Genomic DNA, 217,883 nt, shown 5'->3' on the forward strand with positions numbered 1-217,883 from the left:
AGTCCATGTCTCACTCAGTGGTTTTCCTGTGTTACCAGGGAGTTTGCAAGCAGACACTGAAGTTTCCCATGCAGAAACATATTTCTACTGCTCAGTTCTCTCAAGTGAAGCAGTTAGTGAACTTGTCACAGTGCATGGAATCTGTACCTACAACTCACTGTCAAAAAACTGACTCCAGTACACTTTGGTGACAAGAAATGTGTTGTCTGAAATTGTAACAACAGGACTATGCTTTACTCTTATCTAACATTTGAGTGTGAAACCACTTCTACACATGATTATATTCTAATAAGCAGTCTATTTGTGACTGATGCATCATTGGTTATGCCAGGAACTGTCCTCTTCTTTCACATGAACACATTCACAAAGCTGATGGGAAGACTTAACACATGCATGTAGCTCCTTTCCTCTACCACAGGTGTTTCTATTCATCCCTCGTCTGACTCTCTACAGCTTCTACTCAAGTTCTGCAACATTGACCTATGACAATAAGTAATCCCTGGGCTAGAGATTCCATTCTGTAGGTATGAGCTCTGGGGTGGTCATTTTGAATTCAGAGCATTCAGGCTATTCAAGATGAGAGCTGGTAGAAAAACTGTGAAAACGTCCCTGGCAGAAGATTCCCCTGGAGATCAATAGGAGCTCAAGGAGGGCAGGGCACAGAGGATCTTTTACCTATACTAGTGCAGTGAGACAGGCATAGCACAGAGGAGCATACTTCTCCTTAAGGTCTTCCCATGGACCCATAGCAGTGGAATCTAAGGGAGAATGACAGAGAAGGATTTTCTAGGATTGTTCTCTGTGTGTGACAGAGAACAGATCAAGTCCAGAGGGTCACTAGCATCAAAGACTGAAGTATAATGAGGAAAATAAATTACATATAACAACGCTCATTTTTCATCTTAGACTATATTATTAAAAAAATGATAGTAAAGATGTCTCAAGCTCATGTCTAAGTTCCTGACAGCTATACTTTTGCTCTCATACTAGTGTAATAGTCTTTCCTTTGGACAATTAAACTGCTGGGCTAATAAGTTCCAGTGCCAGCAGGATTGTTATTTAAGTCCTGGAGTCTGCATAGAAGAATTTCTGGCTGCTCTTAATGGATGGAGGTCTGTTAAGAGTTGAAAACCCTGCTTTTTCAAAGCCTCTCTAAAAGCAGTGTGGCAAAACAAGGAAATTTAACATCCTAACTCAGGAAAAAACAAATTGTACACTGGCATTGGTTGAAAGATCCTCCTTTTATTTTAAAACCTCTGTAAAATCAGAGCAATGGGTCAATTCCAGCATTCAGCCAATTTAATTAGCAATTTCAGAGTAATCATGGTAATGAGCCAAGTCGGCAAAGATGTCATTGGGGTTCTTGCAGTTCAGGTTGCAAAAACAAGCATTGATCCACATGATTTTCCAGGAAATCTCAGTTCCATCTGGGCAATCAAACCTCACTTCAATAGTCTTGGACTTGTAGGGCGTGCAGCACCTGTTGTCTGTGCAGATACCACAATATTTGGGTCTATAGGGACTTTTGCTGACACATCCTGAGATGGTGTAGTTCATGGGTTCATTGGCCCTGTAGACAGCCAGGCACTTCTTCCCAGGCTAAATCAGGGAACAGAAAAAGAGACTGATTAATACTCATTGCTTCATACTGACACAGGGGGATGAAAACCACCTTCCCAAGGTTTAATGTTCAGTGGGCATGATGGTGATGGGTTGGTAGTTGGAGTAGATAATCTTAGCATTTTTTTTTTTCCAACCTTAATGATTCTGTGATTCTATGAAGCTGTTAAAAGTGTTTTACAGACCGCATATAGAGGTGTGACAGGTAAACACATCTAAACACACAAATCCAGAAGCAGCAAGTAGGATACTTGCAAAATACAGTTTATAGCCATGACCAGCAGTGCAGCATCACTTTTCTGCTAGCTGAGCCTCAGATCTGCCTACAACAGCAGTGAGCAGAGCAGGCTTGGCTTGCTTTTCCTTGTAAGGAGCTTTTGGATGAAGTTAAAGCTCTCAGGGGAAGATTTTCATTCCGTCATGTTAAAGCATGGGAGGGGACATTCTGACCTCTCTGCAGCACAGTGAGTCCGCGTGTGTTCACTATTGGCCTCTCAGTTCAGAAGTGCAGCTCTCAGAGGCCAGCACACTGCCAAACAAAGGCTGACCCCATGTCCAGACAAAGTTCAAGGGAAGCATGACGAAGCGGTCCTCACCTTAATGTGCTTGGTGATATCCACCTCACAGGGCCGCATGTTGCACAGGCGGCTTTCCTTCAGGAGCCGGCACTGGTCATTGTCATTAGAAATCCTGGTGGAGATGCCCAGCCCGCAGGTCTTTGAGCAGGGACTCCAGGGTGAGGTGTGAACAATGCAGTTCTTCTGCCAGGCTTCATCCTCCCCCTCATACGCTGTAGGGACCAGATTATCGTATATTACTCATCCAGGCAGCTTTCTGTATTAAACACCCTTGCTCAAGCTCATTACCCATTCAGGCCACTAACCCAAATAATTAAATCACTACAGAGCAGCTCAGCATCCCCACCAAGCTCCTCTTGCTTTGTTATCTCCCTATCCCAACCGCCTTTGCCACTGACCTACTTGTGTCAGCCCCTCCAGCACCGCAAGCTCTCAGGGCTGGAGCTGATTTCTCTGTTTCTCTTTACAGCCTCATACAAGGAAGTCCTTGTCTGGGCCCCCAGGTGCTACCACAATGCAAACACTTTATCACAGAAGTTGGTACAGAGAAGTAATGAGATCTGATCGCACCATGAAGGGTTATTTCTGAGTCCATTCAATCGATTCCCTGCAGCAGAAAGTTGCTGACAGTCTTTGCTGTGTGGCTGAGAGGTCTGGGAAGCAGCCACTGCCTTTCATTGGAAGGGGGAGCAGCTTGAATAGCTCACAGGGAACTCAGGAACCACTTGAGAAAAGGGTGGGCTCTCTTTTGAAAGGAGCCATAGACCTCAGGTCAGGTTCCTTCACAGTCTTTGCAACATTCTCAGCTGTGCTGCTCACAACACAGCTCTGATAGAAACTCAGCTTTGCAGAGCATGCTCATTATCTTACAGTATGTTTGCGATACTAGCTATCAATTTTAAAATGCTATTTTAATAATTATATCAAATATTATGAAAGGTAACCCCACTTCTAAGATAAAAAGGTAGGTAGGGGAAGCTGTGCTGTGCCCATTCGTGTGCCATAGTCCATGCAGAGAAAAGGCAAATTTCAGTAACAGATGCTTTAAATTTGGACCTACTTTACAGCTCAAAGATTCCAGGGGCAGGAGTGAGTGATAAACTCTGGTGGTTTTAACCCACAGAAGGGAGACTAAAGATTTTTCAGGTGTTGGATTCGATGATGCTTTTTGGGTCTCTTCAAACTCAGAATATGCTATTATTATTATTATTATTATTATTGTTGTTGTTGTTGTTGTTGTTGTTGTATAACAAACATACAGTCCAAAGATGGAGAAAAAACAATGTATGTATTTATAATCGATGGAAAAATAACCAAGTTTCCTGGTCTACCACAAACAACCTGTGTCTCCTTGAGCTCTACTTTTGTGACATACTCTGTGGAATGGCGCTGATGTTACTCATGTCTCTACATTGCCTCATGGTGTTATGAGGTGTATCACACATGGCAAAGGAAGCATATCATAAGATTTAGGGACCATGCATGTGGCAAATGGTCTCACATCTGTTCAGAGAGCTAAATGATTCTCACTGTGAATGCAAGGGTGAGGAAAGAAGATACCTTATATGATATAAAAGGTTAATAATGACGCCAATCCAAGTGAACATAATTGCTAAAATCTACACAGATGCAAGGACAATTTTGCCTAGAATTGCTAGTGAATCTTCCCCCATAATAACTTGTTTCAAAGTGTATCTGAATTTGGGACTATTAAGGTAAAAGGTCTTTAAAAACATATTACTAATGCAGTACAAGCCAGAGAGAAACTCTCAGTACCAAATAAAAATGAGATCACTTTGCTTTTTGGAGGTCCAGACAGAGAAAAAATGGTAAAGTAAAAAGGGTTTCTGACATCTTGTAAGTGCCAGCAGTATGTTTATTTTCACACAAGCATGTCTGATCGATCTCACATTGCTGCTCAGGAGGTAAAGCATGTCCTGTCCTTCACTGCAAGTCATCTAAGAGTGTCTGTGCTTTGTTCACACAAATACAAGACACCTGCCAGGCCAGACAGTGTAAGCTGATAATTTTGTTGCTGACATTGACTTCAATTTAGTACAAGAGGTAATGGCCTTAAGTTATACCAGGGGAGATTCAAGTTGGGTGTTAGGAAAAATTTATTCTCAGAAAGAGTGGTGAGGTAGTAAAACAGGCTGCCCAGGGAACTGGGAGAGTCACTGTCCCTCGAGGTGTTCAAGAAATATACAGGTGTGGCACTGAGGGACACGGTTTAGTGGGCATGGTGGGGATGGGTTGATGGTTAGACTAGATGATTGTAGTGGCTTCTTCCAACCTTAATGATTCTATGACACTATGATTCAATTCCCTGATTACTGAGGGGAGATCCACCAAACTCTCACCATACCTGCAGAAGAGATGTGGCGTGGAGAAGTCTTCCTGATTTTCTTCGAGTCATCACAAACCCACTGCTCACAGCACTTCCCTGCCATCTTAATCAGTTTTGGGTTTGGGCACCAGACAAGGGGAGGGCGTGAGTTTGTGCACATGGGAATGCAGCCCACGGCCCCATTAATGCATGTGCAATTGTATTTGCAGTTGGGCTGAAATGAGTCCCCGTTATTATATCTGACTCCATTGAGGACACATCCTACACCGACAATCTCTGAAAGAAGAGAAGAAAGAGATACACAAAACACCATTAAAAGAATGCTGTCAACAAACTGTGTTAATGTGTTCCTTTTAATGCACTCTGGGATGCATTAAAAGAGTGTGGCCAGCCGGTCGAAGGAGGTGATCTTTTCCCTCTACTCTGCCCCAATGAGGCCACATTTAGAATAGTGTGCTTCAGTTCAAAAAAGACAGGAATCTCCCAGAAGGGATCCAGCAGAGGGCCACAAAGATAATAAAGGGCCTGGAGTATCTCTCGTATGAGTAAGTATGACTGAGTATGACTGAGCAATCTGGATCTGTTCCGCCTGGGGAAAAGAAGACTGAGAGGGGATTTGATAAATGTTTATAAATATCTGAAGGGAGGTAAGAGGCAAATGGATAAGTCCAGGCTCTTCTCAATGGTGTGTAGCAATAGGACAAAGAGCAAGGGCCTAAAACTTGAACATGGGAAGTTCCGTACTAACATACAGAAGAACTTCTTTACAATAAGGGTGACGGAGCACTGGAACAGGTTGCTCAGAGAGATTGTGGAGTCTCCTTCTACGGAGATATTCAAGACCCATCTGGATGCCTACCTGTGTTATCTACTGGGTATCTAATAGTACCTGCCTTAACAGGGGGTAGGACTCAATAATCTCTTGAGGTCCCTTCCAAGCCCTGCAATTCTGTGATTTACCAAGCTGCTCTCTGAGCAAAAGGAGGCAACACAGGGACATGAAAGGGCTGCAGTGTTCAGCATGATGCTGAGACAAATGTAGTCACACCATCTCAGAAACCTTTTATTCTGAATCAGTGAAAAAATAAATCCTATGATGCTCCATGGGAAAAAAAATAAATGGTATAAAATAAAATGTTTCATGCACAAAGTCTCACTTAAATGATTTCATGGCAGGCTGATAGAAGCTATTATAAGCTATTCATAGTAGGAACAACCCAATTAATTAAAATGATGTTGAGAGAAATTTGATAATTTCAGAGAATATAAGAGAGGATTACATGCAGTCTCAAATGTAATACAGATCTAGTTGACACCTGTACCCTTCCAAAGCAGCAGTAGGAAAACAGCTGAGATAGCAAAGGAGAACCTAAAATGACACTGGATTACTCTATTTAGGCGAGTAGATCCCACCCAGTTTATCACAGAACAATTTCCTTGGAAAATGAAGAAAAACACTTTAATGTTATGAAAAATATCATTTGATGCATGTTTGTAAATAAAAGCATGATCGATCAAGCTTCTTCACTGCCCTTGAGTAGGAATCTCATTGATTCATTCACAGAGCAACTTTCTTTTTCAATTTTGAAGGCATGGAAAATTATTTGAAATCGGCGGGAGAAATCAAATGGAACATTCAAGCCTCAGTTTCCTGTTTGGTCACACGGAGGCAGTGTGCACACAGAGATCAGATTGCTCATGTTTTAAGTCTGTTTGGGAATGGTCATGCTTCAGGGCCAGCACAAACTGAAATGCTGGATTAAAATCCTCAAATCTGCCTATTTGCAGAATGAGTTGAATGAAAAGATCAAACACAAATGCTTTCCTCTACACAGACAGAAAATAAATAAACAAATAGACTTGCTGGAATGCAAAGCACAGACCCAGATCTCCAGTTTGCACTTAGCTCCAATTGTGATAATGCTTTGACCTTTATATTGAAGGCTTACTCATTGGAGACAAAGCAGAGGATTCAGTTATGTTTCTGGCTGCACACAGATTATATTTCAAGAAAATTCTGTATTTCCTGTTATCTTTTTATTTGCTCTAAGGTTGCTCCTCCAGGGCTGTGCTAATTCAGCTTCCTAAATTCTACGTCCATCAAGAGGTTGATTGTGAAAACAACTCCAAACACAGACCATGTTGAAACTGCATCTAAGATGGGCAATACGGGGTACTTCACAATTCCCATCCTTGTACACACAGAGCCTACTTCTCCATCTGGATGTGTGTTCTGCACCCCACTATCCCTGCTACAGTACAGAGAAAATCCAGCAACACAAGGAGAGCTGTAGTGACTCCCAGCAGGCTCCTGTCTGATGTCTCAGACATACCTCAGCATGCCTGTCCAGATACAGCCTGAATTTCCACCCTATTTCTTTTCCTGACTCTGTTGCCAAGATCATTCAGGATCTTTATTTTCCAGAAATCTTATTGTTCCTGTAAGTCAGGCATGCCCAGGGAAGTTGTGTATACACCCACCCTGAAGCCATTCAAGGCCACATTGGACGGGGCTCTGATCAACTTGGTTTAGCAGGAGGTATCCTTTCTATAGCAGGAGAATTGGAACTAGATGGTCTTAAAGGTCCTTTCCAGCCCAAACCATTCTATGGTTCTATGATTCCATGCCTTGGATTCACTAGGTCTAGAGGTTTTGGCATCCAGCTACATAGCAAATTCCTCACAACAGTTAACCCCCAAATCCCAACTCAGGATCCCATCCTTGCCTTCAGTCACCCTACAGCCAGACAATATCTGGTTTATTCAGAGTGGAGGGATACAATCTATATACAACCTAGCACATGGAAAAGAACGTGTCAGCACATCCTGTCATCTACATCCACCCACATGCTGAAAGCAAGGGGAAGACCGCAACTTTTTGTGGTAGAGATAAGCTGTTTTACCTCCTAACTATGGAAAGTCCTAGTTTCTCATATCCCTCAGCTGTGCACACCATCATGCCCTTCACCACGTAACCAAAAATGTCAAACAGTAGGGGATATATTTTCATGACTATAGGGATGTAAAAGCACATTGGACTGGGAATCCTTCTAGATCTCACTGGACAATCTGGAGATCATCTCCTCCTACAACACACAGTTGTTGCCACAAGTGTAGTGATTGTTTGGGACTACAAATTGTGAAATCCAACTGAGAAAACAAGCGTTTAGATAAGTAAACACAGTGGAATGTGGAGTCCTTCAAAGAAGCTTAGGAAGGCTGAGGAAGCTTAGAGACAACCTCCAGCTTGTTTTCCTCTCCAACTGCAGGGCCAGCTGTATCGATATTGTTTTTGACAGATGTTTAACTAACCTGTTCTTACAGACCTCCCAAGGAGATGCTATGTTCACACCAGACAAAACATATGAATGTTCCTATATCCTCTTCTCTTTATCTTGGATCTTTGTAACCTTGAAAATCACTGTTTAAGTTTCTAGCTCCGAGAACATAGCTTCTCCGGTTATTTTGTGTATCCTACAGAAATGTGCTGTTCTTCTTTGGAAATCATTATTGGGAATAAGTCAAAAGATTTTCCATCAGCATGTTTTTCATCTAGATCCCAGTACTTCTTGTCTTTAAGGCCAGCTGCACACCTATACTTCCTACATCCCTGACCCACTACAGAACCTCTTCCTGTTACAAGGAATGTAGAGTGATCTACTTGCAGACCTGAAGGCCTTCAAATGCTGGTTACTTCTTGCTTGTGGCTGCAGCCAACTCAAAATCAAGAATTCATTTGCCATTCCTCATTCAGCCAGCTGCCCTGAGACTAAAGACAGGAAGAAAATGGTAGAGGATGAATGGAGGAGCTGCTGAATTTATAGTCAGGTATTTAATGAGATAAATTTCAGCTCAGACAGAGAGGAGCTGCCAATGTATATCTAAGTCAAAAATATATGTACATCACTTACGTGCACATACTCCTATTTCGTACCTAGGTCTGTCTCCACTGTAGTCACAGTACAGGCCCCTGTGAAAGTCACAGGTATCAGCCTCAGTGCAATTTTCTCCACGCTGCTTGGCGCACATCTTGCAGCAATCGCAGCCATCTGTGACAAGGCTGACTCCTACTGAGCACCGAGGTGGGGACTTCGGACACTCGCATGGCCACTTACAGTACTGAGTCCGTGTGTAGGCCTCTGTTGCAGCAGGGATGGTGGGGGTCATGGTGGTGGAGGTCTGGGCAATGGCCTACAAACAAAGAAACACAGCTTGGAAACTGATCCAGAGAAAAGGGGCTGTGAATCCTGTGGTGGTTAGTCCTCAATAAAAATCCCATTGGTTCCAAAGATGCTACAAGGAAACCAAAGAATAAATGTCAGAAAGGCGCTGCTCTCCCAAAAACCCCTTCAGATATCAAACAAGGACTAAGACTGCAGTTTGGACTATCATTCAAACTGCATAGACTCATATTGTTGGTACTCAGCCTTTTCCAGACCTCTCCTCCCAAAACATGTAGGAACATCTGATATATGAAATGAAGGCTTGATGAATCTGGTCTGTGTTATCCTGGGTACTTGGCTATGAGAGAGGGTATGCTGGTGTGGCAGAGGATGTTTCACCATAATTGTTGTTGCCTGTTCACTGAGATGGCACTAGAGCCTTTTGACAACTTGAAGGCTTCCTCAGGCAACAGTAGCTGCCAGGTCCCCGACCAGGTTCATCATAGAATGGTCTGGGTTAAAAAGGACCACAATTATCATCCAGTTTCAATCCCCCTGCTATGTGCAGGGTTGCCAACCACCAGACCAGGCTGCCCAGAGCCACATCCAGCCTGGCCTTGAATGCTTCCAGGGATGGAGCATCCACAACCTCCTTGGGCAACCTGTTCCAGTGTGTCACCACCCTATGTGTGAGCTTCTTCCTAGTAACTAACCTACTTCTTCCTAGTATCTGACCTAAACCTCCCCTGTCTCAGTTTAAAACCATTCCCCCTTGTCCTATCACTATCCAACCTTGTAAACAGCCATTCCCCATCCTCTTTCAAGGTACTGGAAGGCCACAGTGAGTCTCCCCAGAGCCTTCTCCAAAAGATGATAAAGTGTTGCAATTCAAATACACAGGAAAATGGGGTCTATCTGACTTCCTTCTGCTTAGGTTTATCCATATTTGTGTGGGTTTGCATTCAAAATATCCCCTCACAAGAGGACAGGAAAAAGGTCTGTTAGCCCACAAGCCTCACTGGCTTGAAGCCAGGGACCTCTTTGCTGTGAGGATGAATTAAAAACTACAGATTTTACACTATCATGAATCTCCTGAAGACGGCTTGACCATCTATTCTCTTCTTGCAATAACATTAATACAACTGCCTTCTTGTAATCTCTTAGCCCTTTAACTTGAACAGAAACAAGATTAGAGAAAAGCAAAGAGAGTCTCTGAAATAAAAATCTATCCAACTTGCTGTGAGTATTTTGATATTCAAGACCACTCACCTCTGAACAATGTTTTGCTCGCCTCCAGCCCTGTAACACAACACACATAAAACTGAGTTTTCTGAGAGATTCCCAGTGCTAAGCAATGAAGCTAAACTCCAGCTATAATATTTTAAAAAACGAATAAAAAAGACATGCATTTCTTTTAATCATCCTCATTCTTATCCATCCTTTGTAGTTTTCAAACACACACATTCAACAGAGATGCTCTCCTTCAGTCCTAAATTAGAAACTTTCCCCACTGACAAGATTTGAGAGCTGCAAAAAATACACGTGTAACTCTACAAGGTGCAGAGAACAAGGAAAGACCAGGTCTAACAACTACTAAGGTAATCCCATCCATTCCTGACTATCTTGTACTGCTGTGACAGTGCACTCCTTGCCCTCCCCAAAACTCCCACCCCACACCCAGCCTGATCGTTGTGACCTAATTAAGGCCTAGTGCACACACTGAGATGGAAAAGACCTTGTTCTTGGGACTAGTAACAATCAAGGATGTTCAAACACCTGATAACAGACACCTGGTTCAAGAAAACCAGTTCTAAATTGTATGACTGTGTGTCAGTCATCTTACCCAAAGATAGCAAGCAGTCTAAGAACCCCTGGAAGAGTTCTCCTTGCAAGCATCTGGCTGCACACCAGAATCTCCCCTACAGTAGGTGCAACTCTCATTGTTACTTAACATGTGTGCAGAGATTCATTCATGGCATGGTAATGTCTTGCTGACAGCTCCTCTGAGATTAATTGTTTTTAAACTATACTTGCTTCACTAAGATTTGAGCTTAGATTCATTTTTCACCCCGCACCCTTTGTGTAGCGAATAATCGAGGATATCTAGCCATTTCAAATCTTGTTAAGTCATTGTTCAAATTACCATCTTATATCCATACCAATAGATAAATCTCTGCCTTCCTCTTACAAGTGAAGTGTGCAGTGCTTTAGTCTCCTCCCACAACAACTGTTCTATATATTCTCCAATGTATTATTCTCTTTACAGTGTCAAATGTCTCAAAAAAAAAAAAGGAGGGGGGGGGGCCTTGGGGGGGGGAGGGGGGAGAGGGAGAGAGAGGGGGGAATGTCTTTCCATTCACTCCAACCAAAGGCTTTGTTGGGAAAAGCACCCCTAAGAATTGCCACTGCTACTGCTGTATTTGAAGATGTGTTTAAGTATCTTAGTAATTAGTTATCCTTTATGTAGAACACTCAATTGTTAACTCATTGCTAATCTCTGCCAAATAGGCACTGTGTTTGCTCTGGGCATCAATCCCAAATCCATTAAGGCCTCCTTTACACAGAGCTGGCCTTAAAGTTGGCTTAAAATCACATTTAAACTCATGTTTAAACTAAGACATACCAATATAATTTATTCCCACTTTAAAGCTCCTTAACGCTGCCAAAGTTGTTAACAGAGGACCCGTCCAGAACAATGAAAAGCCCTGTCCCTTTAATGGTATTTTTCATTCCACTCCGAATACTTTGAGAAGATTCAATAATCTGTCACTTGAGAAGCCTCTTCAAGTGCAATAAACCTATTTACTTTGTTGCTGATGAGTAAGAAAGTGTTTAATCAAATCCAGATAGGCAGACAAAAGTCATGCAGCTATTTAAAGGGCCTGTTGCTATGGCCCAACCCGGTAAGTAAATCCCTACCAAGACCATTGTTTCTACTGTTAATAAAAGCAAGCAAACAGCTCTGTGTGTAGATACATAAAATGTCTGTTAATCAACACACAAAAGGTAATCAGTAAATCCTGTCAGTCCAGTGATTATAGTTAATAGATGAGGGTTAAGACTGAGTACTTGTAAAGGACTTGTAAAGGCTCAGTCAGCACCATATATTCCTTGAAAGGTGTCCATCACGCACCAGAGCAAGTGTGCTACCTGTGCGGCTTCCAAGCCTTCTTCCTCCACCCTCCTGGTCCCCTTTGCTATAAAAGAAGCAGTCCTACAGATTTATAAAATTCTTGGCCTTTTGTCATGGCCATCTGTGAGATATCTAAATCCCTTTGGAAAAGTCATTCAGCCCCTCTACTGCAGCACCTCAGAGCCTTTGGGATACAAAATGTTCCTGTTAATAGGAATGATGATTAAGTCACAGTAAGTATTTTCTAAAAACTATAATAAAACCCATCATTCCCATGGGTGTTATCAAAACCATACAGTAATGGTTCTCATCAACGGGTCGTCCTTACCAAAATCAGAGCAGAATAAAGAACAACAACAAAAAGCCCACAATTCAACAAAAACTTCACGTACATTACCATTTCAAGAGCCATGTCTTAAGGGTCAATATAATACATAGGAAGACAATTATTTTGGATGAAATTCAACACGAGAATGAGGAGAAATGTAATAACGGTGCTGGGGATTTGAAAAGAAGTATTTGCAGACATTAGGAAATAGGAAAACTGTCTGCTAGGAAATATGTTTATTTTCCAGATACTGGTAATTAAGTTCATTTTTATAACTAATCTTCAAAGTTGGAGTTCATGAATCTGTTGTGTTGGATGCCGAGGAGAAGATATTCCACTGCAACTTATTAACAAGGTCTAATTATGTTGCTACTGGGGATAAAAATCCATTCTCACTGACTGAAATGTTTCTCATCCTGCCATAACCGATAACGCTTGTTTAGCCTCTCTCCTAATTTATGCTAGGCAAACACCAAAATCATTTCTTTTTGTATCAACAGATAATAATATTTCACTAGTGATGAATTCCTGATAATTTCTGTGTTCACATTTAAGAAAAGAGAAGAAGCAAAAAAAATCAATACTTGTAATAGCCATGAGTTCTATTACACAGATTTTTAAGATCAGATATGGATACCAGAGGTTTTGCAGCATATTCTGCCTACTGGAAAGGTGTATTTCCAATCTGTTGGAAAACACCATAGAAGTAAGATTGTTTTATTCTTTAAAGTTGGAAAGACAAAGATGCAGTGTTGAAATTAATGCCTACAGCCCAAATTGCAAGAGATACAGCAACACTTTTACATAATATAAGAGAATATGTCAAGTTTTCTTTTTAGAATAAAGGCTGATACACTGCAATCTATTCCTTTCCTTCCACTTCTTATGGAGTTTTAGAAGCACATTTGTGTGTATTCATTTAACTTTTCCAGCACTGTAAGATCTTACTCTTAAAATCTTTCTCTTTCAGGTAATTTTTATCTCAAGACAAGGTAGGTAAAAGGAGGGAAAAGTTATCAGTGTTCTTCCCCTCTATTTTATTGATGAGCTAAAAGGCAGACTACTTTTATTTTCCAACTATAGAGCACCTCAAAGGAGTATTTTTAAGCTACATTTCCAATACTGCCTTCCTGAACATGCTTGAGAAATCACCAATGGAAGAATGAGACACAAACTGGATTATCTCGTGTCCTCCACCTCTGGCACACTCATAAGAGAAAGATGTTGATGTGGAGACCTTTTTTATAGTATCCTCCTTATTATAAAAAGGAGATTATGTGATCAAATCACCTGATTTGCAGACTACCAGTAACAGCCTTGCTGGTTGGATTTGTGCACCCAGTGCTGTCAGCAGCAGCTCATCACTCTTTAGAAATAATTATATTTCAGATCAGCACTCCTCAGCCAGGACACTGAAGTTAATAGCAACACTTTAAGTGGACACCTAGGCATGCGTATCTGAGGAAAGGACTGTGAATTCGTCCAGTGAATTCCTCCAGGTGGTGCATCTGCTTTCTCCTGGTTCCACCTACTGGTTGAACTGTTTAGTCAGCCCTAGCAGTCAAGCCAACTCTACGCACAATGTGCAGCTCCAAATGTTCTCACAGACTCAAAGCTCTTTGAAAATCACCCCAGGAGACTCACATTGAGAGAGCTGCATCATCCCCATACCAACCTGATGCAATGATGTTCACAGGGGAACACGGGTTGGAGCTTAATAAAGAAGTCAAAATGATATATATATGTGTATATACATGTGAATCTATATAAAAAGAATATATGCAATGAGGCAACATACCCTTCCATCTCTGAGCACCATCACTGGAAAAGCACAGAGATTGCTTAGTGTAAACCCAATAGAAAGAAAACCATCCCCCCTAACCCCCCTTTTTTTTTGAGACATTTGACCCTGTAAAGAGAATAATACATCAGAGAATATATAGAACAGTGCATAATGCTGATTTTTCACCTGCTTTAACCACATTTGGGATCAAGCATTACCTTTCAATTCTGCAGTTAATAAGGGAGTGGTATTATGTGGATATCTGAATGGTAGGCAAATCCCCAGTGGGAGTGGAGCGATTTTATCAGTCTCTCTAAAAGCATTGTGAAAATCATGTTTAGAGACAATGTAAATCAAAACATTTTCACCCCATTCACAGAATGTATGTATGTCTACCATGAAAACATGCAAGAAAAAAAGCAATTTTATTTTGACTTTAATAGAAATGTGAGAGCTCTGTTGAGGATCCAGTTTGAAAACCTTAAGAATCCTGCTGCTTCCTAACATATGAAGAGCAAAAAATTGTATTATTTTGCTGTTTAAATTATTTTTTCTAAACAGTTCAAGACTCATTGATGGAGTAATCTTGAATTCAGTTAAGTTGAAGAAAAGGCTCAAAGGCACTTTGTAAAGGGACAGCTTTTATTTCACCATAAGGTCACTAAGATCATCTGGTCCAATTGTCGACCCATCACCACCATGCCCACTATACCATGTCCTTCAGTACCACATCTACACTTCCTTGAACACATGCAGAGGTGGTGACTCTACCACCTCCTTGTGCAGCCTGTTCCAGTGCCTCACCACTCTTTCAGAGAAGAAATTTTTCCTAAAATCCAACCTGGCACAACTTGTCCCTTGGCACAACTTAAGGCCATTACCACTTGTTCCATCACAAGTTGTCTGCAAAAAGATGCTGACTCTCTTCTTGCCATTCCCTCCTTTCACAGAGCTGTAGAGAGAAATAAGGTCTCCTCTGAGCCTCCTCTTTCCCAGAATGAATAATTCCAGTTCCCTCAGCTTTTCCTCAAAAGACTTGTGTTCCAGACCCCTCAAAGCTTCTTTGCCCCACTCTGGACACACTCCAGGACCTCAATGTCTGCCTTGTAGTGAGAGGCATAAAACTGAACACTGTATTCAAGGTACAGCCTCACGAGAGCAGAGTACAAAGTGATGATCACTTCTCTAACCCTACACTATTTATGATACAAGTCAGGATGCCATTGTCCTTCTTGTCCACAATGAGACCACTGCTAGTTCATATTCAGCCAGATGTCAACTAACACCTGGCTCAAACCAGGCCATCAAGGTACAAATTTGTCTTTTGGTTTGACTCAGTTTGAAATTTTGAGCTGAATATTGCTGAATATTTGCATTACTATTATATTCAAGACAGAAGGGTTGAGAAAGAACCAGTTCTTACTGCTAGATCAGCAGGAAACACAGTGCTATTGGGTTTTTCTTGTTGTCATACTCTCACAGCAAGTCCCCAAATCTCTGTGAATGCTCAGCAACTATCACAAGATAATACTAATGATAAGTGAGCCAGCATCAAGACAGAGATATGAATCAGATTCTGCAGGACACATAACAGGAAGAGGAAAATATGATTACTGGGGACTCAGCTTCTCCAGAGCACCCATGCGTTTCTAGATACCTTCTTAAAACTGATCTCAGACATGAAATCTTCAAAATGTATTGTAAACTGGTGGATCCTGAACCCAGAAAATGTAAGACAGTTATCAAATAAGATATCAAGTGCCAGATGGATTAATTCTTGCAGGCTGAGCAGAAAGGAACATTCTTCATGAAGCACAACATTCAATAGCTTAAGAAAATAAAAAATCCACAGTGAGTCAACCATTAATATTTTTGAGATTTGCAAGTGATGAAAAACCAACTTCCCATAACTTCATTTTGGAAAATATATCTGTGGGAAGAATGTAGGCAGATGTTTGAAATATCCTTTTCTAACTCAGTTCAGACGATTGAAGAGTAAAGATCATATACGCTCACTGTTTTGCCAAAATATTGCTTATATTGGCAAACTCAGTGTAGTCTTGTGTTTTCTTTACTTTTTATCGTGGAGTGTTCAGAATGAAAGAACTTCCCTCATAGAAAGCAACCTGATGTTTTGTAAGCATTCTTCCAGTAAGAGTAGTACTTCCTTAGAATACAGTGACCTAAAAATGTTTGGACATCATTAACAAGTTGACACGGCCACCACATACTCCATTAATTAGGGCATTAAACAACATTTTCTGTGTTCTGAAAACATTTCAAAGTCTTGTGCTGCACATGTTCCATCTGTGCAGCTAATGAGCTCATGTGGTAAAACTAGCTTGAACAAGAGTTCAAAAATTAATGGGGAACATCTGGAGAAGCAACAGAGAAGAGATTCCAGAAGAGAAGAACAGGCACACTTCAATTTTAGGAAAGTAGAGCACAGAATAATGAGAGTGCATTTGGACCATCCAAGGTCATAAGGTTACAAATCATCCTAAAACAGAACAGAACAAGATGCTGACAAATGAGTCATGGGCTGGGTGACAAAAACAGTATCATAGTTCCAGTTCCCACACAGGACCAGACTATTTTGGCAGAGGTTTTACTTTGCAATTAGCCATGTTCTGCATTTGCTTATCTCATATTATTCATTACATAAAGTCATTACCTTGACTCAACGGGAAGATGCTTTCTTTCCTCTTACTCTTACACTCTGTTCCAAGCCATGCAAAAAAAAAAAAAAAAAAAAAAAAAAAAAAAAAAAAAAAAAAAAAAAAAGGTAAAGACAGAAGTTCCACTTTTTTTTTTTTTTTTCCATTATTTTTTTTCCTTGTCAAGAACAGCAAAAGTTTGGTGGCAGTTTTCTAAATTATCTTAGTTTTCATAATTCTTCTATTTGAATCAGAAGTCTGAATTTTGAGTGTCAGCAGTTTTCCAGTTCAGAACTGTTGGACTCAAAACAACTTTTCATTTCAAAACTTTATCATTCAAATCTGAAACATTTTGCTTGAACTAAAGCCAGCCATTCCCCAGGGATGATGACGAACTGATGAAATTGTGTTTCTACTTCCTTTAAATAACAGGTTTCCTCCCTTGTCAAGCTTCCACTGCTTAGCTTTGGCTTTCCATGTTGATCACTTGTTATTCTTCAGATGTCTTCCTGAAGTCCATACAAAGGGCTAACAACTTGCTTTCTTCTTCTCATGGCTTAATAGGTCAGATGGAATACAGAAATTAATCCAGTCTTGGTGAGATCATAGAATCATAGAATCACAGAATCATAGAATCACAAGGTTGGAAAGGACCTACAAGATCATCTAGTCCAAACATCCTCCCTTTACCATACCTACAGAAAACCACTAAACCATATCTCCTAGCTCCCTATTCAGACACCTCTTGAACACTGCCAGGGATGGCGACTCCACCACCTCCCTGGGCAGACATTCCAGTACCTGACCATGCTCTGAGAAAAAAATTTCCTTCTTATGTCCAGTCTAACCCTCATCTGATACAACTTGTGGCCATTTCCTCGGGTTCTGTTTGTTGCCTGGAAGAAGAGGCCAAGCCCTTCCTCATCACATTATTTCGCTGCCTGGACTTCAGTTTTGGGCCCTTGCTTTAAGTGGGATATCAAGGAAATAGGCATCAGAAGACGGCAAACAAGATGGTCAGAGTCTTAAAGATCATAATTTGAGGCAAGATGCTGAGGGAACTGGGTTTCTAGAATCTGGCAAAGAGGCTGACTGGTATCAATCCATAGCTGCTTGAAGGTGAGCAAATATATCATAATCAAATTCTTCTCAGTGGTAGCAGAAGGCATATATATGGACAGTATCCACAAAATTCATTCAGCAAGCCTTTGTCTGAACACCAGGAAGGCCACATCTTGACAAGGAGGTAAGTGTAACACTGGGAAAGGTCGTCCTGTGGGTCTGAATTCTCCATCTTTGGCTGCTGGGACTAGAGTCCTCCAGAGGGCACAGGCAACCACAATTTCTGGTACCGTGTGATTGCACGCCTTGTCAAAATCATTTGCAGAATAGGTCCACAAGCCAAACCAGTTCAGTTCTGCCTTTAGCTAGCTCAAGTCCTGTTCTGGCACACAAAAGTAAAAAACTATTTTTTTGTTGTTGTTAAATAATACATTTAATACAGACAAACATATCCTATTTTGTAGATACATCTCTTCTTCATAAGCACAGCCAAATATCTTATTTGGCAGCTAATTATTATTTTATCTGATAACAGGAAACATACCATATGCCTGGTTTTGTAGCTGGAGGATTTCAAGACAATAGAAGGAAAGTGAATCTGCCACTGCTGCTCTAATGGCCCTTTGGGAACACATGGCATGTGAAGATTAATCCCCCAGAAATGTAGCTACCATTTAATGTGGTGTCATACCACAGAGTCAAAGCCACCTCAAAACTTTCAGTGAAAGATGAGCAGTAAGGCTGCATTGCTAAATCCTCATGGTTGAGCTAAAAGCAGATGGAACTTACAAGTTGTCTGAATAAACAGTATCATTTCCAAACAAACAGTATCATCTCCAGGCAAAGAGTCCCATAGTGAAAGGGTATTTTTGCTCCAAGAATGGCATATTTGGGTACCTGATTAAATCTGTTAGACAGAGAATGCAGATGAAAGACATATGGGTCAGTAACATTCTTAGGACAAGCGGAAGATGCCAGCCCCTCATATGCTCTAGACAGACTTGAAACTATTTCAAGACTAGAATGACCAAGCTTAGAATTATATGCTTTATTCTACCCTTTGCCAGGCAAAACTGTGGCAAAATCTTCTGTAGCATCAGAAGTGAATCAGTGTGCAGAGAGTATGGCAGCATTAGTAGCTTTGAAGCAAAGATATCCACATCATGATCTACAACAGCCTAGTTATCTGATCTCTGACATTACTGTCTTTCTGGGTGAATAATGGTTCAGAGTACTGATAAAGCTTAGCTCTGTTATGCTTCTGTTTCCATCCTCTAATTTCCCACTGCAGAGACATCCTGATTTCTCTGAAGGCACAGGAACAAGTGATCTGTAAGGATGTATAGCAAACAGGTGCTTTTTACTCAGCCAGATGGCAAAGCAGAGCTGTGGTATATAGAGCGCTCAGTTGATGAGAGGGAGTTAGGGGAGATATTTTCATCCAAAAGAGGAGAATGTATTGCCAGGAAAGTGGGAAGAGGAATAAGCTGCAGAATTCTCCAATGGGAGTTTGTACCAGATGACCTTTAAAGGGACATTTCCAAATCAAACATTTCTATAAATTATCCTTTGCATCCTCTGGAAACTAATCTGGCCCTTATTTAACATATATAGTATCACTATACTTGGAGGCCTCGTGATACTTCCACGTCTGTACTGTGAAAGGTTTAGATGATATCACTCATGATGAAAACCCTTGAGAACCAAACAGATAATTTTCCAAACATAAGAGACAGATACTTGTAGGAAGAACAGAATTTCCTTTACTCAGAAACATAGAACAGAATCATAGAATCATACATACATTTGAGTTGGAAGGGGCTTTTAAGGGTCATCTAGTCCAACCTTCCTGCACTGAACAGGGACACCTAGATCAGGTTGCTATGAGCCCCATACAGACTGACCTTAAATGTCTCCAGGGACAGGACAACCACCACCTCTCTGGCAACCTGTTTCAGTGCTTCACCTTCCTTATCATAAATAAATAAATAAATAAATAAATAAATATCATTTATTTATTTATTTATTTTACATTGTATTTGGCCTGAATCTCCTCTCTTTTAGTTTGAATCCATTTCCCCTTGTCCTATCACAAGAGGTTATGTTAAAGAGACTCTATTATAGCTTCTCTGTCTACCGAAAAGTCTACTAAATCATCAGTTCTCATTACTTGCAGGTAGAAATGAGTACAAGGCCTATTAGATGGAGGGAAAACAAGTTCCCGTGATTAGTATAAATGATCAGAGAATCACAGAATGGCCTGGGTTAGAAGGGACATAAAGGATCATAAAGTTCTAACTCCCCTGCCATAGGCAGGCTTGCCAACCACTAGATCAAGTACTAGGTCAGATTGTCCAGGGCCCCAATCTAGTAACATAGCAAGTATGTAGGGCTTAGTATTCTTTCATTAGTCTATGGAGGGTTAAACAAACCTTAGACTGTATAAAGCAAAGAGTTTTAATGAAAATCAGATTCTTAAATAAATAAATAAATAAATGGGATTTATTTGGTAAATTGATTTGATTACACTAATTTGGACAGATACAGGAAAAACTGAAGAGGCACAGCCCTCCTTTGCAGCAACTGTGTAGTGCACAAAGGCTGTCAGGAAAAAGCTCACAAGGATAAAGGAAGTATTTACGGTGTTACAAACTTACTTAGCTAGTGGCAGCAGCATTTAAATTAAGGAAGGGAAACTGGAATTGATGATGATGTCATACATCCAGACAGCAAGAGGTGATCTCATGCTCTGAACAAGTGCCAGGCATCTGGAAGCGTCTGAAAATAGAACTGTAGGTATGCTAATATGTGTAGGAACAGAAAGTTTTGTGCTATCATACTGACAATACAGAAGCAAAAGGGACACACAGTCAAACCATAAATATCCTCTGCCTGGACATATGAAGTGGTTAATGGCACAGGGGGAATTCAAATATGAACACAGAATAATAAGAGCATTCATGTTGACACAAAGAAGGAAAGGGAATTGGGTATCTTGTATGGACTCTGCTGACAAACATACAAACTCTCCCGGCACCTCGCAACACCAGCAGCAGGACAGAAATGTTGCCATGGCCTATGCTACTTCCTGTGGTTAAGTTTTCTGCATTTCTACTCTACTCTACTGCAAACCCTAGAAATATCCCTATTACATATGTGTGTATACAAACTGATTCACACAAATGAGTATCTAAATAATCCACTTAAGGTTCAGGGATCTGAAAGAAAATATAAAACAATACACAGCACAGAACAGATGCTGCTCTAAATCAGTTCTTCAAGGAGATGGAATATTGAATTCCCTGGGAACACATTATTGTCGTAATTGTTTTCTTCCTAAAGCTGATGTAAAGCCTTTAGCTATATTACAGGCTACTAATGTCAAACAACTGCCTCTTGAAATCTCCCTTGGCGGATTTAATTAGGCATTTTGTCACTGTGCTTTATTATGTTCCAGAAAGGAATGCTAAAAGGAACTCTGAAGTACTTTTACTACAGTGATTCTTGATGTTCAAAGGAGAAGCAGGCAGAAGAATGTGAAGCACACACTTCTGAGCATTTATTCTTCTGTCTTAAAAAGCAAAAATCTACTGAACAGTAGCAAAAAAATAAAAAAAAAAAATAAAAAAAAAATAGGTCTTCAGACTTCTACATAAAAACAGAAAATTCAATAGAAATACAGCTGACAGCACAGGATGAGGTGAGATGTACAGAACCACTCAGAACATAGTTGCAAGGGGGTCAAGAGGGTCTGTGTCCAAGTGCACCAGGTAGACATCAGACCAGAAATGTGACAACTCATAAGCTAGAGAAATGATGAAACGCTCTACGCTTATATTAGAAGTGAGACCAGCAGAAACAACCCTAACAAATTGATAGTGAGTTCTTTCAGTCAGAGTGCAATGATCAGCTAAAGGTTTCCTTTTCCCAACCTCAGTTGAGCTTATGAGTCCTAAATATATGAAACAAATACAGACTATCTGAAGGAATTTACCAGTTCCATATGTGGACCAGAGTCATTACTTGAGAAAACATATATACAGAAACACTTCACACAGATGATTGTAAAGGATAATGCCATAAGGATGGAGGAAATCAGTAAACAAATCTGGAAATCATTAACTTTTCTACATGGTAGTCAAGATTGAAATAGTTTGGAGTATGGGTTCTGTAAGCAGAAAGGGACGACTGCAAATTGAGCGTACTTAATGTATTTATCTTAACACTCCTGTGACAACATTTTTACATTACAAGAGATGGGACTAACCACATAGTTTAAAGGCTACCAAAAACACCAATGGAATGAAGCATCCTTCTTCTTTAACATCTCTGGTTAAACTCAAGGCAAAATGTTCCAGTGCCTCACCAACTTCTGAATAAAGAATTTCCTCTTAACATCTTATCTGAATGTCCCCTCTTTTAGTTTTAAGCCACTTCCTTTGTCCTATCACAATACTCCCTGACGAAAGGTCACTCTTCAGCTTTCCTGTGGACCTTCATTAGGTACTGGAAGGCTGCTAACGTCTGGAGTCTTCTATGGGCTGAACAACTCGAGGTCTTTCAGCTTGTTATCAACAGAAGAGGTGCTCCAGGCCACTCTGATCCTTCTCTGGCCCTCCTCTGGACTCACTCTAACAGGTCCATGATGTCCTTATGTTGGTGGCTCCAGACCTGGAAACAGTACTCCAGACGGGGCCTCATGAAAGCAGAGTAGAGGGGTACAATCACCTCCTCAACCTGCTAACTAAACCTCTTGATACAGCCCAAGACAGAATTGGCTTTCTGGGCTGCAACCATACATTGTCGGCTCATATTCAATTTTCTGTTCATGAATACATCTATATTATTGTTTTTTGTAATGCTGCAGTTAACTTCATCTGAGTTACACACTCCAGCAGCTAACAAACAAACCAAATTCCATGTTTTTAATAAAAAATAAAACTATATTTTCTCAACAAGTCCATCAGGAAGGCAAAGCATTGAAGTGCACAAGTATTCAAGGGTCAGTTCATCACAGTACAGGCAAAAAATAGCCCTTTTTCATCAGAGTAAATGTAGAAACTATTCAGGGAATTTATTGATTGAATTTAAATTACTTGGAATTGAAGTTAAAAGTAGTGACAACCTCTTCCTTTTGTGAATGAAATGACAGAAACTGAGAGCTGCAAGGGAGAGGAGCGTTTTCATCAAAAGCAAGAGGAAATCCTGTTTGTTCTGAATAAAGCATTAAACCACATCAGGATGTAAAACGTGTGGGATGTGTGAAGGAAAGAAAAAGAAAAAAAAAAAAAAAAGAAGAGGAGAGGAGAGGAGAGGAGAAGAGAGGAGAGGAGAGGAGAGGAGAGGAGAGGAGAGGAGAGGAGAGGGAGAGGAGAGGAGAGGAGAGGAGAGGAGAGGAGAGGAGAGAGAGGAGAGGAGAGGAGAGGAGAGGAGAGAGAGAAGAGAAGAGAAGAGAAGAGAAGAGAAGAGAAGAGAAGAGAAGAGAAGAGAAGAGAAGAGAAGAGAAGAGAAGAGAAGAGAAGAGGAAGAGAAGAGAAGAGAAGAGAAGAGAAGAGAAGAGAAGAGAAGAGAAGAGAAGAGAAGAGAAGAGAAGAGAAGAGAAGAGAAGAGAAGAGAAGAGAAGAGAAGAGAAGAGAAGAAAAAGGAAGAAAAGAGAAGAAAAGAGAAGAAAAGAGAAGAAAAGAGAAGAAAAGAGAAGAAGAGAAGAGAAGAGAAGAGAAGAGAAGAGAAGAGAAGAAAAGAAAAGAAAAGAAAAGAAAAGAAAAGAAAAGAAAAGAAAAGAAAAGAAAAGAAAAGAAAAGAAAAGAAAAGAAAAGAAAAGAAAAGAAAAGAAAAGAAAAGAAAAGAAAAGAAAAGAAAGTAAGAAAAGAAAAGAAAAGAAAAGAAAAGAAAGAAAAGAAAAGAAAAGAAAAGAAAAGAAAAGAAAAGAAAAGAAAAGGCTGCTCTGGACAAAAACTAGAGGGGGAATTTGCTTCCAGGAGAGAATCCAGGAATTGATGATCCTTATGGGACTCTTCCAACTCTGTGTATTCTGTGATTCTATGAAGATTTGAAGAGTTAAACTATTCTCTGTTTACCAAACCAGTGAGTAGGAAACATGTGGCTTCATCAACAGGATAGTGGGTCCTGCAGCCAAAAGTGCAACTTTAACATGTCCTTTTCTTCCCTAAATCCACTGAGAAGACTAACAGTTGAGATTTAATAACAAAAAGACCCCAACTGTGCAAGTTCTGTAGCAACAAAGTGCAGAGAGGGGGTAGATTTGGCTCCAGTGCGCTGGCAGCCACACGGTGCTATCAGCAACAACATCCACTTTCCAGGACACAGCCAAAAAACGAAGCCTATTCAAGGTTGAAGAAAGCTAACACAATGGGAATTCGCAGTCTGGAGGATGGCTGCCAGGCCCTGAGGTCAAGCTTAGCCAGATGCAACCAGAGCTGTACAGACCAGACCTCCCACGATTGTCCATCTCTATATGTTGCAAGGCCTCTAGGTCACCTTTCTCCTCTTTCCCCTACTCTGCTAAGCTGAAAATCCTATAATTTCCATTTTTCAGCCTATCTTTCAGCCTCAGATGAGTGCCCAAGACTCATTGGTTTCAGTTTGGGTTCAGATACACAGCAGAGAAAAATACAGGGATACTAAAATGTGTGTATGGATCCAAACTATATTGTGGTCAAGAGGAGCTTAGGACTGATCCTTGTAGACCTGAGTCTTACATCCAATATTTACAGAGCCCAGAACCATTAAATATTCAAAACTGAAGGGAATAGTTGCTGTCTGCATTTTAGAAGCTTTACAGCACAGGATACCTGAGTTTTAGGCTCTGATACATTTTTGTCCTATGTTTCATCTTTAAGAGTGATTTAGATCCATACCTGTTTTATGTTTGTTTATTTGCTTTTCCCTTGGATGATTAGCCTATTCATATTAAATTTTGATCTATCATTTTATCCCACAGATCTTAATAGCATCAGATAACTGCTAAAAGTAGCAGTTTGACTAAAGATGTACTAAAGATGTAAGGAATCATGGAGTCATGTAATCATTTGAGTAGGTGGGGACCTTTAAAGGCCAACTAGCCCAACTCCCCTGCAGTGAACAGGGACACCTACAGCTACATCAGGTTGCTCAGATTCATGTCCAACCTGACCCTGAATGTCCACAGGAACAAGGCATTCACCATCACTCTGGGCAAGAATCTACACCATTTAAATTTTAATAAGGCTAAAAGGAAATTAGATGATCAGGAATAGTTTCAGAGATGAATGAATTTCCTGAAGTTAGAAGATTTCCATGGGCAAAGACTATCAGGGAAACTGCACCTTGAGAACACTGAAATCATTCAGTATGATTACTATTTAAATATTTCATGTCCATTTACTCTATATTGGTGAGAAGAGAATAAAAGAACGTTGTATTTTTTTTTTCCCAAAACAGTGCTTTGTCTGCATGGTACAGAGTTCCTTTCCACAGATGATATGAGATTTTCTTTGCTTCTTTAAAGAGAACTTGGAATTTAGTCTTAAGACAGTACTGTTCTCTCAGTTATCAGGTTTCCTCTGCATTCTTGCCATGGACAAATTCTCTATATCTTGTCCATACTGTCCTGGATTTCCACAGAGTTCCATAGTTTTAATCCTATGGACCTGGTATAGGAAGGATTCTCCTTCCTTTGGCTCCTAGCTCATGATTATGAGTGTAATTCTTCCCCATACTGAAAACAAGCCCAGAGTATTTGGCCTACAAGAACTGCATAAAGCTGTTTGCACCCTTGTGTACATTTGCAGGACCATTGCATTGCAGTATAGTTTTGCAGCAGACATACATTTGCCCATTTCCTGCCATTATCTTTATCAAGAGGATGTTGGTTGAGGATGTGGTTATGTGGATAAGAGGGCTACATGTCTTCTTTTCAGTGAACTAGCCAGCCCCATGCAGTAACAGTGGAGAGCAGGGCATCTTCCATACTCACAGGTAAACAACATGGAGTCCTTTCATACACATTTTGAACTCTAGAATCCTAGAATGCTAGAGTGGCTAAGATTGGGAGGGCCTTTAATGTCAATCCAGTTCCAACTGTTTGCCATGGGCAGGGCTGCCACCCACCAGCTCAGGCTGCCCAGGGCCCCAGTGAACCTGGACTGGAATGTCTCCAGTAATGGGGCATCTGCAGCTTCTCTGGGCAGCCTTTGTCATTGCCTCTGAGTAAAGAACTTCTTCCTAACGTCTAGCTTAAATTTCTCCTTTTTTAGGTTAAAGCCATTCCTCATTGTCCTCTTTCTGCCTATGAAAAAAGTCAGTCCACCTCCTGCTTATAAACTCCCTTCAAGTACTGGAACACTACTGTAGGACTTCCCAGAGCCTTCTTCAGGCTGAAGAAGCCCAACTACCTCACTGTCTTTGTAGGAGAGGTGCTCCAGATCTCTGATCACCCTCATGGCCCTCCTCTGGACCTGCTCCAACATCTCTGTTTCCTTTTTGTAACGGAGGCATCAGTACAGTACTGGACACAGTACTCCAGATGGGACTTCACAGGGGCAGAGTAGAGGAGGACAGTAACTTCCCACTTCCTGCTGGCCACCCCTCTTCTGATGCAGCCCATCATACTATTGGCTTTCCAGTCTATGAGTGCACACTGCTGGCTCATGTCCAGCTTTTCATCCTCCAGAAACCACAGATCCACTGCAGTCCTAAGAACCACTGCAAGACAGCAGTCAGTAGAGCAATGGCTCAAAAGAGCATCTTATCCCACGTGCTATGAACCAGGAGGAGGGGGTGGTGAGGGGAACACTCTGTTCCTGAAGAGCTGGCCCAGAAACAGCAAAAGGAGCAAACTCAGGCAATGGGGAGGAGGGAGGTTCGGAAGTGGATGGAGCCAGCTCTCAAGTCAGCATGTGCTTTGCATGACAAACACTGTTCCAGACACATTTGAAGCTCAGATTCTGTTTTAATATGCAACAGAAACCCCCCAAATGCATCTGTACCTTCCCTCCCAACCCCAACAAAGGAAAGCTGCCACATTGCAAATGGGGATGGAAAAAAGGAAACCAGAGGCCCACAGATTTGCCCTTGGCTTATACAAAGCTTTAGGGACAAAACTGTTTCTTTCAAATTAAATACAGTGTAAAATACGAGTGGGGAAACTAGAATAACTCTTGGCATCAAATCATGAAAAAAAAAAAAAAAAAAAAAAAAAAAAAAAAAAAAAAAAAAGGAGTAAAGTTATTCACATTGGGAAATTATGTATTGTGCTGGAGAATCCTGATGCTCCAGAAGTCAGTGGAAGAAGAACTGAAACATAAGGCTTTGCTAATCCAGATGTGAGAGAAAGAACAAGAAATAGCTGGTGAAAGCAGTGCACGCTGATACACTCAGCGGTGTCAGCTCTGTGCATGGAAATGCATGCATTGAATTTGCAAAGCCAAGCAGAGCGTGACACATTCTTCTTCAAGGAGGGAATGTTCAGAGTGAAAAACAGCATCTTTTGCAAGAAGGAAAGTATCAAATAACCCTTTTTAATCTCGGGCCCAAGAGATGAAGTGACTGTCCTGAAGGCAGACAGGATGTCTGTGGCAGATCCAAAAATAGCAGCTAGATTTCTTGTTCCTCCACTGTAACCATATCATGATCCCTCCTCCTACACACAGAGAATAAACCAAGTTGTTTAGTTCTTACTGGATGCAAAAAAAAAGAAGCTGTTCCACTGAGCCAGTTCTCATATGCTGCCGGCTGCTCAGCAGTCACTTACTTTGTGTTTTATCTTTCAGCCACCATACATACCCAGTGCCTGCAAAGGGCATGAAACTTTCACCTCTCCAGCACCTCCAGCTCCAACAGATCAGTGGTGATCAGCAGTTTACAACTTGCTGTGCTGATGTAATGAGATGTAAGGGTCCCTCTGGGGCTCAAGTAAAAAGCAACTAGGTGGAAAAATTCCCCAGAGTTCCAGTGATCTCCTTATGCTTTAAATGACATGAAACCAAAAACAACAACAGCTTGAAGTCACACCCTGTGTATTGTGTTCAGCTTTGGGTCCTAGAAGAAAGATGCTGAGGCCCTGAACTGTGTCCGGAGAAGGGCAATGAAGATGTGAAGGGTATGGAGCACATGTGAGGGAACTGAGGCTGTTTGGTCTGGAGAAGAGGAGGCTCAGGGGAGCACTTATCACTCTCTACAACTACCTGAAAGGAGGTTGTGGTGAGGTGGGGGTTGGCCTATTCTCACAGATGACAGTAACGGGATGAGAGGTAACGTCCTCTAGTTGTGCCAGAGGAGGTTCAGGTTGGACATTAAGAAAACAGTGGTCAAGCACTGGAGTGGGCTGCCCAAGGAGGTGTGGGAGTCACTGTTTCTGGAGGTGTATGTGTAGATGTGGCACTGAATGCCATGGTCTGGAGTGGTCACAGGCTTAGGCTGAAGGTTAGACTAGATGATCTTGAAGGCCTTTCCAATCTTAACGATTCTATGATTCTATAATAAAAACCTTTTTTTCCAGTCACAAGTACTGCTGCAGCTCCACCACAGTCCACCGACATGGGGAGGTTCCAATGAAGCAGCTTAGCATTTCACAAGTAGAAAGCTTTTTAGACTTAGCCATCAGCACCCTCACATCTCCCAGGAAAAACAAAACAAAACAAAACACAAAAAAACATTCCAGGAAAATGCTGCCATTTCCCCCTCCTAAAAAAAAGCCAAACAAACACACATAAACTGGAAAAAAAACAGCTCTTAAACAGTTAAAGCTGTTTCTTTCCCACAGAGGAGAGGACAACCTCTACGGGTTTGTCTCCAGGAGGAAAAAGATTAATTTCTAATGATATGGGTACTGACATATTTGCTTCCCTCTGGAAAGCTGGCCTTGGTGCTGGCTGCACGCAGCTCCCTGCAAGCCAAACGAGCTTCGAGCACAGAGCTGGGCTCCTGGCTCCCCGACACGCGAGGGCAGTGTTGGTGCACAGATGTCAGTGCTCGGAGCAATCTTGCTTATCCCGAGCAATCTCCTCGTCTGGGGCTTCTCCCCATGCACACCTCTTGTCCCACATAACGCGTTTGGGGAGCGTATGTGGAGGAAGATGTGGTGTTAAGCCCAAATATTTATATCTATCTGCACAGAAAACCCGGTGGTTTTCTAAGCGAGCTTCACCTCCGTGTTACAGGGTGAACAATCAGATGGTGGAATCATCGAGGATGGAGAGGTTTTAAAGAAACCCTAATTGTGTTGCTGTCATATGCATTTATCCCTCTAATCAAATATTCCAGCCTCCTAGATGGTACCTTGGAACATATTTTAATATAGGCAAGGGGAAAAGAATAAGTTAAAATATTACAGAGACAGCCTACAACAGACAGCCTATGTGGTACATATGGAATAATTGACACAAGCCATAAAAACACAGGTGTGTAGGGGGAATGCACGTCTATTTTTTGCATATACATATATGTAAATCACACCGAGTTAAGCATATCATCTAGAAGAAGCACAAGCTTCTTATCTGAGTATGAAAGCAGGACTGTAGTGCATTGTTCCACTGCAAGCTCAGGAGCCCACCCACACCCAGGCAACTTTGACGAGGGAGGAATCCACCTGTCTGTACAAACAGGGTCACACCAACCCCTGGGGGAACTCCAGTGCAACAAAGAAGCCAATTCTCAGTTTTGATGCAAAATTTCTCAAAACAAGTAAAACGACCCCCACAAACCCACCAACTCATAGACATCAACTTGGAATTGACCCCTTTCTGATGCTGGTGAGGTGCTGTGCATCACAGAAATATGTGGTTAAGGGTCTGTTTTTAGAGAGGTACAAAAAGACCACTAGGATTATCTAGTCCAGCTGTCATTAGTAGTGAAAAGATCATTAACAGCAAATGATCTTCGCAGAGGAACTTTGTTGACAGATATCAGGGACATCAATATATATTTAACCATGGTGACTGCAATAGACGGAGTCAAACATGAAAGAGAAAAGCTGGCTGAATTTGCACCCATATTCTTATAACAGTGTTTACCAGCCCACACACGGGTGCTGTGGGTATGATCTACTCCCCCAAGACCAAGATTCAGCAGGAAATACTGCAGGCAGTACATATGAATAGATCACCTGCTGAGTGATCAAACTAGTTAATGGGATATGTATACTTTCCTAATTTATTTTCCACTTCTTTTTTCTTTTTCTTTTTTTCCTTAAAAAATGTAACTGAAGAGTTTTACAGCATAATCCCACTTGAAGATTCTCAGCACTGGCTGCAGTTTTTGTGGTTTGGTTCTTCCTTGCTAAAGAGATAAAATGACCCAGCTGTTACTCTAAAACCAAAGACTTGATTGCCTGCAGGCAGCCAAGTACATGTGCCAGCCATTCGAGAGTGTGCTTAATTTCCTCCAGATGGATTTTGATGTCTCTGCCTTCTTATCAGCCCAAATACAGAAGTTTTGTCACAGCAGATATAAACTGGTGATTGTAAATGTGAAATAGCTTACTTAGTTATCATACATATGAAGGAATGTTTTGGTGGGCTTCAAAACCCAGGAAGCAAGATCTACAAGTCCAAACAAGCACAGACGAACCTCTTGCACCACAAATATAAGCAAGCAAAGGATATCATTTAGCAAGCATGGCAGTGACAATTGTTTATAACACAAGCAGGAGATGCTTTACGATACTGCTGGAATTTCAGGGCAAAGCTACCAGTCTGAGTGCAGAGACCTGGTCTAAATAATCCTGAAGGCCTTTTTCAAACTGGATGATTTTATCATTCTATGATTCTATGAACGTCTGCCTGGTGCAAGGCAGCCAGTCCTATCATGAACAAAGACAAGTTTAGTGAAGTCACTGTTTTGCGTGTTTAACATTGTCCCCAAAAAAAACATAGAATTCATGTATTATCATATAGAATCAGGAATGGCTTAGGTTGGAAAGGACTTTAAAGATAATCAAGCTCAAAACACCCGCCATGGGCAGGACCGCTACCCTCCAGATCAAACTGCCCACAGCCCAACTTAACTTGGTCTCAAATGCATCCAGGTTTGGGGCATCCACAGCTTCCACTGGCAGCCTGTGCCAGTGCCTCACCACCCTCTGAGTAAATAATTCCTTCCTAACATCTAACTTATTTTTTTCTTTTTTCAAGTTAAAGCCATTCCCCCTTGTCATATCACTATCAGGCCACGTAAAAAGTCTTTCCGCTCCACCTTGTAAGCTCCCCTCAAGAACTGGAAAGTCACGATGAAATCTCCCCAGAGTCTCCTGTTCTCCAGGGCTAAATAAGACCAATTCCCTCAGCCTGTCTTTGTAGGAGAGGTGCTCCAGCACTTCAACAACTTTGTAGCCCTCCACTGGACTTGCTCCAACAGCTCAACGCCATTCTTGTACTGGGTGCCCCAGGCTTGGACACAGCAGTCCAGGCAGCATCTCACAAGGGCAGAATAGAGGAGGACAGTCTGCTTCCTTGCCTTGCTGACCCATCTTCTGATGCAGCCCAGGATACTGTTGGCCTTCTGGGCTGCAAGCAAGAGGCATCAAACTGTTTTTAAGCAAAATCACACTTCTTTTCTCTGTGATCAACCTGACACAGGCCAAGCATAAGTTTAGGGAGGTGAGGAAAAATCAGCAGGGAGAAAGAAATAATTGCCCACTCCTAATGTTGATTGTTACTCAAAATCTTCCATTAGAAAATGCCAAAAACAAAACAGGATGGTACTCTGGAAATCTGGTAGAGCACAAAAAGGAATCATAATTTTTAAACCACTCAGAAATTAAAGTTTCAGTTGAATTTGCAAATTGTAGAAAAAGTTTTCCACCATCTATCACTGTTCCTGGTCAACTGGGGAGGTCCCAGAGGATTAGAAGCTTCCCAGTATGACTTCCATCTACAACAAGGGTTGTAAGGAGGATCTGGGGAACTACAGGCCTGTCAGCCTGACCTTGGTGCCAGGAAAGGTTATGAAGCAGATAATCTTGAGAGAGGCATCATATGGAACGTGCAGGAAAATCAGGGGATCAAGGCCCAGCCAGGATGGGTTCATGAAAGGCAAGTCTTGCTTGACCAAGATGATCTCCTTCTATGATCGAGTGACTTTCCTGGTGGACGAGGGAAAGACTGTTGATGTAGTCTGCCTAGACTTGGGCAAAGTCTTTGACACTGTCTCCCACAGTATTCTCCTGCAGAAGCTGGCAGCCCATGGCTTTGAAAGGTACACTCTTTGCTGGGTAAAGAACTAGCTGGAGGGTGGGGCCCAAAGAGTGGTGGTGAATGGAGCTAAATCCAGCTGGTGACTTGTCACGAGTGGTGTTCCCCAGCGGTTGGTGCTGGGGCATGTCCTGTTCAATATCTTTATTGATGACCCAGATGAGGGCATTGAGTGCAGCCTCAGTAAGTTTGCAGATGACACCAAGTTGGCAGGAAGTGTCGATCTGCCTAGGGGTAGGAAGGCTCTGTAGCTCTGTACAGGCTAGATAGTTGGGATGAGAGAGCTGGGACTACTTAGTCTGGAGAAGAGGAGACAAGGAGGAGAAGGGAGACATTATTGCTCTTTACAACTAACTGAAGGGAGACTGTAGTAATGGGGGGTCATGCCCTTCTCCCGTGTAACTAGGGATAGAACTAGAGGGAATGGCTTCAGATTGGATATTAAGAAATGCTACTTCTCCAAAAGAGTGGTCAGACACTGGAATGAAGTATTGCACTGGACAAGTATTTAGTATGCCAATAAGGGAAAGAACAGATGAACACTAAATATCAGTGATAATAAACTGAACAGAAGGAATTTGATTCAGCTCTAAGAAAAAGGTATTAAAGCAACATAAGCAGTACTGGTATTGAAAGTTCTGTTCATCTAAACATCAAAAAAATGCTGGACCAAGATACCTTGATATGCTTCTCTATCACCAAGCATGATATATATATATTTTCTAAATCTGCAAGACGGCAAAGTCTTAGGAGAAGGTCTAGAATTACTCCATTACAACAAGGTTCTAGCTGCATACATGACCAGCAACATCAGGATCCAGGTATGCTCAGCTGATTCACAACCCCCCATGGATGATGCATGAACCCAGAATTATTTCTGCAAGTACTTCTCAGGTTTCCCTTTGAGTTCAACACAAGCCATCCTGGCGTTCATGAAACTTGGCCTTCCAACTTGGTCATCTCTCATTTGCTTTCTAGGTTAAGTAGAATGACAGACCCAGAATAATAAAACAGAACAACTTGGGAGCTATTGAGAAAGAGAAGTGGAACACAGAGGTGACTGCACAGTCCTGGAATGCATTAGCAACCCAAGTATTAGAATTTCATTATTCAAGCTGTGCTGCAAAGCTTAGCTTAAATGTTATCTTCTTCCACAGCTGTTTCAGCCTAAAGGCTCTCTTTACCTTCTCCATCCACAAGAAGAATTACACATACAGCAGAGCCAGCTGTTGGCACACAGAGAGCTAAAAATGACTTTTCTTCTTTCCCATACCTAGCCTAGAGCAAGGATTACAAATCAAAGCCCAGTCTATTAGAAGTCACGAGAGATTAAGAGAACTCCAGAAGATTCACCCAGGATGCCAGAATAAGCAACAGGCAGAAAAGAAAAACATAGGTTTTCAGTATGGATGCACTGAAAAATAGGGACCAGTGGAGGTATCGCCTAGCGCTAGGAGACCACTTGTTTGCAGGAGAATCAGTGATCCTTAGGCAGCTAGCAATCCCAGAGCAGCACAGGAGAACATCTGCACAGATCTGCTAAAGCAGCAGACTCAGAGACCCTCAACCCAGGAACACATCTGTAAAAACAAATCTCTGATCTTCTGCCAGCCAGCATTGAGCAGTGGAAGGCTGAAGGTAGTCTATATAAGGATGCAGCAACTTCTGGGCAGGATAAAGCTTAGAAGACACACTGAGGGGAAAACTCAGGTGTCATGAGCCCAAACCAGAGAGCTAGAGTTGATTTCTTGGTATGTACAGGAAAATAAGTGGATAGGCTTTGTTTGGCTTTTTAGGCTTGTTCACTTCCACACTGACAGCTCTCAGTCAAAATTTCTACTTAATAGAAACATAAATGTTGTATTTAACATAAACATTCTGAAGACTGACGGTGGTTGAGCTACGTTATAAGAAAGCAAAGGGAAAGTCAGGAGGATATCTTAATCTAAGGTGCCTACCTGCTTCTCCCAGGGACCAACTCAAATTTAAAATAGAAAGGAAACCATCCCCTGATTTTGGATCCCCAGCTTGAGGCACTGACAGGTTTGATACCCAAAAGTATCTTGAGTTGAAGCTGTGGGCATTCAGCTTCTTCCAGGCCACATCTGCCAACATCCTCATGCACAGCAGTACTTCTTTCTTTTTTTTTTTTTTTTAAAAAAAATAAAAAAATAAAAAGAAACAGCTTCATTTCATTTCCACTCACACATAAGAGCCAAGGCTGTCCAGACAGGAATGCTTAAGACCCCTCTGGGACACTGAGGCCTTCCAAAAAAGATCAGTTCTCAGAAAGATGAGTGCTGACACGATACTAAAGCATCTCCTAACACCCCAGTGTGGGAGCCCAAGGCTTCTGAATCACAGAATCATAGAATAAAGCAAATTGGAAGGGACCCATAAGGACCATCGAGTCCAGCTCCTGAATAAAGAAGTCAGAAGTCCTATTGAAATGTGGAGTTCTGAAATATTTGACCTTTTCCCAGCACCTTGGGAAAACAGAAGAACATAAACATGCACAACTCTTTCAAGGAACAGACACCCAACACTACCATGGGAATCTCATACTTCTGCTAAAGCCCACAGCTATTATCATTAACTAATGCATTTCCCCTGAGAACCTCTGCTAGAGGAGTACTCACATGGCAGGCAGAACTGCTGCCACATGAAGCAGTCCCAGATTTGGATCTGAACCTCAAAGACATCTGAAGCACCACTCAGTTCCTCTTTCAGTGTGCTGCCTTAGAAATGGCAATGATTTTTGTTATGTGTGAGGTCTGCAAGGGGCACTGCTGGATAAAACAGATTTAGGAGAGTCTACATGTGGTGCAGCCATACACACAGGGATGACATCTACCAGTGCTGAGCCATATGATACCCACAGCTGGATCTTTTGCTGCTCTAATCAGAGTAACTTCAACTGACATCTGTAATGTGTGGAAGTGGAGGATGAAATTATGCTTCCAAGAAGCATAGTTAGCTTCTCATTGATAAGCATATGGAACAGGGAATGGTGGCAGGATTAGAGGGACAAGTAATATGAACCTTGAATCTATGCTTCTTGAGATTATCCATGTAACACTACCAATGTTGCAAGCCTGCATCCTTCCATTACAAGGCACTAAGTAGAAAAAGCTCAGCTTACTTCTCTCAGAGAGCCACATGATTTCGCAGGCAAGGGTAAAGGTGTCTTTAGTTCTAATCTACATGTAAGATGCTAGCAAAACAAACAGAAAAAATAATAAATCAATCTCTAGATTTTTCTCTTTCCTATTTTATTTTATTTTATTTTATTTTATTTTATTTTATTTTATTTTATTTTATTCTTACTTGGTCAAAATGTGGTTTCTTCTGGAAGAGCACAGAGAAATGTAATCATTTTTTCCTGCCACCATATCCAAATATTTTGCAAATGAATTTCTTGGCTTCACATCTTTGCCAACAAATCTTATAAAAAGTAGAAGTAAAAACCACACATTACAGTTCTCAAACCACCTTCCACACAGCCTTAGGCAGCTCTGAATTCAGGCTGTAATCAGTGACTAGCTAATGAAATTGCTGCTCGCAAAAGAGGCTGTAAAATCATATTAGAACATCTCTCTCCTCCTTTCCACCCACTAAGCCAAAAATATGGTGTTTATGTGTCATGTCTGCCATCACATCAAATAAAAGTGTCAAGCCTGCCTACTAGTTGATATAATGAAGAGAGGTACCACTCTGCCATCTGACCTGCTGTTACCAGCACCACTGAGAGACCTGATAGTAACATTTCAGTATTGAAAGGGGTCTATAAGAAAGAAGGGGACAGACTCTTCAGCAGGGGCTGTTCTGACAGGATGTGTGGAAATGGTTCCAAATTAAAAAGGGGGAGATTTAGTCTGGATATAGGGCAAAAACATTTTACAGTAAGGGTGATGAGGCACTGGAACAGGTTGCCCGGAGAGGTAGTGGATACCCTATTCCTGGGGACACTAAAGACCAGTCTGCATGAGGATCTGAGTAACCTGATAGAGCTGTGGGTGTTCCTGTTCAGTGCAGAGGAGTTGGACTAGATAACATTTAAGGGTCACTTCCAACCCAAATGTTCCTATGATCAAAGGTGAATTCTGTTGGACTGCACTCATCTACATACCATCCATTCCCGCTCTTTACATTGGGGATTTCAGAAAAACCCAGTGCTGTCCTTCTTCCTCTATAATGATGCCCCAATTTTCTAAAAAGTACAGAATTGCTTTCCTAACCATAACCCTGCTCTGGGAATTTTTGTCCCATCTGGATAAGGAATCTCCTATCTGCTGAATCAAGAGGACAGGACACAGAAGATCCCAGCTCTGATTCCTCTATACACAGCACTGAAAGAGGCCAGCACAACCAGACTTAAAGCTCTTCCTGCAGAAATGACTCAGGCACTGAGGAATCTCAGCAAAGCTGATGGGACTTGGGCTCCCATGGTCTCTGCCCTTATATCTATGAAAAACATTTTAAGGCATCTGAAAAGATATGCCTGAATTTCTAATTAAACTCTGCTATTTCATAGAATCATAGAATGTCCTAGGTTGAAAAGGACCTCAAAGATCATCTAGTTTCAACCCCTCTGCCATGGGCAGCCTCACCAGCCACTAGACCAGGCTGCCCAGAGCGACCAAACTCTTTACCCATACAGTTAGGTCCCAGTAAAAAACCTTATCAATAAAACATTTTAAGATCTCAGTAACCACCTCTGGCTGAATGCAGCACTGTGAGGGTGTCTCCTGCAGGACCTGAGAGCTGCCTTCTGAAGAGTTCTTCATGAAATACTTGTTCCTCTATTAACTCTCCTCTCTTTTTCTCCTTGGAAGAAACCCATATATGTATTTTCTAGATATATTCTGGTTGTCACCCCTGCTCTTCTCTTTCCCAATGTAGCATCTTTTTTTCTCTGTCTTTTTTTCATCTGCCTGTCACTGTAGGGGAGTCACAGGTCCCCAGGGAGACCATGAATCTTTTCATGTGCATTGAGGCCTGCCTGATGCTGGCACTCCATGGGGACTGGCATCATGTTGGGAAGATCTTTATCACTGTTGAGGTGATGGCATCAAAGATACAATGCAACACACAGTGAGGTGGGGCTCTGACAGAGTTTAATTAGTGTTCATCTGCATGTGGCCATGGCAGATGACCATGAGATCTCTTATCTGATGACCAGTGATAGAACCTGAGAGAGTGGCATAAAGCTGCAACAGGGGAGGGTCAGGTTGGATATCAAGAAAAGGTTCTTCACCAGAGGGCAGTGTGCATGGAACGGGCTGCCCAGGGAAGTGTCACAGCCCCAAGATGCCAGAGTTCAAGGAGTGTTTGAACAATTGCTCTCATAGTGTCTGATTTTGGGGTGGTCCTGTGGTGTGCAAGGAGTCGTATTCAATGATCCTCATGGATCCCTTCCAACTTGGGATATTCCACTATTCTAGGAGACATCTCCTTGATCGTGAGTTGTCTCTTGTGAGCAAGATGGCCATGACAAGTAAATATTTATACTATATAATTTCCAACATCCATTTTACTGCTTAATGTTTTTAACTTAAGCAGACCAGATTATGTCTGATCTTACCTCAAAAGTCCTATAAATACTGCACAGACTAACTACCCCTCCCAGTTGCTTTGCCCTACTTGTCTCATCTCTCCATACTGTCACACTACTCACCCCCATTCCCCCACCCGCTTTTATATAACAACCACAAATCTGCCCTTCATCTGCTTACCATCCCCATCCCACAGCAGTTCAGGCATGCAGAAGGCCCACAGAAAGCCAGCTCCTTGCAGGAGCTTTCTTAGTAAAGATGGCACAAGCTCCTAGAGTCCAACTCCATCTCTTGGTTCAGGCGGTGGCAGTGCCCTGGGATACTTCAAAGAGATGGAGCTTGATAGTTTGATAGCTTGAACTGGGAACAGTCCAGAACCATGACTCTTTTAGGCTATTTTTATTCTTTCAAACTCTTTTTTAGATACTCTTTAGACCAAATTCACTGCCAGAACTATTCGGATTGCACCCACTCATTCATCCCCAAAGCAGGCGCATGTGTCTGCATGCACTCACACATACTTTCATGCTACAGCTGCTTTTCTGACAGACAGCTTTGATATCAGGGAGCCTGAGGTAGCCACTATGAGATTTCCAAGACGCTCACACACATCTCCTGTAATAACCCTGCTGTAGGGGAGGGGGCAGGAGTTGGGGTCTCCTCTTCTATTCATGTGACTTTTTGCTTGCTCAATAAAAATCTGAGTTGATTATTTCCTCAGAGAGACAGAGAGGAGCATTTTGTTACTAGTTCTGTGATCGTTTGGTTCGTATTTTTTGTTTGTTTGTATTTGTTTTTATTTCTCTTTCTAGAAGAGGCACCCTATCAGCCCATCTCCACATTCAAGCAGGGCTTATCGCTCTGCCATCTGCTTACACACAGGTGCATTTCACCACACCACGTGTGCTACTTTCTCGCTGTAATGCCTCACTTCATTTCTCTACACACCCCACAGCCGCTTGTGCCAGCAGCCCTACAAAGCTAAATCCCCCACCCCGTACAAAGCAGTTCGTTTCACCCCGCTGCGAGCAGAAGCGATGCTCAGACGCTGCCTTCCACGTGGCTGTCTCAGAGAATACAGCAAGCCTCAAACGTGTCACTGGCACCCACTCACTGCACCTCTTTCAGGTTACCTACCTCTCCTCGAAGCCTCCGGGGATGGGGGATGAGGGTGCAGTGTGGGACTGCTCCCCTCTCTCCCGTTGCGGACAGGCACTGCCCGCACGCATCGCCTCCCTCCCTGACTGTCACCTTCCTAAACGCGATTGTTCTTACCCCGGCAGGGAGAAACAAAACTGTCCGGAGGCAGCGCCGGCAGTGGCACCGCACCTGCGAGGAGCCGTCAGCAGTGTCAGCTCCCGGCCGCGGTCCTGCTCCGGCCCCGATCCCTGCACGGCACTGCACGGCTCCAGCCCCGCTCCTGGCCCCGCCGGGCACCGCCGCCCGCCTCTCCGCTCCAACCTGCTCCCCTAACAGCCTGACTCTGGCTGCTCCGGGCAGCACCTTTTCCTCCTTGTTTTGCTTCATATTAGGAATAGCAGCAATAAAAGAAAACAAACAAGAAAACAAAAAGAGAAAACCACAGTTTTGTGTGCAGATTCACCTGGATGCTGAGCAGAGATGGACTCAATACAGAGACACTTCTTCACTTATCCTTTTTCCTTTCTTTTCTTCTTTTTCCTTTCCTTTCCTTTTACCTTTTCTTTTTCCTTTCCTTTTTCCTTTCCTTTCCTTTTACCTTTTCTTTTTCCTTACCTTTCCTTTTTCTTTACCTTTCCTTTCCTTTCCTTTCCTTTCCTTTCCTTTCCTTTCCTTTCCTTTCCTTTCCTTTCCTTTCCTTTCCTTTCCTTTCCTTTCCTCTTCCCCTTTTCCCTTTTTCTCACAGCTCACCTTTCCCTGCTCACTTCCACTCTCACCTCCCCCCCACTTACAAGTTCCCACTTTCCCATACGCACCGCACTCGCTCCCACCACGCTACCATGCACTAAGCACAAGAGTGTTTGCAGAGGATACTCCTGCAGTTTTCAAACTCACCTGCAAAATGCTGCTTGTTGCTAGAATCCAGGGCAAAAGCCACCTCATCCCTGGAAGCCGGGATTAAATACATTGATTGAACCCAGATTTAGAGCCGTTTTGAACAAAAACACCACTTTCAGGAATTCAGAGCAATCCTTTACTGGTAACCTAGTCTAGGCACTCTGCCTTTTTCTCTTGGCTCTTTGGGGATTTTATTAAAGACAGATCTGACGTCAGGGTAAAGGACAAGCCCTGCATTTTTCCTCTGGAGAAACTTTTCCTGCCTTCACTTCTTCATTTTTGTGTGTGGTGTTGTCCCACCTCCTGCATTTCAGTGCATTGCCGTTAGCCAAAGGGCTCTTAAAGGGAAAGCTGCAGCACAGTGGTCCAACGCTGCGATTTAACTGCACTGAGAGGCTCAGAGCCTGTCCATAACACTGCTAATGGCATTCAGCAAGAAACATTTAGTCTGACTTTGCTGCTTATGAATAATAGGCAAATATCCCCAGATGTTTGGTGTATACAGTCTAGTTAAGAGTGGCTCTTCTTTCAGTGCAGAAGGGGTCAGACCTGTGAGTGCAACCCGTGGGGCACCCCTCTTTACAGAGGAACCTGAATCAGAAAGGAAGGACACGCTGCCATGCTTTATATCCCCCCTTGTGATTTTTGAGGTGTGTACTGGAGTGTGTGTCATCTCCTGGGCATTGTATTTCTAATCTGTGCCAGCAGTGGGCATAAGGAATACTGCCCAGGTAGACTGGAGTGCAAACTCCATTGTGAGCAGAGCTAAACTCTCTGATCACTTTTAACGTACAGCCTAGTCTGGCTAGAAGGATTTTCATCTCTGAATTTTTTTCTTCATACCTAGGCACAGGCATGGTGTTTTCCCTCAGCCTTCCTAATGTGCATTTGAAAGAATCTGAAGTCTTACTTTCTTTAATTGAAGCAGAACACTGTAAGGAACAAAGCCACTTTAAACACATTTACATACCTTAAACCCAAAAGGGAGTGAGGATATGGAGTAAAATAGAGGTATCAAGGTAAATTTAGAAATAGGCAAACCCTTCTGCTTGTTGTGGCAGGATGGGCAGTGATGGATGGGTGAATGTTCTAATGACAAATTAGAACATAACTTCTGTTCCCCCCTTGCCATTGGGGTGTTCCAGGTTGTCACCCAAAGAGCACAATAGAGCAAATTCTCAGTTACAAAGCACTGTATTTCAAAATAGTCACCACCATTAGCAATGTATATTAACTAGTAATGAACAAAAGCCTTCATGCCAGCAGGGGTGACAGCTGTGCATGGCCATCGAGAATGTGCCTTGTCTTTCATGTCAATGTTGCACTATGGAAATGCTCCACCCAATGAGTCACCATGTTCACATCCACTGTTTGGTCTCCATAAACCTTGAACAAGCATCAATGAATATCTGTGGGTGCTGGTTTTCCCACATGGAGAAATTCAGTGGCACAGCTTTGTTTCATACACACTTCTATGTCAGACACCATTTTGTCAGACTGGCTCCCTGCTGCCATCTGCCACACAGCAAAAGCATGTAGTGTATTATTGGTGTAAAGTTAATCCTTTACTGCTGTACATCAACATCCTTCTCTACTGCCATGGGCCAACATAATAAATCTGGAGGCATTACTTTCACAGCCATCCTTGTATTTATCTCTCACCTACACCTCTGCCACCTAAATGCATCCTACTTTATATGCTGGCAATACTAAGCTACATGCACTCTAGATTCTGCTGAATAATCTAGAAGGAATTCTGCTATCTTCGTCCCACCTTATGGGTGAGTTTCATCTGCATGTGGTTACCACCTGGTACCTGACTTTGTGATCCAACCCCCCTGCCCTCCCAGACTTTCTTGTAGCACAAGGACTATTAGAAAAGCAATTCCTCTGGCCTGGATGTTTTCTTACAAAAGCAGATGAAAGTAGGTAGATTAGCCAGTGTGACAGACTCAGACGCAAAGTGGATAGGCTGTATAAGTGAAACTTTTTGTGAAAGGTTTTTGTGTTTGAGCATTTCCCTTGCCTATTTCATTCCCCTCAGTGAGTTCCTTAGCTAATGCTGTGGTCAAATATGTCAACAAGGATGGAATCTTTGAGTTAGGGACATCTGTCTGCTTGCAAGTCCACAGATCATCTCATGTTGGTCATGAGAGTCTGTCATTTGCTGACTATAAGCCAGCACTCTGTTTTAACTCTGGTGAGACAGGGATTAAGGAGTGATCCTGTTGCTCCAGAGCGGAATGCTGACACATCCAGCTAGGTCAGTAGCCTCTCAAATACTGATTTCTGTATGCAGATGGCTAATCAGTGCACTTACAGGTGTAACCGTATGCACAGTCATTTAATAGTCTAAAATGATGGAACACTTCGGCTTTTGTTTAGCTTAAGGATGGCAGCAACCTTCACTTCTGTTTCTCAGGATTCATCTCTTTCTGAGTGTGACAATGATAAAAAAGATTTCTGCAGTTGTTTCTCTCTCTTCTTTAATCTTGGAGAGTTTTGCACCGAATCCAGTAAACGGTTCAGGAGACACTGCTCTGTCAAGTTCAGAAATGAAAACTGAGTTTAAGATTTTCAAATGACAGAAAATCCACTCCATGTCTTGGGAATGTCGGCTACACTTACAGTTAAAAGTCTGTCCCATATTTTCAGTCTGAATTTGTTAGTTTCATCTTTCTGCCAATGTCTTGTTGGCTAATGAGAATTCAGTACCTTCTTCCAGAGAATGAATTTTCAAGTGTTCAATAAATCACCACTTACTCTTCAATAAAACAAGGAAGCCTCATTGCTTTTCAGTTGCGGTGTCTAATGGATTTCTGGATCTTGAAACACTATTATAAGTTTAATGCCTTTTATCTCTTTACCTTTCACCTTCAGTGGATATTCTGTCTGCGAATGCATCTATCCATCACTCTGCAGTCACGCTATCCGCAGTGAACTGGAAACAGGTAGCACGACCCAATGCAAAACAGCTCTGATGCTGTAAGCCCAGCACTGAAATGTCACTCCTTTAATATGTCCTTCTTGGCCACATAAATGCGTTTCTCAGTTTTACTACATTTTAGTTTTTTAGGCTAAATAAACTGGGAAAATGACTGATTTATTTTATGCTGTTTGATGTGCGTGACACTTTTACTGAGGGATGCAGGTAGTCAGACTACATGGGATCTGCAAAGAGCAAAAGGAAAGTCCAGCAAGGAAAACAGGTTATTCTAAATGTGTGGCACAAATAACTTCTTGCTTGCAGTGGATTCGCCCTGTAATAAGTGAGATCAGAGTCTGCCTGCAAGTCCAAGGGAAAAAAGAGCACCTTGGAATTTCCTAACTCATAAAAGGTGAAGGCTGAGTCATGAATCTGGCTTTTGAACAAGTCAAATAGGTAGCTGTGTTAGTCTTCTATGAGGGTACCCTTGGGTACCTCTCCTACACAGGTCCAGATTTACCTGCTGGATGGACTTTGCTGACCAAGGCTGGGAATATCACCCACTTGAAGATGACAATATGGAATGGGAAGCAAGGTGTGGGAGTCAAACTGCACCCTCTATTATTACTTAGGCCATAGTAAGGAGAGTTGCATCCTATTAGAGACAAAGCCTACCCCTTTGAAATATCAAAGGAGCCTGAGAAACATCTGGTTTAGCTGACTCCTGATAGCATCTGAGCAAGCAGCCAGCCCCACTTCAACACAGGTGAGTATCTCGTTTCCACAACCTTTGCAGATGCAACTAGACACCACAGAGTGCAAGAAGATATAATACAGCACTAGTGTTCACTTTTTTGCTTTTTAAACATTTGTCCAGAGAAGATGGACAGGAATCACTATATGGACAGACAGCCAAGAGCTCTTTTGTCCCATTCAGCCTTGTATCCCTGGAACCACTGTGCAGAAGGTACCAGCTGGTACCTTGTGTCTGGAGATGAAATAACATGGTAAATCCACCACTGGATTCAATTAGTCTCTTAAGAAGTGCCAGGTGAAGAGAAGTGTCATCCAACCCAACTTTCCAATTCTGAGTAAGCATTCTCAGTTCTGTTCCTTGCACCCCTGTGCTGACATAGATCTAAGGCTGATAACACACCCAACAGCTAAAAAAATCATCTGGTTCACGTAAACCAGTCTGGAGGTCAGCACTCCAGGACAGAAGGATTATTCCTCCAAAGAACTGGTATGAATCAGGTCCACTGATGTGGGTGAAGCTATAGCTAAGTCTGAAAAATGGAACCCTCAATATTTAATTCATTCATGCAGCCAAAGCCATTTGTATTCAAGTGAAAATACTGCCCTTGGGGAGACATGACTGTGGTTTCAGCCCCCATAAATAGACTCAGATTTATTAGGACAGCTCTTCAGCTGGTGTCAATCTGTGTGACTGTTGATTTCATCAGTATTAATCTGTCTGACAGCAGCTGAGATGTTCCACTGTGAGTGAAAACATCTAGGGTTTGAATGGCAGTCATGTAAAAAATGAGCCATTAAAATGCTAGATTCTGTAAGTTCATATTTAAAGAAAATGTAGAGCTTTATATTCATTCTCATATATATGTCATATTAGTTCTTCATCAATTTATGCCAACAACTTCAAGTGCTCTGTTTTCTTCTGTAAATTTTTTCCTTTTCTCTCAGATTTTGCCCTCAAGATTAATGGCCTTGTGATCATATATTCTTAAATTCTCATAATTTCTTGTTGGACATTTATGTGGTCAATATGTGGGCAAAAACTGCTATTATTCCATATTTCTGAACCAGCACCAGGCATCTGTAACAATGGCAACAGTACCCAAGGGAAGTCAGTGTCTTTCATGAGTGGCTGCCTGTCTCAGTATCCACTCTGAAAAATATAAAAATATACCAGTTCCTTAATAAAAGCTTTCAAAATAAAAGAATAAAAAAATGAAACACAATAAAACATCACACAATTAAGAGGTCAATATCCAAGAATAACTAATAAATTAAATGAACAAGCCACAGAGAACGAAGAACCTGACAGAAATATGAAAAAGCTCTGAGAAATCTTTGCTGTAGGAAAGTCCTGAAAGTAAAAGTTTACGTACTATTAACTAACCAATAAATGAAGCTGGGTTAATAGCACATACTGAGTCTGAGCCTCAGCTGGTGTAAAGATGAAGTCATTAGAGTAGATTTATGGCATTCATTGATGCAATAAATTATTTATAAATATTTGTTCAACTATTTGAACAAATGTGGGAAGTGCAGGGGTGGAATTAACCTTTGGGTTTGCCACCTGCAGATGTTTGTCTTGATGCTCAAGAAAAGACAGGAAATTATATTGAGCTACAAAAGAATGAAAGGATGAAGAATCCCAGCAGATACAGCACACGTTCCTGAAGTGGCACAGTCTGTTCTCTCTGTAGTTTGGTCTGCTTCATATCATGGTCTCCTTGAAAACAAATTCTATAGCTTGCTCCAAAAAATGACTTCACTCATTGTGGATAATGTGCACATTCTGGTATTTCTATTCTCTATATTGGCGACCACGTAATTACACAACTATTCATTCATCTGGGATTTTTCCTTCTGCTACTACAGCAATATTCTCCAGCCTCTGGGATGGAGTTGGCCACATGAGGAATGAAAGCTCTTAAAGTCTGATGGAAATCCAAGTCACCATCATCTTTGCTCCTCATCAGGTCTGGATTAAGACTGGAATTAGATTTGGCCTTTTCATTCACGCACACCGAGGCTTCTCAAGACTTCAACTGCATGTTTGGAGTAGATTGTATCCTATCTCAGATGGGGTTGCTTTTTCTTTTGGAAAGTAGCTCTACCACTCTAGCCCATGTGTTGTTTCTTAAAATTTGTCTGCATTTGTTAACTTTATTATTATTATTATTATTATTATTATTATTATTATTATTATTATTATTAATATTATTATTCGCTGTAACGAAAATAAGAAAGTAACCTAATGGGACATTTACAAATTATGATTAGATCCCCAAGAGATCATGCCCAATTTCAACATGAAATATTCAGGCACCAAGTTCCAAATTCTTCATTCTAATTCTGGCAAAACTTTATTCAAAGTTTCCTTCAGTATTTGGTTAGTAAACATTTCTCTTTCTACAGAGCAGCTTTCAATCCCTGTTTCCTGGGGAAACCGAGCTTATGCAATCATTTACGTGTTCATGTCTGTCTGTGTCCCTTCACAGTAGTTTTTTTGAGCCTTTTGAGCAAAATCAAGCCAAATTTGGCAGATATCTCAAAGATGACCACATTCCAGTGCATTTTGTGAAAAGAAGCATGGAGAAAGATGAGAGAGGCCATAGGCAGCAGTATTCAATGTTTGGGAAAAGTAGAGTCTTTACTCATACACTATTAGAAGCCAGAGAAACCACACAGCTGAGACATCTCAGAGAAATAACTGCAGGAAAACAACTTCAGATGAAGTTAGCAGCCAGCTACTAGACACAAATCTGCAGGGAAAACAGCTTTATTCACGTAGTGCTCACAAAAATAATGCTACTTTAGGAACAGGCGGTCCACATGTTCTCAAGTTCTCATCTTTTTATTTTCTTTTCTTGCAAGCTGTATTTTAAGTCTCGTCTCCTCCCAGCTTACATCAATATTTTTCCTGAAATCATTCTTGGTTATAAAAGCAAAGCAGGTGAAAACAAAAGTATCTACTTTCATGCTATCACTTTAGGAACTAAAATAGTAAATCCCTCACAAATTCTTAACTCTTTCAAAGGGTCAAGCTTTTATCTCCTTCCAGTGTATCTATAGTGGTTTCATTTCAGGAAAGTGAATGAAGATTAATGTTTAGTATTGGTAATTATAGATAAGACCGCAGCAGAAGACCTATGAAGAGCACTCAGGAGATATGTGTTTTTATTACTACTTATAATTGTATCCGAAACATTTCAAGTCACAATGAAAGTAATAAAGTACATCTTATCTCCTAAAGAGTGTTGACCATTATCACTTTTACAAAACTAGGCTTTGCAAAGCTGTGGCTTTGCTTTTTGATTTCCTTTGGAGCACCATAGTTTACCAATCCAATACACATAGTCCTGAAGTGAAGAAAGGGAACTGGGCAAAGGGAAGTAATGTATCCGAGCAGGACGCTTCCTTCAGATCTGCTGCTTGGGGTCAGTGTTCACCTTGCTCAATCTTTGCCTTGTGTGACAAAACATGTCACCCTCTCCTGGACCTGAGGGGACCACATGGAGGAATCATGATTTCCTTCTGGGATAATTTGTTCCTCCTGTCAGCATTTTGGAGCAGATGTGATGATAAAGACTTGCATTTGACCGGAGGGAAACGAGTAGAACAAGTTGCCCTGAAAGAAGACTGTAAGCCCACGCACTCAGAAGGACTGGTTGAGGCCCAAGAGTTGAGGCTACCTTGATCCAAGAGCAGGAAGCAGGCAGTTCCCCCATGGCTGGAAACAGCTTCCTCTCAGGTCTGGGAACACCTAATCAAAACTAAGGAAACAGCAAATGCTTTTCTTCTTACATCAAGTAGCAAAATGGGTTCACAGGGTCTGGCAGAACTTCTTTCCTTTTAACATGGCTTCACTCCTGTAATCAAGCTTAAAATTGCTGAGTTCAAAAGCAACTGCTGGGCTGCATACACTCAGCCAAGACAAGCTTCCTGAATGGAATCTGGATGATGTGGACTTGCTTCAGGATGCTGATGAGACAGTCACAGAATGGAAACAAGGAAGGAATGCGGACTAGATCACTATGTGGGATCCACAGTGAAGCTGCATTATATATTCCTGTTCTTAAGCACCAAAAAACGTAGAGTCCTTATGTCCCCCTCAACTGGCAAAAATTGTAGCCAGCATGTTTATTTTGTTTAAAAAAAGTTGAAAATATGGATTGTACATCCATCAGCCCTGAAAAACATCCAGTTGTACTGTGATGGTTGCACACATCATACAAAGTTGGAATTCAATTTGACATTAATAGCACCGTGAGATGCCAAAAAAGAAAACTTCCCTGTGTCCCAAAAAGTAATTTTCTGCCCTAACACTGTCATAATACCTAGTTCTTACTTGACAAGGAGAAAGACTTTTGACTCGAAGTTCAGAACAATTCTGCTTGACTTTGGATATTGCAAACTGAAGACTTCGAGGACTTTGAGGACTTACTGTATTGAATCAAAGGACTTCTCTCACAAATCCCACTGAAGATAACTCTCCCATAAGATTGCCATCCACACTACAGGATTTAATCTGGGCTAAACTACCATGTCAAATGAGAAATTTTCATATGAGACAGTGACAAAAGTCTTACTGACAAAAGTCTTACCACAGTCAAATCACATCACAGCAACTTCATCATCTTCTACGATTCTGTCTCTCATGTCCTCAAGATTTATCACAGACCTAGTATTCTTTTAACCATGATTTATTTTTAGCCTACACATGCTTGGTGTTGCAAAACTTCTGCTCCTCAAAGTGTTCAGAAATGGTTTGTTCTGCTGTTTGTATCAGTGTTTTTAGGTGTTGAACACTAATTGATTAGTTCTTCCTTTCCCTCTGTATCAAAAGACCTATGCCCACCCTTCTCTCTCTTAATACCCACATTTTCTTCAAGACAGTGGGTAGCTGACTCAAGCCAGCTCTCTGATCTGAACAAAAATGGTCTTTCCAAAGAATTCCCTTAGCTTGCCTTTTGCTTAGTGTAGGCTGAATCCTGTCCACTCATGGGTGTTAATGTATCAGTCATTGTCTCATGGCAGTTTTAGTGAAGACTGACATGTAAAAGGCATTAATCTCTTCAGCCCCTAGGCATTATTAGATTTTCTTTCTCACTAAATGGAGGACTAGCTTCTGTCTTGGTCTTCCTCTCTTCTGAAATATTAATGGATCACTCTTTGTTACCTCTGAAGTCCCTTGCTAGTTGTGTTCCATTCTGTGTATTAAGCTTTATGATTTTGGCCCTACATGCTCCAGCAAATCTTTAATCTGCAACTTTAGTAAATTGACCTAGTTTCCATTTCTTGCATATCCTCATGGACCATCTGTCTGATGTATGCAATTGCAAGCTGTTACCAGGACAGGCTGTGTTTCACCTCTGGTCTGAGGAATGGTGAACCAGGATCATCTATCAACAGGCTTTTAACAGGGTAAAGTTATGAAGAAGAAAATGTACAATCATCATTTCTGTGAGTAAACTGAAAACAGCCTCAGAGTTGCATAGGGTTGAAGAAGCAGATGCCTAAGAAAGAGTTCTGCCATCAGACAGCTAAACCTTTGACCCCCTTGTCCTGGTTTAATGTAGGAATTCTCTTCATAGTGGCCTGTATGACATGATGTTTTGGATTTAGGAGAAAAAAAAGTTGTTTGTCATTGCACATCAGTGCTTAAACTAAATTAAGTAACCTTCAGCTCACTGCCAGTGAGGAGACTGATGGTGGGAGAGACAGAACAACCTGCGAGTTTTATCTTATCTCATCCTACTTAAGGGGGAATGAATGAATGTCTTTATGACTATTTGCTTCCATGCTGGGCTGGTCCAAAAGTAATACCTTTCATTTTATTACTTTGATCTACAAATCTACAAAATTTGAGGTGGGTTTTGGTGGTATGACAGCAGAGATTGAACCTTCCTACCAATGTTCAATTAAATTTTGTTGTTACTTGACAGATGGCAGCAGAGGGGCAGGCTGCCAAAACTGCAACTCACATGGAAGCGCATATCAAGCATGGTGTGTCACTGAAATCCTCCAAGTGGAAAAAATGGTACTCATTGGCATTCACTGATGTTTGTTGAACATTTATGGAGACCAAACACTAAAGGTCAGCACAGTGAGGTGGTGGATGGTGCATTTCAGCAGTGGTTACAGCAACATGAAATTAAAGCAATGTTCTTGACAACCATAAAAGTTACCACCTCTGGTAGTATAGATTTTTTAAGAGGAGCATGCAGGATCTTGGTTATCACTGGTGAAAATGCACAGCTAACGGTGGTGATGATTTTTAAAAACAGTGTTCTGTGGATGAGAATTTACTGTATGAAGTAGTGTTATTGTGCTCTTTGTATTTGTTGTAGTTTTCATGGAAATAAATGGGAGGCATTACTTTCAGAGCAGTCTAATACAACACCTTTGTAGTTCATGTTCAGTGTCCCTTAATTACATGCTGTATCTGAAAATGGAGACATGAGTTCTGAAGAGGAATAAAATATTAAATGGTCACAGACATGCACATGAACCTCCCTCAGCTTTTATTTAAAACTCTGCTCCAGAAGAAGAGAAAATGGCAGCACACATGAAAAACAAGCCTAAAGCCTATGCTTCTTAAGCCCTTTCCTCTGTAAGCATTCCTGGGAGCTGCATGTGCATATTGAAGGATAGCTGTTTCCACTGTACTTTCCCGCGGAGAAGCATGGTGAATAAAATGCAGGAGTAAATTAACTGCTGTTTGACTTACTGTCATGAGTGATAAAACAGATGTTCCATATGAATGACCTTTTCATGATCTTGGGCTGCAGGCTAGCTAGATAATTTGAAATCCTACTACAGCATGGAACATGGAGTTAGTGGGCATATAATTCCAAATCTAGCTCTGATGAAAGTTTTTTCAACATCTTTTATCCCTTAAACCACACAAGTGAGTCCTCACACATCCAGCAGCAGTAGCATTTATGTACCCATTCTTAGCTGAAGTAAGATATTTGGCAAATAATTTGGAAAATTCCATAAAATGTTCTCCCACTTCTCTAGCTAATAGCATGCACACTGCCCCTCTGTGTGCACTGGGGGGTCTCTAGAAGCTTTCTGGTCATGATTGTCCCTGTTGCCTTCTCCCGGGTGAGAATATTTATTCTTACACCTACCATTAGCGTGCCCTAGACTTTGCAAGAGAAAATACTTTGCAATACCCCAGAGATACAAAGCAACCATAAAGCACGCAAAAGCAATTCATAATTGCTCTGTTTCCCCAGGGCAACATAAAAGAGTTGGAGTGCCCAAGAGAATCTGGCATTTACGGAGTAGTTTCCGTTGCATGAAAGGCATAACCCATGAAATCACAGGCAGAATACTCAAAGAGATTTTATGAGATCACCTAGTCCAGCTGCTCACATTGAGGTGGGCTCAAGGTTACAATTGCTAGTGTTTGCTTCTGCCTTTTTTAAAACTGGAAGTGATTATTAGGTGCATCTCTGGAGTCTGATCTACGCCTACATATGCAGGAAAGATAAGGTCTCAGAAGACACTTGCATACCAAATCCTCAGTCTATTCTTTGCTGCACAATTTTCCTACCTTTTGTAGAGTGGCTGACAGGAATCAACACTGGATACAGCAGCAAAGCATCCTTTTCCAAGTCCTTTGGACTTAAACCAGAACTCAGAAACCTTTGGGCTTTCCCCACATGTAGGCTTGTGACTCCACGCTTCAGGACCAGGTAAAGCCTACTTCCAGTTGCATCACTGGGAAAGAGCAATGCCTGAGCAAATGCAGCAGTGCTGAGTATCTAAGATCAGCCACAGATTATGTGACTTCTATATTCTCTCTTGGTAAACATGAATGAAATGTGATGGTATAAGTGACTCTTATTGTGAGTAATTTCTTTCAGTACTCCTTCACATTCACCCTACTAATCATGAGGTTATGGAAATACTGCTTGAAAGATGTAGTAGTGACTTGGAACTGGATATAAGCAGTAAAACATTGCTTTGTTTTAGGAAATATTGTGATTATCCCATAAATATAGCTTATCTGCATAGTCTCTGCCTTAGTGCATATGGAACACGGAGAGGAAATTATATTACATCACCACATTTCCATGTGCAGTTGGCAGGAATTCTGAGTGCTGTTTCTCAACTCCACGGTCAGACAAGTGGAGAATGGGGAAAGAAACAAATGAGAGGTAGAGCTGTATTGAAGGTAGGTTTAATTTTGTTAATAATTTTTCATCTGAGGCAGATGGTGCAATGATGGAAAGACTAACACTTGTTCCTCCAATATGGGCAAAGCTTATAATACAATGAAGTCCTTTGCATCTGTTGAAGTTATTTGTTTGACTTCGCCCTAAAACAAACAAAAAAATAAATAAAATATTTATTTAGTTTTCCATACCATATGAAGTAAGTGATAGCAACACAGCTCACAGCCCTGTATTCAGTTTGGCTCTGTATGATGCTTAGAGCAGAGCCCACAGTAATAGCAGTGAGAGGAAATCTGTAAGACTGCAAAAGGTAGAATTAATCACAAATGCTATTGTGGGAGTTAGACTTGAGCTGGTTGTCTGCGCTTCCATTATATCCAGTTGAGTCAGTGGAGCTTATGGTTCAGTTTATCCACTCACATATAGATGTGTACTTTAGGAGATGAACCACCCCCTAAACTCCTACACTACCTACAGGCTCTCCAGTGACCACAAAAGGAGCTTGGGTTTGTTTAGTCACATGTAGACAGAGATGTGCACTGCATGATGACAAACCCACCCACGGACTTCTGCAGGAATATGCAGTAGTAACCCTGCCATGGAAGTGCATGGTAATTTTATTTGCTTAGCTTTTTATTTTTAGCAGGAACATTGCAGAACCGATGGACATGCAATGTTACGTGCATACCCTGAGGTCCAAGGACCCTGCATGATATGCTGTATTGCCACTTCTAAACTAAGAGAGAGGGGTTAAAAAAAGTAAAGAATGAGGGAGTTCTCATGCATTCTGCTTCATAACTCATTATTTAAAAAGTAAGGCATGCCTACAAAAAGTAATGCAGTGAGATCTGTGGAGGTAACTTCCAACCTCTACGATTCTTGATTCTGTGATCCATATGGTAACATAAATACACTTTGTGCAACACCAGTAGCAAGAAAACAGAACAGAACAAAACAAAACAAAACAAAAGAGCTATTTCAGTAGAACTGAAGATGATATTTCTTGTTTCCTGTGAATTGCAAGTCACAAATATCACCCAGTTGCCTGCAAACATCTCATGCTGAGGGATCATCTTGAAAAGCACCCAACCATGGCTGCAATAGAATCACAGAATGGTGATTGGTTTAGATTGGAAGAGACCACAAAGCATGTAGTTTCAATACCTCTGCCATGGGCGGGACTGCCACCCACCAGATCAGGCTGCTGAGGGTCCCATCCAACCTGACCTGGAATGCATCCAGTCATGGGGCATCCACAGCTTCTCTGGGCAGCCTCAGCCAGTGTGTCACCACAGAATCACACAGAATCACAGAATGACCCGGGTTGGAAGGGACCTCAAGGATCACGTAGTTCCAACCCCCCTGCCTGGCAGGGCCACCAAACACACATTTACTAGATCAGGTTGCCCAGGGCCCCGTCCAACCTGGCCTTGAACACCTCCAAGGATGGGGCATCCACAACCTTCCTGGGCAGCCTGTTCCAGGGCCTAACCACTCTCCTAGTAAAGAACTACCACCCTCTGAGTAAATAAGTCTTTTAAACATCAAACTTAAATTTCTCCTCTTTTAGTTTAAAACCATTTTACCTTGACCTGTCACTATTAGACTGTGTAAAAACTCACTCACCTTCCCTCTTATAAGCTCCTTTCAAGTACTGGAAGGGTACAGGTTAAACAAGCCCAGCTCTCTCAGCCTGTCTTTATAGAAGAGGTGCTCCAGCCCTCTGATCACCTTCTTGGCCTTCTTATGGACCTGCTCCAACAGCTGTGCATTCTTTTTGTACTGGAGGCCATAGACCTGCATGCAGTACCTCAGATGGAGCCTCAGTAGGGCAGAGTAGAGGGGGACAATCAGCTCCCGCTTCCTGCTGGCCACCCCTCTTTCAATGCAACATAAATCTCTGTGGAAGACCTATCTCTTGATAAAGCCTAATCATAAACAAACAAACAAACAAATAAACATCAGATAAATGATTATTTTAACCCATTCAAAAATGTTCTTTGATGTTTAACAGTGCACATTTTGTTGCATTTTATTCAGAATATTTAGTGGTACTAAAAGCCCTTGAGAAACATTCAGAGAATGTCCAAACTTAAAGTATCTTTAATCAGTCAGTTTACTGGCATGCGAATATGTCAGTTTCATTAGATAAGAGCTGTTTCCATATAAAAAAGTCATTAATGATCTTTAAATTGTAGTCCTAGTGTTTAACCTCCTTGCTGATTTATGGATAAGTCTGTTTCATACAAATGGCTGGCTGGCCTTCAGCCTATCTATCTTTGCATTGTCTTGTTTTTCCTCAGCAAATATTGGCACAGAATTAACATTTTTTCCAGTCCTCTGTAATTTCCCCACAATTGTAAGATTAAAAGAAAACATCAGGAACCAGAGTGCATCAGCTTCACGTGGAGGTATCTGAGTCAAAGTTATCTGAGCCTGCTGGCTTCAAAAAGGTTTTTCATGTTCTTCTGAACCACAAAATGCTCAGAAAGCAGTTTATCACCTACATATAATCATGTATCATCATGCTTGCTCCCAAACACAGATTAGAAGCGTGCCATCTCAACTGCTACTAGCACTTAATTTGTTCCTGACACACCTAAAAAAACTTACTTTCTTCCTGTCTTTGGTCTTGCCAGCTCTGGATAGCATCTGATATCTTCAGCTTTGTTTATCAATAGCCTAATTAGAGAGGAATCACAAAACATATTTCCATCAATTTGCTACTCTTATTTCTAAATTGTTTCCTCTTGCTGCCTTTAGCCACCAAATAACTTTTAACTAAATCTGTCCTTTTCTCTCTTTCTCTTTCTTTCTTTCCTTCTTTCTTTCTTTCTTTCTTTCTTTCTTTCTTTCTTTCTTTCTTTCTTTCTTTCTTTCTTTCTTTCTTTCTTTCTTTCTTTCTTTCTTTCTTTCTTTCTTTCTTTCTTTCTTTCTTTCTTTCTTTCTTTCTTTCTTTCTTTCTTTCTTTCTTTTTCTTTCTTTCCCCCATTATCTGATACATTCATCATAAATAAAATGCAATTGTTTTTCCTGATGACACCTGGTGTTCTTTATTTAGTGCATTTTTGGCTGCAAAACATGAGCTTAAAGGAAACTCCATAGCTTCTCTTTCTAAGAAGCAGTAAACAAATGATAAGAAGAGTTTGAAACTTTACAAGGAGTGTCCTAGTATACAGAAAGACTTGCCTGTAGGTGTCAAATAAAGAAGTAAATAGGGAATTTAAATAAATAAATAAATAAAAGTCCAATTGATCGACAATGTTGTGAAAGCACCTTCCTGGTAGCATTAGAGCAGGACACAAGGCCACAACTTTGTTACTGGAAAAATTGGGCTGATCACTTCTACTACATGTCCGTTCTCACCTTTCTCTTTGTCCTTTGAATAGTTAACAGTGAGAAAATTCTATGGGAAATATCACAAAATCATGGAGCCATTAAGGTGGGCAGGACCACTAAGACCATATGGTCCAGCTGTGGACCCATCACCACCATGCCCACTAACCACATCCCTCAGTGCCACATCTACACTCCTCTTGAAAACCCCCAGGCACACTGACTCCACCACCTCCCTGGGCAGACTGTTCCATGACTAAGAAGACTTCAGTGGAGTTTCCAGTTGCAACCATAAATCTGATGCTATTAGCTGCCTAAAGACTTGATTTGTAACAAAATAATTTACTTCCTTATTGCCTTTTGGGTTTATGTTGTTATTTTTTAAAATAAGATATTTCCCTGTGTGGGTTTTTTCACTGAGGGAATAAATTTGCTTTCTTTTTCTACATGTTGTTTGTTTGCTTGCTTTTTAAATCAGTTACTCCCTTAAATTCCTTCTTTTTTGTGGGAAGCAAGGAATCCCAGAACATATTGCATCAGTCCCTGTATTATGTACTACCACAGCTTCAACAACATCTTCAGTGCTGCAGCAGAGAGCCTAGCTGGAGCTAATATTAACCACTGGCAGGAAGCGTCTGTCAGCCACAGGCAACCAGGTGTTTAGAAGCGCTGTGAGCTGAGGCTGATGTGGTGGGCACAGGTGAGCTTACAGAGAGATCTTGTCTTTCCCTTTTCACAACCTTTTTTATGCCTCTGAACTACTGCCAGTGTGTTTTACTTACTCTTGGGGCCCTGGCTCTGTACACATACAGACACTGATTTATACCTCAAAGCTGTAGCAGGCTCACAGAATATTTTTGAGAAACAATCATGAAGGAAAAACACAGGTTTTTTAATGAGTTAGGCTTTTTAATGTTTTTTTTTTTTATTTTTTTATTTTTATTTTATTTTATTTTATTTTATTTTAAGAGTATCAGTTTGGATATTAGGACAAACTTCTCCAAAAGAGTGGTCAAGCATTGAAATGGGCTACCCAGGGAGGTGGTGATGGCACTGTCCCTGGAGGTGTTCAAGGAACATGTAGATATGGCACTAAATGGACATGGCTTAGTGGTCAATATTGGTGCTTAACTAGATGATCTTAGAGGCTTTTTCCAACTTTAATGATTCTACGATACCAGAACAAATGCAACTCCAATGAATATGGCCGAATTCTGTAAAATGAAAGGAAAAAAAGCAAATCTCAGGGTGTTAGACTTCCTTGCAGTGAAAGATCAAAGGCCAGCAGGGCTCTTTTTGCATTTCTCTAAAAGATGGCAATTATTCAGAAAGTCTGACGTGTCTTTATTTCTCTCCCTGTGTTTTGACAAGTTCAACATTTTGTGTTGCTCCATTCTTAAGCTGTGTCACCAATCATTACGCTGTTTCTGAGCATGTTGTGAGCTACCAGATCTGAAAGCAATGCAGAAGACACAGAGACTAGAGGAAAGGAAAATAATTTACCCCTTGGGAAGCCACTGAAATCTGTGGAGGATTCCTTTAGAGATGATGAGATTGCTCTTGGCAGGGCATGTCCTTCTCCACTAGCTGATTCTTTGAGGGCTGAGTGACATCAGCTCTATTGGAAACTCGGAGATGAGATTTCTGTTGTTCTTCAAATTAACTGCACATTGAACATTTGTATGGGAAACTCAAACTCATGGCTGTATTTACTTACTGTCTTCAACATTTTTATAAAAGCGTCTTGTCCTGAAAATGCTTTAAAATAAGTTTTTATTGGAAATTCTTTTGAAATTTGCAAGCAACATGTCATCAATACAAAGTTCTCTTTCCGTGACTTATTTGCTGAGGCCACTTACTGATTCCAGGTTTATTATCTTATGTTGATGATTTCAACTGGCAAGATACAAAATGCAAACAACACTAGCATAGATCAGCATGACCTGTTGACTGACCTCAATCTCTGTTTACACGCTTTCTTAGCAAATCTGAGGTTATACGTTCATAATGTCATATACAACCATCCAAAATTTACTTTCAAGTCTACTCCCTTATTATACACATTCCCTAGATTCTAATTCTCACTTGTCATTTGGACTGAACTAACTATCCATCCAACAGAAAATGTGTATTAAAGGGTAGTTCAGGTCAAGAATCCTTCCCAACAATCCTACCCAAGATGGGTAAGAGTATGTGTCTTCCCCCACTCTCTTCTCCAGCACAGGCTGTCCTCCAAAGCATGCCGTTTATATCCTCTGACTCGTGACATCAAAACACCCCTGGGACTGTTATAGAGTGGTCCACAAATTGTTTTGGATCAATTAAACAAAAATAACAAACATAAAAAGGTAATCATATCTTTGAGGCACTGGGCAGCTGATGCCTGGAGGAAACCAGTGCCAAGTACGATGTAATGTGGCACCCAGAAAGCATCAGTCTGAATGATGTGAATACACACTCCCTGTACCATTTAGCTGTTGGCCCATGTTTGCTTCTTGAATGGCTGTAATAGATACGTTTAACAACACAAATGTTGCCTGAAGTGTCTTTGCCTTGGCTGTGGAGCCTACACTTTTCATGCTTGACTTCTTTGTGTTCAGTCCTTTAGGCTTAAAAAAGATTTAATGCATCTGCTCCCTCTAAAATATTCACAGTAAACATTTCCAAGTCAAAATATCCAAACAATATGGCTCTATCCATCTCCAACACACATAAATAACTCACCTGATGCTTCACTAAGCATCCTCTTAGTGCTATAGAATATACTAATATCCATAAATGGCCAAAGAACCCTGGAAGCCACAGCAACTCTCACAATAAAATAAAATAAAATAAAATAAAATAATAATAATAAAAAAAGTGGCTGTTATTATCACAGTATGTAATGGAAATGCTATTTGAGATACATCATACACTTTACAAACTGCAAGAAGCATTCTCGAGTGTTTAAAGCTCATTACTTCTCCCAGAAACAGATCATGGAATCAAATCGACAAACCTTATATTTAAATAACATTACTGGCCTGGCCACAACCCATAAGTAATGAGAATGCTCAATTAAGGTTTCCAGTTTAATTCACTCCACATTGCTTAACTATTACAGCATATGTCTCATGTTGTATTTACAATGAGATCTCTCAGGGACTGAAGGGTACATCTACAACCAAGGAGCTTGGATGAACTGAAAAGACTTTTACCTTAGTTTTTGAACTTTTTGAACTACTCAGCCTCCCTTCCTGACAGAGAGCAACCTACTGGCAGTGAGAGGGAAGAGGGCAGAATTACATTGTTTCACTGCTGTGCTACAGTCCCTCTCCCGTCCTAAATTATGTTTAAAAAGTTTGGGAATATAGTTTTACTTCTTTCCTTCACCCACACATAAAAAGACAGTAAGAATAAAGGGATTCTGTAACAAGTGAGTGTAAAGATGGCAAACTATCCATTATTGTAGACATGACAGTTTCTTTTCCAACTTCCAGCAGACTCTAAGAGAGCCAGAGAGTCTTTATTAAGAGCCCATATCGTTTCATCAGGAAGTAATTTCATAGTAGCAGAAGCACATCTTTTTACAAAGAATAAGACAAAAAGAAGCTATTTTGCAAAGAATGGATGTGTTCATTACACTCCATATATGTATCATGGATGTTTCACAAGGCCAAAAGCTGAGATTGCTATGCAGAGAATTTATGTTTGTCCTTAGAGCTAAACATCTTTCCATGATTGCAAAATATTTCCTTCTCTTCTTAGAAAAAAAGACTTGTGGTTGAGATGGTTGGTGGGATGATGGAGTATCTGTTATGCAGAACCAAAGGATTGTGTTGGCTAAATGTTGATGTATGAAGTGTAACTTTTATGTAACTTGTCATCTTTAAATATTTACCACCTGCTTCTCATGAAGGATGCCCTCCTTCCTGCAGAATGAGCACGTACTATAGATTGTGGTCCTGAAATATTTTGCATTCTGGGATTTAGAGCATCTCTTCTCTTAGAGCAGGATACAGTGGAAGAATTAATCTATCGAGCGTGGAAGAATTAATCTATCGAGCATGATTCATTCAGCAAGAATACACTTAACAGCACTCCAGATATGGGGAAGCTGATATTCTTTCAGCCTGAGATGGGATGTAGACGCAAAGTTAGAAACAAGAACTCCTATTGCTAATGTTCATTTCTGAGATTTATAGAGACTAAAGCAGATGACTTCTGAGATTTCTGAGATGCCATCTGATCTGATCTGAGATGCCATCTGATTTTTCTGAGATGAGATCTGAGATAAAGCAGATGATTTCTGAGATTTATAGGGACTAAAGCATCTTCCAACATAAAGGATGCTGAATATGAGCAAAAATATGAGCCTAGTCATGGCATGGAAAGTCCACATAGTACAGTAGACTGAAACCATGAAACAATCTAATCATCCTTGTATTTCAGCATTTTTTCTAATGATTAGGACAACTTTTTATGATCACTTTTAATTTTGGTTCTGCATAATTGCTCAAGGAGAATAAGATGGAGAAGCTTTTTCGATTTTTTCAGGCAAGTTATTCATCTGTAAATAATTATATTTATTATAATGCCATGGACATGCTGTTCTAGAAGATCTTTTCTCTATTTTTTTTCTTTCCTGTGTGCTGAATATCAATTTTCCCCACAAAATCCTGGCTGGAATTTAATTGCTCTTATGTCTGAGTATTAATCACAGTAATTTGCTCAGGAACCAGAGATGGAATTACTGATAGCTAAGTATCATATATGCTCAGAGAAAAAAAAAATAAAATATATATATATATATATAACTCCAAGGTGTGCATTGTTGTCTGTGCTCCAAGCGCTGCTCTTTAGTAACATAGCATCCCAGGAAAGCATGGATAAGAAGCATGCTACAGTAAACAGTATCTTTCTCTGACAGCTCTTCACCAATAATCTCAGTCCCACTAATCATTAATGAATACACAGGACAAGACTGAAGTTAAAACTGCACAGAACTCAAAATTTCTATCTGTTCCCATTTTTCTTCCATGTTTTTACACAAACAGATTTTGCCTCTTCAACCAAACCATGAGAGTCAGACAGAAGCATAGTTTTATTTAAAGAGAGAGGCAAAACTTTGCAAAAGGTTTGGATTTTGGAGAAAAAAAAGTCATGAGCTTTTTAATGAAATCATGCTCCTTTCACATTAATTCTTGACAACTGCCAGTTCATCTCATCTTATGCTTTTTGCAAAACACTGTCATGAGAGAGAGCAAGAGGCACAGTTAATCAGTTTGACCATAAAAATGCTGAGATGTCTGGGCAAAGCTAAGGATAGCCACATTCCAGAGTCAACAGAAAAAAAAAAAAAAAAAAAAAAAAGATAGGGAGAGGGGATTTATCCAATTTATTTTAAATATCTACCTCAGCATGAGAAACATTTCCTTCTGAGATAGACTAAGAAGGGAGACTAGCTCACTATTTGGAATACATGCAAGCACATTTATAATCTAATTATTTCAGATGACCTTAATTGTACCCTATGTGCTTACAACAAAATCACAGAAGTCATGGATTGCCCTCCAGTATGAAAGTATTTTGGGAAATGCCCAACCTTTGCAAAATGACAGAGCAGAAGCCATACATAAAACAGTGTTTCAAGATTAACCTCAAAGTAGCTGTAAGCAATACAATTCATTTCTGTCAGGACAAATTGTGCTGTTGTGTTGTCTGTCCTGTTCCTGAACCTCAGATACTGCAGCCCTGTGTGATCTGACAGTAGAGCTAACATATTTCAGCTGTTAATTCCTGTAGCATGTATGGTCATCTTGAAAAAGCCAAAATGGAGCAGTACTGGAGAATTACTCATGGACTGGGAACATATCTAAGCTAGTGCATCAGTTTTCTACTGCATGCAGATAATTCTCATTTGCTATACACACATATATAGAAATCTTTGGAAAACAGAAAAGTAGCAAAACTCTGCACAGCACTTCAGCTTCATCTTTACCACAAGTTCCCCCTGGTCATAGGCTGAAGTATAATTAGAAGATATGCTTTCTTTTGTAACAGAAGCCAAGCCACAACAATGCGTAGTAATGGGTACTTCCGTTGTTATTACTGTGGGACAGACAGAGACTATCATAAAATCACCATGGTGAAAGAGTACAACCCTAATTGCCTTGAAATCGGGTCTAAAGGGAGTAGCTTCTTGTCTAAATCTGCTGTGCTAATTATAGTCCTCCAAATCGAACATGAACTTTGACCCAAGTCTGCAGACATAGCTTGAAGACTGCTTTTGGCCCTTGTTCAGTTACAGCCTCCAGACAGGCGGGTCCCAGCACTCATGAATCATCATAAAAGCAGTTCTTCCTTGTGTACATTGAAAGAGATGGAAAAGAAATGTTTGTTGAACAAAGAGATTACAAATAAAATCTCCAATGCAAACATCAGAAATGCACAGGAAGATGGCAGATGGAACTTGTGAAAGCATATTTGTCCAGCACAGTCTGAAATATAAAGATTGTTTTATAATGATGATAATAAATTGAAGTGAATCCAAGTGCAAATTATGTCTCTTCTAGACACCTGTTTTCTTTTATATTTTTCAAATCACAGGTTAGATACTCCAATGATGACCTAGGCCCCAGATCTTCTTTTCTCTGCAAGATGGAGAATATATATTTTCTCCTGCTATGTCTTGTTTTTTGCAGAATCCTCTTCATTCTCTTCTCCTCCATCCTGTAATCTAAGAGTAGTTCAGCTACCTATAAGAAACTGCCCATTAACATGAACTACCTACAGAATATGTAGGCAAAACTAGATGTATATTTTGCATTTATAATTTGTAAGTAAAGACTGTCTTAACGTTCTGTTCTCCAGTGAAAATTTTCCTGCAGAGAAACCATTTAAAGGTGTTGAAAGTTGGATTTCCTAGAGAAAGTGAGCAAAGCCTGCTGGGATCCTTGGTAATTAACAGGCATTTTATACTGGTAGTTCAGTCAATATTATAGAGCCATAAGCATTTATTGAGATTCTCTATTTGAAGGGTAAATAGGCATTACAATACTTTTGAATGTAAAGACAGTATATTAGTGAAAACAGATGAATGCATAATGTTTATATTTTTTGACTAGCAATACATATGAAAAGCGATCGTCATTTATGTCAGTCTTTACTTTTGCTTGTAAAGTTAATGACCTAAAGTACTATATGTCTCTCCCTGCTTGGAAGATTACCCCAGGCAATTTAAACTTCATGCACCTTTTGTGAGGTGAGACTAGGTTAGGAGAACAAGTAAACTGAAGACCTTCAGAGCTTTAGTGCTCGTATAGAAAACAACAGATTTTTTAGGAAACATCTCCATGGCTTGAAAATCCAGGATCTAAAGCCAACCTGAGTCAGTTATCAAATCGCGATGCCTGAACTGAAGGATTTTTATAAAGAAGCTGAAATGAGAGACTGTCCTAAAAGTATTCAGCTTTCAGTAGAGGATCTGATCATTTGTCAGCAAACTTGAAAGAGTGCATGGTATTCAGGTCCAAAACTGAAGGCATCTACAAAGTCTGAGTACTATTTATGAGTGCACTACATTAAATCAGTCTGGCACAAGACAGTGAGAAATACTGCAACCAGGGGGAGATCACTGTTGCTATGCGTTACTACAGGTAACAGGATAGACTAATCAACATTAGCAACATGATGACATGGGAAAATGTCCAGAAGTGGATCTTAGTTTTTTTAAGAAAAAGTTTTCTGAAATTGGCTGTGTGAAAACTGGAGTAAAGGGGATGTTCAGCTTCCAGGTTTCCAGGTTATGTTAGTCATACTGGAATGAATAGCACTTGAAAAGAAAAACACAATCTGCACTTAGGTAAAAAGGAACAATCTTACATTGATGGAAGTACGGAACCTGATTCAGAATAAATCTGTGTTTCTCAAATGAGAAGCACACAAAGCACAGCAGTCTCCAGTACTTGCATCTTCTGAGTTAGGAAACAAAAGGAACGTACTATGTACTACTACAGACGTGATAGAATTTCCATTACAGCAGACCAGAAATTCATGTTTTCTCATTTCAGCGTGAAAGATCACATGCCTTGGAATTATGAAACTGTGGTTGAATTTCCAAGAAAGCTTAGCAGCTGTGATTGAGCCAAATGCTTCAAGCCAGGAATACTTGTGTGTGCACATTAGAGGAGAAGAGTGTTTGGGATGCTTATAGCAAGGAACCTCTTAAGCTCTGAGGTCAGAAGGCTGCTCAGAGGGTGAGATGGGCTACTGTGCAGTGTATGTGCAAATTGGATCTGGGTCATTGCCAAAGGGAGGGACCAAGTAGAACTGGTCAGAAACTGATGTTTCATTAAACAAAAAAAACCACATCCTTGACATTTCACAGATACATAACTGAGTGATGATAATGAAATGTAGAGTAGTCAGACAAATCAGGAATGCTAAGAAAGGATTTTGAAGAAAAAATCTGACCTGAAATTGAAAGTTGGCAGTGAGATGAAAATTGACCTTCAAGAGAAAGATCAGATTGGAAATACAGCTTTCACTGACCCTTTCATTGGTGCAGCTTTTCTTCTATCTCATGAACAGACACAGTGAACAGTGCTCAAAGAAAAATGTTTTTTTCTCTCCATATTAGAAATGATAAAAATCCTAAGGTTGATGTAGCCTATTGTTTTCTTGCATTGATAGAGAAAAGGGTCAAGTTCCTAAATATCAGTACTGGAAAGTGAACAGGTTTTGAAGTATGGCCATGGGCCATTCTGTGACAACTGATCTAGCATTAGGTCTAGCACTAGGTTTAACTTAAACTAATGTAAATCAATAAGAATGTGTCTAAACCAGGCCTACAGCACCAGTCAATATATACACTCATTATTGCACACACTTATTTGGTACACATCTATCATGACACACCATTGTAGAACATCAGTTTGTTTTGGGGATTGTTTGGGGCTAAACATACAATTGTTTTTGTGTTTTTTGGCATTGGTTATCACCATCACTCCACATTAACTTTGCTTTCAGAATGATCTGTTATGAGGGACTGTAAACAATGTAAGGGAACACAGGAAGAGGGAACAGAAATGTTTTTGTGATGCTAAAACACTTCAAGACACTCTGTAGATGAAGATTAGAAAGGATTGAAGTCCTGCAGATATTTGGAGTAGTAGTGTAGTGAAACTTGGCCCCAGATTATCTCTCATCTTCTGCAGGATGAAAAATGAAGACACGTGAGCAGCTTGAAAAGCATTTAAACAAGGAAAAAAATTAAAACTTGCATTTTCAATTATTGCTTGCTGTTCTTTAGAAGTCATTGGAGAAAATCTCCCTTTATTTCAAAGTAAAACTTTGCAGACGGAAAGCCTCTGCCTCAGACTTAATGGTGCAGGCGTGTCTAGAGCACACACAACAAACTGTCCTCAAACAGCCAAGGATTAATGCAAGAAGTACCTTGCCATATCCTTCCTTTTTTCTTTTTTCCCCCCTTTCTCTCCTTTTTATGCAGCAGTTGGTTCTGTCAACACTTTATTTTTCTTCAGGAGAGGTAAATTTTAATCCCAAAAGGACCTCTGAATGGTAGCTTTTCTGATCTTTAAATGTTTGGATTTCTTAAACAGTGAAGAAAAATGGAAGTTTCAGCTCTCATCTGGCCGACTCACCAGCTACTGGACGACAATCTGGAAAGTTTTAAGCTCTCCTGAAGGCTTTGGCTATTAATAACTGAGGTGATACACACTTTTCTGAGACTACCAACAGTCTCATTTATCACAGGATTTACTCAGGACTCTGTAGATGATTATTATGTTACCTAATGCTTTTTCTGCGAAGAGCATTGTTGCAGTCACAAGAAGACCCTGCAAGATGGTGGTGAAAACTGGGCAGGCTGCATAGACCATATCTGAGTTCCATATCCAGCAGCTCGGGGCTGTGCCCACTGCCTTGTGCAGCCCCTTCCATGCCCACCGCCCTCTGGTGCAGACCCTGTCCCTCTCCTCCCCTTGACAGCTCTATGCCGTTCCCTCAGGCCTTGTCACTGTCACACAGAGCAGAGCTCAGCACTGCCCTCTGCTCCCTGTGAGGAGCTGCAGCCGCCATCAGGCCTCCCCACAGCTCCTCTGCTCAGGGCTGAGCACACACAGGGAGCTCAGCTGTTCCTTACACATCTTGTCCTTTTCGTACTGTTGCACCTGTCACAGGGACTAATTTATGCATCATACCAGTGTGACAAGATATTATGCACTTGCATATATAAAATATACTTTCTTCTATCATGCATGTCCATGTAACCTTAGCACTGCTCCTCCCCAGTACGGATGTCTGATGAGTCATAGAATAACAGAATAATATAATCATGGAATCATAAAATCACAGAATCACAGAACGGTTTGGGTTGGTAGGGCTGAGCCCTGCCTCACCTGGCTCTTTCTAGATGGGTCTCATTGCCTTGCAGTGCCAGCACATTTGTTTTCTTCCCTGTCCGCTGCTCCCACAAGGAAAGCCTGTGACTTGAAGTTAGAGAGCTTGATATTGATTTCAGTGAGAACAGGTCTCAGATCTGTTTGACCCTCTATCTTCTTTCAGAGGACTCATAACAGAAATTCAGGCTGTTTCCAGGGTCAGTTACTTTCCTGGTCAATTGCAAGATCTGGCAGTGATACAAGTTGGTCAGAATTTCACTTGAATGAATTGTTCTCAAACAGCGTCTCAAATGTGTGAGGCAAAAAAAAAATCTTTTCTTGTCAGCTGTGATACAGGGTTTTTTTGTTTTGTTTTGTTTTGTTGGTTTTTTGTAGTTGCTTTTGCCATGCAATTACCATCAGGTTTTATCTGCTCCCTGTGACTGTGACCTAGCCCCTTTCTGCAGAACCCTGTTCTTTTAATTAACACTAAACAGAATCTCTGCACACCTTTTAACTTGGATTGAAGATAGGAATTAAGTAGGAGAATTGTGTGATGTGAATACGTATAGTGAGAACAAGACAGAATGAAGATGAGTAATTAGGGGTTAAAGAAAAGAGATAGAGCAGCTGCAGAGGACAGGAAGACACGAGGGCAGGAGAGAAACTGTGTGTTGGAAAGCTGAACCTCAGCAGACCGAGGGGAGACAAAGCAGGACTCTTCCAGGAGAGCATTTCCTGTTGACTCAGGGGCTGTGACTAAACCACTATCAGTTGGGGAATATGGAGTTGTTGAAAGATTTAGGTACAGGCAAAAGCACTGCCATTACAGATGGAAAGAACCATTTCTGAAGTCTCACAGCAGTCACTACTAGTACAAGCTGATCTCTGTAGAAAAATCTAGATGAACAATTGATCCCAGTTCAGGTAAGTTGGAAAATCTTTTCTAACATGGACCTGACTCAAGGCAGCACCAAGAATAGGGTGAGAGTGGGGCCTCCTCTAATTTATCTTTGTTTTATAGTAATTTCTTGTGTTGTCATACTGTCATGGTATGACACATACATTAAAATCAGACTGGCTTTCTTCTCCGCTCTTCTCCTCCAACCCTCTCTAGATGGTGGGAGCAGAAAAAAATGGGCAAGCAACTGATGGAAGAAACCCAGGCAGACACTCATGATGACTTTCAGCTATCTCAGCCAGACCTGCATTTAACTGTAGAGATATAAGCATGACACTGCTGACAATTTGATACTCAGGAGCCCCTGGAAAGATGGAAGAGGTTCTCATCTTCCATGACTTGGGCTAGTTATGCCAGGACTTGATTTTGTTTGTCCAGCTGTAAAATGCAAGCAGGAAAAAGAAGTAAATGTGGCGTGTTATAAACAGTAATAAAAAGAGATTATCTGTGAAAAGTAGAGAAATATTCTACAAGAACATAAGTTCTGGAAGTAAAGAGCAGTTACCTTCCCTCAAAAGATGATGCATCCAAAGATGGGAAACAAGCTGGTGAGGAGTCTAGAGTTTTATGGGGAGCAGCTTAGGGAACTGGGGTTGTTTGGTCTGGAGGTGGCTCAGGGGAGATGTTATCATTCTCTACAAATCCCTGAGAAGAGGTCATGGTGAGATGGAGGTGAACCTCTTCTTCCAGGTAACGGCAATAGAACAAGAGAGAATGCCCTGTAGTTGTACCAGGGAAGGGTCAGGTTGGATGTTAGGAGAAGAAAGAGTGGTAGTGCATTAGAACAGGATGCCCAGGGAAGTGGTGGAGTCAGCATCCAAGAAATGTGGAGATGTGGTACTTAAGGTTACAGTTTTGTGGGCTGGTGCTGGGTTGACAACTGGACTAGATGATCTTACTGATCATTTCCAAACTTTATGATTCTATGAGAAAGGGAGATTGTAAATGTCTCCCTTCAGCTCATTTTGAGAAGTGACATCCCTCACAAAGATTCTTTCTGGAAAAACAGAGACAACATCAGGCTTATCCTTCCCTTCTAGCTCATTCTCACCCTTCCCTTCTAGCAATTAAAATAATTGCTAGAAAGTCTCCACAACTTCTAACAAAGAGGTTAGAACAGTTTTTTTGTTCTAACAGAAGTTAGAACAAAAAACTCTAGGCTAGATGCAAGCTAAAAGCCTACTAGATGCATGGCCTATATCAGACTGTCATGCCTGAACCATGCTAGTTTTGGTAGTTGAAGAGTAGCACAGTCAGCATCCATCCAGCCACTTGTCACTCCAGCCATTAATTCAAACCTTTTTTTTAAAATTCATCTATTTTTTAAAAAATTGAGTGTTTGAGCATTGGAGTATTGAAGTATTTGATCTTAAAATGGAATAATCTATTTTTCATCATTAATGACTTATTGAATTATTTAATTTTATTGATTTTGAAGTTGAAATAGTTGGTTTTAAAATAAAGTACTTGAGCAAATACTGTTACATAAATGAAATCAAAACCATAGCCTTCCCGGTCTTGGTATTTCTTTTTTATTATTTTTTTATTATTTTGTGCTTATTTCTCCCAAATTTTCAAATCATTCTGTCCCAGTTCCTTCCAGATGACAAAAGTCTTTTAGATGGTTCCAAAAGTATTTTTTTATGTTTTTTTCTTTAATGATTTTTTTTTGCTCAGGTTTGATTTTTAACCTTTCAGCCTAGGACCATTTGCTTTGCTATGAAAAGGCAATACTAATTTATGTACATGATGTGTCAATCTATGCGATATGAGCTGAGAAGCAATAGAAAGTCATTTTGCTCTTCAGCTTAGGCTCTCAATTCTTTTAACTGCCTGATGTGTTGTAGACTGGATCATGCCTTCAGCAACACATATAAAATGCTGTTGTAAACTGGATGCAACTCCACTGACTTCTTTTATACTGTGGTTGCAAAAAAAGGATACGTATGTTTGCATCACTTCTGTATGTTCAAGCATACATATGTATTAACTATTGTGAAAACAGGCCAGTTAATCACATTAAAGAAAAATAATAGGCAAATTTCTTTGGGTCTGTCTTGCTCAGTATTCATCCCAGAAGCTAAAGAAAAAGCTAAATTATCCCTGTGCAAACCAGCAGGAATTCTAACAGCTTCCAAATGCAGTGGTGCTTTTTCACGTGGACATCCACTCATTATGGAAATGCCAAGACTCCTAAGTAAGCACTGACCATTGCACAGATGTAGGGTGGGGTTTCCAAAGCCATAATGTGAAACGGGCATTCAAATTCCCTACAGGTTAGTGAGATCTGTCTTACAGCATTCCTTAGTCAGCTTGGAAAACAAAGCTGCGATGTTAAAACATATCCAGTCCAGGCTAATACAGTGGCCTACAAGATACCATCAGCTTCACTGACTTCTCCTCAAAGGCTTCTCTATAGAGTAATCATGAAGGAAGCAACAGAGATAAGACACTGGGACATCGTCTTTAGGAGCATGATAGCACAACACATGAGTAATAATAACTGGAAGGAAAAACAGATCTCTTAAAGCAACAATATAATGGCTTTTGTAATGACTCAGAGTCTGTGCTGTGATACGTGGCACTTTCCACAACATCAATACAGCCAGCCTCCTAAAGTCTGAGTAAATTGGGCAGGAATTCTGATAAAAAACTATCTTAATTCTCACTGATGACACATCAGCTCTCACATAAAGTTCACTGAGCTTTATTTGCTGCTGGAATCAAAGAGTCCTTTGGGCAGCTGGAAAACCGCGAGGGGGAGCTCACATTGTTGTGACCAAAGGCCACATGGGAGGAATGGCTTCTGCAAAGGAAGGAACTTAGGAACCTCTCAGCTTTGGCCCAGATTAGTATCATGGAAATAGAAAAGGCCAAAAACATTGACTTTCACGCTTCCTATTAAACAAATTTTCTCACCACCCGAAACTTGTATAAAATCCCTGCCAGGCAGGTATCTATGTTTCAAAGACCAAATGAGAACCATGTGGAGGAAGATCTTTAGTTTTGTGATCTTGTTTATTTTTTTAACTTCATATGGGGAGGAGCAATGGTCCGTAAATCTGTAATTACAACTGTATAAGCCACTGGTGTAACTGAAGCAAGTTAGAGAAAAGAGGAGCCTTTCATATGATACAGAGCATTGGCTGCGATGCTGTTGTGGTGAAAGTCTGAACTGTTAAATTTAGCCAAGCGAATAAAGTGATATGTGTGCCTGCAACATCAGGAAAACAACCATGATGTCCCAGCTGCAAGTGTCAAATCTTATGAAAATAATGCTCCAGCATTGCCACTTAGTTAGCTTTTTCCTTTCCAGCTCCAACTGGTAAGATATTTCCAATACTGATGCCTGATATCTCTCTTGTAAAAAGTCACACAAAATGCAGTAGATTAGCTGGCCAAGACTTAAAATGCAGTGTAACTCATCTCCATGCACTGAATGGTTCTGGTGGTGTGTCTCTGAAAAAAAGTTGAGCCTATATGACTAAAGCTATTTTCAGCAGGAGGGAGCAAAGCATGGCTGTAGGCAGTGTGCTTCCATGCATTGTTTCGCTACCAAATCACTGAAGACTTTGGCACTTCAGCTTTAAGCACAATGACCTAAATAGTCTGAGAATGTATTTTTCTCAAGAAGAATTATATGTGGGTTCAGACTTGGCCTCTGTGTATCATTAAGACTAAAATCTCCTGACCTCTCTGTCAGTCAGCCCTTTCTTATACTTACTAAATCTTCCTAATGGACTTGACTGGGCTTCTTCCCATAGGTGTGGCTCCCCATGAGAAACACTAATAAAGGCAGGAAAGCGACCAGATTTACAGCATGAGACTGGATAACTTGTGCAGCTGCAAAAGTCACTTCAGATTTCAAAGATGTTTGAACTTAAGGACCCAGGATGGAAGATAGGTGAAATATGGAATTAGGTTAACATATGGAATCATAATACTTCAATTTTCTGCATCAAAACATCCTGTGGCAGAGGGGAGCTAAAAGAGGTATGGAGAATGTACAGGACTGTCATGAGGGAAGAAGAGGTTGCAGAGAATCAGAAAATAATAGAACATTTATAAGGAGGAAACAAATAGTGAACCATAGAAAGGAATGTGTATGCATCTAGGAAACAGACAGAGAGACAGAATGGCCTGAAGAACTGAATTCAGTGCAATGGGGTAGGTTTGGAGCAGTCATCCACTAATGAAATAAAGATGCCTTAGAAAAATCCTGTACTTATAAAGGTTCTTTTTCTAGCTGACAATCAAGCTGAAAACCTCAGGAGGAATAAGCTAAAATATGCTCATATGTACCTACCTACCAAGCCTACCAGGTGGGTAAGACCATGATTAGGAGGCTATAAGGGCAAACTGTTGAGCTGCTAGCTCAAAATTAAAAGCTTTTCTCCAATTCCAGAGGTATAATTGTGCTCAAAAAGAAACTGGATAGTGAGGATGGAAAAAGTATCTATTTGTTTTTCACAAACGTGAGTCAATACTGAAGCCTTTTAAATATGTCCTCAGCATACCAGCTCCTTGGCAGCAGATAATAATGAGGCTGCTGAGTAAAATAGTTTTCAGTGGCATTCGGTTTTGTATATATAATGGTTTAAGGTACTGTGGTGCAGAAGACAGTGAGACCACAGTATTATGAGAAAAAAAATCCCAGTGACCAGTTGAGCATTTCCTGTTGGAGTTATTGAAATTCTGGAGGTTGTTGATTTTATCTGTCTTTTTTGTTGTTTAATTGTTTTCTGTCTTAGAATTTGATGGTTTAGAAGCCAACCAAGACCAATTACTTTTTTTGGAAACACTCTTGCTTGGAATTACTTGACCAACATTTATATTTATATACACATAAGGGAAAAAGAAAGAAAACTTCTTAATTTATATTTTTAAATATTCACATATATGTACGCACACACATATATATGCAGTTTCAATTTACTTGAATTTATATATAGTTACGATTTAATGTAATTTATATTATGGCAGTATTACATTATATTTAGTACTCCAGTGTTTATGCAATAGCCTTTTGATGTCTCTTTATCAGGAGTTATGGCAGATTGGGTTGATTCATCACATTCAGTAGATATTCACAGGACTGTTAAGGTTAAGCTAGGGGGGAATAGTGTGCTGACATTGTGCGAATTAGTTAATAGTGCTGGATAGACCTTCAGTTCTTTAACCCATGTTACTATTAAATGAATATGAAAAGCTGTAACTCAGCCATAGTCTTCCCTGGGCTGGAGGTATGTGCATGACTGCATAAGTGAACACATGTAAAATCATACCTGTTATTAATAATGAGTTTTTGGCAGGGTACAGTAAGTTTTAAATAGAATCTGTCAGGCATTGATTTTCAAGAACAGTCTCAAAAGAGGAAAGAGTGGACCCTGCCTTGGCCATGGAATCACAACTACTGCCTCTGCAGTTACTGCAAAGAAAGCATTCCCTGTTGAGCTATATGATTAAGATCTGGGCTTTTTAAAATCTTTTTTTTTTTTTTTTTTTTTTTTTTTTTTTAATTAACAGTTATCTATGATATAGAAAGATAACAGAAAACATAGCTTAATTTCTCTGTCTTTTTCATTTGTAACAAGTTAACAGGCTCCTTGGTTCTGTTGCTTTTATTGCCTATCAAACAGGATGTAAGTATAAGTTATACAGTTTTCCTTCTAGCTAGGTATAATCCTTGGAAACCTGGCTGAGTGACAGACAGCAGTAACTGTTTATGTACTGGCAGAAGTCCCAAGCAGCAAACAAAGCCTTACGGGTTGTTTTATTAAATCCTTTCAACACTGCAAAAGAAATATGGGTTCTACTGAAATTTATGAGAAATTTGCTACTAGGTTCAGGGCAGTCTTGATTTCACTTCTTCTCAATTATCAAGAACAAGTGTGTGATATACAGCCAATTACCTGTTGCCAAATGATCCCAGCAGTGGATTAACTACCCAATCCAAACTACCTGCAGAGCCTTTTAGAGCTAACCTACGATGCACTTTCCCATATGCTTCCAAAACTATTCTGTGTCATACATCCCCTTGCAAAAGATAAATGTTCCTAGGGCAGGATATTCTAAGCTTTAATTATGTTTTGCATTGTCTCCTTTATGTTATAAGATCCAAACAGTCTTATAGATATTTTTATGATGAGGGATTTCTCAATTTTAAATCTTAGGTATTTCTGTCTGGAAGTACTATAATACGTAGGCATTTGGGTTGCAAGAAATAAGTCCAAGTACTTTTGTTTCATTTTTTGCAGTTTTTATTGACATTTCATTTTTCAAATTACAGTTTCTTCTGAATTAGAGCTATTGGGCTTATTTTGTGCTATATTCAAAAGTTTTCTTAAACCATCTACTTGTTGTTTAGAAGGTTAGCTAAGGGAAACAATTGTTTTATCTGGTGCAACTCAGTTGCATAGGTCTACAGTTATGTGGCAAACCCATCCAACAGCACATTCTATCTGCTGTAGGCCACCTTGTCTCCCAGTGGCTGGCTCTCACTGGAGGCAAGTCCTTTGCTAGGGGCTTCAGTAGAGCTGAATTCTGCAGATTGCTCTCCATTACTTCCACTTCCTGCAAAGACAATATAATTAAAATTAAAGTATATGTAATATCTTTGATGCAGCAAGCTAGAAGGTATATCCTTTGTTAATGACACTTTAACAAGAGTCTTTTATGCAGCTGTAAAGGTTCAGGAAGTTATTTTTCTCAGTTGCTATCCATTTGCCAAATTCTGTAGGGTAATGACAGATCACCTAATGGTAATGAATTATCATGCTTCCAGCATTCTTTAAATAACTGCCACTGAAACGCATAATAGTTTGCACTACACCTGTACAAGACCTGTTCTCCTTTTTGTTTGATCTTCTAATACTTGTATACCACGCAGGAAGTGCCATAATGCAGGAGCATTACGGCTTTGTCTGTCTGGAATACAGAAGACCACCAAAACTCACCCCTATTAGCGCTCTTCTTCCATTTGTTTACCTTCTGTGATTTTAGTCTTCTGCCCTATTTCAGAAGTGCAGTTGTCTCTACATGACCAAACTATGCCAAGAATGTGTACTAGTGCTGTTTTTTTAATGTATCCTAGCCAGAGTGCTCTCAGTGCTGCACAGATGTCCCTCATGCTAAAGGAATCTGTTTTTTCAAGGAGATTTCCAAAAAGAAGGTGTGAATAAAATGAGTAAAAGATGAATGCTAACCACAACATTCCTGATTCTGCCTCATCTGAAGTCTGAACTATGAATAATATTGCTGTGTTTGGACTTTTTGCTTGTTTATACGTTGTGTCTCAAAGCTAATGGAGCAGCCTTCAGCTTTGTTAGCATTTGACTTTTCTAAGCCTACAGATGGGGTCAAGTTTGGCTAATTTAGATGTGAAAAGCATGTCTAAATATCCACATTTCAGCACATGTATTAGACAGACAAGATTTTACTCAGGAGGCACTAAAGGTATCTCATTCTGCCCGTTTCTTACACAGGCACTTCTTATTTGAGGAGGACTCATTTTGCTACATGCCAATTAGATGAGTAAGGGATGTGGACTGAATCCCAGTTAACCTGTTTGGGATGCAGTTACAGGCCCCTTATAAAGTGACTCACTGTTATGCAGCGCAGTCACCACACTATGCAAGGGGAATTTTTGCATTCAGACATACTGTCTGAGTATCCATAAACACTCCGGAGTTCCTGTTTTTGCTTGAATTTCAGGTTGTTAACACATTCCTTGGAGAAAGCCATCCACAGCTTTTTTTTTCTTTTCTTTAATGGTCACTCTTCTTGTTTCTGGTTTTGATTATCCCCATGGAAACCATCATGATTTGGTATATAAACCACTTTGGATTCACACTGAAATGGAACCAGTGGAATTCTATTTACAACATCTAAACCTTTTCAAGCACCATCACTTTCAAATTTCCCCTGGTGCACTGCCCTCCAAAATACCAACTTTGTAAACTGGTTTCAGACAATTTCTACAGATTTTTAGAACATCTATGAAAGAGTTATCCGTTACTAGAAAAGTCACTGCCAATACATACAATGAACAATCATTGCATTTATAAAATTACTTTTGGTAAACTATCTTCAGTTTCACCGAAATTCATTTCAGTTATAAGCCAGGAACAAATGACATATTCAATCGTTAAATAATACAGTCTGATCCTATAATGAAACACCTATTTCGACAATATATTTACATAATGGAAAGAAAATTATGGGTAACAGTCCAGTTGGATATATGTACACAACGGATTCTACACTAAGTAGTGAATAACCTAAAAGATATGTAATTTCATCTGTAAAAGACATTCTAGATGTTATAGGCTTTATTCTAGATACTGGAATTTAGAAGTTTAGGGGTCTTTTCATTGACTGTTGGACTGAGGCCTATGGAGCTTTGAGACTTTAATTTGACAATTTTAAAACAAGGCATTTCGTATGGTAGTAAATAGAGGATCAAGAACAGTTCAAGATTCATCGAATTGGTTGAGAATGCATCAGAAGAGACTCTTTCCAGCTTTGCACTTGCATGTGAAAACTGGACTGTTTTAGTAGCCACACCTTTTGCTGCCATGCTTGTGAAATCCATCAACTGGTCATGAGGCACAAATTGCAACCCATGACAACCAAAACTCAACAATTAGACTAGACCATGTATTGTGCAGTCCGAAGCACTATCACAGAGATTTATAATTACTCAAGAGCAGGAAACTGCTCTTTTTTTCCACTAAGTATGTGTTGGAATGGATCTCACAGTAGCTGACTGCCGACTAGTCCCCTCTCCAGAGAGAGTGCCAGGTGCATCAGCCAAAAATGATTTGCAGTATTGCTGTCTCAAGTCTACCATCCAACATAAAGCAAAGATCACATATGATGGCCTGGAAGCACTCCAGGAATGGAAAGTTTGGAGTAGCAGGAGGTAACAATAGAGCAGCAGGGCTTCAGCTCAAGAAGGGAAGTACAGCAAGCTACCCCTGGTGCCAGGAAATGATGAATGTTGATTTAAAATAGTGGCAATGTATATCTGAAGACCATAGTTCTCTTGACTGAACTGACTTGGACACATTTTACAGTCTCACTGAAAGAGATCTATGGGATATTGCAAGTAACAGAATTGTACTGATGGGCTAACAGAACTTTGGCATGAATTTCAGCACAACCTCCCCTAAAAAAGAAGTTGAGGGTGTTTAGCAGTCAGCATCTGAAGTTCATACAATTCTGCTAGCTGAGCTGATGAGCATTAAGATTCTTTTTTTTTTTTTTTTTTTTTTTTTTTTTTTCCATAGGACATTGGGCTCAGCTATTATCAAGAGAGCCATGGCAGAAGTGTCTTAAAGTTACCATCCCATGCTGATTTCTGAAGCCAAAATGGGTTTGATATGATGTCTATTTAAATAGAAATTGTATGAGAAGTCTGAGTATTCCAGGGTGAGAAAAGATTGAAAATGACCATAGAAGCAAAGTGACAAGCCAGCTCTGCTATGAGATTGAATTTAATAGAAGTGAACCATGTGGTTGCATTACCATGGTGCTGAGGCTAAGCAAACACTGGCTTGAAGAGAAGGCAGGGTGTACTCACTTCTGCTTGCTGGGTAACATGTTGACATGTATTTTTTAAACCTTCCTTTAAACCTTACTCTATAAATCTCACACTGTATGACTTACTTGTTTTCCAAAATCTGACTCAACCTAGTGAGCTCTTTTAGAGTGTTTTTTTCTCTCCATCTCTCAATTTTCAACATTTGGCTTTAGCCATTGACAGGGACAGGATATGGAGCTAGACAGACCCTTGGATTGACCCATACATGAATGTTGTGTTATTTTTTCAGTTTGGGCACTTTAAAACCCCCTACATTTCAAAAGCAATCTGCCCTGCTGTATGTTTTCCCATTTTTTAGGGAATTTCCTATAAAGGCTGGGAGTAACCTCTGTCCGTGGTGCTCAGTCAACAGCCTGAGCTGTAACTTCATCTCAGTCCGGCATTACATAGCCAGAATGCTGTAAAATTAAGTCTCAGAAGTTTTAAAAGCTGTACCCAGGACAGTTAAATATCAGAATCAAGGTCTTCAAAGTTGAAGTGTTTTGACCAGCAGAAAACCACCTGGTAGACAAAAAGACATAAAAAGATACCAAGGAACAGATGAAAAGGACTGAAGGAAAAATGTTTAATCCACTTTTGAAGAAATGTAATGATGTAGCTTGTTTCTTCAAAAGGAACATTAATTCTTTGTGTTTGTATTGGAACCACCAGTTTGATGGCTCAGTTCATTTGAGGTAGTCTGTCAAACATTAGAGATACCCTGGGTAGCTTGGTGTTTTGGACAGTACATTTTGTTCACAGAAATGCAACTGGCTCCCAAAGCAGAAAGGGTTGTGACGATGAGTCCTTGGGACATAAAAACAAACAAACAAACAAACAAACAAACAAACAAAAAACACTTGGGACATAAAAATATCTTGAAGACCTCCAAGAACAATTCAAAAATCTCAGCCTGCCAAAAAGGAATGCTTTTTGTTTGCTTTTCTTGACGCTATCCGGATTTACTAACAGCGCACATAAAAAGAAGTATTTATTTACTCATAAATTGAGCATTCAGTACAGAGCAGCAGACTGAAATTGGTCTAAATGTGCTCAAAAAAAGTGAAGAGAATTGAAAGAATCTCAGATCTGCATGGAAATTGATGGCTAAAAGGGAAAACCACAAGGGGTGTAATAAGCACAGCTATAAAAAAAAAAAAAAAAAAAAAAGTGAAATGAACTTATCTAATGTGAAGTCAAAACATAAAGAATCCATAATAAGATGTAGCTAAAACCTCAGTAACAGTGGATAGAAGTTATCGTGTGCCTCTCATTATAGGTATCTCAGTCCTTTCATTTTACCTGCTTCTGATAGACAAAAGAGGTCAGCCTTCCAGTTAAGGTAAAATCTATATTGTAACTTAAAATAAGGAGCAAATCATTAGAAGATATAGCTTCATCAACTTTCTGATTACTACAGGAGGACTTCTCTAGCTCATTAGACAGGACAATTAAACATTATTACAGACTAATTGCTCTAGAAGAAGTATGTTCTGTGTGTCATCTTTCAGTTTTAGGATAGTCCAAAACATGCACCCTGGACAGTGCAAAATGTTTAACCTGTGGAAAGTATTTTTCCACAAATGCTAACAGTACTACAGACAAGTGAAAATGCTAAACAAATAAGTTAGCCTTATTCAATGTCAGGAAACACTTGGCTCACCTGTGGATGCTTTCAGTCTTCTAATATAATCAGACCAAAAGGAACAGTCTGCTTTTTTCAATCCTTTAAGAGTAGGCATTGAAATGGTGAATTCTTTGTAGTTATCTCCATCATCATTTGGCAGAAACATTGGCCAGGGTGGCAGCAGCCGTGACATTTTTCTTGAGAAACTATGAGGATAGTTTGGATTTCTAAAGGGAATGAGAGAAATGACTTTTAGAAAATAATGGCATGAGCAGTAGAATCAGAACAGTAGATCAAGGGTCAAGGAAATGCATATCCATTCTTTCTGACTGGCAGGATTCAAATCCAGCCCAGACTGTTGAATAGTTCATGGTAACTCATCTGACAGTCACTTGTTAGTCTGGTTCACTTCCTAAGGAACAGGTATGCAGGGCTTGTATAGACACAGGCTCATCAGCATCCTCAAGAGCTCTCAGTCCCAGAGCAATCCAACATAATCTAAAGAGCTTGTGAAGCACTAGCTTTCTAGAGATACTTCATTCTCAAGTATGGCCACAACACAGTAAAGCTGAGGGTCTTTCTCATGGCGGTTGGCAAATGTGTTCAGTCTGTCTTTGTGTGCTTTTCCCCTTTTGGTGGGAATAAGGGAAATCTAAACCCAGATGCTTCAGCTCTGAAATCCTAGAACTAGGCTCTGAAACAACATCAAGGGCTTCTAGCCCCAAATATTTAAGTAGATTTTGCAGATGCTCCATGGAAATAAATTTCCTATTACTTCTAAATACAAATCATACTACAAATCTTAAGTATCTACTTGACAGTGTGGCGTAACACTCTTGACCTAAGAATCCTTGGTAGGAATACAAATTGTTAGAGGAAATGGAGGCTACCTGAATGACAGCAGGAACTGAATTAGATTCACTCTACTCTTTGCACCCTCCCCACTCACAGAATCTCTTAAATGTCATGTATTTACCCAGAGTTCACAAAATTGGAGATATACTGCATAATTTGTAAGGAAAGGCTCTTTTCTTCCAGAGTAAATTGTTCTTCATACTTGGGGTAGAATGGCAGTCCAAATGCATATTGAACATCCGGCAAGAGCTCCAGACCGGAACTAAAACAAAGATTACATGAAGATCATTAGCACCATAATTTATTTATTTGGAGGAGAAAGGGAGCTAATTTAATTCAAGAAATAAAGCAATTTTAAAAATAATCAATGACTATTAATAATAATTTTCTGAGTTGTGGCATTTCTTCAATCCAGAATGTAAAGAAAGAGTAAGTGATAACAAGAAGAATTTGCAATTAAAGGTCTTTAACTCATTACTAGAGGAAATTGTGAACAGCAGGGCACATTTGCCAAGTTAACTAGGCATGTAACAGAAAGTCATTTGGATATTGTTTAAATGCCTATTAGTTATTGTACAGATTTTCACTAACATTAAATTCAGAAAGCAGAAGCAAATGGTGACATGGAATCTGGCAGCCAGTTTGGAAGGTTAATTATATTTTATTTCACAAACTTGAAATAAAATCTTGGCCCTTTAACTGGCAATTGGAGATTTTCCATTGACTTCATTGGGGCCACAATTCTGGTCCAAGTCTTTGGATAAAGAAAGATGTAATAGGAGATGTTTATAAAGATTTCTCTTATATATAGTTTTAATCTAATTTCTGGGCTGGCTGGGTGGTTTTGGTTCACACAATCATCTGTTCCCTCCAAGTTTTATATGGCAGTCAAATCAAAACAGCTTGAAATAATCACCTAGATCAAATTTAAGCAAGAATCATTGTTTACTTCCATGTAATAATTAACACATACAATAGGTAATTTTTTAACAATTCAGAGACAAGATTGCCCACAAAAGACAACAACCCTGGCGGGACTTAGTAGCAATTTTACACAACTCAATATTATCATACCCTGTGGAAAAAACAGCAGACAACATTCATTAATAACATTACAACTACTTTATTCTCAACCTATAGATGTACATCACAAATCTGAACAGGATATTTCTGGTCTGGAGTCCATTTGCAATTTTGTATCATGCAGTTAAACAAAGATCCTATTGACTTGGTTAAATGCTGCATGAAAGCAGACAGCATCAGGGGACCTGAGAGAAGGAACAGATGTCTGTGAGAAGAGACAAACAAATCCCAGATCCACTCAAAAGAATTTCATCTGCGGTGGCTGCAGAGGTTGTTGTTGAAAGGTGGCACAACTGAAACTATTTTATCATTGGACGTGAAATGCAGCAGCACTGATCTGACCCAGATAATGTCTCTCACAGAAAAAGGCTTGTATTTCAAACCATCATGGGCAGGTGGACTGCAAGCAAGATGACTTGTTCGCATTTTATGAGTGGTGGCACTACACTCTATTTTGAAAAACAAACACACAACCTTCTAAATGAAATACATCTTTGGTTGTATTTTTCTTAGTCTTATCATAATACCTCAGTAATACTTTGCATCTGGAAAGAGAATTATTCACAGATTATTCACCAAAAAAATGCAGAACTGAAACAAGATTAAAGCATATTTTTCTTCCCCAAATGTTTACAGAAGGGTTAAGCAAGATCATAGTTTAATAATTTTACTTTAAAAATAATCTGCTTGGCTCAATACATTACAGCAATATTTAGTGTCAGTATTGCAGAAAAGGTATTATATACATGAAGGAGCTATTATCTTTTTGATTAAAAATTCACTTTTGAATATAACAGATGGCACAGAAATAGTTTAGCTGGAATAAAGAGACAGGCTTACACTTCTAGGGAAATTGTAGCTGGAGCAAATTTTGCTCTGAATCTAAAATGACTGAGTTAGTAGTGAAACTTCACGCAAAGAACAAATGTGTTATCAGCCTTTGTTTCTAAGGTAACATCTTTTAAAATCATTGCCTAGATTAAAAAACAGAAAGCTCCTAAATAGTTATTTTATTAGGATTGAAATTATTTACTATTCATTTATTATTATTTATTTTATACTTATTTATTTATTTCTATTTACGCATTCATTAGGGCCACAAAAATGATCCATGATGGGATGAAATACCTCCAATACGAGGACAAGCTGAGAGAACTGGGCTGTTCAGCCTGGAGAAAAAAATGTTCCAGAGACCTGATTGCAGCCTCTCCGTATCTAAAAGTGATTATAAGAAAGAAGGGGACAGACCCTTTAGCAGGGTCTTTTGTGATGGAACAAGGGGAAATGGCTTCAAACTAAAAGAGGAGCGATTTTGATTGGATATAGGCAATAATTTCTTTACAATAAGAGTGTTTTTTACAGTAAGAGTGGTGAGGTACTGGAACATGTTGTCTAGAGAAGATGTTGATGCCCCATCCCTGGAGACATTCAACGTCAGGCTGGACGGGACTCTGAGAAACCTGCTCTAGCGTTAGGTGTCCCTGATTGTTGAAGAGGAGTTGGACCAGATGATCATTAAGGGTCTCTTCCAGCTCAGATGATTCTATGATTCTATAATACAAGTATAATAAATGTGTAGGAGGTTTAATACAGAGCACAAACTGGTACAAAACTCTACAATTTCATGGGCTGTTTTCTAGCTGATGGTACCGCATCCTGGCCTGTGAATATCAGTAGTAAGAAGGTGAAGAAGAAAACATAATCTTAAAAGTGGAAAGAAGCACAAATATGTCTGCACAGGTCAGCAGTAGAGTTAAGACAACTGTTTAAGATCTAAATGGTCACTAAATGGAAAATAACAGGGAAACGTTTTACTCTTCCTTCAGACTCTGATCACCATTCACTATTGCCAGAAATGAGCAGCCAAAATGACCCACACAGAGATTTTGAAGTAGGATGTAGTATTTCTGAGCTGAGAGAGATCTCAGTGTAGCAACATGTAGTGACAATATTTTTACTAGAGTGGGACAAAGAGGGGAGTGACAGATAAGCATGTATAGCTTTGCTGCTAGCTCTGCATAGGGGTTGTTCCCAACTGCACTCCTTATACCCCGGGGTTCCACATAGTTGACCTATCAACATCAACTGTAATTGGAAAAATGCAGAGTCCAACAAATGGTAAAGGACAAGTAGCTGAAAGGAAAGACTGCATAGAACATAGGAAAAAAAAAAAAAAAAAAAAAAAAAAAAAAAAAAAAAAAAAGTGTTTTAAAAGTGTTTTTAAGGAAGAAAACTGTATATACACTTAATATAAACATAACTCTAGCTAGAATTTGACTAGAATTGTCAGTAAATTTATTAGGCTAAAAGAAAACAAATCAAAGATTAATATCTGACATTAGTGCTCATACCAGATATTTATTTTTCAGTCTTTTTAGCTGTATTGACCAATAAAAATAGATATTTTAGCCTTCATAAAGTATAGATAACTATCATCAGAATAATTTTCTAATATATATGGTTAAGAAAAAGAAATGCACATGTTGCCATGTTTTTCAATGTGGCTTTTTGCTTTATTTGTTTATTTTATTAATTTCTGCCTGATATCTACACAACAGAACCACAGAAATGGATACAGAAATGCACTGGAGAACACTACACTGTGCTACTATGTGATAGGAATTTAGCTAATGTTTACACTCCAAATTTCTGGATAGTAGTCTCAGACACAGGGGTTGGTATTTGGGTGGTCCTATGTGGATTCAGGAGTTGGACTCAATGATCACTATAGGTCCCTTTCAGCTCAGGATATTCTAGGATTCCATGACTGATTCTATCTTCATTTATACCAACACGTTGGGCCAATTTTCTTCATACTCCTTTATATACAATTTATGTATTCAACATGCTGCCTGTCATGATACAAGCAACGCTTTTTCTACTAAGGCTGCTGTTTTGATGCTGTTTTGTTTGTTTAACAAAAATAAATAAATAAATAAATAAATAATAAAAAATTGATAGGCTTTAGGCAAACATGAAATGGCAGACGCATTTCTTAAGCCACAACTTTTTAACAGTCCTGACCCTTAATAGCACACCTCTGCAGGGCAAATATATATATATGCATAACAAAGGATATATATATATATATATATATATATATAAACAGAAATCTAATGAGCCAATGTAAGCACTGATGTGACCTCTGCAGTTGTGGAGATGCATTTTGTTCTTTGTGCCTCCTCACATTACAAAGTCCTGCCAAACTAAGAGAATGTGAAAAACAGATTAATACTTTTATTTCTTTCTTCTTTTCAGGAAAATCAGGACATATGGAAAAAGCTTAATTCCTAGCAGGATTTAACTGCCAAGTTTATCCCCCTTTGTACCAAAAAGGTCCTATGGATACATGTGATTTGTGAAAGTATCCTGGAGTTTGCTGTGTCTTTTCCATTTGCTTTACTCCAAATACACACAGTGTTCTACTTCACACTGTAAGGCTGTGCCAATGGAAGAATATAAAACTGAAATAGCAGACAATAAATTCAAGAATCTGAAATCTCACACAACAACAACAAAAAGTGGAAAATAATTAATCTTAGTAAAGGAAGGAAGCACTGTTACCATCTTATATGTCTTAAAAAACAGATACAGAATTTAGCCTGGAAACTTCTGTATTAAAAAGCCAATAATAAGCATGTTGACACTTCTGTGTATTTTGGGGGTTTGGTATGCTAAATGAATGAATGGATTTCCTTAAAAAGTGTATGTGTTCATCCAATGCCCAGAACATCAAGAAGGGTCTCACTAGATACATGGACTTCAGGTTAATCTACTAGACTACATTTTCTGGGAACAGCACATGCTATTGCAGCACATACAGTTCCAAAATAGCTTTATACTTTTCTGAGTCTCTTAGCTGAATTTTTCTTAACTTGAAACTTGATTTTTGATGCTTCTGAGCTTGGTGCTTTGCCTTTGTATATCTATGGCTAAACTCCAACATCAGATCCAAGTTCTGAAAAATCTGCTGAATGATAAAGGTCCCTAAACCACTCTGTGGGAAGAAAAAACAAGTTCTCTAGGCCTCAACCCTTCAGCAGCACAGACACTGTCTAAAGACTTGAGAATGATGTGGCTGAATCAGCAAAAGGGTATTTTCATAGCTGCTGCAAGCATAATGCAACAAATAAGGCAAGAGGGAAAAGAAACAATTCCAGCAAGAACATCAAAACAATAACTTGTAGGAGATAAAAGGGAGGACAACTTTATAGAGAATGGTAGCAAGCTTTTGTGGCAGCAACTATACTACCCGAAGTCACAGTGGCACCTGCCCAGCTATGGAAGCAGCAGGCATTGCATCTATTCTTTTTACTACCTCTGTGTTTAGATGAAGTACTTTGAAGTCCAGAGATGCACATTTCTGCTTGCATTAATATCTTTATGTTCAGCTCTGGCCCCCTGTATATTGCTACTCATGGACAAATAGCTATTTTCATGGGTAGATCCTCCCATGGATAATGCATAATGGCCAGACTAAGGCATCACAGAGTATACTGCCAGGGAAATAGCTATTACAAAAGCAGAAGAGTAGAAAATGTCCTTTATGTAAAGTGATATTAAGGCCAGCGAGAATTTGTACAGCATACCTACTAAGAAGAAAATGAAAATATTTCGCACAGTTAATAGGTTTGAGCCCATTAACTATCTGAAGTATTAAGTATGGGAAACATAAACTATGTTAAATATTAACTGAGAGAAATACATATATATGTATATGTCTGTCTGTCTGTATGTATATATTAATCAGTCAGGAACTGTCATCTTCAGAATTATGGGAAACATATTAAGTGTCACGGAAATCCAGCCAGCTATGTTCACCTTGGCATAGAGCAGTCTTTTAACAGTTCACATCAACATATACAAGAGCATATAGTCAGGAGGTGGAGACAGCCCCAACTAAAATGACTCAAAATGGGCAGCAGCTTATAAATCTTGGAGGATTCTGTCTGGTGTACAAGTTAACAAAAGCTTGTATGACACCTATTATGGTAAAGTTAACAACTAAAAAAAAAAAATCAAGAGAGCCTCTTGAAGTCTCAGTTTAGACCCTCCCAATGATAATGATGATGTTTTGCTGATGATCTTGTCTCCTTAGTGAGCAGAGCACTAAAATGTATCCATCTTCTTTAAGACTGCACATTTGGCACTACAGTGTGACTTGGAAACTATGCATTTCTGGAAAGCAGTGATGCTTCGTATCCCAGTAAAATGCAACAATCACCCAGAAATCTCTTCAAGGGTTAAAAAGGCAAGTCATTGTACAGTTAATAATATTATCTCTGTCAAAACATACTTCTCCTATCACATATTTCTTTACTGTAACCAAAACTTCAGTTTTCCCCACTAATCTTAGGCAGTGCTGAGCAGCCACATTCCTCCTGCAGTTTAGAATAACTGTTTACTCCAAGGCCTAAATGTTTGCAGGAAGAGTGAGAGAAAACAGCATCTGGGTTACATATATTTTCGCCACAGATCATTAACGCAGGAGCTGGCTACACATCCAGCTTTATTCAAAGAGGAACTGAAGACTAAAGCAGAAACAGTGTCATGCCAAGCTTGGGAGAGTGTGACGATGTGGAAGGAGTTATTTTGCTCTCTGAAAGATCAGTTTGTCTTTATGACAAATGTCAGTTTATGGCCTTACGTGATTTTCCACATATGTCATAGACATCAGTGTGGAGTGTGATGTTTAGTCCTGACCATATATGTCTGAGTGTATGCCTGTACATTCTAGAAACATCCATTTGTCACATGAACTTTTGCTAATGGATATCTACTGCTAAAACAGTTTAAAACTGTTTAATAACTTTTGGTCTACTTCACATCATTCCAGTTAAGTTTGTCTTCACTGGATGACTTCTTGTCCCTTTTGTTTATCTTGCTGTGAATTATTAAGAGACTGCTCCATGTGAAATGAGAGGAAATACCAGTATTTTTCTTCTCTCCATTTTAACTCTTTCTTCTGTTATGCATCTGGGGGACACACATAAAGGTGTAGAGAGGTGACAGAGCCTAAATTGAAGAATGTGCAATATACATGCTCTATACTTTGCAGGAGCCTAGTAAGTGAATGGTCATTTCCACAGTCAAAATATTTTATCTGAGGGTAAATAGTTTTCCATTGCTGCAATTATCTGAACCCATTCCAATACCCCTGTGACGCAGTTAGTAGTCATAGATAATTTGTATTACTATCATTATCATCTTTATAATATAGGCAGTGAGAGAAACGTCCATATCTTGTGTAAACTGAGATCACAAGTAGAATTTAGACACTGAAGACTAAAAAACCATTTCATCTGTTATGCTGTCCTATGGATGCAATGCTATAGAAGTTTACATTTTTACAAACAGAAGTCAGAGCAAACCTAGATGTGATCCAGCATCAAACAAATACCTCTGAGTGATCAGAAGATCTAATAAAGTAATGGTCCAGCTACATTCACTGAGGAGTGAATTTATACCTACTACATGCAAAACATACTGTTTGTTTTTGCATATATTAACACAAAGAAATGGCTGCATTAGTGTTCTCCTCTTGATAAATGCCATAGTCTGAACGTTGGCAGTGTCTCAGATTCAATTCTCACCTCTCCTGAGGAGGTTCAAACCACACAACCTACCTTCTAGATTAAGCTGTTACTCTGCCTGTGTTCCTCATCTTACAGAGAGTCGTGATTTTCAAGGAAGAACCTGAGAACTGGCAGGACTTGCTATCCTGATGGTTATGAACATCTCTTGGGAATCAGTAACATGGATGATGTATCCCTGTCTAGTAAATTCAACTTGAAGATTGTTTCATGTACATCATCATGGTAATCCCATAGGGCTAGGGAACATCACCCCTTATGTTCCCATACACTACATTTTGTCAGTCTTAGATTACTGAGGGTTTCTCACAGTTTTTAGCCACTCTTTCATGAGAAGCAACTAACCTCTGCAGCACTGCTACACTGGCATGCACTGAGGCTGCTGGAAAGCATGCTATGCACGTTTCCTATATAGAGGGAAGGATACCATGGGGAGAAGGAAAGAGGTCAGTCACATGATGAAAATGGGATAGAGAATAAGGAAGGAGTCATTTAGGAATGAATGTCAGTAATGTTTAAATAGAAAACTTGGAGTATATTCAGCAGCAGAACTAGTGAGTTGTCTTTGGGAAATCTGTCATTTGTGAAACAGAAGCCCTATGGAAAACAAGGGTATCAATTCATAAGCAGTCAGGCTGTACTATCAAAAGAGGCCTGTTGGTACATAAACAACATACATTCTACAATTTATTTTTTAAATGCTTGGATTTAAAACTAAGATGATCTTATTTTAACAAAATTAAGTATGAATAGTAAATAATAAATATTAAATAATATTTTAAGTAATAATAAATACATATTTTTAAGAGAGTTATGAAAAAGTAAACTAACAAATTTAGTGCTAAAATTTAAAATAATTAGCTTAAAAGACCACTAACAATGTAGATATTACTGAAATGCATAGCTAAGTCCTACATAAATTATTATTTTCCTGGAGAGGTGAGTAACAGGAGCCCAAGAGACATTTTAATAGACAGAAGAGGAAATCCTTATCCATTCAAAATCACTGCATCAAAATCAGTGACTTTCAGTTGCAAAATGACTTTCATTTCTGTTCAAATAAGAGGTTATGTCTGATGGCTGCATCACTATCATTCTCCAAACCAAGAGGAAACTTGCTAGCTTATTTGCAAACACATCTTTTCTTTCTGTGTGGCTGGATTTTTGGCATTCCATAGCTCAGCTCTATTTGCAGCCTTGTAAAAGTCACTTATCTGAGCCTCTCAGTAGCCAAACAGAGTACTGTGAACATTCCCACTGGAGCTGCCAGAAAAATAATGGCTCCCCAAGGATAAAGTTCTTTTCTGCTAAAAAGAAAGCGAGTCTGTGTTACCACAACATAATGGCCTTCATCTGTAACCTGGATCTTGGCTGGCTTTTTTCAAGTGCTTTTTCACTATGCTATCAAGAAAGGAAAGAAATGCATAGTTTACAGGCAACTTCTCAGTATCAAATGGTGCCAGTAGGAACGCACTGTCCCCTCCCTGAGCCCTTCTAAACAATTGTGGCTCCTCACCTCTTCAGAGAAAGCCTCAGAAAACAGAAAGGCTCTCAAAAACCTTCTTTAGACAAATAATCAGGACAGTATGGAGTGCAGGGGGTGAATACTGCTCCCTCCTAAGGACACACTTAGCAGATCCCTTTTGTTAAGCAGCCCGGTGGGCTTTGCTGCTCATATGTGGAGGGCTATGAAAGCGGGGTACCAGGAGGTACACAGCACCCAAAGGGCTAACCACTGGCCGCAGACATCATAATCTCATCCTGACTTCTATGAGGGTCTGGATTTGAATAAAGCTACCACTTAGATCTTTCATCTCAAAAATGATGCAACTTCTGATAAATTTTCAAGCAAGCTGCTAACACGAAGGCTGACATGGAGCTTCCGTCTGCAAATGCTTCTCATCAAAAATATTTTCTCTCCCATGAGACAGTCTGCTGCCTGATTAGAAGTCACAATGCTAGAGCAGGAAGGAATAAATGCCAGAGCCTGACCACAATGAAGGCCATCCAGCATAGTTGTAGTGCAGCTGCTCTGACTTCAAAAGGGGGCAGTATTAAATTGGTGTTCAGTTTTACCCCATTTATCTTGAGATTTGTGAACTCCAGGTGACTTAGAACACATTCTGGTTCTTTGTGGAGGATTAATCAGCTGCAAAGAAGAAATCTGAAATGCTATCTGGAACTGGCAGCACTAGAACAGTAGAATCATTTGAGTTGGAAGAGACCCTTGAAGGTCAACTAGTCAAAATCCCTGCAATGAACAGGGACACTTACAGCTATATCAGGTTGCTCAGAGCCCCTTCCAGCATGACTTTGATTGTCCTCGGGGATGGGACATCCACCTCCTCTCTGTGCAACCTGTTCCAGTACCTCACCACCCTTATCCTAAAAGCGTTTTTCTTATATCCAATCTAAATCTCCCCTCTTTTAGTTTGAAACTACCTCTTCTTGTCCCTTCACAATAGACTCTGCTAAAAAATCTTCCTTTCGATATGGAAAGGCTGCTCTTGGGTTTCCCCAGAGCCTTTTCTTCTTCAGGTTGTACAACTCCAGCTCTCTCAGCCTTTCCTTGTAGGGTAAGTACACCATGCCTTAGGGTAGGTAAGCTGGAAAAGCAAAACCTAACTTAGACATCTAACATGAAGTGCCTGAGTTCCGAAACATCAGTCCTAAAGAGTCAACAGGAATAATCTATAAGATCCCAATCCTAATCCTCCTTTGTTAATCTGAATTGTTCACTTGAGGTATCTACACTTCTTTTCTTTTACTCTACAGGGTGCTCAAACAGAGCCACGTTTTGGCAAAGTCTAAATCTGAGAAAAACAAACAAATAAAGAAAATCCATATTTCCTTACCTGCTTTCTGAGGAGCTTGCAGGCACGTGGTACATGAAGACATTTCCTCTGGAGTTAGCAGCCCAGTGACTGGCCATGTTTATGATAGGACATGTGATAAACTGGTCACTGTTTAAAAAGGAGGAGTGGGAAACAGACATGATTGTGTGACAAAACCAAACCAACCAAACAAACAAAAAAACGCCCTTATATATATATGTGGTATAGGTATATACATATATATACCTATATTGATATCCTCCTTTAAATCTTCCAAAGTAGCTCATATCTCTGCCATCAGCTGTATTGAAACAAACCACATTTACTCTGTGAGCCCCATACAAACTAGGATTTAGTCTATCTACAGTTGCACTTTAATGGAGTGTTGAACAATACTGATGATATTAATACACATAATCAAACATAAAATGAGACAAAAACTTTCCCTTTTTAGTCTAGTTTATGGGGGCTCAGGCTGGCAGTACTAAAAGTCACCATGTAGCATGAATAGGTTGCAGTCTTGTCTAGTAAATAGACATTTCCTGGGTTAAGGATCATTGATAACACTTCAGCATTTGAATCTGTCTGATTTTTTTGTGTAGAATTTCTAGAGCTGGCATAGGTAAGAGATCCCTATTGAAGATGTACTGCATGGCTCAGAAATAGCTGGTGCAGCTGCATATTTGGAAGGGAAAGGTTAAACAAGAAGAGTGCAGTGAGACAGTGAAATGATTCATCTGGGCATGCAATACAAAGGTATGAGTGAATGCAAATATATGTAAACCTTCCTAGCTGCCATTGCCCACAGAAGAGAGGCTGGAAGTCTATGAGGTGGAGTGAATGTTAACTGGAAAGAGTTCAAGAGTTTTAACAGAGGCAGTCAAACAGAGCCGGACACCTTACTGCATGATACTTAATTGTGATTCCTCAAGGCAACATCATACATACAGAAGTGTATCACCATTTCTCATTTAAAATGCACAAAGAGACTCGAGGATACTCTTTGGGTATGTATATATCCATAAATGCATGAGTACACACACAAATGTATCTGCTGCAGAAGTGGGAGGTTTCCATTCACAGACCAGTGACTCTGAAGCACTAGTTGTTCCTTCAGACTTGATGAGTAAAAAAAGAATGACTGGTGGCAAGAAGTAACAGTGCCAGAGAAGCATAAAAACACATTGCTATATTTAGCTAATACAATTCTGCAAGCCACGGGTTGGGTAGCTATTTTGGTTCTGTAGTTTATTTTAAGCTCAACTCTGAGACCACAAGTTATGGGCTGGCTGACCACAATGTTCTTTGACAGTTATGGTTGACAACACCCATATGAAATGAAAGCTACCATTCTTCACATACCTACCAGCACAAGTTTGTACACGAGAAAACTGCATCTGAAAACTGTGGAGGGCATTAGCTCTCAAGAAATGCTTTGATATACATAGGAATGACCTGCTTAATTACAACATGAAGCAAATGACATTTTAAACTGTTTCTAATTTGGTCTAATTTGGTGCTGCAGAAGAAAGGATAAACCAGCTATTCTGGGCAAATTAAAAAACGAACTACCACAGAAGGAGGTGCCTATTTCTTAACAGGCATGGGATACCATGGGATACCAGATTATTAAAAAAAAAAAAGTGAAACCCATTTTATAGAAGAGAAAAAAAGCAGAGAATTGTAGCTAAAACAATTTTAAAAGTGGAAATGTTTTAAAACCATCAGATATGCGCAGCATAATTCACAAAAAGCACTTTGGTTGCTTTCTCTCACTTCAGAAATCTGTTAAATCTTGAAGTAATAACTTGCTGATATAGAATGTTTTCTGAGGAAAATATGTATGCTGGTGGTAAGCTTTTTGTTAAAAACAAAATCCAAAAGGTTTTCCCTCTTCTATATGCAATACTGATGTAGTTGACTATAATTCTGTAAAAAGGAGAAGGATTTATCATCAGATGTCCTGATTTCACTTCTGATTCTCATGCTTGCTCGAAAAGACTCTAAGCCAATCACTTCTTTTCCTAACAAAGCCATTTGCTTCATGTTGTAAATTGGAAGGTAATTCCTGTGTTGATGAGGCTGAGAGCCAGAATTGCTCTTTGTATAGCAGACCCCTGCTGCAAACAAGTGTGCAAGCTGCTACAGCTTTGCAAAGGTCAATGTCTGCAACTATGCTGAGCGGTGGGCTGAACGTGGATGACCAAATGTGACAGCCCTGCATTAGAACAGCTCCATATGGAGGTTATATCTGCACAGGAAGGTCACAATGTAATAATTGTATCCTCTTCTTGGGTAAACGTTGCACAGTGTAAGACTTGAGGAAAGGCACACAGCTCAACCCACAGCCCTCTGGCTTGCTTATGCTGTGACCTCAATGCACCAGCACACCTGGACCACCCAGAAGCCTTCCCCAAACAGATGTAGTCTCTGCTATCTTGGATCAGATGTTTCCAAGTGAATCTTGGCTCCACTCTCTGCTCGCTGAGGCTCCCCTGGAGCAACAGCCTGCCATCCTAATGGAGGACAAAGACCTACTGAAAGCAAAGTCTTGCCTCTAAAGTCTTGTAGAGATACCCATGGTGTGGCAGAAAGCTTTAGTGCCATGAGTGCCTTAGATTCTTAACACAGCTGAGCAATGAGTTGTTCAAACCAATTGTTTTCCAGAGCTGCTGGACCCTGGAGCCATCCAGGTAGTCTCTGCCTGCAACATCTCTGCTGATATTCAATCACATTACAACTATTTCCATCAAAGAGGCTGGGAGGCACTTTGAGTCTATGGTGTATCCTGAGAGATCAAATAGGATAAGAGCCTGAAATCATGCTTTCTCCTTTCACCTCTTCAAAGAGACCATGTGTCCATACATAAGTCTTGCATTGCCTAATTCTCTCACCATGGGAAATCATGTGTAAAGGGAGTAAAAATGCTGGTTTTAGACATTATGCAACCACTGTACACTGGCACAAGTGATTGCACAAGAGTCAAAGAAACACATGAATAAGACAAAGGGAATTCTTCTGCCATGGATAAAATGAATATTAGCTATGAACAGAACTATGCTGAGAGCCACTTTCATTAACATTCACAAACCGCTTTATGTGTAGGAAGCCTGTCATGGTGAAGACATGTATTTTACTGGTATCATAATAGAAAACTTCATGTAATTGCTGAAATCAATGTATTCAGATTTGACCCCCTAAAAAGATAGCACTCACCTAAACAACCACTTAAAATAATAATAATAATAATAATAATAATAATAATAATAATAATAATAATAATAATAATAATAATAATACACTGATTTTCAACACATATATTTCTGCAATCTACGACACTTTAATGTCTTCAAACTTCTGAAGAGTAAAAATAGCAAATAACTGTATAATTAGGAAAGTATGTAAAATTTCTTTGTATTCCCTGTCACAGGGATGAGAAGACTCAAGGAATAATTGATGAAGAATTTGCAGATACCTACGACATCTTTGATATGAAAATGTAAATAAGAAGCATTAGTCATTTGAATCCAATGTACAGTTCTGGAAAACCTTCTCAACCTTTTCACAAGGGATAAAAGCCACTTGCATTCCTTTTGTTATTGTTATTGGAAGCTTTGTGGAAAAGAAAATATAGCCCACTTTCTATTCACTTGCATAAGAATTTATCATGTTATTCCGAATATAAATGCATGCTGGAGATAAACAAAACAAACCTTCCTTAACCCCAGTTATTACAGTTATCATAGGATGAGTTTGTGCTTCTTACCGGGTGGCATTTTCCAAAGCCCTGGAAAACGATGAATAATCATCAGTTGAATGTTCAAGGGAGTAATACCATGTAGCTGCATCTTCAATGAACAAGTTGGAGTCTTCTCCTCCAAGAGAATTTTGCAGAGCTTGATAAAAGGCCGTTTTGCTGTCGGTTCTTCCTTGACTTTCTTCAAATTTCTGAGAACAAAACAAATGGAATTTGCAAACAAAATCAAAATATTTGTTGTTGTTGTTGCTGTTTGTTATTTTGTTTGTTTGTTTGTTTGTTTGTTTGTTTTATGGAACAATATGGGCTTAGATCTCCCTCTAATGGAGTGAGTTATCTTTACCATGACCCCTGATTTAGGGGACAAAGTAAGGGACAGTCCTCCCTTTACTTTCCCAGGAGCAAACAGAAAAATTGACTTCCTTAGTACATAACATAGGACTGAATCACTAAGCTGGTAGATCCAAGTTGTAGAAATAGTTTTGGTGAGTTTTGGTGCCTAGAAAGAAGTATGTTTACTGTAAAGTCTTTATTTCAATACCTGCTTTAGCCATGGAAGAGAAATCACTCTGCTCCATGACTCAATGGAAGTAGCAGCTATAATCTCAGAATTTATAACTCCTGTTCCTTTCAGAGAGTGAAAGTCCATATATATGAGTTTGAGAGACTGAAACCTTGCCTGCCATACAGTCATTTTCCCCTCTCTCTGCAGAATTACTGATAGCAGGGGATTGTCACCTATGGCAAACTGTTCACCTGACCCTATTTTTAACAAAGCTAAAGACTGCTGGAAGTTTTCAACACATCTTTCTTTGAGGAAGTTTTTGTCGTATTAATTTAGACTTCTCACTTTTCACCTCTTTTTAAAATTATTTTTATTTTTTTCCTTTTTGGTGGAACTTATTTCAGCTTAAACAGAGCAACTTCCTGAAAAAAAAAAAAAAAAAAAAAAAAAAAAAAAAAAAAAAAAAAAAAAAAAAGAAAAGAAAACCACACTGCTCCTTTCTAACAAGAACACCTTGCAGGTGCATGCTGGCTGAAATTTAGTAGTAGAGTGCCAGAGAGAAAGATCTAATAAACCACCTGTATTATTGTGGGCAGCCAGTCTGAAGCAAAATATAATGGTGTCTGCCCAGACCAGTTACCATAATGCTTTACTGAATGCATTATTTCGATGGCCTGCAGCTGGTTTTCATCATGCAGCTAGAAGGTCTTTCCACAACCCTACACAGAAAGTACAGAAGGAATAATTACTTTTCAACAGATTCACAGAAATGAAAGATGGAAAATTAGATTCCCTCTGCTGAGGCCTAGGCCTGTCTTTACCGACGTGCTTTAATGCTTTGTGCAGTTTGATTAAATGACTTTACAAGGGATTTGAAAACACTACCAAATATCTCAGGGTCCAAAAAGATCTTGGCAATTTTCCTTGTATCTGTAATAAATCCTTCTTTTGCTAGACTTTGGCCCATGCAAACTGAAAAGAGTCATGTGGTGCCAGTTTTAGTAACATGGCTGTAATCCGAAAAAGATCAGCAACTGACAGATGACACGTCATTTCGTCTGCACAAATGCTGCATATGAAACTGCATAGTGCACTTGTCTGCAAAATCATTCACTTTGCATACAGCATGGAGACTTTTTTTTTTTTTTCCTGCAAGAAATGGAAATTATCACCAAAGAGCTGGCTGCAAATCCACAGAATTCAGAATCAAGCTTTTCATTGGCTTTGGTAGAATTCAAGTCAGGTCTCTAATATCCGGTGGAAACACTGCTGCTGTCTAAATAGGAATCTCTCATTTGGTGACTGAGACTGCAGGATTTGGCTAACAATTGTGGTTAAACAACACGCACTCTTCTGTGTCAATGCAGAGTCGAAGCTCTTAAGTATAAAGTAAATTTAATCAACTTTCCTGCTTCTATTTTATTTCATAGAAACATAGAATCACAGAACCATTTGAGTTGAAAGGACCCTTAAAGGTCATGCAGTGCAGCTCCCCTGCAATGAAGAGGGACATCTACAGCTCTATCAAGTTGCTCAAAGCCCTGTCCAGACTGACCTTGAACATCTCCAGGGATGGGGCATCCATCCTCTGGGCAATCTGTTCCAGTGCCTCACAACCCTTATCCTACAAACATTATCCTTGTATCCAATCTAAATCTTCCCTCTTTTAGTTTGAAACCATTTGCTCTGGGAACTGATTATTCACTGCCTAATCAACTATTAAGCCTCAAATGTCACGGTTCAAAAATGCAAAGAATGAGGTGGATTATCACACAATGCATGAGGAACAACTTGCCATGAAGTGTTGTGGATATCAGAACTGTTGAAGGTGAAATCTCATGAAGAAGCTAATAGAAAAGTAAAACATAAATTGACAGTCAGAAAATACAGAGACCAATTCCGGTTAGGATGTCTCTTAACTATGAAGTACTATGGGTTCAGAACATGTAGCAAAAGTATCATATTTGCTCATATATTCTTACAAACATCCAAGTCTTAAACACTGATAAAAACGGTGTTCTGTGCTAACTGGGACTTTGATCTGACTCGGTGTGGTTGCTTCTAGGATTTTACTGTGCTTATGTACTAGTTTCTGTAATCTTCAAAATGCCCTAGAAATTTTTGGTGACCTTTCTCAGCAATCAGTGCTAACTGAGCGGGGTCCATGCAATGTGATGTGTCAACTGACAGAGGCAGAACCAGATAAAAATAGGACTGGCATCTGTAAAACACCTTGAAATTTTCAACCAGCACTAACATTGCACATTTTGAAATACAATGTTTCAAGCGTTGATTTGGCCTCTATAAAATGTATTTTAAACATCTGACTTAACATGATTACACCAGTCAAAACAATACAGTCAAAACACATGAAACATTAAAAAGACAATGTATCTTAATTGTTCAGAATTTTATTCAATTTGACCAGTTTTCCATGTTCAAAAAATATTCCCCATTAGAAATTATATGGCCAAGGAACAATTTTCAAACAGCTGCTACCTGATTAGAAGAAACAGCTGCACATTATGTAAAACAATTTACACTGCCAGCCTCTAAAGAGGCTGAGTTGTAGTGGGGTTTTCAATACTTTTTAAATAAATAGGTAAGAAAATAATTAAAGACAGCAGACACATTGCTTTCCACTGCTCTGGTGATGCAAAGCAGTCATAAACATTGCCTAAAGAATGAGCTAAAAGATTCTAACTGTTCTTTGTGCAGTATGGCTTTTGGAGCATTTGAGTGAGCCTGGCCCAGTATTTCATTTAAAAAGAAAGAGCAGCAGTTGGTAAACAAATATTTACATCTTCCACAGGGCAAAATGTAATTTTTTGTGAAACTGGAGTTGTGATAATGCTAACAGACTGTACAGAGATGTCAGGTTTAAATGTCTTCCGATAAACTTAATCACAAAAGATGCTGAAAGACCCTGCCAGCTATTCAGCAGTGTTTCAATTACTCCAGGTACCTGCAAGATGAAGTAAAGAGTTTATATCAGCCCATTCTCCTCACTGATGGCATTTATCAGAACACTGCTCACCAGGTCATGGCAGCTAATATATACTTATCTGCCATCTGTTGCATGTAGCCAAATGTCTTTACCCATGAAGAAATTAACTGACTGTATTATAGTGTAGGATGGAAGATCTGTTCTGCTTAGATTTAGTTGCTTACTTGGGGTAAATAGACTATATTTCTATTTATTCATTCTCCTATGTCCTGGTTCTGAGTTCTGTAGCCAAATAAATGGGAAGGAAAGGGAAGGGAAGAAAACATACAAAGTGCATTCTTAATCTTCCAAATAAAAAGAAAGTTGGCAGTCCTTGCAACGAGGAGATTAAGCAGTAGGCATAGAACATATGGAGGACATCAGTAGGGCTGTACTGACTTACACACATATACAGACTAACCACAGATACACATCAGCATGAGTGAATCTGTACATTTAATGCCAACAGGAACTGTTGGATCCTGTCATCTGAACATTTCATATAGCACAGGGACACAATTTTGCCCATATGGGAATTGAAAGAAACATTTTTAGAGGTTTCTGCTCAGCTGCTCTAATCTATGACTGTTTGCAGCTAATATCCCTGAAGGTCTGTCATGGGAACTGTGATAACGGATTCAGAGTTAACTGCTCCATATGTCACATAATAATGCATTATGGTGCCACTTGCTGTTCCCTAAACAAACCCTGCTTTGTTTCTCACTTAGACTCAACCATCAGATGGCTGCATTGGGGATGAGTATGTAGTGCTCCAGGAAGTGGTAAATCTGTCTGAGTTCACATGAATAAGCATTCAGCTGAATGCCATAAAACGGTCACTAGCATGGGCAAGACATTGAGCATGAATGTCTGATATAGACATCATCAAGAGACTTCAGCTTCAGCAAAACAGAAATGTTTTGCTAGCATAGAACTGCTTTATTGTGTGCTTTCTGTCATTCTTTTTCATTTTTAATGGTAAGGGTCTGGACAGTCATACGTACAGTCTTACAGCAGAAGTACAGAGGTAATCAACATAGCCAAATTTCAGTAAGCCCCGGCAGAACAACGTAGTACAAACTGTGCTTACCATCTTCAGCTCTAATTGCAGTCTAGAGACTTTGGTCTCACTCATTGACTGCTAAGAGTTTCTAAAACTTTTATATGAAACTTAAGTCTGAGGTGATAAGCTTGTCTCAAGCTTCCTTGCATCTAAAATGGCTATAAGTGTCTTCTCACCAACTACAATATTAAAGACATCAGTCATCCTAAAAGAGGAGCAAAGGAAGGACTTTGCCCATTTTGTATATTGCTACAGTACCCTCTAGCTGTGCTTTTTATCTGCCCAGATTACTACATGGTTCTTTTCATTACAGAATTGGAGAACATTCAAATTACAGTGGACTTTCACATTGTTACAATATTGATTAAGAGAGGGTTACTTTAATCTAGGAGGTTCTGTCCCCTCTTTGTAGAATAGCTGAAGTAACTTTGTTGTAGTCAGAGACAAACGAGGAACTATGCCTTGTTTCTCTGAGTTCAGTGCTCTATCCACCAGCCAAGCCCACCCCCCTTCCTTAGCATATATCAGTAAGAATAGCTTTGAGTGTTCCCGGAGAGATCTAAATAAAAAATACCTCTAGGGAAGCATTCAAATTACAGAAGTAGGAGAGTGGAATACAGTGTGTTGCGTCTCAAATTCTTCTCCTTTTGTGGTGGGAAGAGTAGAGGAGAGACAGCACAGATCAAGGATGACCATGTCATTACGACAGAGGAAACAAAGAACCAACAGTAACAACCAGCACCTGCATTAGTTTCTTCCACTGTGGCTAAATGTGTCTGTGGCCAGTTCAGGATTTTATCATCTGACTTCAGTTGTAACTCTCGAGGTCCTTAAATAGCTCAGTGATGGAGACAGTGCTAGCATTTGCTAGAAATTAATGAAGTAATTGTGTGGATAAGGGAAAAATGAGGTAGTGTGTCTTTAAGTACGCAATCTGAAGATAGATACGAAAACAGACTGCTCAGAACAGTCATACTCACTCAGCCCCTCAAAACCTGATGACATAGGAAGGCAGAAATAGGAAAATGTGAATTAAAGTAAAAATCACTTCTCAGTGAATACAAGAAAACAGCTCAAGAAAGTCAAAAGGAGAAATCAAAACATAACCACTTACAGTGAATACTGAGAGTTTTCTGAAGCTGAGATGAAATCTAACTTACAGCAGTAGCATCGAGTGAGATAGATACTATTATAATGACTAATAAATAAGTTAATTATCCTCCTAAGTAAAGACAGTTAAACCCTTTTGTTCCTCTGAACTTCAGTAGTAGGGGATTTTAAAACAGGTCTCTCAGGTTAAGGTGAGCACAACCACTTCTTATAGTTGCAACAGCTTACTGAGTTCCTTCCAATCTTATTTTCTGCAAGTCTTTATTAAAAAAAAATACTAAAGATATCCCAGATTTTCTCTTATAAAGGCAACATTTTATTATCAAGCTCATTCTTGTGGGTTTCGTTAACACCATGATTGATTTGGTGCATCATTTTCAATTCAGCATGGAAATTCATTTCTGTTTTGCAAGCAACTGTTATATGTGGAAGTAGTGGTAAAGGAAATAATTTCACTTCCTACTTTTATCACATGATTGTATTTTGGTCACTGAGGGTTATTCCCTTCTGACAGGGTCCAGATCATTATCTGCAGCCTCCAGGATCACAACCCACTTACTGTGCCTGACTTCCACTTTTAATTGATTTCAAAAGACAAGGGTGCATGAAATAACAGCAGATAACTTCTGACAAAGACTAAAGAAGCAATATCAGCTTTCTTCAAGTAGATCAAAAAGTCTTGATAATCCAAAGGGATTATTTTATCATTAATTCTGAAGCAAGCAGGTCTGTGTGCTGTGGACTACCTGAAAAGGAAAGCTAGTATTTACCTTTCATGAAATCCACAGTGTCACAGAAAGATTGCAACTTAGTTCTCTTAGGTGTTTGAAATAATCCTGTTGATTTCTTAACATATATCTGAGCATTCTGCAATGTTTAATTTTAGCAGTGCTAAATGGGAAGTGCTATAGTTCCCACTGTAGAGATGTGCATCTGAACTAGATGAGTTTAATATGCTGCCCCAAGAGCAGAAGTGCCAAAGGGTTTCCAAGAAATACAGTTCTCCAGGAGGACCTTAATGGCTTTGAAGACTTATGTTCAAAGAATTTCACTGACCAAATTACTTTTGATTTCACCAACTTATAGCTCAAAATCTGAGCCTGTAAATCAGGCAATCGTTAATGTTAGCCATACCAAGTTCATATTTAGAAACATCTGTTCAGGAGCATTTATTTCTTATGGTCAGTGGAGAGAAAAGGTCACAGAAAAAGGTTGGCATGAAAACAACTGAATTAGCCATGTTCTGCAGTGACAAACCTAATTAAAAACAGTCTGCTTTATCCTTCCTACCTTAATTGCCTTAGCTCTGCTGATCAGTCCATCTTGCTGAGCACTTCCAATGAGCAGATCTACTTTCTGAAGTTGAGGGCGTTGCAGGGCTTTAGCTAAAGGCTCCTGAAGGTAAACTTCATCTACCACTGGACCCCAGTACTGGAATGGGCCGCTTATTGCTAGGAGCTACCAAAAAAGAAGGAAAAAAAAAAAAAAAAAAAAAAAAAAAGCATAGTGTAATGAAATAGTTTACCTTTTCCATTTTACTTCTGCTTTAGAGAACTGAGCTGTAGTAAACAAGTGATCTGCTGATATAAGTACAATCTCACCATCGCAAGAAGCAATGCTTTTGTTGACATTCTTAATATGTGAAGTGAACTGAACTGGTCAAGAAAATTCATGGTCTTATAGTCATAGAAATGCTATTTTTCATCAGAGATTGGATCTCTGACGGTCCTGATTGTGTAATGTATTGCCAGTGAATGTTTTTAGCTGTGGGTAAAGGATCCATCTCTAGAACTGTATTGCAGCTTTCACAAGCTTCCCATTTAAGAAAGTGTGGACATCCATCCCCATTTCCTTTTTCTGCATAAATTCAATTCTTGAAACTACAGAGACAAGTTTCTCCTCTAGAGTAACAATCAAGAGCAGATGAAATGAGAGTGAAAGAGGGCAAAAACTATACTGGGATTAATATTGGCAGACATGGTCAAAATACTGTAGAAGTATTTCAACCTAAGGAATTCAAAGTTCAGAGGTGGATCCCACTCCACAAAACCAGTCCAGTTCCTTCCTCACAGGGGTTGAGCCCTTTTTTTTTTTATTTTTTATTTTTTAATTTTTATTTATTTATTTATTTATTTATTTACTATGCTTCCTCATAGCTTTATTTCAGTGGAAAATTCTTGCTGATTCCTCTCATAATGGCATACACATTACTATAGTGTACCTTAGTCTGTGCATCATTGAGGACACGAGCAGGCAACTGGCGGAGGCAGGCCACAATTTCCTCACTGGTCGATGAGGGGCATCCCACATCATCAGCCAGGACTGCTGCTTGGGCTTGAGCTCTCTTCTTAGTGATGATGGATGCTGGAGAAAAAGCTGAACCTCCCTGGAAAAGAAAGACAGAATCAGTCAAGACATCCTACCAAAACAACTAAAACCCTGGTGCAGGTAAAAAAGGTGAAAAGCACAATCTGCACAGTTGCAGAATGCAGAACACTAGTATTTAAAAATAAGGTGCAGGTTCTAATGATCAAAGCAAGGAGAAGGAGAGGTCTGGCTGTTTCTTAGCTCTGTCACAGTCATTTCAGAAGCCCTCTGAAAAGTCTCTACATCATGTATACATGTGACTCACATCTATGCAATAACTTTCCTAAAAATTTTGCTCGGAGTCACATTCAAACAGGAGCAGATACAAAGAATTTGCTGTGAGGCACATCAGGAAGCGGAGAGCTCATCTTTCAAAAATGCACTAAAGAACGTGGCTTGCTTGAATTTTATAAACAGGGACTGAGATGGGGCATGATCTTTATAAATGAACCAGTGAAGAAGAGCTACTAACACCTTTAGACAATGCTAATACAAGACCACATGGTCACTGAATACTCATATTGACTGTAAATAAATTTTGGCTAGAAACTCTATGAACGCTAGTCCAAGAAGAAGTGAGGCTAGAGAAGAGCTGTAAACCGAGGAAACAGGAATAAAAGCCTATGTGCAGGTTTGCCAACCACCAGACCAGGCTGCCCAGAGCCACATCCAGCCTGGCCTTTTAAAGTCTCCAGGGATGGGGCATCCACAACCTCCATGGGCAAATCATTCCAGTGTGTCACCACCCTCTGTGTGAAAAACTTCCTCCTAGTATCTAACCTAAATCTCCCCTGTCACAGTTTAAAACCATTCCCCCTTGTACTATCACTATCCACCCTTGTAAACAACTGTTCCCCCTCCTGTTTATGTGCTCCCTTCAAGTACTGGAATGCCACAATGAAGTCTCCCCAAAGCCTTCTCTTCTCTAAGCTAAACAAGCCCAGTTGCCTCAACCTTTCCTCATAGGAGAGTTGCTCCAGCCCTCTGACCATTTTAGTGGCCCTCCTCTGAACCTGCTCTAAGAGCTCCACATCCTTCCTGTACTGGGGCCCCAGGCCTGGATGCAGTACTGCATATGGGACCTCACAAGAGCTGAGTAGAGAGGAACAATCACCTCCCTCTCTCTGCTGGCTGCTCCTCTTTTAATGCAGCCCAGAACACAGTTGGCCTTCCAGGCTGCAAGAGCACACTGCTGGTTCATGTCCAGCTTCTTATCCACCAGGACACCCAAGTCCTTCTCCTCAGGGCTGCTCTCAAGGAGATATTCCTCCAGTTTGTATAATTACCTGGGATTGCTCCAACCCAAGTGCAGCATCCTCTACTTGGCCTTATTGAACATCATTAGGTTCTCATGGGCCCACTTATCCAGGAAAAGCAAAACAAAAAAACAAAGAAACAGAAAGATCTGAGCTTGATCTTTATGTCTTGGGCTTATCTTCCAGGACTAATGATTAACAGTGGCACAACATCAGCTGTTAATCTAAAAATAATCCTTAAATTCATGTTGCAGAAGATTAACCAGATCCAGAACACATCAAAATCAGAGCGCATGGCTACAGTCCAATCTTTATCCCAGAGTCTTTTCTGATCTTTCCTATAGCTATGGCAGTAAGGGAAGTAATTTAATGGCACAACACTATTGAGTAACAAAAACTATTTATTTAAAACGGAAATAAATTAGCATTAATCCGATAAGATTTGACCGAGAATGGAATGGCTGGAATAACTCTGAAATGGTTCAAATGACTAATTTCCAGAGATATACTGTAACAACTGCTAAGAAGGGCTTCTGTCTTCTAAAAAAAAGCCCATAGCCGCATGATGTGAAAGACCTTGATCTATTGAACAGATTAACTTTTTACTGAATTTGCTCGAAGCATAACTTTATGACGGAAAAAGCATAAAAAGGAGGACACGTTAAAAAGAAACAGAAAGCAAAAACAAATCCTTAGTTAGAAACTGTCTCAAATCTTTCAGCTCAGAGAGAAACCAGAACATTTTACACTTTGAACAAGCAGATCCACTGGTACTAATCGGACATCAATGCTCACAATTGGAGTAATTGGTTTCCAAAATAAAAAATAAAAATAAAAAAATGAGGTTATTGTTTGGGTGCAGAGACAGGGGTTTTATTTTAGAATATGTAATATTTCTAGTGTTACTGCTTTTCTGAAAGGTTCCCCTTTCTCCCTTTCTTTTTAAGCAATCACAGAAGCAAGCATAGTTATTTATTAGCTTAATATCTGAGTTACAGGCGGTTGCAGACAAGCAAAGGAAAAGCTAAGATTTTAAGTAGGTCTTAGGGCACTGAAAGTGTCATGTCTGTCCCCAGTTACGGCAGAGCTGAAAATGAAAAGATATTATTTGGTCTTATTCCTCACTTCTGACCACAATTTTGAATGAGAACATGAGTCAGCAATGGACTTCAAGCTCACAGGGGACTTGTGGCCTATTTTGTATTTGCAAGGCACAATATTAGCCATCTGCTGACTAGGCGCACTGACTCAGTTGATCATGAAAGAGAAAGAAATCTATTGTTGATGAGAGCATCTGTGTATGTGGGTATGTCCCCAATTTATGCTTGGCCTTCAGAAGAGCACATTCACCAGAACTGGGATGGGTGAGACAAAGGGACAATATTCTTCTCATGTTGGCTTCTCCCAGAATAGTAGTTTGCTTGATTTTCATGAGCAGCAAGGAATTGCATGCCTCCTTGGCAGAGCAATGAAATTAGAACTTGGTTTGCACAAAACTCATGCATGAATTTTTCAAACATAAGTCTCAATGACAATTTAAAGTGCTCAGCATATTTTATCAAGTATCCAAGACATCTGTAGCATTCAGGGAAAAAAATCTAGAACTAAAATTAAACAATGAGAGGGCTTAGTTTTCCCACACTTTGAAGGTGGAAGAAATTACTTACTGAAAGGCTGAATTTGATGGTTAAATTGAGCACTGAGTATAGGTATCACACGGAGTCCAAACACTCAGTGACTAAGCAAAGATTTTGAGCAAGTGCTTAGTTTTGAATACATCTCAAGGGCTTTGAAAACTATGCAAAATTCCCCTCCTTTCTGATCTTTACAAGTCAAAAGGCTGCTGTTGGGCCAAGTACTGAGCCAAATGATGACTGACAGAAGTTTCCCAGAGGTAATAGAAACACAGAATCACAGAATGACTTGGGTAAGAAGGGACCCTAAAAATCATCTCCTTCCTACACCCTTACTAGAGATAGGTAGCCACCCCTAGACCAGATTTCCAAAAGCTCTATCCAACTTATTCTCTCTGCGGAGGAAGAAATAAAAGCTGGAGCAGGCCTATCTTCATCTCATAGGACTGGGTGCATATAGGCTAGCACAACACATGGTCCAAGTTTTACAGGTAAGAGAAAATGCCCAAATGTCTGTGAATATGTTTGCAGGGTGAGGGGAGTTCAAAGGAAAGAAGACTTGTTTAGAGGCTTATTCAAGCTGCGGATGTTTTCCCTTCTTTGCCTCATTGGTTAGAGCAGGCTTACAAGTTCTACTTCTGTTTTTCTTTTATTTCACACGGCAATGTCCACTTTCTTAGTTTGTTTTTTGTATTCAGGAAGCATGTCTTGAATTTGGTATTTGAAATAGATATGGTGTCCAACTACTGTTATTTGCATTTAATTTTCATTGGGACTGGACATGGAGGAGCATGGGACATTATTCAAGAAGTATTTGGAAGCAATAGCATTACATCTGCCTCCATTTGGTGCATGTGAAATGAATTTCAGGCTCTGAAAACCAGGTTCCTCTTACCTCAGAATTTAAGCAGCCAAAAACATCCAAGTTCTCCTGTTTTCAAATTCATATCACAAGTTAGGCTCATTGTATCATCATTTAAAAAGAAAATGAATAAATGAATAAATAAATCAAGAACAAATAAGTGACAGCAGAAGCTGGAGACTGCTCAGAATTAAATTTCTTCATTTTCAGCCAGCAGTTTTCACACTAAGCAGAAATAAACGCTGTAACCACAATAGAGGCAGGCTCAAGACACGTAAGATGATGGTTGCACTCAGAATTTTCTGAGTTTTCTTTTCCTATAAAACTATAATTTCTTTGGGAGATTGGTCCTAGTGACCAGTGATAAAGGAGTTGCGTGCTTTCACTCCTATTTCCATCAATGTGGCAGAATCATGAATCAGGAAAACAGGACTCATGAGATCAGCTCAAAAATAACAAACACTCTGTTCTTGTTGTTAATCCTCTGATTTTTAACTCTTCAGGAATTCTCATCTATCCATAAACACAAGAACTAAAAACTTACATTTAAATGTAACAGCCGAGATCTTCATATCTACCTACAGTACAGTTCTTGTAAGCAAACCTATAAATATGATATACTGTTAGATCATGAAAATTCATCATCATGATGCCATGGGGTATTTCCTATCTCAGCATCACTTCTTCTTTCATTTGTCCATATGGACTGACCCACTGTGATCACAGGAAATTCTAATGACATTTTTGAGAACAACCAGACGAAAGCATTCAGTACTGAACTTCTGCAAAGTAGCTGCAGCTAAACTGTGCAATCCCAAACAGCAGTATTACCACAATTTCTTTACATTCACAGGATTAGAGCGAGCATTGTGAAGCGTTGGGCAGTAGTGCTTTGTGTAACAAGTGACAGCATTGCAAACAGAAGGCAAAGCTTTCAGTGCTATTTAGTTCAGCAACCATCAGATTTGCAAGCTTTTTTTTTTTTTTTTTTTTTTTTTTTTTTTTTTTTTTTTTTTTTTTTTTTCCCCATATTTAGTGGTTACATTGGATGGTAAACATTCAGATGCTAAGAAATGTTGCAGCTCACAATGCTGATGAATCAAATCAGTATTACTTGAAGATGAGCTCTTGTTTTGACGTCAGGTTGTGATCATCTGAACTGAGGCTGGTCCATCTCACAGAGTGCTCTTTTGGGTCATCATATTTCACAGATCTGCACAGATGCTATCCTGTCTGCCCCAAATGTCCCACCACTTGTTGAGCACTTCTAACCATCTGTGCCTGCTTCAGCTATCGCACAGTTTACAGCTCTCAGACAAATAGCATCCCTTGCTATTATTATCTCCAATGAGATAATAAATAGGAATATAAATGGAAAGAACAATTTGCCATACACGTTGCAAGGCAGCACTTTAATTCCTCATTTATTCTCAAAACTCATGCAAAGTTTTTCAAAACTGATTTACAGTGGTTCTGATTATTAGAAACTTTGCTGCAATTAGATACCATCAGCACTATAAACTCCCCTGGACCTCTCTTCTCTCTTCACACTATCATTTCTTGTTTTTCCATCCTGACTCGAAACTGCAAACCCTGCTTGACTGAGGTTGATCTCTTTGGCACACATACTCCCTTCAAATTAATGCATGGTTGTAAGGCTGCAGGCTTTGGAGCGAGCAGGCTTTCTATATGCCTAGAGGCTATGGACAATGCAGTGCCGGTAATATTACTCAGAAAGTGAGGCTGAAGTATATCTAATAGTAACAGTCCAATGGATGAATTGTCCTGATGCTCCCTACTTTTCCCATCTTTTTTTGTTAAAGCCCCATAGAGCTAGGGGCACTCCACACATGCACTTCACAGCCAGGCATATCAGTCACACCACCTGTTTTGACCTCCGGGATGGCTGGCTCTTCCATTTCCTGGCTGCTCCAGTGCTTCCTATCACTTAAAATGAGGTTTATATTTAGCTAAAATCTGATCTTGCATAAGGCATCTAAGCTGACTTCAGAGACACCAAGAAATGGACACCACAATCTTCTCCTGTGCAGCTTGAGCCTGGAAATAATCACCCCATTGACAGAAAACGGCATCTTACTTCTGTTGGAGAATGTCTTCAGTTTCAATTAATGGCTTCTGTTGCTTTCAATGCCAGATTAAAAAGGCTTTCTGTTTCCTGTCTTTCTTTCTGCAAAACTAAAGCAAGCTACAATGAACTGACCACTAACTCCTTTTTCCAAGATTAATTTAATAATTTTTCTGCATAAGATATTCTCAGAAGGGGTTTTCAATTTAGGGTCATTTAAAAGAAAGTAAAACTTTCTTTGTTGCTTTTTTGCAGGGCTGTATTTCTGGATCTTGGGTTTTTCTTTTCTTATACATCTAATTCTGCACAAGGGTCATCACGTAGGCAGATTGCAAGGCTGTGTGTGAAGACATTAATGCTATTTTTCCAGGCTTTCAAAGTCAATCCTAAAGAACCTGGAGGAGCATAAAACATTGGGACCACCTCAGAGAACCTCTACCAGAGCTAAAGAATTACTTAGGAAGAAGTTCTGGCAGACTGGTGGGAAATACTAGTGCACATATTGTGATAGGAGATCAGCAGGTTCGCTTAGCAATGAAAGGGGAGATCAGTATTTTTTTCCGCCCTAGCCACCTATTATAACGGTGATTTTCAGATTAAAAGGGATGAAGGGGAGCAAGGAGAGAGTCTCTGTCTTCCATCAAAAATATCCTTTTTTAAGATTTCCTTGTTTAGACATGATTCTTGCCAAATCCCTCACCCCTGTGATAGGAGCAGCCCTGCAAAGGCAACACTTTCTTCTCTCACATGACTCACTGAGTGCCTGCTTCTATCTAGAGACTTGAATAAGAAGATATAAATACTTCTAAGATAATATATAAGGCCCCACTAAATTCTGTTTAGATATAAATATTACTTTATCATTATAATTTAAAACAAGGTAGCAGAACTCATCAAAAGGATAAAGTGCCTCCCACTATCACACAAGGGTAAAAAGCTTCCAGAAACAGAAAGTAATTTGGAAATGGAGAATTCTTTTTTACCTTCCTTCACTACAAACTTATCTGTTCTTGTATGAGCGTGAAACAAACCATGGATGTGATTTCCAGTGTTTCCAATGGAGCACAAGCAAACAGTTTCCTAACTTCATCTCTTATAAAATTATGAAGACAATGAGAGCCAGCCTAAGGCATGTGTGGGTGAGAAGCACTGAGAAAAGGCAGATTTCTTCCTAGCCTTTTCCCATCACCAGCACAGACATTGCCCAAACTCTGCTCAATTAGTATTTCCAGAGACATTATGTATCCATTTGGGGAGTGCTATTAGGGAAAGTGCATGCCATGTTTCTATGATCTCAGTGGTCTTTTCCAATCTTCAAGATTCTTTAACTCTGTGATTGATTTGCTTATGAATTTCCCTAATGCTTTTCTGTCCAAGGTGAGGACTGCTAGCACAGCCAATCATAAAGAACAGACATTCTCCTGTAGTTACCTCTCAATTTTGGTACAAACCTGGGAATTTAATCACTGTCTCCTTGTTCCAATAACTCTTTACAAAACAGTTCCCTCATGTGTCCACTTTCAGTTTTCATCATTAGATGAGCATTACATTGCACATCTACTAAGAGTTTCATGTGTGAAGCAAGACCTCTTCTTGGGTGTGTATGCTGGGTTTCTTGGGTTTGTGTTTGTTTTAATTTACCACACAAAGTAACTTCTATGAGTTTTTGAAAGCATACCTAGACCATAAAAGCAAACCTAAATATGTCACTCTGACTTTTTCATTCACTCCTGCAGTACTATGTGTCTGAGTGGCTTTAGATAGGTCGATGAACAGGTGAGTGTCCTGGTTCCCCCATCTAAGACACTGAGATGAAAGAGGTCCTGTGGTTCCTGCTTGGCTTTACATAACACTAAAGTGAAAATATGCTTCACACACAGGCTTTTAGTCTGTGTCTGATGCTGAGCTTCAAGTATTTGCAGACAGAAATGTTTCAGGGCACAGACTAAAGAATAAAGCAAACCTTGGATTCCTGTTCAGGCTCAATAAGAGTGAGAGACAAACTTTTGTACCTTTACCTGTCCATCCAAAAAAAAGAAAAAAGAAAATAATAACCTAGGGAAATCAAATAATCAAACAATTGGGGACTGAACTTTACTGAACAAATACATTTTAGAAAAGAAAAAGAGAGAAAAAAAAATATTTCTGTGCAATTAATTTAAAAAAGGTTATTTTACTATTTTGTTTAACGTGTTCTCAACCAGCTCTGATGCAATATGTTGAAAACCTCCCTATTTCTCTCAGCCCATAGATAAAAGTTTCTTGAGTAGTGACTTGCATCAGAAACCTCATCTGTCGCAAACGCTTTGTGCCTTCCTTGTTTCTCAGAGAGGAAGTATGTGGCCTGCTTGGCAAATGCTGCTCTACATGACGGTGTGAACTTCACAACACACTCATTCGCCTGGCTGCTCCTTGACTTGATCAGTTAACCCTTGCTAGCATCATGAGAGCAGTGTTGTGACTACAGCTTGTTTGAGAAATACTGCAACCTGGAGCATCATGACTAGCATTTGAAGGTAAAAATTAATCTAATTTCAGATTATCTGCAGACCGGATCAAGTCGTCTGTTTTTGTTTTTTTTTTTTTTACTTCTTTTTCTTTTTTCTTTTTTTCCTTCTATTCCTTTTCTATATGTAGGGGTACTTTATTTCTTTAGTTATTATAGCATTCAGACCATGGATTTTGAGTACCACCTAAGGTAGAAGTAGAAAAGCTTGCCTTAATTCTTTTCATGAGGACTGGTATTAAATATGGAAGGGACTAGAAGATCTTAGAGGTCTTTTCCAACCTTAATGATTTTATATTTCTACGGTTCAGTTTCTACTGAAAGCTGGGATTAGGAAAGATGCATAGGACCTCATGGTGCAGCAAAACACAGATCACTGACACACAAAATATGAGAAATGTCATGGACAGATTAGTGGGCTTTCTCCTCAATGGGTTAAAAGTTTGCATGATGTGGTATTACTGTGTCGTTTCAGAGTACTTACATTTTTGCATGTGAATTGCCTTGATAGTAATATTATTCTTCTCTTTCCTATGACAAAGATACAAGTGTCTAAAACTTGAAAGGATGCTAATTTTAATTAATGATTAATTAAGGGAAGTTCATGTAGAAAATTCAATTCGTTAAATCAAAGCTTTTTATTTTCTTTTCCTTTGAAAACAAACAAACAGAAACCCAACAGGTTGCTGTTATCTTCATTTTCAAGCTAAATGAAATTCAGATTTTACATGTGGACATTATTGAGAACTGTATTCTAAGACCATGAAGGTACAGATGTCAAATCAGGTAACAAAAATAAAACAAGGCATAACATATCAAGAATGATATATTTCCTCATTTACTAACCTTTGATAATTTTAAATATAACTTTGAAAAAATCCTTACTGAGCAATGGAATTTCCTCCATGCTCTTCTATTTAAGTGCTACAAAGCCACATTTTCTCAGAGAACAGATTATGTGAGAGGAAATTATTACTACATGTGCTGCTTGCAGGAACGGAAGGTGCAAATTGTACAGCAGGTTTTTGGGAGGCATGATTTAGGTCAGTAAGATTTCAGCCTCGAATGGTTTCATATTTGCCAAGAGCTCTGCCCTTAACAAATAAGACACAAAACAGAACTGGGACTGCTGATGTTTCTTTGCATTCCATTTCGTTACAGAAATAAAGCAGTAAAGCCCACTAGGTTGCAGTTGTAGTGGGTTTGCAAACTGCTATGGCTGCAGCAACTCACTTTCACTAAGAAATAGGTGCACAAATTCAAAAGGTCAAAGCCTGGGAGACTAAAAATGTAATCTTAATGGCTAAAATAAGGTTTTTGCACAAGCCAGAGGAGGTGGCCAGAGAGTGGGCAGAGCCAAACTTCTACCTGCAGGTAGATCTGGGCTTGATTTGCATCCCAACAGCTACACTCCTCAGTGCAGGATTGAGGGTTGCTACAACAAGGTAAGTTTGGAATCCATCACCTCACCTCAGTTCTTCCCAAAAAGCTGTCAGTGGGCAATTCTGTTTGGGTCTGGCACAATTATCTGCTTGTACAACTGAGGCATGCAGCCTCTACTTGTATACAAAACTTGGCGAGCCCTGGAACAGATTCTCTATATTTCAAAAGAATGTCATCTATAAAACTATCATTGTTCCACTGTCTACCTAAATGATAAAGAATGAGTTCAGCCACAAGATGCTCTGCAGTTCCCTGTTAAGTCTATTTTTGCAGAGCATCTCAGAATTTTAGAAAACCATCATACTATTTATCACAAAGTGATACAATGAATTTAGGTTAAGCTGTTAATACAAGCACACACTCCTTAAATCATTAAGATCTACCATGTACGTAAGAGTTCTGTGCCATGCAGTGTTGCTTAAGAAATACTTAGGACACAAATTAATATGCTGCTACCCTAAAAACAGTGATGTGTCACTGCCAGCATGCAAGTAGAAACAACCTTCTGCCTGCCCAACTTCCAATTTCTTCCATTTCTATCCTATTGTATAATGTCTGACAGTTGAGCCATAGCTTGGGACATTCACTCCACCACCTTTAGTGGAACAGCAGACACATTTGCTCTGCCCAAACACACAATGAGAAGTGCCATGGTGGGAAACCCAGGTCTGAAATGCCATTTTCCATTTAATCACTTTGGATTAGCACATCAGTGGCAGAAGCCCAACCATTCTTTTTTTTTTTTTCTTTTTTTTTTTTTTTTTTCTTTTTTTTCTTTTAAATTGAACTTTTCTGCTTTGAATAAATTGAACATCTTGATGTCTCTGCCTGTCTCTGCCACCTTCAAGATTTTACGCTGCTACCAGTAGTAATTAGCGACAGTGAAACTTAGCTGGAAAATGTAATGAGGCAGAGCAAACTGTCGTGCTAGTGACATCAAAGTCCAAAAAGCCATTACGCTTCACTGTTACTGAAAGTACTTCGTAAGACTTCTATTTTCCGTAAGTCGGATTCTTCTAAATGACGGCACTAAGCTGTACACTCCTCCATCTTGTTGACAGAAACAAAGTCATATAAAGCAACAACTTGTACGGTAGAAGTGAGCCAAGCTAGTTTTCCATGTGGTCTACAGAGGTACAAAATAGGCACATAGTATTACCCATACTCAGTCCTTCTGAACTAGACAGCAAGCAATTCAGATCATAGCACAAGGGAGGGCAAGAGGGAATGGGCTTCAGCTGCACCAGGTAAGGCTCACATTGGATATTAGGAAAAAATCGATCTCCATAAGAGTGGTCAGATGCTGGAATGGGCTACCCAGGTAGGTGGTTGAGTCATTGTCCTTGCAGGTGTTCAAGAAACATTTAGAAGTTATACTAAGTGACATGGTTTAATGAGGAAATATTAGTAGTAGGTGGGCAGTTGGACTGGATCATTTTGGAGGTCCTTTCCAACCTTGGTGATTCTATGATTCTAAAAGAGCTGTGTTTTTAGAAAGTTTGTCAGTGCAGGGTAAAACTTTCAGAAGTTTTTCCATAATACACACATGCTCCACATTACTTTTCCAAGTGACTCAGGCACCCCCAACAATGTGTCCGCTCTATCAATGTATCTTAAGAGCGTGAAGAAATGTCCGGAAAGCAGCATGTCACAAGTCTGCTCACTAGTAGGATGACTTGCTTTTCTGGCCCTCAAATACCAGGAGATCCAGAATAAAGGGGCACACAGAGGTAGGACTGTATTATTTTTGTGTTTCTTTGTGACACAAAGTTTGAATACTATTCTCATCTAACTAATAATCACATATGTTAAAATTCTAAATGGGCAGCACCCTGTTACCATGTTTAGCACCTATCTAGAATTGCACGAGCTTCTGGTAAGCGCAGCTTGGCATCAGCTTAGCTAGAGATGAACTGCCTTTTTAAGTACTAGAAAAATATGATTACTGCAGGACAGTGAAGATTCTGTCTGGGTATGAATTCTGGGTTTAGTTATAGAAATTCAGGTGTATTTTAATGGAGAATAATCTAGAGTATTCTATCAAGAGTGACGTTTTGTTCAAATATAAGTACCAATATAGTATGTTTAAAATTAAGGTTACTTTTTTATCACTAATATTCAGCCTGTAGACTCCTTATATCAGGCAATGGAAGAAGTTCTTGTGAAGCAGATTTGAGTCACTTGTTAGAAAGGCACTGGTGCAGCTGCATCCTGCAGATGTGTCACAAGCTTGATCCTAAATGCAGACAGCAAGAAGAACAATGTGCCAGTTGGTTGGTGAAATAGAGGCATCTACCAAAAAAGCCTTTGGGAGCAGAGCAAAGAAGTCTGAAAATCAGATGGAGTTGGACTGTGCACTACCTTTCTGCTTTAGCATTGATCTGCTTCCCCTTGCTTAGAAACAAAGTATTTTCCTTTGAATAGTACTTTATTGTCAAGGGTGTCTAATTTTCTCTGAGATGTCAAATATGAATTATATTAAGCAGTATCCTCAAATTCCAAGACAGTTAACAATAACCTATCACTGACTTCAGCAATACAGCATCTCAAGCAGACACTGCTCCAGCTATCACTGTCAGGGGCTTGTCTGTCATAAGAAAAGCATGCCAAAGGTGGTAATCAGTTTCAAAATATCTATGACTGAAAAATACAGATTGCACCTCACTTAATATAAATGCACAGGGTGAAAACTTCCAATCCAAAGGGTAAGTCTGTCTGCTCACTGTTATGGAGAATCAGAATGGGAACATGAGAATAGATTCTCTCTGTCATTATTTTAGTTCCACTACTGTCTGACAAAGTGTTTCTCATACATTCACCCAGTGGGTAAAACTTTGAAGAATTTGCACAACTGCAGGAGGAGTGTTCTAAGATCAACGGTTTAGGGGCAATGTGTTACCTTTAAGGAAAACAGAGAAGAAAAAAAGGGGAAAAACAAAACAAAACAAACAAAAAAAGAAAAAAAATAAAAGAGGAAGAAAGCATTGCCCACATTTGCTGAGATCACAACTGCATCAGAAGAACAGCACCGAACAACATTCTTAGTGCTCGGCAATAAAGCAACACGGCTGATAACAGACACGTCAATCTACTTAACTTCTTTGTAGCTTAAGAACTCCAAGTGCAGCAACGAACATTTTTATACATAAATGACTGTACAGGCATGGCATTGCTGTGACTTCCTATTGTGCTGAGGTACTGGTAATGGAAACTTTTACTACATTATGTTCTTCTGAGCAACTTCCCTAGCTGTGGTTTTCTGCTATTCCCCTGATAAAAGCACCAGAGTGGTGAGAGTTTAGCAAATATGTAAAACTCTCACATGAATTTGAGACACATTCTCAAAAGTAAAGACGTATAACATCGGAGACACCAAAACTGGGTTATTTTTCATGTGCTGGCACAGCAGGTGTTATTCTGCAGTTTAAATGCAATGTTTCCTTTGATTTAGTTCTGAAGAGCTTTGACGGAATTTGAGAGCGCAATGGGAAACACTATGAAAACACCGAGAGCCTCCACTGAAGGAGGAGAAGAAACAAGTGTGGCAAGCCAGACGGGTAAGGACTCATTTAATTTCTTTTAAGATCAAAAAGGTGTTCAAAATACATGATACATTCAGTCACTCATCTTCCTTGGTCTGATAGAAAAACTAGGCATGTGGGAGGTTTCCCTGTGGGAGGAGGAGGGCACCTGTAGACAGTGTTTATTTTTAGGTATGTCCTAGCCCAAAGTTCCAAGAATTACTTTAATTAAAAAGATATAGTACATTAATACTTCTACATGCTGGTGCCTCCTGAAAGATGTTCCTTCCAATTCAGAAAGAACTGACGCACTGGAAATGGCAAATACCACACTTTGATAAACTTCCATGTGATGTTTTACTCATTTTTTTCTCTTGAGCTGTAATTTTGATCTTAAAGGTTAAAAATCATAATGACATTACATTAAGACTGAACCTGAAATTTACTCTTGCACAACTGTATTAAAGGTAGCACGCGGCCATCTTTCTAGGTTTATCAACTAAGGGTATACAAAAACAGACATTTCACAGCTCAGACTTGCAAAGGGCAAATCTAATGCACCTGCTCCAAGCATGCACAAATGAGAAAATTAAATTGCAAAACCCTCCATAGGCTGATAAAGATTGTGTGTCTGAGACGGAAACCAAGAAATCTCCACTGACCTCCCACTCCCAAACTGCAAGTGAGTGGGTAGAGACTATGCACAGCCCATATGTCTCATCATGCTGCGGTGTGCCAGACAAGTGCTGCAGTAAATTGCTCCCCAGAGGTGCAGAGGGGAAAAAAAGTGTTGTTGTTTTTAAGGGGTGGGAGGAGGTTGCTAATCAAAATACTGGGAATATAAGGATCACCCACTTGTGCTGCTCGGCTTTGTAAGGATGGAGAATCAAGCTGGTTTCATGACTGTTGGAAGGAAATACAGCCTGCTTTTAGCATTGCCAAGCAGCAGTATAGCCCTAGGTCCTGATAAAGCAAAGACCAAACAGTGGCAAATCAGGGACACATAATATGAACCACCCATTTATTTATTTGTGAAGAGAGCTTATGCTGATCTTCTCAACAACTGCGATCATAAATACCAAATTGTCATTCCTTCCAATGACAAATAGAACATATCCCTAAACAGATGTAGATGGCATAGTGATCTCTATGGGAAATTACCCACATAGGAACTCAGGTCTCAATCCCCTTGTGCACTCCTACACATCTAGCACATGCAGAGCTTGTTTAGGCTCCCAAAGGCAGCTTTAAATGCCTGCATAGGTCTTTTGATCTCTCTCATTCTTCATCAGGCCAGTAACCTTCATAACAGCTTAAAAGGTGCGCTAGTTAAAGTCAGGCACACAGGCATCAGCACTACCATTCAAACCCAATGGAAAAAACATTTTTTTTTAATGCAACACAGTACTAAAAACAGATATTGTGGGAATCCAATGAGTATGCATGTATTTAGTTACCTGAGCAGATCAAACTCTAAATCGTGTTATCAAACTGAAGTTTTCCCTCACACTAAGAAGAGACACCTTTAATTTAGGAAAGGTGGAGGATATGATCCACAGACTTATAAGAGTCCAACTATTTATTGGGAAGATTGGCTCATTTCAGTGGGGCGGAATGAAATGAAGGACTGTAATAGAAGGGAAAAAAAAGAAAAGAAGATAAACAGAAAGGGTGAGACATTCAAGGAAGAGATATTCTTGGGAGACACTCAAGGTCATGCTGGATGGGGCTCTAGGCAACCTGTTCTAGCTATGTATGTCCTTGTTCATTGCAGGGGAGTTGGACTAGATGACTCATCCAACTCAATTATATGATTCTATGAATTGCAGTTGCAAAATTGATCCATAATGCAGATGTCCTTGTCAGACCCCTGTAAGTCTCTTGTGCAGCTTCAGAGCTGCAATCAGGGCATAGCTTTGTGCATTTCTCACCTCCAGCACATGAACCTTAGTCCTGAAATAAGGAAAAATGCATAACTCCAAATATGACAGCACTCCATCTGAAAGCATATTGTGTGGGTGTCCCTGACAAGACTTAGTAGCACTAAGACATTATCAGAGGTTGTTAGCCCATCCCCTCTTTTATCCACCCTGGGGATCTTGAATTGAGTTAATCCTTTCTGAGCCGTGCACTGCTGCACCTGCATAACACTCACTTCTTGAGCTGGCTGGTTTAGATCTAATTTGGGTACACGTCAGTGTTGTTCTGCAGCCACACCTTGTGGCAGATGCACAGTGAGCCACCCAGGCACACCCCTGCTCCCCTTTAGCCCCTCTGGGATTTGATATGCCATAAATCACAGTATTTGTGTCAGACATTAAAGCTGGAACCATGCAGGAATTAGGATTTGGATGCGCCGCCTGCGCTCTCCCTCCTCTCTTAAACTGTTTGGTAGTCCATTCACAGCTGGCCTCTGACTGAGTACTTTGGGGCATGCAGGATTCAGTTTCACACCTTTAAAGAAAGACATCCAGCCATGCAGGCATCTAAAACTAGCTTGTATTTCATACTCATCTTTCTCTCCTTAAAAAAAATAAATAAATAAAAGAAAAACAAGCAACCCAACACACAACAACAACGACAACAAATAATAATAATAAGAAAACCCACAACACCTTACTGAATGGAAATGATTCAGCGCTTCGATCTTTCCACCCTAGCTTCTGAGTTGTTCCATTTCACCTGTCACCTACACACTTAAACTGTGGAGGAGAGGTTTTGTTAGAAGGAAGCTCAGTCAATATAACTGAAATTGAGTGTGGAGAAACAGGGTAATCTTTTTAGCATTTAGGTTTCAAGGCTTTGTCTTTGAAAAGAGCTCGTAGGGGTTTTGTGAAACACTGTAGAGTGTGGTGGGGTATTTCACATGACCAAAAAACCCAGTGAGGTTTGATTTAAATACCAATTAAAATGAAGGCTTGTTAGTGGAGTGGGAAACTTGAAAGGATTTGCATAATATAAGTAAGTACACACGTTTTAAGTGGTTGCATGGATGCAGCAGCCAGCCCTATGATTAATTCCTTCCCTTTCAGACCTCCAAATTCACAAGCAAAAATGAAACTAAAACAGATATAAAGATGAAAGTGTACTCAAAGTACTGCAGATCTCTGTATAGCAGAGAAAAGATGATCTCTGCAGAGCATAACAAAATGCAAACCACCACGTACAATAGGAAAGAGGGCAGAAAAGGACTTGTTTTCCTCTCCTTCAGCACAGAAAGAGAATACTTAGAAAGGATATAAATTTTTAAAAAAGCATTGCTAAATGCAGTTTCATGGACAGAGAATATTTTTCTTAATTTTTAGAGCATTACAGGAAAATGATGAAAGGCTTGTTTAGCACAGAATATCTGCAGTATAGCTCAATGATTTATATAGGATACAGTTGGCTAATCATGGCATGGGTGATACGAAAGTGCTGGACTAGTTTTCTTCAATTCAGTGACACCAACTAAGAAAACCATATAATATTAACACAGCATGTACTGACAAATTAATTTGTGTCTGCTCCAGACTCCAGACACCCATATATCTATAAGGATGCTTTCTAATTGTATCATAGGACTATTTCATTTGGTAAGAGCTCAGAAAAATAAACAAACTTACAACCATTTGAAATATAAACATGAAAGGACTTTCTGCACTGCCTCTGTATCATCAAGCTACTCAAAATTAACTGAGAAAATGTTGCTTTCCGTTTCTTTTAAATGATGAATATGGAATATTTTTCTTATCACATATTTTTACTATCACTGCTGTAAGGACAACTAGAAGTGTTAAAGCTCTCCTCTTGAAAAGACCACTAAGATCATCTAGTCCAACTATCAACTCACCACCACCATGCTCATAAAACACACTGTTGTTCACTTCCAAATCTCTCAGCTGTCAGCATATGCTGGGTGCTCCTGCAGGATGAGGAGCTTTCCAGTGCTTGGTGATCAGTTTGCCCAAAGTGCAAGAATTCATCCGTCAGGAATCCCAGGACTCAACACATGTCCTTACAGTGCTGCAAGACCCAGACTCATCCGGACTGATGTAAAAGCCTTCTCATTTCTTTTCTGACCTCAGTTCTGGGACTTGCAGCTACATAGTGATTTAATTAAAAACATCCATTTTGCCTCCCTTTGTTAATGGAAAATAAGGAGCATCATGTGCCACCTCCAGGACAGATTCAACATAAGAAAGAGAACAAGGGCCTCTGGCTGTTCACTGAATTGATTTACAAAGGTGGTGAGAAATAGGAAATTATAGCTACTCTCACATTGCCCTTTACCTGAACTAGTTTCATGATTTCAAAAAGTACCAGCAGTGCTAAACACTGGAACAATTCAACACACACCTTCATCTCTTTAAAGGAATGTACTTAGCGACACAGGCATTCATCAAATCTAGGTTGCCTCATAATATTATAAATCTTGATAGTTTCAAACTGATTATGGCCTTTAAATACGATATTTACGATATTTTTTTTTTCATTTCTAATATCTTCACATTCTTCTCCAAAATTATAGGCTCTTTATGACTTTCTATAAAACAGAACAAATCCATTTTTTCCATTTCTCCTTCAGAACTCTTTCATATTGTTAAGTAACATTTTCTATCTCCTTTTTAATAGGTCAGGAGAGTGATTTCCTTGCTGTCCTCTATGACTATCCCTCAGCAGACATAAGCCAACCTATATTTCATGTGGGAGAAAAACTACGTGTGCTATCAGAGTAAGTAGATTCATTTTTTTAAAAAAATAGCTTTTGTTACAATTGATGCAAATTTATGTTTTATGTAGATGACTCCAAGTGGATGCAGTTCAGCAAAATGAACCAACAAGGAAAGATTCTCATCCATAGTGTAAATTTACCTAGATTTTAAAGATTAGGGATTTCAGATTTTTCTTAGATCCTCTGAAATGGCTTCTGATGATGAATTCAGGCTATAATTTTAAAAAGGGGTCAAAAGAGAATTCTGCTTTAAAAAATGTTTTTCAGAAAGCATTCTTATACTTGTGGAAAACAGAGTGAACAGAAGTAGTTTGAATCAGGTAGAAAAGGAAAATGATTCAGAATTTCAAGCATCTCTTTCACTCTAACAATCTAACAACTCCTTCATGGTTAGGACTTTGAATTTCATCCTGCATTTAAGGCAACTATAACAGAAATAAAATACTTGTCCTTCTATATTTTTAAAATTCAATCTGAATTTTTTGAATGGGAAAAAAAAAGGTCAGAGATTTCATCGCTATTTCTACTCAAAAATTTACAAACCTCACAAGGAACCAGGATCACGAAAAATAATTATACTAGTTTAGACTGATCTTAAATATAGTGCAAATATTGTCACATGCCAGAATAAGCATACTTCTTGAAAAATGGATGGCAGTTCAGTTATTCCCTTTTGCACAACTTGTATCTTCATGTGATGACCTCCTAGGAGTTTTTCAGCCCCTGTTTTCGCAGCTTAAATAGAAATGAGAGATTTCATTTTTGCAGCTGGAGGAGCAGACGGATTTAAGAGGAGATAAAAGACATTCCTTTCAGAGAAATCCTTTGAGGATCTCAAATTCATGGCAGACTTCTTTAACTGGAGAAGCCAGAACATGAGATTGTTGGAGGACAGAAGTACTCAAGAGAAGTATCACAGGTGCCTCATGAATTCTCAGATACTTCTCTCACATCTGTATACAGACTTCTGATCTGATCCAGAATGGCTGCAGCCATGTTCTGCTGACAGAGTGCTTTCCCTGAACATGAAGATCAAAAGACTCAGTCAATACCACAAGATAATTTTTTTTCTGATAGTGAAAATCAGTGTAACTCCATATGAATCTATGATTACCTTAGCCTGGAAATCCCAGCTTAAAGCCTTGCTCCCAACTTTAATAATCACAAAACTACATATATCCATAACAATGTGAACTGTATGTATCATTTGCTGTATGCATGCATGCATTGTATAATACGATCTGTTAGACATAAAACATCCACAAGGACTAGGCTACTACAGTAGCATTTTTTATCATGTTTATCTGTTATGCAACCATCAAGAACATCTGCTAATAAACAGGAGCCAAAGTTAAGCCTTGATAAGAACTTTGCTCTTCCTGATTTGGATTGGCTTATGCACAGACAAAAAGCAATGCTCTGTGCAAAGTACATTGTCCTAACGGAGGACTCTGTTCTTCCCAACCGGGAAGATGTTAACAGGAACTATTTGCATACAGGTTTTTGCTATCTGTACATAACCTTTAGGTTTATTCATTCTCTCAAGTCATTCAAATAAGCCAGAGCGGAAGATAAAAGCAGCACGGCAGACATGATCAGAACACAAGTGAGAAGGAATTACCATCGAGAAGCATTAGAAGACAGCACATACTGCTCTTATATTAACTGTTTTTCAGCTTTCAACCAAAGCAATTAAGTGTACTGGAAGTCAGCTCTGTGAATCATACCAGGAAACTACAACTGCTTTAGTTTGGCAGAATCAGATCAAGATTACTGACAGAATTCTTTACTCTCCATGCTCATCCAGGAACCTGGTCTATCAATGAATTTAGTTTGTGCTAGTAGGACCAACTGTCCTCCAGAGAAATACCCCAGTGTATATGACTTCTGTGGCTCCTGCCCCAAAAGGGACATGCTACTCTTGGACTTTTAACTATCACTGGGATTTTACAGCATTAATAACACTGCAGTTTGTAGGGAGGTATATGCTAAGTGTCTCCAATTTTCTTATGGGTTCTATCTGGAGTTCCATGGGAAAACAAACAAACAAAAAACAGTTCCTAAACTTTTAAACTATTTCACAACACAACCACAAACAAAACTGCCTGAAACTTCCAACTCTAAATAGCAGACTTCTCTTTTTCCTTCAGTTCATAGTTTCTGGATCATGATGCCAGTCACTGCAAGCCAGGAGGTTTAACTTAGGGTTTGCAACTCAGCTGTCTTGACCTAGACTGAGTATTGAATCTGCTGTCTGGGAATTATTTGGAAGCATCATTTTGGAACTGCCATAAAAAGAGTATTCAAACTCTACTATTTGGATTCAAATTCTTAAAGGAAAAGGTGGAGAAAAAAGCATAAATCATCCTAACTCAGCATTGACATAATTCCTTTTGTTAGTCTCTAAAGCACTGCAACATCCCTGTGAAAATGTTTATTACGGCTCTTCAAAAAAACTTGAAAGCTAAAGCTGGTATTCAGTTCATCAATAACCTGATAGATCAATGAAGAAACATATGCCTGGTCACATACATTTGGCTATTCTTCCCTTATACTGCAAGAGGAACTACAAGGCTGTCTAGACACAGCATGCTCAGCCACAAGCTGAGTGTCTTGGATACCAAGAGAAGTCTAGCTGTGGGAAGGCAGAGCACAGCATGGTTTAACCACTGCATATTTACCCTTCTTCTTTTAACTACAGAAAAAATATTTTATTACTTAGCAACCGAGATGGAAAAAAATGCAGCTTATTTCTGTGTCCAAATTAAATCTTAAAGAAACTACTCTAAATGAAACAAACTTGGGTCCATTTTTGAGTGTGAGAATTCAAGAACACAGATAGAAGGTTTCAGCCTAGTCTGTACATCATAACTTACTTCTAAAATGAGGACAAGCTCTGAAAATGTATCTGAAAATATCCCTTGTCTTGCTTTCACAGTGAAGGAGGTTGGTGGAGAGTCCATTCCCTTACAACAGGGCGAGAAAATTATATTCCAGGGAAATATGTAGCAAAGGTTTATCATGGGTAAGTAAATGCATTTCCCATTACAAATCAATACTAATTTCTTACGTTTACTACACTGATTAAAGTTGTTCAGTATCATAAATCAACACCAAGAATAACTAGAAAGAAATTTTATTTATTGATAGCCTGATGCACTTCCTCATGTCTCAGCTCCCTTGAAATCTGATATCAATTGATATGTAAGCTTAGAATATATGAAAATAAAAAGCATAGTTTTTAATAACTGGAAGGGTCAAAAAACTTTCACAGGAGATACTTAAAATACTTCTATTGTGTGGACTGACTTTTACTTCTAAGATCTCAAGAAAGTGATCTGGTTGAGAAAAAGCTTTTTGTAAAAAGTAAAATGTAGATCCTATTTGCACATGATATAACAGAAACAAACAACCCACAAACAAGTAGAAAGACAAATAAGTCATTTTAGAATGTAACCTCTCTCAATGAAAGAGCTAAGGAATATTCAGAGCTCTCTTGTTGCCCTAGACAACAGTCAGGAAGAAAACATTGAAGCATACACTTCACGTTTTTCTAGAAAAGGGTTTTAACACCTGTTTAATCTTAAGCATACGAAGTGTGAACTTCATTGGGATTTATGCAAGTGCTTAAATTTTAATAAGTTCTATACCCTCTTGAAACAGAGATGCTTTTCAAAATGCGAGGCACAGGCAGGAGCTTTCCATTACCATGTCTGAAGTTTCCCCAAGACAGGATCAAACACATAAGAATAACATTACTTTAAAGCACCAATGAATCCTACACTAGTACAGCTGTATCATTACTCACTAACTGTAGAAAAATACTCCGGTGTGTCAACTTATCAGGAAAATTGGTAATGACGTTTCCCTTATTCAAAAAAACAATTAATTTAAACAACTGGACTGTCCCTAGCACAAGGTGAATAATTTTATTTGGGGTGCATTCCCTGTACAATAAAATACAATCTGTACTAACAAAAGTTGCTTAAACAAAGAACAGGAGACTAACTAAAGCATCTCTAATGCCACAGATGTGCCATCGATATGACCCTACCCATGCAGATAAAGGTAGCTTGAAAAGTTTTGTTTGCCCTAGTAAGTCCAACACTTCTTTGTTCTTCTCTTAGTCTCAGAAAAGCTATTTAAGCTCAGCATGTGAAAATGGAGAGCAAGATTTTCTCCATAAACTGAAAAATATGCCTGGACATAGTTTAGAGAATAACTACAGTTGTTTTTGCAGTCACTTTTCCTGGCAAATGCAGCACTTTCACGACCACATGCTGCTCTGTTTCACTGGAGTCCAAATTTCAGGATTTGTTTTTTCCTGCTTCGCAGCTGGCTATTTGAAGGGCTGGGAAGAGAGAAAGCAGAGGAACTTCTACAGCTCCCCAACACCAAGGTCGGCTCCTTCATGATCAGAGAGAGTGAAACTAGGAAAGGTGAGGAACACTTTTTCCCCTTTGATCTCAGGCACGAACAGTTTTACAAGCCTTAATTCTCTCCCCATCCCTCTCCATATGGATAACCTCAAAAAAAGGCACCCTGTGCAGCATTCCAGTCTTCACCGGTCACCTACACTATGAACAGTGCAGAAAAGAAGGTTAACCACGGCCTTGGAAAGTTCCACAGGCACCAGCATAAACAAGACACAGTTGTTTAAACATTATTATTCACTTTGGTCACATGTAAAACTTATTAGGCAGTGAGAATTTTCGAGCAGAGGAAATATTGTAGCTTTGTCCTGCTCTGCAAACAATTGGCTGAAGAAGTGATAAAATACATACAAACTAGAGAGGATGATGGATAATTAGGTTTCCAGTGTAAGCAGGCAGCTCTTTCATATATTTCCCCCCAGATTATGTCTTCATTTTCTTTACCATTATTCCATCTGCTTTTCTAAGCTACTGATTATTAGAACTACCAACTATTTCATCTTCCTAAGAAATTTATTAAATTGATTTCCCACCTCTCATCACACTTTTTCTTTGCTAATATATCAATTTTCAGCATAAGCCAACAGAATTTTAATTATGATGCAAAATAGGAATTTTGGTGTTCACACTTCAGTTTTTTTTTCAATGGGAATACATCTCCCATTGTCCACTATGATATCTTCTGATTACCACATTAACAGATACTAACTACTGCGTTACTGTAAGCTAATTAAGACAGGTCATTAAAATCAGGAACCTGGCACATGAGTCCGGTCCTTGTGTTCAGGGAAAGGCGCACAGCTTCTGTGAAGGCCTGTTTCCCTTACATCATCTCAAAAAATACTACATCAGTAAATGTACATGAAAAATACATGAGAAATTTAGAATCAATCAAAATCCAAGTCCCAAATTCTGGGCACTTTATTCATTATACTTAAAGTGTAGAAAATTAGGATAGACATTCAATTTTGTAAGAACTTTCTGGGACCTTTTGAAACATCGTACCGTAGGGATTTCAACTATCCCTGCAGAATTAGGACTTGACATTGTTATAATCAGTCCTCTTGTTTCTCCAGGATTATATTCCTTGTCAGTGCGGCACAGGGAGGTGAAACATTATAGGATCTTCCGCCTTCCAAATAACTGGTATTACATCTCCCCACGGCAAACCTTTCAGTGCCTTGAAGACCTCGTGAATCACTACTCAGGTAAAAACAACAGCAACAGCTGAATAAACCTATTTTCCACTAGCAGCTGTAAAACTCTGCATCAGAGGTGCAGAGCAAGAGATTTTCCCCATGTCCAAGACTTGCAACTGCTACCATAGAACAACTAGAAAAATGTTTAATTTATATCTTCCACCTTATTTTTTGATCCTGAAGATAAGTTAGATACTACTGTCAGTACAATGGGAATGAACCTGAGAACTCAACAAGATACAGATATGTTCTACCTGTACTGGCTTAAGCTATTGTATGCCCATATGACTGTGTCATTAGAGCTGTCTGTAACACAGTTTTGGTCAAAATGTTACTGTCTAGCACCTCCGTAGACAAGTTTTACTTACAGTTTGGAAATGGCACAGGTCAGGGTCATCCCGCTGCCTTATCAAGGAACAGCCAATGTCAAAGTTTAGGGGTACAAAAAAAAAATTAAGCTGTATAGGTGACAGTCTCACTTTTGTGCCCAGGGCCATAGGTCAGCTCCTAGCTCTCTCAGTTTACCAACTTGGGTATTTCTGCCATTTATTCATTTACCATGCAGACAGATAGTATCAGAAATGCAAGACCAGATTCTGAAATCAAGTTCTCTTTGATGTCCTTGTCTACAGCAGAAAATGCTCAGAAATTTTGGCTTTTTTTTTTTTCCCCTAGTTGACTGCATAAGAAAACTATGGTTGAGTTAATGAGTACAAATCATCTAAGGGGTTCATCTGTTAGTTTAAATCTAGATTCAGCTGTCATATATACCGATATCAACCTAGTGGATTGCACCTGCTTCAACAGCTATTTTCCAGACTTATAACAATTTAACATGCATCAGAGAGATGACCCAACAAGCAACACAATTAAGAGACTGCAGTTATGGTGCATTAAAATGAGAAAGTTCTAAAATGAAAGAGAAAGCAGAATTGGAAAAAAAAAAAAAAAAAAAAAAAAAAAAAAAAGTTAAAAAGTTGCATAAAAGTTATGAGAAAATGACAGGTTCTGGGCTTTAATTAGTAATGGGTACAAAGTATAAAGCCACAATATTTGCATATTTCATGGGTAAATGAAAAAGGGTATTCTGATAAACTGGAAAAAAGAAAGAAGCAGCTGAAAACACCTCACTTTCAAAACATTTGAGTCCAATGATACAGGTGAATGAGAATTTAAACAGAGTAATATTTTTCTTTTCATTTTAGTTATCTGACACCTTTCTCTGTTTAGAAAGAAGAAAAAAATCAAACATTCTGAAAAATAATTATAACAACTTGAGTTATAGATGTAAGAGAGGGCATGAAATTTAGCTCCTCTCCTTGCCCCTAAATGTGACATTGCAGAATCTCAGACTGGAGAAAAATAGGTTATCCCTAACAGGGCATCTGAAATCAACCCAAGAATTCAAGATAAGTACAGATAGGCTTTGCTGAAATAAAGCTCAGAGGTCTAAAACATCAACATTATCAATGACAGAAGAATATATGCAGTGTTTGTAGGGGAGCAAGGAGGAGACAATGGAGAAAAAGAGATAAAAGTTATCTGAATGCAACATGAACATGTAAACCTTGAGTCATTCCAAGCAGAATAGGTGCAAACAGAATCCACTCTGAGTGGTTGTACCTTGTATCTATTTTTTACTATGTTTGCATGGGTGAGAGGATGGAAAGCAAAAGCAGAACTCACTAGAGACTCGGGAAACTTGGGCTTAAGTCTCTGATCTGTCATAAAATTCCTTCTAGATTTTTGGCAAATCACTTATTCTGTTTCTCAGTTGCTCACTCATATTGTGGGAAACATACCCCTTGATAAATTAAAAAGCAAAGATACTAGGAAAATATGTTGAGCCTGTGTCATAGCTGCTTCCTTGCTGAGAACATAGTGAAGGATTAACATCATATGTCTTCATTTCCCTGTTCAGAAGTTGCTGATGGTCTCTGCTGTGTCCTTACAACACCCTGCCTTACCCAGTGCACTAGCAACCACAGCATAATGAATCAAGTTCCTCCTGTGGTGATGAGGAATAAAAACTTCAACTGGAGAAGCATTCACAGGTACCACAAACAACACAAGCTGCCATAAATAACAAATCATGTTTCCAGTCTTACATGTACTTTCACTTACAACACAGGAGTAGCAGCCATTTCCTTCTACAGAGGCCAGTTTTAAATCTTCCAAGCTGTTGACAGCATGTGAACCCATGAGAACTAGATGTCCAGCTCTCTAACTGCTAATCTTAGTACTAGCCTGCAAAAGTACAGTTACAGCATTAAATCACTTCTACCCAGCCAGGAGCATGGTTGCATTTGTCCACTGGGACTCATGAACCCTCTCTGCCATGGGGGAAGAAGTAAGAGACAGGCCATAATCCATGCTCAGGTCCACCAGTAGTAGCATACAAGCTCCAGTAATCAGAAATGATTACACTTTGTTCATGGCATCCACACACAAAGTAATGTACACACGTGCAGTGTGCACATTGTCCCAGCTTAAATCTTTCCTGCTTCCTCTCATTAAATATATAGTCCAGCTGAAGGTCCGTAAGATTTGCAATGTCTTGACTGCACCTACTTGAAAGGAGGTTGGGTTTCAGAATCTTCATAAACAAAACATTTATCAGGGATAAACTTTCCTCTATTACTCTTCCTTCACAAAGTACTTTAATTTGCTTACAAATACAAGATAATTTTGTGCTGTATTGAAGTCCACTTTTTTTCCTAGAGATAAGAAGAAGAGAATGTACAGAGAGGCCTTTTAAAATGCTCAAGAACAGACATCAATATTGTACTGTTCTAGAAAATCACTACGAGACAGAAATGTTTGATGACTTTTAAGATGGGAATTTTTTGTGAAATAAAATTAATATCGTTTGCCTTAATAAGTGTTAATACTTGACTCAGTTTAAGTAGCTGGAATTCTAACAACATTTCATACTTTTAAAGGCTGGAGATGACTGGAGATACAGAAAGCACACTGGCAGCAATAGATGATTCCTGTCTCAGCTATGGCCTGAGGGAAAGCATTGCTTCCTACCTCTCCTTGACAGGGGATGACAACTCTTCTTTTGTGAGTGCCAGAAAGAAGAAAACACAGTCTCTTATATACACAGGGAGTAAGCATAAGAGTACCCTTCACTTGCCACCTACATATTTTGACAACTGACCCTGAGACAACAAGAGGGAAAATGGAAGCTGAGCGCTTAACAGAGCATCCTGTGGGCCTGCAGTACTTCAACAGCTGATAATAATGCACACCAGCTGGTGATCAAACTCTGACTGTGGTTCTACATTTTACCTTCTGAAGGTTGACCAGAGACCTTTGAAAGGCTCTTATACCATATAATGGAATTGTGCTGTGTGCACCTGAAATTACAAACTGCTCACTAGCAAGATAAACTGAGACACTCTAAGCCAAGAATCAAGTGAGGCAGAGGATTCTTCAGTAAGGATGATGCCCACCATTGTACAAAGTTGACTGGATATGAAAAGACTAACTGCAGCTTGAGACTGTGAATTAAAGTCTTAGTCTAATACTCTCTACAAGGCTTAAAGTCATGTCTACAGAATCTACCTACTCTGAGAGAAAAAGCCTTTTTTCTTCTCCATACATACCCACTCATCATTATCAGTGAGTTGGAAAGTCTCCAAGAAAATGTCAAGTAATTGGCATCCAAGAAACACCTCATGACTGTACACATCTGTCATTTCTACCTTTGGGGGAAAAGAAAAAAATAATGGCTTCAACTTTCCAAGTGGCTTTTAATTCAGCTGACTGTAATGTCCTGTAGCGTCACGGAAAGATCACAAAATGAAGACCAGACTTAACTCACTGAGAAATTCTTGCTAAAGCCTGAGATGGAAGAGCAGGCATATCCAAAAGCAGAACCTAAATGCTCTTAATCCAGTGGATATTTATCAGAGAACACAGTGGGGGGTTTTGTTTGTTTTGTTGGTTGTTTTTTAAAATGAAAAGTAAAATATTGTAATATAATGCCTAACTGCAAAGGTAGACTTGCAAAGGAGTGACCTTTGAGTGGAGGACCTGAACCTCATCTCCTGAAGGCACACCATATTTATGTATAATATTTATATTAATATAAGCTTTTTAATAATTAAAATAATAGAACAAATCAGAAACAGTGGATGTTGAAGAGTTTACTGAACGTCTTGTCTGAAGTATTATGTCAAATTACTTAAAAATTTCTTAAAGCAACTGGGTTGTTTTAAATATCACAGACTAGAGAAGTTTTCAATGTCTATGTACCCTTGCCAAATTGAAAAGAAGTCTGATAGTGACAGATCAAGGGGGAATGACTTTAAAATAAAAGATGGTGGATTTAGTTTAGATATTAGGAACAAAATCTTTATTCCAAGGGTGGTGAGATGCTGGCACAGTCTGCCCAGAGAAGCTGTGGATGCCCCATCCCTGGAGGTGCTCAAGGCCAGGTTGAGTGGGGCCCTGGGCAGCCTGAGCTGGTGGATGGCAACCCTGCTAACAGCAGGGAGTTGGAACTGGGTGATCTTTGAGGTGCCTTCCAACCTAAGCCACTCTGTGATCCAATCAGATTGCGTGGTCCTTGGAACTTGACTTGTGTTTACTATGTAAATTATGTAGTCACATCTGGGGACATAAGATGCTGCAACTTATGTACTTGAGTGGGCATCTTTTCAATCCAATGTGCTGCTGTACTCCTTTCCCTTCCCTTTCCTCTTCTTCTTTTGTTTTTTTTTTTTTTTTTTGTTTTTGTTTTTTTGTGTTTGTTTTTTTTTTTTTGGGAGGGGGGGAGGGGGGGGGGCTGGGGTGGTGGAAGGTTGGGTGCAGATTTGAGTTTTGAGACAGAGGGAATTTAGTTTATATACATTTCCTCTGTAAATATCTCTATATTATAACTAGAAAGAGGGCAAGAGAAATCAGAGAACAAAATAGTTTAAACGTACTTCAGAACTTTAAAGGTGGATGTAGTTCGGATGATAAACCTTGAATAAAAGCTTTGAACAAAAAGCAAAATGAACTTGGGTACTCTAGATTTTTATATAATCTAATTATTACTGTTACAGATCATTAATTTGTTACTGTGGCAACTGTATTGTAACCAGTGAAATGTATATGGGGAGCATTACAGATTTCTAAGTCATGATTTGCATTTATTAAAATAACAGCCAGGAGTTACTTTGTATTGCTTTAAAAGACTGAAAAGCTGGCAAACCATCACAAGCACCCAGTTTTACCGTGATACATCTAGATGTTATCTGTGACACAACACAACAAAAACTCCAAGAGTCCATGCTGCTGGGTACCTGGAAAACACTTCAGTCTCCACTCTGTAGAAAGGGGATAAGACATGCTCTGATGAGAACAGGCACACAAACTTGCAGAATGGCTGAGGCTGGCAGGGACCTCTGGGTCCATCTGGCCCAATCCTGCTCAAGCAGGGACACCCAGAACAGGGGACCCAGGGCCACATCCAGGCAGCATTTGGAGATCTCCAAGGAGGAGACCCCACAGCCTCTGGGCAATGTGTTCTGGGGCTCAGCTGCACAAAAGTGCTTCCTTGTGCTCCAGTTTGTGACCATTGCCTCTTGTCTTGGCAGAGTTGCTCCAGTCCCTTAATTGTTTTTTGTGGCCCTTCAATGGACTATCTCTAGTCACTCCCTGTGACTGTGAGCCCCAAACTAGACACAGCACTCCATCGATATTAACTAGATTTTCTGGGTAGAAGTAAGTAGATTAATTGTGTAATGCTTGGTGTTACACACACAACCTAGATATATGTCTAGTTGTACATCTGCAATTTCTTCATGATGTGCATTTATACAGTCACATTGTACACGACAGATAGTGTTGAGGAAAAAGGAATCTGCAGGCTGCTAGGACAGTACGCTTTAGTTACCTCCCTCTCCAGATAATGATTTAAGGTATACATGAATAAAGTTGTAGAAAGGATGGAACTAGATGGATTTTCCTAGCAGGTAAGTCATCTGCGTACTAAGAAATAATTAAAAAGAAATGGAAGGCACGTTGAAGTTTCTCTGCTCCCTTACTCTAGGAAGAACTAATGTCACCTAGCACAACCCTGACATACTTTCAGTTTGTTTCTAAAAGCCACCACCAATCATGATACTGGAGTTACAGGCAGATTACTGGGCTTCTGCCCCAGCCACACTTCAATGTATCTATAACTAACATGATTAAATATGGCATGTGCCATGGGAAACTGCTGGCTTTAAATAACACATAAAGTGAGAGGATGACAGAAGCTATGAACGGAAAGCACGTGAGTGGAAAAGACTGTAAACTGTTAAATGGAGCCTGGTAGTAGCTGGGGAATCAGGCAGCTTCACCCTATTTTCAGACAAGACATATGCTTCAAATGCAAAAGTCCTACAGTAAGTCAACAGGCTTCTTCTTACATAAAATTGCACTGGTATATAAATCAGTTAATCAAAAGATGAAGTCGAAAAGTGTTAATGCACTTAATTTGATTTAAAATGAGAAACTAATAATTAAGATTTAATATATATTTTTAATATCATACTAGTGAAAGATGCATAAGTTATAAAAAAGAGTCACCCACACAGTTTTGCATTGATTTTGTACAGTCTGCTTTCAAACTGCTTCAAAACAAAACCTATTACAGGACAGATAGAGGAAACTCAAAAGCACTTTGCTATTTGAAGTGCATCTCTCCTCTTAGGCAAAGCTTCCTAAGCCAGATATCTCTGCATAGTAAGATGCAGTATCCAGTATCTGATTTTTTTTTATACACAAGACAAAGACCTTTAAAGGAACAAAAAGTTAACACCTGTAGAAAAATAATATTGCTTAATGACCTAATTTCCCTAAATTGCTTAGTGACTTAATTTCCCGCTGGAAATCTGTTTCTGTTATAATCAGTTTCATGGTTAGTTGTCTGTGTGCAACTCCTTTTTTGCAGTTCAATTAGAAAATCTTGTCATCTTGGAGAAAAAAACAAGACACATTCCTTTACAGGAGGTGCAGCTGAGAAACCTGAAGAAATCAGAAGTTTTATATCGCATCACTACTTCACCAAAAAAAAAGAAAAAAAAAAAGAAAAGATGCAATAGATTTTTGAGCCACTGCTATTAATGTTGATTTTGATTTATTTATTTATTTATTTTGCTTTAACAAAGTTAAAATTAAGTCTACCACGGCACTGTATGGATTATTTCATAATATTGTTTTGAAATCAGTGAATAATCCTGCTTTTGTGGAGGCAAAAGTGAGGTCTTTGCATTCTCGGGAAGAAAACTGCTGTTACAGACATTAAATCAGTAGGAAGAATTGACACATCTGCTGCTCACTGCATTTGCCTCTGTTTTCCGCTTTTAAATATCCTATTTCAGAGAAAGGAGCAGTTCAATACTCATGTTTTAAAAGACCAAAAGGACTCTGGCAACAGTGATAAGCAAAGACACACTTTCACTTCCCTTTCATCAGTTGCTCAACTGGTAAATTGCACTGTATCCTGTTACAGCTCTCAACAGGGCCACATCCTATCCTGTTTCAGAAAAGGGTGTTTGACTTCAGAGTAGGATGGAACTGTACTGTGAGAGAAAAGTACTCTACTGGCAAATTACCTGCTATGTCAGAAGATGAATAAAAATCTGTGAATTGTGTTAGGAATTATCTGAGAACGTCCTAAAAAAAATACAATTAGTGAACAGTAATTTTCAACAATTTTCCCTGTCTTCTCTGCTGGAGTTATACAATTAAAATAGTCTTACTGAGACATGGAGATGCAATAGGCAAGTTATATTTCTTGGAAAAAATGAGAAAAAATCAAACAATGAACAGAGACTTCATTATTTTCAAGTCAAGTTTTTGATAAATTGGGCCCTAGGTTCACTGGACTAAATTTCTTTGCACACATTTCTAAGTATATAAAAGTCCACTAAAGATTAAAACTCATTTCACAGTGCAGTACTCTTATGCTGTGAAGATCAGTGGTAGTATTATGGCTGACAAAGCTGGCCTAGAGTTCTTAAATTCAGCATAGGAAGAGCAGTAGGAATAGAGAACACCTGAGGTGATGGCAAAACAACCCAAGCTGACAAGCAAACAGATTTCAGATTTCTGAAGCTTGATCTTCATTTAATGAAACTGTTCATCTGTCATGAGATCAGATAAAGATTCTTCAAACATGCGGATGTTTGGCTCATCATTTCTAGAGTCTAAAAACTGCTGATCAATAACTGTATTTACGGAATGGAAACTAACCTGTTGTCCTTATAAGTTACGAAACAAATCTATTTATATAACACAAAAAAACACAGTGATGAGAAAAAGATTCTTAGTATGACTAAATCAATCACCAAACTGCATCTCTTGTACATCCTTGTGAAACACTTAACTCCTGAAGATAGCAATCACAGGTGAGAAGAAAAGTAACTACATCAATAACAGTTATATTCGTACTGCAAAAGATATGGATGAAATAAAACCAGCACCCACTCACATCACAAAACTGTTTCAAAATGAATGTGAAGCAGCAGGAATATGACTTACCATCAGTAACATCCTCCTGAAGAGACCCGTGTTGATTGTTTCCGTGAGCAGGTGGATGCTTGCAATGTCTGCACCACCACGGTCAGCTCCTACAGACACCATGCTTGGATCTCCACCAAAGCTACCGATGTTCTGCTGCACCCATTTCAGAGCTGCCAACTGATCCAAAAGGCCTGCATTTCCACTTGCCTCAGAAGATCCTGTTGTGAGAAATGAATAAATAAATTGGAAAAGAAAAACAAAACAAAACAAAACAACAAACAACTAAAAACATCTGAATTTTTGTCAGCTGCTACAGCTCAGGTATCAATCACAAATTTTTAATGCACATTACCACCTTTTCTGGTGAAATAAATGAAAAAATAATCATGTATTCCCAGTGTTCGGGTATCAGCACTGGAAAGTGCTGTATCTTCTACACCATCCAGTGGAAACCCAATCTTTCATTTCACAGGAAAACAGCACTGAAAACATCTAATGATGCAAATCCCAAGGCCAGCTTAGGTTTATATCAACAAAAGCAAAAATAAGTAATTCCTTCACTTTCTCCAAAAAGGAGAAAAAATAAAAATAAAAGATTACTCATTCACTTTGTACTTCATTTTAATTCACAATGAGCCTTTTATTTTTAATGATTTAAAATTCTTCACATTCAAAACTAGAAAAAAAATCCAACAAAAGGAAGAAAAGCCAAGAACAGAAACATGGCTGAAACTATCTGTTTGTTCCATTGCCAAGATCAAATAGTCCACTTTTAAAGAGTAAACTCGGAAACTAGGGTAGGAAATGAACAGGCGGTGGAATAAAGAGCTGTCATTTTGTGGACCTGTCTCAGGCAAAGAGCTGTTGAATGCATACATTGTGTAATGGATATCTGCATGCCTTCCGTAATGAATTACTGAGATACCACAGCTGATTTAAGTAGCAGAACAGAATGTAGTGAAGGCCAGATTACTGATAGCCTTGCTGATCATAAAGATACCCAAATCACAACAGCCATCACTGTAATTCTCCTTTCAGAAGTACAGCATTTAACTAAATATATGACTCTGGAAATTACAAACTTCTGCCTATAGCCATAGCTTCAGTTGATCAGGTCAAGCCACTTTAGAGTGAAGCTACAGCAATAAATCCTCTCTGAACTGTTGTAAGAAACCTGATTTTAAGAGCTTGCTGCATGCATCCTGAGATCTCCCTGGAGGAAGTGAAATCCATTTAAATGTTACAGCCACACAATGTGCCTTGCTACGAGTATGCTAAAGGAGGGAAATACAGTCAGTTCCTTCTTCTCTGGCAAAAACCACAACCAGGCTCTGAAACGTACCCTGCTGAGGAACTGGGGCATGCACTATCATCCACAGCACTGAGACTAAGAGAAATGTGACCTTTGACTTCTTGAGTGAATTTTTTTCACTCCTTGAGTCATAGCCTATTGTATAAATCTCATGAGCAGTATTTTTACAAATAAATAAATAAGTGTATATATATGTATATATTAAATTACACTTTTGGGACCACAGGAGAATGAAAAGAAACTGGTGCAACTGGTGTTCAGGAGGAAGCAGACAATGTCAAACATACGCATTTCTGTTATTACTAAAGTGGAGAAAAACAATGGTGCTAAATTTAAACACAAAGATCCTGTTTCATATAAATTCATGGTCTCTTTTAGAAGAGTCAGGCCTAAAAGGCATAAACATTTTCTCTATTCCCTTGCCACCTAAATCACTGGCAATTCAACTTAACATTTCTGGGTGCAAAACCAGAGATGAGGTCACTAGTAAGAATGTGTCAGATTTATAGCAGTGGTCAGCAAATCAAATTAAACTTTCAGTGTATTCAGAAGTACGAGTGAGCTTTAACTCCCTACAAAAGTTCTTTCAGTAGGTTACCAAATCAACAGCAGAACTAACAACAAAAACAGCAAAACGGAAATCTGTTGTTTTTCTCTCTGTTCTTCCTCCCCAAAGATCTCTGACTACTTCATTTCTAGGTTTGCAACTCATGGCAAGTCAACAGGAGAGGATACTTCACTTTGCTTAGTTGAACAATGAAAATGATATTGCTTAAAAAGCAAACTTTTGTGAGTTTCCTTCTAACAACCTTACTCCTAATGCCCCCAAAATCCTATGGTTATCCAGAGAGGATCTTTCCTCTTCAAAAATGATGGACAACTTCCAATGGATCAGGATTCATCCAAGACTTTCAGCTAGAGGAACTATCTACATGAAAAAGAGATTAGGAAATTCATTCCCATCCCTCAACTACGGGCTTTAATATAAACACTTCTATGTAATATTCAGTCCAGATAGATAGCAGTTTCCACTTAGCAAGAAACCTAGGTGAGATTCATAGGGCTGAAGGTTAGTGGATAATGTATGAGCAGTGCTGCATGATGGAAGCTTGCTCAACCTGTATTCACACTTCATTTGACTCTAGCCAGAATGCAACCACAGTATCACTTTCATAAACATCCGGCCTGCAGTGATGAAAACAGTGATTCTTTCCCCAGATACACTGATCACCAACTTCATATCTAAAAATAAGTAAGGAGTCCATGGTGTGAACTCTCGTTAAAGAACAGGCTTTGCTGAGAGCGAGCTTTAAATAAAAGCAGACAAAAGGAAAACAATGGCAAATATCTGCAGCAGTAACCCCAAATTAGGCAAAATTCACAGTGTTGCCAAGAATAAATATTCAAAAGAGTTATGTAGCAAACCATACTGGTCTAGCATTTGCAAGTATGGAAAAAAATAAACTCCTAAAGGATTTACAGCTACTAATGTGTCCACTGGAGAGAACAAGGATTGTCCACTCGGTAGACTGAGCCAGAACTCCACTTGCAGTTATTTCTTGGCCACTTCCACTCCTTCTCCATAATACAGGCAAAGATACAGACTTCTAAGAAGTCCTAACTAACATTTTTGTTTGTTTTTAAGCGTAACTGTTACAAAATGTAATTAAGCCCACAGTTACATTTATTCTAGAAATCCACAACTTACCAACGCTAAGGAAGCCAAAAACTCCAACCCTGTAGTTTGCTGTTACAACAATTGCATTGCTGATTGCAGCGAGGTATGAGCCGTCTATGATCGTCTTTCCTGCCTCAGCATTGCCACTCCCTCCATTGTGGAAGAACAGCAATACTGACATGCTTTTGACCTGCAGTGACAAAACAACTCAGTTAGTATTCCTGTAGCCAACTCACTGATGAGAATATAGTCTTCCCAATTCAAATTATCTAAGCTGTTCATAGCTCTTAAACAGTGAGCATAATGACAGCACCTCTGTTTACAAGACTAGGCCTAGACTGCCCATAAGGAACTTCACATAATTTAAGAGCATCCAGTGAAACATGGTGTTTAGTGTGTGTTTTGTTGTTTTTTATCCCCCTGCAAAGAGTCTATTCCCATGCTAGAAAGGTTTATTTTAGAGTGCAACCTCAATTCTACACATAGCATGCTCAGTCTCTATCACTCAGGACCATGCAGAAAGAGGCTCTTCTGCTCAGTAGTGTATTGCACATATACAGACACACACACGCAAGCACACCCTAGATTCTGATCACAAATATTTGCACCAATTGCGCACCACTACCTCCTGTCTCTCCCTCTCTCAGTTATTTCAGAGGCTTCCTATGACCGCCATAAGGTTATGAATGATAACCCAGAAAGTGCATGAACTGAAACACGCAGCTTTAAGGAACTTCTGATTCTGAGGAAAAATAACTGAGTCCCTTGTCACTGGTTCCCATTTCTGGAAGAAATGTGAACCAAGAAGTGAAGAATGGACAGAAAGATTAGGGGAAGCAAAGAGGAAAGAACTAGCTTTCCCATGAAAATTCATTGTAAATTGTGTTGAATTGTGTCGAACCATGGCAGCTAAGACTACAGGAAACATGATGCTGAGCCTGCTTAGTCTCCAGTTCATCGCAATTAAACTCAAGGTTGGAAATAGCCATTTCCCACATGTCCACAGTGGGACATAACACTCTGACCTTCACCTGCCCTATAAGGCACATATTACAGTACATTACACAATGCTGTTGGGACGAAAAGATAAGAAGCTGAAGATAGGAGACAAAAAGGGCAAAACCAAGTGTGATGCAACACATATGGAGCAGTCTAAACTGGGAAGATATAGCACTAGGGCTGTACCCAGTGCCTGGATGTAGAATTCTCCCTTTTAGTCTGCACTGAGCAATGACAGATACCTCTTCTACATAAAGGTATGTTTTCATGAAATATAACTTGAGCTTTAATCCCAAGGGATTGCAGTTTCAGTGTTCATGGATTTGGGCATTTTAGATGAAATCCGTTTACCATAACTGCCTTCCTATTTCTTGTTAGCCATTTTAAGAGAACAACACAATTATATTTGCATGCTGTAATTGAACTATGGCTCACAAAATGATAATTTAATATTATCTCTCTGTGTATGTATTTACTAGCCAATTAATTTGTTTTACTATACATCAGCTGCTGGATAATTTATTTGAAAAAGAAGTAGATAGGATTCTATGATGCAATAAGAATGGGAATAACACATACAGGTAACAGCAAAAAGGGAGAGGTTTTGTTTTCTGCTCTTATTTAGTGGACAGTTTCAAGCTTTAATCTTGCATTTGAAGCCTCTGCAAGTCAAGCTGAAATGCAGCTATGCTCTAGTAGTGCATCAGATGGTGATTGCTATAGGCAGAAAGTACCTCAAGAGTGCCAGTTTTATTTGTAGGGTGGAGCTATGGAAGCAAAATGAGGTGATGTCATTTGTCTTTTTCAGTGCTTGACACTATGAGTCTTTTGGTGGTAAGGAGTAGTGCCCAGATGATGCTCTAGTTCAGGCTTAAAAAGCTACTGAACAACCTCTGCATTTGCTGCTCTCCAAGGGATCCTATGTTTGAAATTTACTTAGCTAGTTTAACTTTTTATGGGGAAAAAAAAGAAAAAAAGGAGTAAAACTATAGCTCTCAGTATGCAAGTGAAAAATAGAACTCGCCACAAGAAGAAACAGGAAAATGCCATGCCTTCTGCTCCCAGATACTTCCACAAAAACAGAAGTTTTGTTTCTCTTAGGCTGGCACATACAACACAGTGACTTGACCAGGCATACTTCTAACTCATATCTGTACCAAAAGACAAGAGGGATTGTGTACGGTACTACTTAGGGGGAAAGAAAAACCTTTTTATTCTATCAGATGGTAGAAAATGCAGCGCTTTTAAATGAGCTATCTTGAAAGCAGCACTTAAGCAGAGATGGCAAACTGCCAGGGAGAGCAACCTGATGTTTTCAATAAGCAACACCTGTACTCAACACATAATGACAGTCTGGGACTGCAGGGAGAAAAATGTTAGTCTTCTTAGTGATTAAAAGGGGCCAGAGGTGTAGCCAGGCCAGCTCTTTCCAGGCACGCAGTGTGACAGAGACATCATTTGGTGTCACCTTCTGAAAATTACAGTGGGAATAAAAGCCCTGTTCCTTTATTCTGCATCCACTCATCAGTGAGTCTGGTATGTTATTCAGTGTCTTCCTCCCCAGCCCCCAGAGGTATGGTCAAACATCTCAGCATGGTTTTATATCTGATTACAGTAAGAAATTCAGGAGTTTTCAAACAAGACAGTTTCTCAGGTTGCACCACTGATTCTGTCATCTTTGGAAGCTCTATTTTAATGCGCTGTTGGCAGGACACAAATTTAGCATTGTTTGCTACCCTCATTCCTCAACTTTGCCTCCATGGAGGTCAACAGGAGAGCAGCCACAGTGCACTGCCACACAACTTCTGTCAAGTATGTGTATTTGGTCCACTGGACACATCACTTCAGGGACATTACCATTTCTGTCCCCAGACTCTCCTCCTTTGCTGCCACCTTCCTCTTGTGTTCTGTTTCTCTTTTTGTCTCTTTCATGTCCAGCCTTTTAATTTTCTACCCTCCAAGTTACCCAGCAAAACCAGCAGGGAGTAAGTTTGCACCAGGAAAAACAAGAGTGCTTAATTTAACCTTGCAGGCCTTTGTGAACACTATATGGAAAACAGTAATTTGCACCAATTAGAAGTGCTTTGAAAAGAGACAATGCTTAGCTATAAAAAAATCTGCTCATCTCCTACTTACTGTGGTGACAGGAACAAAGACATTCAGATATAAGCAGTCTTCACTGACAGAGTATGATGGGGTCTCTCTGTCTCCTGGCTGCCAACAAGTTGACCTATGGAAATCGAGAAGATTGCAATGAAAACTTGTACTCTTTTTCCACCACTGCTATTTGTTCATATCTTGAAGACCTGTTTGAGTTTACAAAATCTTGAACTCTGTGGATTTCAATCACATTTAACATGACGCCCTTCTGCGCCTCAGTAAGAAATGGGTTGTACGCACCCATACAAATGCAAAAAAAAAAAAAAAAAAAAAAAAAAAAAAGACCCAAACATTTTGTATTTTCATAACTCTAATTCTTCCCTGAGCAAACTGGAATCATTTTAAGAACAAGATGGCTGTATTTCATTGTCTGCTTTTTTGTGGTATCTCATGAAGAGCGCCAGCACCTCTACCTCCTCCCAGTATCTCCTTATGCCAGGACTGACTCTGAGGAAAGGCTGCCACCTGCTGAGGCAAGTCAACAGCTCCTCTAACATTTGGATATTGTTAATAGATGCCAAATGTTTCACTGGCACTGAGAATTCAACAGATAAGAGTAGATTAACCTCGGTCCCTAAACTTCTTGCCATTGCAACAATGGACATTGTCTTCAGTGGAAGACCATGCAGGTAGCTAAGCCTTACTCAAGTCCTAGCAGACACAATGGTGTTTTTGCATACACCAAGATCTGATGGTGTGTATGCTAACCTAACATCACTGTGCACCTGAAGAAACAAAAGGTCATGTCTCCATTGTACTTAGATAAGGCTTAGCGCCACATGTGGTTACACTGTTAACACCCCCACAACTCAGGTGCAACCTGATGAGACCACCAAAGGACAAATACTCTGCAAACCCTCACAGTGGCACACCTCTTCACTCAGATAATCATGGGCTTTGATAGAAACTTCTAGTGACAAATCCTGATTAATGGAGGAGCCAAACAGCTTTGACACAGCTGACACATCTGTAAATCTGTAGCCTCAGGATAGAATAATTCAGGATCTCAGTAGACCTTACGTTAATATAAGCTGCCTTGGAAGCACTCAAGACACTAAACCTCATCTCTCAGTCCTGACTTCTAGAAATCCCTATAAAGAAGGTCTATGGAATCCTACTACCAGCTTCTTTTCACTGTTTTGCATCTTCAATTTTGTGTTTCTTCATTTTAAGATTTTTTTTTTCCCTCACAGCCCTTCTCTTCGTCTGCCCTGCATTTTGCTACTAGATGCACTATGAGAAAGAAACTTGTTTCCATTTACTGCTGCATTTCTATTTGATGAATTTCTATTTGCTGCTTTATTTTGTTTTGTTTTGTTTTTCAAAAGTCCACAGTTCTGACACATTCCACAGCACATACACTTATAGTAGCATCACCCAAACCTTGCTTTCTTTTATTAAGAAATACACATTCAAAACTTGTCATTTTGGTCTCCCAAATAAAAAGCTCAGAGTCATGTCATAGGGCTAAATGAAACACAGACAAGCACACAAAGCTTACATCTGTAGAGTAGCTCCAACCTAAACTCTGTAAACCAACAGAGCAGTGGTGTCTATTCACCACTAAATAATTTGGCCATAGCTACTCTCAGACACCTGGGTTAAAAAGAAGTGCTCCTGTGGATGATCACAGGTATTCCTTACCGAGCTACAGTAGCATTCCAGGTTTTCTCCCAAGCAAACGGTTCTGGAGGATTAAATCGCCTCTCTGCAAGAGGAGGTGCAGCGTAGGGGATCCCAAGGAACTGGCTGATATTTTTCCACTCTGAGCCAATCTGTACTGCCTTGGGTTTGCCGATCAAATCACCATGGGATGGAATGTAAACAGATGGGGCTAAATCTGATTCAGAAGTAGGCAGTACTAAATCTAATGGGAGTGGAGAAGAATGAAAAAATAATTTTAAGTTAGCACCATTTCAGAAATGAAAATACCCATTTGAAATTCAGGCAAATGGGATTCAGTGTGTAATATACTTCCATAGGTGGGACATGGATAAAGTTATGTTGTTTCTCCACTTGAAATACATCATACTGTGCAATATGTTGGCTAATAGCTACAGACATTTACCTAATGTGCTCTCAAAACCCTTTCTGAAACATTTCTTTCCATTTAGACATTGCATTAACATGTATATTTGAGAATTTTTACAAAAAGATTTTCACATTCTCCTCCTCTACCAACTTTAAAAAGTGATATATTAAACCTTTAAATATTTATAGCAGGTCAGAAATAAGAACGATGACAACACATCTTATTGGTTTAGGCTGCCACCAGGACAGATTTACATGCCAATCTCCTTATTTTTTAATTACAGAAAATTTTGAAATGTTCCTCATTATATTACAGTTTTGTTTTCTTTTGTTTCAATATAAGGATTACCTGAACTATTGGCCACATATACAAAAGAAATTTATTTATTTATTTCAGTAAGTAATCTTTTTTTATTCAAACAGAACTAAGAGGTATCAAGTACTATTCCACTCTTAAAACAACCTATACCATAGGTGGGAACCAAATTCTAAGGCATATGTCTAAAACCAAAGCAGTCCATAAATACACCCAAGGCAAGCTTTTTCATCAGTGTCAGTGATTTTGGTTCATTTGATAATGATAAACCCATTTATTATTTTTGTGTGTGTGTGTTTGTTTTTTTTTTTTGGTTTTTTGTTGTTTGTTTTTTGTTTTTGTTTTTTTTTAATATATATGAAAATACTTAGGGGACATTTTCCCATATTACTCACTCTTAATTCCACTAAAATAGTAATGGACACCTATCTAGAAAACTTCCATAATGCTTGTGTCAACTATTTCCTCACCCCTTCATAAACGGCACCCATGCCATCGCAGTTGAGTTCCTCCATTCATAACCTTACAGCTCTCACCTTGTCTCCTGTAGATGTATGTAGCTGGCTCTTTGAGTAGAACCTGACAGCTATGCCCTTCCAGGCCATGTGAACATAACTGTGTATCGGGGTAAAAAAGGCATCTTATTGCTGAAGCCTGGATTTCCAGTGTAACTACTGCACACGTCTGGTTCCTTGAACATACTGTGAGGTGAAACATGAAGAAAAAGAACAAATCAAATGTGTTCTTAAAGTGTTTTGTATTAAATTGTTATGAGATGCTTAAAAGAAATGCTCCACAGCAGGTCAAACAACAAGTTTACTAAGGCAAAGTAATTGGAATATAATGTCCCTATAGTTCCCAAATGTTCTCCAAACAAGACAAAGGTTATATCAGCCTTAAAATGCAGCATTACAGCAAGAGAACTGCTCTCTTAGATTTCAAGGGAAATAAATCTTCTAATAAGCCTCTGAGGACCTCAACTGAATTCACACAGACCCCCGGTCAGACTCCTGATCAGATATATTCCCTTTTTGTAACTACAGACCAACTCACACATCATTCCACTCAGAGGTAACCTGTCCTTGCACACTGCAGCTACCTGTTACTTTAGGTAATGGCAGGTAGTTCTACCATGGCTTACACATGGATCCAGTTACACAAGAGCACCCCTTAACTGTTCTTTAGAAAATAATGACATAATGTCTTTCATTATTTGATACTATCTTCTCAAAATGCCTGAAGAGGAGATTCTTAAACATATGCAGATAAGCGTATCTATATTGGATGCGGGGATAGAGAAGGAAGTGTTCCTGATCTTTCATTCTCACAAGCCAACATACTCTGAAAAGTTACGGAGAAACATTTCTCACCAGATAGGCAATAGTCTTTGGCAGTGGTAAAGTCGTTGGATATTTCCCTGCTAACATGAATAGCTTCAAAGTTTGAGATGGTTGAATCCACAAGAACAGAGGACACATTTAAGGGTTGCCACATATCCAAATACTCTGTAAAATGAACCATTTAAAATAGTAAACAGTAGAACAAACAAACATGCACAAAACAATGACAAAGACGTAAACAAACAAGAACAAAACCACCAGAGGAATATCATATAGATATTTTATATAGTTTATATATCATATAAACAGTTATCCAATGAGAGGTTTTCACCTTCCTTTATTTTATACTTATATCCTTTAGTTGATACTCAAAATAAATTAAATATAGCATTCAGAGGCTTAGATTGACTGGGGGAATCAGGTCTATCTGCAGAAGTCATGCACAGCTAAGTTTACAAAAGAATTCATTTATTAAAGAGGAAATTGAGAGCAGTTCTGTCCAGATCTCATGCATCAGAACTTACGGGCTAACTTATATTAATGGACATGGATCCTAATACTTCTATACAAGTGCCTGAGCAGGCACAACAGCGAACTCCTTTGAAGGCAAGTAAGCATCCTACATATGATCAAACACTTCCAGACAGACATAGAAATCTCTATATATGACAGGGGCTGCTGTTTAAAGGTCCGATTCACCTCAGCCCTAATCACAGACAGGGTAGGTATGTACATCTGAATCAATTACACAAGACTCTTTTTATTATCAGGAGGAACAGACAGTTTTAGGATGCAAGATCTCCATCTTAATTTAGAAGTTTACTTTGGGATGAGGAAAATCATCACATGGACTTAACTGCATACATGATCTGAATGTACATATTGTCTCATGTTAATAGCTGAAACAGAGATGTGTGTTGCCTGTTTATCTACATGTGCATATACATGTAGGCACATACAGATTAATTCTAATATTCAACAAATTCTGACAAATTCATCATATTCTTCTCACAATTAATTAAAAATAAAAACCCATGAACATTTTCTCATATGGTGATAATATCTATAGGCTATCAACTTTGCACACGCAGATAAAAAATGAAAGAAAGCTCAGAAAAGAATAATTTTAATTCCTTCCTACAGGATCAATATATTTTAGAAACAAAATGGCCCTAATGTGTACAGCTGAGTTCTAAACACAAAACTGGTGTTACCCTTTCTGTGTAATTGTAGGATGGGGACAGAGCTTAGTCAGCTGCTGCCTTGCTATTCTTGGCAAGCAATTCTTGTCCTGTTGCTTCAGTTCATTTACCACACAGATGCAAAAGTTATGATTCATTTGGTTCATTTCATTAAAGATTAAAGGCCCCTGTGTTAAAAGACTTTTTACTTTATCCTTATATGTGGGATAGAGCAAAGTGAATAATGCAAAAAGGCAAAATGGTCGCTTTCCAGTCCATGCTAAAGCACAGAATAGTGTAAAAACCAACAGTTCATAATTCATACCTAAAATATTATTTCCTTTGCTTATTCTTCACCCTGAATCCCAGGAGAGGCCCTTTCAACCTCCCACTACCCAGGTGAGTTTTCTATTCCTTTCAATTTTCACTCCTGGAGGGAGCATTCACGTTTTCATACCAGATTTATACTGATGACTTCCAGTGCTTTCATGCTTTCTCTTTCCATTATTCTGCCCAACTGACCCAAAATGCAGATAAATGCAGAAGCACTAAGGCTTGTTTTGATGACAGAGCACGGCCCTTAGACCCAGAGCAATCCATGGCACCACTGTGGGCAGATATTTTTTGGAAGAAAAGATTTTACCCATTGGTTGTTTCCTTCTTCCCTTCCTCCCACTCAGCTGCAGATACTTCAGTGCCCAGAAGCCATGCATATCCATGTCATTATGTGGGCAAAACAGAACTTTCTATAGCTGACCTAAACTTGTCTCATCTAGAAACTGCTCTCACAAAGCACACAAGCCTGATATTGCCTTAATGAAAATGCACAGTACACCTGATGGGCTGGAACACATTCCTGACTTATATATAGGTTAGTCTCTGCCCTTCTAAACCACATTTTGGCAATTGCTTTGACTGGGTAATTACAATACACTGAACCCAGCTAGCCCTGTAACTTTTATTGTAAAATTATAGAGGTCCAATTAAGAGAGTTTCTTTCTTCCAGATGTTCTTGTTTGGATAGGCAAAGTTTTAAGAATGGATTTGCAAAAGGATCCACACTGGTCTTCCTACTCAAGTCAAAGGATCACAAGGCTGAAATACATTTCCTGAGGGCATGCAGTCCAGCCTCCCACTGTCACACTTGATTACACTGTAAAATCCTCTTCATAAAGTCAGCAATAGTCTTCATAATTGACTTCAATGAAGGCAAAGAAGGGCTAGTTCTGAGTTTGCTGAAAAATCTGACATTAAGTATAAGGGACTAAAGAAACAAAAGTACAATAATATAACAAGTTAACTGTAGAAGAGAATTCATGATCTTGAGGAGTTACATAGATGAGGTGAACATGAGACTAAGGGGTAATCAAATCTTTGGTTCTACTATGCCTAATTTACATTTGAAAGATAAATTTGAATCTTGATTATGAAGATTATGAACTATATCTAGTAGTCCAGATTCAAGGCAAAAAAGCTTGTACAGCCAGAACTCGGTGTTTTATATTCTTAGACTGCAGAGGTTTTTGTTCTATGTGTGTGTGTTTAGTGTTGTTTGTTTGTATGTTTTGTTTTGTTTCTCTCTTCAGTGAAGGCTGCTAGACTGTCTGTATAGCAATAATCTCTGGAACCAGTGCGCTGTCAACTCAAAGTAGGCCTGCAGAAAATATGATCCTAAAATAGAGTTGCCTCCCATTTTTGTCAGACTTCTGAGATTTGAATAACTCAAAATGAGAAATTTTCTTAACACTGCTGCATAATAATTGTAATCAAACTTCAGATAAACATGTTCCAAACTATCAAATGTGTTACTTTTGGCCTTCAGCAGCAAGCAATAATGCTATGTTGATGTGAAACGCAAACTTTCCGCCCCCTTCAGTACTTCCAATTATAGTAAATGGTATAGAACTGCAATATAATAATGTAACTGTACATGGCATTTATTTAGTTTAAAATATGCTGTTTCTAAGTGGGCTAAAATCCTCTTGGTTACAGAGTAATTCTAGCAAGGAGGCCCAGTGTGCTGCGAAGTAGAACACTCCCTAGGAATGGCTGAAAAAGGCTCCATTCCAACACCAAAACTCCCAACATCACCAACAATCAGCAACACTTACTAGAAATAAAAGAGATTTCCCAGAGTCTTGTAGGCAAGACATGAGTTTGTTGACAAAGTAGTCAACCCAAATATCTAGTCATTTTCAGATGTTACCCCAAAGAACAATACTCAGTTTGTGAAGCCTTCAGACTCTGCTCTAGTGCTCTGCTTCACTAAGTAAGCAACAAGAGTGCTTGCAGTCTCAAGATAGCCAAGGGGAAAGCAAGATAGAAGACATTAGTTGTTCTAACCCCCTCAAAGCCTTCCATTGTCCTCTGTCACCTCACTGGATTGACAACATGGAAGGGTCCCTCAGCTGAGTGCATGCTGCAGCACCTCTACTAACACAAGCATCTCTGTTGAGACTGGAAATATCTCATGTGCTGAGGTATCCTAATGGGAAACTTATTGCCATGGGAGAAAATCCCGTGTCTACTTGGTGCTGCATCATAGGAAGGAAGATAAACATGAAGGAATACAGAAGATAGAAACACAAAGAGTCTAACTGATCATCACGCCCACATGCCCTGGCAGTTTCCCAAGGAATTATTTAATTTGAGTGGAATGAGAACTGAGCCCATATGATCCCTCCCCACATTTCTGTGTGCAATCTGTAGTCACATACAGAGATCACAACTTTCTCCCAAACACCTCTAGGCAAGATGTACTGATTAACAACACTATATTATATATATATATATATATATATATATATATATATATATATATATATATATATATATATAATGATTTTTTTAAAATTTATTTTTATTTTTTTTTATCATCCTGTATCTTCAGCTGGCTTCAGGACATTCCTGAAAGTTCCACCTAATTATGAGACTGGACTATTTTGTCTTTCAAAGTAACATCCCTCCATATTTACAGAAATCAGCAGATTTCTTTTTTAAATACTATCATCAGTAAACCAAAACTGCAGAATGACTATATTAGCATTTTCAGCATGGGCAATCTTAAAATAACAGCTGTCCTCCCATGGTTAAAGGTCACACATCATATCTGAAACCAGCCGCAGATGGTTCCATACTCAGTCTTGTCACAGCACATGCACTTCTTCAGGGGAAGAAAAAATGCTCCAAATGCAACAAGTAGGACTTTCCCAATCTGTTCAGCTTAACTACTTTTTGACTATTATTTCTCAGCTAACAGAAACTGGGTCATACTCACAACACAACAGCAGAGAAAGCAAATAGAAGTATTATTTTAGTTAACGATGGAAACCACACATTCCATTAAAACTTCTACAGACTAATGATGATGACTTGGAGAGTTCATTCTGATGTCAGAAGGGGTATCACAGAAGGACAAACAGACAAAGACTGATGAAACAACACCAAAACAGCAAAATTCAGGCAAAAGGCACAAACCAAACTGCAGTGTGCACCTCACCCACCTCAAGGCAGACAACAGGCATTATGTTTTTGTCGAATGCTTTGAACAAAAGTTAGAAATGCCCAGCAGCGCTGCTTTGGGTGTGCAACGTGGAGAATATGAATGGGAACTCTGTATGGAGAGAGGAGTCACAGGGCTACAATGGGCTGCTGGGTGAGTAATTCTGGTACAGCGAGTACTGCATGCCTTCCTCTTGTTGTCCCTTTCCAGATGCTAATCTCACATGGGTAAGGGTTTTTTGTATGCTTTTCTATGACAAGATAGGGAAATAAACTGCAATTGGATGTTATTTTTACTGTTACAACTACAGAGGTCTAGAGCTTCTATGAAAATTTCTGTTAATCAAAATTTTCAAAAGCCCAGATAGAGAAACAGAAGGAAAATAAATATATGGCTTTGCTCAATTAATTTAGGAAAAGTTTCAGTGAAAAACTCTAAGAAATTATTTGGATGAGACAGAGGAATTTGGTCTTGACTTTTGTCAAGCTATTGACTCTATGATCTCTTAATCCTATAGTGTCTTCAGTAGAATTCCCCTCTGTACAGCAGGACTTATAGGGATGGATGGAAGGTGCCTAGCAATCCCTTGTCTCCAAGGAGCTCTATGTTCAGGCAGATATTAGGATATATTAAATTAAAGAGTGAGATTCTGAATTTAAATAGCATAGAAAGTGAGACAAAGTCCATCTAGCACTGGGAGAACTGGCACTGCTGTAGATCAAAACACGAAAGAGCTTTTGGATCATTAACATTTCTTTTGAAGAGTGTTCTCTTGTCTAGATTTTTCGGTGGGTGGGAAAATAGAGAATTCTAACAGTTTTGTTTCAATCTTTTTCACTAAAAATGATAATTTGCATTGGAAAGATGAACTGGAGATGGGTATGATAGAAGATTTTAAGGGTAAAATGAATATCTCACTTGCTGTGGATAAGTTCTGTACAGCCTTATAGCAAAAATCAGATAAAAAAAGGTTTATTATTCTATGTGTTGCTTAGGTCACTATCTTCCTACTTAAGAGCACAAGAAAAATGCAAAAGGAAAGTCACAGAATATGTACCAATCACACTGGCAAGAAGAAGGCTTGAATAGATGGGGGCAGCCACAACCTCACTGAACAACCTGTTCCAGTGTCTCACCACACTCAAGAAATAATTTCTTGCTCATATACAGTCTCAATCTACTCTCTTCAAGTTTAAAACCATTTCACCTCACCCTGTCACTCTGTAAAGCAGGATTCTGTTTATCCTACAGTTTGTGAAGGAATTGCCCACCTTATAAATTACCTGCCTAGCTTTTTCCAGCACTTCTCATCAAAATCATTTCTGATTACTCATAAAAAAGGAATTTTCCTTTCACTATATTACAACACTAGAAAAGCATAATTTCTACCAGCAAATACACATTGTTTTAACATGAGCATAACTGGAAATCAAAGATGATAAAAAGATGAAACAGTTAATAGTAAATCCTGAACTCAGTAGTGAAAATGGCATGATTAACCATCTCCTGCAAGCCCTGTTGCAGCTGGTTTAAGTTAAAAGGCAAACAGAAGCAAATATTAAAAGATTTGCTTATGATCAAATAGATAGTCAAGGGCAGAGATGGATGAAATCTTCAATTTCAGTCTAAACCAAAGGCTAAACTGAGTTACATAATGACTAGTCAACCTGTTTTCTTTCTGTTGCACACAGCACTTAGCAGACATTCTATGTATTTTTCTGAAGGAATGCATCAGGAAAGCCTGCCGCTCTTTAAAATTTTCATGTTTTTAGGTGTAATAAACACACTGCCCTGAAAGATTAAGCTTCATTTATTAAAAGTAATCACTCATGCAAGAGCCATAATATTGTTTTACTGAGGGAATGAAATAAATTTTCTTCCTGATAAAAAAAAGTTTACTATGATTCAATTCGGAATAGACTTTGAAAAAATATTCCAAAACTTGAGGAAAGCTGTAAACAAGGACTAGAGGCAGTGAAGTTTATTGTTTTTCTACATCAGTTCTAAAGTTGTACAAATCTGCCTTCATTTCTAGAGGTATTTACCCTCCCATTTTCCCAGTTTTTAGGCACAAATCTTCAAAGGGACAAAAAAGTTTTATTAATTTTGACTCTGCATTTTTGTTGCATTTATTTGCAATCATCTGGAAACTCACTTTCACTCTCAACTGCTAGAAACCCCCAAAACAGTGTACCTAAAGTAATAGACAGCTTTCTTGGAGATCCTCTTTGTTGATCAGTGCACTAAAATGTGAACACTTATATATGTTGAAATTCATGGGACGTCTGCACTTACAAATGATACATTGCTATTTGCTAAATATTTTGGCTCAGTGACTGTCAGAGATATTAAATCAGCACTCTGGCTGACCAAGCTTCTTCCATTTAAAAGATATGTGACTAGTAAAAAGCATACATGTTGTGTCTGAATAAATAAACTCACGAGGAACAACACTTCATTTATAGTGTGGCCTTTAAAAACCATACAAAAACAAAGGACATTTCCTTTTATTTTTTTTTACTTTTGGTCTTAACACACGAATGCACTTACCACTTTCTGGCCTGAAAGGCAAACTAACGGGAAGACACAGGTTGGGCCCAGAGTTCATCAGATCAGCTGAAAGTAGAAAACACAAAATAAAATCACACTGTATTTTCTCATCACTAACACCAAGAACAAGGATCTGAGCCTGCTTTGCTACCTAACCCTTCTTGGCTTATTCATGAAGCAGACGTTCCTCAATTTATGTATTTAGAAGCATTTCTATAAGCAGTTTGCAAAATGCAGCTTTTTTATGAATAACTCATTTCAGTAATTCTTTGTTGATATTTTTTTCCATGACCCGCTCAGTACTCAGTTTCATGCATCAGAATACATCAGATTTTCTGTTTCCTGATTTGGAAACTGGATTTTCTCAAAAGAAGAATTAGGAACAAGACAGTTTCCAGAAGGAAAGGCTTCAAAATAGAATCCAAGTAGTAATTCATATTTTCCGTACGTGAAGCTTCTCAGTTGCTAGCATTTTCCTTAAACGCAAATAGCAAACAATATTTTCCCTCAGGCATTCATAAGTACTTCAACTAATCAAATGAGTTATAAGCCCCCTATCACTATCCAACAGCTGCCAAAGATGGATTTTTTGTTTGCTTCTTTTTCTACTGCACATATATGCAGCCAGTAAATAGTTCTGAAAAGTCATGAGTTTACCGCATTCAGTGACATCTGTGAAGAATTAGGGCTATATCCAATACCCCATCTCTTTGAAATACAACTGTATGTTCATCAATGACTGAACTGCGAGCATGACTATACATACACACCCAGCCAAATTGCTAGTGTGCTGAGCGGCACGTGTCAGCTGAACATGATGACTTAACATACGGTGAAACAGAGACGCAAGTATCTTCTTACAACAGCAGGCTGTGGACTAAAACCAAAGACCCACCTCATGTTATCCTCCTGCTATCTACAGTAAATTCCTCCCTCAGATTTCACTCATTTTACCCTTCAGTGTCAAAGTCTTCTTGTTCCTCTTCCTGGTTCCCAAAACCCCAACACACCAGCAAAACTGATACAAATTTTTGTCTGCAAATAGCCTCATTTGCATACACATCTGTGCCTTGCTGTGTGTTATGGTGGAAAAACATCTGAAGCTTCTTCATTGCAGAAAGAAACACCACCTTTTCTCCTAACACTCCCCATTTTGCATACACTCCTTCATTACTCTGTCCATGAAGCAATCAATATACTTTATTTTTAGTTGTTTCTTTATCAGAGAGAGGAAAAAATATTCCAAGAAGTGCATCTATACCTCTGCTGTCTCCTCCTCTTCACTTTGCCTTTCTACTGCTCTTCAATCTTTTTGTCCACTTCTCTAGTTGCATCTCTGCTCCCTCTGTCCACCGGTCCTTGAAGTTTTCTACATCATCTGGGCTGTTGTTATCACCCCTGCCATGATCAGACCTCCCATCCTCAAGCCCACGCATTGTGGATTTAACAAACTCTGCAATTTCAGTGATGGAACCCCCAAGTCTGTGCTGTGTCTCCTCAAACAAAGGCAGCACCATTAATCAGAGGAAATAGATGTTCCAGTGGGCAGTGTACTACCAAAGGGCTTGAAAAGTTGCATAACAAGCTCTTATTTCAGAGATGTCTAGTGTGAATGCATTTTACCAACACTATAAAATGCACTGCAAGGATATCTGATTTAGCTCTACACAATTTAAATGGATTGCTTTTATGTCATGGGCACTGAGAACCATGTACTGACATCATGCCTTCCCTCTCTACTCAAATATCAGTCCTTCCTACAACAGATCAAGAAATTTAAAGGTAGTAAAAAGTGCTCCTGATTCCTGTTATTTGGCTAAATTGTTTCCCTAATTCTTCCACTGTTGCCAGGCTTGCTTTTGTGGGACCTTCCTGCTTAAAGTGGGGTTCAACAAGGTTCTGTCCATGTAGAATTGTCAGCGGGTTTGAAGCTGCACTCCACAGGGGTAACTGAGAGGTAACACAAAGCTGTTTCAGTGTTGGCTGTTCATGGAAGTGTCAGCTTGTGGGGATAAGAACATAAAATCTGCTCTTTATTCAACTTCCATTCTGTAACACCATGATTACAACTACTGGAGGTCTTCAGGTTGCATGTATACACACTCACTTCTATCATAGAATCGTACACTTTTTTGTGTGCTCTCTTAACACAACTGAAATGATAGCTTTCTTATAGACAGAATGATGTTTAACAACAACTTCTCTGGATATCTTGAGGTTTTACATTAGCTTACAGTTTTGACCTTTTCTATTAGCAACTAAAACGTGTTGTTTTCATTTCCTTTGACAAAACAAATTCTTGGGTTATCAATTTTTTCCCAAGATTACTCATATTTAACCAGCATGTTTTAAGTCCTTAAACAAACAAAAAAAGCTCTTACCAGAACAGAAAAAAAATTGTCAATAAATCAAAAATGTTTGTTTTTTCATTTCTTCTTGGTTTTCAGAACCAGCAGTAATTTAGGGGGGAATTTTCTATATTTTTCTTTTCTTTTAATGATAACTTTTCAAAAAGTAATGGAGACTTTTATTTCACTATGGAAAAGAATGTGCACTTTGTCTGAAGTGAATTTTTATTTCTCTTAAGGAAATACCCAAACCTATCATAACTTCTGTTTAGCTTATTGCCTGAATAATACTATGCTACCTTGGAATTTAGTTTTGACACTTCCTTTACCAAAGCAGCCAAAAGTGAATTTTAAATTCTGTAACAAACCCAAATCTTTGAAGCCGCTCATCTACACATACTATTAAGGCAAGCAGTGAGAAAGAGAGAATGATGTCTTGACCATGTCTGTGCAGTGGAATTGAATACGTTTGGGCTCTGTCTTAGGTAACAAGTGTCACATTCATTTTATGAAATTCAATTAAGCCTCTTTAAGATATTTCTATTCTTTAAAAATTGAGATTATAATACACTTTTCCTTACTTCAGACATAACTGCCTTGTCTATTGCAATCTTTGTAAATGGACCTTCTCTCTAAAAGTTAAACCTTTTATGCATAGAAACATTCAATGATACTAAGAAGCTTATTAACAAGACTCAATGTGCAGATACCAGTCGGAAAGTACACGTGCCCTGCAACACTCACCAGGCTTCTGATACCAGCCAAATGGATGTATTCTGACTTCAATGTCTGGCAAACTACAGTTTGAAATTTGCCAAGCACTTGATTCCTCAGCACATGTCTGAATTCCTAGGCTGTTCAGAGTCAGGCACATGATTTTTCCTCCTGCCAAGGAAATACGTGGTTATAGTTATGATGGAGAAGAATTTCCTCTTCAAGATAGTATCTTAAGGAAACTGAATACATTGTGGTTCCATTGCATCTTAAAACAAATCTCACTGGATTAGTAATCAGTTGAAAGTACCTAAAAAGTGCAAAATTTTACTAATGGTGAAAATAATGATAAAATAAATTAGACTGACATCAATGTGAGGGAGGTAGACACCAAAATTATTACCCATTTAAGGTCACTAGGGGCACTTCTACTAAGCAAAAACATGGAAATTCTGTTGCAAAGTCAGGGTCTTTGAGCAAGGAGCCCTTTCAAATTAATTCAACCCTGGAAATTAAAACCCTGCATGTATATTGAAACACAGCTTCTACTTAAATCAGAATAAAAATTCTGCCTTTCAAAGAGGTAGGGTGAATACTTCAGTAGCGAATAAGTACTGTAGGATTTGAAACAGTTAAAAGTGTCATTCAAGATTTATTTTGGTTCATGTTAAAATCACTTCTGAAATTCATCTTGACTACAGTACTGCCAGTACTGGATGTCTGAAATACTATAAACAATAAATACAATTTCCTATATTTGATGCTTTAAATCCCATAATTTGTTACATTTATTTAAAGAAACTTAAATTCATATTCAATTAACACTTTGAATTTCATATAGTCTTATGGAAACATGAAACTTGTCAACTGCTTTTGGTTTCCACATTTAAATCTGAAAAATGTTGGATTAATTTTTCAGTCTGTTCTTCTCTTGACTGTGTGAAAGCTTTGCCTGCTTGGCAAAATGAAAAAAAGAAAATAAACAGAATTTTTATTATCATTTTTTTAATTGTTCTAAATTCTCCAGTGAATCATAAAGCCAGTACTTCTTAATAGCTGCAGGCAGGCAGAGCTGGTTAGCACACACTTCTGAAAACAAGGTTGGCATCTTTAGGTGCCTAAATCAAAATCTGGAATAAAACATTAAAAATGTCTTCACTGGCATTGACAAAATTGGATAGTATCCAACTTTAAATACCTATTAAAGATTTTCTTTTAAACAGAGAATTTACTTTACAGTTCCTGGAGAGAAAGAAAAGTATCTCCAGAATATCTCAGAAAATCTCAGTCAACCAAAGCTCCTAAGGACACTGTAACTCATGCCCATGAAGCTCTCTGCTGATTACATAGAGAGCACAGTATGACCATACTCATAACTGAGCCATCTCAGGTAAGTAATATACAATTGTTTGACTTTTTAAATGCTTTCAGGTCACACATACTAGCTAAAATTTTAAGTATGAGAGGGTAAGCAACTTCCATCTCTCTCCAGCTACACTTCTTTAAGTAAATGATCTAAATCTGGGAGCAGGAAAATTCAGACATACAAGAGAACAAAAAAAATCCAAGCTACCCCAGAATAACCACAGACATTGTGTTCTTAACCTGCATTTAATTTCAGAAATACCTAGGTTTCTCATTAGGCTGCCTTAGGTTTTGAAAAAGAAGACAGCCACACTGGAAGAGAGGCCAATAAATAAGAAATAGCAGTTCCCTAAATTTTTATATGCTTGAATGTCACACTGTTGGAACTGCAGCCTCTCCAGGAATCCCATTCCTAATATTTCCCTAATAATTTCTGATAAATTTAGCATGTTCATTGGGGTGAACTCTTAGAAAAGGTTATGATCACTCAAAAAGGTGTTAAAAAGAGTTAAGATCAGCAAAGGCTTTTAAGGTTGCCTTTTATAAGAAAAGAATAGTAAAGTTTGGAATATGAAGACTGAAACCATTTTTCTTTTTAATATTGAAAAAATACCTGACAGCTGGGTGACATTTATAAAGCCAAATCCTGTGCAACAGGGGTCAGCATCACACCAACGCTCACACTCAAAAAAGCTGAAAATGGAAAAACATCATTACTTTTAATATCGCTAGCTATCTGCCTCTGTCCTAGAGAAGAGAATACGGGATACTGCATAGGGGAGAGACACCAAGAACCAGTAGTGATGCCTCATGGTTCTTTCTGTTGTATATACACTTCTTCACATTTTCTATTTCCTAGGATATTTTGATATTTCAATTCTGTTTTAGGGCAGATAGCAAAGTATTCAGAAAAATATCTGCATCAATTACTGTCTTGAATTGAATTATTTTCATGTATTATTGCCAAGATATAAAATTCATAATTAGTTAGATACTTTGTTATATATATCTCAATTATGATTTTTCTTTAAACTGTATGCCATTTTTCTTTGTTAAATATTATCTCAAATAAATAATGCTGTTCTTGTATCACTTGATCCCCTTTAGCTACAGAACATGTCCTTGGTACTCAAGGCATAGTTAAAAAGTCAGTAAAAACAAAGAATCAGTCATGTCCTACCCATTTGAGACTGCTTTTCTGCTCATGTCAGTCACATTCCTCACTGAGATCCCTGTTGCTTTCCGGAATGGCACGCGTGTGTAGAAGCTCTTCACTGTACTTCTCAGAGTGACTGACACAGAAAAGGAAAGCAAAATTGAAAAAAAAAATAAATAAAATTTAAAAAAAAATCACCTTTTCTGTCTAATTTACACATATTTGTCAAGTAATAACATTGTAAGTATAAAGCTTATGCTTCTATGCCTTTGTCAATTAAAAAGCATTTTTACACTGTTAGTAGACAAGTGGTAGTTAAGTCTAAAGATAAGCAAAAATCCAACAACATTGCCAAGGAAAAACTTCTAAGGTCTTCAGGTTTTGATCTATACTGACATGACTCCACCATCTTGGTCCAAAAACAGCATAACAGTTCTATGTTTGAGGAACCCTGTGTGTACGCTCATGTAAAAACCTGTTCTGTTCTTCAGGCTTCCCAACAAGTCATGATTTAATCATTTAGTTCTAAGGATATCTATTTATTGCAGAAAAACTATAGATTCTCATGGAGTGATAACAGGCTTGTTTGTCTCACTTTCCTCATGTGAGCACTAGGAGAAAACCAAAATTCAAATGCCTCAAGCATTCAAAAGGCAGAGGTTAAAATCCTTGTCTATAACTCTAGATTGGTTTTATTTATACATACACTCAACAAGAATGCATTCATGTACTTTCTATTTTTCATTGCTTATCTATCATGGACATTTTAACAGTAGAGAATGAAATTATTGACATTCCTATGACTGTCTGAATTAATCCATATTATAAAAAAGCCTAGGATTGGTACACAGATTATTTGAACTACCCTTGGCCTCTCTGAATTGAGAACAGCTAGAGCAGAGAATGGTGGAAGTTGTGGTTAATATCTTTCCACTGGGCACTGAAGTATGGTACCTGCACTTCGACACTCTAGAACTGAATACAGCAGAAATGAAAAACCATACCAGGACAGCTCAGCCTTCCCTTAGAATCATAGCTTCACAGTATCGTTAAGGTTGGAAGAGGTCTCCAAAATCATGTAGTCCAATTATCCACCTATCGCTGACACTGCCCGCTAAACTATGTCCCTTAGTACCACATCTACATGCTTCTTGAACACCTGCAGGGACAGTGACTCGGCATCTCCCTGGGCAGCCTGTTCCAGTGCCTGACCACTCTGTTGGAGAAGAAATTTTTCCGAATATCCAACCTCAGCCTCCCCGGTGCAACCTAAGGCAATTTCCTCTAGTCCTATTCCTGTTACGAAGGAGAAGATGTTGAACCCCACCTTGCCACAACCTCCGTTCGGAGAGTTGTAGGGAGTGACAAGGTCTCCCCTGAGCCTCTTCTTCTCCAGATTGAACAATCCCAGTTCCCTCAGTTGCTCCCCATAAGACTTCACAGCTTCACTGCCCTTCTCTGAATATGCTCCAGGGCCTCAGTGCCTTTCTTGCAGAGTGAGGCCCAAAACTGAAACAGTACTTGAAGTGTGGCCTCATCAGATTTGAGTACAGGGGGACAAGGGACAACCACCTCCTTGCTCCTGCTGGCAGTACTATATCTGATACAAGCCAGGGCCTTCTTGGCTACTTGGGTACACTGCTAGGTCTTAGTCAATCACTGACTAACACCCCCAGGTCCATTTCCTCAACACAGTCTTCCCTCGTATCATCATATCCCAGTACTCATTCATACATTTAGGCTGTCTATCTCAGAGTCAAGATGTTAAATTTAAATTATTTTGGCTTGAATTGCCAATTCAATAATAATGTATGCATTACAAATTCAAGGTCCATAACTTACCTATTTTACGGTGCAGTGCCTGTGGCTGCCAGGGTAGCACGGTGTGACAGCTTTCCAGTATTTGTTCAATGTTACCATCACAAATCTGTGCCTCTGGATACAGGGTACACACAAAGTACGTGTCTGAGGTATTTCGGAGATCTGCCATTTGACAAAACTCATCTTCCTGTACACAACCTAGGAGGCAAAGCCACTACAAGTTAGCCACACTAGGGTTTCTTCCCCTGTCTTCCAAGGACTCACTTAATGGTATCAATCAGCAAGCAAATAAAAAAGAGAATTTCAGTATTATTCTATTACAGTGCAAGTTTAATAGGGACAGACTCTGTTTCTAGTTACACTGAAAAGCAGGTTTACTTGGACAGCACAGGAAAGGAGCTACACCACAGCTGTTCGGATGGATAAGTTCTCCAAATGTGACAAGCACAAACCCAGGTTATTTGCGTCACAAACACTGTGACTTGAAAATATCTGCTTTTCACTTTGCTTAAGTTTGACACACAAAACTTGCAACCAAAAAAACTGTCACTTAACCACCTCTTATAATAAATAATGGACAAGGAACTTAAGTATTTTCTATAATATTTTAGGAAGCTTTTGCAATCAGTTTCTGAATTATTATTATAGAACACAAAAATGGACATAACTTTTCTAGAATTAACCACTCAACTCATTGGCTTGCAGAAATTTGTTCTGAATTTTGTTCCAGAGTAATAAATCACTTTCAGAAAAAACAGAGTAGTCAAATCTTATGTAAGTCTAATTAGTAATTACAGCGGCAATGACTTCTCTGAAGACAAATGTCAATGCTTAAACATGCATATCTCCAAGGACTTTTTGCAGTAATGTTTATGCACTGTATGTATAATGCTCTCACTTCAGTATCCTGGTAGTTAGAGCTAGAGATTCTTCTCAGTTCATCATATCCAAAATATGCTTTACTCTTGAAATTCCTTATTATACCTTCTCACTTTACCACTGTAGGCAGTAAATACAAGCTATCCTTGTAGCCCTAACTGTACCCATAATAGTGATACTCTGCTTATGAATGATGGGTATCCTTTCTGTCACAGTAGACAAAGTTCATAAGGAAGAAATAGATGTCCTCTCTCATTGGCAAATTCAGCGTAGCTGAATTCCATGAAAATTTTGCCCTGAAAAATCTCGAAGTCCAGCATTTCTGCAGAAAGATTTCAGTTAATTTGTCTCTCCTTACTATCTTACAGAATAACTGTCCATGAGATATCTTACGTGTGAGACACCAAAGCATGGCTTCTTCCACTGAGTACGCCTGCCTGAAGACCCAGTACTGCTGGTAAGGGATAGAGGAATTTGGGTCGCTTCGCATCTGGCTGTCATCCATTAAGTAGAAAAGATCCTTTGTGGAATCTAAGATTCAAATGAACAAACAAACAGCTCAAGCCCACAAGAATAACTTAATTAGGTTCTGGAATAAATTAATTTCATTTAGGTAGTGCTGATAGTATTGCCTCCTATTTCTTTTTTCTTTCTTTCTTTTTTTTTTTTTTTTTTTTTTCATAGAAACTACAACAGATATTAGAAGAATATCAGAATTTGATAGAACAAATTCTCAGCTACAAAATACTACTTTTCAATATAGTCGCCATCATTAGCTGTGCATTTTCAACAGCAGTGAACAAGAGCCAGCATGCCATGCTCATTAAAATCTGCATCAGTAGGGGTGATTGCCAGTGATGAAATCATGATCCAGCACCTCACTGTGCGTAGACTGTTTGGTCTATGTAAATGTTCAACAAGTATCAACAAATGTCAGTGGTGGGTGCCATTTTTTTTTCCACATGGAGAAATTCAGTGACACTTCTTTGCTTCATATCCACTTCATACCAGATGTCAGTCTGTCAGACTGCCCCTCTGCTGCCATCTATCACACAGAAACAAAATGTAATGGAATATTGGTGGGAAAGTTCAACATCTACTGCCATACCACCAACATCCACCTCTGACATCATGGACTGACATAATAAAATAGGAGGCATTCCTTTCAGAGAAGCTCTCAAATTTACATGTAAAATTCTTCTTTTCACATCAAACAGCTGCAACCACGTTGTAAAGTTAGCATTGCCAAATGTTGCTTTCAGTAACTCAACAATTCGACTAGTTAGTGATGTTTGTGTAGGCAATGCCTCCTTGCTGATCTGTACTGCGAGAGTATTTACACCACCAAGACCAAACAACCAAGTATATAAACAACAACAAACAAAAAACAGAAGAAAGAGTCACAGCTCCTAAAAATAAGATGTCTCTACTCTGTCATGCAAAACATCAGTTTAACAGCAAATAATGCTGCTCTAGGGGATACCTTGACCAATCTAGTTTTATTGATCCAAAATATAGCTGTTTCCTTATATTCACTTGGGAAGCATCTACACCTATTTGTTAAATGTTTTCTTATCATGATTAATATCTCTCTTAGTTATTTAATGTATTTCTTTTATTTTAGGCTCCCACCAAACTATTTAAATAATTCCATCTGTCTTCTGTCTGTGATACTTAGACATGCATAGAATCATAGAATCATTAATGTTGGAAAAGATCTCTAAGATCATCCAAGTCCAACTACTGATCCATAATCTTCACTCCCTCTAAATCCACAATCACAAGTGCTCACAAGCATTTTCTATCATCAGATTTCCATCAGAAAATAGAAAAGATATGCTAAAACGTGCTCTGAACATGATCAAATAGTAAAAACTCTGTGAGCACTTTCCCTAACTTACCCATAACGTTTCTGAGAAGTCTCATTACCTCTCAACACATAGTTTCAACCACTGCTTCTCTTGAAACCGCTTTTGTCATAGCTAAGATTAAAGCATGAAAAAAGCTGCATTCTTTGCATAACTACAGGTTTTAATGACATTATTGGCCACAGCAAGTAAGAAGGAGTGCCCTGAGGGCTGCTCCCATGCCCTGGCAGGCAAATGCAATAGAATTTCACCCACCATATTAAGTGCAACTCTTCCTTATTTTGAAATCTAGACTTTAAAATACCACTAATTGTATAAAAGTGCCACTATGTAAACAGACATTTTTGTTCATCTTCCATTCAAATTGCAGAAAGAAAATCAGCAATATACTTTGTAGTTAAGATTCTGTATGCAATGAAACACATGCTCAGACATCCAGTAAGGTTATTCAGAAAAGATTTAAGCTCATCAGAGAGGTAGCAAAGTGCTCTTGTCAGGCTTCACTCTCTCCTATTTTTAGAATGCATAGAATCATAGAATGATGGAATGGCGTAGGTTGGAAAGGAAATTAAAGATCCTCAGGTTCCAAGCCCTGTGCTGTGGGCAAGGTTGCGAACCACTAGATCAGGTTGCTCAGGGCAATTGGGATGCTTGAAGGCCTGAAGGAACATATAATACAAATGATTTTGAATATACAAATTACTTAGTATAACTTAGCAGACAATAATAAAAGAGAACTACAAAGTTCTCTTAACTTGGATGAAACACTTGTGTTTGCTGTTTCATCCTTACTCCATGTTGTCAGTAGCAGTAAACATGCCCATGTACCACACTAAGAATTTGACTGGATTTATATCATATGTTTTCTCAGCTGAATGATATTTCCTGAGTCTTTACAGTTCAGTAAGTACAAAAGAACAAGCTTTCTCAGAAGTTTTCTACATTTTCTCACGTAAAAAACTGTAAAGACAGTGGTGCCTTCCAGGAGGACTACATTTTGAACATCTTTCTCTAAATCTGCTTCATACTTCCTACTTCAGAGAAACCTTTTGTACTTGAGAATACCCACATCATCACAGTACATATATGAAAATATGTGCTACAATAATGGTTAAATTCTGCACCTCCCTCTGCTGTATCCTCTGTCTGCCCTTACTGTGATACCTGATAACATGATATTGTCCTTTGTCTTCAAAGCAGTAGAATCGCACTCAGAGGTTTCAGGTCGGGTGACCATATCAGAGCCTAGAATGCAAGAGGAATTAAAGAACACAATAATTCATTCTATCAGTTTATCTTTCTTCCACAGTGTAAGTTCATCCTTGGTTCCCTAACTTAAGCAAATGTTTTGGAGTAATCTGTACCAGTTAGGAAAACTCCTTATGTAGTTTCTTCAGCAGGTGAATCAAAAATGAGTCATGGAAAAACTGAACCCAAAATTCAGAAACTCATCTACTTACTTACAGCTACTTACAAATGTCCAAATTATTTGTGGTACCTTGAACACTGATAGGTCAAAGACAAGTGTTTCCACTGTATAATTTTTCACAGGTATATGTCTCATGTTGGACATTACCAAATAAAGTGAGAAAGATGCTTCCATTTTAAACAAGTGGTACTCATATAACACACAGCTGCCACTGCCTGTAGTTCACCATAATATTTTATAACAGGTTATGTGAGATAACTCACCTTTCCACAGAAACACTTGCTGAAAAGTGGTAAAATTTCTTTCTGCCTCCTCTGACAGCTTAGACACTTATAAAGAAGAAAATGTGTGTTAGAACAACTGTTAAAATTAAGCAAATAGATAGCACTGAAATGTATGGAAATTAAATTAAAAACACAGTTTACATTTCTTTAAGATAACTGACTTGATTCTGCCTAAATTAAATGCTAGAAGTATTGAACGATAACCTATTAGAATAAACATATTCTTGACTTTCCCCAGTGTTCCCAAAGAAAAGTAAGTCCATCTAACAATACATCTGCTTTGGAAGGTTTAATTCTCTTACACTTGTACAGGTATGGATTTACTTGAGAGAAAAAATAAAATTCAACACTGAAGGTACAAGAGCAGGATGGAAGAAAAGGCAGACTCTGTAGACAAATAAAAGTAATGTAAATTAAGTTAATTCACTGACATACTTCCACTGAACACTTGTCCTCCCAGGGTGAAGGAGAAGATCTTCCCCTCTTCATCGTAGCTAAGACCTCTGCATATGTCATTTATGACTGATGTTTGTGTTGGACTCCAACTATTTGTATTGCAGATCAGCACATCTGGGGATGTCATCAAGCTACACAAGATGGTACCTAGGTTCACAAGAAGTGAGAATTGTATCACTGCCATAATGCCATTCATGTACATAGAGATTTACATCCCAGCATCTTAAGACTTTTTCTAAATGCCAATTGAACTCGTGTCAGTGAGATAGCTACTCATTTGTATCACCACCTAAAAACATGAAAGTCAGAACATGCTTTCAATTTGTAGTATTCATGTTAGACATTCACACCTAAACCAAACATCTGTAGCCTCAGTTTGAGCTCATAATTTAATCACCTAATAAAATATTACTATCATCTGATAATATCCAACAGTGTTCTCTGCAAAATGTCCATTTCCCTACAGGAAAAACTTTCTATTTCAGGTCCTTACTGCTTCAGGTCAAATCTCAGTCCTTAATCAAAATCTGTGTATGCCAGAAAATGTCAGTGGTGCAGAGATAAGCGTAGAGTATCCAAAAAATGAGCTGTAATGAGTGCTGGTTTGTTGGGTTTTTTGTGTGTTTTTTTTTCTTTTTGTTTTTTTCTTCTTTTACTGAAGAATTTTTAATTTCGGAGTGTTTAGACAGTACCTCCATCAAGTGCAGTCTGGCTCACGATGAAGCCATCACAGCAAGAGTCCCTGCTGCAAGTCTGCCTGCAGAAGAGCTGAGCATCCGTCAGAGATGTGCCAGTGGCTGAGAGAGCCATGGAGTGATACACACCAGAAAGCACATTCTGAAAACTGGTCCTTTCAAAGGTCTTGAGTCCAGATGAGTTAAATTCTTGTGCTGGGCAGACAGAACAGAAAAGAAATGTTCAAAAGAGCTCAGGTGGAGAAGTGATGATTTCAGGATGCCTGCAGGCTAGAGTTGGTTGAAAGTTTTATGGTAAAGCTAAAATTTAAAAACTATTTCCTGGACTCTGAGTTTCAAAAGCAAGATAAGATCACAAAATGGTTTGGTTCAATTAGAGATGAGTAGAAAGGCCAAATATATTGCCATTTAGGAATCGTACTAGAAAAGTACGGATGCATAAAAGAAGACTGGTCAAATTCTATTTTCAAGCACTATATGAATAAATCCCAGATATAAATGAAACAACTTTATCTGGCTAAAAACCAGGAAATTGTTATTTCACTAGTAATGCTGCATCTGCAATTAGGACTTCTGCTGAAAAGTCCCATATGTAAGAGGACACAATTCCTCTTACCTTGGATCTAACTATGAGTATTAATAGAAATGCAGAATAAATCTGATATCAAGATATAATGTTTATCACAACAAACTTGTATTTTTTTTCAGGTGAGACAGCTCTTTCCCTGTCTTATTATTAATAAATGATGTCTCAGATTTTTGGATAGAAGAGGAAAACACTGAGCTTTGATTTCAACCCTACAGGATTCTGCATTTGGATTTGTTTCATGTTTGTCTTAAGGTTCAAAGTTGAACACAAATGAGATGGGTAACTCAAAGGTAGAAACTGTGTAAGGTTACAGATGTGAAAAAATATACGCTGTCTCTTTTGTTAATTCAGGTAAATCAATTTTATATTTATTGGAAAGCAGGGTGTTCTTGGCTGGTGGAGGCAATTTACAACTGAAATGAATGTGAACTGTTAAGTGATGTACAAGCTTGTCAGTAGTAGCATCTTATGCAGTCAAATAACAAAATATTTTAGAGCTAAATAACAGTTCAACAATATATAAAAGTATTACACTTTGGATATTCAGTTTTTTTTAATATTAACTGATGGAAAAAGTCATCAAAGCAAACATCAACAGCCATATTTCTTATCTGTGGGGAACAGGCTGTGAAAGGAAGATTTACGGAAGTTTTTGGGATACCATTCTGTATTAAGCTCTGAATAGAATTATGTCTTTTTGAATAAATATGTTCCCCCACACCATCCAGATCCTATTCAGAAGTATTCACAATTTCAGGCACAGCAGTCTAACAGATCTCTGAGTTGCATCTGGTACCTTTCTTCAAATAGACCATCACAGCATCTCCCTCTGGATTCCTGATATAAAGCAAGCAGCTGAGACGACCAATGCTAGTGGCAGCAGGATTCCCCAGAGCACCTTGCACCTGAGACAGAAAATAGGCATGCAATAAATGCAACCTAACCAACTTCCTCTGTAAAAGCATCTCTTTCTTAGCCATAAACAGGGAAGAATTATCACACTCAGTTTATAACTACCCACTGCATATGCTTTTTATCTTGTCCAACAGAAATCTTAGCTGATCTTTAGTGCCACTGTGCTATGTTTAGAAAGCTGTGAGTAGGAAACACAGAATCATAGAATAGTCTGGGTTGAAAAGGACCACAATGACCACATAGTTCCAACTCCCCTGTTATATGCAGGGTCGCCAGAGCCACATCCAGCCTGGCCTTGAATGCCTCCAGGGATGAGGCATCCACAATCTCCTTGGGCAACCTGTTCCAGGGTCTCACCACCCTCTAAAAGCCTTTGAATCAAAGCTTGGACAAGAGGAAGGGACTGAGAAATGATGACCATTCAGGTGCTGTGTTTACTGATCCAGACGCTTCTAGTTCTGACTATTCAGATGAAAGCACTTTTAAGTTAACCTGATATCCAGACTGTGGGAGTTCATTATGTATTAAGAAGAGAAGTGCTATGTGGTCTTTCATGGAAACACTGAGTCATTCAGTGCCACTTTTGGGAATGACTGGGTATAGTTTCTCTGCCAGTTTGAAGGAATTTATTACACAGTGTCCAAGGAATCAGATAATTGCCTGCTCTTCTTTTGTGATACCTTCTACTTACATTTCACCTACGGTATTAAAGTAGATAGATTTTTAAATATCACAGTTATTACCAATTCAGAGGTGGTGCAGTTGAAGTTGACTTCAGCAGCACTGTATAAATCACACAATATTTCAGCACCAGCAGGCGTTACAGCAGCAAAACTGCAAGCTTCTTCCTTATCACAGTCTGAAAAACAAAGAGGAAACCCTCAGTTTCATAGTATTTCATACATACAATTTTTGATTTTAAATTGCCATTTACCTAAATTTTCATACCTCTACGAGACTGCAAGCACAAGTTTTACTTCCCAGATGAACTTTGACTTTCAACCATTTTAGTATATCATTAAGTTTTCAGATTAAATGATATAAAAATGTATTTGGGCATTCTTCATCAACAGCTGAATTAAGACTAACCACTGAACTAAATATTTAAAGTCTGCTGAATAATTTTGCCTATGGAAGGTAGGGAAGACTCACACAAACCAGTGAGCATATCTGCACGAGACAGTAACTCCATAACAAACAAGTTGTGGTCCAAATCAGAGTGATAGAAGATAACGAAAAATGAAATTCTGAAATCATGCCTGCTGATTAGTGTAAGGCAGTGAGCAGCCAGTTCTACTCCTAAAACAGGAGACAAAATTGTTCCCAAACATTCATTGGATAAAATCAAGCAGTTTAGACCAGAACACCATCAGAACATAAACTAAACTACATGACTGCACCCTGAAAGCAGTGCAACTGTGGCTTTAAGTAGCTTTGAATCAACATAAGCCGGCAAATGTGACATGTCCAAAGTCAATACAATATGTACACTGTAAGACTCAGCAGAGGAATACATCTGCACTCCTTACAGTATCCTTTTGATGTAAGCAAGAGTTATTATTCCTCTTTAATTTGCCACTCAAATAATATGGGAAGACAAATAATCTAATTTTCACATAGGCTGAACATCTAAATCTTCTTCTTTGTCTAAGTATCTGGAAAGTCTGATGAATGCTTCCTTGTTTGAATCTTGGCTCTCATTTATATTGCAAACTGGATTTAAACTCAGATGAATTGCCTAAAATGGAACATAAAGTCATAAGATTTCTTTCTGTAAGAAAGAGCAATCTCTTCTCTGAACCAAAGTTATGAAAAGTGCTAGCAGTAAGCTAGAACTGAACTGCAAGAGACATAGTTCATCTAGAAACCTATCCATAAGTTCATCATACAAAAGGATTCAGAGTTCCCCAAGATGGTTCCTATTGGCGGTGCAGATTTTCTGAGATTTTACCTTACCTGAAATGCATTGAAAAGTTGGACTTTGCAGGTTCCTCCCAAATGACTGAGATTTGAGAATTTGAGCTTTGTCTGACCCATAAATGAATGTAGAGGCAGGAACTCTCTCAAATTTTCTGAGCACTAAAAACCAAACAGAGACACGAATATCAGTTCCCATGATGCAGATACAAGGAGACTTTAGCTGGAAGTAAAATATAAGGGCTTTTACAAGGAAATAACTTATTAAATGATGTACTCTGACTCTACAGGTATCACAGGAGACAACAGGAATGAAGGAGGCCTACAGGAAAGCTGAGGAAGGACTTTTATAAGGGCATGTATTTCTATTCTGTGAAAACAGCATCACAGTATCTTTCAGAAGCAGATAGGCAGAAATGGTCTGGCAGTTTATATTCAAGTGGGACTTCCCTGCCATCAGCAGACTGATCGTCTCCTACTCATGGTACAGAACAAACTACTAAGTCTACTACTGGACTTAGTGATCTTTAGGGTCTTTTCCAACCGAGCAATTCTATGATTCTATGATGCAAAATCTGAGGGTCACCAAGTGTGGCCAAGTATCCATTTAAGCTCAGGTTTGGCCCTAGACATGTCCTGAAGAATTCTGTAGTCAGTGAAGGGACACAGAGAGACATTACAACCACTCTGCTCAGGTTTCTATTACTTATGATATGCAGATTTTTGATACAGTGTGTCCATCAGCTGATATATATTTAATATATTTCAGTGAGCACAACTTGCTAAGGAGAAGGGATGACTGTGGTGACTTAGCTTCACTGCTGTCTTGCCCAGGCTTCTGCTCAAAATTCCATACATTCTAACCATAGAATCATCTAAGTTGCCAAAGACCTAAGATCACTAAGTCTGACCACCAATCTGATCTACTCAGTCCCATTACTAAACCATGTCCCTTACTGCCATATCCACATGTCTCTTTAATACTTCCAGGCATGTGGAATCCACCACTACCCTGGGAAGCCCATTCCAATGCTTGACCATCCTCTCTGTGAAGAAACTCTTCCTGATATCCAGCCTAAACTTCCTCTAGTACATCATGAGACCATTTCCTCACATTCCTGACATTTGTCATATGAGGAAAGAGACCAACATCCTCCTTGCTGCAACCTCCTTTATTGTAGATGTAGAGTAACAAAGTCCTCTTCTCCAGTCTCATCAAGCCAATTCAGACCTTTGGCTCATTGCAGTGAACACCTGACTTAGACCTTAAAGAGCTGGAAAGCAGCATCTTGTTTCAATCTCAGCAAATGTGATATCTGCTGGTAGAAGAGCTGGAGGTGCAGCTTTCTGCTTCCCTGCACACTCAGACACAGAGGATCAGCTGGAAGATCCCAGACCTTTCTCCCTGTAATGACTGCATAAACCACCAAATAAAATTCAGGAATAAGTTTTTAAAACAATCATTTTTACTCCTGCAGCAAAACAGTAAGGCAAAATCAGAAGCAAATGTCCACTGTAGTCAGGGCTGTGTGAGCAGGTGCTTCTGATAAAACCATCATTTTTGCTCAGAAAGAACACAAGGGTTAGCCAAAAACTGAAAAAAAAGTCCTTGTACTCTGGTGCAACTGGGGAGAAGTATAAATGGAGCTGGAAGGTTTTTTTCCTTCTGAGGAATACAGGAGAATACAGTATAAGCATTAGCCTAATTCTACAGTAAACTGAACTCTTTTTACATCTGCAACTTTCAGCAATGCCCAGTTGAAAACAGAATTTACATACTTTCATAAAAATGAAAAGAATCTGTATTTTTAAGCTGTTTGCAATTGTTTTCTGCCCTCATTCTAATTCAAGATTGGAAGCACTTTGAATGCTTCTCTATTATTCTTCTCTTTGGTTTGCTTCTGTTGTTAGTTTTTAATTCTGATATTCCATTCCTCCATTTTCTCTACTTAAGTAATATGGGAGAAAAGTAGAGAAAAGATAGAAAAGGTCTAACTCAGAGCTCAACATAACAGCAGTTTCTAAAGCGAATACCCCATTAAATTTGATGCCAATTATACAATGAACATAAAATATGCTGGAAGACTAATTTTTGGGAAAGGGAAACGCTTTGGGTTTGAGGGTGATAAATAAACCTTATTGCAAGCACTCTAGGGACTGTTTGATGGACGACTTCAAAGATAGATCTCTAGTGTATGCTTACATGTACAACACCCAGTTTGATGAAGCCCTCATTTTGCATCATCTCCTTTGGATTCCAACCAATTACTTTCTACTTTGTCCTTCTGTCATCTCTTCTATTTCATTTTTTCTGAATTCCACTTCAACTGTTCCAAAGGCTCCTCCAGAAGTAATGGAGTATTAGGTAAATGTTTTCAAACAATTTCAAGGAATATCATGGCTGGTTTTAATTCATCTTGAGCTCCTTTTTATTATTTATTTATTGACATGGTGATAGTGGGGTTTTTTTGTTTGGTTCTTTGTTTCCCCATTTTGTTTTGTTTCATTGTTTGTTTAACTTTGTTTTCTAAAACTGTTTAAGAACTGCAGTTTCACAACTGTGTTCAAGCAGAGGGAAGTTCCCCAAGTTCGCAAAGACATGTTTACCAAGTCAGATACCACACAGCAGGAGCCCAGACAGTGAGGTTATGCCACAGCTATGAAGTCATTGTAAAACATAGTCTGTTTTACAGGAGCACATGGACGAGCAATAATTTTACAGCAAAGGTCATCACTCTGCTTTGTTCCCCTTAGCCAAGTCGTTATTCTCCTGCTCAGGAGATCAGCATACATTAAACACTGTCAGCCACTGGAGAGTGAAAGAAATCTTCTCTCTCTCTGCTTACAGGAAATGACTTCGTCAATCCAGTCAAGAAAAAACAAAAGTAAGGAGCAATGTGGCTGAAGGCAGAGGCCACAAGTATGGGAAAATGAGTATGCTGGCAAACCAGCTGTAGAGCACCGGGTCATTTCATAAGGCAGTTACACTTACACTGGATAAAAACATACCCAAGTATTACTCTGGCACTTACCTAAGCACTCAGAGTCAGTAAGGAGATCATCTGTTTCAGTCCAATCCAGAGCTGCTCCAAAGTCATCAACGCAGAAGCATTTTTTAGTGTCAGGGTCTTGTTGGGAAGGCCTATACTGGCCATCCTCATCGCACTGCAAACCCTGCTCATTACCTTGACAGTAAGTAATACCTGTAAACAGGGTGAAAAAAGGAGAGGTTTGACATTGTTGTCCCTGGGTTTTGGCACATCAGCCAGACAAAAAAAAATAAAAATAAATGAAACTCTATTGAAAGTTAATCTCCAATTTATATGATGTTTTATTGTTTAAGACATGCTTATTTCACATCTTTGTTTTCACTGTAATTCACATTCAGAACATTTCTGGGATTTTCTGTATGCATACAATCTCCCTTGTTATAAGCTCTGTAAAGTAGGGAAGTATACAGAAGGAACTGTATTTTCACACAGGCTTTTTCAGTGCCTACTTCAATGGACCCCTGAAATTGTTATAAAGACCACCACAAGAGCCATCACAACAATTTATTTATTACTTTAAAAAAATAAAAATAAATAAAAATAAATCCACTGCTGATGGGAAATATGGGTTTAATTCTCTTTTCTTAAAGAATAAAGAATTTGATTTAAATTAGCAGCATCTTCCTACCTACTTTTCAATCCCTAAGGTGTAAACAAGACAGTACATGAGACCAATACCTACACTGACACACATAGACATAGAAATGCAGATGACAAATCAGACGGATGTCTTGTTTAGGCAAAAATAAGTTAACATTAGGGTGATTATAAACCTTATGTTTTACCTCACCCAAGAGAATACACAGACTGGAACAAAACAAACTAGTTCCTGTACACATCCATAATACCAAGTTATCAGTGTAACTACTTACTTTTAGCCTTATCCATGAGTTTAACAAGTGGTATTCTTTATAGAACTGCTTCCAAAAATAAGTCATTTAAAATGCATACACTAACTTTGCTGCTGTCTGAATACCCAGATGTCATTCCACAGGACAATGAACATGTCTCAAGGAACCACAATATCCTGGATGAGACTGACCACTCATTTCTCACACATATTTGATCTAAACACCAGACAGTTCATTCTGTCCTTGGAAAGCATTTTCAAATATATGCAGAAATGATTATATTCATTAATAAGAAACTGTTAAAAAACTCAGAAAGGATTTATTTTCAACCTGACAGATGAAAAAAATATATTCATCAGTTATTTGAAGTCAAAATACAGAGGGAAAAATTGGCTCAACTTACAGTCATCAGCACTGAATGCCCCATAAGAGTTGGTAGTTTTGCCCACAGGACACTTGATGCAAGATAAATGTCCTGTCTGATACTGATAGTAGCCAGGAGGGCAGGGAATGCATTCACCATTCTGGAAATTAGTGCCTGGAGGACAAACAACTGCAAGCAGAACAACATTGTTACTCTTATGGAATCCAACCATTTCAGGCATTTGCACACCCATGAATGACTGCATGTTTATCATGCTGGTAGACTTTCTACAAGTCTTCAATATATGTATTTATAAGTGGAATGATGCAGAAAAAATACAAAACAAAAACAATCCTTAAATATTCATTAAACTCACTGTTGCCTGGAATATATAAATGCTGCTGAAATAACGCACTACACACTCTTTGTAAACACCAAGTGCAGGCCTGATTTCCAGCTGAATACTGTCAAACCCATTTATAATAAGATAATGCACTTTGTGAAAGGAAAGAAAGGAATTGACAGAGTCACTTCCACAAAGACTAGAAGCAGAAAGAGGAAGACTCCAATGAGTAAAAATTCCGAAAACTTTGTACAGAAATTCACCATCTGGTAACAATTTCATTCAGAATTCCCAGTAAAGAAGTTTTTGTAAGCACTTCCAAGCTAAACAGAAATGGCTGGATTAAAAGTCACTAGTTGTGCACATGACAACCCCAATACAAAACAAACAGACATCCTTAGGCTGAAAATAGGATTGTTCTGAAAATTATATTTTCAGAAGTAATATTTCCAGCTGAACTGTTGCGTATTCCAAAGAAAACTCTTTGTCTTCTGGGAGGTCATGAAATACCGTCTTTCCCTCCAGATCATTAAAGCAGAAGAGTCTCAGATATATTTGTGGGACAATACCTTTACTTGTTATTTCACAGCTGCTTTCCAGATGCACTTTTCCTTCAAAACACTATCAAATGTATATTTTGGGACTTTGACAAGGTGCAAAACTTCATTTCTTTTCTTGCCATGCATTTTGATGGTAGCTTAAGATTGTATTAGAGAGAAGCCATGATGGAAAATTGGCCATCTCCACTACAACTCATATGATGAATTTCTGCTCTATCCAGCACATGGGAATGTAAACTAAGTCAACTTATTGAAGCACCTAAATTATAACAGACTAAAAAGACAGCTAGCGTTAAAATGATCATATCTTCCCTCACTTGCTCTAAATGTTCTGATGGGAAATTCCAGGATGAGACAACAGAGAGGCTGAAATTTTCCTTTCAAGTAGATATTGTACATATCTAAAACCCACTAAAGAACAAAAAAAATCCTGGATGAGACAGCATTCCCCTTTCTAATGCATATTGCTTAATATACAAGTGTGTCTGATACGTTTTAAAGACATTTTCCAGCACATGCAAAAAGGATTATAAGCATTTCAAATGAACAGCAGTAGAAGAAAATAAAATGTAATGAGTAATTCATGTCTAAATCCAAGGCAAAATGCATAGGATAGCAGAGACTAATTAAGCAACTGAAATTTATAAAAGAAGAAATCAAGCTTTTCAAAGCATCTTCCTCTATCTGTAGTTATGGTCATGATGCAGATGTAGCATCTGCGTCTCATCACAATCTAAGAAAACAGAACAGCTTTTTGTCTCACATTAGATTAACAAAAGGACATGAAGAACAGCAAGAAAAAAAGAGTAAAACATTGGTGCAGAGACTATTGCTTATTATGCTGCTTTTTTTTCTCTTTTTTAACATATAAAAATCAAGACTGATGAATTTTGTGGGAATCTAAGAAATGAAAATATATACATCCAACTTATTCTCATTCAAGCTATCAAGTTACAGACAATGATCTATGTTTTCACTTTTAATAATATAAAAAAAGCAATATGATGGTAAAACTAACTGCAGAAATTTTCAGTGGTATTTTCTGTGGGAAAAAATACATTGTCATTTGTTTTATTCTGTTTGTTCTGAGATCATTCCTAAAAGGTAGCAGAATTGGCAGCAAAAGCGAAATGCCATTGAGCTTAGAAGATCCCTACAGGACAGTTCTCCCCTGCAACGCCTTTGCTCCAAAACAGGAGCCTTCAAACCAAACGGGAACCTGGCAGAATACAAGGCTTATGCAAAAAGTGATCATTTACCTTCAGGTACATCAGTGTTTCAGCCACAGTAACTGCATTTTGGTTTCAAAACATATGAGCAGTTTTTATGTTCTCTTCCTATTAGCTACAACAATATGTACCTGAATGCAGCTGCAAAATTCACAAACATGGATAAACTCAAGCTGAGCTTCCTAGCTTGCTGCCAGCATTTTAATCCATCTGGTTTTAAGTTTACAGACACAAGAGCACAGGTATTTCCCTTTTTCATTATCATTCAGGTCCCTTGACAGCAGCAATTGAAAGACATTTCTTCTTGCTCTTGTAATCAACTTTACGTTAGAAAGCACTCCTAATTTGTAGAGAACCACCATACCAAGCACAGAGCTGTTCTTTTCACGTGCCTTGAATTGTCCTTAGGATCTCTAACTTAAGCTACATAGTGTAGAAGTTCACCCATTTGAAAAAAGTCCGCAGTTGGGAAAATTTATCCCTTACTTTCTGTTGTTGCTCTTATACCCATTCTTATTCAGTTTCCAAAAGAGCTATACAAAATTAATTTATCCCATACTGACATCAAAGGCACAGAATCACAGAGGCTAACCAGGGCAACAAGAACAACTAGGGTTGCACTGTAGGATGGTTGATGTCAATAGGAATAAGGTACTGTTAAGACAGGGAGGTTTTAGTAGCATGACCCGATACACAGGGATCCTCTGAAGAGGTAGGCTTGGCAGCCCCGGGCAGGATGCTGACAGATAGACAGCCCATTCCAGGGAAGTAGACTAAACAGACTGAAAGAAGATGAAAAAAGGGCAGAATTGCAATCAGGTCTGGGTGTTGGCCAACACAGAGAAAGCTTCCATGTGAGCTAGCTGGGAGTTGGCCCAAGAATTCTCAGACTCCAGATTTCTCCCATTTCTGCAGCAAGGTTTCTATTCTGGGTAGTGTATAATCATACAAAGCACTGACTACATTATCTTTGCTTCTTAGTAAGGATTGTGCATAATACAGAAAGACATTCTAATACCAAACAGGTCCAAAAACATCCCAGTAAATGTTACTGAAACTTTCCATAAAATGTCAGTGCCAGGAAGTCTACTTCTAAATCACTGGTTCAAATCCATCTACAATGCAAGGACTAAGCAGTAACCAAAGTAATAATTCCTGTCCCTCCTCAGATTTGTCACTGAAATTGACATTTAATGCCTTTGACCTATTAACCATAAACACGGTCTTGCTGATAACTTATGAACTTTACCTTCATATCAATCCCTAACGTAATCAAAGAAGGGAAAGCTAAACTCAGGCATACCGCATCCTTGTGCATTAGGGACGATTTTCCCAGGAGATGAAATTCTTCGAAACCCACTTCTACATCCCAGCTGCACTCGTGGAGACAAATCAAACTCTTCATCTTGGGGAAAATCAATGAATGAATCTGCTATAAATTGCTTGGAGTCTAAATATAGCTGAAAACGACCATCCTCAATCTCTTTAATAAACGCTCCAATGAGTTTTTCTCCGACAAGTGCATTTTCTAAAGGAAATAATATCAGAAGAAGAATATATGAAGGAGATTCCTCATGAGGAAATGGATAATAAAATAAAGAGTGATAAACATTATATTAATTAACGGCATCAGCAGATTCAAATAAAAAATACAAGCATGCTAGCAAACAGCAGAAAAAAATGAATGTGTATAGTGTTTACAATATTGAAGTCCTAAATTTAGTATATGTAGAGGTGCTGTTGCGACAATCATAGATTCACAGAACATCCTTGTTTAGAATGAAGCCACAAGCATCATTGAGTCCAGTTTCTGCCTTCACACAGGATTACTTGAAAATTAAACTGTATTTCTGAGAGCACTGTCCAAACACCACTTTTGAACTCTGTCAGGCTTACAGACTTATAGAATAGCTTAGGTTGGAAGGTATTTTAAAAGATTATCCAGTCCACCTGCGGGCCATGGCAGGGCAAAAGGAAAAATAGCAAGCACAAAAATGAAAGTACCAGAAAACAAAATACGATTTAATTTGTTTCTGTTGTTTCAATGGCTATGTTTAGTTCTTCTGTAGCATTTTATTTATTTGGCTTTGAAGACATTTCTAACTAGATAATAACCATCTTCTGACACACTACTGATCCAATAAGCACTCCCCTCACAGCTGCTGAAGCTGGTGTTTAAAGCTGGAAAAGAGTGAGCATCTTCCCATGCTTCCCATATTCTTAGTTTTCCAGACAACATCTCTTCCTGATTAATTGCTCCAAGACAGTTTTCAGCATAAGAGAAAGAGTGAGTTCCTCAGTTGGCTGCACCAGAAGTGCTGCAAGGAACAATGCTCCCGGAGAATTTTTTGTGCTTCCATGTTCTGTTAATCTCAGACGGCCTTATGACAGTGACTAAATGATGGTACATTATGAAGACCTCCCACAGCTACAGGTGGTGTACAGCCCTGTAAACCAGCCAGTAGGAAGTCCTGCACACTATGTACTTCAGTTTTGCAAGCACACCAATGACCTTGGACATTGAATTTTCACAGGGAGGATGTTATATGCGTAAAGAGAGAGTGAGGAATGTTACACCTCACACACTGCACAAAGATCATTACGTTGTGACTGACGTGTTTAAGCGAAATAGATGAGGGCACTGCTGCCCTCTCACGTGGTGAATTTCCCTACTTTGCACTGTAGCTCATGGGCAGGTCTCACTCCTGAAAGTGAAGAGAGAATTTCACAGGTAGGTAAAAGCCTCCAGCTATGCTGCTCATACTCTCAGTTTTCTGTTTCCTGCAGCTTTGTGCAACTAATTCTTCTTATGCTGTGCCAACACATAATACAACAAAAAAAAATATAGCAGACAACTGTGTTCAAACTCAAGCCAAATTGGTACTTGGCTGGTGAGAAAGTAACTGGAGACTGCCACACAGCCAATAACACTTTGCAAAGGTTTTGCCAGAAATTATCTCATAACTGAAAGCAGAAACAAGCAGATTAGTCCTTATTCAAGCAAATATCTTTCTGACTTTTCTAGTAACTAGCAGTAGAAGATTTAAAAATAACCCAGAAATGACAGCTGGAGGAAAGTCACACATTGAAAAGAAGCAAAGAGTCAAACTAGTAAAAACCCACGTAGGCCTGCTGAATTTCCTTTACTTAAAAAATCCTTTTGTGTTGAATCATTCATAACAATAAGTATGAAGTTCCTGTAAGGGTGCATGTGTCTATGTCTATGTGGTATATTTTATGGGCAGTATATATAAACAGGCATTTAACTATGATATGCATGCTCATAAATGGCACATAGACGGGTAAGCCTTGGAATGTCTTGGTGTTGTGACTGATTTCCTCCAGTGTCACTGACGGAACGATCTACTATATTGCCATCCAACAAAAGTTAATTCTTATAATCATTTCTGTTTTTGCTTGTTGAATAGAAAAAAGCGAAATTTCTGAGTTTTCCTCAGTGTTTTAGAACTAAGATTTAAGATGCCAAGCCAAGTGGTATTATCTCAGAAAGAGATTTGCACAGCCTCGGAATTTAACACATGAAAATATCTGTAAGAAAAAACATTCAGAAACTGATGAAACATTCAGAACTGATGATTTAGAACTGAGGTTCTTCACTGGGAACAGATGTGTGTACTGTGCTTCTGTTTAGCATTTTTTTTCCCCCTCAGTTTCATCGCAGGAGGAAAAAAGGAAAGCAAAACTTCTCCTTTATTCATAAAGAAACTAGGAAAAGATCAAACTATTTTAATAATGTAGGTTTTCAAATCAGAAGAGTCAATTTACCCACTTGATGTGTATAAACACCGGTGATGACGCATAAAACAGCTCAACAGCTCTAAAGCTGCTTTAAAGTATAATGGAAATTGATTGTACCAAGGGTATATGGACAGCAGGTTGTCTGATCTCCCTCAACTAGACTGCTGCCTCTTCTGTAACTGTACAGTAATTTTCAGAAGAGCAGTTTAATTCTATGGGGAAATTATAATATTGAGAAGGTAAAAAATGCAATGTCTTCAAAGCAGAATGCTTTCAGATGTAAACTTCTGTGTAAACCCAAACTAAACCATACTTTGATCCACCTTCCACAAACCACTTAATACTTATGTTTCCTTTATAAACTGATACAAATTAATGGATGCAAACATAAACAGACTGCATAGCCAGGAACCACACATGAGCAATGCACCCTCTACTCAAGTCCTGACGGCTTTTGAACTTGGTTCTGATCAGGCTGTATGTCACGACTCTGTGGCTCAGAATTAGAGAGAAGAACATGTGCAGGCAGGTTTTTAAATTTAGTTCTGGGAGCATCATTGCAAAGCCAGGAAACGAGAGAAATGTTGGCACAGAGGGCACTTGAACTTGGGATGTGTCTTTTCCTTCTTTTATTTTAAGAGGAAATGCTGACTGCTTTGAAAGAAGCTCCCTACATCATTTCAAGCTCCCTTTTAAAACCACAGTGAAAATCCACAGGTCAGTGGTCTGAATACTTGATTTAGGACTTCTGAGGTAAGGATCATTCTTTACTGTCAAAGGTAAGTTAAAAAAAAAAATAATAAAAAAATAAAGGAGGGGGGCAGGGGAGAGGAGGGAAACAACCCACACACATCCTCTGAATGAACTGGTTATCTTTATGGGCAATGTGTGAATTGTGTTTCTCCGAGCCCAATCCAATAAGGAACACAATATTTTCCACTATGGAGGATCTTCCCAATGGAAATTTAGATCAGTTCAGCTCATAACAGTTAAACTAATTTTCATCTTAAAGGAGCTGGGAGAGGCAGTGCTATCTGAAAGCAATACTCAATTACATCCTCTTTTCATTCTGTAGTCACAGGCTGAAAAGAGAAATATAACACCAAAGGCTCAGAAAAAAACTCCAGTAGTACAAGGACTCTTTCAGCGAGCATTTGTGTACACTGCCTTTTTATTGCCTCCTAAGAGCAGACAGAGGGAAACAAAACCATTAGGAAGCAAAGAAGGTTTGATTTACAGAAACATCAGAGGAAAAACTTACCAATATCATGTAAGTCAGGGAGAGAAGCTGCTGGTATGTTTTCCAGCTGAGCCCTCCACGTGACGTTCACCCCCAGACGGTCCACACTCAAGCATTCAACAAAGACAGAGGAATTGTCACAGACAGAAACTGAGCCAGCAATTCCAAAAGCGTTTACCTTGAATTCAAAATTAAATGAAATTAAGGTTAGTCAGACATAGAATCTCCTGGTTCCTGGTCTTTCTCTGCTCATTTGCACTGGGATATGCTCAGGGCAATATTTTCAAAACGGCTTGTGAAAACACAGGAGTAAAAAGGATCAATTCCATCAGAACACACTTTAATAAATATTGGACTAATGACTTCTACTGCTACGGTTTAACTGATCTGCCCAACACAGGGACAGCAAGTTTAAATATCGCAGTTTCCTAGTCCTTCATATGCTGTCAGCCCTGGCAGACTTCATGGTATTTTCTGCTCTTCCCTCTGTTTTACAGACACAAAATTCTACTCTCTTTCATACCATTTTCATTTTTTTCTTTTCTTTTTTTTAAGCAACAAAGAATAAGGAACTGAAATTACCTGGAGGTGACAGAAACCACGAGCCTTCAACTCATCTAAAATAAATATCTGGAATGCCTGGAGTAATCCAGAGTAGTCAGAACTACAAGTCTTCTGAGGAGGTAGCAGCAGCTGAAAGTGTGTTTGAGCTTGGACTGTCTGAAATAACTGGAGCTCTAAAAATAAACAGAAGGGTATTTATTACCTTCACTATTCAATGTAGAAACTCACTTTCAAAGTTATGTCAAAAAGATGACACTGAATTTCATTTTGATCTTCATCAATAGCATCTCCCTGTGAAAACATGGTGGTTACAGTAGAGTTGTCAGTAGAGAGTACTTGATAAATATGTATGTTGTGTACTACAGAGAAAGCCAGGTGTTATAGGTAAACAATAAAGAGATTGCTAACCCACAGAATGATAAGGGAAATTATAATACTTGGCAGATACAAATTTCCAGAGAACAGCTAACGTTATGCCAACAACCAAAAAAGAAACAGAAAAAAAGGAATTATTGACCTATAAAGCCTTCTCTCAGATAAAATCATTATAACAATTAATACTAATTCAAATGGCCCCTCAGAAGCCTAACTTATCAAATTACCTTGAGATCAAGCTTTGAGAGAGAATAAATTTGATTGCATAATAGTACATGGACATGGACATTTCAAGTGCCTTCTGATTTTTTAATAGCAAGCCAAATCACACAAACCATTGAGAAAAGGATGGACTCATCAATCTCAAAATGAAAATCTATTTGGACAGTTCTTAGCCAGGAAAAATAAAAAAGGTGAAAATGTCTTGTCTCCACTGGGGTTAAGCTGATCACAGGGTATGGGGACTTTGTTCTCTCAGGTTCAGTATAGGGGTGATATGATCACATAGACTCCAAATGAAGCTGGCTCTTGTCCCACCAGCATGGAGTCAGCATAGAGTAGTGGCAGAGCTCTCTCTCATTGTATTCCCCTGTAGATCCTCACAGCACTGTGTACAAGTGTCACTTTATGGAGCACTACTCCCAGTTGCTTGCTCTCTAAACATATGTAAAAAAAACCTCAAAAGAATTCAAGTAGAGTAGTGGGAAGGACCAAAAGGCACAAGAAAATGATTCTTCCTGAAAGGCACAAAGCTCTCTGTCTGTTCAGTTTATTGGACAGTAGATAAGAGTTGACTTAACTACAAGTTCTAAGTGTACACATAAGGAACAGGAAATAATTTTTCTAAGAGTGTGGGTAATTATCCATTGGAACAAATGGATAATGTGCTGCATAAAATGGTGGGGTGAATTGACCATTATTGTGAAGTTTGTTCAGGGACCATCAGATGTGTTGGAATTTTTTCCTCTCATCCTAAAACCACTCTCTGTTTCAAACACAAAATGCTGAGCAAAATCCCTTAACCTGTATTAAATAGAAACTTGTATTAGATTATTGCACACTCCCTTTAAACAGCTATTCAACAGCCATTAGGCAAACTCAAAAGTTACCTCATTATAGAGCATAAAAATGTCAAAAACATGATTAAGGGCAAACAGAAATCTCAATCCAAAATTCAAAGCTTAAAATTGTTTACATTTGGAATAGAGATATGCTAACACAGGAGTTTCAAGACTGAGATTCATGCATTCATCCATCCCATCTCCATCCTGGAGATGAGAAATAGCTGCAAAGTTGGCATCAGGATCTGCATTTGTAAAAGTTTAGCATTTACTTATTTATTTGAAATAAATGAAAAGGCCAACATTAATACTCAATTACATGAGCTCTGAAGAGATAAGTTATTTTTCCAAGATTTAAAGGGTGTGTTTCTTTTTTCTTGAAAGAAAAATTATCTGGAAAATACTGTGTCAGCCAATGAAAGCCATAATCCTAAAAAACAGACTGCTACAAAAGATGCAGAAGTAACAGTGATTTGATTGTGCAAATAAATATTCAAGTTCTGCCAAACTCAAACATCTGGTGCTCATCTGTTCTTCCAGAACTAAGTGGTTCCATCAGAATCATTTCATGGTGCCAGCATCTTTTAACTTGCAAAGGGAAATCTGCATATAGATTGAATATCTATTTATAGTAAGATATTATGGAAAAGCTGGACAATTTCTGGCATAGGCAGCCAGGTACAGAGATGAAGATGGCAGAAGACAGGATTAATCTACTGCACTTCAGTTTGGAAGCTCCCACATAACTGTGTCCTATCATTTCAACTCGCACTGTAGCTTCATGATGGATGGAAAAGGATTTTTGAACATATGTGAACATATTGCTCTGTGCCCTTCCCAACCCACAGTAATTAGACATACTCTGGCAGGCGTGGTAGAGTGGGGCAGCTGAGATCCATTGATGTTTCTGCACATCGCACTGGAACAGTGTGTTGGAAGCAGCGCTGTTATAGCCTTGGCGGCACACCAGCCGGCATTGCTGAACACCCAGCGTTTGCCCAGAAACATTGTCACAGAACACAGCTCCATTGAGGATAGAAGAGGTACCAAATGGCACAGCACACTGGGGACCTTTAGAAGGGAGAGGAAGGGGATATATTAGTACACAGAGTGATACAATTCTATTAAAATGTTCTCATTGTCCACACATAACATGGACAGCATGCTGTATATTTCCCCCTCATACCAACTTAGAACTGGTTGGATGTCAGCCTGGTTCAGTTTACTAACCCTGATGAAAAGATTCCTACTGACTTTAAAGGGTAATACACTGGGTACAGAAAGATACATGCATGGTGTACGAGTACAGATAAGTTTAAAACAGTCATGAATAAATTTAAGCAGGAAATGAGAAGAAGGTTTCTTACCATCGACCTTCATGGAAGATATCCAGTGGAAATAGACAGAGCCAAAAAAAAAACAACCCTCAGTTTGCTTTAGAATGGAGTTCAAAAATTTTAAGATCAAGAACTGAACAGCACCAAGATGTTCCTTGGTGACACAGTAGGTCCCTCGCTGTGAGACACAGCTTTTGAATTAGAATGCAAGATCTACCTTTCAACTCACTCTTTATCAATGCAGTAGTTTCATACCTGCTTGCCTACTACTACGACAGAGTAATATAACAACTCCTCCGGTAATATAACAAACAAACTACTATGATTTTTAACTTCTACTATTGTGTAGAAATGAACTGCTTTGTTCAATACTAGCCAAATCCCAACCTACTTCCCAACTATATCTTATATATATATTATGTATTTTGCTTTAGACAAAGTTTAGACACAGAAAATTCTGAGTTCCAGATCTACAAAACAGAAAGAAAAAGATAACAGCTACCTAAGTTAGAAAATATTAAGAATAGTTCTCATATCCTACAATTCATCTGCTTGCTGAATGTCATTCTCCAAACAGCAATGCCCAAATCAGTCCCAATCTCCCTAGCTGCTGGAAGAAGAAAGACAGGGTCTGCTGATGGCTCACATCTGAGCAGTCTCTGCCTCCCCTTCTGATGGAGTCGTGGAAATTAATTTAATTTAATGTAATGATTGCAGGATGAATCTGGGATCCAATGTGCTACAGTACCTATTTGTTTTCCAGCCATGGACATTGTAATTATGAAGCATAAGAGTTTCAGATTGGAATTTCTGACTTACAAAATTTATCTTTTTTCCCCCCAAGACTCCTTTAGAACATCTTTTCTTTAATAATTCCGTAAATGGAGACAATGAAGTCTTTTTAGTATCTCTCCTTTTAGTAAAGATTGAAAACTGGTGTCCTTGTTTTATGAAACCACCAGAGATAGCAGGACTATAAGATATCATTCTGCAGTAGATAGCAGTACTTATTACAATCAATGCAAACTACATCCACTCTTACATGCAAATTATATTAATAGTCCTTTATTCAAAGTTAATAAATATTAAAAGCCAGTTCAGCATTCCCTTTATTTTTCTAACACTTTTTTTTTACCCATCAAGTCAAATCCAGCCTCAGCCACATGCTCCTATAGTCTTGTAATGTCTGTCCCAATGGGAGCTTGTGTGTAAACTAGAAAAACAGACAGCACGCAAAAAAATAAAGGGGATGAATGGTTTCCTGATTTAGTTTACAGTTTCCATCCAAGACCCCATCAGCCAGCCAAGATAATCAGCAATTTGCTCATTTATCTCTCTCGATAGATGCAGCTCTCTATATTATCATTATCAAGCCTTCACCATTTTGTCATTCTTCTATTTCTACCTCAGTTTCTGGGTCCAGTAGGAATAAACCGGAATCAAATTGAATACTGATGCTTGTTCCACAGGTGTTTCTAAACATTTCCAGAAGGAAAGTATCTTCTCCAAAAAAAGGCTCTGTCTTCTCTATCTCCACCCAGAGCTGTGGAAAGCAGGCATGGGGATGGGAGGTGCATGTGGGGACTGCCAGGATACTTGGCATCAGCTCTCAGTTGCATGTCAAATAGAAGAAGTTGAATTCTGTTGCTGATGGAAATTATTAATCTAATGAAAACCACATTGTAAAAACTGGGCTTTCAAAAGTTATTACTTGGTGTTTACAGCTGTCTGTTCTGATGCTGGAGGAAACGTTAATTGTATTCTCCTACCACAACAGCTTCTTTCACTGATTGAGAAGGTCTCCAAGATGATGAAAGAACACTCTTTCCATCTTATAGAACAATTATTAGCAGATTACAGGACCAGGCTGAGTAGGTTGAGGAGAAAGATAATTTATGCTTCTTAATTTTAATACTGAGTTGTTTAGCATGAAAATGTTCTATTGCTTTTTCAAAATCCAGGAAAATTATTGAACTTTATTGCAATGGCATTTTTCATGCAGAAAATAACAAGCAGTTCCCCAGGTTTCCACTACATTTTTTAAGCAGTTGTTTCTCAGCTCACTCTTTCAAAAATGGAAGATCATTAATAATTCAGTCACTGTTTCCTCTATGAAAACTACAGTATTTCGGGATTCCAAGAAACACCAAATGTGCAAGCAAAATCCAGAAAACTCAGAGCCATATCCCAGGGTACATTTAAACATTCTTTATCATATTTCATAAAGATCATTTGGAATTTAGAGGGAAATTCAGAAAATGTTCTTATGTGAAGATGAGATAAAAAGGACTTTGAACTTACAACTAATTCTGACTTCTCTAGCCTACTGCAAGCTCTTCCACTTTTTATGTTCACCTTCAGAGACTATCAGAAAGTCAGACTGTACTGCTTGAGTGCTGTGCATGTAGAGTTCCACCAGCTAATCCAAACAAAACAGCAAATACTACGCAGTCCAATGTCAGAAATCCTAGCCCATAACCTGAAAGCAAGATGGCAGTACTATATTTATTAGACTAATAAGCTCTGCTTCTCTGAATAGCTATGAAGGCTCATATAACTATGCCACACAAGCTCTAGAATTCATTTCTTCAGAGCTTGGCTAGGCATCTCTACATAGCACCACACTGCCTGGGACAGACAAAGCCCTGTGATTTCCTTGTGTCTTCTCAAATGATCCTATCCTATAAGCTATCTAATGGTTCTACTGGATTCCAAACAAAATGATGTAACTGGTTTCCAAATTGGCAGAGAAGTTACTGAATGGATTATTGAATCAGTTATGATTCAATCAGTTATGATTTACAGCTATTTGGGCTGACAGCATGGTGGACACATCTTTTTCTCATTACTTAGCAGAATCACTAAAGGATACTTAAGCAATTTATTGTCATGGGACCTCATTTTTTAAAATCTACCAAAATCTCTCATTAAAAAAAAACAAAATCAAAACAGCAACAACAAATCAACTATGGAAACTGTGGTGTCCTGCAGGCACTGCCTCTGAAGCTGAAGTTTCAGAGTTTTTCTCTAGTTTTTCTCTAGTTTCAATTAAACATTACACTTTGGAGCAAGGCCTTATAGAAAATCTAATTCATTTAACTGACTTCAGTGTTGGGGAGACGTCTGAAGACTATTGGAAATAGAATTTATCCAAACGCCTCCCACTTGGACATCTTACTGGAAACCGTGAGTGAAATCCAGTACTTCACAGCTCTAACAATGCCAGAAACATTCTGCAAATATCTAGTGCTTTGGCACATCCTTTCCTGATCACTTTCCAGCAGTAGGAATGGCAGAAGCATACATTTTCTGAATTTTATTTTAGTCAGTTGAATGGCTTTTAATCCCAGAGCCAGATCAGACTGGAACTGGTTCAAGTTTGCAGCAAACTATTCGGATTGACTTCTTAGCTTAGCTTGACAGCTCTTTGCTTTAACCAATTTTATGAATAAGGAGGAGTCAAAGATTTGTTCTCTTCTTCTTTCTCCCTGACAAAGCACTTGGAAAAAAAAAAAGGACACTACGCCCAGGTAGGTCAGAAGTCTACTATAACACAAAGATAATCCTACCACCTGAGAAAAAATCTCTCTAACAGTCTGAACAAAGAAGCTTAAACATAACAAAATACTACAAAAATTTAGATTTGGCTCAGCTTCCAGAGCCAAATTTGCAGAGAAGCAAAATGCCTCAAGTGGCAACTTACTTTCACATGCAGGTCTTTCTCCACTTACTCGTGTCCCAGGTACCTCTTCACCATTGTCAAATACACACCAGCAAGTTTCTTCATCTTGGGTGCACTGCACAGGTGAGAATATCCCATTGGCCTCTTCACATTTTGGAATGTAACCCTTCCCAACTTCTCGTAAACTAGTTTTCAGCTCCAACATATTACAGAAACTAGGACCTTTAAAGAGAGAAAGATCATTGCAAGATGCAGAACAGAAGACAAATGGCTTATCTGAAAAATAGAATACAGCAATAGCTTATTTAGAAATGTGCATAATTTGAGTTGCACTAGACAACACACATTTTTCCTAAAGACTGTAGTGCATGTTGTATGAATTTGTGCCATGAAGATGGTGGGAAAAACATAAAAGTTATGATAAGGATATTTAATACCTTTACAACATAATCTCATGTGTATGCTCTTATAAACAGCAATAATTATTTTTTCTCACAAATAAACAAAACAGTGGCATGGAGGAATGCTGCACATCTACAACCAGACTCCTATCAGTAGGTCATCTATAAGAAGAAGCAAGCAGACTTGCCGGATCAGACCAAGGTACCATCTAACTTGTCCCATCCTCAGCAATTATCTGCTCTTGATATGGATGCTCTGGTAGAAACTCTGCCTGAAGCCTGAAGATTATTCTCCCAAATTTTCTATGGGAGATGGAAATCAGAAAATCACTAGCTGAGGAACTGAAGAAAGAAACACAGAGTAAAGCCAGGGGATTAACTCCTATTGGGCATCTCAATTTCTTTTTTGGAGGAATGATGTCACAGAATCACAGAATCCTAGCATAAGATCTCTCATCTCTGATGAGAGCTCAGCAGCTCTATCTTTATTTGAAGAACAACCCCTATTTTTATTTGAAGACAACTTAAAGATAATATAGATATAATCACACTGCACAGAGTGGTCAAGGACTCAATGCTGTGATTATGGTACTCCCCTACTGCACTCAGCTCCTCCAGTTCAGAATTCATCCTGAAAACTCATGAGCCTGAAGACTTTTCTGCAGGGGCATGAGTATAAAGAGAACACAGGTTATCAATCAGTTTTTGAACTCTGGTTTGTTTATTGTTATGAAAGTAAATGGTAACTATTTCTAGCTATCCTCTCAAAGATGTGTACCTTCATGAACTTATCACTGAGGAGTCAAACCATAAGACCTCCATATTTCCACGGGAATCATTCCAAAAAGAAAAGTGCAGCAAAGCATGAGACATTACCACTGCCATCACAGCCTTTGGGTAAAGCATTACTCACACTCAGGATTGCCATCTGAATCTTTGTTGCCAGGCTGAAACACTTCTCCTGACTCAGGATCTACACACCAAGTGTTTGTAGAAGATCTCTGTAGCACAGCATATTCTCCTGTCTAAGAAATATCAATTACACGTCATTGCAGAGCAACAGACACACTGCGATCCATATCCCAAAAGTCTGGTTAAAATATTTGGTTATATTTACTTTTGTCCTTTAGTGCATGTAAGAAAAAAAAAAACAAAATACTATAATACTCATAACAGGTCCTGAGAGGAGCAGCACATAGATTGGAAGCTCACTGGGATTAAATTCTGGTATAACCTTGGATTGAAATGTCTGTTCCTTACCCATCTACATAACTCACTGGAAAGTTTCAAGAGAATCATGGACTCTATTTCAGGATACCTGAATCCATCTCCATCTTATCTTCACATTCTCACATAGCTCAGAAAACAAACGCCTACCAAGTGCCAGTTAGTCAAACTGTGTCTTCTTAACACAGTCCTGTGCAAGGATTAAGCAGAACCACCCAATATGAGGAAAGTGTACACAGGTGTTTTCCTTGTCCTTGTCATCTCAGAAGTATTTAAATTCTGATTTATGGAGGGCAAAACCTCCCTTCTGTTTTGTTGGTTTATTTGTGAACCCTTTTCATTCAGTTTAATAAGTGCGCAATGAGGGATACTTACTGAGCTTGGACTGAAACTCTATGGACCCCTAGCACAGTAGTAGCAAAACCAGTAAGGCTTAGATTAACCTTTCCTCAGTCACACTCAATTACCTCAAGGCAGTAGGGCACAAACAGATCTGTTGCAGAGGCATCCTGCTTTAAGCCACTCTGTCTCCAGGTGGAGATTAAGGCATTGGCTCGAGATCTCTGACATGACGTCTGACCTACAAGAGGGAAAACATATGTATGCATGTTAAAATAAAATGAAGTTCTCAGACCTAACCTAGAGAAAGGGGTACACCTCCATCTCCTTTGCTTATGTACATGAGGCTTTGCTGCAGAGTCAGGCAGGGAACATCTGATCATTTGTGTGCCCCCAGTGGCACAGTGGTATAAGCTGCTGCTTGCGGCACTGGAGGGCCCGGGTTTGAATCCCCCCTGTGGTGCAGGGGGTAGAAGTGCTGCTTCACTACACAGGGGGCACGAAACCCGGGAGTTGGACTCGATGATCTCTAAGGTCCCTTCCAACTCGCAAGATACTATGATACTATGATACTATGATTGCCAGGTAACAACAGTAGGGGGTCAATTCCCAAATTATGTGAACTGAATTCATCCATAAAGAAATAAAATACATGAGCAAATCAAACATGAAGGTCTCCTTTCTCATGCAGTGGTTAAAAACAAGCCTCTCTTCAAGCATGGCATACTAGAATTTTCAATAAAGATTAAAAAATTAAGAATAGGTAAACACAGACACTTAAGAAGAAAAGTCAACTAACATTTGGGACGTTCTGCTGAGCGTGAAACCAAGGAATCCATAACATAACGTCCTCTTTCATCCACACACCAGCAATGACCTGCACAGGGAAGAATAAGATTTACTGTAGATGTTGCATTGCAGTATTCCTGTTTAAATTTGTAGCATTTCTGGAGGATTTTGACTCACTGCATCACTACAGAAAGTGGTCAGTAAGCTGAAGACACAGTTAATTCTGCTTTCCAAAGAAAAATAGACCATAATTCTGAGCAGCAGTGAGACCCTCTGGTGTGTCTGTAAGAATACAGGTTTTCCATGTTTTAGAGTATTTTGCGACAGATAGCTCACCTGTGCTCTCATAGCACTGAGTTGGCTCCCAGTTTCCCAGGCCATCACACTGTGGGATGTAGGGATGAAATCCCAGCTGCGTAGCTTCTCCAGCAAAACCTTTCAATGTAAAGTGATTCTGCCAGTAGAAATGCAAGACTGTAAAATATGAGTAAGAGAAAGAAGTTGGTGGCCAGTACAAGAAGAGATATTTTAAAAGTACATGTTTGCAAACACTGAAGGTAGATAGAGTACCCATATCTTACCTATGCAAGGTGTCATACATATCACAGAATCATAAAATGGCTTAGGTTGGAGGGGACCTCAAAAATCATTTATTTCCAACCCCCTGCCATGGGCTGGTTGCCAGCCACTAGATCCAGTTGCCTTCGGCTCCATCCAATCTGGCTCTGAACACCTCCAGGGATGGGGCATACACAGCTTTTCCAGGCAGCCTGTTCCAATGCCACGTCACCCAATGAGTAAAAAACGCATTCCTAACATCTAACCTAAATCCCTCACTTTTAGCATAAAGCCAATCTCTTTTATCACTATCAAAAAGTAAGAAATTGGTCTCCCTTCTGCCTGTAAATTCCCTTCAGGTACTGGAAGGCTGCAATGAGGTCTTCCAAGCTAAGCAAGCCCAACTCCCTCAGCTTTTCTTCATATAAGACAATTGAAATCTCCTCCTGGATTAGGTTAACTGACCATTAGGAAACATTTGATGAGTTGTCCCTGTCTTTCAGCAAAATTGAAGTTGCCATGGAGCATTCTTACACAGATCTTAGGTTTAATCCTTTTAATTCAAAGCCCTCATCTCTCTCTCCCCCACCTGATTGTGCAGCCAGCTGTAGAGCATAGTCACTGCCTGATAACAACTTCTCAGAGACCATCATGTCTGATTCATAGGGCCGAGTAGAACGTAGGAGGTCATTGTCCGTCAGCTGCATTCCCTTTGCCATCAAGAAGCTCTCTCCAAAAGGGAAGTGGGAAGTGTTTGAGTCTTGGATGAGTTGCTCGATCTCCTCTATAAATTTCATGGCTTCCTGCTTAACACTTTGACACATACTAGGACCTGTAGAAAGCAGAGGAAAGTTGACATATTTTTTCCAGAGATTGACAAACTTGGATACGACAGTTAAGCACACTTAAACAATGAAACAGGTCAAACAACAAGATTTTCTGCTGAATTAACTCTGCTAATCTCTTTTATTATATTTCTCTTTTGCTCACAGAAATGGCTTCTTCACCACTCCTTGCCCACTCTTCCTTACAGCTGAAAAATCACTATATGATATGAAAGGTTTATGGTTTTAGCAACTGTATTTACAATTTAGTTTGTCTGTTGAAGTAACTCCAAAGAGGGATCAACAGCTCTGGTGGAAATGCTCCAGACAGAGGGCTTACCAAACATTAGTGCTGGTTTCACTCTTGTTCTGTTGGACTTCTAGGACATACCTGTTACTCTTGACTGAATAACAGGAAACTAAAGAAAATTCCTCCTGTATAAAGGCACTTAAAACTTGTCCGCTTTCTTGGAATTGCTTTGCAAGTTAGTTTAACAGTGAATTTTCCCTACAAGTCTTCACAGAATGCTTCTAGCATTGAAGTCACCTTATGTATGTGGATCAGCACCTTGCATTATTTAACTACAGTCCCTGACACAGAACTTCACTTATCCATATTGACAAAGCAGAGAAATCATTAATTTTCCAAGAAAGAACTTGCCCTCCTCAGATGGTCAGTGATAACGGCACCATCAATAATCTTTCCCTAGGCCATTATCTCCTACTTCACTGTGCACAAAAGGAGTTTTTCTCTTGTGGTATAAAATCAAAGACCAGAAAAACTGTTATTAATGTGCCAGCCATTCTGTTACTTACATTTTGGTACCTGGCTCACTTCTGCTCTTGTTCCTTGCAGCTCTTCTCCATTGCTATTAACACACCAGCAATCACGAAGCTCAAAGTGGCTTAAAGGAGCACTGAAATCAGTGTAGGCCCCTGGGTAATAGGTAAACTGTTCATTCAGGAGCTGCCAGAATGTGTATGGATCCAATAAAATGTTCTCAGATGCAGAAGTCACATTTCCTTCCAGTACTTCAGGTGGAAGATCAGCAAAGGATGAGTATGTGGTGAAAGCTGGGAAGACATTCTGGTGCCCAGCCTCATACAAAGCTTCAATAAAACCTGAATAACCTTTCAAAGAGGCATTTTTATATCCAATTAGGATGTTCAATAGATTGGCAATGGGCAGAGTTTTGCCTTCATTGTTCTCTGTAATCCACCGTTGATACCACTCAAAAGCTTGCTCAGGGGGACCACTGCACTGCACCTGCCTCCAGGCACCATCAGTATCACACTGGGGTAGGTAAATGCTGGAGAGTTGAGTCAGAGAATTTGGGTCTGACAACAGGAGCTTCAGAGTCTTTAGAAACTCCTGTCCAGCTGTGATCTGACAAGCACTGGGGCCTGAAAAAAATGAAAAACATCCATAGCATATGTTATGAACACACAGAAGATACCTGCAACCTGAACATCCTCACTGTTATTCCATGATCACTGTTACTGATACTTCATCATTTGTCCCCAAAACAACATTTTTGGTCCATTATTAAGGGCAACAATTTCTGCTATGTTGGGCCAGAGTAAGATTCTTAAAGGTCTATGAATCTTTAAAGGTGTATTTGGAAATTTAAACAAAATCTGAGCACAATAGATGCTTTCAGTTCTTACTGGGGAGGCAAGAGCTTGATGCCACTAAACACCTTCCTGAATCTGATCACATCAAGTAGGCATTATCAGATGCTTGAAAATCTGGTAGTTGATCTTTCTTCAGCCGATCATTGCAACATAAATGATGTGAATAGTAGGATAATACTGGATTTTATTTCCTCCTGAATTTTACCAGCATTTTCAACCATGCTGTCATATCTTTCTACTCTGCAATGAATATCATAGCTGAATATAAAAATACCATCCTTCTGAATGCAGATGTGAATGAATTTTCTTTTGGACCTTTTTTCTGACACCTCCAGAGCCGAATCTGATTTTGCCACCAAGCACTTCTACAGACATAACAGAACATGGAAGCTCACCTACTGCACACCACAGTGTTATAAATCTGTTTAATTCTGGCTGCACTCCAGATGGACTACTACAAATAAATCCCCTACCAATCCAGGACACTGTGATGAACTGACCAGTACTTCTATGAACATCTACTCAAAAGAACTCTTTTGGTTTAGGTACTGTATCAGAGACTGGTTACTCTATTATTTCTTCCAATGCAAGAAGCAGGATCTTGGGCTGCTCCTCTTGTTGATGTTCTGTTTTCAGTTCACACAACCATGAAAGACAAACAGCCCTAGACTACAGGACCGGAGCTTTATGATCTTTAAAGTCCCTCCCAGCCTAAACCATTCTTTGATTCTAAGTGCTACCTTCTTCCTTTGTATTACATTAATAGAAGATTATAAGAGGCATTTGATAGTCGGTAAGCAAGGTGTTATACTAAAGTGTGCCTGGCAAGTAATTTCTGACTCACTCATTTCAGGCCTGTCTATGCAAACATTATGAGAAATCAATTAGCTTTTGTACCTATATTTTATGTTCAGTCTCTTATGATGGCCTATGAAGTTAAAGATACATTCCTAAGCTAAAAGAAGCTCATGAAAAGAGCTGAAGCGTTAAGCCACTTCAGCTCTCAGGACAAGAATGATGCAGAGGTGCCACAAGTTATGCTGTCCTGGAAGCAGAAGAGTTTTTCACTTGGCTATGGGCATACAGATGCTCTGAGTCTCATGGGTATTTGAGATGTTATACACGCCATACTACACATCTCAGTAGAGACACATGTCAATGGCACATAATAAGGAAAGATCTCAGGCTGTTCTGCTGCAAGTGTATCTGCCCTACATAATGAAAGAAAAGGGGACTGTCTCTAAGACTTAGGATACCAAGTTTTACATATACTTCATTTCCCTTAATTCCCCTTCAACTATAGGGATAATATTCATTTCTGTTAGGGGACAATCATCTACACATTTCCAGAAACAAACAAATATGAAGAAATAAATCATGAAATTCCAACAAAGTAAAGAACTATCTTTAAAAAGACATTATAAATAGATACTTTTAAAATTCCCAGTTCCCAGAACTTACATTGCATGGGTTTTCCAATATTTCCTCTTATTCCTGGAATAGTCTTTCCATTCAAATCAACACAGAAGCAGTTTGTCCCAAAACACTGCAGTGGCAGAAAGTCTCCATTCTTGGTACAAGAGGGAATAAAAAGATCTGATCCTGCAGACAGGCTTTGTTTCAAGTTCTGCAAGTTTCTCCTTTGCTTCTCACAATCAGACGGACACCTTGGACGTTCACCGCGAACTCTTGAGCCTGGGACTTCTTTACCTGAAGTGTCCAAGCACCAGCACTCTCCTGCATAGCACTGAACTTGCTCATACCTCCCCTCTTTCGTGCAAGTTGGAACAAACAGGTCCCGTGGCTCCTCACCACAGTCTTTGGATCCCAGAGCTTGTTTCACAACTTCACCTAAATCTTCAGCAATGCTTTTGGGGACAGAAATCACTTGTTGAAGGAAAGTAAAGAACTCTGGAAGTTCCAAGACAGAGGAAAGGAATTTCATGATACTCTGATTGTCTTGTAGAGTTACTGTGCGGCCAAAGCTGCCTACAAGAGCTTGACTCAAAATGGAGCTCCCCTTTGACACTTCCATTGAAAAGGCTGCAGCTGACTGCAGAAGGCCTTCGCTACTATTCCTCCCAGTTGCATCTTCCTGTGTGAAAAACTGCCCAATGCTGTATTTGGCACTAGTGCCAAGAGCCCCAGTGAAGTTAAACTGGATCATATTCTTCAAGAACTTTCCTCCAAAGAGATTTTCTTGGAAGCGTTTTGGATTGGCAGTAAATTGCAATGCCACTTGAGCCAGTTCCCTTGATGGGAACATTCCTGAAATGGCTTCACTAAGGATGGATTCTAGACCAGGAATCTGGCTGGCATATGGACTTTGCATGATCGGAGATGACAATCCAGAGTCCAGAAACAGCTCCTTGAAGGAGGGAGGGCAGGGTCTTGGGAAGCCAGCTCTTTTCTCTGACTGTACATCTGGTGTGGAAAATAAATTGGACTGGCTGAAGTATCCAGCAGGGCCATAAAAGATCCTTGACAAGGCCCGCTGTCTCTCAGAGATGCACTTTTGTTCTTCACCTAAAAAAAACAAAATGGTAAAAGGTACAGATTCATGACACTCCAAAACTCACTACTCTATAGATGCCTTTTAAGTAGACTCAGTAAATGCTTCTGAGCATATTTTAACTTGTCTGAAGTTCCTCAACAAAGTGTCAGTCAGACTGATGAAGAAATTTAAAATGTTGCTAAGTGTGATGTAGAAATAAACTTCTCCATTCAAGACACAAACTTCCTTCACCGTATCTGAATTTACTGTTCTTGGTCTTTTTTTTTTTTTTTTTTTTTTTTTTTTCTTGTTCTGTTGTTTTCCAGTGCAAATCCTCATTCCTACTTTTATGGCTGAAACTGTAAATAAAGTCTTTTCCAAATACATGAATACTCTGATAGGATGTCTACTTATAATAAAAATTACACTTGATTCAGATGCAATATGTGGACAAGAGAAAGGGAAATAGAATACAGAAAAGAAAGAAAGAGACATTTTAACGAATGCTCACTAATGAGAAATTGATAGAGGTTTCCTACCTGGATCTGTATAATTTCATAGTGAGAATTCAGTACATGAGTTTTGAAAATGAATTGTTAAAATCAGTAGTAATAGAGTGCCAATGACCAGATGGCATTCAAAATTGAGCTCTAAATGAGAGAATGAAATGTAAAACTTCAACACAAGTAAATGTCAGGGATCTGAGGGTACCGACAGATCCTAGTGTCCCTGGCTACCCACATCTCAAGGGAGCAATGTCATAGGTGCCCCTTTCCAATTAAGTCTCTGTGCATTCCTATGCAGACAGTAATGGCAACAAGTCACCCTGCAACACAGCTCTGAGGAAGGATCTCTGAAAAAAAGTCCGCTTAAGGATCAAAAGAAAGAAGCAAAATTGAAGACTTTGTAGTTATAAAGACTCAAGCAAGAAGTAGAGTGCATAACTATGATTATGAAACTTATTACTAGAGGATTCTAGAAAGGATAAAAGTTTAAATGGCAACTAGACAAATACTTTGAAGGTGACTCCTTAGGGGAATGCTGAACATAATGATCTGGGTTCAACCTCCTGTTTGGGAAGTGTCTAGCCTGTAGTGACAATATACCAACTAGTCACATTTTATTCCCTGTATTTCTCATTCTTTGTCCCTAAAAACTACTGCAGACACTGTTGGATACAAGATGGTGAACAGATTTTGCATGATCCTACATTCCTTGGGATTTCCTCACTTCCACCTCCATCTCCATCTCCACTTCCACTTCCATTCCTAATCTGCATCCCCATCCCCATTCCTCATCCATTTCATTTTCAGGCAGTATTATAAAACTAGCAGTGAGGACAAAAGCTGGAAATCCTAAAAGCTGCTCAAATAGGCTAGCAAGTCATCTGAGGATCTGTGATCAGCATCTTTCTCTCTCCTCCAAGAACCTTTGCTCTGTGCCACAGTTCTTGGCATGGGCTCAGGGTCCCTCACAGTGCTTCCTTTGTAAAGGCATTTTCTGTAGGATGGGCCCCTCCTGTGTTCAGTGCTAGCTCTTGGTAACAGAGATGAAGAACATTCCTCTAGGGACCAATAAGTTAGTGTAAACCACAATCCCCAATGATGCTAATTGAAAACAAACGTAGGAAAACAGTCGTTAAATGCTCTGCCTTCCTACTCAGCGCTGAATCAAAGTAAAATGATGAGGAATAAACAGAACAGCACCACTGGGGTGAATTTACTGTAGGGTCTGAAAAGGATTATGTTCCTCCCTGAACTTTTGGTACTTGTGTGACCTGAGGTGCTCCCCACACCTACATCTCTGCTTCCTCCAGTGTGAGCACTGCTGGGAGTAACAGCAAAGAAATCACAATGAAATAAAGCAGAGAAGATACACGCATGGTATGTGGCTGGCTATATTCTCATGAAATACCTTCTCAGGGTTAGCCTGAAAAACCTGCACAGAAACATTCCCTGCTTAAATTTCCTGAGTCTGCCAATAAAAGCTGCAAGCAGCCTCAAGTCATGCCCCCCGAAAAATTATCAGGAAGGTTCAGCAAAGCACATGCAAAGAGAAAACAACCAGCCCCAACATATGGTGAGGCCTCTTGAAGGCTTCTTTGCAATATCCTTGGTGATCAGCCTTGGAGGCATGCGAACATTTTCATTTTATTGTAAGCCTGTCTGTGCCTGGAGCATGCTGAGTGACTTGGAATCATAACACCCAGGGTAGATTTCTCCTTTCTTTATCTGCGTGGTACAACTGCATCTTGTAGGCAGAGAAATGAGCTTCTCCAAATGCAGCCAGAACTAAGACCTCGCGCCCCAGCCCTCTGGCGCAATCCTGAGCACTGAGGTAGTACACTTTGGAGTGAAGGTTTTTAAACTCTCCTCCTCCCCTCCAGCCATTCAACATTTCTGCTGTCATTTCCATTTGGAGCAGTGATTTGAAGATGGATTCTTAATGAAGTCCCTCTCAAAGCACAAACTCAGACACTTTCTCTAAATAGTTTTCTACCAGATTTGACAATTTTCATGGTCAAGTATGAAAGAAATACAGGAAAAAAAAAAAAAAAAAAAAAACACATGCAAGATGAGAAAGACAGATGTTCAGTAGCATGTCACCCAAACAACAGGGTAAACCCAAAACATCACCACCAGTTTCCTTATACTATGACAGATACTGATAGTTGGACTAGAGGATCTTACTGATCTTTGCAATCTCAGTGATTCTCTGATTCTATGATACTGGGACCTAGAGTCTCCTAGAGTCAAGGGACAGATTTTCTCAATGTATGAGAAACTAAATGGCTGAAGGCAGATCATAAAGGAAAATTAGATTAATATGGTATTTAACAACTCATTCAAATGTGGTTCTTAACAGAACTGACGTATTTGGATACCAGCTTATGAGCACCACAATCTGTGAGACCTAAGAAGGGAATTGGTCTTTCATCTTTTTTAATAATACACAAAATTCCCACAGTAGATGAAGAGTTTGAAGGGGGAAGGAAAGGGACCGGTTGGAACTGAGAGCATACATGGATGAACAAGGCAGTGCTGCCTGGTAGCATTTTCCCCTTTAGCAAACCTCGCACATACCACAGGCTGGGGGCTGTCCTCGTCTCTTCGTGCCCTGAACCTCCTGCCCTTTGGTGTCCACACACCAGCACTGTCCTCCCTGCTGGCACTGCACTGCTGTGTATCCTCCATCAGTATCGCATGATGGGATGTAGGCGTGCTGGTAGCGCTGGGCTGCGTAACGTTCAACCTCACATTTTGAGGGGCCTGGAAGAAAAGAGGAGGAAAAGCTTAAGGTTTCAGAGCCATCTATGCTTGATTCAATCATTTGCTTATTTTTACCAAGCCTGGAGAAAAAAAAAAGTTTAATTTCCTGAAACTTGAAGTATCGGCCCAAGACAGAATTTCTTCATCCTCTTTCGCCCAAGTGAATCAGCTCTGTAGTTTTCTTCTGTAGATATTCATTTCTGAAAACTACATGAACCTCAACTCATTTTTTCAGCCATTATCAAAGGAAGATGTAGGAGTACAGTCACTCACTGAGAAAGCTCTGGCCCTTAATGCAAAAGAAAAGGCAGTCAGCAAGAACAGATGTGCAGAACAGGAGGCAGAGATACAGGCATGTACAGTGCAGTGCTTCCAGTGAGAATGAGGTACTGCTCCTGCAACAAGCTCTGTATCTAATTGCAGGGATTTGTGCTGAGACCATCAATTTCTTTCACACCCCTGTAGGGAACAGAAGCCTCAGTTCCTGTCAAACTGTGCAGAATGGCAGAGAAGCACACTTTCTGATATGACTTATGGTCTTCTAATACCGGTCTCAGCCCTTCCAACAGAAGCTTTGCTCTTTTCTATAAAGATACAATCCCAAAGCCTAAACATTTCTCACTTTCCAGAGCATTTCCACTTTGCTCAGCTGTCAGGCTGAGATAGTAAGAGCATCACAACAGAACAAACCCTTCATCCATGGAGTCTGGAAGCTTTTCTGGCAGCACTTAACGTGTCTGTCTTCATGTAGTGGTGTAAATCCTGGGTAATTCACGAAAGCATCACAGTCAGCAGCTAATGAATGTGGTCACAACTCCATCTGGTGGCTGTTACAGCTTCATTCCTAGTGAACCATCTCCATCTACAGGCACAGTCTGATCACAGCGCTGAGCATTGGGATGGTGAAGATGCTTTCCAGACCTCCCAGAAAGATAACTTGTCCCAGAAATAGGAAAATTGTATGACTGTATGTGGCTGGAAGACCTCCATTGGTATCTGACCAATGACTCTTTAGTGAGGGTCAGATGCCAACATCAGAGGACTCTGGATAGGAGGATGAAGAACCACACCAGGGTATACAAACTCTCCCCAGGCAAGGGCAGTTCAGCAAGGCTCTGTTGCAAGGAAGGAAGCACCTTACTTACCGAGTTCACTGTCTTTCAATTAATGCAAACCTCAAACACACAGGAAAGCTTTCTTTGTAGGTTAACTACAATCTGATGCTAAGAATTTACAGCCTGGAGATTAAAAGTCAGCTTCAGTGGAAGGACCTTGGTTCTTACTATATGCTTAAATGCAAGAGGATATTAAAACAACTCTCCACGGTGGCAGCTATCATATATAAAGTCAGCTGGGTTCTACTTACATCTGAAGCGGCCGGAGGTGGCCAGCTGGACCCCCAGGAAGCGTCGCTGCAGGATCCGATACATGCTGGTCTCTGTGAATGTGCGGGCAGGCTCCAGTGCGGAGAAAATAGTGTCATAAACTTCATCAAGCAGCAGCTCCAGGCCTGGGAAATAGAGGTCTCATTTTAAGACAGCAGTCATCTGCTTTGCACCAGAGGAGCAGATCTGGAATGTATTAGGAAAAAGAAAACCCGGCCTATAGACTGGCCCAAATGTGAACGTAGGCTGCTGGATCTTTCATTTATTCTTTTTAATATATATATTTTTTTTCCTTCAATTTTTCAAACAGAAATATTTACAGAACTGGACTTTGGAGTGTTCAAGCCCCAAAAAACTCTTCTATCTTGGAAATGCAACCCTGTTCAGTAAAATCTCTCATCAACTACTAATATGCCTGAAAGGTAACCTGAGTATATGAGAGAACAAGAAAAGATCATCTGAGCAAGAAGAAAATAGTTCAATTTCCACATCCTTTATATTTTCCTACATTTGCAACTGGACACTGAATAAGATCCAGGTTTCTAAGACAAACAGAGGGTGGACATGCAAAAAAATCCTGTTCCAGCACCTTAAGGAAGGGTGTCTCTGTTTGCTGCTGGCTGGAGTTCCCAAAGGTGGGTTCACATGGGAGAGCTCCCACCTTTCCCATACACTGGACACATCAACTGGTCTGCGTGTTTGCAGGAATGCACTCAGATCTCAAGCTAAACTGAAGACTGATACTTGTTACTTGCCCCTTCCCTTGGGAATTGAACATGCTGAAGCTGAGGCGCTGGGAGGCACTCACCTGTGTCTGCAAGCTCTCTCCCCAGGCTGTCCACACAGTAGCAGTACCCAGAGACCTCTGGGAATGTCTCATGGAAGGAGCTGAAGGTTTGGAAAGCTGCTGGGAGCCTGGAAAGGAAAACAGCCTCTTGTGAAGGGCCAAAGGAGGCCCAATGACAACTACAACTACAAAGCATCTCCTGACTGGCACAAAACGTCATCCAGACTCCAACATGATCCAAATCCACATTCCAGTAGGCTAACAAGTCTCCTGAGCTTTTTAACCAAGCACAGTATAAGATCTCCCTTCAGAACGATTCCTTATCTTTCTTATGCACATACCCGGCCTCTAGTATTCATTTTCAATTCTGTTCTCACCATCAAAAGCCTGCCAAAGAGAGCTGAATTAGCACCTGTTGGCCTAATGTTATTACGACAGCCGCTCATTAGCTCCTTCCACAAATGTGCACAGAGTGGCTAAGTACCCAAACAAACAGGTTGCTCTCTTTCCCTCCGTGCTATGTAGGCTTTCTGCGCTGAACTAAGCATAAAAGCTGATAAAAACATCGCTAATCTTTTTCACTCAGAGAGAATGGCTCAATGGATTCAAGAGAAAAGGTTTCTAACGTATTACAGGTGAGACTGACTCCTACTTTTGGACATCAAAGAAATGGTAGTTCCCAGTAGAATACTCTAGGAGCAGCAACAGCCAGGTTCCAGTAAAGTAGTGGCTTAGGAAGGAAACTTAATAAGGTCAGAGTTATAACATAATAAATGCGATCTTAACTGACAGACACTCTGTGGTTTCTGCAACCTACTACAAGACTTTGTTTGCTGGAATGGGGCAATATGGCCAGTGGGACATTTTCACCACATTCCAAAACAGCTGTATTATTTTACAGAGACATATCTTAGCACTGAAATATGATAAAGGCCTCATGTCCCAGCCATGTGTGGCTTATTTGGAAGAATCTAGTAAAAAGAAAATGGAATATTCTGCACAAGGCATTCACAAAATGATGGAGTCAGAGAGGCTTTTAGCAAGGAAAGGCACTTCAGCACTCTGATCAAGAAGAAGAAAAGTTGACAAGCACAAGAATTTTATAGCAAGTCCATAATCTTCCATAGTCTAAATGAGACCAAAACTAGTTTCAGTCCTAGTGCCACCCTACTGCAACCTCAGGGCTGCTCTAATGTGCACAGTCTACTGTGCACCTGAGAAACACTATGGCAGTGTCCACAGCATCAATTTGCTAGAGCTCAAGAAATACTTGGACAACACTCAGACACAGGGTTTGAGTTTTGGGAGGTCCTATGCAGAGCTAGGAGTTCTACTCAGTGATCCTTTTGGATCCCTCCCAGCTCAGGATATACTGTGATTCTATTCTAAGACTGGAACAGGGCAGAACCTCCAGTGAACTGGGGTAAGGCAGTGACCAAGGTCTTTAACCTGATTGAAAGGTTGCACTGTGTAGATGCCTATCGTAGTTGGACCCGAGCACAGTCTGTATAACAAAAGCAACAGCAGGCAACTACTGGTGTAAGGCAGAAAATTTAGGCTCATCTTTGTTTCCAGAAGTCTTCCCCTTAGGAAGATCTTAGCCTTACTATTTTCAGATTTCCCCATTATTTTATAAAACACACTCATTCACTCTGAAATAGTTGGAAAAGTGTGGGGAAGCCATTTACAGAGGGAGTTAAGTGACTCATAGATTGCAAAAACGAGTTCTTGGAGACAAAGAAAGATTCTCCAGCTATCAGAATGTGAAACTGTTAAAATAGTGGTTTTATTTCTACATTTGCCACAGTTCTTTCATAGAATCACAAGGCTGGAAAGGACCTATAAGATCATCTGGTCCAACTGTCCTCCCTTTACCATAGGAGGTATACATACATATATATAGCTTCATTCTGCGCAAACTAAGACAGAACAAGACATTACATTTACTCCACTGCCCTCCTCTGGAGAAATATACTGATTGCAATGCCCAGATACTGCCACTTCTCAAGACATTTTCCCTCTGCAGTTCCCCTTTCCCAGCCCTTATTTCTCTTTATAAGCATTAATTCCTTATTCTCCCAAAGGACAAAGGCTTTCTGCTCCCACTGACGAGCATTCACTCGGGCATTTTGAAGTCTCCCCCAGCTTGCTTCAATCGCTGAAGCTGGTTTGTATGTCACGTCCGTGTTTATCTCTTGCTTGCTCACCTGTACGAGGAACTCCAGCACTGTGTAAATGGACAGAAGTCTTCCCAATGTCATGAGTAACTTGTTCTTTATGTGTTGCCACTTGTCTCTCTGTCCTTCCACATGGAATTATCTTTCTTGGCTCATCTATACATCTGAATTTCATTCTTTCTGTTGCATCTATCTCATCTACTGTTTTCTGCTCATCTGAAAGGCCTCCCTGGCTACTTTCCCAAATGCAGATCCCAAAGTGGTAATCACTAGTCTGCAAAGTCACACTGAATACAAGACAGGGATGGGATACAAAACTTTTGCAGAAGAACAAATTTAATTTGGAGGAAAATGCTTCTTACTTGGACTATTCATTAACAGGAAATAATGTGAGACATAATTATAGCAAAAGGATTTCATGGGGAAAAAATGAAGTAATATCTTGCCTTCCAGAGCTTTTCTTCCTTGTTTTGGAAGGCTATGCTCTTACCTGTTATAATTATGAATGAGATCAAAAACCATCATGTCTGTCGTGTTGACAAACTTGCATTGGACAGGCAGAAACTCTCCATCATCTGAGCACTGTGGTGGGCTCTTCTCCCCAACCCCATGCAGAATGCGACGGTCTCGGATCTCACAGGTCCCTGGACCTGACAGGAAAAACAGTCATGTTTATTAGTGCTGAACATCCTACAAACAATCCCATGCTTTGGAGGAGACCTAGATTCATTACTGTCATGGTTTTGCAATTTTGTAATTTTGCTATCAGTATTCCACATCATAACATCATGTTAAGCATAGATAATTTTGACGAATCTGCTGCTCACAGAAAGAAGACTACATGTCCCAGGGAGCACCACGGTCAGTCAAATGACCAGGACTATATAATCTCACTTCAGTGCTGGACTCGCTCTCTTGGATCCTGCCAGCCAGGGGGAGAGCCGTGTGGGAGCGTTCCAGCCGTTTCGCCTAGAGTTACAGTAGGCCTCTCGGTTTCGGGACTCACTCTCTCTTATTTTACTCGATTCGTTAGCTTTAATTCCAATTATATTGTATTATATTGTGTTATTCTGTATTCCGATATAGTATTTAGTAAAATAGTGTGCCTCCTTAGATCGCTGCCGCTGTATTTATTTCCTTTTCCCTGTTTTCTTTTCCTTCTGGGCCAGCGGCCTGCGGGCCGACTGCCCCCCCTGTCTTGGGTGCAGGTAGATTTTAGGCTAACCCACGACAGGATTTTGGTGGAGAATCGGGCAAGTTGCCGTTTTGCCGTTTTTTTTTCAGCTGTGGCAAGTTGCCGTTTTTGGGTTTTTTTTTTCTGCTGTTCTTTTAGCTTCTTACAGAGCTGCAGAGTTTTTACAGAGTTTTCTCGTTAAGGAGCTATCTAAGTTTACGTTTCTGCACCTGGGAGCTTGACCTTGAAAGTCTGGGCGGACCGCCAATACCCCGGAATAGTTTACAAACTTTGAGGTCTTGAAATCCAGGCAGACTGCCAACAGCCCAGTATATTTTGTAAACTTGAGCTCTACTTTTTTTTCCCCGCTGTTGAAGAAAATAGATAAATAAATAAATAAATAAAAATGTGGCCTCTAATTGAATTATTTTGCAAAGCATTGCATGCTATTGGTTCTTCCGTTGTAATGATCCAAACCTATTGGGCCATAATTAAGCTCGCCACTTTTATCTATGGGGCTATAGGCATATACAATCGATTGAAAACATTTTTAGAAATGCTTACTTGGTACCTGCATACAGCTCCAGAAGCTCCAAAAGGAGCAACTAATATTACAGAAATGGTGGTTTTCGAGCATGTTCCTCGTTCTTTTTTTGAATCTTTTATACAGTTTTTGAAAGCCCAGTTGACCACACTGTCAATTGAGTTTCTCGTGTCAATCTCCCTAAACTTACTGTTTATTGTTCTATTTATCAGTATCTGGATTTATAACATTCTGAGGAAGTCTTCCCCAGAACCAGAGAATACTGAATGGCAGGGAGTATGGAGAGGTTTTGGAGAGATTTTTAAGGGAAAGACATCTTCAGTGTCATGGAGCTTTACTCCTGAACACTTGAAGAATCCCGAAAGTTTGATAGCATATTTGAGACAGGAATGTTGTGGCTCAGGAAGATCTCAGGAGGCACAAATGATTTGGGGCCTGGCTAAAGCTTATCGGGCCTTATTCAATACCATTCCAAAGAGTCTCAGAGCTGAGAGAGAGAGTCTCAAAGCTGACAGAGAGAGTCTCAGAGCTGAGAGAGAGAGTCTCAGAGCTGAAAAGGCAGAGAGGGAAAAAGTTTTGGAAACTGAGAAAGAGAGTCTAAGGGCTGAGAGAAGGAGTCTCAGGGAGACAGTACGAAAGGAGCGAGAGAGTTTCCAGGCCAAGCAGAAGAGCCTCTGGACTGAGAAGGAGAGTCTCCTAGCTGAGAGAAATAACCTCCTACGACAACGAGAGGCACTCTGGTGTGAGAATGAGAGTCTCAGAGTCAAGGGAAGAAATCTCTTACATCAAAGGGACACATATTGGTATGAGGGAGAGGCTCTCCGAAATGAGAAAGGCTCCCTGCAATCCAAACTCAACACTCTCCAGTCTGAGCGCGACACTCTCCGGTCCGAACGTGATGCCCTCCAGTCCGAGCGCGACACTCTCTGGTCCGAACGTGATGCCCTCCAGTCCAAACTCAACACTCTCCAGTCCGAGTGCGACACTCTCCAGACTAAGCGCAGCATTTCCTGTTCTGAGTACAACGCCCTCCAGTCCGAGCATAATGCCCTCCAGTCTGAGCGTAATACTCTCCAATCTGAGCGAGACACCCTCCAGTCCGAGCGCGACACTCTCCGGTCCGAACGTGATGCCCTCCAGTCCGAGCGCGACACTCTCCGGTCCGAACGTGATGCCCTCCAGTCCGAGCGCGACACTCTCCGGTCCGAACGTGATGCCCTCCAGTCCGAGCGCGACACTCTCTGGTCCGAACGTGATGCCCTCCAGTCCAAACTCGACACTCTCCAGTCCGAGCACGATGCCCTCAAGTCCAAACACGACCCTCTCCAGCCCAAGCGCGACATTCTCTGGTCCGAGTACAACGCCCTCCAGTCCGAGCACAACGCCCTCCAGTCCGAGCGTAATACTCTCCGATCCGAGAGAGACGCCCTCCGGTCTGAATATGACGCCCTCCAGTCTGAGCACAACATCCTCCAGTTCGAGCGTAACACCCTCCGATCTGAGAGAGACACCCTCCGGTTCGAGCGCGACAACCTCCAGACTGAGTACGGTGCCATCCTGTTCGACCGTAACTCTCTCCGGAATCACATAGGTGCCCTCCAGTCCATGTATGATACCCTCCAGTCTGAGAGGGACATCCTCGAATCTGAACTGAACGCCCTCAGAGACGGACTCCAAGCTAATTTGGAGGGCATTAAAATCAGCCAACCTGATCAATCACAGGGGGCACCAGATTCAATGTTGGTTGCCCCTGTAAGAGGACGAAAAACGAAACGAGTTTCAACTCAGTTAGAACAACCACTGGAGGTAGAAGAGCAGAGGGTGATAGAAGAGCAGGAGGAGGCAGAAGAAAAGAGAAAAGAAAGAGAGGGTGAACTGGAGGAAATAGAGGAAATAGGAGAGGAGGAGCCAAGAATTAGATTTTCTATGCCAGAATTTCTTGCCCCCAAAATTTCAAATGGGGGGTCCTCATCAATACAGTTGCCGCCATCAACACCAAGGACTCCTGGAAGAGCAAGAGGTGAGGAAAAAATCACAACTCTTACTGATCGATCTTTAAAACTGAGTGAAATTCGGGATCTAAGAAAGGACTATGCACGCCAGCCAAAAGAATCTATAGCTGCTTGGTTACTTCGATGTTGGGACAATGGGGCCAACAGTGTGTGGCTCGATGGCAATGAAGCTCGCCAACTGGGTAGCGTTTCCAGGGACTCACGTGTGGATAGAGGTATTGGCACATGCCAAGATGAGTCCTACACCCTCTGGACGAGGATGCTGTTAGCGGTAAAAGAAAGATTTCCCCTTAAACAGGATCTGACACCTGAGGAAAAGAAATGGACTGATATAGAGACCGGTATTCGATATTTGAGAGAACGTGCTGTGGTGGAAATGCTATACAGCCCTAATTTCAGACATGATGATCCCAACCAATTACATGATCCTGAGACAGTCCGTGTTTCACGCCTTATGTGGCGTGCATTTACAAGGACTGCACCAAGAGAGCATGCTAGTGCACTAGCAATAATATATGGCACAGGGGCAAGGGAACCCCCTGTGAGTGAACTGATTGATAAAATTCATGGAATTGAGTTATTTATAAACACTATAGGAGTTTGCATCTCAGCCGTAATTAAAGGGTTAGATAAAGTGGAAAATACAATTAAACGGTTAGATAAAGTGGAAGACACACAGAATGATATTATAGATATGTTGACTACCGTGCCCGATGTTGATGGATCCATGATGGTACAAGATGATGGGGACCAGGATTCCCACGACAACCTAACGGGAAAACTAAACCAAGCAAGACCCTCCCGTCCTGTATCATTGAAGATCTCAACCATAAAAAAGAGACGTCTTCGTGTTGGAGCAAATGACAACAGTAAGGTCATGCGTTTTGCCTTGTTGTTTTTCCTGCGTAGCCAGGGAGAGGATATAAAGAAGTGGAGTAATTCACCCACTTCTGCACTCCAGGCACGAGTGAAAGAATTACAACGCAAGTCAGTCATCAAGGCAGACCCTTCCAGAAGGGGGAAGGCTCCAGTTGCCGCAAGCCGTCGAGGTAACCAATAGAGGGGCCCTGCCCCCAGCCAGGGGGGGGAAAGGGATAATAGAGTATACTGGACTGTGTGGATTAGGTGGCCTGGCACATCTCAACCACAGAAATATAAGGCCCTGGTGGACACTGGTGCACAGTGCACCCTAATGCCCTCCAGTCACCAAGGGACACAATCAATACATATCCATGGAGTGACTGGGGGTTCCCAAGAATTGACTATATTGGAGGCCGAAATAAGCCTCACTGGTAAAGACTGGCAAAAACATCCTATAGTGACTGGTCCAGAGGCTCCATGTATATTGGGTATCGATTACCTCAGGATGGGATATTTTAAGGATCCCAAGGGGTATCGATGGGCCTTTGGAATAGCTGCTGTTAACACAAACGGTGTTAAGCAGCTGTCAGTTTTACCTGATCTGTCAGATGATCCTTCTGCTGTGGGGTTGCTCCAGGTAAAAGACCAAGAGGTACCAATTGCCACCAAAGTGGTGCACAGACGGCAGTACTGCACCAATAGGGACTCATTGCTTCCCATTCACGAGTTGATTCGTCAACTAGAAAGTCAAGGAGTGATTAGCAAAACTCACTCACCTTTTAACAGTCCCATATGGCCAGTGCGTAAAGCCAGTGGAGAATGGAGGCTGACGGTGGATTACCGCGGTCTGAATGAAGTCACACCACCATTGAGTGCTGCGGTACCAGACATGCTAGAACTCCAGTATGAACTGGAGTCAAAAGAAGCCAAGTGGTATGCCACCATTGACATTGCTAATGCCTTCTTTTCCATCCCATTGGCTGCAGAATGTAGGCCACAGTTTGCTTTTACCTGGAGAGGTGTTCAGTACACCTGGAACCGTCTACCCCAGGGGTGGAAACACAGCCCAACCATTTGCCATGGTTTGATCCAAGCTGTTTTGGAGCAGGGTAATGCTCCCGAGCACTTGCAGTATATTGATGATATTGTCGTGTGGGGTGATACAGCAGCAGAAGTTTTCAAGAAAGGAAAACAAATAATCCAAATTCTTTTGCAAGCTGGTTTTGCTATTAAGCGCAGCAAAGTGAAGGGGCCTGCCCAAGAAATTCAATTCTTAGGTATAAGATGGCAAGATGGGCGTCGTCACATCCCAGCAGATGTGATTGACAAAATCATTGCTATGTCTCCGCCCACCAACAAGACAGAGACCCAATCTTTCTTGGGAGTAGTGGGTTTTTGGAGAATGCATGTCCCAAACTACAGCCACATTGTGAGCCCCCTCTATCAGGTGACACGGAAGAAGAATAATTTCTCATGGGGTCCTGAACAGCAGCAAGCTTTTGAGCAGATAAAGCAAGAGATAGCCCGTGCCGTGGCCTTGGGGCCAGTACGGACGGGACAGGATGTAAAGAACATCCTCTACACTGCTGCTGGAGAAAAAGGTCCCACTTGGAGTTTGTGGCAGAGAGCCTCAGGAGAGACCCGAGGCCGACCCCTGGGATTTTGGAGTCGAGCCTATAAGGGATCTGAAGAGCGCTACACTCCAACTGAGAAGGAGATCTTAGCCGTGTATGAGGGGGTTCGGGCTGCTTCTGAAGTAGTTGGTACCGAAGTACAACTCCTTCTAGCACCTCGCTTGCCAGTAATAAATTGGATGTTTAAAGGACAGGTTCCCTCCACCCATCATGCTACTGATGCCACTTGGAGTAAGTGGATTTCATTAATCACACAACGAGCTCGGATGGGGAAACTCAGCCGTCCTGGAATCCTAGAGGTGATCATGGACTGGCCTGAGGGTAAAAAGTTTGCAACATCGCCCGCAGAGGAGGTGTCACGTGCTAAAGAGGCCCCACCATACAACGAGCTACCAGAAAATGAAAAGAAATTTGCCCTATTCACAGACGGATCATGTCGTATTGTAGGGAAACATCGCAGATGGAAAGCTGCTGTATGGAGTCCCACACGACAAGTTGCAGAGGCCACTGAAGGTAAAGGAGAGTCAAGCCAATTTGCAGAGGTAAAGGCTGTTCAGCTAGCCTTAGAAGTGGCTGAACGGGAGAGGTGGCCGATGCTTCATCTTTATACTGACTCATGGATGGTGGCAAATGCCTTATGGGGGTGGTTGCAGCAGTGGGAACAAGACAACTGGCAACGAAAGGGTAAACCTGTTTGGGCTGCTGAACTGTGGAAAGATATTGCTGCCCGAATAAGGAATATTGTTGTAAAAGTGCGCCATGTAGATGCGCATGTGCCTAAAAGTAAGGCCACTGAAGAACATCAAAACAACCATCAGGTTGATCGAGCTGCCAAGATTGAGGTGGCTCAGATAGACTTGGACTGGCAGAACAAAGGTGAATTATTCCTAGCTCGGTGGGCCCATGAGACGTCGGGTCATCAAGGAAGAGATGCAACATATAAGTGGGCCAGAGACCGAGGGGTGGACTTAACTATGGATGCTATTGCTCAAGTCATTCATGACTGTGAAACATGCGCTATAATTAAACAAGCCAAAAGGATGAAACCTTTTTGGGGGGAAGGGCGATGGCAAAAGTATAAATATGGGGAGGCATGGCAGGTTGATTATATCACCTTGCCACGATCCCGAAATGGTAAACGGTATGTACTCACCATGGTCGAGGCGACCACTGGGTGGCTTGAAACATACGCAGTACCCCATGCTACCGCCCGAAACACCATATTAGGATTGGAAAAGCAAGTCCTGTGGCGGCATGGCACTCCAGAAAGAATTGAATCAGATAATGGAACTCATTTCAAAAATTCCCTTGTAAATACTTGGGCCAAAAATCATGGCATTGAGTGGATTTACCATATTCCCTATCATGCACCGGCGTCTGGTAAAATTGAACGATTCAATGGATTGTTAAAAACTATGTTGAAAGCAATGGGCGGCGGAACATATAAAAATTGGGAAAACCATTTAGCAGAAGCCACCTGGTTGGTCAACACTCGAGGATCTGGTAATCGTGGTGGTCCCAACCAATCCAGCTCCCTACGTACCGTAGAGGGAGATAAGGTTCCTGTAGTACACGTAAAGAGCGTGTTAGGAAAAGCGGTTTGGGTCCTTCCAGCATCTGGAAAGGGAAAACCTCTCCGAGGTACTGTTTTTGCCCAGGGACCTGGATGTACTTGGTGGGTGATGCACAAAAATGGGGATGTTCAATGTGTTCCACAAGAGAAATTGATGCTGGGGGAGTGCAGCCAATAATTTCTTGTATATATAAGTAGAGCCTTAAGGATATATGACGAATGTCCAATTATGGTGCAGGACTTAAGATAGATGGATTAATGTTAAGAAAACATTTTTCCGTATACGTAAGCTAGGCATCCTATAGGTAAATTTTTCCATCTGGGCTCTATATCATGCACTGGCCATGCATGTGTAGAGCACACGTGGAAAGAAGTTTAATTCAAAGGGAATTTGTGGTGGTTGGGAAAGGATGGGTGCACCTTGATGTGGGGGACGCCCCACTAGCGCTGCCTTTCCCTTTCACCGCTGTCATATTCCTTTTCCGGCAGTTTTGCCATTTCCTCAACTTAGTAAATAATAGGGTGTTAAGTTATAAAGTTTTATTTTCAGCCTAAGGATTTGCATGAAAATAGATATAAATTGTTAAGAACATAAGGTTGCTGATTGCTCACAACTATATATGTGTGTGTGTGTGTGTAATAAGCATAATGTAATGATGTAGAATAAGGGGTGGAATGTCATGGTTTTGCAATTTTGTAATTTTGCTATCAGTATTCCACATCATAACATCATGTTAAGCACAGATAATTTTGACGAATCTGCTGCTCACAGAAAGAAGACTACATGTCCCAGGGAGCACCACGGTCAGTCATATGACCAGGACTATATAATCTCACTTCAGTGCTGGACTCGCTCTCTTGGATCCTGCCAGCCAGGGGGAGAGCCGTGTGGGAGCGTTCCAGCCGTTTCGCCTAGAGTTACAGTAGGCCTCTCGGTTTCGGGACTCACTCTCTCTTATTTTACTCGATTCGTTAGCTTTAATTCCAATTATATTGTATTATATTGTGTTATTCTGTATTCCGATATAGTATTTAGTAAAATAGTGTGCCTCCTTAGATCGCTGCCGCTGTATTTATTTCCTTTTCCCTGTTTTCTTTTCCTTCTGGGCCAGCGGCCTGCGGGCCGACTGCCCCCCCTGTCTTGGGTGCAGGTAGATTTTAGGCTAACCCACGACAATTACACTGAACACACTAACATATGTGTCTTGTATTCTCTCTATAGCCAAAGGAAAAAGGGACTTAATTCAAATTTCTGCACTAAGCACCTATGCTTCCATAGGATAAGTGTAGGCTACAGTGCCCAAACTGCTTATTTACCATCTTCCATTCACACCAAACCTTCCACCCTTACAAAACTCATTGTTTTGTTGAATAGTACTTACATTGTGTTGGCTTTCCTCTCTGCCTGGTGCCATAAATCTCCATTCCCTCTTGGTCAACACACCAGCACTGACCCAGCTCCACATCACACTGCACCACATCAAATGCCCCTGAGTCCAGGCACTGAGGGATGTAGGAGATGCTGCTGCTGTTGATGTAGCCACTCACCAAGACTCTTTGCTTTTGCAACTGGCAGAAGGATAAGCCTGCAGCACCAGAGAGGGACACTGTTAGATGAAGTTATTTTTTGGATATGGAATCATCTATTTTTAAACAATTGAACTTTCTGAGAGGGAGAACAACTGATTTTGTCACCCGGGAAGCATCAAGATATTGATGGAGTAGAGGTCGTGAAAACTGGCATCCAGAATCCCACCATACATAGGGTTGAAGCTCTCCAACTAATAAGTGAATATGATCAGTTAATGTTATTTTGATCTTCATGAATACAGACCACATGATACAGATATATCTAGTTTCCATGATCACCCCCAAAGAAAGACTAAAGCTTCCACCAGAAATATTCAGCAAGGAACAACAAAATAGAGTCCACCTAAGTCTGGATGCTCTTTGCTTCAACAGTTCAAATGTAGTCTTAAAACATTTAAATTAAAAAAAACCAACAACAACACAACAACCAAATATTTTGACCAAAAATAAAAAAAGTCAAAGGACTTACAAGATATGGGATAGCCATTCTGTTTGCTGCCAGGTACCTCGAAGCCATTCTCATCTACGCACCAACAGGAAAGACCATTTCTGCTGCACTGAACTGCCCTGCAGGAGAACACGAGGAATAGATTTTATTCTTCTAACTCTGAAGTCCTTAGTCAGTATGGGGTACAAACCATGGCAAACAGGCTCAAGTACCGGCTACTTCAAATAATAGAATCAGAAAGGACTGAATTGCTAAATCCTCTGGATCCACCTAATAGTTCAGTCTAGAGAAGTGGAGGCTTGGGAGAGACCTTATCACTCTCTACAACTCCCTGACAGGAGGTTGTGGGGAGGTGGGGTCAACATCTCCCAGGTCACAGGGATAGTACAAGAGGGAATAGCCTTAAGTCACACCAGTAGACAAGCAGGTTGGATGCTGGGAAGCATTTCTTCTCTGAAAGAGCAGTGAGGCATTGGCAGACTGCCCAGGGAAGTGGTGGATTCACCACCGCTGGAGGTGTTCAAGAAACGTGTATATGTGGTACTTAGGGACACAGTTCAGTGGCAACACTTGTGGATGGTTGGACTGGGTGATCTTGGAGTCTGTTCCAACCCTAAAGATTCTGTGATTCTACCAATAGTTCTTTTGCTGTCTTTGGAAGAAAGAAGTGTGGGTAACTCCTCAAGTCAAGTTTGCACACCTATGCCAGCAGGCACATTGGTCACAGGTTTCATGTTCACTGGTATGCGTGGGAAGATATCAGTTGCATTACACAGCAATCTGCAGCAAGATTAGTCTGTTACTCTTGGATTCACCCATTAGCCTAGAGATTAATTCCAGCAACAGGGAATTTGTTCAGGAGAGGCTGGATCTGCAACATGGCTCTATGAAGTCTCTTCAGTCTCTGAGTACCTCGCCCTCCAGCCCACTGACAGGGTGGCTCTTCAAAACTGAGTCAGTAAATTTCAATAGCAATGAAAATTTATAAAACAGCGGAACTACAGCAAGGACAGGTTACCTGAACTGTCCATCTTCTGAGCACTGAGGAATGTAGGTTTCTCCTCCTGTAAAAGCCTTTTCCCTCTGAAGTTCACATGGCCGCAATGGCTGAGAGTCTGTCTGATACTCTGAAAGCATCAAGAAGGTAAATATTAAGTATGATGTCATGATTAGCCTGTTCTTATCAAAACCCTGTTAGTGACATTGAATTACAGTGGAAGCCCAAGTTCATGAGTCCTCCCTGGTTATTTCTTCACTGTGCCTTTCTGTATGGGACAGCAGAGAAAGGCACAAAACAAACAAGTAATGCTGCCAGGTGCAGGATAACCATGTGATGAGATGCTCACAAGGCCCTTTCCCATGCCTGCATCTGATTAGATTCATCTCTGTTCCATATTATTGTGGTACTGCTTTCTGGTACCTGAGTAGTTTACATTGTTCGTTGTGGTTACCTCCACAAAACTGTACTTTGCCTCAGTGGGAGGGACATCACTATTTACGTTTCTGAGTGTTTGTTCTTCATAAAAACCCAACGAAGCTATAAATAAAGTTAAATAACACATGCTATTCAATAAAAAGGGAAGCATTTCTTTTTAACAGAAGGAAGACATAAGAAGAAGCAGTATCTAGCAGTTAGCATCAGCCTGGCTCATATTAGGAGCACTTCTCGATCTCTACTTGAGCTACTGAAGCCACCACTTGTTCCAGTCAGTTCTTAATACATTAGAAACAAATTTGTCTGCTGCTTTAACAGTGATCTTTATTTTAAGCTCTCTTTTACAGAACAGATTAAGTTGGTCTGAATTTGTAGTAGTGCAAATACATCGTAAGTATTCTGAATTCTTTACAGTTTTCAATGATTCGCAGCTCATGGACTTGAGCCAGAGGTGTTTTCTGTGCACCAGACAACTGTCAATCACGTTTTCTGTGAGTTCTATGGTGTCCCTTTAAGCCCATGTGAAATTGCCACAAGACTGTAAGGGATTTTAGGTTAGCTCACCTACAGATATCAACACATAGACAACCCTCACATCCTTTCCATCTCAGCTGTGAGTGAGCCAGTTGCTCCGAGGTGTGTGGAGATCCCTTTGTACAGAGCTTTGTACAGCTTACTAAGGCACTTGAATTAAAACATTAGGATGACTTACACTGCTGCACCTTCAGGACCATCAAACTCAAGATCTTTAAACAGACCAAAGAGAACCGAGCACAACATTCAGGCTATCTAATATCTTCAATTGAGAATAAAGCCTGAATTCAGTGACAGGACACACAAATAGAAGACGTTCATCCCACCCTTTTCTATTCACGCTACTTCTCTAGACAATCATGTATTCCAGAAAACTTTGTTTCTCCACCCAAAATCCAGACATTACAAATTCAGACAATCTTGATCATGTAGGCACCCTCGCAGTTTAGGGTTTAACCTGGAGCCCAAACTCAGCCTGCACATCACACAACCACCATTTGTATTCGCAATGTACAAGACTCAAGCTCACTGTTTTCTTAGCTGGAGTAATGCACAGAGCAGCAAAAAGACTGCAGGAGCAGTCAGTACTATATGTGAGCAAAGTAAAAGAACATACTTACCAAATATATTGGCTGCTGCTATACTAATAAAGCACAGAAGGGTGCAAGCTGGGATGGAGCCCATCATGTGATGGGACAGCTCCATCCCTCTGTGCCACTGAAGCATCCTGCACACTGTATGCAGCCTTTAACTGCCTTTTTATAGCAGTCGTAGCTCAGACAGGTTCACTTGTGTGCTGGTACATTGGGCATAGAATTGGGTGAGTGACGCATATGATGTTTCTGAGAAAACTACAAGAGGTCCATTCACCTGGAACTGCCCTCATGGTTTCCGTCAGCAAGTTGTCACCCCTCTCCAGGGAGCACTACAGGGGCCAGTCATTGGAAAGGAGAACAAACAGCAGCCACAGAGGCTGGCTTTGGACTGAAGTTACATCAACACACGTGTTATGTATGCTGACCCCATGCCAGTTGTCACCTGTGCTGAGGTGCAAGCATTTGTTGGAATTGGCTGGAAGTTGCTTAGTTTCTGAGGCCTCATCCTCCAAGGAAATACACATGTGTAACAATTAAAGCTTGTTAACAGAAGTCCATTTCGGGGTTATTTATTACAACCAAGACGCTGAACATAAAACACTTCAGAAATATTATTTACTTGACTGCAGAGCATCATTTCTTACTGATCCACCACTAAGGACTGACAGTATTTACCTGCACTAGGAATTACAAGAACTTGCTTTCACTTCTGCAAAGCTAGCTGGGCAACCAGGCCCAGAAGAATCAGCTCAATAGTAACAGAAGCACACCTCTGAGGCTGGACTTAGATTGAACTCAGCAAAGAAAAAAGTGACATCAACACTCTTATTTGTGATTTATGAGTATGGGAGAGTCCAGAAACAAGTCCAGTACCCTCTAGCCAACCAAAACAGCACCCATGGTAATGGTGACTCAAGTACCTTTGAGACTGGGCTGTAGACCTTCTTTAAGTCCTACAGCGCAGGTATCCAACCTTTGGCTTGCTTGGTCCACATTGTGTGAAGAACCCCAGGGAGTCACTATCCCTCATGGACACTCCTGGTGTTCAGGAAACGTGCAGATGTGGCACTCACAGGGACAGGCTTTAGTGGGCACGATGGTGACAGGTTGGTGATGGGACTAGATAATCAAAACAGAAAACACAGCAGCACATTTATTGCTGTTCATAGGACTGTGTTTAGCCAATGAATCAAAATGCATACAATTATTTGCCGCAACTTGAATGAGCCCTGCACTGCTCCTTCCTATGGGGAGGTGTCCCTGCCTATAGCAGGGGGTTAGATGTAGATGATTTTAAAGGTCCTCCAACCCAAACCATTCTATAATTCTGATTCCCCGTGTCCTGGGTTCAACTGGGACAGTATGAATCTCATGCCAATGTATGGTTGTTTTGAGCAATGAGTGCTGTGAACAGGGGGGGTGGACCTGGGGCCAGGATGGGCTGCTCAGTGGGGAAGAGCCACAGGACATGCTGGGTCAGGCCACATGCAGCCTGCAGACTGAACATACCTGAGCTACAGCATTAGATATAGATGGTAAACGTAACCTCAGTTAGTGGCACATGCTTGCTTAGCACAGCTAGCAGTTTTAAAATGAGTAGGGCTACATTTCAACCTTAATTTCAACAAACTTACACTGGATCTGAGTGAAGTCAGTAGTCAGCAGGAAGATCAAGGTGAGAGATGATAAAGAATGCTAAGTAGATGGCAAACCAACACACGTTAATTTAATCAAGTTTTCTAAAGTTTGTCCAGAATTATCCTTCGTGCTCTCTGTTTAGAAAATTCACTTTCTTCCTCTTTCTTTGCTGACCACCAAAGGTCATTAGTTGGTAACAAGCTAAGGCAGACAGCAAACCAAGGAGTCCTCTAAGAACTATTATTGATAGAAAGAAGCAACGCGCAAATGCCTACACAGCTAGAAACTGACAAGACCTACACAGCACTGATTCTCATGACTGCTCTTATTTCTTTAAAAAACAGAATATTAACTATGCTGGGGAGAAGAACAGCCAAGGCTTAAAAATCTCTTCAAAGATCAAGTGGGAGATAGCGTTCTGGCGACTGGTGTCCTTAGAACCACTTTTAGACGTGCATCACATGCAACTTCAGTGGGATTCAATGGGCCATGGATTCAAAAAATAGAAATAACATGGGTAGTTTACACAACAATCTATGCAATCCACGGTCTTCAGAAGAAAATAAAGCACTTGTGGTCTATGGTTGGTCGAATTCTAATTAAGAAAATCCTCAGTGCATAACATTCCCTTCAGTGCAGGGACAACTGTATTAAGCTCTATTTTTAGTGCCTGAGACAAGATGGAAGAACATCTCAGATTAGCTCAGCACTGAAGTGTGAAAACGGAGCAAATGGAATAGGTCCCTGCAGCTAATATGGCCTTAACATTAGTTTGTCTTCATTGCTTTAGTGCTGGAAATGAGGGTTTCATGTGTTGTAGGCGTTAGCAAAAAAAAACAACTCAATCTAGACTATAATTGTTAGGGGAAAGAAAAAACTTCAATGTGATGGAACTTTTTATTGCAATCACAGAATCTTAAGAAAGAAACAGATCATTTATCCAGTGTTCCAGTTTTGCACACACTTTCTTAAAAGAAAGATTGCACGAGCTTTTGCAAGTGCTGTATTTATATATGAAAAAGTCAAACGGTAAATGCTTCCAATAAATGAATATACAAACATCTGTACATACATGAAAGTTACTTTTGCTGAAAACTGAAGCCTGAGAAACAAATCTTATATTCAGAAAGGGGCTTAAAGAAGACTTCTGAATGAGGCTGTGAGTTGGAAGTAGCAATTTTAAGAGCTGAAAGCTTTGTTAGATGATGCCCGTATCATGTATTTCATTTATTTTCAATCAATGGTCTGTGCTGAACTGGGATAAAATATTGACCCATTTTCTCCTATGTTTCAAGAACACAGCATAGAAACCATGCCATTCTTTAACAACTTCTCATGTATTTGTGAGCACAAGTACATTTCTTCCCAAGCATAAGGATCTTATTTCAAACATCTTCACATGATTTTGGCAATTATCATTAATTAAATCCTCAAAAGGTGTCAAAAATGCAGTAAGTGATGCAAAATCAGAAGAGATATTGGACATTTGAGTAATTTCTCACATTCTTTAAGTTAAAAGTATGAAGGGGATATACCAGAACACTAAACTAGGCAAGGTCAGAAAAGCAGGCAGAGGACATTTTTCTTCCTGTTCTGTTCTATTCCCCTTTGCCTGCTAGAATCATAGAATCACCAAGGTTGGAAAAGATCTCCAAGATCATTGTGTACAACCATCCACCTACCACCAAGCAATGGATAGATTTGTATGATAAGATTCAATACTCGGCAGATGAAAATCCACGAGAAAACAGAAAACTTCCCTAGTCATACTAACAAGGCGCTGAATTTCTGGTAGGCCAAAATTGTATTTATTTTGTTCTGCCTGATAATACAATACTTAACCTGCTCTGGACACAACCGCATACAGTCAATGAAGAGGGAAAGCAAATCTAAGGAGAAATTCAAGTCCTGCATACAAAAAGCTGATTAATTTTTTCTGTCTCCTGATTGTTACGGAGGTGAAAAAAGACAAATGGAGAACAGTGGATTAAACGAATTCATGGAGAACAGATCTGTATCAATGACTGACAAAACTGATAAATCTTTTATAAAGACTTTGATTGAGGGAACTTCTGTTATCCAGAGATGAATCATATCACAAGGGAAAGATCAATTTGCATAGAGTCTGAACAGTCAATATATCTCTACAGATGCTTGCATTGACCTGTCCAAAACAAGATACTCAGGTGGCTGGATCCCTGATGTGACTCAGGACAAGAAAAACAGCAGATCACGTATTACTCCAAGATCTGAATTTGTCTTTGTATTCTTTGAGAGACAGCTTTGAGATGGTGCCTTTGCTAGCGATACATCTAGTGGTTCGCTTTTTACATGTTCAAGATTATAACATTTTTTTTTTTGTTATGTGAACAACTCAACAGTTTCTGTGTATTAGAGTCTCACTCAGATTCTGCCCGGTTTTGTTCAGCTCCTGCTTACCATTTTGCCCCAGTCCACAACAAAACTTATCTACCCTTTCAAAGAGCGTTCAGCATTGCAAATAATTTACTGATTACATAACTTGGCTATGGGTTAAGATACAACTGAAGATTCCCTAAAGCTTTATGATCCATGCAAATAAGAGTATCTGTGACTGTATGCAGTTTATTTACTACAAGCTAAACACACCACCAAAGATTCTCTAGTGATTTTAAGTGCACACATTCATTAACTCACTGAAAGTCAAGTCGACTGAATGGGAACCCAGGCACATAACAATCTCAACGACCTTTATTGTATTAGAATGCAGCCAACATTATTGCTATTATAAAAAATAAATCACAGAAAAAAGTACTTCACATATCTCTTAGAAGATTTTATAATAGCGCACTGCTGCCTCAGAGTGTTTGGCGGCAATGCACTGATGCTCATGGCTGCAAGCTGAACAAGGCAGCTCTCGCCAATTGTACAGCAAAGGAAGCTACTGGTTGAAGTAAAGAGCAGTTGAAGTAACTGTAGTTATTCAGTCTGTGGTTTATCTACACACAGCCCAGCATGTATAAAAAGTGAGATTCACTCCTGAAGGACCTTTCATGCTAGTTCATTTCCTCCACGCGGTCTCTACTTTTTCATTTGAGTTGTTCAGGTTGTTGTAAAACGGCTGCCAAATGTTCAATCTGCGCTTTGCGCTGTGTATTTTCACAGTCGTTACATGCTCGGTTGTACTTTCCATATATAACAGGTATACACATAGTGTATAATTCTTATTGCTGAAGACAGGCCCCTACACCCAGCACCGAGGACATAACAAAAATATAATAAAAAACTTCATAAAGTGATAGCTTATCGCAATACAGGCTCAGTATAAGAGAAAATAGTAGCAATCAATTTAACACGAAGGTAGCAATGGACATTTAGAGAGTGATTGAGCTCTGATCTTAATAAGCACTCTGAAATTAAAGCTGACAGACTGCGACATTATTAAGCAGTAGGGAGAAAACACACGGTTCCAGTCTTCTAAACCAACACGGCAAAGGCAGGTATCAATTGCAAACAGATGGCATAGTTGCACCCACCCC

General features: G+C 39.6%; 4 protein-coding genes across 6 annotated transcripts; 2 read left to right on the forward strand and 2 right to left on the reverse strand.

Annotated features, from left to right (window-relative positions):
* Positions 1-1,224: 1,224 nt before the first annotated feature.
* CCN4 (cellular communication network factor 4) lies at positions 1,225-39,708 on the reverse strand. Of its 3 annotated transcripts, XM_072329438.1 has the most exons (7): positions 39,450-39,708; positions 9,978-10,007; positions 8,661-8,736; positions 8,457-8,515; positions 4,564-4,821; positions 2,217-2,410; positions 1,283-1,599 (listed from the first exon to the last, which is right to left on the reverse strand). In XM_072329438.1, the coding sequence occupies exons 1-7, from the start codon at positions 39,520-39,522 to the stop codon at positions 1,300-1,302; spliced, it is 990 nt and encodes a 329-aa protein (XP_072185539.1). In that variant the 5' UTR covers positions 39,523-39,708; the 3' UTR covers positions 1,283-1,299. The 3 variants fall into 3 exon arrangements, with proteins under 3 accessions (XP_072185537.1, XP_072185539.1, XP_072185536.1); XM_072329435.1 differs by having other exon boundaries at positions 8,457-8,736; XM_072329436.1 differs by lacking the exon at positions 9,978-10,007 and having other exon boundaries at positions 1,225-1,599; positions 8,457-8,736.
* Positions 39,709-72,249: 32,541 nt separating this feature from the next.
* Positions 72,250-212,836, reverse strand: TG (thyroglobulin). The gene is made up of 48 exons (XM_072328656.1): positions 212,752-212,836; positions 211,181-211,289; positions 210,184-210,281; positions 209,507-209,710; positions 200,817-200,976; positions 198,171-198,277; positions 197,344-197,487; positions 195,792-195,977; positions 191,676-192,740; positions 189,396-189,983; positions 188,345-188,587; positions 187,534-187,671; positions 187,208-187,285; positions 186,537-186,649; positions 185,756-185,867; positions 184,463-184,663; positions 180,284-180,493; positions 178,005-178,159; positions 177,444-177,600; positions 173,727-173,951; positions 170,331-170,480; positions 169,059-169,229; positions 166,066-166,188; positions 164,853-164,968; positions 163,991-164,099; positions 162,603-162,800; positions 161,890-162,057; positions 161,434-161,499; positions 160,906-160,986; positions 158,267-158,404; positions 157,016-157,192; positions 155,198-155,309; positions 154,631-154,710; positions 152,683-152,823; positions 149,591-149,656; positions 142,388-142,522; positions 141,554-141,718; positions 140,315-140,537; positions 138,647-138,740; positions 135,542-135,701; positions 132,540-132,739; positions 100,214-100,378; positions 99,283-99,450; positions 92,338-92,519; positions 88,593-88,700; positions 78,183-78,323; positions 77,243-77,433; positions 72,250-72,569 (listed from the first exon to the last, which is right to left on the reverse strand). The coding sequence occupies exons 1-48, from the start codon at positions 212,834-212,836 to the stop codon at positions 72,454-72,456; spliced, it is 8,322 nt and encodes a 2,773-aa protein (XP_072184757.1). The 3' UTR covers positions 72,250-72,453.
* On the forward strand, positions 108,580-127,194 carry SLA (Src like adaptor). The gene is made up of 8 exons (XM_072329783.1): positions 108,580-108,713; positions 113,598-113,703; positions 118,282-118,381; positions 121,320-121,406; positions 122,717-122,820; positions 123,891-124,022; positions 125,935-126,067; positions 126,956-127,194. Exons 2-8 carry the CDS (start codon positions 113,631-113,633, stop codon positions 127,173-127,175), a joined length of 849 nt encoding a protein of 282 aa, XP_072185884.1. The 5' UTR covers positions 108,580-108,713; positions 113,598-113,630; the 3' UTR covers positions 127,176-127,194.
* Positions 201,767-205,116, forward strand: LOC140248999 (uncharacterized). The gene has a single exon (XM_072330200.1). The coding sequence runs from the start codon at positions 201,907-201,909 to the stop codon at positions 205,114-205,116; it is 3,210 nt and encodes a 1,069-aa protein (XP_072186301.1). The 5' UTR covers positions 201,767-201,906.
* Positions 212,837-217,883: the final 5,047 nt, after the last annotated feature.

This window comes from Excalfactoria chinensis, chromosome 2 (assembly GCF_039878825.1).
Source record: "Excalfactoria chinensis isolate bCotChi1 chromosome 2, bCotChi1.hap2, whole genome shotgun sequence".
Taxonomy (NCBI): domain Eukaryota; kingdom Metazoa; phylum Chordata; class Aves; order Galliformes; family Phasianidae; genus Excalfactoria; species Excalfactoria chinensis.

What these genes read in the sequence shown, in the direction of transcription:
- TG (XM_072328656.1), bottom strand. Translation starts at nt 212,836, where the DNA reads ATGGAGCTGTCCCATCACATGATGGGCTCCATCCCAGCTTGCACCCTT. An exon ending in AGAAAAGCAGTCTCAAATGG is followed by an intron (nt 154,711 to 155,197) that starts GTAGGACATGAC and finishes TTCCATTTTCAG; the next exon opens with CTTTTTTGAGTGTGAGCGTT. An exon ending in GCAAGCTCCTCAGAAAGCAG is followed by an intron (nt 78,324 to 88,592) that starts GTAAGGAAATAT and finishes TCTTTGTTTTAG; the next exon opens with TTCCGGTCTGGAGCTCTTGC.
- LOC140248999 (XM_072330200.1), top strand. Translation starts at nt 201,907, where the DNA reads ATGTGGCCTCTAATTGAATTATTTTGCAAAGCATTGCATGCTATTGGT.
- SLA (XM_072329783.1), top strand. Translation starts at nt 113,631, where the DNA reads ATGGGAAACACTATGAAAACACCGAGAGCCTCCACTGAAGGAGGAGAA. An exon ending in GTAGCAAAGGTTTATCATGG is followed by an intron (nt 121,407 to 122,716) that starts GTAAGTAAATGC and finishes CCTGCTTCGCAG; the next exon opens with CTGGCTATTTGAAGGGCTGG. An exon ending in CCTCGTGAATCACTACTCAG is followed by an intron (nt 124,023 to 125,934) that starts GTAAAAACAACA and finishes TTCCCTGTTCAG; the next exon opens with AAGTTGCTGATGGTCTCTGC.
- CCN4 (XM_072329435.1), bottom strand. Translation starts at nt 39,497, where the DNA reads ATGAGGTGGCTTTTGCCCTGGATTCTAGCAACAAGCAGCATTTTGCAG. An exon ending in CGAAATAGGAGTATGTGCAC is followed by an intron (nt 4,822 to 8,456) that starts GTAAGTGATGTA and finishes CTCTTCTTTCAG; the next exon opens with AGATTGTCGGTGTAGGATGT. An exon ending in ACGCCACATCTCTTCTGCAG is followed by an intron (nt 2,411 to 4,563) that starts GTATGGTGAGAG and finishes TGGTCCCTACAG; the next exon opens with CGTATGAGGGGGAGGATGAA.